This window comes from Stegostoma tigrinum, chromosome 4 (assembly GCF_030684315.1).
Source record: "Stegostoma tigrinum isolate sSteTig4 chromosome 4, sSteTig4.hap1, whole genome shotgun sequence".
NCBI classification, from domain to species: domain Eukaryota; kingdom Metazoa; phylum Chordata; class Chondrichthyes; order Orectolobiformes; family Stegostomatidae; genus Stegostoma; species Stegostoma tigrinum.
Window position 1 is genome coordinate 18,117,175 of NC_081357.1, and position 235,416 is coordinate 18,352,590.

The window sequence follows — 235,416 nt, forward strand, 5'->3', positions numbered from 1 at the left end:
CACTACAGACTCCCTGTTGTTAGTCACTAACAGTCCCCATTAAACACTATTCACCCTTCCAGCCTGATCATTAGCAACTCCTTTGTCTGTCCAACTGTCTTTCTCTCTCTTTGAGTTCCATCCTATCGTTTACTCTCTACCCCACCCACCTCCCTATTTTCTGCATGTAAACTGACGTTTTCCCAACCACCACCAGTTCTGAGGAAGGATCACCAGCCCCGAAACATTATCTCTGTTTTCTCCTTCACGATGCTGCCAGACCTGCTGAGCTTTTCCAGCAACTTTATTTTTGTTCCTGATTTACAGCATGCGCAGTTCTTTTGGTTTTTATTTTGATGCACCTTGGTCTCCTCCAGCTGTCCTCAGAACCGCTGATGACAGTCTTCAATGCCGTTTGATTCCCTTTGTGTGATATCAAGGAACTGCTGAGGATATGGGAAATTGCCTTGGTACAGTCAACATGCCATAAGTGCAGAGTTTGCCCCACATTTAGCTTCAAGTATTATTAATAACGGGGAGTAGACTGCTGGGGCAGAAATTGACTCAAATAAATTTGTCCTGCCTTTTCTGGACAGGACATACCTGAACAATGTTCCATCCAATCAGATGTAGCGTTGCAGCAGGGGCAAGTTATTTCAGTTGGTTGGGCAGCTGCTGAGTGGCACCAACATCACAGGTTCAATTCCTGCTCCAGTGGAGGTTACCATAAAAGTCCTGCTTTCTCAACCTCATCCCTCACTTGGGGTTTAGTGACCTTCAGGTCTAATCTCCCACTAGTTACCGCTCTCTGATGAGAGAAGGGGGCTATCATTACTGTACCTTTAATGTTATCGCAATATTGATTTCATTGACTATAATGTGCTTTATATGACTTTGTGAAATACGCTATATAAATGCAAGTGTTTCTTTGAGGCTTCAAATCTGTAATGTAGTGTTGTAATTGCATTAATTGTTTACAATTGTGATTCTGCAATCATTAGAGAAAGTAAATATTGAATTGTTTTACAGTGTGTGTTCAGCAACTTATCACATCATGCATTCAAAAAGTTATTCTCTCTCATAATCAGTGATTTATTGGTAGGTAAACCAGGATCGTCGTAAAAACCAAGAGGATGATGGGGGGACAAAGGTGCCTCTTGATATAAAGCAGCTCTGAGTGTTGAGTGATTACTCAACGCTTTCTGAGTTGAGAAGCTGCCTGGCTTCTGAGTGATGCGAATCCAAGCACTGAAATGCCAGACCGCAAGCATGTTGATTTTAACTCTTTCTCTGCAATTAATACAAGGTAGGGCTTTACTGAGCTATTTTGGTGTTAAGTTTAATAATGTTTAATCAATAAATGCTTGCATTTTTTGGAAAATCCACAAAGAGGAATCCTTGATTCAGAGTGCATTAGAATGCAGAAAGCCTTCCCTTCAGGAGGCTACATTAATGCACTTAAGGATTGCTGGATAAACACACAAGGAAGGGAGGAATAAGGGGATACATTCCGGGTTTCTCAAAATCCACAAACCTGCCTGCCCTGGTCGACCCATTGTCTCCGCCTGCTCCTGCCCCACCGAACTTATCTCCACCTGTCTCGACTCCATTTTCTCCCCCTTGGTCCAGGAACTTCCTACCTACATCTGTGGCACCTCCACCTCTCCACGCCCTCCACCTCCTCCAGAACTTCCAATTCCTCGGTCCCCAACACCCCATTTTCACCACGGACGTCCAGTCCCTGAACATCTGCATGCCCCATGCAGATGGCCTAAAGTCCCTCTGCTTCTTCCTGTGCCGCAGGCCAGACCAGTCCCCCTCCACTGACACCCTTATCCGCCTAGCCGAACTCGTCCTCACTCCCAACAACTTCTCTTTCAATTCCTCACACTACCTACAGACTAAGGGGGTGGCCATGTGTAACCGCATGGGCCTAAGCTATGCCTGCTTATTTGTAGATTATGTGGAACAATCCCTTTTCCGTAGCTACACTGGCCCTAAACCCCACCTCTTCCTCTGTTACATTGATGACTGTATCGATGCCGCCTCGTGCTCCTAATGATATTTCAGATTCGCCAGCATTTGCAGTTCCTCCTATCTCTGAACTAGCATGGATCTTTTGGGTTGTGTGGCTGATTTTGGCTCTAGATCCAGTGCATTTCAATGTAGCATTGCAAAGAATGAAAATCATGATTTTTTTTAAAATAATGGCAGAAAATGCTAGAGAAACGCAGTGCTGCCCGACCTGCTAAGTTTCTCCAGAACTTTCTGTTTTTATTTCAGACCTCCGAATTCCAAAGTATTTTGCTTCTATTTTACTGCTATTGTATTTAGCCTTTGCCAAAATCTCAATTTCCTGCATATTGATTTCATTCTGATACCCACCAAAAGCCTTTGGCTGAACCAGTCCCTTTATAACCTCAGCATCCTGAACTTCATTTCTCTTTATTCTTGTATGGGTATCACTGGCAAGGCCAGCGTTTGTTGCCTATCAATACTTGCCTTTAATTTGAGTGGCCTGCCAAGGATTCTGAGAGACAGTATTGACATGCGTTTGGAAAGCCAAGGGCTCATTAGGGATGGCCAACACGGTTTTATGCGTGAGAAATCGTGCCTCACTAAATTAATTGAGTTTTTTGAAGAAGTGGTGAAGAAAATTGCTGAAGGCAAAACGGAGTTCGGTGTCTATATGGACTTCAGCAAGGCGTTCAACAAGGTTCCTCGAGGTAGGCCAGTTAGCACGATGCGATCACATGGAAAGCTAACTGTTCGGATACAAAATTGGCTCGAATGTTGGAGACAGAGGATGGTGGTGGAGGGTTGCTTTTCAGAACAGATGGCTGTGACCAGCAGTGTTCCGCAATGATCGGTGCTGGATCCACTGCTTTTGTCATTTATATAAATGATCTGGATGCGAACATAGGAGGTATGGTTAGTAAGTTTGCAGATGACACCAAAGTTGGAAGTGTAGTGGACAGTGAAGAAGGTTATCTCAGAGTACAATGGTACCTTGATTAGATGGGCCGATGGGCCAAGGAGTGGCTGAGGGAGTTTGATTTAGATAAATGTGAGGTGCTGCATTTTGGAAAGGAAAATCGGGGCAGGACTTATACACTTAATGATAGGGTCCAAGGGAATGTTGCCAAGCAAGGAGACCTTGAGGTGCAGCTTCATAGTTACTTGAAGGTAGAGTCACAGGTAGACAAGGTAATGAAGGAGGCATCAATAGATATGAAGCTGGAAGAGCACAGCATTTCATTCAGCATGCGAGGAGCAGGAAAATCAACGTTTCAGGTCAAAATCTTCATCAGGACTGAGGGGAGGGGACCCCAGAAGTAAATAGAGGGAAGGGGTTGGCATAGGGGAGGATGCAGGTAGGAGGTTATTGTGATTGGCCAGTGGGAAAGTTGGAGCAGATAGGTGAGTATGGAGATGGACAGGTTAGGTCAGATCATGGAAGTGAGAAGGAGGGGGAGGACTAGACATGAGATAAGGCTGGGGTTGGAGGGATTTTGATACTGGTGAAATCGATATTGAGGCCATTGGGCTGTAAGCTCCCAAGGCGAAATACCAGGTGGTGTTCCTCCAGATTACATTTGGCCTCATTCTGAGAGTGGAGGAGGCCAAGGATGGACATGTCGCTGGGGAATAGGAGGGGGAATTAAAATGGATGGTAACCAGAAAGTCAAGTTGGTTGTTGTGTGCAGAACACAGATGCTGCTCTCTCTGCTGGATATGGAAGGATTGCTTGGGCCTTGGATGGAGGTGAGCGGGGTGGTGTTGGAGCAGGCATCGCACCTCTTGTAGTTGCAGGTAAAGGTACCAGGAGTGGTGGGGAAATTGGTATGGAATGTAGACATAAACTGGAGGAACAACACCGGATATTTCGCATTGGGGGCTTACAGTCCAATGGCCTCAATATTGACTTCACCAGCTTCAAATTCCCTCCACCCCAGCCTTATCCACTGCCCAGCCCTCCCCCTCTTGACCTGACCCAGCTTTCCTACTCACCTATCCACTCCACCCTTCCCGAGTGACCAATCACAATAACCTCCTACCTGCATCCACCTATCACCATCCTACCTCCCCTTCCCCGTCCTCCCCCCACACCACCACCACGCCCCTCCACACCCCCACCCCCAGCCACTTACTCTGGGCCCCCCTACCCCTCCCTAGTCTTGACGAAGAGTTCCATTCTTTCCTGTTTCGCAGATGTTGTCTGATCTGCTGTGCTTTTCCAGCTTCACATCTATTGACTCTGGCTTCCAGCATCTGCAGTCCTTACTGTTTCCAGGTAGCGAAGGAGGTGTTTGGTACTCTTGCCTTTATTGGCCAGTACATTGAGTACAGGAGTTGGACTCTCAAGTTGTGGCTGCGCATTGGTTAGGCCACTTTTGGAATACTGTGTTCAATTCTGGTTTCTCTGCTGTAGGTAAGGAGTTATGGAGTGGGGAAGTCAGAGGGAGCATTGATGGAGTTTCTAACAAAGCAGCTTCCCACCAGTACTGCAATGTAAACAGATATTCTGATCGCTGTATTGTATGAGAACATAACATGTTCATACTTAAAATTCATTGTACTTTTCAACACAAAATAGTGACTCGTTTATGTTGCTTCAAGAGGGTTATTGTTCTATTACAAACAAGTCTGTGCCTAATGCAGTTACAAACTTTGTTACACCGAAATGGAAAAGCCATCAATCCCAGAGAAAACTTAATCCAAGACTTAATCCAATCTTTATTTAAGAGAAGCATCACCAATTACAACATTATTCTTGTTTCTTAACCACAATCCAACCTATACCTGTATGATAATATTAGATTAAACAGTGAAATAATGTCTTTGTGTCATCATCCTGATTTCAATGAGGTTATATGAACTGTTATAGTATACTGTGAGATAACAGGGCTGAATCTTACATTTCCTCAGTTAAGTACAAGTTGGGAAGGTGCACAAATTAGATATCCTCTTCCCGCAGGACCAGTTAGCTGGGTGGCTGATTTGCAAAACAGATTAACACCAATGTCGTTGGTTCAATTCCTACTCAGCTGAATGAATCTCCTTCTCAACCTCTTCCCCCACCTTGAGGCATGGTGATTCTCAACGTAAACCACCATCACTCATCTCTGTCTCTGTCTCTGTCTCTCTCTCTGTCTCTCTCTCTCTGAATGAGAGGGCAATCCTATGGTAAACTAAAACTGGCATTTTTTAAATCACATCAAAAGCAAAATGGCTACTGTGTTAATTTCAAATGGGCCATTGTTCCACTTGGCAAATAAGTCAATTATGTTGATGTTCTTTTCTATCTCTTGTTATCCCAGAAGCTTGAACATCTCTCACATTTATTAGGAGCCATTATGTTTTCCAAGGGTCAATTATTTCTACATGTCATTGTTTAAGATAAATGCTGAGATAACTCAATGCAATAGGCTTTAAACTAGCACAATACAGCATCTGTAGTCACTACCATCTTGAAAGAATTTTTGAAACTAAATTTTCTTTTAACCAAGATATAGATTTTAAAGCAGAAATGTTCATTTAACAGTCCTTAATGTATCTGTAATTTCAAAACTACACAGTGTGATAAAGATTTATAACATATTTTTACTCGACAACTAAGTTTCTAAAGTTGGGGTAAACGGGTTTTTGGATTTCAGTTCTGTAACGGTGACAATTGCTTTCAAAATAAAAGGTCAGAAATTAATTTTTGAATAAGTTAGTCTGAACCATATTCCTAAGAAAGCAAACATTCCCAAAAAAGGACATTGACTAGACAAGCGAACTGACGAGATAATTGCTGAAATTTTTTACTAATTTGAGATTTATGACTCAGAGAGAAATAGATAGAGGAGATCCACCAGCAGGTCCAAATCAGAAAAAGAAGAAATTTGGCACGCTTGCCTTCATTGCTCAGACCTTTATGTACGGGACTCGGGGAGTAATGTTGAAGTTTCCAGGCCATTGGTGAGGCTTCTTCTGAAATACTGTGCCCAGTTCTGGCCACGCAGTTATAGGGAGGATATTCTTAACCTGGAGAGGGCTCAGTAGAGACTTACCAGGATGTTGCTGAGTGTGGAAGGTTTGAGTTATAAAGAAAGGCTGGACAGTCCCGGACTCTTTTTTCACTGGAGCTTAGGAAATTGACAGGCAACCTCATAGAAATATATAATACAATGAAGGGTATACATCGAGTTGGTGATAGTTACCTTTTTCCTGGGGTGGGGGATTTCAAAATTAAGGGGTACATTTTTAAGGTGAGAGCAGAGAGATTTAAAAAAGACAACGGAGGCAAATGTTTTACACAGAAGGTGGTTCGAGTATGGAATGAACTTCCTGAGGAAGTGGTGGATGCAGGTACAATCGCAACATTTAAAAGGCATTTGTATAAGCTCATGATTGGGAAATGTTTGGAGGGATATGGGCCAGGAGCAGGCAGGTTGGACTAGTTTAGTTTGGGATTATATTCAGCATGGACTGGCTGGACGGAAGGGTCTGTTCCTGTGCTGTATGACTCTATGACTATAATAGTTATTAATTTGAAAGTGTGCAGAAACATTTACAAGGATATTAGCTGGTAATCTCTATCGCGCTCTTTCTCCTCCCATTCCTCCCTTTCATTTCAGGTTTGTCTTTATAGCTGTACCCTTTCCTTTTTGAAATTGTTTCTCTAGGTCATTTTCCTTGGCTTTAAACTCCAGCCCCAGTTCCAGTTCATTTTCATCACTAGTTGAGTCAAAGGACCCAGTCTGGTTCTATTTTAATTTCTGGAAGGAATTAGAGGGGTTGTTAGTGCAGTTAGATGGTGGGACAAGGCTTATATAAACCCTGGCTTAGACCAAATGACCTGTTTGCACCATCAATGTTGTCTGCAAGAATTAATGGTGGTTTCAATGGAGGAGAACCTTCACAAATTGCTTTGTGACTAGTGTTTCTGCCTCAGGTAAACAGAATACTTAAGATGTTGTAACTGGCAACGTTGAAATTGACATTAATGCAACTGGAGTTTGGAAAGCGCTAAAAGTGATTGTTCACTTTAAATGTGGGGATTTTCATTTGTTGTATCTTTATAGTAGCTCCACCAAACTAACATGGAGCAATGCAGGATCCAAAAATGCCCCAATGAGTTTTTGGTGGCACGGTGGCTCAGTGGTTAGCACTGCTGCCTCACAGCACTAGGGGCCTGGGTTTGATTCCTGCCTTGGGTGGCCTTCTGTGTAGCGTTTGCATGTCTTCCCCACGTTCAGGTTTCCATTGGGTGCTCTGGTTTCCTCTCACAATTCAAAGATGTGCCATGCCCCATAGAGTCCAGGGATGTGAAGGCTGGGTAGATAAGCCGTGGGAAATGCTAATTACAGAGATATGGTGGGGTGGGGGAGGACGGGCTGGCTTTGAGTGGGCTGCTCTTTGGAATATGGTGCATGCTCAATGGGCTGAATGGCCTCTATCCACACTGTAGGGATCCTATGATAACAAGGAATGGTGTAAAGCTGTCCAAACTCCTTGTACTGGAAAATCCTTTCGTTGTACAGATCTAACACCTTTCCCACGTCCCTAAATTTATCTTTGTGACCCACTACTCCACTTGGAAGATTAGCATAAACACAGTTCATTCCTTAATTTATCTCTTAGAATTTCTTCCTGGATTCTGTCGTAAATTGACTTTTTTGCTCACTTTTGCCGACTTACATCAGTTCAATGTTTCTGACTGGGAATAAGTTTTAGCATCAGTTTGCAATGGAGCCACTGATCACAGCCGAGTATCTCCCCACAGGCCTACCAGAGAACCTGGCTGAGGGGAAATATCTGAGCATCAAGAAGAATAGCACCAACCCGCTGGCCAATGGAGAGGTAAGAATGTAACTGGAAATGGAGCAGTTTGAAGACTTTTGGGCTCAGGGCGTGAATTCACTTGCTGACCGAAGTTTTGCTATTAGTCCTGACATGAATGGCATGGCCCATCCAAAAAGACTGCCAGGAGGTTTGTGTGGGAGCTTGCCATTCAATAATTAAAATGCAGCCCCCAACACCCCGATTCTCCCAAAGCACCAGTAGATCTCACGGTCAGGCTGTTCAATTTGCACATGAGGTTCAATTCCAATGACTTTCATTTAAGACTTGCACCATTCTGGATTATGTGTGGGTCAGTGGGTTGGACCACTGCCTCCTTAGGTAGAAGGCAGTGAGTTCAAGTCCTGTGCCAGAGCTTTCCAAGTATTTCCATCTCAATTGGCATGTCACAACAATAAGAGGCAGTGCCACACTGTGCTGGTAGTGATGCAAAATCCCACGTCGATGTTTCTCCCTCAGCCAATCCCATTCGAAACATAAGCTACCAGATGATATATCTCAACACTCCCTGTGGGATCATGACGTGTGCAAACTGACTGCTGCAATACAACAGAACCTCCTTCTCAAAAATAACTTCAATAGTTCTGAAGTGTTTTGCCATGCCCTGAGGAGGTGTAAATAAAAGTGCTTTCTTTCTGAGGTGGATAAAGTAAATGCTGTTGTTTCATGCATTTGAAGGGCAGGCAGTAGGATTGAGCAGTGCATTTGACACAGCACTTTGTGATTGACCCAACTAATCATTCATGTCCCAGCACCTGCGTTTCATTCTTGTGTGTAAACTCTGGGAGTAAGGTCCCCCTCTTTCATTATCTCAACTTGACAAACAGAAAAGAGGCATCTGGAATTAGTTACAGTGATTTAGGCAGCTTGAAACTGGACCTCCACACTCAAAGTGAAGGGTTGCTGTCGCTCAAAGTGTGCCTTTGTTCTTCGGGACCTCTTTTGAGGAACGTGGACAGTTTAGTTACTGAACAGCATTCCAGTGATCACTGACTCATTATCCAATTCCCTCCTATGCTGGCCTGATTCCCACACATAGCAATAACGCACACACACACACACACACACACACACACACATTTACACACATATGTACATACGCACACATACAGACACAAACACAGATGCACACAGAAAACATGCGCACGCACACATACATATATACACACACACACCCCCATATACAGAAATGCACATACACACATGTGCATGCACACACACACACAGACACACACACACATGTACACATGCATGTACACACATATGTGCATATACACACATACAGACACAGATGGACACCCAAAACATGCACACACACTCATACATACATACACACACACATTGACAAAGTCAATCACCTGTATGAGGTTGGACAGGTTTGTTAATAGGTTATTGTGCCTGATGGTGTTCTCCAGGACAGGACTCACAAATTAATAGCTGGGAAGCCAGTTCCTGACTGATTACTTTGCCATTCTTAGTTCAAAAGATACTAAGGCTAATTCTGAGTTCCACTGAGATTGGCTGACCGGAGGCCAGAAACTGAGTCCATAACCTCTCTGTGTGCATTGAATAAGTGGCTTCTTCATTGGACAGCACTATTAGCAGTATGGAGAGGGAGTTACTCAGTGTGAGTCTTGCTCCATGATTGGGCTCAATGAATTTTGTTCTAGGAGGTAGCTGTACCCCTGCCTCTATATCTTTATTCTGTTGATGGTGTGCTAATATGTCAGGGTCTAACCTTTTCTCTTGTAGAGCTTTAAGGGCCGTTGGGTTGGTTGCAGTGAAGAAAGATTTTCCAACTCGCCTTCGGACTCAGGTATGTGTAAGAGGGAGTGACAGGAAACAAATGGAATAGAATTGAGAAGCTGAGGGGATTGTTCTCTATCTAATAGAGAGAATCATAGAATCCCGACAGTATGTAAAGAGGTCATTTGGCCCATTGAGTCCACACCAACCCTCTGAAGAGCATCCCACCCAGACTTAAATATATACAAGGACTCTTCTCACACAGCTCTATGTGGCTATGTTCCAAAGACTCACACCCTTCTGAGAGAAGAAATCCCTTCTCATTGATGCCCCTTAATTCTGAGACTATGCCCTCTGGTTCTAGACTCTCCCATGAGAGGAAACATCGTCTCAGTATTAACCCTGTCAAGCCCTTAAGAATTCAATATGTTTCAATGAGATCAGAGAGCTAGTGACCTAGAAGTTCTGGGATCAAGACCCCACTTCCCAAAGCATGTGTCATAACCTGGCTGAACAGGGTGGTTAAGAATATACAAAGGGTGTCAGCTTGGCAAATATTTTAAAGACAAAGTAGGGTCAGCTCTAGAGGTCTGGGAAATCCTGGGGTTAGTTTTTATATGTCATGATACGGGTCATGAGTGGATTAATCTTACCTGTATCAATCAAATAGAACACTCTTCCATGGACCTAGTGTACACTAGTTTTTCACCAGTCCTTACTCCTTATCAGCAGAAAACTTCTGAGTTAAAGTGTGACATGATCTGGCCAGAATTTTAACTTTACTTCTGTAACTCTCTGCAGTTCATGCTTTAAGACCTTCACAGATCAAGGTCGTTGCACGTTTGGGAGATGCGCTAACTGTGAGTAGTGTCACTTGGTTAAAATGGGCTCAATGTTAGTCTTACAATTTCTGTGCCTTGTCTTGACTAAGTACAAGATGGTAACTGACTGTCCCTTTGCAGGTAGACCCCCCACAGCATAGTGGACATTTAACAAGGTAATGCTTAAATTTTCTTTCCGAAAGCTGGTACTCATTTCAGTTTCCCTTTCTCTTTACACATGTAATTGTGAGAAGAGTGAGCAAACAATTTCAGATCTTTATGATCCTTAGTACGGTGAGCGTACTTTTGAGTAACGTTACCAGAAATAGTGACTAATACTAACCATTGTATTTTGTTTGCGGCTTCCACTTAACAGGGTGTAGCTACACATATTTGCCAAACACATAACACCCTCCATCCAGGATAAGGCCAGCAGCTTCTAGGAAAAACCACTACAAACAAACTTCGCTCTGAGCCATGCATGATCCTGATCTGGAACTTGCTGGTGCATGTAGCATAGTCACTGAACTGGTAATCCAGAGAGCAGGGTAATGCTCTGGGCCATGGGGGCAAATCCAACTATGACAAATGGTGGACTTTAAATCCAATTAACAATTTAAACAATTTAGTGTTTAAAAAAGAGAGCTAGCCTAATAATGACCACAAAATTCCCAATCTACCATTCCATCAAACCAGAAGATCAACCCTGCATCAGTAAAGAGTGCTCCATGTCAGGAGCAGCACGAGGCAGATGTAAAAATGAGGTGTGTACTTAATGACGTTACAAAACAGCACTACTTCCACGCCAAATAGCATAGACAGCAATTGACAGACAGAGCTAAGAGGCTTTACAAACCAACAGATCAGATCTAAGCTCTGCAGCCCTGTTCTGAAAGGTAATGGACAATGAAAGAACTCACTGGAGGATAATTCTCCACATTTATCCCCATCCTCAATGATGGAAGAGCCCAACATGTCAGTGCAAAAGATAAGGCTGAAGCATTTGCAGCAATCTTCAGCCAGAAGTGCCATGTGGATGATCCATTTCAATTTCCTCCAGAGATCTCAAGCATCACAGATACCAATCTTCAGCCAATTTGCTTCACTCTATATGATGTTGCAAAATGGTTGGAGATACTGGATATGCAAACTTATGGGTCCTAACAACTTCCCAGCAATAGTTCTGAAGACTTGTGCTTCAGACTTCCCACCCTAACAGCTATGTGCACCTATCTAACCACATGGGCTGCAACAGTTCAAGGAGTCAGCTCACCAGTATCTCCTCAAGGTCAGCTAGGGACAGGGGATAAATGCTGGCCCAGCCAGCAATGCCCATGTCCCACGAGTGAATACAATAAAACTAGCTATGCCACTTGCCAAGCTGGTCCAGTCCATCAAAACAATGGTAGCAACCTAACAATGTGGCATATTGCCCAGGCCTGTCCTGTACACAAAAAGCAAGACAAATCCAAACGGGCCAAATACCACCCCATTTGTCTCCTGTTGATCATAAGCCAAGAGCTGGAAGGGGTCATCAACAATGTTATCATGCAGCATTAATCAGTAATCTTCTCACTGGTGCTTAGTTTGACCATGAGAAGTAGGCCATTCAGTCCATTAAGTCTGCTCTATCTTTCGATGGGATCAAGGCTGATCTGATGATCCTCAACTCCAGTTTCATGCCTTTCCCCATTACCCTTGATTCCCTTACTGATTAAAAATCTCTCTTTCTCAGCCTCATGTATACTTAATAATCACTCTCTAGAGCCTTCAGTAGTAAAGTATTTCACAGCTTCACTATCCTTTGATGGAAGAAATTCTTTCTCATCTCTGTTTCACTGGACAGCCTGTTATTCTGAGCTGATGTCCTCTGGTCCTAGATTCTCCTACAAGGGGAAATAAGTTTTCCACATCTACCCTGTCAAGCTCCCGATGAATCTTGTATGATTCAATAAGGTCCCTTCTCATTCTTCTAAACACTAATGAGCACAGGCCCAAACTAATCAACCTCTTCTCACTGAATGATCCTTCTATACCCAGAATCACTCCAGTGAAATTTCTCTAGGGACTAAAGCTGTTCACAATATTCCAGCTGTGGTCAAACAGGTACCTTGTCTAGTTTCAGCAAGAATTCCTGATTTTTATACTCCATCCCCTTTGAAGAAAAAGGCCAACATTCCATTTACCTTCCTTACCACCTAATAAACTTTTATGCTAGCCTTTTGTAGTTTATGTGTGAGGATTTCTAAGCCCCTCAGTGCCACAAATTTTTGCAGCCTTTCTCTGTTTAAATAGTATTCAGCTCCTTTATTCTTCTGTAAAGCATATAAACATATTTTTCCCACATTCAACATTAATTAGGGGTGGTAATGACCTAGTGGTATAATTGCTGGACTGTTAATCCAAAGACCCAGATAATGTTCTGGGGATTAGATTAGATTCCCTGCAGTGTGGAAACAGGCCCTTTGGCCCAACAAGTCCACGCCGCCCCTTGAAGCATCCCACCCAGACCCATCCCCCTATAACCTACACACCCCTGAACACTATGGGCAATTTAACACAGCCAATTCAACTAGCCTGCAAATCTTTGGACTGTGGGGGGAAACCGCAGCACCCAGAGGAAACCCACACAGACTCGGGGAGAATGTGCAAACTCCACGCAGACAGTCACCCGAGGTTGGAATCAAACCCGGGTCCCTGGTGCTGTGAGGTCGCAGTGCTAACCACTGAGCCACCGTGCTGCCCCAATGGATGTGGGTTTGAATCCCACCACTGCAGATGGTGGAATTTGAATTCAATAAATATCTGGAATTAAGAATCTAATGATGACCATGAATCCTTTGGTGATTGTTGGAGAAACACAGTGTAGTGTCCTGGGCCCAACCATCTTCAGCTACTATTATCATCATTGAATTCCCCCATAATCAACATCCTGAGTGGGGGGGTACCATTGAACAGAAACTGAATTGGACTATCCATATAAATATTGTGCCCATAGATCAGCGGCTCGGAATACTGCAGTGAGTGACTCACCTCCTGACTCCCCAAAGCCTGCGCACCAACTACAAGGTACAAGTCAAGAGTGTGTTGGAATACTCCTCACTTGCCTGGATGGGCGCAGCTCCAACAACACTCAAGGAGGTTGACACCATCCAGGACGAAGTAGCCTCTTGATTGACATCCCATCAGACACTTTAAATACTCACTCCCTCCACCAGAAGTGTGTAATGGCATCACTGTTTGTCATTTACAAAGTGGACTACAACAACTGAGCAATGTTCCTTTCACAGCACCTTCCTGTGATGTCTATCAATGAGAAGGGCAAAAACAACAGATACATGGGAACGCCACCACGAGCAAGTTCCCTCCCCCCCGGCCAAGCCATAAGCCATTCTGGTTTTGGAAACTTATTGCCGTTCTTTCAATGTTGCTGGGTCAAAATCCTGGAAACGCCTTCTTAATAGCACTAGGAGTGTACTGACACTGTGTGGACTGCAAATTTTCATGAAGGCAGCTCATCACCACCTTCCCAAGGGCAATTGGGGATGGGCATTCTATGCTGGTCTAACATGAGGCATCAGCATCCTGTGAAAGGACAAAATGAAGATGTTCCAAAACATTTTATAGCCAATGAAATAGTTTTGAAGTTACTGTTGTAAATCCCACAAGCAGTTGTGTGGTAACAATTAGATCAAGTCCTATCTAGGCCGAATAACATTTGCTTCCCTTGTCTGGCAAGAACTTATTACCTTCCCTCTAAAAATATTCACTGACTCCATTTCCACCGCTATCTGAGGAAGAGTTCCTAAGTCACACAACCCTCTGAGAGGCGGCACGGTGGCTCAGTGGTTAGCACTGCAGCCTCACAGTACCAGGGACCCGGGTTCGATTCCCGCCTCAGGTGACTGTCTGTGTGGAGTTTGCACATTCTCCCCGTGTCTGCGTGGGTTTCCTCCGGGCGGTCCGGTTTCCTCCCACAGTCCAAAGATGTGCAGACTAGGTGGATTGGCCATGCTAAAAAAAAATTGCCCGTAGTGTTCAGGGGTGTGTGGGTTATAGGGGTATGGGTCTGGGTGGGATGCTTCAAGGGGCGGTGTGGACTTGTTGGGCCGAAGGGCCTGTTTCCACACTGTAGGGAATCTGATCTAATTCCTGTCTCAAAGACCAAACGCTAATCTTAGAAAAACGCCCCTTAGTTCTGGACTAACCCACAAAAGAACATGCTTTGGATCAATTGTGCTAATTGGGGTTTCACTTCTAGACAATGAAACCGTTGAGTTCGCAGGTATGCTTTCCATGGCTAACTGTAAATAATTGGCTCCAGTTTCGTCATTCACTCATGGACTTTCTGATATACAAAATAGGGTGAAATGAATAGCTGTTTCTGAGGGCTAGGTTGGGTCTAAATGGGTTGTTTGGCCTCCTTGCTTTCTTTATGGTTCCACGATGGTAATTTAAATCAACTTTGTTTACTTTCCGACTACAGCAATGACAAAGATCCAGGTTCTTGGATGCCAGTCTCCTTGCCAGGTATGTATAACTTGTATGGGCAACTTACCACAAATGGAATAAATTTTCATCATATGTTTCAACAAGAAGTGTGTGTTGGGCCAGCTCTGTTGAGATCACCATTGTCTCTGGGGCTGCTTTGTATGTCCTTTGTTCTCCTCCTGAGGTTTCGTACTCCATGCAGTGCACATTGGAGTGTCACACCTTTGGAGATGGTGTCCTTCAAATAAAACTTCAATGAAGATCTTCTCTGGTTTCTTCAGCGGCTCCAACACATATTCAAAAAATCCTCACGCTACTCAAATAAATGCAGTGAATTCTCATAATCAATGGGCCAGCATCTCTCAAACATCACCAAGAGACAAACTAACCAGACATCCACCTTTGTATCAATAGTGGGCACTGCTGGTGGTTACTGGTCTGAGGTTTAGGGTTAAAAACACGATTAAGCTGCAGATTTTTCAATCAGTCGTCAGGATAGTGGTCATCCACTGTCTCAGTGAATGATCGGCTCCTACTGACTGTATGGGCTTGGAAGCTTGTCATAGAGTCACAGATGTCTACAGCACAGAAAAACACCCTTCAGCCCAACTTGTCCATGCCAGTTAACATCAGCCACCTAACTATTCTAATCCCATTTTCCAGCATTTGGTCCCTAGCTTCATCTACCTTGGCACCTCAAGTTTATGCCTAAACATTCCTTGAATGTTATGAGGGTTTCTGCCTCTACCACCCTTACAGGCAGTGAGCTCCATATTCCCACCACCCTCTGGGTGAAAAATGTTTTCCTGTCAACCTTCAAATCCTCCTGCCCTTCACCTTAAATCTGTGCCTCCTGCTCATTTTTCCCTCCACCAAGGACAAAAAATCCACCCTGTCTACCCTCATAGGTTGATGCATCGCAATCATGCAGCCTCCTGTGCTCTACGGAAAACAGCCCCAGTCTGTCAAATCTCTCTTAGGACCTAAAACTCTCCAGTCCAGGCTGCATCCTGGTAAATCTCCTCTGTGCCTTCCCCAGTGCTATCCCATCCCTCCTATAATGTGGATTCCAGAACTGCACACAATACTCCAGCTGTGGCCTAATCAGCATTTTAGATATTTCCTGCATAACCTTCTTGCTAAACTCGATGCCAAGGATAATAAAAACAACTATTCCATATGCCTTATTAGCCATTTTATCTACCTGTCTCACTACACTTAAGAGGCTGGCGTGCATGTACATCAAGCTCCCTCTGATCCTTATTGCTTCCCGGGGTCCTACCATTCATCAGGCATTCCGTCGACTATGTAGTCCGTGGTCTTTATGTTGCCTGTGTGAAATTTCATTTAAGAAACTTAATCTTGTTCAATCTTTTTTAAAATGACACTAGGCTAGTTTTTATTTGCTGGAGCTTAGAAGAGTAAAACTGTAACTTAATAGAAACAGGTAAGATCCTGAAGGGTCTTGACACAGTAAATGTCGAAATGTCTCTTGAATTGGAGTCACTGTTTAGAAATATGGGGTTACCCGTTAAGAGAGAGATGAGGAGAAATTTTGTGTCTCAGATGGTCACGAGTCTTTGGAACTCTTTTCCAGAAAAGCAGTGGAAAAAGAGTATTTAAGGGGAAAGGTAGATGGATTATTGAAATATAAAGGGATGAAAGGTTGTCAGGATAGGCAGGAATGCAGAGTAATCAGGACAGCCAGGATATTATTGGAGGACAGGGCAACTGGCCTTGTTCCTTACAGTACCAACCAGAGGGCAGGCAAGACCAGACCTGCAATTGTGCAACAGGGGAGGATTAGTTGTTGAAAGCCTATTCACATTGAAGGCACCCCCAGACAACAGTGGTCATAATATGATCAAAGTTTACATTTAGTTTGAAGGAGGGAAGAATGGGCATGAGACGAGCATTATAAACTTAAACAATTGCAATAAAAAAATCTAAAACAGAATGAGCGAATTGAACTAGCAATTAGGATAAGGGATAGATCAACAGAGACTTTTAAGGAGCTATTTCAGAATGGACAGAATAGATACATGCCATTGAGAAAGAAAAAATCCAATAGGAGGACCCACCATTCATGGTTAACTAGAATCATAGAATCATATAGTATAAAAGAGGCCCTTTGGCCCATCAAGTCTGCAGCAAAAACAGCTACTCTAAATCTACACAAGTCCCACCTTCCAGCACTTGGCCCATAGCTTTGAATGTCAAGACATTTCAATTGCTCACCCATATACTTTTCGAAGGCACTAAGGTTTCCATCCTCAACCACTGTCTCAGGCTGTTCATCCCAGAATACTAAATAACTAAATAAATTGAAGGAAGTATCAACCTTACAATAATGCATGTAATTGTGCAAGGATGCATGGCAAGTCAGAAGATTGGACAAAATATGTAAAAAAAAAATTATGGAGAGAAAAAAGTCAGATTCTGAGAGAAAGCTAGCTAGAAATATAAAAGATATGGAAGAGTTGTCACGGATATTTAGAATAGGAACAAATACCAATGTGGATGTTGTTTCTATCAGAAGTGAGTCTGGGGAATTGACGATGAAAAATAAGATAATTAGATGGAATGTACAGGTATTTTGCATTAGGCATCATTGTAGAGGGTATTAATAACATCCCAGAAATAGCTGAACATCAGGGAATGGAAGGGAGGGGACCACTTAGAGAAATTATAATCAGCAGCAAAAAGTTACTAAACAAACTATTGGACTGCAGGCTCTTGATGCTCAGGTCCCCATGCACTTTATCCCAGGGTTTAAAGCTAATGCTAGTTAGATAGCTGTTGCAGTAATTTTAATTTCCCCAACAGTCTCTTGATTGGAGAAATGTTCGATTCCATTGGAAAATAGCAAATATTTATTTAAATAAATTATTCAAAAAGGGAGGAAGACAGAACTGGAAATTATAGGCCAGATAGTTTAACATCTGTCATATGGAAGCCTTTAGAAGGTATTATTAAAGACATTAGAGCAGAGCACTTTAAAAAAATCAAGGTAATCAGGCAGAGTCAACATGGTCTTGAGGAAGGGAAATCATGTTTAACCAATTTATTGGAATTCTTTGAGAAAGGTGTTCTACACATGTGATGATGAGCCTCTAGAAGTTTATAAAATTATGAGGGGCATGGATAGGGTGAATAGCCAAGGTCTTTTTCCCAGGGTAGGAGAGTCCAAAGCCAGAGGGCATGGGTTTAAGGTGAGAGGGGAAAGACTTAAAAGGGACCCAAGGAGCAACTTTTTTCATATAGAAGGTGGTGCCTGGGTGTAATGAGCTGCCAGATGAAGTGGTGGAGGTTGGCACAGTTACAACATTTAAAAGGCATCTGGCTAGGTATAAGAATAGGAAGGGTTGAGACAGGTATGGTGAATGGGACTAGATTAATTTTGAATATCTGGTTGGCATGGATGAGTTCTGAAGGGCTTGTTTCCATGCTGTACAGCTCTATGACTCTATGTATAACATTGAGACCTCCAGAAAGCATTTGATAAGATGCCACATCAAAGGTTATTGTGGAAAATTAATACCCATGATATTGCAATAACATATCAGGATGGATAGAAGATTATTTGGCCAACAGGAAGCAGAGAATAGCCACAACTGAGAATTGAATGATTCCTTGAATGAAAATTATATTTGAATCATGTCAGCAGACTGATATAACTTAACCAGAAGGCCCTGGTGTGTATTTATGAACTCTGGGAAATTTCAGTGTGATAAAAGGATGTACAATGTTTATATTAAAAACACAAATATTACAATATTATCACAATGGATTACAGCTAATACCCTTGTTCATGTTTTTAATACATAGATATTTTAAAATCATTTAATCCTGCCGTGATTGGATACTCCTTAGGAAACGGAAACCATGTCAACACCTCATTAGATCTGTCTGTTGTGAGAGCAAAAGCTGGGTAGGTTGATTCTTCCCATCAGAGTTCCCTCTGAGTGCTTTACTCGCGGTCTTATGTCAGAAAGCTCTATTGAAATAAGTGAACGGAATCTATTTATTCTTCCTGTCTGACTGTGAGGGCCCTATGCTGTACACCCGTGATCTCAGCCCTACACCAGCTTATAGCCACACTCACGGAATGCCACAAAGAATGAAAGTTATAGCTCAACTGCTAATTTCTCCCTATTCCCTGTGGATGAAGAAAGGCAGGTATTTAAAGGATTATAGTTAGGAGAAGAAGCTATGAGAAGGTGAATGGAAATGAGTGTACACAATCCCTTAGTCTTTTTGATGGGATTAATATGTGACTGAAAGTTGAAGCACTCTATGCCCAACTGCACAGCCATTTACCTGAGACCTGTAAGTGCTTGATGACCAAAGTAGTAAATTTCCCCATTTAATACTGAGACAAGGAAACACTGTTTTTTTCTCTAAGAGTTGTGAATCTTTGGAATTCCTTTCCTCAAAAGAAGTGAATGTCGCATCTTGAAATATTTTTAAGAGAGAGGTAGACGGATTCTTAATTACCAAGGAGATGAAAGATTATTACATCTGAAGGAATGTAGAGTAGAGTTGAGATGATCAACCATGAGCTGGTTGAATGGAGGAGCAGGCTCGACGAGCCGAGTGGCCTAATCTTGCTCCCTCTTCATATGTTCCAGAAATGACAATGAGAAGTAACAAAATTAATTTTAAAACATCAGAACAGGACAAAAACCAGCCAACACGGCGAGGAAGTCAACAACCTCACCACAGCTTGATCTACAGATTTTTTCCAATACTTTAGATCGGAACAGGTTGACAATGGTCTGGAATACAAAGCATTACCACCCGGGTCCAGTATTGTCTTAGTGCATCCAGCCCTGATGATATCAATTCTTTTTCATGATCTGATCTAACATTATTGAATGGAATAATTAAGAAATGTGTTCATTTCAGGGAATTACCAGGGCTGGCTCAAAAACTGGTGACCAGTTTGAAAAATAACATGGTAAGTACCCAGTATCTCTGGTAAGTACTTAATCATTGCTTCACAATTATTGCTAACAGTCATGGGAAATTCCTTTGCTTTTGCTTTTAATCGACTTTGGCCTCCAGTCAATCATATAGCCCTTGCCAAATTGGGGCAGAGTGATCTAATTTAAACTCATGAGGAGTCCGAGCTAGCGAGTAGCACAATTACAGATTATTAAATACCAGCTGTATGAGTGTACCCTGTATCATAGAATCACAGAATAATAACATGTTAAAGAAGACTGTTCGGCCCATTATATCCGTGCTGGCTGTAGAGAAGAGGTATATGGTAGCTGTTTTCAACCCTGTGCCTCTTACTTACCAAGAGAGAAGGCTTCTTATGTGAATCTGTGTTTTCTTCGGTGGAATTTCAGTAGTTTGGTGTTTGGTGTATCAGAAATTGACTGAAAAGAAATGAAGTGTTTATCTGTATTATTCAGCATTTCCTTCTTTGACACAATCCCTTTAAAGACATTCATTCTGGAACTTGTTTACCTTGTAGCCCATTCCTTTTGTACTTTCAATCAATCTTATTGTCATTTTCAATGCCCACCTACATTTGGCATGGATTGGTGCTAGATTTCCTCAGGGAAAGGAATAACTCTGGATGCTTTGCTGCAATGACACCTAGTTCCTATAATCAACTACAACATTTTCTGGCATGTATGTCTTCATGTTTCAAGACATTCCAAAGCAACTCATATTGAACGAACATTGGGCCTCAGCTGAAGATATTAGAAAGGGTGATCAAAAGCTTGCTTGAAGAAGTAAGTCGTAAGGAGAATTTTAATAGAGGTAAGACAAAGGCACAGAATTTGATAGATACAATTCTAGAGCTTTGGGACCTAAATAGCTGAAGCCACAGCTACCAAAGGTGGACTGAAATATAAAGCTTTTCTTCTCTCTTACATGATTATCCAACTAGCAACATTTCTGTGGGAACCAACTGGGATGTGCTTTGCAAATCTGAGCATACGTCTGGATTCTAGCTGCAGATTAGACGCCACACAAGCAAAAGCTTTGGTTATATCAGATTCAAAATAATTCACATTAATCATTGCTTTTTTTGCTTCAGCTCATTGACTTTCAGAAGGATTGGAAGCTGATCACAGTTTACCTTGGCATTGCTGATATGTGTGCCTATTGCACAAACCAGGTACTGTGCAAAATAATAAAGTAATTCTCAATAAGTAATAATTTGTGTTTGTATATGAAAGATAGGTTTCATTTTCAGAGCAATGTGTTTCAGGAGAGAGGGCAGGCCAAACTAGATTTTGTAATAATCAAGGAGCCAGACTTAGCTAATATTCCAAAGGTAAGGGAATATGTATCTGACAATGAACATGATGCACAGTTAAATAACGGTCTGGTTAGACCACATCTGGAGCACTGTGCTCTTGGAAGAGCAGACTGGATTTGCTGGAATGTTACCAAAGCTCCCAGGTTTGGATTTAGGGAGAAACTGACTTGTATTCTCTGGATAATATAACATGGGTTTGGTGGGGGGGGGGGGGGGGGGGGGGGGTGTTGGGGGTGGAGGTAGGGGTGGTGGTCTGGTGGGGAGGTTTGGTGATTTATTTCGGGTTTTGAAAGAAGTTGGCTAGCGAGATAGATAAACTTTATCTGCTCGTGGGGAGTCCAGGAAAAAGGGCACATAATGTAACATCAGAGCCTAGCCTTCTAGGAGATATCAGTTAATGATTCAAATGAGATTGAAAGACATTTCCTAGTCAAGGGTATAAGGGATAAGAAACATACAAAAACCTAGATACGATTAGTGTAAAGACCAGCCCAAGGACTGAATGTACTATTCCATATATTATCTTTGTTGAATTGAGGTTAGGTTATAGTTATTTGAGGACGAAGTTCATAAATTCATCAATAATTTATTATAGCTTTACTCTTTAAATCTTGGAAGAGGATGTGCAGGATGGCAAGTTCAAAGTCTGTTGGTGGGCTAATAAATCTCTAACCTTGTTAACTCAAATGGATTCCTGTTATTTCGGCAGATTGCTGGTGAATTTTCTTTTTATTCTCGGTACAAAACCATACATTGGGTGATGATTTAATTTATGAGTGCTAATGTACAAAACTGCACAAAGATTTTATCTTAGGCCAAACAGTAGGGCAAAAGAATACAATGTTCACCTGAAAGGGGAAAAATCAAAATTGATCTGCAGATGCAATTACAAGGAAGTGGCTCATGTATGGAAAAATTTCCAAATAAGATATTGGAAGCGTGAAGTTTGATTCATTAAAATTGACTAGCTATGAGTGCTACAATTAGTCAATAGCTCCATTAATATTGAGTTGTGAGCCATCAGGATGGCAGAATATGAACCAGGCTGAACTTGGTTCTATTCTCAGCTATCAACTCCTATTAAACCCATGCAATGGTTCTTCATTTAAGGAGGAACAGGGTATTTACCTGGCATTAAAAAAAAACAAAGTTCTGTGGAAGGCAGAAGACTGAAATAAAAATAGAGAATGCTGGAGAATTACAGTAGGTCTGACAGCATCTACGGAGCAAGAAAAGAAGTTAATGTTCTAAGTCCGAGAATATTTTTTCGAGTCCCTAACCAGAGAAATCATCTTTTTTACATTTAGTCTGTCCACCTCTAATGAATTTAATATGCTGCAATCATATTCTCCCCTGTCCTTCTATACTCGAGTGAGTACAGGCCCAATCTCCTCATAAGACAGTCCTACCATCCCCAGTATCAATCTAGTGAATCTCCACTATTCTCCCTTTACAGCAAGTACATCCTTTCTTAAGTACGGAGACCAAAACAGCACACAAAACTCCAGGGGTGGTCTCACTAACACCTTGTATAACTGTGCTGAGACATCGCTACTTCTGAACTCAAATCTTCTTGCAAGTGGAGCTACATTTACAACCTTCCAATCAGTAGGAACTGATCCAGAGCTTATAAAATTTTGTTAGATAACCACCAATGTATTCAATATTTTAGGGCAATTCCCTTTATTACACTTGGATATGGATCATCAGGCCTTTGTCATTTGTCAGACTTTATCCCCATTAATTTCCCCCATGCTATTCTACCTTCCTTAGACCCTTGTCCCCTAACATTTCTAGGAGGATTAGAATTGCTAGCTCAGCTTATCTGTTTGCCCACCGGCATTTCACACATTACTGAAGGTTTAGAGTTATGCCAGTCAACTGACCTCTTGGATATTATTGGTCATTTAATCTAGGAAGACCAGATGCATAAGGAAATTAATGGAGCTTGATGTTCTCAATAAACTAGAATTAGAGAGGACTCTTTTTTTTCTATTCATTCACGGGATAAGGGTATTGCTGGCTAGGCTATTGTCCATCCCAAATTACCAAGAGGGCAGTTAAGAGCCAACCACATTGCTGTGGGTCCAGAGTCACATGAAGGCCAGACCAGGTAAAGATGGTAATTTCCTTCCCTAAAGGGCATTAGTGAACCAGATGGGTTTTTTTCCCAACAATTGATTCATGGTCATTGTTAGATTCTTAATTTCAGATTTTTTTTAACTGAATTCAAATTCCACCATTTGAACTCTAGTCCCTGGAACATTATCTAGGTCTCTGGTTTAACAGTCCAGCAATGATACCACTAGGTCATTGCCTCCTCACAGTAATTGCATAGAACAAGCATATCAGTCTGATAACATGTTTAACATGTTTTGGTTTCCTAATCTCCTGCTCTAGGAATATTACTCACCAGAAAAGGTTGTGCTTAGAATTAAAGAAGCTCTGGATATATTGCATCGAGAGGTAAGCAAGGGAAGGCTTTCCCACTTAGAACATGGCACGGTTGATTTGGGGAGACTATCACCTCGTCAGAAGTTAATAACTTGCTTATGTTTCCCAGGTCATCAGGAATGCAGTTCCAAAGACTAAAATAACAATATGGAAAAAGAAACTGGGGTGTAAGATCTGGTTTGGAGAAGTTCAGTCTAATCATGGGAGTAGGGAAGGCTGCAAGGAGATTTAATAAACATTCAAAATTGTGAGGGACCCGGACAAAATAGATGGAGACAAAATGATACCACTTGTAAAAGAATTGAGAATGAGAGGGAACAGAGTTAAACTAATTTAGGAGAAAAGAGAAAATAAGGGAAAAGCTTTCTACAAAATGAGTGATTAGGATCTTGAAAGAACAGCCTGAAAGTGTGTTGGAGGCTGATTCAATGAAGTCTTTCAAAAGGCAATTAAGTTGTTATCTGAAAAGGGAGATTGTGCAAGGGTTAAAGGGAGAAATTAGGGGAATAGCAGGAGGTGAATTGCACTTTCAGAGAAATAGTGCAGGTACCACAGGCTGAAAAGATAGCCAAGTATGAAGCTGGATGAACACAGCAGGCCAAGCAGCATCTCAGGAGCACAAAAGCTGAAGGCCTAGACCTTCAGCAGAGAGGCTGAAAAGTATTGCTTTGCAACAATTCTGTGAGAAATGAATTTTAAATTAACACATTAACACTTCCATCATTAAATTACACAAGTTCAACCCTTCAGCTATGGTTTTGTGTTCTGATTTTTCTCTTTTTACTGATTAATCCAGTCAGTAAGTTTCTGTTTTTTCCTTAATTCATCCATGCAGTGAGGGCGTTGCTTTCTTGACCATCATTTATTGCCCTTTCTAATGTTCCAACTGTTCTACAAAAATTGATTCAGTTCAATAATGTTCAATAATCGATTCAGCTCAATAATACTGAATGCAGAGAGAGTGGAAGCTGGTCCAGGCTCAGATGAATGGGAGACCAGAGGTTCAATTTTATTCTCTCTTTGTTCTTTACTTTATCACTGAAGTTGCATTTGTTGCCTATTCCTAATTACTCTTGAATTGAGTGATTTGTTCAGCCATTTCAGACAGCAGTTTGCTGTGGATCTGGAAACATGTGGAGACCAGGCCAGATAATGAAGGCAGATTTCCTTCACTAAAGAGCATTAGTGAAGCAGCTGAGCATTTACAACAATGAATGGTCCCCATCATTAAGACTGGCTTTGAATTCCAGATTTATTGATTAGTCGATTTTAAATTTCACTAACACTTGCTCCCAGTACAGACTAAATGTCTGCTGGATCACCGTAGGGAAGATGGTGGTGTAGTAGTAACACCATTAATAATACAGTGACTGATGCTATTAGCCCGAGGGCATAGATTCAAACTCTAATAAGTTTAATTCTAATAATTATAAACAAGTCTCAGTGACAGCCTTGAAAACTGCCCTTGCTTTTTGTAAATAAAAGCTACTTGATGATAACACCCACATCATATGGAAGTATAAAGAAAGGAAAAAAATAACTACGTAATTTACCTATAATAAGAGCACAATTTAACTACTTGTTCAGTAAAGAAACTGTGTTCCTGCAGATCCCGCGAGCCTATGTGAATCTTGTGGAGATGCCAGATATTAACCTTCTGCACCGGCTTTCTGACAGGGCTACTGGGCTGAGGTAACAGTGTTCAGATTCAGTTTAATGTTCTACCCTTGTCTTCAGTGATTAGCAAATGATTCATTAGCAATGATACACATGTAATTGTTTCTGTTTAGGGGCTGGTGTGAGTGTTTGGTCAAACCCCATGAACCTATTGATATATCTGCCCAGTTCATTAACTGGGATTACCAGGTAGGGTCATTTTCTCCCCTTGTACATTTTATTTTCAGATAAAATCAATAATTTGCATTTATTGTGGAGTACACATGAGTGTGTGAATTGGGAGCAGGAGTAGGCCATTTGGACCCTTGAGTCTGCTCTGCAACTTAACAAGATCAAATCTGATAAATTCTCAACTGCTCTCAATAACCTTTCACTTCATTGCTTTAGCAAGAATCTATCTACTTCTGCCTTTTAAAAAAATCCAAGGACTCTGCTTCCCCTGCTCTCTTGAGGAAGAGATTTCCAAGGACCCATGAACATCTGTGAGAAAAGATGTCCCTCATCTCTCGTATCCCTCACGGGTAGCTCCCTGAAACACTGATCTCTCATTCTACATTCTTCTACAGGAGCAAACATCTTTTCCACATACTCCCTGTCAAGACCCCCAGGATCTTATGTGTTTTAATTAAGTTTCTCTTAATCTACTCATCTCCAGTGGATACAAGCTTATCCTCCAACTGTTCCTCATAAACCAATTTTCCCATCCCAGGTATTACCCTAGTAAACCTGCTGCTTCCAATCTACATATCCTTCCTTAAGGAAGGTGGCCAATACTGCGCATTGTACTCTGGGAATGTTCTCTCCAGGGCCCCGTATAACTAAGGGATATCCTCCCGACCATAATACAGCATGCAATTACCTTTGGAATAAACAATACCATTCCATTAGCTTTCTTAATTATTTACTATACCTATGTATTAACCTTTTGTAATTCATGCTGTTTGAATGCCCAGATTCCTCCGTATCTCAGAGCTCTGCGGTTTCTTGCTTTTGAGATAATTTTAATGTGCTTTTCTCTTTTTATCAACCGAAATGGACAATTTCACATTTTCTCCCATAATTCTCCATATGCCAGATCTTCACCCACTCACTTCACCTATTAATATACCTTTCTGGCCTCAAATTATATTCTCTTCACAACTTATTTTCCTACTTATTTTTGTATCATCAACACATTTAGTTACCATAACTTTAGATCCTTCATGCTAGTCATTTACGTAAATTGTGAAATTGTGAAGGACAGACCCATGTACGGAAATAACAGTATGTTATTTATTCCAGAAACCTGTTCTGTGTATTCTGAAATATCCCCTGAAATGTCTACTGCTGCATGTCTACTGAGTTATCCCTTAATGTTAGCTAGCTCTTTCATACCCTCATAAATGCGTAAATACAGAAAATCAATTTTACACAACACATGCTGCAGTTTAGCTTGAAAGGAATCTGTACTTGGGCACTAATTGAATGTCCTGTGCAACAATACATTACTTTCCATTTGGATCTGGCTTCTATGTAGTACCATCTACAACCTATGGTGAGCAACCCAACCAGGCTACTCAGACTGAATCGCTATCCTGTGCTAGAACAAGTCTACTACACAGGCGTGTGTAGTGGTTTGCAGGTATATACCTGTGTTTATCTGCGTATGTGTAGGTGCACGCATGTATATTTGTGTATTTGTGCGCACACAAGTAAGCACTTGTCTGTATATGAAACAAAACAACAGTGACATTCAGCATGCCCATACAGCAACAGAACAAGGAGGGCCTGACTGATCAGTGGAGGATTTGTAACCAAGCTTCTCCTGTGTTTATATTTCCAGAACACCCTCCAGGAACTGGTCTATTCTGGGATCTATGACAAACACAATAACTTCACAGTGGTTTTGCAGCCCTTTATCAAAAACATGGAGATACCTCTTACTGCAGTAAGTTTCTCCAAAAACGTATTTACAGGGGGATGCAGATTTCCTTCTGAATTCACTGGTGATATTTCGTCGTAGGTCAACTGTCTCGCACTGGGCCACCAGCCAAAGTGACAAGCTGAGAGCCTGATTTGAATATGTTAAGGCAGGGACCTGCCTCCTTATCCATCCAAACCCACCACTGTGTAAGTAGCAAGTGACTCTGACACAGTACATTTGGGTGCAGCCCCCATTCTGATATTGTTAATCACTGCCAGAAGTCTGACGCCATCTCCCGCCTCCCAACCAATTCTACAAGGTCAGTGTCTTTTGTTCTGAAAGTTTCACAATGCAGTGACTTTTCAAAACATGTACATTTACACAGAAAATGCAGGAGCTGCTCTGACATAAAACCCAATTGGCCTCATTCCAAGCAAAATAGATCTTTCCACAGGCAGGTTCCTACACCACACCATCGGCTTCAGACATTCACAGCAAGCCCTAGCTGTAGGAGAATTACCATATCCATTTTTGAGTCTATCGTAAAGGATATAACTGCAGACCACTAAGAAAGACAGAATATGATCAAGCACAGAGTCATGCAGTCATAGAGTTGTAGAACATGGAAACAGGACCAGATGTCCTAAATTAATCGAGTCCCATTTGCTAGCATTTGGCCCATGTCCCTCTAAACACTTCACAACCATAAAGCCAACCATATGTCTTTTAAATGTTGTTATTGTACCAGGTTCCCATCACTTCATCTGGCAGCTGATTTATGCATCTCCCTCTGTGTGAAAAAGTTGCCCCGTAGGCCCCATCAAAATCTTTCCCCTCTCAGCTTAACCTATGCCCTCTAGTTTTGGACTCCTCCACCCTGGGGAAAAGGCCTTGCCTATCCACCTTATCCATGCCCCTCATAATATTATAAACCTCTATAAAGTCACCCCTCAGCCTCTGACACTCCAGGGAAAATAGCCTCGGACTATTCAGCCTCAGCATATTTTAGCCTACAGCTAAAACTCTCCAACCCTGGCAACATCCTTCTCAATCTTTTCTAAACCCTTTCAAGTTTCACAACATTCTTCCTATAGCAAGGAGATCAGAATTGCACACAGTATTCCAAAAGTGGCTTAGTCAATGTCCTGTACAGCTACATAAAAACCAGAACTGCGGATGCTATAAATCAGGAACAAAAATGAATTTGCTGGAAAATCTCAGCAGGTCTGGCAGTATCTGTGAAGGAGAAAACAGAGTTAATGTTTCATGTCTGGTGACCCTTCCTCAGAAATGATGGTGGCTGGGAAAACGTCAGTTTACATGGAAAAAATAGGGAGATGGGTGGGGTAGGGAGTAAACGATAGGATAGAGCCCAAAGAGAGAGAAAGACATTTGGACAGACAAAGGAATTGCTAACGATCAGGCTGGGAGGGTGAGTAGTTGTTAATGGGGACTGTTAGTGACTAACAACAGGGGGTGTGTAATGGCAGGCTATGTGGTAACAAGGCCTGGTGTGTTGGGTGGGGGGCTGGGACATGGGAGAGTTTAGGCCCTAAAATTATTGAAGTCAATATTGAGGGGGGAGGGCTGTAGTGTCCCCAAGTGGAAAATGAGGTGTTGTTCCTCCAGCTTGCGCTGGGCTTCACTGGAACACTGTAGCAAGCCGGAGACAGAGATGTTGGCCAGGGAGCAGGGTGGTGCATTGAAGTCCCAAGTACAGTACAGCCACTGTACAGCCACAACAGACCTCCCTACCCCTGTACTCAACGCACTAACCGATAAAGGCAAGTGTACCAAATGCATTTCACACTATCCTGTCAACCTGTGACTCCACTTTCAAGAAACTGTGAACCTGCACTCCAAGTTCTCCTTGTTGAGCAAAACTCCCCAGGACCTCACCATTAAGTGTATAATTTCTACCCTGGTTTGCCTTTCCAAAATGGAGCACCTCATATTTATCTAAATTAAACTCCATCTGCCACTCCTTGGCCCATTGGCCCATCTGATCACGGTCCTGTTGTACTGAGGTAACCTTCACTGTCTGCTACACCTCCAGTTTTGGTGTCATGTGAAAACTTATTAAACATAGCTCCAATATTCATATCCAAATGTTTTACATAAATGACCAAAAGTAGTGGACCCAGCACTGACCCTTGTGGCGCGTCGCTGGTCACACGTCTCCAGTCTGAAAAACAACCCTTTACCATCACCTTCTATCTTCTACCTTCGACCCAGTTCTGTGTCCAAATGGCTAGATCTCCCTGTATTCCATGTGATATAACATAGCTAACCAGTATACCATGTGGAACCTTGTCAAACGCCTTACTGAAGCCCATATAGACCATGTAAACCACTCTGCCCTCATTAATCCTCTTTGTTACTTCTTCAAAAAACTCAATCAGGTATTGACAGCAGAGATTGAATGAATCCCTCGAAGAGTAGAAAGGCAGTGGGTGTATACTTAAGAGTGAAATCAGGGAAGCAAAAAGGGGACATAAGATAGCTTTAGCAAATAGGGTTAAGGAAAATCCAATGGGGTTCTATAAATACATTAAGGACAAAAGATTAACTGGTGAGAGAATAGGGTCCCTTAAATATCAGCAAACTCATCAATGTGTGGAACTGCAGGAGCAGGGAGAGATACTAAATGAATATTTTGCATCAGTGTTTACCATGGAGAAGGATATGGGAGATAGAAAGTGGGAAACTAAATAGCAACTTGTTGAAAATGTCCATATTACAGAGGGGGAGGTGTTGGACACCTTAAAATGCATAAAGGTAGATAAATCCCTGTAACGAATCAGGTGTACCCTAGAACTATGTGGCAACCTAGGGAAGTGATTGCTGGACACCTTGCTGAGATATTTGCGTCATTGATAGCCTAGGGTGGGGTGCCAAAAGACTGGAGGTTGGTTAACATGGCCTGACTATTAAAGAAGGTGGTAAGGAAACACCAAGGAACTACAGATCGGTGAGCCTGACACCAGAATTTACACGTATTTAGAAAGGCAAGGACTGATTAGGGATAGTCAACATGGCTTTGTGTGTGGGAAATCGTGCCTCACTGACTTGATGGAGTTTTTTGAAGAAGAAACGAAGAGGATTGATGAGGCAGAGCAGTGGATGTGATCTATATGAACTTCAGTAAGGCATTTCGCAAGACTCCTCACGGTAGACTGGTTAGCGAGGTTAGATCACATGGAATACATGAAGAACTAGCCATGTGGATACAGAATTGGCTCAAAGGTAGAAGGCAGAGGCTGGTGTTGGAGGGCTGTTTTTCAGACTGGAGACCTGTGACCAGCAATGTGCCACAAAGATCTGTGCTGGGTCCACTGCTTTGCGTCATTAATATAAATGATTTGGATGTGAACATAGAAGGTATGGTTAAAAAGTTTGTGGATGACACCAACATTGGAAATGTAATAGACAGTAAATTTAGCCTGACTACTGTGAGATCATGATCAGATGGGCCAATGGGCCAAGGAGGGGCAGATATAGTTTAATTTAGATTAATGTGAGGTGCTCCATTTTGGAAAGGCAAATCAGGGCAGGACTTAACCACTTAATGGTAAGGTCCTGGGGTGTGTTGCTGAACAAAGGGATCTGGAGTGCAGGTTCATAGTTTCTTGAAAGAGGAGTTGCATGCAGATATGATAGTGAAAAAGGCATTTGGTAGCCTCAGCATTATTTGTCAGTACATTGAGTATAGGAATTGGCAGGTCATGTTGTAGTTATACAGTACATTGGCTAGGCCACTTTTAGACTGTTACATGCAATCCTGGTCCACCTGCTATTGGACGGATATTTTGAGACTTGAAAGGGTTCAGAAAAGATTTACAAAAATGTTGCCGGGGTTGGACAGTTTGAGCCAAAGGGAGAGGCTGAATAGGCTGAGACTATTTTCCCTGGAGGATCAGAGGCTGAGTGGTGAAGTTTATAGAGGTTTATAAAATCATGAGGGGCATGGATAAGGTGAATAGCCAAGGTCTTTTCCCCAGGGTGGGGGAGTCCAAAACTTGAGGGAACATGTTTAAGGCGAGAAAAGAAAGATTTAAAAGGGAACTAAAGGGCAACTTTTTCATGCAGAGGGTGGTGCCTGTATTGTATGAGCTGCTAGAGGAAGTGGTGGAGGCTGGTACAATTACAGCATTTAAAAGGCACCTGGACGGTTATATGAACACGAAGGGTTTAGAGGGAAATGGGCCAAATGCTGGCACATTGGACTATTTGTAGCAAGTTTGTAGATGACACAAAAAAAGGTGAGAAATCAGATACAACAAGTCTGCAGATGGTTATAGACAGGTTACGTGGGTGGGCAAGGCCTTGGGAACTGGAACACAATGTGAGGTTATGGAGTTTGGCAGGAAGATTAGAGGAACTGAATATTACTTAAATGGAGAAAGGCTGTGGAACATTGGGAGTTGGAAGGCCTTGTGCCTGCATGAGAGAAAGCTAGCATATTAGTTCAGGGAAGGCAATGGAACGTTGGCGTTTATTTTAAGGGGGCTGAAGTATAAGAGGAGGAAAGTTTTGCTAAAACTACATAATGCACTAGTCAGTCCACAGCTGGAATTCTGTGAACAGTTTTGGGACCTTTATCTAAGGAAGGATAAAGAAGGCATTGGAGGTAGTCCGGAGAAGACCACAGACTGGAATTTAACTGGGCATCAGATCACTTATATATAGAATAATGGATACCTGAGTGTGATTACATTCTGGAATGTAATTGAAGGATTCCGAATGTTTATCTTTGTATGTCTGACCTCATGAACTGACTGTTTATTCTGTGGTGGACTATTTTGACCACATTTACTTCTTCCTTGCAGGATGGTCAACCCAATCTAAGCTGCTTCGCACAGAATGGCTTCCATTTCAATGCCAAAGGTCATGCCCTCTTAGACAGCAGTCTTTGGAATAACATGGTGTGTTTGACTTTTCTTTATTTTCCAATGTTCTGTATCTGCATCGTCAGCTTTCAGTAACAAGGAGCAACATCAGTTTTTCACTTCAGCCGAAGGTTGGAAGTTTGAACCTTCTCTCCACTTTTTCTAAAGATTCGGTCAGTTGCTAGAATGGTACATGGTTTGTAATCTAGAATTGCACAGCATTTCATACTGTACAGCACAGCAAACTATCTGGACAGCAACATGGGGGCGAGGAGATAATATCATAGAGGAATATCAAAGTCTGCAGGATACTGAGAGAGACAGCTAGCTTCAGAACTGGGAATAGTGAGTTAATAAGTGGGATCAGAGTGTGGGAGAAAGTCATTAAGTCTAAACAAGGGTTGTTGCGCAAGTCTGTGATTGTAGAGGGGGTGGTATTGGTGAGTTACAGGTGTAGATTGCCACATGGAAATATAATTTTATCCCGGTAACAGAGGCCTGGTTCAAATGGGTGCAGGACTTAATGTTAAATATTCATGAAAACAAGGTGTTCAGAAAGATATAAAAGGACGAAAAAGAAGAGTTGAATTATTGACTAAAGAGAACATTGCAATGGTCTAGACCAAAACTGAGGGTGGGATTAAAGTGTTGAGGTCGAAATCGAATTAGCAGGTGAGCAACATAAAAGGTGCAATTACATTGCTCAGCGTTGTCTACAAGCAACTAACAACTGGAAAGGATGAGGATGGAATAAATTAATCAGGAAATTACAGAGCAGTGCAAATATTATAAAGTAGTTATAACAAGATATTTTAATAATCAGAATATAGGCAGGGATAATAACAGTGACAAGGACAGAGAAGTGTAAGTTTTCCCAGAGTGTCTTCAGGAAAGGATTTGACAGCAATATGTATCTAATTGAGTGAAAAAGGAGGTACTGCTGCACCTGATATTTGAGAATAAAGTGCGCTAAGTAGATCAAGTGCCATTGATGGAACATTTAGGGAACAGTGATCATTTTTATCACAATTTTTAGAGTAACTATGTAAATGGATAAAGAACAATCCAGAATTCCATGAATGACAAAACTGATGGAAAGTAAGATAAAGAAGAAAAACTTTTCTTAAGAACAATTGAAAGCTAAGAGCCAGAGAATGATCCACAGAGCAGGAAATCTTGCTCTTTTTGTGGTTAACAAGATAACAGTGACACATTGAAAGTTGCTTGAATTCCCACACATTTGAGATCACTGACCTCTTTAGCACTGCTGTTTTTAGAGTTAGTCTAAGATGCTTCAGGTAAGGGAAAGAATTATTAATAATTAATTATCAATAATTCTTTTGTATGTGCCAGCTTTGTACATTTCAGTCTTAACAAGTGTTTAGAAAGAAAACAGATAGTAGTTCAGATCAGAGGTTAAAATCCTTGGGCGTTCCAAACTTATCTATGTTAAAACCGAATGATAAGGAGATTGTTGCTGATATAGCTCCACTGGATATTAAATGGAAAATTAAGTGGATCACGCACGTCAGACTCAGACAGAATTATAGGATCAGTTCAAATCTAATAAATGATGAACCCTCTAAATCATTGTTAAAATTATGTGTTGTTGATCTTTTCAACTCAACAGACTAGATAAGGAAGAATTACTAATTTGCAAAAGTACATATGATATAAATGTATATATATGTGTATATACACACACACATGCATTAAGAAAACACATTACATCAAGTCCCAAATTGCTTTCTTGGGAGCAAAGGACTTAATGAAGTGTAGTAACAGCAGCAATTTGCTTTCAAAAACAACAATTCAGTCGTAAGCAGGTTTTTTGTTTTATTTGTTGCTGTTATTTAAAACGATAAATATTGGCTATGCCCTCGCAACTCTTCCATATCATTTGATCTGTTATATTCAGTGAACAGGTAAAAAGGTGAGGGTCAAGACACCACAGTCCCACTATATCAATAGAGAGAGATGACTGCTAGTGGTTTAAGCTGATGGTTACCATACCTTAGGTGAGGGGACAGGTTAGGAAGGTAGGCCTCAGCTGGTTCAGGAATTGAACCCACGCTGTTGGCGTCATTCTGCATTGCAAGTCAGCCATCCAGCCATCCTCCAAGAGGTCCAACATGAACCATGGCAATTCTGACAGTGAAGCATTTCCTTAACTTGACAGAGGTGTACAAAATGATCAGAGGTACAGATAGAGTAGACAGCCAGAGACTTTTTCTGAGGGCTGAGGTAGCTATTAGGAGGGGGCATAGTTTTAAAGTGAGTGGAAGAAGATACTGGGGAGATGTCAGAGGTAGGTTCTTTACTCAGACAGTGGTCGGGGCGTGGAATGCATGGCCGGAGAGAGTAGTAGAGTCAACCTCATGAGGGGCATTTAAGCGGCTATTAGATAGGCTTATGGATGATAGTATAAGGTAGCGGTGGAGGTTAGATTGACCTAGGTTTAGGATAAAAGTTTGGCACAACATCGATTACAAATGTAAGTCTCTAGAGTAGGCCTCTAGAGTGAATCCCACATTTTAACTCCCAGATGAAATGCTAACAAATGAATCAAACTTTCATTAATCCTAATATTAAACAATGAAATGAAATCTTCAGCTATTTCCCATGTTAGATGTTCATTTCAAAGTGAGAGCCTCCATTAACAGGAGACATCTGGCATATCTTACTTGACAACATGTGATCTTATTGAAACATTTGATCCCGTTTTGAAGGAGGTATTGAAGGAATAAAGGAGTGATCTATTGGTATTTAAGGAATAAAAGAATGATCTATAGGTATTTAAGGAATAAAATAATGATCTATAGGTATTTAAGGAATAAAAGAATGACGAAAGTAAGATTAGGCCCAATCAAGGATAGTAGTGGTAAGTTGTGTGTGGAGTCAGATGAGATGGGGGAAGCGCTAAATGAATATTTTTCAACAGTATTCACTCTAGAAAACAACAATGTTGTCAAGGAGAATACTGAGATACAGGCTACTAGACTAGGTGGGTTTTAGGTTTACAAGGAAGAGATATTAGAAATCCTACAGAGGGTGAAGATAGATAAGTCCCCTGGGCCAGATGGGATTTATCCTTGGATCCTCTGGAAAGCCAGGGAGGAGATTGCCGCGCCTTTGGCATTGATCTTTAATTCGTCATTGTCTACAGGAATAGTGCCAGATGACTGGAGGATAGCAAATGTGGTTCCCCTGTTCAAGAAGTGGAGTAGAGACAACCTGGTAATTATAGACCAGTGAGTCTTACCTCAGTTGTTGGTAAAGCGTTGGAAAAGGTTATAAGGGATAGGATTTATAATCATCTAGAAATGAATAAATTGGTTAGGGATAGTCAGCACGGTTTTGTGAAGGGAAAGTCGTGCCTCACAAACCTTATTGAGTTCTTTGAGAAGGTGACCAAACAGGTAGATGAGAGTAAACCAGTTGATGTGGTGTATATGGATTTCAGCAAGGCGTTCGACAAGGTTCCCCACAATAGGCTATTGTACAAAATGCGGAGGAATGGAATTGTGGGAGATATAGCAGTTTGGATCGGAAATTGGCTTGCTGAAAGAAGACAGAGGGTAGTAGTTGATGGGAAATGTTCATCCTGGAGACCAGTTACTAGTGGTGTACCGCAAGGGTCAGTGTTGGGTCCATTGCTGTTTGTCATTTTTATAAATGACCTGGATGAGGGCATAGAAGGATGGGTTAGTAAATTTGCAGACGACACTCAGGTCGGTGGAGTTGTGGATAGTGACGAAGGATGCTGTAGGTTGCAGAGAGACATAGATAAGTTGCAGAGCTGGGCTGAGAGGTGGCAAATGGAGTTTAATGTGGACAAGTGTGAGGGGATGCACTTTGGTAGGAGTAACCAGAAGGCAAAGTACAGGGCTAATGGTAAGATTCTTAGTAGTGTAGATGAGCAGAGAGATCTCGGTGTCCATGTACACAGATCCTTGAAAGTTGCCACCCAGGTTGACAGGGCTGTTAAGAAGGTATACAGTGTTTTAGCTTTTCTTAATAGAGGGATCGAGTTCCGGAACCAAGAGGTTATGGTGAAGCTGTACAAAACTCTGGTGCAGCCGCACTTGGAGTATTGCGTACAGTTCTGTTCACCGCATTATAAGAAGGATGTGGAAGCTTTGGAAAGGGTGCAAAGGAGATTTACTAGGATGTTGCCTCGTATGGAGGGAAGGTCTTACGAGGAAAGGCCGAAGGACTTGAGGCTGTTTTCATTAGCGAGAAGAAGGTTGAGAGGTGACTTAATTGACACATACAAAATAATCAGAGGGTTAGATAGGGTGGGTAGGGAGAGCCTTTTTCCTAGGATGGTGACAGCGAGCACGAAGGGGCATAGCTTTAAATTGAGGGGTGAAAGATATAGGAGAGATGTCAGAGGTAGTTTCTTTAGTCAGAGAGTAGTAAGGGAATGGAATGCTTTGCCTGCAACGGTAGTGGATTCGCTAACTTTAGGAACATTTAAGTCGTCATTGGACAAGCATATGGACATACATGGAATAGTGTAGGTTAGATGGGCTTCAGATCTATATGACGGGTCGGCACAACATCGATGGCCGAAGGGCCTGTACTGTGCTGTAATGTTCTATGTTCTATGTTCTATGAGCTAGATGTTGGTTCATTTTTTGATTGCCGATTCAGAAACTTTACACCCAATCCAGCCCGTTGTGCTTAAACATTGCATTGGATATAATCCAAGAAATTCACATTACCGCAGAATATAGCTAGCCCCTGAGAACCTTGTTCAGAAGGTGCATTGATGAGACAATTTCAAAGTCCAAGGACAGAGTTATCACAAATTATTGGCCTGGTGATCATTTATATTGCTTGTATTTATTTTTGAGCTGTAGTGAAAGATGTTCATATGTAATAATATTACTTTTAGAGTTTAGATTTTAAAGTCATAACATATCAGCAGCAGTTACTTTGAATAATTTTTTTTAAAATTGTGATTAGTGGTCTTTCCAAGACAATGACCTAATCAAACAGCATAACCTTATGTACCCACCGCTCTTCTCACAACAGAAAAGACAATAATAGGTGGTGAGTTTTAGAAGATGTTCAGAAGGAAAATCAAATGTTTAGCTAAAGAGAATAACTTACAAGAATATCTTAGAGGAGGAGAAGGCTTAATGTTGAGTATGCTTCAAGAGAGCATTGCTGGGCATAGGACTGATGGTCTGAACCATCAACGATGTGGAGAAGAGGAGAGAACAGAGACAGAGGAATGTGGAATTTCCAGGAAGTTTTCAGACTATGTGAGGTTTAAAGCAGACATTGGCAGGTTTATTATGCCATTCTTGTTCTGGATTGAAGCCAGGTTTGCAATCGTGCCTCTTATCTGTGATTGACCAGGAGCCAGATCCTGTCCTGCCACAATGAGGAGGTTATGAAATAATTTTATGCCATGTTATTACAAAGTAGCAGTAAATGATTTAGAGTAAAACTGAAACAAAAGAAGTGACAATGACACCAAATCTGATGATGTTTAAAATGCTTCTTGTATACCAATTACAATCAAGTTGGATGAGCTTAAAACAAAGTTAAAGTTGAATTTCCCCCAATCCCATGGAAATGGAGTTGGAGACAGGGCTTGGCAGGAACTAGATAATTAAGAGTAGAGTTATTTCAAGAGTGATTCTTCCAAACACAATGACTTCTTTAGAACTGAGAACTGGTTCAGCAGCCTGATCTGCAAAGGTGAACAGGAAATAATACAACTAAGTTCCAGCCAAGGGTCATTTTGAACGAGCATGGTATTTTACTGATGATGGATATTGTGCAGAGACAGGCTGAATCAAACTGGCCTCCCATTTTTAACAAAAACTCCAGCAGTAGGTGATGATGCTCAGGGAGGGCACTGCTCCACCGACATCTTGGAAATAGTTTATCCTTAATTTCCCTTCCTATATGAAGTGGCCTATAGAAGGCAGTATCCCTGCTTCCTGATCTTTGAGTTGGCAAGTGTGTTCAAATCTCGTTACATTTCTGGCACAATCAACAAGGTTCCATAGCACAAGCATGAAGTCAGGGCTAAAGAGGCCAAGATGGAAGGAGTTGAAACTGGCAATGTCTGTAAGGGAGGCTGAAGCTACTGTGGGATCACTGTGGACTCTGTTGCTGGCAGAGAGAGACTCTGACCTTCAGACCAAACCTGGTAGACGCTCCCCATGTGCGTCCCTTCAAACCTCTGGAGGTGGGATATTCTATTGTTTGCTGCTTGGGAAGCAGAACAGACTCAATGGAAGAACAGAAGCACCCAATGATCCTGTGATTGAAATAGTATCAGAGATAATGGGAACTGCAGATGCTGGAGAATTCCAAGATAATAAAATGTGAGGCTGGATGAACACAGCAGGCCAAGCAGCATCTCAGGAGCACAAAAGCTGACGTTTCGGGCCTTTTGGCTAAGATCAAGTGTAGTATCTGTTCTTATCAGTTTAATATCTGATATGTCCCTTATCTGGGGACCATATATTAAATTGATTTTTGGAGCAGGGAGATGGAATAGGGGCTTGCTCCGTCCACTCCACGCATCGACCTGGTATTGCAGTACTTCCAGAATCGCTTCTCGATCCTGTGATTGAAGCCTGGTTTAAGGATGCACAGCATGCAGGGGCCTCAGTGCTCATGAGTAGGCGGTGTTCAAGATGAATGCCTGCGCAGGAAAATCCAGTGAAATTCCAGGAAGAAATAACAGTATTTAAAGAAGTCCACAGTGGAATTTTGAGGCATTGACAAGGGTCGTTGGGGAACTACAGGAACCTGTCACAGCTACAACAGAGGTTAAACAAGTACAAACAATCTGAAGGGGAGGATCTGGTTTCCATATCTCTGGATCTGGTGAAGTTGGTCAATCATGTTGGCTTCCTGAATCCCATTTTCAGATCAACCAGAGTCACGATACTGAAGAACAGCCAGCAAAAGCAGTGAAGCATGGAAGCATCCACATAGAGTAATGGCGGCTTACTGGAGACAAACCTCCATTACCTTTCTTTGAATCATATCATCCAGATCATGGGGAATGGTTGGACTCATAAACACAGGAAAGAGTCTATAATCAAGGAGGTGATTGTTATCACAGAAAAGTATGCCTCAGGCTGATGGAGCAGGCAAAGCAGATTTCTGTCCAGCAATTAGTGATCTGATCCTTGTTGTCTCATCTCCATGGTAACCCAAAGGGATGCTCTAATGAGGTGTTGGAATTGAATAATCAAAAAGACACTGCCCTCAGCAATGAAGACCACTGCTGTTAAGCATGGAGACCTTATCCAGTGTAACAGTTTTCTCTTCTCACCAGACGTTAAATTAGTGACCTCCTATGGAGAGTTAGGCCCAGTGTTGGGGAATAGTTGAGGTTCCTCCAGGAAGAAGTGGCTCAGTCATACAATCATAGAGTCCTACAGCACAGAGACAGGCCCTTTGGCCCAAACAGGTCCATGCCAAGAAAAATGCCCATCCACCGCTCATCCCATTTCCCTGCACTTGGTCCATACCCTTCTAAACATTTTCTATCCATGTATTCATCCAAATGCCTTTTAAGTGTTGTTAATGTACCTGCCTCAACCAGTTCCACTGGCACCTCATTCCACACGCGTACCACCCTCATGTTCCCATATATTCTTTCCCCCTTACCTTAAACCGATGCCCTCTCTTCCTTGATTCCCCAACCCTGGGAAAAAGACTGAGCGCATTCACCCTATCCATGCCTTCATGATCTTATCTACCTCTATAAGATCCCCCCTCACTCTCCTATGCTCTAAGGAAAAAGGTCCTAGCTTGTCCAACCTCTCCCTATAACTCAGTCGCTTGAGTCCTGGCAACATCCTGTTATAACTGTCTTCTGAGATAATAAAGTGTGAAGCCGGATGAACACAACAGGCCAAGCAGCACCTCAGGAGCACGAAAGCTGACGTTTTGGGCCTAGACCCTGACCTCTAAAGTCCCTCTGTTATATTACATTCCTTAAGGCCCTACCATTCACTATGAAACTCCTACCTTGATTTGACTTTCCAAAGTGCAACACTTCATACTTATCTATATTGCAATCTATTAGCATTTCCTGGCCCACTTCTCCAGCTGGTTAAGGTCCTGCTACAATTTCTGATAACCTTCCTCACTGACCTATTTTAGTATAATCTGCAAACTCACTAATCATGCCTTGTACATTCTCATCTAAATCATTGATATATATATAACAAACAGTAATGGGCCCAGCATCAATCCCTGATGCACACCACTAGTCACAGGACTCCACTCTGACAAACATCCTTCCCAATTACTCTCTGCTTCCAGCCATCAAGCCAATTGTGTATCCAATTTGCCAGCTCTCTCTGGATTCCATGTGATCTAACATTCCAGAGCAGCCTACCATGTAGAGCCTTATCAAAGGCCTTACTGAAATCTATATAGACAACATCTACCGCCCTGCCCTCATCAACCTTCCTGGTCACTTCATCAATGAACTCTAACAAATTTTTGAGGCTCCCATGCTCAAAGCCATGCTGACTACATCTAATCAAACCCTGTCTTTCCATATGCATGTATATGTTATCCCTCAGAATCTTCTCAAGAAACTTACTGACCACAGATTTTAAGCTCATTGGTCTAATGTTTCCAGGTTTTTCTTTGCAGCCCTTCTTGAATAAGAGCATAATATTCACTACCCTCCAGTCTTCCGGGGTCTCTCCTGCGGCTAGCAATGATGCAAATATATCAGCCAGGGTGCCCACAATTTCTTCTCTAGACTTTTGCAGTGTTCTTGGAAGTATCTGGTCAGGACCAGGAGATTTATCCACCTTCATACATTCCAATACTTCCAACACTTCCTCTACTCTTATGTGGACTGTCTCCAAGATATCGCTACTAACTTCCCCAAGTTTCCAAGTCTTTGTGTGTTTCCCCATGGTTAACACAGATGGGAAATATTCATTGTGGACCTCGTCCATCTTCTGCGGTTCTATACATAAATGTCCACTTTGGTCCTTGAAGCGTTCTATTCTCTCTCTAGTTATTCTTTTTCCTTTAACATGCTAAAAGTCTTATGTAGAACAGTAGAGGTTTGCTCTAAAGTGAGTGTGAAATTTGGTAAAGTGAAAACATTGTAATTAGTTGATATAAGACTAAGCATGTCAACCATTATTCATCAGCTATGGTTACTCAATTAAAGAGCTGATGCAGACCTGATGGGCTGAAGGCCTCTTCCTTCTTTCTAACTAAAGATAGCCACCCCGTAAAGATTCCTTACCACCACATTCCATTCCATTACTGAGAGGTGGTCTGGGTCTACTAGCTGACATCTTAGGAGCGAGTTGTTAAGTCAGTAGACCTCCTCCTTGTGAGCAAGAAAAGTGAAAAATTGAAGATCTGGATCAATTATTGGGCATTCAAGACAAAGATTCATCACAGTGTTTCGCCTTAACCTTGGACTGAAGAAGCATTACCAAGTTTTCAAAGGATGCAAAGTAATTCTGCAGATTCAATTTGGCGCATGGTTGTGACCAGTTACCCATTACTGAACAAGGCAGTGAAAAGATAGCAAAACGAACACTTTATGAATACACAAGAATGCTGTTTGGACTCTAACGCTTATGCAATTTTTACATGTTATGATACAGTTTTTGATGCTAGTGTCTTCCAGTTTCTCCTTGTCATACCTGGTGACGTACTCATCTCAGTTATACAGTCGAGGTGATGCTTGTGAGTCTAGACATTGTCCGACCCATCTTGTTGTTGTTTAATTTGAAAGTCAAACCAGAGAAGTGCCAACTTCTCCAGACAGAAGTGTGATACCTTGGGCTCCATGGAAAGCAGTGCTTCTGACGATGAGAAAATTTGAGCTGTAGAGAAGTGGCTCTGGCCTAAGGTGAGGAGTGAACTGCGTGGGATGCTTAGTCTGGCTGGTTACTGTGGGAGGTTTGTGCACAGTGGATGTTCTACTCCATGATTCGCTGATGAATTGAAATGCTAAAAGAGGGATTGGAAAATGACCTACTTCATGGAGTTGGATCTCTTCATGCAGAAGCCTATCTCATCACCTGTCCTTGGCTAGCCAGATTTCCAGTTCCCTCTCAAGCTAATACCAATTTCCTTGGTCTGGGAGTACTGACATCACAGGTTCAAGGTAGGAGGGAATGGTTAAACCTTTAGGCCAGTTGGAGTTTCAAGCCAACTGACAGGAATATGGAGAATTATTCCAGCATGACACTTGAACTGCTAGCTTTGACGTGGGCTGTTTCCCAAAAGCTCAGGGACATTTTTATTGGCGTAGATTTTGTACAACCACAACTCACTGAGCTGCTTTCAAATGTTTGCCAAGCTGCTAGTGACAGAAACTCAGTGATTGCTTGACCTGCCCAGTTTTGATTCTAGATCCGGTATAAAATATAAGGCTAATGCCCCTAGTTGGAAGAGTGACCACAGGAGGGAGCCCACCCCTGCCCAGCCGGAAGGGGCAGTGGATCATGCCCGTACCCATGCCCCATGTCAAAGACAACATTCTGAGCTGGATTCCCTCTGACAATCAGCTTTAAGATTCAGCAGAATGCCTCCGATGGGCTTATGAATCAGATCCAAGTCAGGTCCAGGCAGATGGAGCTACTTCTGGTTTCACCTTTGCCATCTATCTCAGAAGAGGATCTCAGACAGTTTCAGCTGATTGACATAGGTGTCAGTCAACTGAACCATTAATAGAAGGTCCAACATTCACTAACCCAGCACCAGGTGATGAGGGAATTCAAAAACTGACATGGACACCATTGAGGTGCTGGAAGAGGATCAGGGAGGATTGTCCTCTAGCAGCTGGTTCATGACAAGGAGAGAGAGCTGAAGTAATTCATCTTTCCCAACAGCCTCAATTGTCAAATATTGGCCGCAGTTCACGATCAAGCAGGACACCAAGCAATGGAAAAGACCCTGTACAAAATATAAGGCTAATGCCCCTAGTTGGAAGAGTGACCACAGGACGGACCCTGAGCAGAGAGCAGTGTTACTGGTCCGGAATATCCATAGGTATTGATGATTACAGTCAAAGTTTTAGAGACATGTACCTTGACCAAAACAGGGAAGCAACTTTGTTTCTGGCAAGAGATATCTAAAGGTCCTCATGGTGGATTTTACAGTCCATAGCCCCAGTAGTAATGGGACTGAGAATGTACTTATGCTTACGAATAACTTCAAGGCTCATACAGACCATACTCATCCATGGCCAAAAGGCCTCAGCTACAGCCAAGGGGTCAGTGGATGGTTGGATTGTGTGTTTTAATGTTCCAGGTCAGATTCAGGAGTTTTGCAAGGTGTACGCCTCTGCCAAGGGCAATTCTATCCCCTATCATTTGGAGGGTAAGAAGTTTTGTTTCTGTCTCCATAGATACCACCAGATCTGCTGAGTGTTCCCAGCATTCTTTGTTTGCATTTCGCATATTTTCCTTTTGCCAACTTTTCTCATTGTTACTTTTTTCTTATACACCATTATCTCTTTTGCCATACCGTCGTATCTGTCCTCCTCCCATGATTCCTTTCTGTTGTCTGCCTTCTCTCTTCTGTGTTTGCTTTGAAAGTTGTTCCAAACTGAAACTATTGCCCCTGCACAAACTCCAACTGAACTGTTGTACCAGTGTTTTCGGTTTTTTATAATCTCGCTTTATTTAATCACTGTTTTCTTAAAACAGTTTAGAGGAAAGGTCTAGGTCTTAGTTAAAAAGTAATCTGGACATGTTACTGTGTTGTGAATTTTTCCTTTATGCAAAGGCAAAATAGTTCATGATGATAGCTGCTGGAGAATTACAATCTCTGATAACGTCATGTTAACTGCCATCGTGATATGAAAATGGTCAAAGATAGTTCAAGAGAGATAAGATATTTCCCATTTTTACTGCAATTATCTTTAATACCTGGCTTATCACTAAGTTGCTGTCTCTGCCATTTCCATAATGTGCCCAATTCTGTTTTCTTTGAACCTTCCTGTTTAATCTGGCCTCCTTTCTATCACCCATCACTTCCCCTTTCCCTTTTCCATTTCCCTTATTTATTCTGAGGATTTTCTAGAATTCATTCATGGGATGAGGTCGTCATTGGCTCAGCCAGCATTTATTGCCTGTCCCAAATTGCCCAGAAAGCAGTTAAGAGTCAGTCACATTACTGTGTATCTGGAGTCAAATGTAGGCCAGACCAGGTAAGGATGGCAGTTTCCTTCCCTAAAGGACACTAGTGAACCAGATGAGGACTGTTGGGAAGGCAGACATTCATTGGCTAGTCTTCTAAGTGAAAGATGGAACATGCTTCTGCGGGGGCAAATGGCCTACTCCTTTGTTCTTTCCTCCAGACCTTAGACAAAGGGATTATACAATTAATGAGAGAGAAGTGATTTGTTTGGCACAGTGGTTCAGTGATTAGCCCTGCTGCCTCAAGACACCAGGGAACTGAGTTCGATTCCACTCTTCAGTGACTGTCTGCGTGGAGCTTGCACGTTCTCTCCGTGTCTGCGTGGGTTTTTCCTGGGTGCTCCAGTTTCCTCCTACAAGTCCAAAGATGTGTGGGTTAGGTGGGTTGGCCATACTAAGTTTCCCATAGTGGTCAGGGATGTGCAGGCTAGGTAGATTAGCCACGGGAAATGTGGGGTTACAGGGATAGGGTATTGGGGGCAATACTATATGGAGGGTCAGTGTAGACTTGGTAGGCCACGTAGCTTACTTCCACTGTAGGGATTCTATGAAGGAAGAAGGAAAGATTAAGACTGATAGCTCAGTCAAAAAGGTAGTACAATCATAATGGGCCAAATAAAGCCCTGATATATATTATTCCATGATTTTCCTGAGGGTTTGGGGCTGATAGTTTCTATCAGCTAGAAGTTATGAAGTCACCTTTAGGTGCACTAGTCCAATTAAAACTGGTTAAAGGCATGCTGGAAGGCTATCTTTCCTAAATGTGTTCAGCAACAATGACAGAGTGTGGAAAGTCACTTTCTGGTCTATCCTTCATTTTTGGGTGATATGACAGCTGCTGTGGCTCTGAAATGCCAGAGTGCAAACTGAAACTGACACGGAGTTTCACAATGGGGTGGGAGATATTGTCAAACCTCATTGTGCTGTGCCCTGGTCTACGTAGTAAACTCATTTTTTTGAACCCGGATACAGCAGTAGGAGTCTGTGATTGAGATCAGATTTGGAATCATTTGAGCAGTTAACCTCATTTTCACCTCCACAGCTTCAGATAAGGTAAGATTGTAATCTGAACCAAAGATAGGCACAATAAGGAACATGTCAAAGTCTAGAACCATCATTGAGGCAGTGAAACACCTCACGTATCTGTCCTACATACAGGTCCCTATCAATAATGAGCCCTAAAGTTGATATTGTGTATTTTGCAATATTTTTAAATTCAATGTGGCTATTGCCATGGTCAGAGTCTGCAGTGTTAATTACGCTGTCATGTAATCTTTCGAACATGCTGATCCTTGTCTGTTTTCCTTCACAGATCAAACCTAGTGTTGGTGGAATTGAAGTCCTTGAATGCACAGCCACACTTCCTCGGCTATACTGTCCATCCCAGGTATGACCAGACCGATGGTATCTGCTGCCGTCTGACTAGAGAAGTCAACATACGCAATCAAACATTCCTACCATGTTCAACACTACCGCACCTTTACTGCATTGCAATGCTTCATTAACTCACTCTCCCTGTCCATTCCTGTAGGAGAGACCTTGCCTCTTCACTTACCAAAACAGGGACTACGGAAACAGCCAGAATGTGGAGGACAGGGGTCCACGTCAGCAGGTAAACTATCTCACATGTGAGTGAATTCCATCTTCATAATATGCATCTTCATCATTTCCCCCCTTGTCTGGATTCTTTCATCTTCCTGATGGTCCATCTCCTTCACAATTTGGACCTCTCCAAGTTGCAAACTACCATTTAGCCTTTTCTGCTTTGTTTCTAACTTATCTTCTTTTGATTTTTGCCATTAAGACTGCTCCACAGCTGACGATGAATCTTTCAGAAGTGACCTTTCACCAAATAGCTCTGAATCGATTTCATTCAAATGAAGGAAACTCGGCCTGCTATCCACTTCTGGCACTTTTTGCTCATACTTTAATAACTTAAATACATTCAAGAAAATTCCTGGCAGCAACCGTAATCTTTGAATAAATTTCTTACTCTCAAACAGAGTACTGGCAGCAAACTGACTTGTACAGAAAGGGACCCCTCTGATGCTGTTCCAGTCTCAGGTACAGTAAAGATACATCCTATTCATAATTTTAAAAAGTCATGTTTTTTGGATCTTTCCCTTGAACCAAATGCCTTGCTAGGCCATTTTAAAGAGCAAATAAGCATCATCCCACACTGCTGTGCATCTGGAGTATTAGGACAACCGATCTCTAAAGGGCATCAGTGAACCAGATGTGTCTTTAAAACAATCTGTATTAATTGTTGTTAGCTTTGTATTGCAGACTTATGTATTGAATTTCTACTAATTGCCATGCTGAGATTTGAACCCATGGCCCTCAGAATACTGCCTGAAGCTGCTGCTAAGTATAGCTCCACTATGTCACCGCCTCTCCTCACTAAACCTGCTCCTGCCAATCCAGTCAGATTCAGTCTCTGGCAATTCATCAATTTACAAGTAACAGCTTTGCAAGAAATATTGGCTCCAGTGCAGTGAGCCAAGTGCAAATTCATACTGTTCTGAAGGAAGACAGTATCTACACCAATCCTCTTCATTCCACTCATGGCCTCACTTCAAGAGTTCACTTTTGTAGTTGTAGTCAGCATGCAGGCATTATTGTAATTGATCTGTAGGCCAGGAGCTGTCAGTGAGGCTCAACCCTCACTCACAGTAACATAGAAACAGATGGAGGACATTCAGCCCCATGACCCTGTTCCCCCATTTAACAAGAGCATGGTTGATCTGTTCTCCACTTACACACATTGGAACTATATCCCTTAAAAATTTTGCCTACCAAACATATATCCAGGTCAATTCTGAAAATGACGATTGGCCACCTCCAGTTGTCCATATCTAGTCTTGAAATATTGATGTTTTTCCGAGCTAAAGGCTTTTACTACCCTTTATTTGAAGGAGTGCTTCCTGCGGCACCCTTGAATAGTCTAGACTTAATTTTAAGGTTGTAACGCTTTGTTACAGGCAACTCCACCAGCTATACGCTTTCTCTGTGTTAACCCGTCGTATACTTTAATTATGTTAAACACTTCAGTCAGATCAATTAGAACTTCTTTAGTAAAGGGAAATACAAGTTAATTATTAAAAAGCCAAGTGTGTGCAACCTGTCTTTAGTGGCAGTATAATTCTAATGAAAACCGATATGAAATTCCACTTCCAAAATCCACTCCTGAGGGATACTCTCACCATTAGTTTCCAGTCCACTCAACCTGTGCTATAGAGTTAACTGAAGGCTGACATTTCGGGCCTAGACCCTTCATCAGAAAAGGCCTTTTCTGATGAAGGGTCTAGGCCCGAAACATCAGCTTTTGTGCTCCTGAGATGCTGCTTGGCCTGCTATGTTCATCCAGCCTCACACTTTGTTATCTCAGATTATCCAGCATCTGCAGTTCCCATTATCTACAGAGCTAACTGTTGCCCGTTGCCAGACCCATGCTAATTTGATCCAGTCTGGCAATTCTTTGAGAACTCTTTTCCCAAGTGATGTTAACAGCCTCTGTATGTTTTACAAAATATGAACAAATGTGAACAAAATAACTGGAACATTTTCCTCATCAAATAGTTTGATTTGTGGCGGCCAGCAACAGCACCATCAGGAGCCAGTTCAGATTGGGAACGTGAAGGAATTGATTCAGATTAGCTGTTGCACTGAGGATAAAGGTCAACAATAGTTATTAAAAAACCTCATTGTGCCAGTTTGACAAATTTAGATCCAGTCCACAGTTGAACCAAAGTCATTTTTTTTAACAATTTTCTCTGCTGCATAGAGATTCTGGGGTTTGATGGTGCTAGGAGCAGCACTGGCCCTAATGAGGTGACAGATGTTCATTAACATGTTCTTCCGGTAAACAAAGAGGCATGGTCTTTCTGGTACACATTTGTTAATCTCCAGTGGAGTGGAATAGAAGGGTAACAGATTAGGCTAGGACCTTAGATAACAAAGTGTGGGGCTGGATGAACACAGCAGGCCGAGCAGCATCTCAGGAGCACAAAAGCTGACGTTTCGGGCCTAGACCCTTCATCAGAGAGGGGGATGGGAAGAGGGTTCAGAAATAAATAGGGAGAGAGGGGGAGGCGGACAGAAGATGGATAGAGGAGAAGATAGGTGGAGAGGAGAGTATGGGTGGGGAGGTAGGAGGGGATAGGTCAGTCTGGGGAGGACGGACAGGTCAAGGGCATGGGATGAGGTTGGTAGGTAGGAAAACGAGGCTTGAGTTGGGAGGAGGGGATAGGTGAGAGGAAGAACAGGTCAGGGAGGCGGGGACGAGCTGGGCTGGTTTTGGGATGCAGTGGGGGGAGGGGACGAGCTGGGCTGGTTTTGGGATGCAGTGGGGGGAGGGGACGAGCTGGGCTGGTTTTGGGATACAGTGGGGGGAGGGGATATTATGAAGCTTGTGAAATCCACATTGATACCATTAGGCTGCAGGGTTCCCAAGCGGAATATGAGTTGCTGTTCCTGCAACCTTCGGGTGGCATCATTATGGCACTGCAGGAGGCCCAGGATGGACATGTCGTCTAAGGAATGGGAGGGGGAGTTAAAATGGTTCACGACTGGGAGGTGCAGTTGGACCTTGGCATAATTCAGAGCTTCTGCCAAGTTTTGCTCTATTGGTCTCAGAAGAAAGTACTGATAACAAGGCAGGGAAGAAATGGGTTAATGTGTTAAAACACTGGATGGATGGCATTGGCTTTTGTGCATAATTATCCCTCTTGTTTGCTACAAAAATGATGGCTTTAATGTCTCTGATGTTCTGTCATTTTTCTACAAGTCCACAAGCTTAGACCAGCCGACATAAAGGTGATTGCTGCCCTCGGAGACTCCATCACGGTGAGTCTGCTTGACATTGCTTTGAATTTTGTTTTACGTTCCAGAGGAAAGGAAACATCTTCCCACCTCCCCTCCCTTTGCAGGGCTGTCATGGAATGCTTCACAGTGACCTGCTTTTGGTGGCCACAAATGCAATGAAGCATCCCTCACTCCTGCCAGCCTGAGACAAGCAGCCATCCATCAAAGGTTTAGAGGATTTCCTGATGCTTATAGAAACAGTCATATTGCACGAAACGGAACCTTTGGTCCAATTAGTCCATGCTGATCAAGTTTCTCAAACTAAGCCAGTCCCATTTGCCTGCTTTTAACCCATATGCCTCTAAACCTTTCATACTCATGTATCCATCCAAATGCCTTTTAAATGTTGTAATTATACCTGCATCCACCTCTTCCTCTGGCAGTTCATTCTACACACAAGTCACAGTCAGTGTAAAAACGTTGCCCCTCATGTCCTTTCTCAACCTTTCTCCTCTCACCTTAAAAAATTGCCCCCTAGTTTTGAACTGCCCCACCTTAGGGAAAAACTTGTGGTGCCAGAGTTGCATACAAGGCTATGGGCAAGTATCGGAATTGAATTAGCTTTATTGTCACATCTACTCAAATGAGTGCAGCGAAAAATTTATAAGTCGCAACTTACAACACCACCTTAGGTATGAATGTATCCGGGTACGGCTTTTTCAGTTACAGGATTGGTCACAGTGTAACAATGTCACCAACGTATGGTGCCATTTTAGGTACAGAGTACTCCGCGCAATCCTTAGTTGCAGAATAGAGAAATGAAGAAAAAAAAAGTTACATTACAGCTATATACAGTATAACCATAGGTCAGAAAAACATGAAGCAAAGTTAAAAAGACCAACGTCAGAGTCTCTCTCTCCAAGGGCTAGCTGCAGCAGGTCAGCACAGGGCACCTCCACATGGACTGACCGCTGTCTGCTGCCATGCTCCGTGCTGGGTCCCTGCTGCCATGCTACACGCCAGGCCACTGGTCAGTGGCATCCCTGCTTTGGGTTGCCAACCACCGACCCCACTTTGGAAGCCGGGAATCGGTGGCTGGGGCAGAGTGTCTGAGGCCTAGGGAAAGAAGAGAAAGGAGGAAAAGAAAGGGAAAGAAAAATGAGATTGGAACAGTTAACTGGATATTTTTGACTGGCATGGACGTGATGGGCCAAAGGGTCTTTCTCTATGCTCTAGGTCTTGATGACTGTATGAGTCTAATGATATATGGAGGGGCTGCAGTGAGCTTCTCTCATGATTTCTGTCATAGCCTGTTGAATTTGGAGTTGGACAATGGCTAGTGTGAAGTCCCCTTGCTGCCATTTCTGTTTTGCTTTCCTGGTGAAATGCCTGAAAAGAAAGATTCATTCTGGGCCAAAGTTGAGTTTGTTCTTTCACTGGGAATGGAACATCCCAAAAGTTGTCACAGGGCGTCCACCATTGTCTTGCTAAATAAGGCCCTGACACAAACACACTAACATGGTGAATTGTACACAACATCTATTTTCACAAATGTGTATTTTATCTGTGCTATAGTCTGGAAATGGAGCAGGATCAAAGCCCAGTGATCTTCTTGATGTTCTCACCCAGTACAGAGGACTTTCCTGGAGGTTAGTAATTTTTGCTCCCTGCTTTCTCTTGAGTCCAAGAATGAAAGTTTTGTCACTTTATGCTTGGCTGGGTGCGTAATTCTTATCTTTAAATGTGGTTTCCTGTGTAGCCTTGAACAGCAATGATAAATGTTCACTTCTCAGACTCAGTACTTCAGGTAAATCCCAATCTTCATTTTCTGATCTGCAGCACATTTCAATAGTTATTAAATTGCACACAGCATCAAGGGGTGTGCAGGCTATGTGGATTAACAATAGAAAATGCAGGGTTACAGGGATAGGGTAAGGGGCTAGGTAGGATGCTGTTCAGAGGATCAGTGTAGACTTGATGGGTCAAATGGCTACTTCTACACTGTAGAAAATCTATGATCCATTTCTGACTTAAAAATAATCAAGGACTATCTGAGAATCATAAATTAGCGAGTTTTGAGAAGATTTGTAGCTCAGGTTGAGGTTCTGGATGTGAGTTTGCTCGCTGAGCTGGAAGGTTAGTTTTCAGACGTTTCGTCACCATTCTAGGTAACATCATCAGTGAGCCTCCGACGAAGCACTGGTGTTATGTCCCGCTTTCTATTTATCTGGTTAGGTTTCCTTGGGTTGGTGATGTCATTTCCTGTTCTTTTTCTCAGGGGATGGTAGATTGGCTCCAAGTCAATGTGTTTGTTGATGGAGTTCCGGTTGGAATGCCATGCTTCTAGGAATTCTCGTGCATGTCTCTGTTTGGCTTGTCCTAGGATGGATGTGTTGTTCCAATCAAAGTGGTGTCCTTCCTTATCTGTATGTAAGGATACGAGTGATAGTGGGTCATGTTTTGTGGCTAGTTGATGTTCATGTATCCTGGTGGCTAGCTTCCTGCCAGTTTGTCCAATGAACTGTGACAAACACTACATTGGACAAACTGGCAGGAAGCTAGCCACCAGGATACATGAACATCAACTAGCCACAAAACGACATGACCCACTATCACTCGTATCCTTACATACAGATAAGGAAGGACACCACTTTGAATGGAACAACACATCCATCCTAGGACAAGCCAAACAGAGACACGCACGAGAATTCTTAGAAGCATGGCATTTCAACCGGAACTCCATCAACAAACACATTGACTTGGAGCCAATCTACCATCCCCTGAGAAAAAGAACAAGAAATGACATCACCAACACAGGAAATGACATCACCAACCCAAGGAAACCTAACCAGATAAACAGAAAGCGGGACATAACACCAGCGCTTCGTCGGAGGCTCACTGATGATGTTACCTAGAATGGTGACGAAACGTCTGAAAACTAACCTTCCAGCTCAGCGAGCAAACTCACATCCAGAATCATAAACTAAAATGGGGGTGGTATGGTGGCTCAGTGGTTAGCACTGCTGCCAGGAACCCAGGTTCAATTCCAGCCTCAGGAAGCTGTCTGTAGGAGTTTGCACATTTTCCCCGTGTCTACATGGGTTTCCTCCAGGTGCTTCAATTTCCTCCCACTGCCCAAAGATGTGCCAGTTAGGTGATTGGCTATGCTAAATTGCCCATAGTGTTCAGGGATGTGTAGATTAGATAGGTTGTAGGGGGATGGGTTGGGGTGGGGTGCTCAGAGGACTTGTTGGGCTGAAGGGCCTGTTTCCACACTGTAGGGATTCTATGAATAATTTTATAACTAGATGAGAGGTCACTAGTTGATGTCATTTTTAGATTTTCTGAAAGCTTTTGCTAAAGTCACACAAATGGTTGTTGAATTAGAGGACATGGGATTGAGGGGAATGTACACCTCCTGTTAAACAGAGAGAATACTGAGTACAGGAATCAATAAGTCATTCTCAGGTTGGCAGCTTGTGGTTGATGAGGTACCACAAGGATCAGAGCTTGGGCCCCAGTCATTCACAAAACATATCAATAATTTGGATGTGAGGATTAAATATAATATTTCCAACTTTGTGGGTGACACAAAACCAGGTGTAAATGTGAGCTGTGAGAAGGATGCAAAGACACTTTAAACGCATTTGGGGAGACTCAATGGGTGGGCACAAAATTGCTGATGGAATACCACATGGATAAATGTGATGTAAGCACTTTGGTAGGCAAAATAGAAATGTGGAGTATTTTATAAATAGTGAGAGCTGGTAACTATTGTTAAGCATCAAAGGGGCTTGTTCATGGCTCGCTGAATGTTAAAAAGTAGGCACAGCAAGCAAGTTAAGAGAGAAATGCCACTTTGGCTTTAATCGAGGATTTGAGTATCTGAGCAAAGATGCATTGCTAACACTGTATAGAGCTTTGGTGAGACCACACTTAGTGTACTGTAGGCAGTTTTGGTTGCCTTGACTGAAGGTTATCACAGAAATGAGGAGGAATTTCTTCTTCCAAAATGTAGTAAATTTGTGGAATTCTTTACAATAGTGGGCTATTGAGTTTGGGTTGTTATGTATATTCAAGGTTGAAATTGATTTTTAATCAGGGAGGCAATCAAGGGTTATGGCGAAAAGGCAGGAAAGTGGAGTTGAGGAATATCAGACCTGCCATGCTTTCATGGAATGGTGGCGCAGCTTTGCTGGGCTGATTGGCCAAATCCTGCTCCTACATCTTATGGTCTTGTGGAAAGATCTATTTGCCAGACGGAATGCAACAAAGGTATACCAAATCAATTCCTCGTTTGGAGGATTTGTCCTGTGAAGGAAGGTTAAAGAATCCAGAGCTACGTTTTCTGGACGTTGAGAAGAACGAGCATAGAACATAGAACGTAGAAAAGTACAGCACAGTACAGGCCCTTCGGCCCATGATGTTGTGCCGTGGAATAATCCAAATCCAAAAATAAAATAACCTAACCTACATTCCCCTCAATTCACTGCTGTCCATGTGCATGTCCAGCAGTTGCTTAAATGTCACTAATGACTCTGCTTCCACGACTACCACTAGCAAAGTATTCCATGCGCTCACAACTCTCTAGGTGAAGAACCTCCCTCTGGCATCTCCTCTATACCTTCCTCCTAACACCTTAAAACTATGACCCCTCGTGGCAGTCAATCCTGCCCTGGGGAAAAGTCTCTGGCTATCGACCCTATCCATGCCTCTCATTACCTTGTACACCTCGATCAGGTCACCTCTCTTCCTCCTTCTCTCCAGAGAGAAAAGTCCGAGCTCAGCCAACCTCTCCTCGTAAGACAAGCCCTCCAGTCTAGGCAGCATCCTGGTAAACCTCCTTTGCACCCTCTCCAAAGCCTCCACATCTTTCCTGTAATAGGGCAACCAGAACTGGACACAATATTCCAAGTGTGGTCTCACCAGGGTTTTGTAGAGCTGCAGCATAACATCGCGGCTCTTAAACTCGACCCCCCTGTTAATGAAAGCCAAAACACCATATGCTTTCTTAACAACCTTATCCACCTGGGTGGCAACTTTGAGGGAGCTATGCACTTGAACACCAAGATCCCGCTGTTCCTCCACACTGCCAAGAATCCTGCCTTTAATCCTATATTTAGCATTTAAGTTCAACCTTCCAAAATGCATCACTTCGCATTTATCCAGGTTGAACTCCATCTGCCATTTCTCAGCCCAGCTCTGCATTCTGTCAATGTCTCGCTGAAGCCTGCAATAGCCCTCGATACTATCAATGGCACCTCCAACCTTTGTGTCAGCAGCAAACATACTAACCCACCCCTCAACCTCCTCATCCAAGTTATTTATAAAAACTACAAAGAGCAGAGCCCCAAGAACAGAGCCCTGTGGGACACCACTCAGCACTGACCTCCAGGCAGAATACTTACCATCTACAACCACTCTCTGCCTCCTGTCAGCCAACCAATTCTGAATCCAGACAGCCAAATCATCATGTATCCCATTCCTCCTGACTTTATGAGTGAGCCTGTCGTGGGGAACCTTATCAAATGCCTTGCTGAAGTCCATGTACACCACATCCACTGCTCGACCCTCGTCAACCTGTCTCGTGACTTCATCAAAGAACTCAATAAGATTTGTAAGGCATGACCTGCCCCTCACAAAGCCATGCTGACTCCCTTTAATCACGCTGTGCTTTTCCAAATGGTCATAATTCCTATCCCTCAGAATTCTTTCCAAAACCTTGCTGACCACAGACATAAGACTGACTGGTCTGTATTTTCCAGGGATTTCCCTATTCCCTTTCTTGAAAAGAGGAACAACATTTGCCTCCCTCCAGTCTTCCGGTACGACTCCCGTGGAGAGTGAGGAAGCAAAGATCTTCGCCAGCGGCTTAGCAACCTCCTTTCTCGCTTCCCGGAGCAACCTAGGATAAATCTGGTCTGGCCCTGGGGACCTATCAATCTTAATATTTGCCAAAATTTCCAGCACATCAACTTCCTCAATCTTGATCTGTTCAAGCCTGTTTTCCTGCTCCTCAAAGTTCTCATTCACAACAAGGTCCCTTTCCTTAGTGAAAACTGAAGCAAAAAACTCATTTAGGGCTTCCCCTATCTGCTCAGACTCCACGCACACGTTCCCTACGCTATCCCTGATCGGTCCTACCTTCTCCCTGATCATTCTCTTATACCTCACGTATGAGTAAAATGCCTTCGGGTTCTCCCTAATCCTTCCTGCCAAGCCTTTTTCGTGCCCCCTCCTGGCCCTCCTCAGTCCACTTTTGAGCTCCTTCCGAGCAAACCTGTAATCTTCTAAAGCTGTGCTAGACCCTTGCTTCCTCCACCTTACGTGCGCTGCCTTTTTCTTTTTGACAAGAAGCACCTCTGTACCCGTCATCCAAGGCTCCTTAATCTTACCCCTTCTTACCTGCCTCAGAGGAACAAATTTATACATCACTCGCAACAACTGCTCCTTAAACAGCCTCCAAATGTCTGTTGTGCCCTTTCTGTGGAACAATTGCTCCCAATCTGTACTTCCCAACTCCTGTCTGATAGCATCATGGTTTCCTTCTAAATCCAGTTAAATATCTTCCCCTGGTAACTGCTCCTTTCCCTTTCCATGGCTATGGTAAATGTGAGGCTGTTGTGGTCACTGTTGCCAAAGTGTTCTCCCACCACGAGATCTGATGCCTGTCCTGGCTCATTCCCGAGCACCAAATCCAAAATGGCCTCCCCCCTCGTCGGCCTGTCCACATACTGAGTAAGGAAACCCTCCTGAACACACCTGACAAAAACGGCTCCATCCAAACCATCTGCACTAAGGATGTTCCGATCTATATTGGGAAAGTTGAAGTCACCCATAACAACAACCCTGCTACGTTTGCACTTTTCAACAATCTGCTGGCCAATGAGTTCTTCGATCTCCCTACTGCTATTTGGGGGTCTGTAGAAATCCCCAGAGAGGTGACTGCTGCTTCGCTGTTCCTAACTTCCACTCATACTGACTCAGTCGACAAACCTTCCTCAGCCCATATCACCTCAGTAGACGAGTCCTCATCAAATGTTCTTTCAGCTGCCATTATACTGTCCTTGACCAACAAAGCCACACATCCCCCTCTTTTACCATCTTCCCTGACCTTAATGAAAGATCTAAACCCTGGAACCTGCAACATCCATTCCTGACCCTGCTCTAACCATGTCTCCGAAATGGCCACAACATCGAAGTCCCAGGTACCTATCCAAGCTGCACGCTCACCTACCTTATTCTGGATACTCCTGGCATTAAAGTAGACACACTTCAATCCAGCTTACTGTCTGCCAGCACACTCCTGTGACAGTGAGGTCCTGACCATGTCCTCCCTACGCTCATCCTCCTGTGTACTAGGACTACACCTCAGTTTCCCATCCACCTTCTGAGCTAGTTTAAATCCACCTGAATAGCACTGGCAAATTTCCCACCCAGGACATTAGTGCCCTCTGGTTCAAGTGGAGACCGTCCTGTTCGTAGAGGTCCCACCTTCCCCAGAGTGAGCCCCAATTGTCCATGTACCTGAAGCCCTCCCTCCTGCACCATCCCTGCAGCCACGTGTTCAGCTGAAATCTCTCCCTGTTCTTTGCCTCGCTATCATGTGGCATGGGTAACAAACCAGAGATAACCACTCTGTTTGTTCTAGCTCTCAACTTCCACCTTAGCTCCCTGAAATCCTGCCTGACATCCCTATCCCTCTTTCTACCTATGTCGTTGGTGCCTATGTGGACCATGACTTGGGGCTGGTCCCACTCTCCCCTCAGGACCCCAAAGACACGATCCGAGACATCACAGACCCTGGCACCTGGGAGGCAACACACCAATCGTGAGTCTCTTTCATTCCCGGCAAACCTTCTATCAGTCCCTCTAACTATTGAGTCCCCAATGACTATCACTCTCTTCCTATACCCCCTTCCCTTCTGTGCAAAAGAGACAGACTCAGTGCCAGAGATCTGCACCCTACTGCATGCCCCTGGTAAGTCGTCCGCCCCAACAGTATCCAAAACGGTATACTTGTTTTTCAGGGGAATGACCACAGGGGATCCCTGCACTGACTGCTTTTTCCCCCTTCTAACAGTTACCCAGCTTTCTTCACGCTTAGGAGTAACTACTTTCCTGTAACTCTTGTCTATCACTGACTCTGCCTCCCGAATGATCTGAAGTTCATCCAGCTTCTGCTCCAGTTCCCTAAAGCGGTCTTTGAGGAGCAAGAGTTGGGTGCACTTCCTGCAGACGTATTTGGATGGGATACTAATGGCGTCCCTCACCTCATACATCATGCAGGAGGAACATTCCTCTATCCGCACTGCCATCCCTGCTAATCCCCTAAACAGAAGGTAAAAAAAAGAGCAGTTTAATCACACAAAATACTTCCACCAATCAACAGGTGGATACAGGAAAGATGTTTCCCATGGAGAGGGGCTGGGGGAACAGGGATATCTAGAACCAGGGGACAGTCTCAGAATTAGAAGCGGATCGTTTAGCCCTGTTCAATGAAGTGGATGGTGAATCAGCCCAGAGAATCGTGGGTGGATTTCTTACAGTTTGTTCAAGACTGAAATTGATTGGTTGATAAATCAAGGAATTAAGGATAGTGCAGAAAAATAGTGTTTAAGGTCAGCCACGACTTAATTTAATGGCAGAGTGGGCTTATAGAGCTGAGCGGCCTACAGTTTCTCCTATTTCTTATGTTCTTTAGGCCTGTTCAACAGTTTTGGAGGCAATTAGCCATTAATGGGTGGGGGGGTGCGGGGTTGGGGGGAGTGGAGCGTGGGCACAGAGATTCCAGAGAGCTTTAGGAAGTGACAAAGGTAGGATAGATGGAGGAATACAAACAAAGGTGATGAGAAGTTTAAAAACAAGACTGAGCAGTTTGCCCATTGCTAATGCACACCTGATAAATGGCAGAACAATCCCTCAGCATGCAACAATTTTTTTAAACTTCCATTTCACGACTAGTTTGTGAATTTCACAATAAATGGAAATGAACTGAAATGAGCATCTACCTTTTGTGTTTCACAGCATTGGAGGAGATGAAAATATAACTACTGTCACCACATTGACAAGTAAGTAGCTCATATTCTATCAAGATTATTCATCCATATTGGTTTCTTGCAAGATATCATTCTTGCCTTATTTTCTTTCAATGCGTGCTATCATTGGCAGCCCAGGCTGGTGGGGGCAAGGGGGTACCACAGCAGGGGTCGTCAGGGTAGGCTGAAGGTGAAGAAGATAACAAAGTGTGAAGCTGGATGAACACAGCAGGCCAAGCAGCATCTCAGGAGCACAAAAGCTGATGTTTCGGGCCTAGACCCTTCATCAGAGAGGGGAATGGGGAGAGGGTTCTGGAATAAATAGGGACAGAGGGGGAGGTGGGCCGAAGATGGAGAGAAAAGAAGATAGGTGGAGAGGAGAGTATAGATGGGGACATGGGGAGGGGATAGGTCAGTCCAGGGAAGACAGACAGGTCAAGGAGGCGGGATGAGATAGTAGGTAGGAAATGGAATGCAACTAGAGATGGGAGGAAGGGATGGTTGAGAGGAAGAACAGGTTACGGAAGCGGAGACAGGCTGGGCTGGTTTTGGGATGCAGTGGGGGGAAGGGAAGAACTGGGCTGGTTTTGGGATGCAGTGGGGGAAGGGGAGATTTTGAAGTTTGTGAAGTCCACATTGATACCATTGGGCTGCAGGGTTCCCAAGTGGAATATGAGTTGCTGTTCTTGCAACCTTCGGGTGGCATCATTGTGGCACTGCAGGAGGCCCATGATGGACATGTCGTCTGAGGAATGGGAGGGGGAGTTAAAATGGTTCACGACTGCGAGGTGCAGTTGTTTATTGCGAACCGAGCGGAGGTGTTCTGCAAAGCAGTCCCCAAGCCTCCGCTTGGTTTCCCCAGTGTAGAGGAAGCCACACCGGGTACAGTGGATACAGTATACCACATTGTCAGATGTGCCACAATGATGCCACCCGAAGGTTGCAAGAACAGCAACTCATATTCCGCTTGGGAACCCTGCAGCCCAATGGTATCAATGTGGACTTCACAAGCTTCAAAATCTCCCCTCCCCCCACTGCATCCCAAAACCAGCCCAGCCTGTCTCCGCTTCCCTAACCTGTTCTTCCTCTCACCCATCCCTTCCTCCCACCTCAAGCTGCACCTCCATTTCCTACCTACTACCTCATCCCGCCTCCTTGACCTGTCCACCTCCCCTGGACTGACCTATCCTCTCCCTACCTCCCCACCTATACTCTCCTCTCCACCTATCTTCCTTTCTCTCCATCTTCAGCCCACCTCCCCCTCTCTCCCTATTTATTTCAGAACCCTCTCCCCATCCCCCTCTCTGATGAAGGGTCTAGGCCCGAAACATCAGCTTTTGTGCTCCTGAGATGCTGCTTGGCCTGCTGTGTTCATCCAGCTCCACACTTTGTTATCTTGGATTCTCCAGCATCTGCAGTTCCCATTATCACTGAAGGTGAAGAAGACTTGTTTTCATGTTACCACATACTTATCATTGTCAGTAACTAGAAGCAGTGGCAGCTTGCACGATACATTTTTTGCTTCCAGCCCTTAAGATCATTTTAGAAAGGCTTGTCTTTAATTCTTAGCCAATATGCCCCCATTTTTAGGCAAGGGTTTGGCACAAGATAAATTGTTCCTCTGGAGAGCTGGCACAGACAAGCTGGACTGAGTGGTCTCCTCCTCCTTTCCTGCAACCATTCTGTGATTCTCTGACTCATTACATTCTCAATTTTAGGGAATACAACCCCTGTTTGTATTACTTATTATTGCAATTTAACTTCTGGAGTCTAAGCATTATTCTGGAACATCCACCATGCACTCCCACCAACGACAATATAAAGTTTAAAGTACAAAGGTGTAGTGACCTGAACTCAATGCAGTGTTCCAGTGCTTTGTAGAGCTGTAGCTACCATCTACTCTTCAGTGTGTACCGGTCCTCCACTCATAAAAGTCCACGTTAGATGATGAGAGCAGTGAACTGTTTGGTAAACCTGAACTGGAATGTGTACCCACCACAATTATCTTATGACTGTAGCATTTACTGGCCACAGTGCAACAACTCACCAAAGAGGTTGCTTTATCAGCACAACATTCCCCTGTGAATAAGTGGTTTACTTTATGAGGATATAAGGTTGTGAAAGGGTTAATGGTGAGGCTTGCCTTCAACACTTCATATGGATCAGGTTGGGAGAACAACTTCAGACCTTTCAGGAGATAGAACTATCATCAAGGTCCCATCATAGCCTTATTAATAAAGTTTATCATTGCAACATACACCTAGTCACTAACATGAAACTAGGACTCAGTCTCCCCATAAAGACTCATCCACGCTCAGCCTATCTGTACATTCAGCTATATATCAGACACCCGACCTCCTCATAGAATCCTTACAATGTGGAAGCAAGCAATTCAGTCCATCGAGTCTGCACCAACCCTCTGAAGGGCAACCCATCCAGACCCACCCCATCCCTGTAATTTTGCATTCTCCATGGCTAAACTTTCTACCTGGACTGTGGGAGGAAACCTGAGCCGCCAGAGGAAACCCAAACATATGCGGGGAGAATGTGCAAAGACCACATAGACAGTCGCCCAAGGCTGGAATTGAACCCAGGCCCCTGGTGCTATGAGGCAACAGTGCTGACTGCTGAGCCACCATGCTGCCCCACCTTTCTGCCATCCTTCCCTCTACCAATATCCACTCACCTGGTATCCTAGCTCCTTACCGCCTGGAACTCTACCCCCTTATACCTTCTCATTCACCTGCTACCGTTACTCTCCCTCTCCCTCCTCATCCATTTGGCACCCTACCCTGTTCTCACCTGGCACCCTTCCATCTACTTACTTCCACCCAGTCTGCACCCTACCCATTCTAGCTTCCTTGTACGCTTCCTCCTCACCAATGTTGCTCCCTTCCCCCTACCAACACCATCCTGAACTTACATACTCACCCATTCACAGCAGCTGCGAAAGTTGCTGCTGGGCATTTGAATTCCAAAACACAACACTTTCAAAGTAAGAGAAGAAGATATGATTTCAAAAATCACCATCCCTGCTGCTGGCTGCAAGGATTCTCGGACATCTTGCTGCTTTTTCATAACAGAAGGCTCCTGTCCAGGGAATTCCAGAGCAACTAAATGTACTGATGTACATTTTTGTCTGAAAGAGAGTTTCTCATTAGAATTTCTCAGCTGATGTCTCCAATTTATGCCTCTAGCTGATATGTTACCAAGGCAAGTTGGTAATAGCCTTTCGCATTTACCTGAATTTTGAGTGCATGCTTTCATCTCATAGGATGTTATACCTTTTCAGATATTCTCCGTGAGTTCAACCCTTCATTGGTCGGATACTCCACTGGTATTGGCCGTGAAGACACTCCCCAGGCTTTCTTGAATCAGGCTGTCTCAGGAGCTGAGTCTATGTAGGTCTAAGTTCTTTGGGTATTTACATGGGTGCCTGGCCTTGTCAATCATGGGCTATTACATCCTAGCTTTTCACATCCACTCCATCCTAGCATAATGGTGCTGAATAACATTTGTATGATAAGATAACTCTGAGAATTGCAGCGATTGTCAGCAAATCGTCTAATCTCTTGTGCTTATCCTAAAGGTTGGTTGTCACCTTTAGACAATTGGGTGAGTAAAGCATAATACAGGGTATGGGAAATGATACCCATTAATTCCACGCTCTAGTTCATGGTGATAATAGCATGCTATTGTTTGCTAACCTACTCCCTTTGTCACAGTGAACTCAGTAAACTTGCTCATGAGGACAACCAAATATAAGATGAATGATGACATATTCATACATCTGGGGAGAAGGCCAGTCATTGGCTGTCATGGATGATATAGAATAAACCTATAAAATCATGGCATTCCTTGCCACTTAGAAATAAAGAATCAGAAGAAAATCGATAATATTCATTGAAAACACATCAAATGTATAAATCCTACACTGTTCTATGATATTTTTAAATATGAGATCTGAACCCTCTGAAGAAATCCTACTTAGAATGCAGCTTGTTGACTGTACTTTCTTTTATTCCCCAATATTTTGCAGGGAACTGATGAGCCAAGTCAGGAGCCTGGTGAAGCTGCTGAGAAATAATTCGGTAAATCTCTGACCTTATGAATGAAAACTCCAGGGCTTTAAGTGAGCACAAAGCTGCCCCAGCTGCCTGGCACCAAGCTGGCAGTCTCACTGTGGGAGATTATAGGTGGGAGGGCTGATGGGAAAAATGATCTTCTCAAGCCAAAGTTGAGGTGCAGAAGGTGGGAAGAATATTCTGTCCTGTTTCTCACCTCAGTGATATTTAGGCTGAGGCAAGGAAGGTGACAGACATTCTGAGCTTTCTCCTGACTTCCGATCCCTTGTTGATCTGCTCCTCAGCAACCCATCACCATTCAAATCAGCGTGTCTGTAATTTTGTTTCATTTGTGATTGACTTCATGCGGGTTTGCCCCTACATGCTTTTATAACACTCTTTACCGAGTCTTTTCCAATATTCTTCTCTCAGCTCCTGCCCAATAGAACTTATTGAATTTGGTTTATCAGCAAACATTGGAGAAGGAACGGACGCAGATGTTCAAATCCTTCTTTTTAGATTTGCTTAACAACAGATATTAAATGTGCATATTGAAAAGTCCAAAATCATTCTGAATGTGCTGTAACCATTTAAAGATGAGGCCGATGTAATTTTGAAATATCAGGGAGTTGACGGTAATGAGGAACTGGCACGAACGAGGAGTCAAGGCCCTGGGGCTGATCATCCATGCTATTATCGAATACCAAGGCTGGCTTGATGGGCTGAATGAGCTCACTGTCCTATTTCTTATGCTCTTGTGTTTGATAGTACAGCTGACAGACTTGAGTGGACAGTATTCCACTCCAGCAATACTACTCTTCATCTCAATCAATACAAAAGGAAGTGATTAAAAGGAAAATAAATGGCACAATATTTTGTTTTATTGAAATTGCAACATAAAAATGTACGTACACTTAGAGTTATTTAAATACATATGCAACATAAATAGTAATATGCAAGGTCTAAGTAATACGGGGTATCAGGGACTTGTAACGCCACCCATCACCACCTGCCACTCCTACGGTTACCATCAAGCCAGGGGGTCAGCCCTGGTTCAGTGGAGAGTGCAAGACAGCAGGTCAGGAGCAGCACCAGGCATACCTAAATGTAAGGCATCAATCTAGTGAAGCTACAAACGAGGGCTATTTACCTGCCCAACAGAATAAGCAAATGGTGATCGATGGAACCAAGTGATTCCAGCATCAAAGCATCAGACCTAAGATGTGCAGTACTGCTACACCCAGCCGTGAATGGTAGAGGGCAATTAAACAACTCGCTGGAGGAGGAGTCTCCTCAAGCCGCCCCATCCTCAATGATGGAAGAACCCAGCACATCAGTGCAAAAGATAAGGCTAAAGATTTATAACAGTCTTTGGCCAGGAGTGCCTAGCGGACAATTATTTTCAGAGTCCTTTTGAGAACCCTAACTTCATAGCTACCTGTCCTCAACAAACACAATTTACTTCATGTGAGAGATAATGGGAACTGCAGATGCTGGAGAATCCAAGACAACAAAATGTGAGGCTGGATGAACACAGCAGGCCAAGCAGCATCTCAGGAGCACAAAAGCTGACGTTTCGGGCCTAGACCCTTCATCAGACCCTCTCTGATGAAGGGTCTAGGCCCGAAACGTCAGCTTTTGTGCTCCTGAGATGCTGCTTGGCCTGCTGTGTTCATCCAGCCTCACATTTTGTTGTCTTACTTCATGTGATATCAAGAATGGGTTGAAGGTACTGAAACCCAAAGTCTATGAGTTTTGACAACATTCTATCAATAGAAGAACTGTGATCCAAAAAAAGCCTTGGCCCACCCCCATCTGTTCTAATACAGTTACAGCAACAGCATCTACCCAGTAGTGTTTTTAATGAGGCAGTGACCTTGTGGCATTGTTATTGGATTAGGCAGGTGTTGGTTAGCTCAGTTGGCTAGACAGCTGATTTGCACTGCAGTGTAACACTAAACAGTGACAATTCGATTCTTGTATTAGCTGAAGTTACCATAAGGATTCTCCTTTCTAAGCTTGCCCCTGCCCTGGGGCATGGTGACCCTTGGGTTAAACCAGCATCAGTCATCTCCCTAATGAGAGAATAGTCCAATAGTTTGTTAAGACTATGGGGACTTTATGTTTACTGGAGTAGGAATCCGCTGCCCTGGGCTATAACCGTGAGGACATGGCTTTAAATCCTACTATAGCAAAATTTAAATGTAATAATACCTGGAATTAAAAGGATAATCTAACAATTGTTGTAAAAAGCGGTAACATTCATTCTTGGATAGATATCTGCAGTCCTTACCCAAGATGACACAGTCATGGCTCCAGAAATGTGGTTCACTTATAATTGCCCTCTGAAATGGCCTGGTGAGACAATCAGTTTAAAGGTAATGAAGGATGGGCAGCAAACTTGCCTGGCCAGTGATGACCACATCCCACATAAGAACAAGAGAAAACAGGCAGTTGTCAAGGTAATAAAATGTGAGGCTGGATGAACACAGCAGGCCCAGCAGCATCTCAGGAGCACAAAAGTTCTGACGAAGTGTGGCATTAGGAGCCCGAGCAAAGTTTAAGTCAATGGGACTCATGGGGAGAAATCTCTGCTGGTTGGAGTCATATCTGGCACATCAGAAGATAGTTGTGGTTGATGGAGGTCAGTTATCTCAGTTCCAGGACATCTCTGCAGGAGTTCCTCAGGGTGGTGAGTTGGAGCCAACAATCTTCAGCTGCTTCATTGATCACCTTTCTCCACTGTAAGGTCAAAAGTGGAGATGTTCACTAATGATCACACAATATTCAGCACTATTCATGACTCCTCAGATACTGAAGCTATCCATGTCCAAATGCAGCAAGACTTAGTCAATATCAAGACTTGTGCTGAAAAGTGGCAAGTGACATTTAGACAATACAAATGCCAGACAACGACCATCTCCAATAAGAAAAGATTAAACCATCATCCCTTGACATGCAATGGTGTTGCCATTACTGAATCCACCTCTGGGTTTTACCATAGTGCAGAAATGGAACTGGCCAAGTCACATAAACAAAGTGGCTATAAAGGTGGGTCAGAGGCTAGGAATCTTGCAGCAAGTAACTCACCTTCTGAGTCCCAAGCCTGGCTGCCATCTACAAAACACACGCTAGGAGTGTGTTGGAATGCTCCCCACTTACCTGGATGAGTGCAACTCCAACAACACTCAAGAAGGTTGACACCATCCTTCCCAGCCGGATTGATTGGCATCCTACCCATCATCTATGACATTCATTCCTGCGCTTTGGTCACACAGCGGCTGCAGCATGTACTTCAACAGTTGCACTGCAGCAACTTACCAATGCTCCCAACGTAGCACCTTCCCAAGACCAAGGAAGACAAAGGCAGCAATTACAGAGGAGGCAATAGCCTAGTGGCATTATCATTGGACTGTTCATCCAGAGACCCAGATAACATTCTGGGGATCCAGATTTGAATCCTGCCACAACAGATGGTGGAATTTGAATTCACTATGTATCTGGAATTAAGGATCTAATGATGACCATTGTTGATTGTTGGAAAAATCCACCTGGTTCACTAATGTCCATTAGGGAATGAAACTGCCATCCTTATCTGGTCTGACCTACATGTGACTCCAGACCCACAGCAACGTGGTTGACTCTTAACTGTCGGCTGGGCAATTAGGGATGGGCAATAAATGCTGCCTGGCTGTGACACACTCATCCCATGAATGAATTAGGAACAAAAAACATATGTGTGTGTATATAAACTTAAGTACTGGCAGTAAGCCATTCAGCTCCATGAGCCTAACTCACCTTTTCCTGGAACATGGTCACTCTGATTATTCCTGATAACTTTTTACCCTTTCCTTAAACAAGATAGAGATAGAGGAAGCTGATGTTGGATAGAGATAGAGGAAGCTGATGTGCTGAAAATTTTGTCAAACATTAAGATTGACAAGTCGCCAGGCCCGGATCAGATTTGTCCTCGGCTGCTTTGGGAAGCGAGAAATGCAATTGCTTCGCCACTTGCGAAGATCTTTGCATCCTCGCTCTCCACTGGAGTCGTACCTGAGGACTGGAGAGAGGCAAATGTAATTCCTCTCTTCAAGAAAGGAAATAGGGAAATCCCCGGCAATTATAGACCGGTAAGTCTCACGTCTGTCGTCTGCAAGGTGTTAGAAAGGATTCTGAGGGATAAGATTTATGACGATCTGGAAGAGCATGGCTTGATCAAATACAGTCAACACGGCTTTGTGAGGGGTAGGTCATGCCTTACAAACCTTATCGAGTTTTTTGAGGATGTGACTAGAAAGGTTGATGAGGGTCGAGCTGTGGATGTGGTGTATATGGACTTCAGTAAGGCATTTGATAAGGTTCCCCATGGAAGGCTCATTCAGAAGGTCAGGAGGAATGGGATACAGGGGAACTTAGCTGCTTGGATACAGAATTGGCTGGCCAACAGAAGACAGCGAGTGGTAGTAGAAGGAAAATATTCTGCCTGGAAGTCAGTGGTGAGTGGGGTTCCACAGGGCTCTGTCCTTGGGCCTCTACTGTTTGTAATTTTTATTAATGACTTGGACGAGGGAATTGAAGGATGGGTCAGCAAGTTTGCAGACGACACAAAGGTCGGAGGTGTCGTTGACAGTGTAGAGGGCTGTTGTAGGCTGCAGCGGGACATTGACAGGATGCAGAGATGGGCTGAGAGGTGGCAGATGGAGTTCAACCTGGATAAATGCGAGGTGATGCATTTTGGAAGGTCGAATTTGAAAGCTGAGTACAGGATTAAGGATAGGATTCTTGGCAGCGTGGAGGAACAGAGGGATCTTGGTGTGCAGATACATAGATCCCTTAAAATGGCCACCCAAGTGGACAGGGTTGTTAAGAAAGCATATGGTGTTTTGGCTTTCATTAACAGGGGGATTGAGTTTAAGAGTCGTGAGATCTTGTTGCAGCTCTATAAAACTTTGGTTAGACCGCACTTGGAATACTGCGTCCAGTTCTGGGCGCCCTATTATAGGAAAGATGTGGATGCTTTGGAGAGGGTTCAGAGGAGGTTTACCAGGATGCTGCCTGGACTGGAGGGCTTATCTTATGAAGAGAGGTTGATTGAGCTCGGTCTCTTTTCATTGGAGAAAAGGAGGAGGAGAGGGGACCTAATTGAGGTATACAAGATAATGAGAGGCATAGATAGAGTTGATAGCCAGAGACTATTTCCCAGGGCAGAAATGGCTAGCACGAGGGGTCATAGTTTTAAGCTGGTTGGTGGAAAGTATAGAGGGCATGTCAGAGGCAGGTTCTTTACGCAGAGAGTTGTGAGAGCATGGAATGCGTTGCCAGCAGCAGTTGTGGAAGCAAGGTCATTGGGGTCATTTAAGAGACTGCTGGACATGCATATGGTCACAGAAATTTGAGGGTGCATACATGAGGATCAATGGTCGGCACAACATTGTGGGCTGAAGGGCCTGTTCTGTGCTGTACTGTTCTATGTTCTATCTATGTTCTAAGATGGCCAATACTGCGCATAGTACCCTAGGTATGGTCTCACCAATGCATGGGAACACTACCAACTGCAAGCTCCACTTCAAGTCATGCACCATCCTGACTTGGAAATATATTGCTATTCTTTCAGCTCACTGGGTCAAATTCTGGCATCAGCCTCCTCAAAAGTATACCTCCCTCCTTATACCCATAGGACCGCAGCAGTTCAAGAAATCAACTTGCCAGCCGCTTTGCAAGGTAATAAAGGAATGAATAATAAATGTTGACTTAGCCATGATGCCCCGATTTTGTGAAGGAATTGAAAATCATTACAGTGGATCTGGATTCATGTAGGCCTGGATGGCAGATTTGCTTCCCTAAAAAAAAAATTAGTGAAGCATTTTTTTAGAGGGTGGGTGCACAACTCCCAGTTTTATGGAATTGAATTTAAACCCACGAGCTGCCACAGTCTGCTTTGAATCTATGCCCCCAGAGTGTTAGCCAAGGCTTCTGGATGACTAGTCCATCAGTAGGCCTCGGAATTCCCATGACAACGTAGCCAGTGATTGAATCAACAACAAAGCCAGAGGAGAGATGGGCAATGCATAAGAAACAAGGTTGGATGGAGATAGGGGAAGGACAAGCAGGGTGAGGGGCAGATGGAAGGCGGGGGTGGGAACCACACTGTGGCTGTGGAATGGATTGTGGGTCACCAGCTCATGAGGGATTGACAGTGAATTGCTTATGTCTTTGTGACTCTGTTTCAACAGGGAATCAACTTTCAAGAAGATTGGAAGATTATTACCTTGTTCATCGGAGGGAATGATCTCTGCGAATTTTGCAAGGACCCTGTAGGTGATGTTGATATATACATGCATTGAACTTTACTGGAGTCTAGAATCTCTACTTTTCCTCACCTAACTCCAGTCCCACAATCAGCCCAGTTCGTCCCCTCCCCCCACTGCATCCCAAAACCAGCCCAGCCTGTCTCTGCCTCCCAAACTTGTTCTTCCTCTCACCCATCCCTTCCTCCCACCCCAAGCCGCACCTCCATTTCCTACCTACTAACCTCATCCCACCTCCTTGACCTGTCCATCTTCCCTGGAATGACCTATCCCCTCCCTACCTCCTCACCTATACTCTCCTCTCTACCTATCTTGTTTTCTCTCCATCTTCGGTCCACCTCCCCCTCTCTCCCTATTTATTCCAGAACCCTCACCCCATCCCCCTCTCTGATGAAGGGTCTAGGCCCGAAACGTCAGCTTTTGTGCTCCTGAGATGCTGCTGGGCCTGCTGTGTTCATCCAGCCCCACACTTTGTTATCTTGGATTCTCCAGCATCTGCAGTTCCCATTATCTCTCAGTACTTGACTTAACACCAGTCACCCTATTTTGAAGTAATTTATTGTGTGATGGATTTTCAGCATAAAGGGCATGATATAAATTTTGAGATTAAATCATCATTTTTTCTCCTTTTACAATCTGTAGAGCAAATATTCTCCAGAAAACTTTATAAACAACATCCGGAATGCATTGGATATGCTTCATAATGAGGTAAGTGTATTTCGGCGAATTTGCACTGCCCTCAAAACTTGCTAATTGGCTGGATCCTTGGCATGAACAGAGATTGAAAAAAAAATAATCTTGGTGCAACAGAATTGAAAAATAGGTAAGTTGTACCAGACCTGTATCGAACCTTGGTTTGACCACATTGAAAATACAAAGTGTAGTTCTGGTCATACAAAAGATATACAGATAGTGAGGAGGGAGCAGAAAAGGTTTACAAGAATTATACCAGAAATGTGAGAGTATACATTTTAGGAAAGGATGAATAATTTCAGACTTTTTTGTCATGAGAAAATATGCTGAAGGGTGGACAATGGTGGACAATGGGGAAGCTATGGATGTGGTGTATCTGGATTTCCAGAAGGCATTTGACAAGTTGCCACACCAAAGGCTGCTACATGAGATAAAGTCACACGGGACTACAGATAATGTAATGGCATGGATAGAGGATTGGTTGACAAGTAGAAAGCAAAGAGTAGGGGTAAATGGGTGTTTTTCTGATTGGTGGTCAGTGGCTAGTGGTGTGCCTCAGGGATCAGTTTTGGGACTGCAATTGTTTACAATTTACATAGATGGTTTGGAGTTGGGGACTAAGTGTGGTATGTCAAAATTTACAGATGACACGAAGGTGAGTGGTAGAGCAAAGTGCAGAGGACACTGAAAGTCTGCAGAGGGATATAGATAGTCTAAGTGAGCGGGCAAAGGTCTGGCAGATGGAGTACAATGTTGATAAGTGTGAAGCCATCCATTTTGGTAGGAATAACAGTAAAATGGACAATGTTTTAAATGGTAAAATATTGCAGCACGCTGCTGTGCGGAGGGACTCGGTTGTCCTTGTGAATGAATCTCTAAAAGTGGGATTGTAGGTGCAGCAGGTAATTAAAAAGGCAAATGGAATTTTGTCTGCCATTGCTAGAGGGATGGAGTTTAAAAACAGGGAGGCTATGCTGCAGCTGTATAGGGTCCTGGTGAGGCCACACCTGGAGTACTGTGTGCAGTTTTGGTCTCCTTACTTGAGAAGAGATATACTAGCACTGGAGGGGGTGCAGAGGAGATTCACTCGGTTGATTCCAGAGTTGAGAGGGTTGGATTATGAGGAGAGACTAAGTAGACTGGGATTATACTCATTGGAATTCAGAAGAATGAGGGGAGATCTTATAGAAATGTATAAAATTATGAAGAGAATAGATAAGGTGGAGGCAGGGAGGTTGTTTCCACTAGCAGGTGAATCTAGGACAAGAGGGCATCACCTCAAAATAAAGGGAAGGAGACGTAGGACTGAGGTCAGGAGGAACTTCTTCACCCAAAGAGTTGTGAATCTGTGAAATTCCCTGCCCAGTGTAGCGGTTGAAGCTACCTCGCTGAATGTTTTTAAGGCCACGCTAGATAAATTTTTGAACAGTAAAGGAATTAAGAGTTATGGTGGGTAAATGGAGCTGAGTCTCAAAAAGATCAGCTATGACCTTATTAAATGATGGGGTAGACTGGAGGGCCAGATGTCCTACTCCTGCTCCTAGTTCTTGTGTTCTTCCATTCTAATAGAGGTCTTTAAAATTACTTAAGATTTTGATGAGAACAGTTGCAAAGAGAATGTTTCTATATTTTGGGAGGAGTCATAACTGGAGTCCTTCAATATTGAGGAGGCATGATGAAATTCAGTTTTGGACATACACACAAAAAAATTTGTTTATCCAAAATGTGGTGAAAATATGAGGCAGCCCAGCAGAGGGAGTGATTGAAACAAGTCGCATTGGTGCACTTAAGGGGAAGCCATGCAACTGCATGAGGGAGAAGGGGATAGATCATGAAACTGATCAATGTAGAGGATTAAAGATGGAAGGAAGCTCAAGTGGAGTATGAAAACTGAAAGGAACAGAATGATCTACCACTGAACTGTATATTGTAAATTTATGTCAGTGCTCCATTCTTTTATTTCCCTTAATCCCCCTGCTCCAAGGAGATCAAACTCAGTCTACATAATCACTCCATGTAACTGAAGTCCCTCATCCATGGTACCATTCCAGCAAGCCTCTTCGTTCTCCCTAAGGTCTTGACATCCTTTCTAAAATGTGGCAGCCACCAAATCTAAACCAAAGAAGACAATTTCAGTTTTGGATTTGAAAATTGACGTCTACAGTCTTCATCATACAAAAGGGCTTGCATTTATGTACCATCTATCGCAACCTTGGATTTGTTCAAACGTATTTCACAGGCAAGGAAGTATTTCTGAAGTATAGGAACTGATGTTAATAAGAATTGTGGCAACCAAGTTTCATACAAAAAGTTTAAACAAACAACAAAAGAAGGAAAACCGGATGAGGTGCTGTAGTGAAATTGACCGAGAGATAAACATTGGCTAGGGTATCGGGAATAACACCCTCCTCTCTCTGGATATTGCTGAGGCACTTTTTAGTGCCTTGGCTTAATATCTGAATCTAAAAGATAGCACAACTGAAAGTGCAGTATTCTCTGTGTACTGCATTGAGAACTTAGCCTAAACCTCGCTTTCAAATCTATGCATCATAACTTGCACTTATGTGCTTCTAAAATCAGAGTGAGATTGTGGGCAATAGCCGAGTGCCCAAATCAGGAACTGTCCTGATAATGCAATATCCTCAAATCCACCTCTTTCAGCAGCAGCAACAAAATAAAGCTTCTGGAAAAGCTCAGCAGGTCTGGCAGCATCTGTGGAGGAGAAAACAGAGTTAACGTTTCGGGCCCGGTGACCTTTCCTGTCCTGAGGAAGTGTCACCGGACCCGAAACGTTAACTCTTTTTGTCTCCTCCACAGATGCTGCCAGACCTGCTGAGCTTTTCCAGCAACTTTGTTTTTGTTCCTGATTGAGGGCATCTGCAGTTCTTTCGGTTCTCTCAGCAGCGGTATGCTTTGTATTACTTACAGTTAGCTTGCTAGATAGTTACAGATTGATGCTACTTTTTCATTTTGTTTTCAGGTCCCGAGAGCTTTCGTGAATCTGGTGACGGTTCTCAACATTTTACCATTGCGTGAGCTTTTCACTGACTCAAGTGTGAAATGCCCACGGTTCCTCTTAACGTTTGTATTCTGTTTAACCAAATTTTCCATAAGATATCATAGTTAATAACCACCAAGTGCACTTTGATTACAAATCATTAACAGCAGGAAGTATGAGTTCTGAAATCCTTGACCTGTTCAGCTCTGACCTATCTGTTTGATTATTTTTATATCTTTAATGGCATACAGTATATCACAGTAATAAAGTTTTCACTGAAGACTCCAGTTATACGTTTCTGGTAAACCTAGAACCTAGAATACAGCAAAGCAGTTACCCAGCCTGTGTTTTGTTTTACCGATGTGAAGGAGCAGCATCATTTTGAATGCAGTAGACTAAACTGAGAGAAGTGCAGGTGGACTGTTGCTTCACCAGACAACGAGGAGGGAGGTGGTGAAAGGGCAAGCATTATACCTTCTGGAATTTCATGGGAAGTTACCAAGAGGGTTGGGGTTGTGCACACCACTCCCCAAAGAGATTTTGTGCCTTTATCATTTCTTATTTCTTCCCAAACTGTTTCCACATCTTAGATTTCTGAATTTAAATCGCCCCTCTCTGTTGTGCTAATGCCATCACTATGTGACAGAGGCACCCCTACACCTTTCCTTGTTTTCCTATTATTCCTAAATGTCCTTCAAGAGTCAGATCCCAGTCTAACATCTGGGAGCCATGCCTTTGTAATGGTTACCAGATCACACCAATCTATTTCTATTTGCAGTCTCAGTTCTTCAGCTTTGTTTTGAATGTTATGTGCATTCAGATACAGAAACTTTAGTTTCATCCTTTAGCCACTTCTGTAAATTTTAGTTTTATTTGTTGATTGACTCTTAGATTCATGCAATCTGTCCTTTCTTGTCATGGTCTGTTTGCCACTTATCTTTCCCTTTGACTTCGATTCAATTCTTTGATTTACCAAGCACTCCCAAATGTCACTCTTGCCCCCAATATTTTAAGTATAATCCATTCCAATTCCCTAACTGTACAGTCAGAAAGGATGTCTGACCCAGCGTGGTTCAGCTAGAGACTGCTCTATCAGCACAAATCCAAAACTAGAGCCAGTGACCATGAACCAGAGCTCACTTCTTTCACACCAACTCTTGAGCAAAGGATTCATCTCTTGAATCTATTTGTCTTATGCCAGTTTACAAGTAGCTCAAGTAATGATGGCCTTTGTGGTTTTACTTTTTAATTTGGTGCCTATATCCTCGTAGTGACAATGCAGGACCTCCTTTATCCTGCCCGTGTTGTTGAAACCTATGTATCATCTCTCCCCATTGAAAGTTCCTCTCCAGCCCAAATGTCCCAGGCCATTGCATCAATAGACAACATACTTCACAAGCTTCAAAATCTCCCCTCCCTCTACTGCATCCCAAAACCAGCCCAGCTTGTCCCCACCTCTCTAACCTGTCCTTCCTCCCACCTATCCCCTCCTCCCACTTCAAGTCCCACCCCCATCTCCTACCTACTAACCTCATCCCACCCCCTTAACCTGTCCGTCTTCCCTGGACTGACCTATCTCCTCTCTACCTCCCCACCTACACTCGCCTTTACTGGCTCCATTCCCATCTCTTTGATCAGTCTGCCTCCTCTCCACCTATCTTCTCCTCTATCTGGTATCTGCCTCCCCCTCTCTCCCCCATTTCTGAATAAGTGTCTAGGCCTGAAATGTCAGCCTTCCTGCTCCTCTGATGCTGCTTGGCCTGCTGTGTTCATCCAGCTCTACACCTTGTTATCTCATAACCCTCTTGACTCTTTGCTGTGGAGAATGGTGTCAAACCCCCGACTATGTTGTCGCCTACTATTATTACACTTCTTCTTACTCCATCCTCTTGAGTGGCTTCCCTTATCACTGTGCCATGGTCAGTTTGCTCATTCCATCCCACAGCCATCTCTCCGACCAGTACAAACTAAAAGAACCCCTTTTTGACAATTGCACTGAGATCCCTGTTCTCCTGCACTTCAGGTCTCCCTCACCTGCCTCACTAGCAGTTGCATTCTCTTGTCCCTGAACACTGACCAAATAAGATGACTCAGCCCTAAGAGGTGCAAATACCTCCTGGAACAAAGAATTCATGTAACGTCCCGCTTTCTGAAGTGTCACAATGTCTACAGTTCAGCTTATAGAGACTGAGACAAAGCTGCTCCAACTTCAAACGCTTGCCTCTGACATGTTGCTCTGGACCAAACTATCATCTAGAACCTCCCACATGCTGCAGATGCATCACAGAACCTGGCCTGCCATCCTTAGGTTTTCATGAAGTATGTTTCAGATTGTAAACATCGTGCTGTGATTCCTGTGCTATTTATTTTAAACCCTCTCAGTACTTGGCAGTAGAGGTCAGTTCTCTTTAGTTATGACTCACACAAGATTACTGTCCAACAATACAATACAATACAATACAATATCCTTTTATTGTCACATGTAATCCATTGTAGGAGTGCAGTGAAAAGCTTTTATAATGTTTATCTTCTTATGGTGACATCTTAGGTACGAGCACCTAGGTACGGTTCTTGGATACAGCAGAGGAATAAAAGTAGTTGCTTAATTACAGAGTTGAAAACAAGTTAAAAGTAGGAAAATATTAAGGGGTTAACATTATAGTGTCCTAAGTTAAGTGCTAGGGTAAGGATTTTCCCCATCACACTTCGTCCAGTTCCAGGACTGTTTCCCACGTGCTGCTCCAGAGCTGTTTCCCATGTACTGCTCTGGGACTGTTGCCCATGTACTGCTTGAGGCTCACAGCCCATGTACTGTTCTAGGGCTTACTGGTCATGGTATTCTAGGGCTCACAGGGTGTGCCTGCAGATGTTGGAGCACAAGGCCATGCTGCCCCTCCTGGGCCCACCACGGGACTGGGTCTATGCTCTCTCCCAGCGTTTTTGGGACTCAGGCCATGCTCTCTCAGATCTACCGCAGGACCTGGCCTGTACTTGCTGTAGTCTGCCACTGGACTCAGCCCACTTGCTCTGCATCTCCAGTCTTCAAGGGGTGGGGGGGGATGGTGAACAGCAAAGAAAATCACAAAGAGGAGAAAAAAAACCAGGAAAAAAGTAAAGGAACTGGTGAGCAGAGAAGCTCCGATCAGAGCATCCTACTCTGCTTCTATCTAGTGAGTTGAGATAGCTTTGTGGCAATTCTATGTTAGATGGTACTAATCAATAATTAGCCAGTTAACCTGACATTTGTCATTAGGAATAATGGTATCAGAGATAATGGGAACTGCAGATGCTAGAGAATCCAAGATAATAAAATGTGAGGCTGGACGAACACAGCAGGCCAAGTCTAGGCCCGAAACGTCAGCTTTTGTGCTCCTGAGATGCTGCTTGGCCTGCTGTGTTCATCCAGCCTCACATTTTATTATTTGTCATTAGGAAAATGTGTTAAAGAAGAAATAGCAGGACATTTAGAAACTCTACGTGCAAGTAAATAGGGTCAACATGGTTTTAGACCATAAGACCATAAGACATAGGAGTGGAAGTAAGGCCATTCAGCCCATCGAGTCCATTCCTCCATTGAATCATGGCTGATGGGCATTGCAATTCCAACTTTTCTAAAAAGGAAACCATGTTTCACAAATTTTCTGAAATTCTTTGTGGACATACAAGGAAGGATGATAAAGGGGATCCAGTAGATGTGGTATATTTGGATTATCAGAAGATATTTAATAAGGTAACACATAAAAGGGTGTTGCACAAGATAGGAGCCCTTGGATCAGGATAATGTTTTGGCATGGACTGAGGTTTCATTAACACAAAGAAGATGGAGAGTCAATGTTAAAGGGTCTTTTCAGGTTGGAAAGATATAATGAGTGGAGTACCACAAGATTCAGTCATAGAGCCTTCCTGGGATGGCATGGTGGCTCGATGGTTAGCACTGCTGCAGCACCAGGGACCCGGGTTTGATTCTACCCTTGGGTGACTGTTTGATGCTTGCACATTCTCCCTGTGCCTGCATGGGTTTTCTCCAGTTTCCTCCCACAGTCCAAAGATGTGCAAGCCAGGTGGATTGGTCAAGCTAAATTGCCTGTAGTATTCAGGGATGTGTAGATTAAGTGGGTTATAGGGGTGAGTCAGAGTGGGATGCTCTGAGGGTCAGTGTGGCCTTGATGAGCCGAAGGGCCTGTTTCCACACTATAGGGATTCTACGATTATTATTTACAATCTGTATCAATGATTTAGAGGAGAGGCGCAGTGTATAATGTAACAAACTTTGCTGATGATATAGAAATACTTGGGAGGGTATATTTTAATGAAGACAGGAGGAATGTTCAAGGGGATATTGTTAGTTTGAGTGAGTTGGCAAAAACACGGCACACGGAATTAAGGTAGGAAAGTGTGAAGTCAGACACCTAATAAGAAGAATCAAAAAGAAGCCTGTTATTTAAAAGGAGATAGTGTAGTGCAGTGGGATCTGAGTAATCTTGTGCATGAAACATAGAAACCAAGCATGCAGGTGCAGCAAGTAATTGAGAGGCAATTTTCACTTTTGTTACTAGGGCATTAGAGTTTAAAAACAGGGAAATCTCGTTTCAACTTGTTAGCCATGATCTTAAATCATGGTGTAGCAGACTTGAAGTGCTATTTTCTATGGTAATTTACTTATCTGATTAGTGCCTTAAATTTATTTCCCAACAGGTTGCTCTGTAATTGTGTCATTACACCACAAGACAATTCAATACAGTTGGAAAAACTCCAAATCCTGAATCGTGAATACCAGGTATGTGACAAAACTGGACTTAAATTTATGCAATAGCTTTCAGACCCTCAGGACGCCACAAAGCACTTTATGGTCAAGGAAGTGTCACATTTATCAACCAGTTAGTGCACAAGAAATAGTAATGTAATGTGACCAAATAAGCCATTTTGGGAAGAGAGAGAGAGAGATAATGGGAACTGCGGATGCTGGAGAATCCAAGACAACAGCCATTTTGGGAAGATTGTTTGAGGGATAAATATTGGCCATTTAAAAAGCCCCTCTGCTCTTTTTTAAATTTTTTATTTTTATTCATTCATGGAAAGTGGGCATCACTGCCTGGCCCTGCATTTAATGCCCTTCCCTAGTTACCCTTGAGAACATGTTGCTGAGCAGGCTTCTTAAACCGCAGCAGTGCTATAGGTAGACCAACAATGCTGTTAAGGAGCATATTCCAGGATTTTGACCTAGCGACACTGAAGGAACAGTGATAGATTTCCAAGTCAGATTGGCAAGTGGCTTGGAAAGGAACTTTCAGGTGTTCCCAAGAATCTGCTGTCCTTGTTCTTCTAGTTGGAAGTGAACATGCGTTTGAATGGTCCTGTCTAAGGAGCCATGGTGAATTTCTGCAATACATCTTCTAGATGACACACACTGTTACTATTGTGTATCAGTATGGAGGGAGAGTGTATAGTGCCAAACAAGTGGACTGCTTTGTCCTAGATAGTGTCAACTTCTTGAGTATTGTTGGAGCTCTACCCATCCAGGCAAATAGAGCATTGTCTATCACATTCCTGACTTATGCCTTGCAGGTGGTGGACAGACTTTGGGAAGTCAGGAGGTAAATTACTTGCTTAAGGATTCCTAACCTTTTACCTGCTCTTGTAGCCACTGTATTTATATAGCTAGTCCAATTCAGTTTCCAGTCAATAGTGATCCTCAGGATGTTACTAGTTGGAGGTTCATTGATGGTAATACCATTGAATTTCAAGGAATAACTTAGATTCTCTATTGTTGGAGATAGTCATTGTTTGGCGTTTGTGTGCCCCTGAATGTTGTTTGCCAGTGGAAGCCCGGATATTGTCCCGATCTTGTTGCATTTAAACATGAACAGCTTCACTGACTCTGACGAGACACAATGGAGCTGGACATTGTGCAATCATCAGTGAACGTTCCCACCTCTGACTTTATGATAGAGGGAAGGTCATTGATGAAGTAGCTGAAGATTGCAGATCTAAGACACTGCTCTGCTCTGAGGTACTCCTGCAGAGATATGGTGGAGCTGAGATGACTGACCTCCAACAACCATATCCATCTTTTGAGCAGGAAAGCTGACGTTTCAGGTCGAGACCCAAAATGTCAGCTTTCCTACTCCTCTGATGCCAGCTGTGTTCATCCAGCTCTGTACAGTGTTATCTCAGATTCTCCAGCATTGGCAGTTCCTACTATCTCCACATCCATCTTTTGTTGTGCTAGTTATGCTTCTAACAAGTGGGGTATTCTGCCTGATTTCTATAGTATCGTGGGATCTTTAGCATTCATATGAGAGAACCAAAAGGGCCCTCAGTTACACCTCATCCAAAACATACCACTCCTGATACTCATCACCTTGGGTTAGAGTTTGCATTTACATAATGAGACAAAGTATACAAATTTAGCAGTTGGAAGTCCTGTGCCCACACTGTACAGATTTTAATCCAACTATTACTTTCATGGGACCATCTGCCCTGGTTTTAGGTCTCTTGAAAATATAAGTGAGGGCGTTAATGCCTGCAGAGGTCACCAATGAGCATTTATCAGATATACTCAGTATCTCTCACAGCCAAACATTCTCCTCGTGTCTGCGTGGGTTTCCTTCGGGTGCTCCGGTTTCCCCCCACAGTCCAAAGATGTGCAGGCTAGGTGGATCGGCCATGCTAAATTGCCCATAGTGTTCAGGGGTGTGTGGGTTATAGGGGATGAGTCTGGGTGGGATGCTTCAAGGGGTGGTGTGGAGTTGTTGGGCCGAAGGGCCTGTTTCCACACTGTAGGGGATCTAATCTAATCTAATCAAACTTGCATTGATTCAAATGAACCATTCTCTTCTTCCAGGAAAGAACGCATAAATTGGTTGAGTCTGGAAGGTATGATACCAGGGAAGACTTTACTGTGGTCATCCAACCATTTCTACAGAATATTGAAATACCACGAGACAAGGTAATTGAAGGAAAATATGGAGGTAACAGGTTATTTCTGCTGAGTGGGTGGTTAAGTTAAGGCAGTGTTTCATAACGTTTCTACCTCTTCTTTAGTTCTATGAACATCATAAACAGTTGTGATTAAGCGGGTTGAGGAAGTAGCCTGTTGATTTAAATGGTCTGGACAATTGCTAGCCTAGTGTGAAATCCAACTCTTAGAAGGCACTTTTAACTCTTTTTTTATAGTTGACCAGCAGAGTATTGGGAGGCCTGGTCCATGTTAATAACTGAACCTGAGTGAAATACAACCAGCTAGCTACCCATTCCAAGCAGACATCCAGAGGCAGCTGGTTGCATTTAGGCTAATGTAGTATTGTCCACCTGGCAGCTGAGAGGGGTAATTATGGACAAGGGGTTTATGAGCATTTCTGGAATGTGGAAAAATGGGGGGTGGGGAAGTGGAATGTTCAAGACAGCAATAGCCCAAACTATTCTTGTGGGTTCCGTAGGAACTCTTTTGCTCCCTTTCGTAAGACCAACAATGATTATTCGGATGTAAAGTGAAGGGGAGCAAAGGATTTTGCAGCCACTGGAAATCTTCAGCAAACATCTCAACCCTTTAGTAGCCGTGGTCAAGCCCAAAGGTTTGGTGGGAATGGAGTTGGGAGTAAATAACCAATGGGCAAAAAAGATGAAAGAAATATTCAGGCATTAAGTTTGCAACTCAGAACCCTGCCCACTGTTGGATGACTGCTACAGTAGAGATGATGTTATATGAAATGGTTAAGATCCTAACTTGTTGCTCCATTGCATGTTTGAGCTTTTGGGTACCAGATAACATTGCCCTACCGTCAAATACAGTCAATACAGTCAAATATACCATTGAGAGGTTGACGAAGTTATGGCTGGTGCCACCAAAAGTTGGCATGTGTGGCCTATTTTGATCAAAATGCTACATCTCTTTAGTACACTTCTGACATATCGCAATGTGTTTCTAGAGAACCACTCCTCGTTGCCTCTAAATGAAACATTCATTCCCAGTAACTGAGTCACTGGGTCTATTTCCCCAATTTCTGTTAGGAATGGGAGCTTTAATCACCCGGTCAGATGAGGTCTCTGCCCTTCTTGCTCCACAAATATAGTGCATACAAATGATGAATGACGTGCAACTTTTCACTAATATCACCCGTATTCCTCTTTCCCTAGAATGGCTTGCCTGACAAAACCTATTTTTCGCCAGATTGCTTTCACTTCAGTTTGAAGGGTCATTCACAGGCAGCTCGGGGTCTATGGAACAACTTGGTAAAGTATTTGATCTTTAGTGTTTTCAGTTTATTTTTCATAGAGGATGTGCTTGTTCAGTTGCTGAGTGATTCCCTTTCTGACTTGAAACCACGACACAACTGCAGTTTCTAGACAACCAGAGAATGGTCATAATATAGGGGAATGCTAATTGCCAAATTCTAGGTGTTGAAAAACAATGCAAGGTTCACCTTCTTGGGGAGATGGAGACAAAGATAAAAGATTCTTTTATAGTGTCAATCTGATTCCAAATCGGAAACTTGTGCAGTCCATTGGCCTAAACAATATGGGCTAAGAATTAGTGTCTGATTTCAGATGCAGGTTTTATTCAAAATCTGAACTTCCCCGTTTAGACAGGAGCGCACAAACATGGCATAGTCTCTTCATTTATCTGAAATGGTGACATTGACGGGCTGTATCGGGGCTAAGCACCATTCGCTGATGTCCAGTGGCACAGCAAGCTTGCCCTACTTAAAGGCTGCCTGCATCTCTTAACAGGGCGCTGCACTCAGTGGAAGAGAAGTCTTGTCAGCTGCCTCTGCTCGTGTAATTTCTTTGTTCAAGCAAGTGCTTCACCAAACTCATAGAACGGATGAGCAATAAGGCAGGACATTTTATCTGAGTACAAATACTAATATTTATAAATGACTGGAGGTCTCACATTTAATGTAAGGATTCAACACAACAATGCCAGCTAGTAACGTAACATTTTGCATCTTTAGCTTCAGCATTGACCTAGAAACATACTTCTTACATACAAAGGCTAGAACAACACACAGTACTCCAACAGTGATTTTACTCAGATGAAACCAATTTTACATTCTGAACCGTTGGTAAAAAAACCCAGTATTGTATCAATTTTTATACTTTTTCCACATCAAGTGCCATTTCTTCTGTCTTATGAACTGAACCACCAAAACTTTTTCTTTCCCTGTTTCCACACAGCTTGCCCCAGTTAAACAAGAACTTTTTTTACCAAAACAAACTACCTCACACTCACTAACTTTAGCCTCACCTGTGCTTTTTTGTCCATTCAACCAAAGGATCAAATCTTGAAATTTCCTTTTGCAGTCTTGATTAGTTGTTTTGCCACCTATTATAATTTGGACACCACTTTCTTTAGATCATTTGTATTGACAATGGACTGAAATGGCCCCAGTACAAAATCCTGAAGACCATTGCCATCAACTACTCCGATAAACTGCCTTTAACAGCTGCTGTATGTTTCTCCTTCTTTATTTTTAATCTCCCTAATTCTTCTTCAATAGCTTTCTATAAGATACCTTGTTAAAGTCAGCACCAAACTATGGTTTGTTTTTGAATCTTCACACTCCCTTGGATAACAATATGAAGCATAATATAAAGGGGTGGCAATGGCTAGCTGTCGTATCACTAGACTGTATTTCCAGAAACTCAGCCAATGATTTTGGGACCCAGAATCAAATCCTGCCATGGCAGATTGTGGAATTTGAATTCAGTAAAGAATTTGGAATTAAAGATCTAACAATGACCATCAAACCATTGTTGATTGTCAGAAAAACCCCTATGGCTCACTAAAGTCCTTTAGGGAGGGGAATCTGCCATCTTTACCTGGCCTGGCCTACAACTGACTCCAGATTCACAACAATGTGGTTGACTCTTAACTGCCATCTGGGAATTTGGGATGGGCAATAAATGTTGGCCTAGCCAGGGATGCCCACATCCCAGCAGTGAATTTTAAAAAAAGAACATACAATGCTGCATTGGTATTTGAAGAATTGTGAATGATGCTGAACATTATGCAATCATCAGTGAACATCTCCATTTCTGACCTTATAGTTGAGGACAAGTCATTGATAAGGCAGTTCAAGCTGGTTTGACCTAGGACACTACCCTGAGGAACACCTACACAGATGTCCTGAAGCAACTGCAACTTCTGACTCAAAGTTGGGACTGTGACAAAATCAATTTGTCTTTCCCATAGCTAACAGAAGTGTTCTTTGGTGCAAAGCCACACCATGAATGAATACCACGGAGGACAAAAAATCTTAGTTGAGTTAATAGGTTGGAAGAAATGTTTTAAAAGGTTAGAGAATGTTAGTGATGTGGTGATGTTAGATGGGGAATTTAAGTGTTTTGGGCCGAGGCAGCTGAAGGCATGGTTGCCAACAGCAAAGTGATTAAAAAAAATTGCTTAAGTTGCTAAAATTATTAGAAAGGTTTACAGTGTATGAATATGTACAACTACCCATCTTGAAAATTAACCCCGCACCACAATCCCAAGTCTGGAAAAAACGTTATAAAAACTCTGAAGAGTGTTATATGAAAATTATTTCGGCAAGAAACAGTTAAATTCGTAAAAAATAATTATTTCCATATTGTTCAAATTTTGGTCTCTAGCTTCATTACATCTAATAACTGGGTCCCTCATAAAAGTGTTATAGTCTTGGCATTTCCAATTGTGTAGCTTATGTTCTTTCTAAATGTAACATTTCAGCTGCAGTGTTCATGGATATGGAAATTATTCCTTTTAAAAATTTTAAGATATGCATATATGTCAAATCAATCATATTATATATTAATATTTCAAAAAACACACCTATTTAGCACCTGCACTCTTGGAAGAAAGAAAACTTCACTGCTCATTTGCAAAATTATACACTTATGTATATTGTATTTGTAAAACTATGAAAATATAATTGATACAACATGATAAGTAAGATTAGCAGGATTAAAACATTACAGCAATAGCATAAATCGACACCAATGGGTTTTCTTAAGTCCATCCTGGTGCTGTGGCATTACTTCAGTCAATGACCTTTCATCAGAATTGTAGGGGAAAAAAAAATGAGCAAAAGGTGGAGAAGACAGGAAAAAAACAGAAGATCTATGACAGAGTTCAACAGGGTCATAATTTGTTGGCAACATGAGGGATCAATCTGAGATAATAAAAAGACATATAATAGTCGGATTTGGTTCCAAAGTGAAACAGAATGGGGAAAATAACTTCTGTTTTTTGGTGATGTTTTTGACTTCATTCAGTTGGAGCCCCTTGGCAAAAAGAATGTCAATCAAACGTTTGATGCTCACATTGACATCAGCTGTCCTTCAAAGGTACGTTTTGTATGGTTTAATTTGTATTAGATTGTTTACCTTTCAATGGCAAACTGGTGTTTATTTCTTTGCCTTCGCTGGGTTGTCATTTTTTTGCTTTAATTTATGATTGTAAATAGAAGCTATTGTAAAATTGAACAGCAGTGTTGAGCTGTGGCAACCTCCATGATGCTTCAGGATGCCATGCTGCTGGACAGTAAATTCCGAGGGGATTTTGACGTGATGCTGAGTTTAGTTCTCTGAAGTGGTAACGCTGTCAATTGTATTATGCCATATATTTCTCACCAGGTGCAAATTTCTTCCCAGCCACAATCTAATAAAAAATAAACTGAATGCAAACAATTTCTGCCCTTCAAAACCATTCCAACCAAATTGATTTCCACGAAACAACATTTGCACATTTATTTACTCAAAAAAATTCTATTTAATTGATTCTAGCAAAATTTTTTAAAAATGCTGCCAGGATTACTCCTTGCTTCCTGCAAATATATTCCTTTAAATTTATAATATAATAAATATGCCAACATTTCAACAAATCAGAAAAGAAAAAGGCTATTTTCTCTTCTAGTCACTCTAGAAATCTTTTCTCATTACAGTTCAGCTTAGACCCTTAAATACTATCAGCTCAATATAGAACATAGAACATAGAACAATACAGCACAGAACAGGCCCATTGGCCCTCGATGTTGCGCCGGCCTGTGAACTAATCTAAGCCTGTCCCCCTACACTATCCCATTATCATCCATATGCTTATCTAAGGACTGTTTAAATGCCCGTAATGTGGCTGAGTTCACTACATTGGCAGGCAGGGTGTTCCACGCCCTTACCACTCTCTGAGTAAAGAACCTGCCTCTGACATCTGTCTTAAATCTATCACCCCTCAATTTGTAGCTATGTCCCCTCGTACAAGCTGACGTCATCATCCTCGGAAAAAGACTCTCACTGTCCACCCTATCTAATCCTCTGATCATCTTGAATGTCTCTATTAAATCCCCTCTTAGCCTTCTTCTCTCCAATGAGAACAGACCCAAGTCCCTCAGCCTTTCTTCATAAGGCCTTCGCTCCAGATGAGGCAACATCCTGGTAAATCTCCTCTGCACCTTTTCCAATGCTTCCACATCCTTCCTGTAATGGGGCGACCAGAACTGTACGCAATATTCCAAATGAGGCCGCACTAGCTTTTTGTACAGTTGCAGCATGACATCACGGCTCCGGAACTCAATCCCTCTACCAATAAAACCTAACACACCGTAAGCCTTTTTAACAGCACTATCAACCCGGGTGGCAACTTCAGGGATCTATGTACATGGACACCAAGATCCCTCTGCACATCCACACTACCAAGAATCTTTCCATTGGCCCAGTATTCTGCCTTCCTATTATTCTTCCCAAAGTGAATCACCTCACATTTATCTGCATTGAACTCCATTTGCCACCTTTCAGCCCAATTCTGCTGTTATCTAAGTCTCCCTGCAACCTGCAACATTCTTCCACACTGTCCACCACTCCACTGACTTTAGTATCATCTGCAAACTTACTAACCCATCCACATATGCCTGCGTCCAAGTCATTTATAAAAATGACAAACAGCAGTGGTCCCAAAACAGATCCTTAAGGCACACCGCTAGAAACTGGACTCCAGTCTGAATATTTTCCATCAACCACCACTCATTGCCTTTTTACAGAAAGCCAGTTTCTAATCCAAACTGCTAAATCTCCCTCAATCCCATGCCTCCGTATTTTCTCCAATAGCCTACCATGTGGAACCTTATCAAAAGCTTTACTGAAGTCCATGTATACCATGTCAACTGCCCTACTTTCATTCACATGCTTGGTCACCTTCTCAAAAACTCAATGAGGTTTGTGAGACATGGGCTGCCCTTGACGAATCCATGCTTACTATCTCCAAACAAATTGTTGCTTGCTAGATGATTATAAATCCTATCTTTTATAATCCTTTCCAAAACTTTTCCGGCAACAGACGTAAAGCTCACAGGTTTATAATTACCTGGGTCATCCCTACTGCCCTTCTTGAACAAGGGCACAACATTTGCAATCCTCCAGTCCTCTGGTACTAAACCTGTAGACAATGAGGACTCAAAGATCAAGGCCAAAGGCTCCGCTATCACCTTCCTAGCTTCCCAGAGAATCCTTGGAAAACTCCCATCTGGCCCAGGGGATTTATCTACCTTCACACTTTCTAGAATTGATAACACCTCCTCCTTATTAACCTCAGACCTTTCAATTCTAGTAACCCGTAACTCAGTCATCTCCTCAACAATGTTCTCCTTTTCCTGAGTGAAAACAGATTAGAAACAATCATTTAGCACCTCTCCAATCTCCACAGAGTCCACACACAACTTCCCACTTCTGTCTTTGACTGGCCCTATTCCTACCCTAGTCATCTTCTTATTCCTCACATACCTATAGAAAGTTTTAGGGTTCTCCTTTATTCTACCTGATAATGTCTGCTCGTGTCCCCTCCTTGCTCTTTTTAACTCTCTCTTTAAATCATTCCTAGCTAATGTGCAATTCGCCATCGCCTCATCTGAACCATCTTGTCTCAGCGTCACATAAGCCTCCCTCTTCCACTTAACAAGAGATACAATTTCTTTAGTAAACCACGGTTCCCTTACCTTATCACTTCCTCCCTGCCTGACAGGGACATACCTGTCAAGGACACGCAATATCTGTTCCTTAAACCAGCTCCACATTTCGATTGCCCCCATCCCCTGCATTTTGCTACCCCATTCTATGCCTCCTAAGTCTTGCCTAATCGCATTATAATTGCCCTTCCCCCATCTATAACTCTTGCCCTGTGGCATGTTCCTATCCTTTTCCATCACTAAACTAAACATAACCGAATTATGGTCACTCTCTCCAAAATGCTCACCTACCACTAAATCAAACACCTGGCCTGGTTCATTACCAAGTACTAGATCCAGTGTGACCTCCTCTCTTGTCGGCCCTTCGACATACTGAGTCAGGAAACCATCCTGCACACTTTGGACATAAACTGATCCATTCAACGTACTAGAGTTATAGGAATTCTAGTCAATGCTAGGGAAGTTAAAGTCTCCCATAATGACCATCCTGTTCCTTTCACTCCTGCCCAGAATCGTTTTGCTGATCCTCTCCTCCACATCCCTGGAACTTTGCGGGGGCCTATAAAAAACTCCCAGCAGTGTTACCTCTCCTCTCCTGTTTCTGACCTCAGCCCATACCACCTCAGTAGACGAGTCCTCGTCAAAAGTTTTTCAGCCACCGTTATACTGTCCATGACTACCAAAGCCACACCTCCCCCCACTTTTACCACCTTCCCTGATCTTAATGAAAGATCTAAACCCTGGAACCTGCAACATCCATTCCTGACCCTGGTCTATCCATGTCTCCGAAATGGCCACAACATCGAAGTCCCAGGTACCTATCCAAGCTGCAAGCTCATCTACCTTATTCCGGATACTCCTGGCAGTGAAGTAGACACACTTCAAACCAGCTTGCTGTCTGCCAGCATACTCCTATGACATCCTGCCCATGTCCTCCCTATTCTCTTCCTCCTGTTTACTGGAACTACACCTCTGTTTCCCGTCCCCCTGCTGAGCTAGTTTAAATCGACCCGAATAGCACTAGTGAATTTCCCACCCAGGATATTAGTGCCCCTCTGGTTCAAGTGGAGACCGTCCTGTTTGTAGAGGTCCCACCTTCCCCAGAATGAGCCCCAATTGTCCATGTACCTGAAGGCCTCCCTCCTGCACCATCCCTGCAGCCATGTGTTCAGCTGAAATCTCTCCCTGTTCTTTGCCTCACTATCACGTGGCATTGGTAACAAACGAGAGATAACCATTCTGTTTGTTCTAGCTCTCAGCTTCCACCCCAGCTCCCTGAAATCCTGCCTGACATCCCTATCCCTCTTTCTACCTACGTCATTGGTGCCTATGTGGATCACGACTTGGGGCTGGTCACCCTCTACCGTCAGGACCCCAAAGACACGATCCGAGACATCACGGACCCTGGCACCTGGGAGGCCACACACCAACTGTGAGTCTCGTTCATTCCCGAAAAACCTTCTATCTTCAATATTTCCAAATATTTCAAAGCCCAGCTGGCTGAATGAGACCAAACACACTGAGTTAGGTTATATCAGGTTATCTGGTGGCTTGGTATCTAACTCAAGTAGAAAGGAGCACAACTGCATTGTCAGGCTAATGCTCTACATTCAACCAATTTACAGTTTAAATTGATTGTTTGATTGTACCAAGATACAGTGAACAGTGTTGTTTTGCATCCTATGCAGGCAGATCATACAAAGTACACCAGGGTAACAGGACTGAGTGCAGAATACAGTGTTACAAGCGCAGAGAAGGAGCGGAGAGAGAGAGATCAGAATTAAGATTTGAGAGGTTCAATCAAAAGTCTGATAACAGTAGGGAAGAAGCTGTTCTTGAATCTGTCTGACTGTGTATAAAAATGTTTATGTTTTCTACCTGACAGAAAATGGTAGAAGAGACTATAAGCAGGGTGGGAGGTGTCTTTGATTATGTTAGTTGCTTTCCTGGGGCATTGGGAAGTCTAGATGGAGTCAATGGATGGGAGGCTGGTTTTTATGCTGTATTGAGCTGTGTTCATGACCCTCTGTAGTTTCTTGCGGTCTTGGGAAGATCAGTTTCCATACCACACCGTGATGCATCCAGATAGGATGCTTTCAATGGTGCACCTATAAACATTGGTAAGAGTCCTTGTGGACACGCTGAATTTCCTTAGCCTCTTGTGGAAGTAGAGACATTGTTGTTCTTTCTTGGCTGTTACATGGACGTGGGTGGACCAGGACAGATTGTTGGTGCTTACCTCTCCCAGTAATCTGACGTTCTTGGTCGTCTCTACCTCAGCACCATTGATGCAAACAGGGGTGTGCCCTCCAGTTGTCTTGGTGATTGTTTTATAATGATGTAAGTGAGAATAAAGGATTTTGTCCCAACAAAGAACATTACGCACAAAAAAGAGGTAAAAGAAAAACAAAAATGTGACTATACAGACAACAAGATGTGCGAATCACAAACTAAATATGAAAGGACAAATTTTATAAAAATATAAAATAGAAGCAGCACCGAAGTAAATAATGCAAAGACATATTGGTGGTCATATTCTGTTCAAGCTTCTAGGATTCTATTTAATTTATTTTTCAGTAACAACTTCCTGATGATTTCATTGACTGGGAAATCTGAAAACACTACGGGACATTGAATGAGGCACTTACTCGATGAGTGTGTGATCTGTAATGTTATGTGGGTGTAGTATTTAGATATTGCAAGTGGAACAGTCGCCATAGAAAAGATCCCTAGATACTCCACAGAAACATAAGGAAAGTTCACAGAGTTGATCTTGGATATGGAGGGATTTTCTAATGATTCAAAGGTTGGGTGGGTTGGGCCTGTACTCACAGAGGTTAGAAGAAAGAGAGGAGACTTTATGAAAACATGTAACAGCCTCAAGGGCCTGGACAGGGTACATGAGGAGAAGTTGTGTAGATTCGACTAATAATATTGCAGATTAACATTTTGAAAGACACTTCTTTATAACAGAATAGCAGATGGGAAAATGGAGGATGTCTAAAAATGAATTAGGGATGATACAAATGATCATTGATAAGATGTAGAAAGGATACCCAGTGCTGAATGGAGGAAGATAGAGAGGACACTCAATGTGGTCAAAATGTCTAACTATGAATGGAGTATAGGGCATGAATATATTCTCACACGGAGCCTTCCGATCCAATTTTGTTGGGCTGGTGAGCAAAGAGATCTCTCTTGTGAAGGGATGGAAGATCACTCATTTCAACCAATGCATGTAGATGGTGACTGAGTGAAAATGTCACTTCAGTGGCCAACAAGAATCTCAGGCTTATGTTCTGGGGACATGGGTTTGATTACACCATGGAAGATGGTGACATTTGAATTAATAAAATGAAATTCTGGAATAAAAAAGGCATGACCAATGGTAACCACTGCTGATTATCATAAAAACTCATCGGTTGTCCTTTAGGGCAGGAAATTTGTCATCTTTACCTGGTCTGTGCTACATGTGATTGCAGACTCACAGCAATGGGGTAATTATAAATGAATGCTGGTTTAGCTAGTAATGCCTACATTGCAGGAATGAAGATATTTTTAAAATTCTTAGATAGGAAATAATAACCATTTGGCATTTAACTTGACAAATCAATATTTTTTGTTTTTATCACATGCTAATTCCAGGAGCAGCCTTATTTGAGGACATACAGGAACAGCAATTTTACTTATCCACATAACCCTGGGCAGCTGACAACAGTAACCCCTGAAACCGTTAAAACCACACCTGCTCCATCGGACGAGGTTTGTGATAAATGCAGTCTAAAATCATTTCAAGAAAATGGTTCTTTCAGGATTAAACCTAATCATCTTCCACCTTTTTCTATGCAGAATGGGTGGTGGGACAATGAAATGAAAACTGCTAAGGGAATAGTGGGAAGGTGTAAAATGAGGTTTGCTTCACTATTGACCATCGTACACCAATGTTCAATATGGACCTATACATTGTAATGATTTTCTTAATGCTAACTTTTTGGTATCAGCCATCTTGGCGTTCTTCAAAACTTGGAGCTGTTCAATGATAGAATTTCAGATTTTTGTGAGGGGGTTGCTCAGAAAACCCACTCCTTGCTCTTTGCCATGGCATAGTTTCAACCACCTACTAAGAGAGTTAGAGGATAGGATGGAATAGATTATCCTCAGTGTTCAACCTCTGATAGCCAGTTGGTACAGGAACAGACTAGAAGCCAGTCTTTGCTCAATTTTTTATAAAACAAAGAGCTGTGGGAGCTGGAGATCTGAACCAAAAACAGAAATTGTTGGAGAAATTCAGGAGGTCTGGCAGCATGTGTGGAGAGGAAGTAGAGTTAATGTTTCAAGTCCAGATGGGGATAGTGGAGACATTCGAACTCATAATTCCTGGCTTTATTCTTTTAATGGCCAATCTTCTACTGAAAATATTTGTTGGTTCAGTTGGTACAAATCATCAATAGATGAGAGTGAAGGTAGAGATCAAACTCTTCTTGAAGCTTCCAATAATACTACACAGATTAGGATACAATGTCATGTCAATAGAGAACCCAGAGTATCAGTGAGATAACAGTTCAGATTAGATCCAACTTTCCTTAACCAAATTCCACTGGAAAGACTTGCACCATGAAAATGTGGACCCTAGAGCTTCCTCAGAGATGCTGTAACTTTCCCAGAAGTACAGCACATGCTCAGTTTCCTCGAACATGGCAATTCCTCAATTATTTCTATTAATCTTAGGTTATGACTACTACAAAACTAGTAACATACCCCCGAAGTGGCCTCCTCTACATTAGAGAGACCAAGCGGAGGCTTGGAGACCGCGTTGTGGAGCAGCTATGCTTGGTTTGTGACAACTGACAACACCTCCCAGTTGTGAACCACTTCAACTCCTCCTCCCACTCCATGAGCATGTCCATGCTGGGCCTCCTCCAGCATCACAACGATGCCACCTGGAAACTGGAGCAACAGCACCTCATATTCCGCCTTGGAACCCTACAACCCAATGGTCTCAATATGGGCTTTATGAGCTTCAAAATCTCCCCAACCGTGACCTCATCCCAAGACCAGCTCCCTGTCTCGGCCCCGCATGCTTGACCTGCCCATTTTCTCTCCACCAATCTCTGCTCACTATCTACCTTCTACCACCGCCTCCCTCCTCTCTATTTATTTCAGAGCCCCCTACCCCTCGGCCTTTCTGAAGAAGAGTCCAGACCCAAAACATCGGCTTTTCTGCTCCTCTGATGCTGCCTGACCTGCTGCATCCATTCAGCTCCACACCTTGTAATGTCTTACTCCAGCATTGGCAGTTCGTACTATCTCTAACGTAGCTCCACTGTTGCATAGACCACAGAACTTGTGCTTCTCCCAGTTCAGCCAATGGGCAAATTCTGTGACACAGCAAAACCCGAACCTTGTTTAATGATAACTTATCTTTTTGACGTAGTTGGTGACAACAAGGATAACCAAATCAAAACTATAAACAGGAGAAATTAGTGTAAGAAAAAAAAGTAGCAGGAAATTAAGAACATACTTCTACAAGCTTATGAATAAAGAAATAATAGTTAAAGTGGTCATTGGCCCCTCAGTGTGTGGGGTTAGGAAATTCATAATGAGAAACAAAGAAATAGCAGGAGTTTTGAATAGACAATTTTATAACTGCCTTTACAGTTAAAGGATGCAAGAAAAATCTAAGAATAGTAGAAAATCAAGATGCTAAAGGTGTAGTGAAACATAAAACAATCACAATCACTGGAGAAAAAGTATATGGAAAACTAATAGCGTTAAAGACTGACAAGTTCCCTGGATGGCAAGCATCCAAAGATCTTAATTGGTTACAGAGTTATTGGATGTGTTGGTAGTAATAATAATCCAAAATTCCCTAGGTTCTGGGAACATTCCAGTGGTTTTGGAAAACTCAGATGTAATGACTATATACAAAAAAGGAAGGAGACAGAATTAGGGAACTATAGGCTTGTTAGTCCAACAACAGTCATTGGAAAAGTGCCAGGGTGCTCTATTAAGAAGGGTAGCAGCTGAATATTTAGCAGGTCATAATACAATCAGGCAGAATTAACAGGGTTTATAGAAAGTTAAAAGGTATTTATGATATTTTGATGTAACAAGCAGAGTGGTTAAAGGTGAACCAGCCAGTGTGGTGTATTTAGACTGTCAAAATGAATTTGACAAATACACAAAATTGGTTACTGAGTAAAGATAAGAACTAATTGGCCTGAAACATCCCAACATCGCAATCACTGTCGGTTCACTGCTCCTGTGACTACCATTAACAACATTAACAAAGCTCCACATTTCTGGCTGGTTTTCCCATTGTAGCACTTTCAGATACGCAAAGTGTACTCAAAATTGGAGTCTTCCTTTGTAGTGTTAGATCGCTGGGGAATTCTACTACACCACTTTTTTATGGTACTAGTTGCTGTGGGAAATCATTCACTAGCTTACTGAGAAGATTGGAACATTTAAACAGCTTCTCTCTGTGTTAGTGACTGAGTGTGGGTGAACAAATAAATGCATGTGAATAGGTGGGTGAACGTGTAGGCAGGTTACTGAGTTGGATGAGCGAGATAAGGGTGTAAGATGGATTCACTAAGTGAGTAAGGGGATAGGGTTGGCAGCTGATAGAGTGACAGGGTGTTAATAGGCAGTGTAGCAGGTAAGTAGGGTGGTAGGTTAGTGAGGTTGGGGTTTTGTGGGCATAGGCTGTCAGGTTGGGTCAGACGGTAGTGTGTTCATGGTGAAAGAGGGTCAGGGAGGAACGCAGAACATCTCTGGGAGTCAGACAGACTGAAATATCTTGGCTATGTTGTTGTGAAAGACATTCTATGTTATATTAACAAGGGTGGAGAACCTGCTGAGTTTCGTCAGTAGTTTCTGTTTTCATTTCAGCCTTCTGAGGACTGGTTGAGCATTTTTGAGTGGATTGGACAGAAACTTGCCACTGTTAATTTCAGAATAATTTCAGCAGAAATTGCTTTGAGGAAACTCCAGTCCACCTGTAGCAAATTGAGGGAGCTATGGGAAGATACTCTGTACTTAATCAAAAAGATAAATGGGTTGAATTTGAAGCCTGTGATTACTTACAGGTCTTTGGAAGCCAGTTATTTTGTAAGGACAGGGCTCCATCAGACGTCATGCCAAATTCAGGTAACTATAAATCATTTAAAGTATTTATGTTGCTTTGTTCTGATTTCCATTATTACTTCCCTAAAACATACACCATTACTAAGTTTGGAGGGTTGATCTTCTACCAACTCATTGCCTGAAGACTAGAATCACTGACCATTCAATGCACCACGTAGTATTCTGTGAGTGAGCCATAGAGTCAGAGTCATTAATGACACAGAAAGAGGCTATTTGGCCCATTTAGTCCATGCGAGTTCTTCACGAACTGATACAGTCAACCCAGTTTCCTATTCAATCTACATAACATTGTACATTTAATTCCTTTCAATGTCTGCCCAAATTGTTTTCAAGGTCATTGGTCGTTTCCACTTTGAATACCCTGATAAACAGCGGGTTCCAGATCATTAACCAAACCAGTCATAATCTTGTACACTTCTGTCAAACTTCCCCTCAGAGTCTTTTGCTCCAAGGAGATCAGCCCCACTTTTTCCAATCAAACATTGTAATTAAAATCCTTCCTTCTTAGAACAACCTCCCCATTCTCTCTTGCACTCAATCAAAGACCCTCACGTCCTTTTTGAAGTGTAATAAATTGTACTCCTGGTTATCTAGTAGACATAGATGTGAACAGCACAGAAGTAGGCCATTCAGCACATCATGTCCACATCACTCAACAAAATTTTACTACAGTACACTACATAGCCCTAGAGGGTATGGCACACAAACAAACATCTAAATACTGCTTAAATGTTATGAAATTTTCTAACGAAACCACTCTTTCAGCCAGAGAGGTCCAAACTCCAAATTCCCTTCTGGGTGAAAAAAAAATCTCCTGAGCTTCCTTCTTCGCCTTCTACCTCTTACTTTTCCCCCAGTTATTGATTCCTTTACTAATGGAAAGGGTGCCTTCCTATGCACTCTGTCTATGCCCTTTATAATTTTATACATTTTTGTCAGGTCCCATCTCAGTCCTCATTGTGATAAGGAAAACAACACCAGTTCATCCAATCTTCCTGTTAGTTCAGACACACCAGCCCAGGCAACATACGATAAACATGACGAGCCCCTTAATAAATCCATGCTGACTATCCTTATTAACCCCTATCTGTCCAAGAGTAGCTAAATTCTGCCCCTCAGAAATCTTTTTAACAACATCTCGACCACCAAGGTTAAGCTGAATGATGTGTTATTTCCTGGTCTATCCCTTCCTGCCTTTTGTAACAATGAGTCAATATCAGCAGTCCTTCAGTTCCCTGGCACTTCACCTTTGGCCAGGGAGGATTTGAAAGTTACTGACAGGCCCTTTGAAGTCTCTTTCCTTGTCTCCTCAACAGCATGGGATGTATTTCAACCAGGTCTGTAGACTTATCACTCTTCAGGCTGCTAAACTCACCAGTATCTTCTCTGTATTTATGTCAATTCCTTTTAAAACTTCACAGACTCTACTTTGATATCTATGGCTGCATCATCCTTTTCCATTGTGAAGACTGATGTAAAATATTCATAAAGAGCTCTGTTCACTTCTTCAGGGTTCGCATACAGGTTACCTCAATGGTTAATACTCTTTCCATAGTTATTCTCTCGCATGTTATATATTTCAAAAGATTCTTTTGGTTTTCCCCGCCATTGCTTTCTCATGCACTCTCCTAATTTCCTATTTTTTATTCTTTTCTAAGGACTCTGTCATATTGAACCCTCAATATCTTTTAATCTTTAAAATTGGGTTCTCTAGTCTTTTTTTAAAATTTAATTCATGGGAGGTGGGTATCACTGGCTGGGCAAGCATTTATTACCCATCACTGAGAAAGTTGAGAGCCCACCCTTTGTCTTTGTGCAAACATCTTTGCCCTGTACTTTTGTTATTGCCTCAAAGAATATGCCCCACAGCTCTGACACATTTTATCTACAAGCAGGTGGTCACAGATTACTTGGGTCAAATCGTGCCTTAGGTTAGTTAATTAGCCTTTTAGCCGGTATAAAAGATTTATTCCTGGTCCATCCTCATCCTTTTCCATAATTATCCTAAATCTAACTGAATTATGATCACTATCTCTAAAATGCTTCTCCACTGATAACCTTTCCAACTGCCCAGGACTCATTTTCAAATATTAAGTCCAGAAGTAACTATCTTTTTGTTGGGCTTTCTACATATTGGCTAAAATATGCAATTTAACAATATTGTCTCCACGTCCCTACTTTTCACACTAAGCACTAAACTTAATATGTGGTAGATAAAATCTCCTATTATTATCACCATCTTATGTTTACACTTCCCTGGAATTTGATTACGAGTTTGATGCTCCATCGCTCCCTGTTTGCCACATGGCATCAGACTGGGATTCAGTATAGATCTGATCAGGAGAATGTGACATGTTATCTGCTTCACCAGTGCTGACAGTGAATGAGCTTTTTAAATCTGGTACAGACCCACAAGCAGTTACGTATATTGAATTGGACAAAAGAGATGCAATGAACATTTCCTACTGGAGTTCAGCCCATCTCTATTCTCAGGCATCAGTGAAATATATGACTATTCTTGACTTGACTCTTTTACAGTTCACTCTCTACGACCGGCTGATGTGAAGGTGATCGGAGCAGTGGGTGATTCTCTGACGGTTTGTGCACTATTTATCTCTGCTATTTACTTTAAAAAGGGACAAATTACAGATCTGTGCGTCAATAATTAATGATCTTACTATAGCATTTGTAATAGCAGATGGTCAATGATATTGGTAACATATGAATTGTACCTACCGTATTATGTACACCTTCTGATAAATTCCTCGCCATCTGATATTTGCATTTTATAATCAGGATTTTTCAAAATCCAGAGAAACAGCCAGCAACTTATTATGGGCAATATTGATATTGAACATAAACCTAAATATAAAATGCTACAGCTGTGATTTCCTGAATTAACAGCAGTGATGTAGTTTGATGTGCCCAATGGGAAAGTGGAAAGCCTTTGGAGTTGATTGACCACAATACACCCCCTCACCAAATTTCAGTTCATTCACGGGACATGGGCCTTTCAGGGCAGGCCAGAGCTCATTGTCCATCTGTCGTTTCCCAAGAAAAGGTAGCTGTCAGTTTTACCCCCACCCAATCTGTACTCCTACCCTATTTACACACCCATCTGATTTACATTCTTTTCTGATTTGCACTCCTGCCTGATTTATAGCCCAGTTCAATATATATCCCTGCCCAATTGATTCCTGTTTGACTTACACTCTTGCCCAATTAATATACACACACTATTCACACTCCACATAAATTATTCTTACACTTTATTTATACTCACACTATTTTAAACTCCACAGACATTACTCTCACCTTGATTTACATTCCTGTCTGATTTACACTTATTTACACCAAATTTATACTGATATCTGATCTCTGCTTCCTCCCAACTTATGCTCCCACCTGATTTCATTAAACCTGATATCAACTGATGCTCACTCAAGACCCATTCACTTGTCTGATAGCAAATTACTACAATCTCCCAACAAATTATGCCTTGAAAAAAAATGAGTTTTAGCTTATCTGAAGAAGAGAACTTGTAATAGTGTTAATTGTCTTGTAGGCCGGCAATGGAATAGGCTCCAAACCCAATGATGTTCTGGATGTCTTAACCCAGTACCGAGGCTTATCCTTCAGGTAAAACACACTATATACAAAGTAAAGCTCCTACAGCATTACTGGTAATAAGCATTATCATGACAAATCCAGAAACATGGGATTATTATGCTCTACAGCAAGTTCCCAACATTCACATGTGCTGCTTTGATTCCATTTAAACTCACTGGGCAGAAGTTTCCTCTGCCTGCTGTGGTCTGGGCAATGACAAAAACACGTGACAATGGAAACCTCAATGACAGGAGCAATTGAGATGAGAACTCTGAGACGTGCAGTCAGCATCAGTGAGAAGAGAGGGCAAGATGAGGACCCTGCGACAGGCAATTGGTATCACTGAAGGGAGTGGGCAAGATGGGAATGTTGAGACAAAGTCAGGGTTATTTAGACAAGTAGTTAAGATGAGGACTCCATTGTAGGCAATCAGGACTAGATTCTTTCAAGCCAATTGGCAAAGGTTCTTGCTGTACTACGAAGAAAGGAATTAATTGTTTGGTTGACCTCTGGTCAATGCTTAAGTTCTTTCAAATTTTAACATAGCATACAAATTGATAGGAAAATAAAGACATAAAAGACATTGTAAGTAAGTGAATAATATAATTTATACTTATTACAGTCGGCAAATGCTATGGCATAAGGGAGCTCCTCAATACCATTGTGATCAAGAGCAAGCACCTGTGAAGTGACTGTTTGAAATTCCACCAGCTTTCAGCTCATAGTTATAACCTGGAGACAGAACTGCAGACCCTGCAATGCATCTGGGAGGGAGGATAGTTGCCTGGATTCTTGGTATCAGGACACATCCACAGTGCTTAGGGTCCTCTGATTTGTCAGGGCAAGAGCGTGATACTATGAATGAAGTAGGTTTGGAATCCAGAGGGACAGAAATGTCAGTCTTTTCAGTTACTCCGATAGATTTAAAATCCCCTCAGTCTGTTTGGGTGGGAGTGGGTGCACAGTGAGCACACTGACAATGAAGCCATTCAATTGGAGCATCAACAGGACTGGCAGCAATATTAGGGAACAGTACTGTGATGGTGATTGACACCTTTCTGTGCTTTTCAGAAGGAGAATGCAGATAGCAGTGTATCTGCATGGTTCTGGAGTCCAGGGCATCTGGTTAGGACTGGCAAAGAGATAGTGGGAACTGCAGATGCTGGAGAATCCAAGATAATAAAATGTGAGGCTGGATGAACACAGCAGGCCAAGCAGCATCTCAGGAGCACAAAAGCTGACGTTTCGGGCCTAGACCCTTCATCAGAGAGGCAAAGAACTTGTTGTGGGGGGAGGGGAGTGGCAAAGATCAAGTTGTCATTTGCGAAGGCACCAATGATATAAATAAAATGGGGAAAGACATTCTGCAGAGAAAATATGAGGAGCTAGGTATTAAATTAGAAGGCAGGGTCTTAAATGTTATAACCTCTGGATTATTAACTGAGCTACATGCAAATCGGCACAGAGAAAATTAGAGAGATCAAAATATGGCTGGAAGACTGGTGTGAGAGACGTAATTTCCCAAAACGTCAGCTTTTGCGCTCCGAAGATGCTGCTTCGCCTGCTGTATTCATCCAGCCCCACACTTTGTTATCATGCATTCAAGATAGTTTCTTAGAGCAACACATTTGAGAAACAACCAGAGAACGGGTTTTATAAGACTTGGTGTTGTGTAATTTGGCAGGATTGGTTAGTGATCTTAGGTTTTTCAGAAAAATTAAATCATGGGATGTGGACATCCAGCATTTATAGCCAATCCCTGGTTGCCCTTGAGAAGTTGGTGGTGAGCCGCTGTCATTTGCTGTAGGGAGATCCACAATGCTATTAGGGAGGGATCCCCAGGATTTTGATCCAGCAAAACTTTCTTTCCTCAGAGAGTAGTAAGGGAATGGAACGCTTTGCCTGCAACGGTAGTAGATTCGCCAACTTTAGGTACATTTAAGTCGTCATTGGACAAGCACATGGACGTACATGGAATAGTATAGGTTAGACGGGCTTGAGATCGGTATGACAGGTCGGCACAACATCGAGGGCCGAAGGGCCTGTACTGTGCTGTAATGTTCTATGTTCTATAAAAACTGAAGGAACACTGATAAAATTCTCTACCCAGAGACTGTAGATGCTCAGTTGTTCAGAATATTCAGACCAACATGGGACTCAGGAACAGGAGTATACCATTTGGCCCTGGGAGCAAATGCTCTGCCAGTTGAAAAGATCATGACTGATCTCGTTGTTATCTCAACTCCCCCCATCTTCCCCTGGCCATACCCTATTCACCTTTCCTCCTTAAATACTCTCCTTTGTCTTTGACCTGGCCTTTGTCATACAGGAGACAATACGGCACATGAGCAAAGTATCATGCTTTGTTTTACAATGTTCCTTGTTTGTTTGTTTATTTATTTGGCTCATTACCCCCATCATGCTAAGAGATGTAAATTGCTGCTATTTAAGGCTAATCCCAGAAATGAGTACATGCTACAAGCCACCACTGCAATACAGAGGAGGTCAGTTAGCTCAGTTGGCTGGCCAGCTGGTTTGCAGGCAACATGCCAGCAACAAGGGTTCAGCTCCTGCTCCAGTTAAGGTTGCCAAGAGGTTGCCACCTCTTTATCGAACCTTGCCTGAAGCATGGTGGCCCTCATGTTCAACCATTACCAATCATCTCTCTGTAGTGAGAGTATGGCCCTCTGGGGCTTGGTGACCTTACTCTACCTTTGCACTGCAATGTTGAAAGAGCGCTGCATTGACAGAGGTATCAACCTTCTAATGACCAGGAATTATATCCATATGTTGTATACTTATGGAAATATGCATCATGGAATTATATACACCTGTGGATTTGGATTATTTTTTATGCTTGAGAAGAGAAAACAGATTGGCTTTAACTGCAAGCTTGAGAAAGTATTTATCTGAGAAAACAGTTCTGCATAATACTTTTTTTATGCTTTTATTAACAGCATTGGAGGAGATGAGTCATTAAGGAGTTCCACAACTCTGCCAAGTAAGAACATTGAAATAATATAAAATTTAATACTGCTCACTCTTTAGGTATTTTGAAATAGTCCTGCATGATAACTTTTAGAAGTAAAAGTTTACTTCACAGGTCGACAATTTAACAGAGATGGTTGACAGTTCTTTTTCCCATAAAATCTGGTCCGCATATGGATGTGTTGCTGGGTATTCACCTTAAAATCATTTATTAAACAATTCAATATTCCATTGTAAAAATTGAAGGTGTTCCTTGAGGGGGTTGAACAAAATAATCCTCGGGGTTGATTTAAATTGCACTCATTTGGTTAGGAGTCTGGAGGCAGAAATGGCAGCAGTGGTATTCATCTTATATACTTTCGCCAATCATGTATCATCATGTTGAATTAATCCTTTGATAACTTTCCATTACAAATATGCTCCTATAAACATTTCTGCATCATGCTTTTCAGAATTTGCTTCCCCTGAAATCTGTATCACGACCTACATTGCTCGTGCTCTCAGCTCTGAGGCAGAACCTAAGTACAAAAGTCACTCAATGACAGTACTGAGGGAGTGCTGAAGTGTTGGAGGGTTTTCAGATGGGATATTAAACTGAGATCCTGTAAAAGATCACCACAGCATACCCTGACGAGGATCAAAGGAGGTTTCCCCACTATCCTGGCCAAATGTTAATCCTTAATCATGCAATGAAATTAGATTATCCAATCATTATCACATTGCTATTTGTTGGACTCTGCTGTGCACAATTTGTTGGCACACTTCCTTCATTACAGCAGCAACTACCCTGCAAATAAAACGTCAATGGCTGCAAAGTAATTTGGAATCATTAGCAATCATGAAAGCACTTAAAATAATGAGAGGTTTCCTTTCTAGAGACATTAATAATTTGCCTTTAGCTAAACTCTCAATGTTGATCTCGTCATCAAATATGCATTTAATTGTAGATATGACAGGTAGAGAAAAGGTAACTTTATTTGAATGCTGGGTTAATCCTATATTGTTTGAATTCTACCACATTTTAAGAAAGAAAATAATAGTCATAAGTGGATTCTGCTTGGAGTTTTCGGTCCTTAATCTCTCATTGAGTCATGCAGCTCAGAAGTAGGCTCTTCAGTCGATTTCATTCATGCTGACAATGATCCCAAACTAAACTAGTCCCCATTTGCCTGTGTTTGGCCCATATACCTCTAAACATTTCCTAATCATGAACATATCCAAATCTATTTTTCATGTTGTATTGAATCCATCACTTCCTCCGGTAGTTCATTCCACACACTTACCTCTCTCTTGTGAAAATGTTGTCCCCTTTTAAAACTTTCTCCTCTCACCTTGAAAATATGGCCCTTAGTTTTGAACTCCCCTGCCCCAGGGAAAAGACCTTTACTATTCACCTTATCTATGCCCCTCATTATTTCATAAACCTCTATAAGGTCACCCCTCACTGTCCTATGCTCCAGTGAAAACAGTCCCAGCATACCCAGCCTATCCTTATAACTTAAACCTTCCATCCCCGGCAACATCCTGGTAATTTTTTTTTTAACCTTTTCCCATTTAATACTACCCTTCCTACAGTAGGGTGACGAGAATTAAACACAGTACTCTAGAAGTGGCCTCACCAATGTCCTGTACAACTTCAACATGCATCCCAACTCCCCTTTCATTTCTGTTATTGTTCTGGTCTGAGACACGGAGATCCATCTGTGGACATTTAATTTTGCTGAGCCTTCTTATAAAGATACCAAACACGTAACAGATTAAGTAAATATGATTGTGCAGCCTTTACAGAGATATGGCTGCAGGAATTCACAGATTAAGACGTGAATGTTGAAGGGTACAGGATATTTAGGATGGGCAGGAAGCTGGAAACGCTAGGGTGGCTCTGTTGGCACAGCAATGAGGGATAATCGAATTTCAGGAAACCAGAATTTGGAAACGATTTGAAATGACAAAGAGAAATGTAAAAGAAAAACAATAAAGGCAAGAAGAACTTGTTGAGGTGGTGTGGAAATTGTGGTCATCGAAAAACAAGGACATCCCAGGAGTGGAATGCTTCATCTTGGGAGCAGATGCAGTGGAGGTGGAGGCATTGGGGAATAGGGGATCACATCCTTGCTGGAAGGTGGGTCGGAGGAGGTATATTCTAGGTAGCTGTGGGAGTCAGTGGGCTTGAAATAGATATCAGTTTCAAGGTGGTTACCAGAGATGGAGAAAGAGAGATCCAGGAAGGAGGGAGAGGTATCAGAGCTGGTCCAAGTGAACTTTAGGTTGGGGTAGAAGGTGTTAGTAAAGTTGATGAAATGTTTGAGCTCCTCGCGGGAGCACGAGGTGGCGCTGATACAGTCATTGATGTAACGGAGGAAGAGGTGGGGTTTAAGACCAGTGTAGGTTACAAAGTGGTACTGTTCCACGTACCCTACAAAGAAGCAGGCATAGCTTCGGCCCATGCAGGTACCCATGCCACCCCTTGCGTCTGTAGGAAGTGGGAGGAGTTGAAGGAGACGTTGTTTAGGGTAAGGATGTGTTTGGTTAGGTGAATAAGGGTGTCGGTGGAGGGGGACTGGTCGGCCCTGCGGGACAGGATGAAGCGGAGAGTTTTTAGGCCATCTATGTGGGGAATGCAAGCGTACAGGGATTGGACTCCAACTACTGGCCAGTTAACCCAACATCTGTCATAGGGAACTATTAGTTTTAAAGATGCTATTACAGGGTATTTAGATGTGTTTAAGGTAATCTGACAGAGTCAATATGGTTTTATGAAAGGAAAGTCATGTTTAACTAATCTATTGTAGTTCTTTGATTGTTTGATTTAATGACACGTGTCACACAGCGAAAAGCTTCATTTCTGAGCTATATAGGTAGATCATAGTCCTGACAAGCTCTGGGCACCAGGTGTTTTTTTCCTGGATCAGTTATAGTTAGTTGAAGTCTCTATTCCAGGAGACAGTGGTATAACATGCAGACTTATGAGCATGGAACAAGAATAAGACACTTGGCCCTTTAAGCCTGTGCCAACATTCAATAAAAACGTGGCTGGACTGATTTTTACCCTCGACTCTACATTCCTGCATATCCCTGATAATTTTTCATCCCATTGATCATGAAGAATCTATTTACCTCTGTCTTGAAAATATTTAAACATTTTGCATCCACTGCCTTTTGAGGATTCCAAAGACTCATAGCCCTCTGGGAAGAAAAGAAAGCTTCCTTATCTCCATCTTAAATGGATACCCTCTTTATTTAAACTGTGATCTTGACTTATACATTCTCCCCAAGAGAAAACATCCTTTCAACATCCACCCTGTCAAGTCTGGCCACTGTCTAATGTGTTTCAATTACGTTAGGCATTTGATAAGGTTCCCCATGGCAGGCTGATGGAGAAAGAGAAGTCACATGGGGTCCAGGGTGTGCTAGTTAGATGGATAAAAAAACTGGCTAGGCAACAGGAGACAGAGGGTAGTAGTAGAAGGGAGTTTCTCAAATTGGAGACTTGTAACCAGTGGTGTTCCACAGGGATCTGCGGTGGGACCACTGTTGTTTGTGATATACGTAAATGATTTGGAGGAAGGTGTAGGTGGTCTGATCAGCAAGTTTGCTGATGACACCAAGATTGGTTGAGTAGCTGATAGTGAAGGGGACTGTCAGAGATTACAGCAGAATATAGATAGACTGGAGAGTTGGGCAGATAAATGGCAGATGGAGTTCAATCCGTGCAAATGCGAGGTGATGCACTTTGGAAGATCAAATTCAAGGGTGAACTATACAGTGAATGGAAAAGTCCTGAGGAAAATTGACGAACAGAGAGATCTGGGTGTTCAGGTCCATTGTTCCCTGAAGGTGGCAACGCAGGTCAATAGAGTGATCAAGAAGGCATATGGCATGCTTTCCTTCATTGGGCGGGGTATTGAGTACAAGAGTTGGCAGGTCATGTTGCAGTTGTATAGGACTTTGGTTCGGCCACATTGGGAGTACTGTGTACAGTTCTGGTCGCCACATTACCAAAAGGATGTGGATGCTTTGGAGAGGGTGCAGAAGAGGTTCACCAGGATGTTGCCTGGTATGGAGGGTGCTAGCTATGAAGAGAGGTTGAGTAGGTTAGGATTATTTTCATTAGAAAGACAGAGATTGAGGGGGGAGCTGATTGAGGTCTACAAAATCATGAGGGGTATAGACAGGGTGGATAGCAAAAAGCTTTTTCCCAGAGTGGGGGACTCAATTACTAGGGGTCATGAGTTCAAAGTGAGAGGAGAAAAGTTTAAGGGAGATATGCGAGGAAAGTTCTTTACACAGAGGGTGGTGGGTGCCTGGAACGCGTTGCCAGCGGAGGTGGTAGTCGCAGACACGTTAGTGTCTTTTAAGATATATTTGGACAGGTACATGGATGGGCAGGGAGCAAATGGACACAGATCGTTAGAAAATAGATGACAGGTTAGACAGAGGATCTCGATCGGCGCAGGCTTGGAGGGCCAAAAGGCTGTTCCTGTGCTGTAGGTTTCTTTGTTTGTTCTTTGTTCTTTGTTACATTTTACTCATCTAATCTCCATAGGATACAGGCCCAGTTTGCCTAGCTTTTCCTAAAAGGCAATCGCTCATTCTGGATATTATTCATGGGAGAATCATAGAAACCCTACAGTGTAAAAGCAGGCCATTCAGCCCATCAACTCCCTGAAGAGCATCCCACCCAGACCCACCTCCCTATCCTATCCCTGTAACCCCGCATTTCCCATGGCTAATCCACCTAGCCTGCACACCCCTGGACACTATGGACAATTTCACATGGCCAGTTCACCCAAGCTGCACATTTTTGGACTGTGGGAGGAAACCGGAGCATCCGGAGGAAACCCACAGTCATGGGGTGAATGTGCAAACTCCACACAGAGAGTCACAGGCTGGAATCGAACGCAAGCCCCTGGTGCTGGGAGGCAGTAGTACTGCTATTCTGTCACCTTACAGTGTAGTAAACCTTTCCTAACCTTCTCATTTAAGAACTCTTCATTTGTGGCAATGAATTCTTCCAGTGAGTTTTCAACTCACACACTTTGCTGAGAAGTTATTTAGAGAAAGAGAGAGAGAGAGAGGGAGGGAGAAAGAGAAAGAAACATAACATAGAGAACAACCTTTCGCTGACTGAATCTGAACAGGGTCGTGTGAACTCTCTTTGAAAGTGATGCAGGCTCAGTTTCTCCATCTAAGTTGCTTGTTCTTTGAAAATACAACATGGTTGCGGCTGTAGGTGAAGACCTTTCCAAAAATTCTGCGTATCTTCATAACAGATATATAATTTATACAATAAACTAGCAAATGTGTAACAACATCCAAATAAAAGAAACATTCATGCAAGCCGTAGATCTGAAACAAGAGCAGAAAATATTGGGATCAGGTAGTCAACTAGGGTTAGATGGGATGCTCTTCGGAGAGTTGGTGAAGACTCAATAGGCCGAAAGGCCTCTTTTCTCACTATAGGAATTCTATGATTCTATGTGTACAGGAGAAGGTAGACTGAGGTTTGAAGAAGAATCATATTGGACTTGATAAGTTAACCTTGTTTCTATCTTCACAAATGTTATCAGACCTGCTGAGTTTCTCTGGTACTGTCTGCTTCTATTTTAATGTTTATTTCATGACCTCTCTGATGGTAACATATATCAGAAACCATCTACCGAAGCATATTGACAACAAAATGTGAGGCTGGATGAACACAGCAGGCCAAGCAGCATCTCAGGAGCACAAAAGCTGACGTTTCGGGCCTAGACCCTTCATCAGAGAGCACCTCTCTGATGAAGGGTCTAGGCCCGAAACGTCAGCTTTTGTGCTCCTGAGATGCTGCTTGGCCTGCTGTGTTCATCCAGCCTCACATTTTGTTGTCTTGGATTCTCCAGCATCTGCAGTTCCCATTATCTCTCTCTACTCTACCGAAGCATATTACTGATTTTCAACTTTCCTTTGAATTTGTTAACTGCTTGTGTAGCAGTAAATATTGTTTTCTGTTTAATAGCTCCTAGTATTCTTTCTTTTAGATATTCTTCGTGAATTTAACCCTTCATTGACTGGATTTTCAACTGGAAAGGGAAATCTTGAAAACCCCAAAGCATTCCTGAATCAAGCTTTTCCCGGAGCGTTAGCTGCGTATGTATTTATGTTTGGTTCCATAACTGTCCCATCGATGAGGCATCGTTTTGTGTTCCTCAATGTAACCTGTGCACTGCAGCAAAACATTCATTAGGAACCAGCCCATTTATTGTCCGCTAATTATTCCCACTTCCGCCAATTTGATTCTCCCAACATCATATGAAACGGTTGAGGCACTCGATGCAGCAAAGGCTATGGGCACTGACAACATCCTGGCTGCAGTCTACTAATAACTTGGGTTTTGTCCTCTAGCCAGTCTGATCCAGTACAGCTAGTTCACTGGCATCCACTTAACTATGCAGGATTTTGCCCAGAAAGATGTCATTGACAGTGTTATCAAGTGACATTTACGAAGCAATTATCTGCTCAACAATTTGCTTTTAGGTTTTGTCAGAGCAACTTAACTCCTGACCTCATTTCCAGCTTGGTCCAAAGAATTTCAGAGATGTGGGGTTAGTTCCTGCCATTGATCTCCAAGTAGTATTTGAATAAGTGTGACATCAAGGAGTCTATTATCATAGAAGTCATATCACAGAGGTCTACTGGTTGGAATCATACCTAGATGGTCATGGTGGTTGTGAGTTTGATCATCTCATTTCCATGACATCTCCACAGGATTTCTCGAAGGTAGATATTTTCCAATCAGCCAATCAGAGATGTAATTAAATACTTGTAGGCCAGGCTTGAATCTGGGGCCCTTGGATCTGAGGTAGGGACACTACCACCCTAATTAAGGTAAGGTGGCCATAGTCCCAGAGGAGCATAGAACTGCTCCATCATTCGAAAAAGGCAACTGGTGGTGGGTTTAACCTGAGGGTCACCACGCAGCAGGTGAGGCGTGAGTGTGAGAAGGAAAGAAGTTACCTTCATGGTAACCTCAGCTGGTGCAGGAGTTGAACCAGTGCTGTTGGCATCAGTTCCTCATATATTGTCCTTAGTGGAAACAGTTTCAACTGTTCTAATTCTGGAAAATTGTCATGTGGGACTCAATACCTTAATTCTGTTTCTTTCTTCACATAGGCTGGTAAACTTACTGAGATTCTCCAGCAATTTCTGTTTTTATTTTGGTCATAAAGGATGTTCATCAACAGCTTCTCAAGGTCAATTCTTCAGGCATTATGAATATTAGCCTAGCCAGCAGTACACACTTCCAATGAATCAATGATAATAAGCATATCCTACCATGAGCAAGAAGTAACTAGTTGGGTACCATAGGGTTCAGTCCTTGGACCACAGCTATTTACAATCAACATTAATAATTTGGTAACGGGATAGAATGCTCTATAGCCAGATTTGCGGGCAACACAAAAATAATCAGGACAGTAAATTGTGATGAGGAAATAAGAACCTTATAAATGGATATAGATAGGTTACGAGAGTGGGCGAAAATGTGGCAGATGGAGTTTAATGTGGATACGTGTGAGGTCATGCATTTTTGTTGGAAAAATGGGAAGGCAACCAATTATCTAAACAGGGAGAGACTTCAGGATGCTCCCAAAGACTCCAGTGCGGAGGCATCTGGATGTCCTCATTCATGAGTCTCAGAAAATTTGCATGCAGCTATAGCCAATAATAAAGAAAGTGAATGGAATGTTGGCTTTTATAGCTAAAGGAATAGAATATAAAGGTAAGGAAGTATTGTTGCAGTTATATAAGGCATTGATGAGACCACACCTGGAATATTGTGCACAGTTTTGATCCCCTTATTTGAGGAATTTGTCATGTAAGGAGAGGTTGAACAGTTTAGGCCTATACTGTCTGGAATTCAGAAGAATGAGGGGAAATCAAATTGAGGTATTCAAGATGAAAAAAGTATAGATAAAATAGACATGGAGCGTATGCTTCCATTTGTGGGGCATTCTAGGACAAGTGGTCATAGTCTTAGGATAAGGGGTAGCAAATGTAAAACAGAGTTGAGGAGAAATTACTTCTCCCAAAGGGTGGTGAATCTGTAGAATTTACTACCCCAAAGTGTGGTGGATGCTGGGACAGTGAGTAACTTTAAGGAGGAATTGGACAGATTTTTAATTGGCAACAAAAACAAAGTTGCTGGAAAAGCTCAGCAGGTCTGGCAGCATCTGTGGAGGAGAAAACAGAGTTAACGTTTTGGGTCCGGTGACTCTTCCTCAGAACTGATGTTAACTGGGAAAACGTCAGCTTATATGCAGAAAATAGGGAGGTGGGTGGGATAGGGAGTAAATGACAGGATAGAGCCCAAAGAGAAAGACAGTTGGACAGACAAAGGAGTTGCTAACGATCAGGCTGGGGGTGGGGGGTGAATAGTTGTTAACAGGGGCTGTCAGTGACTAACAGTTAGTAGATCCCTAATAATAGCTCTCTGACACCCAAGAAACTTGGATTTAAATGCTATTTAAAAAGACTAAGAAGGAAAATCTAAATGCAAAATGTTATGGATCAACTGCATATTTTTCTCCCAATGAGCAGGGATCTTCCAGGTCAAGTGAGAAGATTAGTGGACATCATGAAAAATCATCCGGTAAGTTATGTTAAATCTTTTCTTTTTGAATCCTTATTCCAAATTGGAGAGCCTCACTGGTGAGCAGTGCTTTCTGTTCATGTTCCCTCTGCCCCTTGATTCCAAATCAACCCTCAATATATGGTATTTAACAACTGAATATCCAGCACTTCTCTGAGGGTAGAGAATGCTAAAGATTCACAGATTTTGAGAGAAGACCTTCCTCTTTACATCAGTTCTGAATGATCATGACCTTATACTGGGGCTGTAGCACTGTGTTTTAGATTTCCCACTCAGCCAAGCCTATCCATGCCCCTCATGATTTTATAAACCTCTATAAAGTCTCATTGAGCAGCTTTCTGTGAAGAGGTGTGGTTTGATGAATTCAGCCCTATAGCATTACCGACATGGTCTCAGCCAATGATAATATGCTTCTAATTGGCTCATGAGATGTGGCCAACAACAAAGATGTGATTTATTGCTCATCCCTAACTACCTGTGCCCCACAACAGATCATCTCATGAATGTCAGTGCTGGATGGACCCTTTGATTTAATGCCCATTCACTTTTCTAATGGTCAGGTCCAACTAAGTATCAGAGAGTAGATAAGAGTTAATTAATAAGAGTTAATGTGAGTCTGCAATCATATGCCCTGACTCACCCAAAGAAAGACTGACGCTCCAAAGATCATGTTTTCAAATAAACCTGTTGGACAATGCCCTGGTGTCGTGTGATTTCTGACTTCCTCCAAACAGAATAAGTGAATCAATCAGAACATTCATACTTGCAACTAATTCCAGTTGTATTGTTTAATTGAATTTGAGTTCACCAGGTGGGTTTTAAACTCACATCTCTGGACCATTAGCCTAAACCTCTAGATTATTAACCCAGTAACATTACCTCTACACTACCATCACTTTCCTATTTGAAGCATGAAATCAGTGAATTTAGTCAATGGCTTCACCCAATGGTCAATTTCTGCAATTGAAGTGGCTAAGGTAGCTACAGCATTTCTTGTTTTCTGTTCTAGAAAATCGATTTTCAGAATGACTGGAAGATTATCAACATGTTTATTGGTGGAAATGACATCTGCAATTACTGCACTGATTCGGTAAGCAAATTACTTGAGATCCAGAATGGCATTGTTCTCTTCGAATAGTTGGGGTTTCCTTTAAACTGGACTGGTCAGACAGAAAATCCATGGCTAGAGACAAAAATAAACTGCAGATGCTGGAACCCAAGGGAGACAAACAGGAGGCTGGAAGAACACATCAGGCCAGGCAGCATCTGGAGAAAAGGAGACGTTTCCGGTATTACCCTTGTTCCCAGCCTCCTGTTTGTCTACCTAGAAAACACGTCATGGGATTGGGTTAATCAGCAGTTTTGCATGTCAGCAATTGACCTATTTCACAGAGAATAAAATCTGAAACTAGCCCTTCTCTAGATCTCAACAGTTTTCCTGATTGGCGGGTAAGGTGAAAATGATCTCCACAGCATCGTACAGAACACAAAGAGGCCGTTCTGCACTTGTGCCTATGAATGAGCTAACAAAGTATCCACCTCAAAATCAGAAATTGCTGGAGAAACTCAGCAGGTCTTGCAGCATCTGTGAAGAGAAAGCAGAGTTAACGTTTCAATTCTGGTGACCCTTCTTCAGAACACTGAAGGGTATCAGTGGATCAAATGAGTTTTTAAAACAATTAATAGTGATTATATGGTCACAAATAGACTTGCTTCTTTTAATTTATTGATTTCAAACTTCTCTATTTGTCATGGTGAGAATCAAACCTATGTCCCCAGAGCATCAGCCTTTGCCCCTGGAATACCAATCCATTGACATGATCAATATCTCACTGCTGCCTGATTCAATTTCCAGACACCATCTGCCACTGGCTCAGGATGGGCTCCTGACATTTTTCCATCATTCGCCACTATATAGTTGTAGCAAGAGTTAATAAATAATAACATAAATCTATCACCAAGTCTGTATGGATGGGGACACAGTGATGTTGTGATTTTGCAGCCGTTTTGGGTGCAAGTAGAAATTTATCAACCAGTAATGATTTGTGGTTCCTGGGTCCTATGTACTTGCAGGTCACTGAGTTTGCTTTGACTGTTTTCTTTGTTCTTCTTAGGCTTATTACTCTGCTGTAAACTTTGCAAGGAGAATTGAAGAAGCTTTGGACATCCTTCACAAAGAGGTAGGTCCCAGTTAACACCTCAATTCCTTGGATTCTACCTGTCCATTCCAGACTCTTAAATTAATCTTTGGTATTAATGTCTTTTGAGGCAAAGTGGGTAAAATAATCCTCAAACAAAAACTTTACTGAAATGGACAAGTGCCTGAGTGTGATGATGGGAGGAAAATAATCAACATAGCAGTCATTCTGATTGAATTTTCAAATGTTTGGGAAATACAAGATTGAGTCCCCTAGGTGGGGTAGTAGGTCCTGAATCTGCTTTATTTTCATCAATGTAAAGCTCAGTCTTAAATCCCAGTTGGGGAACAGGTGGGAAAGTCTTCAATCCACACCCAAGACCATCGTTAGTGACAAGTTTGAGGCCATTCTCAGGGCTATACTGGGAAATATGACCAGCTCTCCCTCTTTACAAACTACACCTGTTAAAAGCAGAACACTTAACAAGAAGACCTGAACACCTTTTCTTTATTTCTTTATTTGTCTGCCTTTACGTTCAATGTATTGGTTTATTTTTCTGTGTTTTAAGATGGTGCTGGAGAGTGGTGACATGACACAACACTATTCACTGTATTTTGTAACTAAATAATGTGACAATCAATAAATCAAATCCAACTCCGTTCTGGCTTGGCTCTTTAGACATCAGTGTGCAAAGAACAACTGAGCCCAGAGTGGGTACAAATTGTTTCAGAAATAGTAGGAACTGCAGATGCTGGAGAATCTGAGATAACAAGGTGTAGAGCTGGATGAACACAGCAGGCCAAGCAGCATCATAGGGAGCAGGAAAGCTAACATTTCGGGCCTAGACCAGGGTGAGAGAGAGCTGGTGCTGTATCTTGAACCCAGAAGGGAAGAAAAAGCTTTTTCTGTTTGATCTGTTAAAAGGCTCTGACTTGGTCTTTTGGAGCGACATGATCTTAGTATTTCACAGCGTACTTAGAGTCATAGAGTCACAGCACGGAAACAGATCCTTCAATTCAACACTGACCAGGATTTCCCAAACTAAACTAGCCCCATTTGCCTGTGTTTGGCCCATAACCCTCTAAATCTTTTCTGTTCATACACCTGTTCAAATGTCTTTTAAATATTGTTTCTGTACCTCCAACAACCACTCCCTCTGGCAGCTTATTCCACATATAAACCACCCTCTGTGTGAACAAGTTACCTTCAGGTCCCTTTTGAATCTTTCTCCTCTCATCTTCACATTGCCTGTTTTGTGAGTTTGATGTCTCTATCAAGCTTAAAAGTGGTGTTTCTTCACGTGTAACGTATTTCACAAAACATTTCAGCGCAAGAGAATCCAACCATCAACAAATGATTAATCATATCATCAGCTCTGACTTTGAAGAAGCATTGGGAACATTTTTAAATGAAACATACCTAGTGAATAACATTGAACTCATTGTGCTTGACCCATCATTAAATCTGGTGATTGTTCATATTTTGCACCCCAACCTCATTACCTCATCTCTATTTTCCTCAACACCTTCAGCTGCAGTATGGATTCTGTAAACACCAAGATGTGTAGCAGGCAGCGCGCTCAAGGTCACAATTCTGTGTGAAGGAATTAAATGGCTTATCTTGAATGGCAAGAGCATATCTTGTTGTTGTTGTCTTCCCTACAACAGAGGAGCAAGTTGTATCGAGCCTGAAATTATGTTTAAACCATATCCATTTTCAGTTAACTTGGGTTGATCTTATCTGACATTAGCAATACTCACTGGGAACTAGCGTTCCATTGTTTTGTTCCCTAATTTTTGCTCAGTGCCTAGCAATAGAAATAAGGGGTGAAATTTAGCACTAGTCCATAATGAGGGATTGAAGGTGTGGAAGCATTAAATTTGGCAGATGGGGGTATCCTCCACCCTTTTAACATCTGACTTGATTGGATCCCAGTGTGGGGAGGCTCAGGAGCAGACCCCATTATTGTACTTCTATGGGTCAGCTTATCTGGCCCAAAAGAATTTAGATGAGGCCAAGCACATGATTCAGGATTGAGTCAGCTGCAGGATTTGAAATTCTGCCCAAAAAACACAGTAAGGAGCCTCATTCAGCATTATTTACTAAGTGACCAGTTACCTACCTATGTAAACAAACCCAGCAGACACTGAGGCAAAATATCTAGCGTTTATCCCTTGCAAAGGTGACTGCCCTGTGGGAGAATGAAGACTTGCCGCTGTATTAGAGATAATGGGAACTGCAGGTGCTGGAGAATCCAAGATAACAAAGTGTGGAGCTGGATGAACACAGCAGGCCAAGCAGCATCTCAGGAGCACAAAACCTGACATTTCGGGCCTAGGCCAGGGTGAGACCCTTCATCAGAAAAGGGGGATGGGGAGAGGGTTCTGAAATAAACAGGGAGAGAGGGGGAGGCGGATCGAAGATGGATAGAGGAGAAGATAGGTGGAGAGGAGACAGACAAGTTAAAGGGGCGGGGATGGAGCCTGTAGAGGTGACCATAGGTGGGGAGGTAGGGAGGGGATAGGTCAGTCTGGGGAGGACGGACAGGTCAAGGGGGCGGGATGAGGTTAGTAGGTAGGAAATGGAGGTGCGGCCTGAGGTGTGAGGAGGGGATAGGTGAGAGGAAGAACAGGTGAGGGAGGCGGGGATGAGCTGGGCTGGTTTTGGGATGCAGTGGGGGGAGGGGAGATTTTGAAGCTTGTGAAGTCCACATTGATACCATTGGGCTGCAGGATTCCCAAGCAGAATATGAGTTGCTGTTCCTGCAACCTTCGGGTGGCATCATTGTGGCACTGCAGGATGCCCATGATGGACATGTCGACTAAGGAATGGGAGGGGGAATTGAAATGGTTTGCAACTGGGAGGTGCAGTTGTTTATTGCGAATCGAGCTTAGGTGTTCTGCAAAGCGGTCCCCAAGCCTCCACTCGGTTTCCCCAATGTAGAGGAAGCCACAACGGGTACAGTGGATGCAGTATGCCACATTGGCAGATGTGCAGGGGGCCAGTGTAGCACTTCCTGCAGTTGCAGGGGAAAGTGCCGGGTGTGGTGGGGTTGGAGGGGAGTGTGGAGCAGACAAGGGAGTCCAGGAGAGAGTGGTCTCTCCGGAAAGCAGACAAGGGTGGGGATGGAAAAATGTCTTTGGTGGTGGGGTTGGATTGTAGATGGCGAAGTGTCGGAGGATGATGCGTTGTATCCGGAGGTTGGTGGGGTGGTATGTGAGGACTAGGAGGATTCTCTTTTGGTGGTTTTGCGGGGGCGGGGTGTGAGGGATGTGTTGCGGGAAATGCAGGAGACACGGTCAAGGACGCATTTCAAATCTTTGCAAAAAAAATGAGTTGCCTTAAAGTTTTAAACTTAAGTAAGGGTAACTATGAGGAAAGGAAGACAGAGTTAATCAATTAAGTTAGGGGATAGTCCGAGAGGCATGCATTGCTGGGCATTTAAGGAGGTATTTCAGAACACACTGCAAAAAATACATTCTGGCATGTAAGAAAACTCTTGGGAGGGATATATACCATTCAACACTAACCAAGGAAGTTAAAAATAGTGTCAAATCTGTGGTTGCTGTATTTGCTACAACACACAGATAGGTAGAAAACTAAATTATAAAGGGATAACAAGGTCAGCTTTCCTGTTCCTCTGATGCTACTTGGCCTGCTGTGTTCATCCAGCTCTACACCTTGTTATCTCAGATATTCTCCAGCATCTGCAGCTCCTGCTATCTCTAAATAATAAAGGGGACATGAGGAGTTTGCAGAGGGATTTATGTAAGTTAAATGAGTGGGCAAAAATTTGGCAGATGGAGTCTGATGTGAGTAAATGTGAACTTCCACTTTTACAAGGGTAATAGTAAAGCAGCGTGTTAATTAAATGATGTGGTGCTGGACTGAGGTGGACAAAGTCAGAAGTCACATGATACCAGGTTATAGCTCATCTGACGAAGGAGCAGCGCTCTGAAAGCTTATGATTTCAAATAAACCTGTTGGACTATAGCCTGGTGTTGCATGACTTCTGACCTTGTTATCTAAATAGAGCCAGACTGCAGAGCTCTGACAAACAGAGGAATCTGGTGTCCTGGTACATGAATCACAAAAGATTAAACAGACTCAACAAATGATTAGGAAGGAAAAAGGAATCTATTGCAAGAAGAACGGAATATAAAAGTAGAGATGTTTTACTGCATTTGTTCAGGGCATTGTTAGGAGCACATCTAGAATGTTGTGGACAGCATTGGTCTCCTTAGTTAAGTAATGATACATATGTGTTAGAAGCAATTCAGAGGAAGTTCACTCGACTAATACCTGGGATGGAGGGTTCATCTTATAACATAGAACTTAGAACAGTATAGGTCATTCGGCCCACCATGTCTGTGTTGACCGTGATGCCTGCAAAGAGTCCATATCACTCTATTCTCTGCCCGTTCATGCCTAAATGCCTCCTAAATGTTGCTGTCATATCTTCTCTGCCACCTCCCTAACTACACACTCCAGGCACCTACTACCCGCTGCGTATAAAAAATAGCCTTGTACGTCCCTTTCAAACTTTTCCCCTCTCACTTTAAATCCATACCTCCCAGCATTTCCAAACTCGGGAAAGAGACTCCGAATATCTACCCTATCCAGGCCTTTCATGATTTTATATACTTCTATCAGGTCACCCCTCAGCCTCCGACACTCAAACAAGAACAATCCAAGTTTTTTTTCAATTTCTCAGTATAGTTAATTCACTCTAATCCAGACAACATCCTGTTAAACTTCTTTTGCGCTTTCCCCAATGCTTTCATATCCTTCCTACGGTGCGGTGAACAGAACTGAGCATAACATTCTAAATGTGGCTTGATCGAATTCTTGTACGGTTGCAACATGACATGCCAAATTTTATGCTAAATGCCCAAACGATGAAGGCAAGCAGCCTTCTTTATCATATTATGCACTTGTGTTGCCACTTTCACAGAGCTATGGACTTTGGCTCCAGGATCCCTCAGTACATCAATGCACCTAAGGGTCTGACCATTTAAGTTCTGCTTTCCTCTTCCATTTGACCTCCCAAAATGCATCACTCTTTACTTGTCTAGGTTAAACTCCGTCTGCCATTTCTCCGCCCAACTTTCCAGTTGATCTATATACCGCTGGATCCTTCGAGATTCTGCCTGTCTATTCACAACATCCCTAACTTTCATGTTATTTGTAAACTTACTAAACAGACCACAGACATTTTCATCTAGATCATTTATACATATCACAAACAACAGATGTCCGAGGGCTGATCCTTGCAGAATGCACTGGTTCGAAGAAGTTGGAAAGTACCCCTCCATAGCTGCCTTCTGTCTTCCATGGCTGAGTCAATTTTGTCTCCAACTTGCCAGCTCATCATGGGTTCTATATGATTTAATCTTCTGGATCGCCTACCATGGTGACCTTGTCAAAAGCTTTGGTAAGGTCTATGTAGACAACGTCCACTGCCTTACCCTCATCAATCACCTTCATCACTTTCTCAAAAAACTCAATCAAATTCATGAGTCAAGACCTCCCCAACATAAAGCCATGCTGAATATCCCTTATAAGTGTATTCTTCTCCAAATGTGAGTAGATCCTGTCCCTAAAAATCTTCTCCAATAATTTCCCTACCACTGATGTAAGGCTCACCAGCCTAAAATTTCCTGAACTATATCTGGTGCGCTTCTTGAACAAAGGTGCAAATATTGGCTATCCTCCAGTCTTCTGAGACCTTGTCCATGGAGAAAGTTAAAGTGGGGGAGGCTGAGCAGAGGTTATTAAAATTTCCAGAACAAGTCGTCAGACAGAGAGTAACGAAAGGGATGGCAGATAAGGGGTCAACTTTGAGAAAGGGGCAGTCAATGCAGGATATTTTAAGGGTGTTGTACTTAAATCCACATTGTGTATGAACAAGGTAGATGTGCTTGTACTGCAGGTGAAATTGGTGGATAAAATGTTGTGGGTCCAAGGACATCAGGGCTGGAAACTAAATATCTAAGGATATACGTCCTATCAAAAATTCAAGCAGATGGACCAGAGTGTGGTGGTGGGCAGCATGGTTGACTTGTTAGTAAGAAATGAAATTGAATTGAAAGCAAGAAATGATATGGAGTCAGAAGGCATACAATCTGTGTGAGTCGAGTTGGGGACTACAATGGAAAAAGGAAAAGAAACAAGCAGTATTCAGGATGCAGGGAAGATAATAAGCTAGGAGATAGAAAAGACATGTAAGAAAGGCACTACTACAATGATCATGGGGGACTTCAACATACAGGTGGACTGGGAAAGTCAGGTTGGTAACAGATCCCCAAGAAAAGAAGTTTGTGGAATGTCTATGAGATGGTGTTTTGGAACAGCTGGGGTAAAGCCCACCAAGGAACAGGCAATTCTGGATTTAGTGGTGTGTAATGAGGCAGACTTGATCAGGGGGCTTAAGGTGAAGGAACTGTTAGGGGGCAGTGACCATTATACATAGAACATTACAGCACAGTACAGGCCCTTCGGCCCTCAATGTTGTGCCGACCTGTTATACCGATCTCAAGCCCATCTAACCTACACTATTCCATGTACGTCCATATGCTTGTCCAATGACGACTTAAATGTACCTAAAGTTGGCGAATCTACTACCATTGCAGGCAAAGCATTCCATTCCCTTCCTACTCTCTGAGTAAAGAAACTACCTCTGACATCTGTCCTATATCTTTCACCCCTCAATTTAAAGCTATGCCCCCTTGTGCTCGCTGTCACCATCCTAGGAAAAAGGCTCTCCCTATCCACCCTATCTAACCCTCTGATGATTTTATATGTCTCAATTAAGTCACCTCTCAACCTTCTTCTCTCTAATGAAAACAGCCTCAAGTCCCTCAACCTTTCCTCATAAGACCTTCCCTCCATACCAGGCAACATCCTAGTAAATCTCCTCTGCACCCTTTCCAAAGCTTCCACATCCTTCTTATAATGTGGTGACCAGAACTGTACACAATACTCCAAGTGCGGCTGCACCAGAGTTTTGTACAGCTTCACCATAACCTCTTGGTTCCGGAACTCGATCCCTCTATTAATAAAAGCTAAAACACTGTATGCCTTCTTAACAGCCCTGTCAACCTGGGTGGCAACTTGCAAGGATCTGTGTACATGGACAACGAGATCTCTCTGCTCATCTACACCACTAAGAATCTTACCATTAGACCCATACTTTGCCTTCCGGTTACTCGTACCAAAGTGCATCACCTCACACTTGTCCACATTAAACTCCATTTGCCACCTCTCAGCCCAGCTCTGCAATTTATCTATGTCTCTCTGCAACCTACAGCATCCTTCGTCACTATCCACAACTCCACCGACCTTAGTGTCGTCTGCAAATTTACTAACCCATCCTTCTACGCCCTCATCCAGGGCATTTATAAAAATGACAAACAGCAGTGGACCCAACACCGACCCTTGCGGTACACCACTAGTAACTGGTCTCCAGGATGAACATTTCCCATCAACTACCACCCTCTGTCTTCTTTCAGCAAGCCAATTTCCGATCCAAACTGCTATATCTCCCACAATCCCATTCCTCCGCATTTTGTACAAGATATGATAGAATTCACTCTGAAGTTTGAGATTGAGGAGCTGGAATCAGATGTAATAGTATTACAACTGACTAAAGGTAACTGCAAAGACATGAGGAAAGAGATGGCCAGAGTTAAATCGAAGAGGAACCTAACGGGGAAGATAGTGGAACAGCAATGGCAGGGGTTTCTTGGGCAAATTAAGGAGGCACAGCAGAAATTCATCCCCAGAAAGAAGACGCATACTAAGGGGATGATAAGAAAACCATGGTGACAAGGGAAGTCAGGAACAGCGTAAGACAAATGCCCACAATGTGGTGAAGGTTAGTGGGAAGTGAGGGGGTTGGGAAGCCTTTAAAAAACGAGCAGAGAATAACTGAAGAAGCAATAAGGAGAGAAGAAGATGAAATATGAGAGTAAGCTAGCTAGTAATTTAAAACATTATTTCATGTGTTTTTTTATATATATAAAAGGTAAGCGAAAGGCAAGAGTGGACATTGAACTGCTTGAACATCAGGCTGGCAAAGTGGTGATGGGTAACAAATAAATAACAAAGAATCTGAATAGGTACTTTGCATCAGTCTTCCCAGTGTAAAACACCAGCAGGATACCAGAACTTCAAGAGAGCCGGGGGAAAGGTAAGGAGAATGTGCTGGGGAGGCTGAGAGGTCTAAAGGTGGAAAACATCATCTGACATGGATGGACTACACCCAGGCTTCTAAGGAAATAGCTAAGAAGATTGTAGAGACATTGGTGGTGGTCTTTCAGGAATCACTGGAGTTGGGGAGCATCCTAGAGAACTGGAAAATGGCTGATGTAATGCTGCTATTTAAGAAGTGAAGGACATAAGAGAGGAAATTGTAGGTTGGTTGACGTAGTCATTGGCAAGATTTCAGGGTCAAATATTAAGGATAGGATTGTGGAGTGCTAGGAAGTGCATTGTAAAATTGGCTAAGTTAGCACAGCTATGTCAAGGGGAGGTCATGCCTGACTTCATTGAGGAGGTGAAAAACAAGTTACGTTAGGGAGAGCCAGTGAACTTGATCTTTTTGGGGTTTCCAAAGGGCTCTTGACAAGGTACTACCTGGAAGGCAGCTAAATAAGATCCCATTTGTCAGGGACAAGGACTTAGGAGTTCTTGTTCAAGATTCTCTTAATAAGGTTCATGTGCAGGTTCAGTTGGCGGTTAGGAAGGCAAGAGGGCTAGAATGCAATCGCAGAGATATATTGCCAAGGCTACATAATGCTCCAATCAAACATCACATGGAATATTGTGAGCAGTTGTGGACCCTGTACCTAAGAAAGAATGTGCTGGCATTGAAATAGATCCAGAGGAAGTTTATGAGAATGATCCCAGGGATGAAGAGTTTGTAATATGAGGAGTGGTTGAGGACTCTGGATCTATACTCAATGAAGTTTTGAAGGATGAGAGGGGATTTCATTGAAACTTACAGAATGCTGAGAGGCCTGGATTGGGTGTACGTGGAGAAGTAGGAGAGACGAGGACCCGCAAGTACAGCTTCAGAAAGAACGAATGACCCTTTGGAACTGAGTTGAGGACAAATGTCTTCAGCTGGGAGGTGGTGAATCTGTGGAACACATTGCCACAGAGGGCTGTGAAAGCCAAGTCATTTAGTATCTTTAAAGTGGGCTCACGCTGACATAATGCAGTGGGAGATCATCCTTCCCCAGCAAAGAAATGCATGTTTTATTATTAATACCCCATCTGTACAAAAACTGTCATTGAGTACTTTACACATCTGCAGAATGAATACTATGCATTTTGCTGAACAAAGGCACATTTTGTTTATCAATCAGAATGCATAGACAATCAGCACCCTCGTCCCATGCAGAATAGGTGTTGTTCCCCATTTAATTTGGTATTCTTGCAAATTGTCCTGATGAGATGAAAACCTTCCACAAGATGTGTCTTTTTTTTGGGAGGAATGCCCAGGTTCCACGCGACCAAACAATTATTTGACACTCTGCATATAAGACTATTTTTTCAGAGATAATGGGAACTGCAGATGCTGGAGAATTCCAAGTTAATAAAATGTGAGGCTGGATGAACACAGCAGGCCAAGCAGCATTTCAGGAGCACAAAAGCTGACGTTTCGGGCCTAGACCCTTCATCAGAGAGGGGGATGGGGAGAGGGAGCTGGAATAAATAGGGAGAGAGGGGGAGGCGGACCGAAGATGGAGAGTAAAGAAGATAGGTGGAGAGGAGAGTATAGGTGGGGAGGTAGGGAGGGGATAGGTCAGTCCAGGGAAGGCGGACAGGTCAAGGGGGTGGGATGAGGTTAGTAGGTAGCTGGGGGTGCGGCTTGGTGTGGGAGGAAGGGATGGGTGAGAGGAAGAACCGGTTAGGGAGGCAGAGACAGGTTGGACTGGTTTTGGGATGCAGTGGGTGGGGGGGAAGAGCTGGGCTGGTTGTGTGGTGCAGTGGGGGGAGGGGACGAACCCGCCCCCTCCCCCCACTGCACCACACAACCAGCCCAGCTCTTCCCCCCCACCCACTGCATCCCAAAATCAGTCCAACCTGTCTCTGCCTCCCTAACCGGTTCTTCCTCTCACCCATCCCTTCCTCCCACACCAAGCCGCACCCCCAGCTACCTACTAACCTCATCCCACCCCCTTGACCTGTCCGCCTTCCCTGGACTGACCTATCCCCTCCCTACCTCCCCACCTATACTCTCCTCTCCACCTATCTTCTTTACTCTCCATCTTCGGTCCGCCTCCCCCTCTCTCCCTATTTATTCCAGCTCCCTCTCCCCATCCCCCTCTCTGATGAAGGGTCTAGGCCCGAAACGTCAGCTTTTGTGCTCCTGAGATGCTGCTTGGCCTGCTGTGTTCATCCAGCCTCACAGACTATTTTTTCAACTCAGTTTAGACTTCTGTTGCTCTGTCACCTTTAACTCTGACCTTTTACCTTATTTCAGGTTCCAAGAACTTTCGTCAACCTAATTGAGGTATTAGAACTCATTCCTCTGAGACGCCTCTACCAAGATACTCAGCTGAGTTGTCCCAGAACACTTGTAAGGTATAGTAATTCCACCTTTCTAACAACATTAGAACATAGAACATTCTGGCTTTAGTTTCAGCCCATTTTTTGATGACAGTGTGCGTATATAAATATTATCCATAAAGTTCTTGGTTGAGCAGGGCCACAAAATAACCTCAAATTCTGGGACAACTCTGGATGAATTATGCCTTTACTGGCTTAACCCTTTCTTGTACATTTTTGAAATGCAGATGCTGCTGGCAAGTCCAGCATTTACAGCTCAAATTAACCCAAGATGTTGGAGATGGGCTTCCCCCTTGAGCCGCTGTAGTTGGATTGGCTCAGTCCTTTGAGTATAGGGGTTGGGATGTCATGTTGAGGTATACAGGACGTTGGTGTGGCCTCTTCTGGAATATCGTGTTCAGTTTTGGTTGTCTGGCTGCGGGAATGATATCATTAAATTGGAGAGCATTCAGAAAGAAATTTACCAGCATTTGAATGCAACTATTGAATCTGCTTTCAATCACTGCAATACAGACAGTAACAACTCACTGTGTAAAAAGGTGTTATTTATCTCACTTCACAATGCTTTGGCAATCACCTGAAATCTGTGTCATCTGGTTACTAATACTTCTGCATCGGAAACAATTTTTCCTTATTTGGTGTCATGTTGTGTCATTTAGTCAGAAGTACGCAGTGTTATGAAGGGGTTTCAATTATAATCTTTCTGAATATTCATGTCTGAAAAATTCTGGGAATGTGTTCCTTTGAAGTACAGAGGAGATACCAGGACCTGGTCACTTAAAAGATACTTTGGACGTTTGTGTTAAAAGCGCCCACTGGAAGTCACATGACTTAAGATAACTTTTTGAACTTGTTTATTGGAAATCACATGTCTGAGTTTATGGCTGTCAAGAGAGTGGCCATTTCAGATTGTTTGGAGTTTAGCTGAGATGCAGAGAAATATAGATACATGAAACATTTTTGGAGAGTCCATTGTGAGTGCCGAAAAATTGATACAGCTGGTCTCCTGACAGGACTAGCCTGTTTGAGAGATCCTCTGGACACCTCTTCAATAAACTGTGCCTTTAAAGATCGCAGAGAAAACCACATGTAACCAATAACAATTGTCTGTGTCTGATGACACCTGCCTAAATGTACAAGGATGCTAGACTGAATTGAAAGCCATCTAGAACATCTCATTTACTTTTCTCTTCAAGAACTCCTGGATAGGCACTTGGAGGATAGTAAAATGTAGGGTATGCAGGATAGATTGATCTTAGGAGGAAAATAGGTTGGCACAACATCGTGGGCCGAGAGTGTGTACTGTGCTGTACTTTTCTATGTTCTATGTTCTTCAACTAACAATGATATGGTCAGATGTTTTTAAAACATTAATCTCATTTAAGAAAGTTTCTTTAATTTTTCATTGGCATGTGTGTTGGTTGTTTAGAAGGGTTGTTTTATGACAAATCAATAGTTTTGTGTTTATTAATAAAGCCTAGTTGGTAGATTTGAATTCTGAAATTGATAGATTGGTATGTCTAATTGGCCCTGTGCTGGCCTAGTGATATTGTTGCTGTTTTAAAGCTAAATATATTTTGTGGCAAATGGGGCAGTGGAACGAGAAAAAGTGCACTCCTCCCACGTCTGCCATAATAACAGTAAGGATGCTCTGCCATGATCCCTGGGCATTTCTGTTATCTAGATTGATTGCATCAAAGGCACCTTCTAGAATATAAGGTACATGCTTCCCGGTGTGCACACTGACACATGACCCAATGAAATGCATTACATGAAAATGCAAAAACTGTGAGAAATTGATTTTATACTGTTTCCAACAGAATGCTGTGTTACTGTGTGGTGAAACCCAACGAAAACTCTCCAGAGCTACAGATGATGAGCGAAGCCAACAAAGCCTATCAGGTATTTCACATCACTGGTTGTGACCCATTGGTCTCATTTGGTTACATTGCTGCTCCTGTTATATTGTTGTTCTTCTGTTATAACAATGGCATTGCTATGGTAGAGGTGGTGTGATGGTTTTGCTTTTGCACTGGTGTAGTGATGATGTTACTGTTTTACATGTGGCGATCGTGCTGGTGTAGTGATGACGCTGTTTTACAGGTGTAATGATGGGTTCAGACATAGTGATGGTGTTACTGTTTTACCAATGCAGTGATGGTGTTTGTTTTAAATTTATTCATGGGATAAGGGCATCACTGGCTAGGCAGCATTTATTGCCCCTCCCTTATTGCCCAGAGGGCAATTAAGAGTCAATCACATTGCTGTGGGTCTGGAGCCACATGTAGGCCCGATCAGGTAAAGATGGCAGTTTCATTCCCTCATGGGCATGAGTGAACCAGATGGGTTTTGCCCCGATAATCAACAATGGTCATCATTAGACCAAATTCCACCAACTGCCGTGGCAGGATTCGAACCCAGGTCCCCAGAACAATATGTGGGTCTCTGGATGAATAATCCAGTCATAATACTGCTAGGCCATCACCTCCCCAACTGTTGTTGTGGTGTGAGGCTGTGCTTGCTATTGTACTGGGACAGTAATGGTGCTGCTGTTATACTGGTGTAGTGGTGGTGGCACTGTTATACTGGTGTAAGACCATAAGACCATAAGACATATGAGTGGAAGTGAGGCCATTCGGCCCATCAAGTCCACTCCGCCATTTAAATCATGGCTGATGGGCATTTCAACTCCAATTCCCTGCACTCTCCCCGTAGCCCTTGATTCCTTCTGAGATCAAGAATTTGTTGATCTCTGCCATCCAACGTCCCGGCCTCCACTGCACTCCGTGGCAATGAATTCCACAAGCCCACCACTCTCTGGCTGAAGAACTGTCGTCTCATTTCCGTGTTAAATTTACCCCCTCTAATTTTAAGGCTGTGCCTACGGGTCCCAGTCTTCCCGCCTAATGGAAACAACTTCCCAGCGTCCACCCCTTCTATGCCATACATTATCTTGTAAGTTTCTATCAGATCTCCCCTCAACCTTCTAAACTCTAATAAGTACAATCCCAGGATCCTTAGCCATTCATCATACATTAAACCTACCATTCCAGGGATCATCCGTGTGAATCTCCGCTGGACACGCTCCAGGGCTAGTATGTCCTTCCTGAGGTGTGGGGCCCAAAACGGGACACTGTATTCTAAATGGGGCCTAACGAGAGCTTTATAAAGTCTCAGAAGCACATCGCTGCTTTTATATTCCAACCCTCTTGAGATAAACGACAACATTACATTCGCTTTCTTAATCACGGACTCTACCTGCAAGTTAACCTTTAGAGAGTCCTGGACCAACACTCCCAGATCCCTTTGTACTTCTGCTGTGCGAATTTTCTCACCATTTAGAAAATAGTCCATGCCTGTATTCTTTTTTCCAAAGTGCAAACCTCACACTTACTCACATTGAATTTCATCAGCCATTTCCTGGACCACTCTCCTAAATTGTCTAAATCTTTCTGCAGCTTCCCCACCTCCTCAGTATTACCTGCCTGTCCACCTATCTTCGTATCATCGGCAATTTCGCCAGAATGCCCCCAGTCCCTTCATCCAGATCATTAATGTATAAGATGAACAGCTGCGGCCCCAACACTGAACCCTGCGGGACACCACTCGTCACTGGTTGCCATTCAGAAAAAGAGCCTTTTATCCCAACTCTCTGCCTTCTGTCAGACAGTCAATCCTCAATCCAAGCTGGTAGCTCACCTTGAACACCATGGGGCCTCACCTTGCTCAGCAGCCTCCCGTGAGGCACCGCATCAAAGGCCTTTTGGAAGCCTAGATAGATAACATCTACTGGGTTTCCGTGGTCTAACATACTTGTTACCTCTTCAAAGAATTATAACAGATTTGTCAGGCACGACCTCCCCTTACTAAATCCATGCTGACTTGCTCTAATCTGACCCTGCACTTCCAGGAATTTAGAAATCTCATCCTTGACAATGGATTCTAGAATTTTACCAACTACTGAGGTTAGGTTAATTGGCCTATAATTTTCCACCTTTTGCCTTGATCCTTTCTTAAACGATTTTCCAATCATCTGGGACTTTCCCTGACTCCAGTGACTTTTGAAAGATCACGAACAAAGCCTCCGCTATTTCCCCAGCCACCTCCCTCAGAACTCTAGGATGTCGCCCATCGGGGCCAGGAGATTTAGCAATTTTTAGATCTGTTAGCTTTTCTAGCACTTTCTCTTTTGTAATGCCGACCATGCTCAACTCTGCCCCTTTGCTCTCCCTAATTGTTGGCATACTACTCATGTCTTGCACTGTGAAGACTGACGCAAAGTACTTATTAAGTTCTTCAGCTATTTCCTTATCTCTCATCACTAGCCTTCCAGCATCAATTTGGAGTGGCCCAATATCTACTTTGGCCTCTCGTTTGTTTCTTATGTACTGAAAGAAGCTTTTACGATCATTTCTAAGATTGCTAGCTAGCCTACCTTCATATTTGATCTTCTCCTTCCTTATTGCTCTCTTTGTTATCCTCTGTCTGCTTTTATAGCCTTCCCAATCTTCTGATTTCCCAGTGCTCTTGGCCACTTTATAGGCTGTCTCTTTTTCTTTGATATATTTCCTGAATTCCTTTGTCAGCCATGGCTGTCTAATCCCACCCCGGATAATCTTTCTTTTCTTTGGGATGAACCTCTGTACTGTGTCCTCAATTACACCCAGAAACTTCTGCCATTGTTGGTCTATGGTCTTCCCCGCGAGGTTCTGCTTCCAGTCGATTTTCGCCAATTCCTCTCTCATGCCCCTGTAATTACCTTTATTTCACGGTAACTCCATTACATCCGATTTGGCCTTCTCTCTTTCAAACTGCAGACTGAACTCTACCATATTATGATCGCTGCCTCCTAAGTGTTCCCTTACTTTAAGCTCTTTTATGAAGTCTGGCTCATTACATAGCACTAAGGGTGTAGTGGTGGTGGTACTATTATACTTGTGTAGTGGTGTTGTACTGTTATTGGGGTGGTATTGCTGTTGCTGTGGTGCAGTATTGGTATTGCTGTTGTAGTGGTGCAGTATTGGTATTGCTGTTGTAGTGACGCAGTATTGGTATTGCTGTTGTTGTGGTGCAGTATTGGTATTGCTGTTGTAGTGGTGCAGTATTGGTATTGCTGTTGTAGTGGTGCAGTATTGGTATTGCTGTTGTAGTGGTGCAGTATTGGTATTGCTGTTGTTGTGGTGCAGTATTGGTATTGCTGTTGTAGTGGTGCAGTATTGGTATTGCTGTTGTAGTGACGCAGTATTGGTGTTGCTGTTGTAGTGACGCAGTATTGGTATTGCTGTTGTAGTGGTGCAGTATTGGTATTGCTGTTGTAGTGGTGCAGTATTGGTATTGCTGTTGTAGTGGTGCAGTATTGGTATTGCTGTTGTTGTGGTGCAGTATTGGTATTGCTGTTGTAGTGGTGCAGTATTGGTATTGCTGTTGTTGTGGTGCAGTATTGGTATTGCTGTTGTAGTGGTGCAGTATTGGTATTGCTGTTGTTGTGGTGCAGTATTGGTATTGCTGTTGTAGTGACGCAGTATTGGTATTGCTGTTGTAGTGACGCAGTATTGGTATTGCTGTTGTTGTGGTGCAGTATTGGTATTGCTGTTGTAGTGGTGCAGTATTGGTATTGCTGTTGTAGTGGTGCAGTATTGGTATTGCTGTTGTTGTGGTGCAGTATTGGTATTGCTGTTGCAGTGGTGCAGTATTGGTATTGCTGTTGTTGTGGTGCAGTATTGGTATTGCTGTTGTAGTGTCGCAGTATTGGTATTGCTGTTGTTGTGGTGCAGTATTGGTATTGCTGTTGTAGTGGTGCAGTATTGGTATTGCTGTTGTAGTGGTGCAGTATTGGTATTGCTGTTGTTGTGGTGCAGTATTGGTATTGCTGTTGTTGTGGTGCAGTATTGGTATTGCTGTTGTAGTGACGCAGTATTGGTATTGCTGTTGTAGTGACGCAGTATTGGTATTGCTGTTGTAGTGACGCAGTATTGGTATTGCTGTTGTAGTGGTGCAGTATTGGTATTGCTGTTGTTGTGGTGCAGTATTGGTATTGCTGTTGTAGTGGTGCAGTATTGGTATTGCTGTTGTAGTGACGCAGTATTGGTATTGCTGTTGTTGTGATGCAGTATTGGTATTGCTGTTGTTCTGGTGCAGTATTGGTATTGCTGTTGTTGTGGTGCAGTATTGGTATTGCTGTTGTTGTGACGCAGTATTGGTATTGCTGTTGTAGTGACGCAGTATTGGTATTGCTGTTGTAGTGACGCAGTATTGGTATTGCTGTTGTAGTGGTGCAGTATTGGTATTGCTGTTGTAGTGGTGCAGTATTGGTATTGCTGTTGTAGTGGTGCAGTATTGGTATTGCTGTTGTTGTGGTGCAGTATTGGTATTGCTGTTGTAGTGGTGCAGTATTGGTATTGCTGTTGTTGTGGTGCAGTATTGGTATTGCTGTTGTTGTGGTGCAGTATTGGTATTGCTGTTGTTGTGGTGCAGTATTGGTATTGCTGTTGTAGTGTCGCAGTATTGGTATTGCTGTTGTAGTGGTGCAGTATTGGTATTGCTGTTGTTGTGATGCAGTATTGGTATTGCTGTTGTTCTGGTGCAGTATTGGTATTGCTGTTGTTGTGGTGCAGTATTGGTATTGCTGTTGTAGTGGTGCAGTATTGGTATTGCTGTTGTAGTGGTGCAGTATTGGTATTGCTGTTGTAGTGGTGCAGTATTGGTATTGCTGTTGTAGTGATGCAGTATTGGTATTGCTGTTGTTGTGACGCAGTATTGGTATTGCTGTTGCAGTGACGCAGTATTGGTATTGCTGTTGTAGTGGTGCAGTATTGGTATTGCTGTTGCAGTGGTGCAGTATTGGTATTGCTGTTGTAGTGGTGCAGTATTGGTATTGCTGTTGTTCTGGTGCAGTATTGGTATTGCTGTTGTTGTGGTGCAGTATTGGTATTGCTGTTGTAGTGGTGCAGTATTGGCATTGCTGTTGTTGTGGTGCAGTATTGGTATTGCTGTTGTAGTGACGCAGTATTGGTATTGCTGTTGTTGTGGTGCAGTATTGGTATTGCTGTTGTAGTGGTGCAGTATTGGTATTTCTGTTGTAGTGGTGCAGTATTGGTATTGCTGTTGTAGTGGTGCAGTATTGGTATTGCTGTTGTAGTGGTGCTGTATTGGTATTTCTGTTGTAGTGGTGCAGTATTGGTATTGCTGTTGTTGTGGTGCAGTATTGGTATTGCTGTTGTTGTGGTGCAGTATTGGTATTGCTGTTGTTGTGGTGCAGTATTAGTATTGCTGTTGTAGTGGTGCAGTATTGGTATTGCTGTTGTAGTGGTGCAGTATTGGTATTTCTGTTGTAGTGGTGCAGTATTGGTATTGCTGTTGTAGTGGTGCTGTATTGGTATTGCTGTTGTAGTGACGCAGTATTGGTATTGATGTTGCTGTGGTGCTGTATTGGTATTGCTGTTGTAGTGGTGCTGTATTGGTATTGCTGTAGCAGTGGTGCTGTATTGGTATTGCTGTTGTAGTGACGCAGTATTGGTATTGCTGTTGTTGTGGTGCAGTATTGGTATTGCTGTTGTTGTGGTGCAGTATTGGTATTGCTGTTGTAGTGGTGCAGTATTGGTATTGCTGTTGTAGTGACGCAGTATTGGTATTGCTGTTGTTGTGGTGCAGTATTGGTATTGCTGTTGTAGTGGTGCAGTATTGGTATTGCTGTTGTAGTGACGCAGTATTGGTATTGCTGTTGTAGTGGTGCAGTATTGGTATTGCTGTTGTAGTGGTGCAGTATTGGTATTGCTGTTGTAGTGATGCAGTATTGGTATTGCTGTTGTAGTGGTGCAGTATTGGTATTGCTGTTGTAGTGGTGCAGTATTGGTATTGCTGTTGTTGTGGTGCAGTATTGGTATTGCTGTTGTAGTGGTGCAGTATTGGTATTGCTGTTGTAGTGACGCAGTATTGGTATTGCTGTTGTAGTGGTGCAGTATTGGTATTGCTGTTGTAGTGGTGCAGTATTGGTATTGCTGTTGTAGTGGTGCAGTATTGGTATTGCTGTTGTAGTGGTGCAGTATTGGTATTGCTGTTGTAGTGGTGCAGTATTGGTATTGCTGTTGTAGTGACGCAGTATTGGTATTGCTGTTGTAGTGACGCAGTATTGGTATTGCTGTTGTTGTGGTGCAGTATTGGTATTGCTGTTGTTTTGGTGCAGTATTGGTATTGCTGATGTAGTGGTGCTGTATTGGTATTGCTGTTGTTGTGGTGCAGTATTGGTATTGCTGTTGTTGTGGTGCAGTATTGGTATTGCTGTTGTAGTGGTGCAGTATTGGTATTGCTGTTGTTGTGGTGCAGTATTGGTATTGCTGTTGTTGTGGTGCAGTATTGGTATTGCTGTTGTAGTGGTGCAGTATTGGTATTGCTGTGGTTGTGGTGCAGTATTGGTATTGCTGTTGTTGTGGTGCAGTATTGGTATTGCTGTTGTAGTGGTGCAGTATTGGTATTGCTGTTGTTGTGGTGCAGTATTGGTATTGCTGTTGTTGTGATGCAGTATTGGTATTGCTGTTGTTGTGGTGCAGTATTGGTATTGCTGTTGTTGTGGTGCAGTATTGGTATTGCTGTTGTTGTGGTGCAGTATTGGTATTGCTGTTGTTGTGGTGCAGTATTGGTATTGCTGTTGTAGTGGTGCAGTATTGGTATTGCTGTTTTAGTGACGCAGTATTGGTATTGCTGTTGTAGAGACGCAGTATTGGTATTGCTGTTGCTGTGGTGCTGTATTGGTATTGCTGTTGCTGTGGTGCAGTATTGGTATTCCTGTTGTAGTGACGCAGTATTGGTATTGCTGTTGTAGTGGTGCAGTATTGGTATTGCTGTTGTAGTGGTGCAGTATTGGTATTGCTGTTGTAGTGGTGCAGTATTGGTATTGCTGTTGTAGTGGTGCAGTATTGGTATTGCTGTTGTAGTGGTGCAGTATTGGTATTGCTGTTGTTGTGGTGCAGTATTGGTATTGCTGTTGTTGTGGTGCAGTATTGGTATTGCTGTTGTTGTGGTGCAGTATTGGTATTGCTGTTGTAGTGGTGCAGTATTGGTATTGCTGTTGTAGTGGTGCAGTATTGGTATTGCTGTTGTAGTGGTGCAGTATTGGTATTGCTGTTGCAGTGGTGCAGTATTGGTATTGCTGTTGTAGTGGTGCAGTATTGGTATTGCTGTTGTAGTGGTGCAGTATTGGTATTGCTGTTGTAGTGGTGCAGTATTGGTATTGCTGTTGTAGTGACGCAGTATTGGTATTCCTGTTGTAGTGACGCAGTATTGGTATTGCTGTTGTTGTGGTGCAGTATTGGTATTGCTGTTGTAGTGGTGCAGTATTGGTATTGCTGTTGTTGTGGTGCAGTATTGGTATTGCTGTTGTTGTGGTGCAGTATTGGTATTGCTGTTGTAGTGGTGCAGTATTGGTATTGCTGTTGTAGTGACGCAGTATTGGTATTGCTGTTGTAGTGACGCAGTATTGGTATTGCTGTTGTTGTGGTGCAGTATTGGTATTGCTGTTGTAGTGGTGCGGTATTGGTATTGCTGTTGTAGTGACGCAGTATTGGTATTGCTGTTGTAGTGGTGCAGTATTGGTATTGCTGTTGCAGTGGTGCAGTATTGTTATTGCTGTTGTAGTGGTGCAGTATTGGTATTGCTGTTGTTGTGGTGCAGTATTGGTATTGCTGTTGTAGTGACGCAGTATTGGTATTGCTGTTGTAGTGGTGCGGTATTGGTATTGCTGTTGTAGTGGTGCAGTATTGGTATTGCTGTTGTCGTGGTGCAGTATTGGTATTGCTGTTGTAGTGACGCAGTATTGGTATTGCTGTTGTTGTGGTGCAGTATTGGTATTGCTGTTGTAGTGGTGCAGTATTGGTATTGCTGTTGTAGTGGTGCAGTATTGGTATTGCTGTTGTAGTGGTGCAGTATTGGTATTGCTGTTGCAGTGGTGCAGTATTGGTATTGCTGTTGTAGTGGTGCAGTATTGGTATTGCTGTTGTTGTGGTGCAGTATTGGTATTGCTGTTGTCGTGGTGCAGTATTGGTATTGCTGTTGTAGTGACGCAGTATTGGTATTGCTGTTGTAGTGGTGCGGTATTGGTATTGCTGTTGTAGTGGTGCAGTATTGGTATTGCTGTTGTCGTGGTGCAGTATTGGTATTGCTGTTGTAGTGACGCAGTATTGGTATTGCTGTTGTTGTGGTGCAGTATTGGCATTGCTGTTGTCGTGGTGCAGTATTGGTATTGCTGTTGTAGTGACGCAGTATTGGTATTGCTGTTGTTGTGGTGCAGTATTGGTATTGCTGTTGTAGTGACGCAGTATTGGTATTGCTGTTGTTGTGGTGCAGTATTGGTATTGCTGTTGTAGTGGTGCAGTATTGGTATTGCTGTTGCAGTGGTGCAGTATTGGTATTGCTGTTGTAGTGGTGCAGTATTGGTATTGCTGTTGTCGTGGTGCAGTATTGGTATTGCTGTTGTAGTGGTGCAGTATTGGTATTGCTGTTGTGGTGGTGCAGTATTGGTATTGCTGTTGTTCTGGTGCAGTATTGGTATTGCTGTTGTAGTGGTGCAGTATTGGTATTGCTGTTGTTGTGGTGCAGTATTGGTATTGCTGTTGTAGTGACGCAGTATTGGTATTGCTGTTGTAGTGGTGCAGTATTGGCATTGCTGTTGTAGTGGTGCAGTATTGGTATTGCTGTTGTAGTGGTGCAGTATTGGTATTGCTGTTGTTGTGGTGCAGTATTGGTATTGCTGTTGCAGTGGTGCTGTATTGGTATTGCTGTTGTAGTGGTGCAGTATTGGTATTGCTGTTGTTGTGGTGCAGTATTGGTATTGCTGTTGTAGTGGTGCAGTATTGGTATTGCTGTTGTTGTGGTGCAGTATTGGTATTGCTGTTGTAGTGATGCAGTATTGGTATTGCTGTTGTTGTGGTGCAGTATTGGTATTGCTGTTGTAGTGGTGCAGTATTGGTATTGCTGTTGTTGTGGTGCAGTATTGGTATTGCTGTTGTAGTGGTGCAGTATTGGTATTGCTGTTGTTCTGGTGCAGTATTGGTATTGCTGTTGTTGTGGTGCAGTATTGGTATTGCTGTTGTTCTGGTGCAGTATTGGTATTGCTGTTGTAGTGACGCAGTATTGGTATTGCTGTTGTAGTGACGCAGTATTGGTATTGCTGTTGTTGTGGTGCAGTATTGGTATTGCTGTTGTTGTGGTGCAGTATTGGTATTCCTGTTGTAGTGGTGCAGTATTGGTATTGCTGTAGCTGTGGTGCGGTATTGGTATTGCTGTTGTAGTGACGCAGTATTGGTATTGCTGTTGTAGTGACGCAGTATTGGTATTGCTGTTGTTGTGGTGCAGTATTGGTATTGCTGTTGTTGTGGTGCAGTATTGGTATTGCTGTTGTAGTGACGCAGTATTGGTATTGCTGTTGTAGTGACGCAGTATTGGTATTGCTGTTGTAGTGGCGCAGTATTGGTATTGCTGTTGTTGTGGTGCAGTATTGGTATTGCTGTTGTAGTGGTGCAGTATTGGTATTGCTGTTTTAGTGGCGCAGTATTGGCATTGCTGTTGTCGTGGTGCAGTATTGGTATTGCTGTTGTAGTGACGCAGTATTGGTATTGCTGTTGTTGTGGTGCAGTATTGGTATTGCTGTTGTTGTGGTGCAGTATTGGTATTGCTGTTGTAGTGACGCAGTATTGGTATTGCTGTTGTAGTGACGCAGTATTGGTATTGCTGTTGTAGTGGCGCAGTATTGGTATTGCTGTTGTTGTGGTGCAGTATTGGTATTGCTGTTGTAGTGACGCAGTATTGGTATTGCTGTTGTAGTGGTGCAGTATTGGTATTGCTGTTGTAGTGATGCAGTATTGGTATTGCTGTTGTTGTGGTGCAGTATTGGTATTGCTGTTGTGGTGGTGCAGTATTGGTATTGCTGATGTTGCGGTGCAGTATTGGTATTGCTGTTGTAGTGGTGCAGTATTGGTATTGCTGTTGTTGTGGTGCAGTATTGGTATTGCTGTTGTTGTGGTGCAGTATTGGTATTGCTGTTGTTGTGGTGCGGTATTGGTATTGCTGTTGTTGTGATGCAGTATTGGTATTGCTGTTGCAGTGGTGCGGTATTGGTATTGCTGTTGTAGTGGTGCAGTATTGGTATTGCTGTTGTTGTGGTGCAGTATTGGTATTGCTGTTGTTGTGGTGCAGTATTGGTATTGCTGTTGTTGTGATGCAGTATTGGTATTGCTGTTGTAGTGGTGCAGTATTGGTATTGCTGTTGTAGTGACGCAGTATTGGTATTGCTGTTGTAGTGGTGCAGTATTGGTATTGCTGTTGTAGTGATGCAGTATTGGTATTGCTGTTGTTGTGGTGCAGTATTGGTATTGCTGTTGTAGTGGTGCAGTATTGGTATTGCTGTTGTAGTGATGCAGTATTGGTATTGCTGTTGTTGTGGTGCAGTATTGGTATTGCTGTTGTGGTGGTGCAGTATTGGTATTGCTGATGTTGCGGTGCAGTATTGGTATTGCTGTTGTAGTGGTGCAGTATTGGTATTGCTGTTGTTGTGGTGCAGTATTGGTATTGCTGTTGTTGTGGTGCAGTATTGGTATTGCTGTTGTTGTGGTGCAGTATTGGTATTGCTGTTGTAGTGGTGCAGTATTGGTATTGCTGTTGTAGTGGTGCAGTATTGGTATTGCTGTTGTAGTGGTGCAGTATTGGTATTGCTGTTGTTGTGGTGCAGTATTGGTATTGCTGTTGTTGTGGTGCAGTATTGGTATTGCTGTTGTAGTGGTGCAGTATTGGTATTGCTGTTGTAGTGACGCAGTATTGGTATTGCTGTTGTAGTGACGCAGTATTGGTATTGCTGTTGTTGTGGTGCAGTATTGCTATTGCTGTTGTAGTGACGCAGTATTGGTATTGCTGTTGTAGTGGTGCAGTATTGGTATTGCTGTTGTAGTGATGCAGTATTGGTATTGCTGTTGTTGTGGTGCAGTATTGGTATTGCTGTTGTGGTGGTGCAGTATTGGTATTGCTGATGTTGCGGTGCAGTATTGGTATTGCTGTTGTAGTGGTGCAGTATTGGTATTGCTGTTGTTGTGGTGCAGTATTGGTATTGCTGTTGTTGTGGTGCAGTATTGGTATTGCTGTTGTTGTGGTGCAGTATTGGTATTGCTGTTGTAGTGGTGCAGTATTGGTATTGCTGTTGTAGTGACGCAGTATTGGTATTGCTGTTGTAGTGACGCAGTATTGGTATTGCTGTTGTTGTGGTGCAGTATTGGTATTGCTGTTGTAGTGACGCAGTATTGGTATTGCTGTTGTAGTGGTGCAGTATTGGTATTGGTGTTGTCCTGGTGCAGTATTGGTATTGCTGTTGTAGTGATGCAGTATTGGTATTGCTGTTGTTGTGGTGCACTATTGGTATTGCTGTTGTGGTGGTGCAGTATTGGTATTGCTGATGTTGCGGTGCAGTATTGGTATTGCTGTTGTAGTGGTGCAGTATTGGTATTGCTGTTGTAGTGGTGCAGTATTGGTATTGCTGTTGTAGTGGTGCGGTATTGGTATTGCTGTTGTAGTGGTGCAGTATTGGTATTCCTGTTGCTGTGGTGCAGTATTGGTATTGCTGTTGTTGTGGTGCAGTATTGGTATTGCTGTTGTAGTGGTGCAGTATTGGTATTGCTGTTGTAGTGGTGCAGTATTGGTATTCCTGTTGCTGTGGTGCAGTATTGGTATTGCTGTTGTTGTGGTGCAGTATTGGTATTGCTGTTGCTGTGGTGCAGTATTGGTATTGCTGTTGTAGTGGTGCAGTATTGGTATTGCTGTTGTAGTGGTGCAGTATTGGTATTGCTGTTGTAGTGGTGCTGTATTGGTATTGCTGTTGTAGTGACGCAGTATTGGTATTGCTGTTGTAGTGGTGCAGTATTGGTATTGCTGTTGTTGTGGTGCAGTATTGGTATTGCTGTTGCAGTGGTGCTGTATTGGTATTGCTGTTGTTGTGGTGCAGTATTGGTATTGCTGTTGCTGTGGTGCAGTATTGGTATTGCTGTTGTAGTGGTGCAGTATTGGTATTGCTGTTGTAGTGGTGCAGTATTGGTATTGCTGTTGTTGTGGTGCAGTATTGGTATTGCTGTTGCAGTGACGCAGTATTGGTATTGCTGTTGTAGTGACGCAGTATTGGTATTCCTGTTGTAGTGGTGCAGTATTGGTATTGCTGTTGTAGTGGTGCAGTATTGGTATTGCTGTTGTAGTGGTGCAGTATTGGTATTGCTGTTGTAGTGACGCAGTATTGGTATTCCTGTTGTAGTGGTGCAGTATTGGTATTGCTGTTGTAGTGGTGCAGTATTGGTATTGCTGTTGTAGTGGTGCAGTATTGGTATTGCTGTTGTCGTGGTGCAGTATTGGTATTGCTGTTGTAGTGGTGCAGTATTGGTATTGCTGTTGTAGTGGTGCAGTATTGGTATTGCTGTTGCTGTGGTGCAGTATTGGTATTGCTGTTGTAGTGGTGCAGTATTGGTATTGCTGTTGTAGTGGTGCAGTATTGGTATTGCTGTTGTAGTGACGCAGTATTGGTATTGCTGTTGTAGTGGTGCAGTATTGGTATTGCTGTTGTAGTGGTGCAGTATTGGTATTGCTGTTGTTCTGGTGCAGTATTGGTATTGCTGTTGTTGTGGTGCAGTATTGGTATTGCTGTTGTAGTGGTGCAGTATTGGTATTGCTGTTGTAGTGGTGCAGTATTGGTATTGCTGTTGTTGTGGTGCAGTATTGGTATTGCTGTTGTAGTGGTGCAGTATTGGTATTGCTGTTGTAGTGGTGCAGTATTGGTATTGCTGTTGTAGTGACGCAGTATTGGTATTGCTGTTGTAGTGGTGCAGTATTGGTATTGCTGTTGTTGTGGTGCAGTATTGGTATTGCTGTTGTAGTGGTGCAGTATTGGTATTGCTGTTGTAGTGGTGCAGTATTGGTATTGCTGTTGTAGTGGTGCAGTATTGGTATTGCTGTAGCTGTGGTGCAGTATTGGTATTGCTGTTGTCGTGGTGCAGTATTGGTATTGCTGTTGTAGTGGTGCAGTATTGGTATTGCTGTTGTAGTGGTGCAGTATTGGTATTGCTGTTGTAGTGACGCAGTATTGGTATTGCTGTTGCAGTGGTGCAGTATTGGTATTGCCGTTGTAGTGGTGCAGTATTGGTATTGCTGTTGTTGTGGTGCAGTATTGGTATTTCTGTTGTAGTGGTGCAGTATTGGTATTGCTGTTGTAGTGACGCAGTATTGGTATTGCTGTTGCAGTGGTGCAGTATTGGTATTGCCGTTGTAGTGGTGCAGTATTGGTATTGCTGTTGTTGTGGTGCAGTATTGGTATTTCTGTTGTAGTGGTGCAGTATTGGTATTGCTGATGTTGCGGTGCAGTATTGGTATTGCTGTTGTAGTGACGCAGTATTGGTATTGCTGTTGTAGTGGTGCAGTATTGGTATTGCTGTTGTTGTGGTGCAGTATTGGTATTGCTGTTGTTGTGGTGCAGTATTGGTATTGCTGTTGTTCTGGTGCAGTATTGGTATTGCTGTTGTAGTGGTGCAGTATTGGTATTGCTGTTGTTGCGGTGCAGTATTGGTATTGCTGATGTTGCGGTGCAGTATTGGTATTGCTGTTGTAGTGGTGCAGTATTGGTATTGCTGTTGTAGTGGTGCAGTATTGGTATTGCTGTTGTAGTGGTGCAGTATTGGTATTCCTGTTGTAGTGGTGCAGTATTGGTATTGCTGTTGTAGTGGTGCAGTATTGGTATTGCTGTTGTAGTGGTGCAGTATTGGTATTGCTGTTGTAGTGACGCAGTATTGGTATTGCTGTTGTAGTGGTGCAGTATTGGTATTGCTGTTGTAGTGACGCAGTATTGGTATTGCTGTTGTAGTGACGCAGTATTGGTATTGCTGTTGTAGTGGTGCAGTATTGGTATTGCTGTTGTAGTGGTGCAGTATTGGTATTGCTGTTGTTGTGATGCAGTATTGGTATTGCTGTTGTTGTGGTGCAGTATTGGTATTGCTGTTGTTGTGATGCAGTATTGGTATTGCTGTTGTTGTGGTGCAGTATTGCTATTGCTGTTGTAGTGGTGCAGTATTGGTATTGCTGTTGTTGTGGTGCAGTATTGGTATTGCTGTTGTTGTGGTGCAGTATTGGTATTGCTGTTGTAGTGGTGCAGTATTGGTATTGCTGTTGTTGTGGTGCAGTATTGGTATTGCTGTTGTCGTGGTGCAGTATTGGTATTGCTGTTGTGGTGGTTCAGTATTGGTATTGCTGTTGTAGTGACGCAGTATTGGTATTGCTGTTGTAGTGACGCAGTATTGGTATTGCTGTTGTAGTGTCGCAGTATTGGTATTGCTGTTGTAGTGACGCAGTATTGGTATTGCTGTTGTTGTGGTGCAGTATTGGTATTGCTGTTGTAGTGGTGCAGTATTGGTATTGCTGTTGTTGTGGTGCAGTATTGGTATTGCTGTTGTTGTGGTGCAGTATTGGTATTGCTGTTGTAGTGACGCAGTATTGGTATTGCTGTTGTTGTGGTGCAGTATTGGTATTGCTGTTGTAGTGGTGCAGTATTGGTATTGCTGTTGTCGTGGTGCAGTATTGGTATTGCTGTTGTGGTGGTTCAGTATTGGTATTGCTGTTGTAGTGACGCAGTATTGGTATTGCTGTTGTAGTGACGCAGTATTGGTATTGCTGTTGTAGTGTCGCAGTATTGGTATTGTTGTTGTAGTGACGCAGTATTGGTATTGCTGTTGTTGTGGTGCAGTATTGGTATTGCTGTTGTAGTGACGCAGTATTGGTATTGCTGTTGTAGTGGTGCAGTATTGGTATTGCTGTTGTTGTGGTGCAGTATTGGTATTGCTGTTGTAGTGGTGCAGTATTGGTATTGCTGTTGTAGTGGTGCAGTATTGGTATTGCTGTTGTAGTGGTGCAGTATTGGTATTGCTGTTGTAGTGACGCAGTATTGGTATTGCTGTTGTTGTGGTGCAGTATTGGTATTGCTGTTGTAGTGACGCAGTATTGGTATTGCTGTTTTAGTGGTGCAGTATTGGTATTGCTGTTGTAGTGACGCAGTATTGGTATTGCTGTTGTAGTGGTGCAGTATTGGTATTGCTGTTGTAGTGGTGCAGTATTGGTATTGCTGTTGTAGTGGTGCAGTATTGGTATTGCTGTTGTTGTGGTGCAGTATTGGTATTGCTGTTGTAGTGGTGCAGTATTGGTATTGCTGTTGTTGTGGTGCAGTATTGGTATTGCTGTTGTAGTGGTGCAGTATTGGTATTGCTGTTGTTGTGGTGCAGTATTGGTATTGCTGTTGTAGTGGTGCAGTATTGGTATTGCTGTTGTTGTGCTGCAGTATTGGTATTGCTGTTGTTGTGGTGCAGTATTGGTATTGCTGTTGTAGTGGTGCAGTATTGGTATTGCTGTTGTTGTGGTGCAGTATTGGTATTGCTGTTGTAGTGGTGCAGTATTGGTATTGCTGTTGTAGTGGTGCAGTATTGGTATTGCTGTTGCCGTGGTGCAGTATTGGTATTGCTGTTGCAGTGGTGCAGTATTGGTATTGCTGTTGTAGTGACGCAGTATTGGTATTGCTGTTGTAGTGGTGCAGTATTGGTATTGCTGTTGTAGTGGTGCAGTATTGGTATTGCTGTTGTTGTGGTGAAGTATTGGTATTGCTGTTGTAGTGGTGCAGTATTGGTATTGCTGTTGTTGTGCTGCAGTATTGGTATTGCTGTTGTTGTGGTGCAGTATTGGTATTGCTGTTGTAGTGGTGCAGTATTGGTATTGCTGTTGTTGTGGTGCAGTATTGGTATTGCTGTTGTTGTGGTGCAGTATTGGTATTGCTGTTGTAGTGGTGCAGTATTGGTATTGCTGTTGTAGTGGTGCAGTATTGGTATTGCTGTTGCCGTGGTGCAGTATTGGTATTGCTGTTGCAGTGGCGCAGTATTGGTATTGCTGTTGCAGTGGCGCAGTATTGGTATTGCTGTTGCAGTGGTGCAGTATTGGTATTGCTGTTGTTGTGGTGCAGTATTGGTATTGCTGTTGTAGTGGTGCAGTATTGGTATTGCTGTTGTTGTGGTGCAGTATTGGTATTGCTGTTGTTGTGGTGCAGTATTGGTATTGCTGTTGTTGTGGTGCAGTGTTGGTATTGCTGTTGCAGTGGTGCAGTATTGGTATTGCTGTTGTAGTGGCGCAGTATTGGTATTGCTGTTGTAGTGGTGCAGTATTGGTATTGCTGTTGCAGTGGTGCAGTATTGGTATTGCTGTTGTTGTGGTGCAGTATTGGTATTGCTGTTGTAGTGGTGCAGTCTTGGTATTGCTGTTGTAGTGGTGCAGTATTGGTATTGCTGTTGTAGTGGTGCAGTATTGGTATTGCTGTTGTTGTGGTGCAGTATTGGTATTGCTGTTGTAGTGACGCAGTATTGGTATTGCTGTTGTTGTGGTGCAGTATTGGTATTGCTGTTGTAGTGATGCAGTATTGGTATTGCTGTTGTAGTGGTGCAGTATTGGTATTGCTGTTGTAGTGATGCAGTATTGGTATTGCTGTTGTAGTGACGCAGTATTGGTATTGCTGTTGTTGTGACGCAGTATTGGTATTGCTGTTGTTGTGGTGCAGTATTGGTATTGCTGTTGCAGTGGTGCAGTATTGGTATTGCTGTTGTTGTGGTGCAGTATTGGTATTGCTGTTGTTGTGGTGCAGTATTGGTATTGCTGTTGTTGTGGTGCAGTATTGGTATTGCTGTTGTTGTGGTGCAGTATTGGTATTGCTGTTGTTGTGGTGCAGTATTGGTATTGCTGTTGTAGTGGTGCAGTATTGGTATTGCTGTTGTAGTGGTGCAGTATTGGTATTGCTGTTGTTGTGGTGCAGTTTTGGTATTGCTGTTGCAGTGGTGCAGTATTGGTATTGCTGTTGTTGTGGTGCAGTATTGTTATTGCTGTTGTTGTGGTGCAGTATTGGTATTGCTGTTGTAGTGGTGCAGTATTGGTATTGCTGTTGTAGTGACGCAGTATTGGTATTGCTGTTGTAGTGACGCAGTATTGGTATTGCTGTTGCTGTGGTGCAGTATTGGTATTGCTGTTGTAGTGACACAGTATTGGTATTGCTGTTGCTGTGGTGCAGTATTGGTATTGCTGTTGTTGTGGTGCAGTATTGGTATTGCTGTTGTAGTGGTGCAGTATTGGTATTGCTGTTGCAGTGGTGCAGTATTGGTATTGCTGTTGTAGTGGTGCAGTATTGGTATTGCTGTTGTTGTGGTGCAGTATTGGTATTGCTGTTGTAGTGACGCAGTATTGGTATTGCTGTTGTAGTGGTGCAGTATTGGTATTGCTGTTGTAGTGGTGCAGTATTGGTATTGCTGTTGTAGTGGTGCAGTATTGGTATTGCTGTTGGTGTGGTGCAGTATTGGTATTGCTGTTGTAGTGGTGCAGTATTGCTATTGCTGTTGTTGTGGTGCAGTATTGGTATTGCTGTTGTAGTGACGCAGTATTGGTATTGCTGTTGTTGTGGTGCAGTATTGGTATTGCTGTTGTTGTGGTGCAGTATTGGTATTGCTGTTGTAGTGGTGCAGTATTGGTATTGCTGTTGTTGTGGTGCAGTATTGGTATTGCTGTTGTCGTGGTGCAGTATTGGTATTGCTGTTGTAGTGACGCAGTATTGGTATTGCTGTTGTAGTGGTGCAGTATTGGTATTGCTGTTGTAGTGGTGCAGTATTGGTATTGCTGTTGTTGTGGTGCAGTATTGGTATTGCTGTTGTCGTGGTGCAGTATTGGTATTGCTGTTGTTGTGGTGCAGTATTGGTATTGCTGTTGTTGTGGTGCAGTATTGGTATTGCTGTTGTTGTGGTGCAGTATTGGTATTGCTGTTGTAGTGATGCAGTATTGGTATTGCTGTTGTAGTGGTGCGGTATTGGTATTGCTGTTGTAGTGGTGCAGTATTGGTATTGCTGTTGTAGTGACACAGTATTGGTATTGCTGTTGTTGTGGTGCAGTATTGGTATTGCTGTTGTAGTGACGCAGTATTGGTATTGCTGTTGTAGTGGTGCAGTATTGGTATTGCTGTTGTTGTGACGCAGTATTGGTATTGCTGTTGTTGTGGTGCAGTATTGGTATTGCTGTTGTTGTGACGCAGTATTGGTATTGCTGTTGTTGTGGTGCAGTATTGGTATTGCTGTTGTAGTGATGCAGTATTGGTATTGCTGTTGTAGTGACGCAGTATTGGTATTGCTGTTGTAGTGATGCAGTATTGGTATTGCTGTTGTAGTGGTGCAGTATTGGTATTGCTGTTGTTGTGGTGCAGTATTGGTATTGCTGTTGTAGTGGTGCAGTATTGGTATTGCTGTTGTAGTGGTGCAGTATTGGTATTGCTGTTGTAGTGGTGCAGTATTGGTATTGCTGTTGTAGTGGTGCGGTATTGGTATTGCTGTTGTAGTGGTGCAGTATTGGTATTGCTGTTGTAGTGACGCAGTATTGGTATTGCTGTTGTAGTGGTGCAGTATTGGTATTGCTGTTGTAGTGGTGCAGTATTGGTATTGCTGTTGTTGTGGTGCAGTATTGGTATTGCTGTTGTTGTGGTGCAGTATTGGTATTGCTGTTGTAGTGGTGCAGTATTGGTATTGCTGTTGTAGTGGTGCAGTATTGGTATTGCTGTTGTAGTGACACAGTATTGGTATTGCTGTTGCTGTGGTGCAGTATTGGTATTGCTGTTGTTGTGGTGCAGTATTGGTATTGCTGTTGTTGTGGTGCAGTATTGGTATTGCTGTTGTAGTGGTGCAGTATTGGTATTGCTGTTGTAGTGGTGCAGTATTGGTATTGCTGTTGTTGTGGTGCAGTATTGGTATTGCTGTTGTAGTGATGCAGTATTGGTATTGCTGTTGTTGTGGTGCAGTATTGGTATTGCTGTTGTAGTGGTGCAGTATTGGTATTGCTGTTGTAGTGACGCAGTATTGGTATTGCTGTTGTAGTGGTGCAGTATTGGTATTGCTGTTGTAGTGCTGCAGTATTGGTATTGCTGTTGTTGTGGTGCAGTATTGGTATTGCTGTTGTCGTGGTGCAGTATTGGTATTGCTGTTGTAGTGGTGCAGTATTGGTATTGCTGTTGCAGTGGTGCAGTATTGGTATTGCTGTTGTTGTGGTGCAGTATTGGTATTGCTGTTGTAGTGGTGCAGTATTGGTATTGCTGTTGTAGTGCTGCAGTATTGGTATTGCTGTTGTTGTGGTGCAGTATTGGTATTGCTGTTGTAGTGACGCAGTATTGGTATTGCTGTTGTAGTGGTGCAGTATTGGTATTGCTGTTGTAGTGACGCAGTATTGGTATTGCTGTTGTAGTGGTGCAGTATTGGTATTGCTGTTGTAGTGGTGCAGTATTGGTATTGCTGTTGTAGTGGTGCAGTATTCGTATTGCTGTTGTAGTGGTGCGGTATTGGTATTGCTGTTGTAGTGGTGCAGTATTGGTATTGCTGTTGTAGTGGTGCAGTATTGGTATTGCTGTTGTTGTGGTGCAGTATTGGTATTGCTGTTGTAGTGGTGCAGTATTGGTATTGCTGTTGTAGTGGTGCAGTATTGGTATTGCTGTTGTTGTGATGCAGTATTGGTATTGCTGTTGTTGTGGTGCAGTATTGGTATTGCTGTTGTAGTGACGCAGTATTGGTATTGCTGTTGTAGTGGTGCAGTATTGGTATTGCTGTTGTAGTGGTGCAGTATTGGTATTGCTGTTGTAGTGGTGCAGTATTCGTATTGCTGTTGTAGTGGTGCGGTATTGGTATTGCTGTTGTAGTGATGCAGTATTGGTATTGCTGTTGTAGTGGTGCAGTATTGGTATTGCTGTTGCTGTGGTGCAGTATTGGTATTGCTGTTGTAGTGGTGCAGTATTGGTATTGCTGTTGTAGTGGTGCAGTATTGGTATTGCTGTTGTTGTGGTGCAGTATTGGTATTGCTGTTGTAGTGGTGCAGTATTGGTATTGCTGTTGTAGTGGTGCAGTATTGGTATTGCTGTTGTAGTGACACAGTATTGGTATTGCTGTTGCTGTGGTGCAGTATTGGTATTGCTGTTGTTGTGGTGCAGTATTGGTATTGCTGTTGTTGTGGTGCAGTATTGGTATTGCTGTTGTAGTGGTGCAGTATTGGTATTGCTGTTGTTGTGGTGCAGTATTGGTATTGCTGTTGTAGTGACGCAGTATTGGTATTGCTGTTGTAGTGGTGCAGTATTGGTATTGCTGTTGTAGTGCTGCAGTATTGGTATTGCTGTTGTTGTGGTGCAGTATTGGTATTGCTGTTGTCGTGGTGCAGTATTGGTATTGCTGTTGTAGTGGTGCAGTATTGGTATTGCTGTTGCAGTGGTGCAGTATTGGTATTGCTGTTGTTGTGGTGCAGTATTGGTATTGCTGTTGTAGTGACGCAGTATTGGTATTGCTGTTGTAGTGGTGCAGTATTGGTATTGCTGTTGTAGTGCTGCAGTATTGGTATTGCTGTTGTTGTGGTGCAGTATTGGTATTGCTGTTGTCGTGGTGCAGTATTGGTATTGCTGTTGTAGTGGTGCAGTATTGGTATTGCTGTTGCAGTGGTGCAGTATTGGTATTGCTGTTGTAGTGATGCAGTATTGGTATTGCTGTTGTTGTGGTGCAGTATTGGTATTGCGGTTGTTGTGGTGCAGTATTGGTATTGCTGTTGTAGTGATGCAGTATTGGTATTGCTGTTGTAGTGGTGCGGTATTGGTATTGCTGTTGTAGTGGTGCAGTATTGGTATTGCTGTTGTAGTGGTGCAGTATTGGTATTGCTGTTGTAGTGACGCAGTATTGGTATTGCTGTTGTAGTGGTGCAGTATTGGTATTGCTGTTGTAGTGGTGCGGTATTGGTATTGCTGTTGTAGTGGTGCAGTATTGGTATTGCTGTTGTTGTGGTGCAGTATTGGTATTGCTGTTGTTGTGGTGCAGTATTGGTATTGCTGTTGTAGTGACGCAGTATTGGTATTGCTGTTGTAGTGGTGCAGTATTGGTATTGCTGTTGTAGTGACGCAGTATTGGTATTGCTGTTGTTGTGGTGCAGTATTGGTATTGCTGTTGTTGTGACGCAGTATTGGTATTGCTGTTGTAGTGGTGCGGTATTGGTATTGCTGTTGTAGTGGTGCAGTATTGGTATTGCTGTTGTAGTGACGCAGTATTGGTATTGCTGTTGTTGTGGTGCAGTATTGGTATTGCTGTTGTTGTGACGCAGTATTGGTATTGCTGTTGCAGTGGTGCAGTATTGGTATTGCTGTTGTAGTGGTGCAGTATTGGTACTGCTGTTGTAGTGGTGCAGTATTGGTATTGCTGTTGTAGTGGTGCAGTATTGGTATTGCTGTTGTTGTGGTGCAGTATTGGTATTGCTGTTGTTGTGACGCAGTATTGGTATTGCTGTTGTTGTGACGCAGTATTGGTATTGCTGTTGTAGTGGTGCGGTATTGGTATTGCTGTTGTAGTGGTGCAGTATTGGTACTGCTGTTGTAGTGGTGCAGTATTGGTATTGCTGTTGTTGTGGTGCAGTATTGGTATTGCTGTTGTAGTGGTGCGGTATTGGTATTGCTGTTGCAGTGGTGCAGTATTGGTACTGCTGTTGTTGTGGTGCAGTATTGGTATTGCTGTTGTAGTGGTGCAGTATTGGTACTGCTGTTGTTGTGACGCAGTATTGGTATTGCTGTTGTAGTGGTGCGGTATTGGTATTGCTGTTGCAGTGGTGCAGTATTGGTACTGCTGTTGTTGTGGTGCAGTATTGGTATTGCTGTTGTAGTGGTGCGGTATTGGTATTGCTGTTGTAGTGGTGCGGTATTGGTATTGCTGTTGTAGTGGTGCAGTATTGGTATTGCTGTTGTAGTGACACAGTATTGGTATTGCTGTTGTAGTGATGCAGTATTGGTATTGCTGTTGTTGTGGTGCAGTATTGGTATTGCTGTTGTTGTGGTGCAGTATTGGTATTGCTGTTGCTGTGGTGCAGTATTGGTATTGCTGTTGTAGTGGTGCAGTATTGGTATTGCTGTTGCTGTGGTGCAGTATTGGTATTGCTGTTGTAGTGGTGCAGTATTGGTATTGCTGTTGTAGTGACACAGTATTGGTATTGCTGTTGTAGTGTCGCAGTATTGGTATTGCTGTTTTCGTGGTGCAGTATTGGTATTGCTGTTGTAGTGACACAGTATTGGTATTGCTGTTGCTGTGGAGCAGTATTGGTATTGCTGTTGTAGTGGTGCAGTATTGGTATTGCTGTTGTAGTGACACAGTATTGGTATTGCTGTTGTAGTGTCGCAGTATTGGTATTGCTGTTGTCGTGGTGCAGTATTGGTATTGCTGTTGTAGTGGTGCAGTATTGGTATTGCTGTTGTAGTGGTGCAGTATTGGTATTGCTGTTGTTGTGGTGCAGTATTGGTATTGCTGTTGTTGTGGTGCAGAATTGGTATTGCTGTTGTTGTGGTGCAGTATTGGTATTGCTGTTGTAGTGGTGCAGTATTGGTATTGCTGTTGTTGTGGTGCAGTATTGGTATTGCTGTTGTAGTGGTGCAGTATTGGTATTGCTGTTGCAGTGGTGCAGTATTGGTATTGCTGTTGTAGTGGTGCAGTATTGGTATTGCTGTTGTCGTGGTGCAGTATTGGTATTGCTGTTGTTGTGGTGCAGTATTGGTATTGCTGTTGTAGTGGTGCAGTATTGGTATTGCTGTTGTTGTGGTGCAGTATTGGTATTGCTGTTGTAGTGGTGCAGTATTGGTATTGCTGTTGTTGTGGTGCAGTATTGGTATTGCTGTTGTCGTGTTGCAGTATTGGTATTGCTGTTGTAGTGGTGCAGTATTGGTATTGCTGTTGTAGTGACGCAGTATTGGTATTGCTGTTGTAGTGGCGCAGTATTGGTATTGCTGTTGTTGTGGTGCAGTATTGGTATTGCTGTTGTAGTGGTGCAGTATTGGTATTGCTGTTGCAGTGGTGCAGTATTGGTATTGCTGTTGTAGTGGTGCAGTATTGGTATTGCTGTTGTAGTGGCGCAGTATTGGTATTGCTGTTGTTGTGGTGCAGTATTGGTATTGCTGTTGTTCTGGTGCTGTATTGGTATTGCTGTTGTTGTGGTGCAGTATTGGTATTGCTGTTGTAGTGACGCAGTATTGGTATTGCTGTTGCAGTGGTGCAGTATTGGTATTGCTGTTGCAGTGGTGCAGTATTGGTATTGCTGTTGTAGTGACGCAGTATTGGTATTGCTGTTGCAGTGGTGCAGTATTGGTATTGCTGTTGCAGTGGTGCAGTATTGGTATTGCTGTTGTAGTGGTGCAGTATTGGTATTGCTGTTGTCGTGGTGCAGTATTGGTATTGCTGTTGTAGTGGTGCTGTATTGGTATTGCTGTTGTTGTGGTGCAGTATTGGTATTGCTGTTGTTGTGGTGCAGTATTGGTATTGCTGTTGTTGTGGTGCAGTATTGGTATTGCTGTTGTAGTGGTGCAGTATTGGTATTGCTGTTGTTCTGGTGCAGTATTGGTATTGCTGTTGTTGTGGTGCAGTATTGGTATTGCTGTTGTTGTGGTGCAGTATTGGTATTGCTGTTGTAGTGGTGCAGTATTGGTATTGCTGTTGTAGTGACGCAGTATTGGTGTTGCTGTTGTAGTGGTGCAGTATTGGTTTTGCTGTTGTAGTGGTGCAGTATTGGTATTGCTGTTGTAGTGGTGCAGTATTGGTATTGCTGTTGTAGTGGTGCAGTATTGGTATTGCTGTTGTTGTGGTGCGGTATTGGTATTGCTGTTGTAGTGGTGCAGTATTGGTATTGCTGTTGTTGTGGTGCAGTATTGGTATTGCTGTTGTAGTGGTGCAGTATTGGTATTGCTGTTGTAGTGACGCAGTATTGGTGTTGCTGTTGTCGTGGTGCAGTATTGGTATTGCTGTTGTAGTGGTGCAGTATTGGTATTGCTGTTGTTGTGGTGCAGTATTGGTATTGCTGTTGTAGTGGTGCAGTATTGGTATTGCTGTTGTAGTGACGCAGTATTGGTGTTGCTGTTGTCGTGGTGCAGTATTGGTATTGCTGTTGTAGTGGTGCAGTATTGGTATTGCTGTTGTAGTGGCGCAGTATTGGTATTGCTGTTGTTGTGGTGCTGTATTGGTATTGCTGTTGTTGTGTTGCAGTATTGGTATTGCTGTTGTTGTGGTGCTGTATTGGTATTGCTGTTGTTGTGGTGCAGTATTGGTATTGCTGTTGTAGTGGTGCAGTATTGGTATTGCTGTTGTAGTGGTGCAGTATTGGTATTGCTGTTGTTGTGGTGCAGTATTGGTATTGCTGTTGTAGTGGTGCAGTATTGGTATTGCTGTTGTAGTGACGCAGTATTGGTATTGCTGTTGTAGTGGTGCAGTATTGGTATTGCTGTTGTAGTGGTGCAGTATTGGTATTGCTGTTGTTGTGGTGCAGTATTGGTATTGCTGTTGTAGTGGTGCAGTATTGGTATTGCTGTTGTAGTGGCGCAGTATTGGTATTGCTGTTGTTGTGGTGCTGTATTGGTATTGCTGTTGTTGTGTTGCAGTATTGGTATTGCTGTTGTTGTGGTGCTGTATTGGTATTGCTGTTGTTGTGGTGCAGTATTGGTATTGCTGTTGTAGTGGTGCAGTATTGGTATTGCTGTTGTAGTGGTGCAGTATTGGTATTGCTGTTGTAGTGGTGCAGTATTGGTATTGCTATTGTAGTGTCGCAGTATTGGTATTGCTGTTGCAGTGGTGCAGTATTGGTATTGCTGTTGTAGTGGTGCAGTATTGGTATTGCTGTTGTTGTGGTGCGGTATTGGTATTGCTGTTGTTGTGGTGCAGTATTGGTATTGCTGTTGTTGTGGTGCAGTATTGGTATTGCTGTTGTAGTGGTGCAGTATTGGTATTGCTGTTGTCGTGGTGCAGTATTGGTATTGCTGTTGTAGTGGTGCAGTATTGGTCTTGCTGTTGCAGTGGTGCAGTATTGGTATTGCTGTTGTGGTGGTGCAGTATTGGTATTGCTGTTGTTCTGGTGCAGTATTGGTATTGCTGTTGTTGTGGTGCAGTATTGGTATTGCTGTTGTTGTGGTGCAGTATTGGTATTGCTGTTGTAGTGGTGCAGTATTGGTATTGCTGTTGTTGTGGTGCAGTATTGGTATTGCTGTTGTAGTGACGCAGTATTGGTATTGCTGTTGTTGTGGTGCAGTATTGGTATTGCTGTTGTAGTGGTGCAGTATTGGTATTGCTGTTGTTGTGGTGCAGTATTGGTATTGCTGTTGTTGTGGTGCAGTATTGGTATTGCTGTTGTAGTGGTGCAGTATTGGTATTGCTGTTGTAGTGACGCAGTATTGGTATTGCTGTTGTTGTGGTGCAGTATTGGTATTGCTGTTGTAGTGGTGCAGTATTGGTATTGCTGTTGTTGTGGTGCAGTATTGGTACTGCTGTTGTAGTGGTGCAGTATTGGTATTGCTGTTGTAGTGACGCAGTATTGGTATTGCTGTTGTAGTGACGCAGTATTGGTATTGCTGTTGTAGTGGTGCAGTATTGGTATTGCTGTTGTTGTGGTGCGGTATTGGTATTGCTGTTGTTGTGGTGCGGTATTGGTATTGCTGTTGTTGTGGTCCAGTATTGGTATTGCTGTTGTAGTGACGCAGTATTGGTATTGCTGTTGTAGTGACGCAGTATTGGTATTGCTGTTGTAGTGGTGCAGTATTGGTATTGCTGTTGTTGTGGTGCAGTATTGGTATTGCTGTTGTTGTGGTGCAGTATTGGTATTGCTGTTGTTGTGGTGCAGTATTGGTATTGCTGTTGTTGTGGTGCAGTATTGGTATTGCTGTTGTTGTGGTGCAGTATTGGTATTGCTGTTGCAGTGACGCAGTATTGGTATTGCTGTTGTAGTGGTGCAGTATTGGTATTGCTGTTGTTGTGGTGCAGTATTGGTATTGCTGTTGTTGTGGTGCGGTATTGGTATTGCTGTTGTAGTGGTGCAGTATTGGTATTGCTGTTGTAGTGGTGCAGTATTGGTATTGCTGTTGTCGTGGTGCAGTATTGGTATTGCTGTTGTAGTGGTGCAGTATTGGTATTGCTGTTGTCGTGGTGCAGTATTGGTATTGCTGTTGTTGTGGTGCAGTATTGGTATTGCTGTTGTTGTGGTGCAGTATTGGTATTGCTGTTGTTGTGGTGCAGTATTGGTATTGCTGATGTTGCGGTGCAGTATTGCTATTGCTGTTGTAGTGATGCAGTATTGGTATTGCTGTTGTAGTGGTGCAGTATTGGTATTGCTTTTGCAGTGGTGCGGTATTGGTATTGCTGTTGTTGTGGTGCAGTATTGGTATTGCTGATGTTGCGGTGCTGTATTGCTATTGCTGTTGTAGTGATGCAGTATTGGTATTGCTGTTGTTGTGGTGCAGTATTGGTATTGCTGTTGTTGTGGTGCAGTATTGGTATTGCTGATGTTGCGGTGCAGTATTGGTATTGCTGTTGTAGTGACGCAGTATTGGTATTGCTGTTGTTGTGGTGCAGTATTGGTATTGCTGTTGTTGTGGTGCAGTATTGGTATTGCTGTTGTAGTGGTGCAGTATTGGTATTGCTGTTGTTGTGGTGCGGTATTGGTATTGCTGTTGTAGTGGTGCAGTATTGGTATTGCTGTTGTCGTGGTGCAGTATTGGTATTGCTGTTGTAGTGGTGCAGTATTGGTATTGCTGTTGTGGTGGTGCAGTATTGGTATTGCTGTTGTTCTGGTGCAGTATTGGTATTGCTGTTGTAGTGGTGCAGTATTGGTATTGCTGTTGTTGTGGTGAAGTATTGGTATTGCTGTTGTAGTGACGCAGTATTGGTATTGCTGTTGTAGTGGTGCAGTATTGGTATTGCTGTTGTTGTGGTGCAGTATTGGTATTGCTGTTGTAGTGACGCAGTATTGGTATTGCTGTTGTTGTGGTGCAGTATTGGTATTGCTGTTCTAGTGGTGCAGTATTGGTATTGCTGTTGCAGTGGTGCAGTATTGGTATTGCTGTTGTTGTGATTCAGTATTGGTATTGCTGTTGTAGTGGTGCAGTATTGGTATTGCTGTTGTAGTGACGCAGTATTGGTATTGCTGTTGTTGTGGTGCAGTATTGGTATTGCCGTTGTTGTGGTGCAGTATTGGTATTGCTGTTGTTGTGGTGCAGTATTGGTATTGCTGTTGTAGTGGTGCAGTATTGGTATTGCTGTTGTAGTGGTGCAGTATTGGTATTGCTGTTGTAGTGGTGCAGTATTGGTATTGCTGTTGTTGTGGTGCAGTATTGATATTGCTGTTGTAGTGGTGCAGTATTGGTATTGCTGTTGTTGTGGTGCAGTATTGGTATTGCTGTTGTTGTGGTGCAGTATTGGTATTGCTGTTGTAGTGGCGCAGTATTGTTATTGCTGTTGTAGTGGTGCAGTATTGGTATTGCTGTTGTAGTGGTGCAGTATTGGTATTGCTGTTGTTGTGGTGCAGTATTGGTATTGCTGTTGTTGTGGTGCAGTATTGGTATTGCTGTTGTTGTGGTGCAGTATTGGTATTGCTGTTGTTGTGGTGCAGTATTGGTATTGCTGTTGTAGTGGTGCAGTATTGGTATTGCTGTTGTAGTGGTGCAGTATTGGTATTGCTGTTGCAGTGGTGCAGTATTGGTATTGCTGTTGTAGTGACGCAGTATTGGTATTGCTGTTGTTCTGGTGCAGTATTGGTATTGCTGTTGTAGTGGTGCAGTATTGGTATTGCTGTTGTTGTGGTGCAGTATTGGTATTGCTGTTGTTGTGGTGCAGTATTGGTACTGCTGTTGTAGTGGTGCAGTATTGGTATTGCTGTTGTAGTGACGCAGTATTGGTATTGCTGTTGTAGTGACGCAGTATTGGTATTGCTGTTGTAGTGGTGCAGTATTGGTATTGCTGTTGTTGTGGTGCGGTATTGGTATTGCTGTTGTTGTGACGCAGTATTGGTATTGCTGTTGTAGTGACGCAGTATTGGTATTGCTGTTGTAGTGGTGCAGTATTGGTATTGCTGTTGTTGTGATGCAGTATTGGTATTGCTGTTGTTGTGGTGCAGTATTGGTATTGCTGTTGCTGTGGTGCAGTATTGGTATTGCTGTTGTTGTGGTGCAGTATTGGTACTGCTGTTGTAGTGGTGCAGTATTGGTATTGCTGTTGTAGTGACGCAGTATTGGTATTGCTGTTGTAGTGACGCAGTATTGGTATTGCTGTTGTAGTGGTGCAGTATTGGTATTGCTGTTGTTGTGATGCAGTATTGGTATTGCTGTTGTTGTGGTGCAGTATTGGTATTGCTGTTGTGGTGGTGCAGTATTGGTATTGCTGTTGTTGTGGTGCAGTATTGGTATTGCTGTTGTAGTGGTGCAGTATTGGTATTGCTGTTGTTGTGGTGCAGTATTGGTATTGCTGTTGTTGTGGTGCGGTATTGGTATTGCTGTTGTTGTGGTGCAGTATTGGTATTGCTGTTGTAGTGACGCAGTATTGGTATTGCTGTTGTAGTGACGCAGTATTGGTATTGCTGTTGTAGTGGTGCAGTATTGGTATTGCTGTTGTTGTGGTGCAGTATTGGTATTGCTGTTGCAGTGACGCAGTATTGGTATTGCTGTTGTAGTGGTGCAGTATTGGTATTGCTGTTGTTGTGGTGCAGTATTGGTATTGCTGTTGTAGTGGTGCAGTATTGGTATTGCTGTTGTTGTGGTGCAGTATTGGTATTGCTGTTGTCGTGGTGCGGTATTGGTATTGCTGTTGTAGTGGTGCAGTATTGGTATTGCTGTTGTAGTGGTGCAGTATTGGTATTGCTGTTGTCGTGGTGCAGTATTGGTATTGCTGTTGTAGTGGTGCAGTATTGGTATTGCTGTTGTCGTGGTGCAGTATTGGTATTGCTGTTGTTGTGGTGCAGTATTGGTATTGCTGATGTTGCGGTGCAGTATTGCTATTGCTGTTGTAGTGATGCAGTATTGGTATTGCTGTTGTAGTGGTGCAGTATTGGTATTGCTTTTGCAGTGGTGCAGTATTGGTATTGCTGATGTTGCGGTGCAGTATTGCTATTGCTGTTGTAGTGATGCAGTATTGGTATTGCTGTTGTTGTGGTGCAGTATTGGTATTGCTGTTGTTGTGGTGCAGTATTGGTATTGCTGATGTTGCGGTGCAGTATTGGTATTGCTGTTGTAGTGACGCAGTATTGGTATTGCTGTTGTTGTGGTGCAGTATTGGTATTGCTGTTGTTGTGGTGCAGTATTGGTATTGCTGTTGTAGTGGTGCAGTATTGGTATTGCTGATGTTGCGGTGCAGTATTGGTATTGCTGTTGTAGTGACGCAGTATTGGTATTGCTGTTGTAGTGACGCAGTATTGGTATTGCTGTTGTTGTGGTGCAGTATTGGTATTGCTGTTGTTGTGGTGCAGTATTGGTATTGCTGTTGTAGTGGTGCAGTATTGGTATTGCTGTTGTAGTGGTGCAGTATTGGTATTGCTGTTGTAGTGACGCAGTATTGGTATTGCTGTTGTTGTGGTGCAGTATTGGTATTGCTGTTGTAGTGGTGCAGTATTGGTATTGCTGTTGTAGTGGTGCAGTATTGGTATTGCTGTTGTTGTGGTGCAGTATTGGTATTGCTGTTGTAGTGGTGCAGTATTGGTATTGCTGTTGTAGTGACGCAGTATTGGTATTGCTGTTGTCGTGGTGCAGTATTGGTATTGCTGTTGTCGTGGTGCAGTATTGGAATTGCTGTTGTAGTGGTGCAGTATTGGTATTGCTGTTGTAGTGGCGCAGTATTGGTATTGCTGTTGTAGTGGTGCAGTATTGGTATTGCTGTTGTTGAGGTGCAGTATTGGTATTGCTGTTGCAGTGGTGCAGTATTGGTATTGCTGTTGTTGTGGTGCAGTATTGGTATTGCTGTTGTAGTGGTGCAGTATTGGTATTGCTGTTGTTGTGGTGCAGTATTGGTATTGCTGTTGTTGTGGTGCGGTATTGGTATTGCTGTTGTTGTGGTGCAGTATTGGTATTGCTGTTGTAGTGACGCAGTATTGGTATTGCTGTTGTAGTGACGCAGTATTGGTATTGCTGTTGTAGTGGTGCAGTATTGGTATTGCTGTTGTAGTGGTGCAGTATTGGTATTGCTGTTGTTGTGGTGCAGTATTGGTATTGCTGTTGCAGTGACGCAGTATTGGTATTGCTGTTGTAGTGGTGCAGTATTGGTATTGCTGTTGTTGTGGTGCAGTATTGGTATTGCTGTTGTAGTGGTGCAGTATTGGTATTGCTGTTGTTGTGGTGCAGCATTGGTATTGCTGTTGTAGTGACGCAGTATTGGTATTGCTGTTGTAGTGGTGCAGTATTGGTATTGCTGTTGTGGTGGTGCGGTATTGGTATTGCTGTTGTTGTGGTGCAGTATTGGTATTGCTGTTGTAGTGGTGCAGTATTGGTATTGCGGTTGTTGTGGTGCAGTATTGGTATTGCTGTTGCAGTGGTGCAGTATTGGTATTGCTGTTGTTGTGGTGCAGTATTGGTATTGCTGTTGTTGTGGTGCGGTATTGGTATTGCTGTTGTTGTGGTGCAGTATTGGTATTGCTGTTGTAGTGGTGCAGTATTGGTATTGCTGTTGTAGTGACGCAGTATTGGTATTGCTGTTGCAGTGGTGCAGTATTGGTATTGCTGTTGTTGTGGTGCAGTATTGGTATTGCTGTTGTTGTGGTGCAGTATTGGTATTGCTGTTGCAGTGGTGCAGTATTGGTATTGCTGTTGTTGTGGTGCAGTATTGGTATTGCTGTTGTAGTGGTGCAGTATTGGTATTGCTGTTGTAGTGGTGCAGTATTGGTATTGCTGTTGTTGTGGTGCAGTATTGGTATTGCTGTTGTAGTGGTGCAGTATTGGTATTGCTGTTGTAGTGGTGCAGTATTGGTATTGCTGTTGTAGTGACGCAGTATTGGTATTGCTGTTGTTGTGGTGCAGTATTGGCATTGCTGTTGTAGTGGTGCAGTATTGGTATTGCTGTTGTAGTGGTGCAGTATTGGTATTGCTGTTGTTGTGGTGCAGTATTGGTATTGCTGTTGTAGTGACGCAGTATTGGTATTGCTGTTGTTGTGGTGCAGTATTGGTATTGCTGTTGTTGTGGTGCAGTATTGGTATTGCTGTTGTTGTGGTGCAGTATTGGTATTGCTGTTGTAGTGGTGCAGTATTGGTATTGCTGTTGTAGTGGTGCAGTATTGGTATTGCTGTTGTAGTGGTGCAGTATTGGTATTGCTGTTGTAGTGACGCAGTATTGGTATTGCTGTTGTAGTGGTGCAGTATTGGTATTGCTGTTGTAGTGACGCAGTATTGGTATTGCTGTTGTTGTGGTGCAGTATTGGTATTGCTGTTGTTCTGGTGCAGTATTGGTATTGCTGTTGTAGTGACGCAGTTTTGGTATTGCTGTTGTTGTGGTGCAGTATTGGTATTGCTGTTGTAGTGGTGCAGTATTGGTATTGCTGTTGTAGTGGTGCAGTATTGGTTTTGCTGTTGTAGTGGTGCAGTATTGGTATTGCTGTTGATGTGGTGCAGTATTGGTATTGCTGTTGTAGTGGTGCAGTATTGGTATTGCTGTTGTTGTGGTGCAGTATTGGTATTGCTGTTGTAGTGGTGCAGTATTGGTATTGCTGTTGTAGTGACGCAGTATTGGTATTGCTGTTGTAGTGGTGCAGTATTGGTATTGCTGTTGTTGTGGTGCAGTATTGGCATTGCTGTTGTAGTGGTGCAGTATTGGTATTGCTGTTGTAGTGACGCAGTATTGGTATTGCTGTTGTAGTGGTGCAGTATTGGCATTGCTGTTGTAGTGGTGCAGTATTGGTATTGCTGTTGTAGTGACGCAGTATTGGTATTGCTGTTGTAGTGGTGCAGTATTGGTATTGCTGTTGTAGTGGTGCAGTATTGGTATTGCTGTTGTAGTGATGCAGTATTGGTATTGCTGTTGTAGTGGTGCAGTATTGGTATTGCTGTTGTCGTGGTGCAGTATTGGCATTGCTGTTGTTGTGGTGCAGTATTGGTATTGCTGTTGCAGTGACGCAGTATTGGTATTGCTGTTGTAGTGACGCAGTATTGGTATTGCTGTTGTAGTGGTGCAGTATTGGTATTGCTGTTGTAGTGACGCAGTATTGGTATTGCTGTTGTAGTGGTGCAGTATTGGTATTGCTGTTGTTGTGGTGCAGTATTGGTATTGCTGTTGTCGTGGTGCAGTATTGGTATTGCTGTTGTAGTGACGCAGTATTGGTATTGCTGTTGTAGTGATGCAGTATTGGTATTGCTGTTGTTGTGACGCAGTATTGGTATTGCTGTTGTAGTGACGCAGTATTGGTATTGCTGTTGTAGTGGTGCAGTATTGGTATTGCTGTTGTAGTGACGCAGTATTGGTATTGCTGTTGTAGTGATGCAGTATTGGTATTGCTGTTGTTGTGGTGCAGTATTGGTATTGCTGTTGTTGTGGTGCTGTATTGGTATTGCGGTTGTTGTGGTGCAGTATTGGTATTGCTGTTGCAGTGGTGCAGTATTGGTATTGCTGTTGTAGTGACGCAGTATTGGTATTGCTGTTGTAGTGGTGCAGTATTGGTATTGCTGTTGTAGTGACGCAGTATTGGTATTGCTGTTGTAGTGACGCAGTATTGGTCTTGCTGTTGTAGTGACGCAGTATTGGTATTGCTGTTGTAGTGGTGCAGTATTGGTATTGCTGTTGTTGTGGTGCAGTATTGGTATTGCTGTTGTAGTGGTGCAGTATTGGTATTGCTGTTGTAGTGGTGCAGTATTGGTATTGCTGTTGTAGTGACGCAGTATTGGTATTGCTGTTGTTGTGGTGCAGTATTGGTATTGCTGTTGTAGTGGTGCAGTATTGGTATTGCTGTTGTAGTGACGCAGTATTGGTATTGCTGTTGTAGTGGTGCAGTATTGGTATTGCTGTTGTAGTGACGCAGTATTGGTATTGCTGTTGTAGTTACGCAGTATTGGTATTGCTGTTGTTGTGGTGCAGTATTGGTATTGCTGTTGTAGTGACGCAGTATTGGTATTGCTGTTGTTGTGGTGCAGTATTGGTATTGCTGTTGTAGTGGTGCAGTGTTGGTATTGCTGTTGTAGTGGTGCAGTATTGGTATTGCTGTTGTAGTGACGCAGTATTGGTATTGCTGTTGTAGTGGTGCAGTATTGGTATTGCTGTTGTTGTGGTGCAGTATTGGTATTGCTGTTGTCGTGGTGCAGTATTGGTATTGCTGTTGTAGTGACGCAGTATTGGTATTGCTGTTGTAGTGGTGCAGTATTGGTATTGCTGTTGTTGTGACGCAGTATTGGTATTGCTGTTGTAGTGACGCAGTATTGGTATTGCTGTTGTAGTGGTGCAGTATTGGTATTGCTGTTGTAGTGACGCAGTATTGGTATTGCTGTTGTAGTGATGCAGTATTGGTATTGCTGTTGTTGTGGTGCTGTATTGGTATTGCGGTTGTTGTGGTGCAGTATTGGTATTGCTGTTGCAGTGGTGCAGTATTGGTATTGCTGTTGTTGTGGTGCAGTATTGGTATTGCTGTTGTAGTGGTGCAGTATTGGTATTGCTGTTGTTGTGGTGCAGTATTGGTATTGCTGTTGTAGTGGTGCAGTATTGGTATTGCTGTTGTAGTGGTGCAGTATTGGTATTGCTGTTGTAGTGGTGCAGTATTGGTATTGCTGTTGTTGTGGTGCAGTATTGGTATTGCTGTTGTTGTGGTGCAGTATTGGTATTGCTGTTGTTGTGGTGCAGTATTGGTATTGCTGATGTTGTGGTGCAGTATTGGTATTGCTGTTGTTGTGGTGCAGTATTGGTATTGCTGTTGTAGTGCCGCAGTATTGGTATTGCTGTTGTAGTGGTGCAGTATTGGTATTGCTGTTGTTGTGGTGCAGTATTGGTATTGCTGTTGTTGTGGTGCAGTATTGGTATTGCTGTTGCAGTGGTGCAGTATTGGTATTGCTGTTGTTGTGGTGCAGTATTGGTATTGCTGTTGTTGTGGTGCAGTATTGGTATTGCTGTTGTAGTGGTGCAGTATTGGTATTGCTGTTGTAGTGGTGCAGTATTGGTATTGCTGTTGTTGTGGTGCAGTATTGGTATTGCTGTTGTAGTGGTGCAGTATTGGTATTGCTGTTGTTGTGGTGCAGTATTGGTATTGCTGTTGTTGTGGTGCAGTATTGGTATTGCTGTTGTAGTGGTGCAGTATTGGTATTGCTGTTGTAGTGACGCAGTATTGGTATTGCTGTTGTTGTGGTGCAGTATTGGTATTGCTGTTGTAGTGACGCAGTATTGGTATTGCTGTTGTAGTGGTGCAGTATTGGTATTGCTGTTGTTGTGGTGCAGTATTGGTATTGCTGTTGTAGTGACGCAGTATTGGTATTGCTGTTGTAGTGGTGCGGTATTGGTATTGCTGTTGTAGTGGTGCAGTATTGGTATTGCTGTTGCAGTGGTGCAGTATTGGTATTGCTGTTGTCGTGGTGCAGTATTGGTATTGCTGTTGTAGTGGTGCAGTATTGGTATTGCTGTTGTTGTGGTGCAGTATTGGTATTGCTGTTGTTGTGGTGCAGTATTGGTATTGCTGTTGTTGTGGTGCAGTATTGGTATTGCTGTTGTAGTGGTGCAGTATTGGTATTGCTGTTGTAGTGGTGCAGTATTGGTATTGCTGTTGTTGTGGTGCAGTATTGGTATTGCTGTTGCAGTGGTGCAGTATTGGTATTGCTGTTGTCGTGGTGCAGTATTGGTATTGCTGTTGTTGTGGTGCAGTATTGGTATTGCTGTTGTTGTGGTGCAGTATTGGTATTGCTGTTGTTGTGGTGCAGTATTGGTATTGCTGTTGCAGTGGTGCAGTATTGGTATTGCTGTTGTCGTGGTGCAGTATTGGTATTGCTGTTGTAGTGGTGCAGTATTGGTATTGCTGTTGTTGTGGTGCAGTATTGGTATTGCTGTTGTAGTGGTGCAGTATTGGTATTGCTGTTGTTGTGGTGCAGTATTGGTATTGCTGTTGTAGTGGTGCAGTATTGGTATTGCTGTTGTAGTGGTGCAGTATTGGTATTGCTGTTGCAGTGGTGCAGTATTGGTATTGCTGTTGTAGTGGTGCAGTATTGGTATTGCTGTTGCAGTGGTGCAGTATTGGTATTGCTGTTGTTGTGGTGCAGTATTGGTATTGCTGTTGTTGTGGTGCAGTATTGGTATTGCTGTTGTAGTGGTGCAGTATTGGTATTGCTGTTGTTGTGGTGCAGTATTGGTATTGCTGTTGTTGTGGTGCAGTATTGGTATTGCTGTTGCAGTGGTGCAGTATTGGTATTGCTGTTGTTGTGGTGCAGTATTGGTATTGCTGTTGTAGTGGTGCAGTATTGGTATTGCTGTTGTTGTGGTGCAGTATTGGTATTGCTGTTGCTGTGGTGCAGTATTGGTATTGCTGTTGCAGTGGTGCAGTATTGGTATTGCTGTTGTCGTGGTGCAGTATTGGTATTGCTGTTGTAGTGGTGCAGTATTGGTATTGCTGTTGTTGTGGTGCAGTATTGGTATTGCTGTTGTAGTGGTGCAGTATTGGTATTGCTGTTGTTGTGGTGCAGTATTGGTATTGCTGTTGTAGTGGTGCAGTATTGGTATTGCTGTTGTAGTGGTGCAGTATTGGTATTGCTGTTGCAGTGGTGCAGTATTGGTATTGCTGTTGTTGTGGTGCAGTATTGGTATTGCTGTTGTTGTGGTGCAGTATTGGTATTGCTGTTGTAGTGGTGCAGTTTTGGTATTGCTGTTGTTGTGGTGCAGTATTGGTATTGCTGTTGCAGTGGTGCAGTATTGGTATTGCTGTTGTTGTGGTGCAGTATTGGTATTGCTGTTGTAGTGACGCAGTATTGGTATTGCTGTTGTTGTGGTGCAGTATTGGTATTGCTGTTGTAGTGGTGCAGTATTGGTATTGCTGTTGTAGTGGTGCAGTATTGGTATTGCTGTTGTAGTGATGCAGTATTGGTATTGCTGTTGTAGTGGTGCAGTATTGGTATTGCTGTTGTAGTGGTGCAGTATTGGTATTGCTGTTGTTGTGGTGCAGTATTGGTATTGCTGTTGTAGTGATGCAGTATTGGTATTGCTGTTGTGGTGGTGCAGTATTGGTATTGCTGTTGTTGTGGTGCAGTATTGGTATTGCTGTTGTAGTGACGGAGTATTGGTATTGCTGTTGTCGTGGTGCAGTATTGGTATTGCTGTTGTAGTGGTGCAGTATTGGTATTGCTGTTGTTGTGGTGCAGTATTGGTATTGCTGTTGTTGTGGTGCAGTATTGGTATTGCTGTTGTTGTGGTGCAGTATTGGTATTGCTGTTGTTCTGGTGCAGTATTGGTATTGCTGTTGTTGTGGTGCAGTATTGGTATTGCTGTTGTAGTGACGCAGTATTGGTATTGCTGTTGTTGTGGTGCAGTATTGGTATTGCTGTTGTAGTGACGCAGTATTGGTATTGCTGTTGTTCTGGTGCAGTATTGGTATTGCTGTTGTAGTGATGCAGTATTGGTATTGCTTTTGTAGTGGTGCAGTATTGGTATTGCTGTTGTTGTGGTGCAGTATTGGTATTGCTGTTGTCGTGGTGCAGTATTGGTATTGCTGTTGTTGTGGTGCAGTATTGGTATTGCTGTTGTTGTGGTGCAGTATTGGTATTGCTGTTGTAGTGGTGTAGTATTGGTATTGCTGTTGTAGTGGTGCAGTATTGGTATTGCTGTTGCAGTGGTGCAGTATTGGTATTGCTGTTGTAGTGGTGCAGTATTGGTATTGCTGTTGTTGTGGTGCAGTATTGGTATTGCTGTTGTTGTGGTGCAGTATTGGTATTGCTGTTGTAGTGGTGCAGTATTGGTATTGCTGTTGCAGTGGTGCAGTATTGGTATTGCTGTTGTAGTGGTGCAGTATTGGTATTGCTGTTGCAGTGGTGCAGCATTGGTATTGCTGTTGTAGTGACGCAGTATTGGTATTGCTGTTGTAGTGGTGCAGTATTGGTATTGCTGTTGCAGTGGTGCAGTATTGGTATTGCTGTTGCAGTGGTGCAGTATTGGTATTGCTGTTGTAGTGGTGCAGTATTGGTATTGCTGTTGTAGTGACGCAGTATTGGTATTGCTGTTGTAGTGGTGCAGTATTGGTATTGCTGTTGTAGTGGTGCAGTATTGGTATTGCTGTTGTAGTGGTGCAGTATTGGTATTGCTGTTGCAGTGGTGCAGTATTGGTATTGCTGTTGTAGTGGTGCAGTATTGGTATTGCTGTTGCAGTGGTGCAGTATTGGTATTGCTGTTGTAGTGACGCAGTATTGGTATTGCTGTTGTTGTGGTGCAGTATTGGTATTGCTGTTGTAGTGATGCAGTATTGGTATTGCTGTTGTTGTGGTGCAGTATTGGTATTGCTGTTGTAGTGATGCAGTATTGGTATTGCTGTTGCAGTGGTGCAGTATTGGTATTGCTGTTGTAGTGACGCAGTATTGGTATTGCTGTTGTTGTGGTGCAGTATTGGTATTGCTGTTGTAGTGGTGCAGTATTGGTATTGCTGTTGTTGTGGTGCAGTATTGGTATTGCTGTTGTAGTGATGCAGTATTGGTATTGCTGTTGTTGTGGTGCAGTATTGGTATTGCTGTTGCAGTGGTGCAGTATTGGTATTGCTGTTGTAGTGTCGCAGTATTGGTATTGCTGTTGTAGTGGTGCAGTATTGGTATTGCTGTTGTTGTGGTGCAGTATTGGTATTGCTGTTGTAGTGGTGCAGTATTGGTATTGCTGTTGCAGTGGTGCAGTATTGGTATTGCTGTTGTTGTGGTGCAGTATTGGTATTGCTGTTGTAGTGACGCAGTATTGGTATTGCTGTTGTTGTGGTGCAGTATTGGTATTGCTGTTGTAGTGGTGCAGTATTGGTATTGCTGTTGTAGTGACGCAGTATTGGTATTGCTGTTGTTGTGGTGCAGTATTGGTATTGCTGTTGTTGTGGTGCAGTATTGGTATTGCTGTTGTAGTGACGCAGTATTGGTATTGCTGTTGTTGTGGTGCAGTATTGGTATTGCTGTTGTTGTGGTGCAGTATTGGTATTGCTGTTGTAGTGACGCAGTATTGGTATTGCTGTTGTTGTGGTGCAGTATTGGTATTGCTGTTGTCGTGGTGCAGTATTGGTATTGCTGTTGTAGTGACGCAGTATTGGTATTGCTGTTGTAGTGGTGCAGTATTGGTATTGCGGTTGTTGTGGTGCAGTATTGGTATTCCTGTTGTTGTGGTGCAGTATTGGTATTGCTGTTGTAGTGGTGCAGTATTGGTATTCCTGTTGTTGTGGTGCAGTATTGGTATTGCTGTTGTAGTGGTGCAGTATTGGTATTCCTGTTGTTGTGGTGCAGTATTGGTATTGCTGTTGTAGTGGTGCAGTATTGGTATTGCTGTTGCAGTGGTGCAGTATTGGTATTGCTGTTGTAGTGACGCAGTATTGGTATTGCTGTTGTTGTGGTGCAGTATTGGTATTGCTGTTGTTGTGGTGCAGTATTGGTATTGCTGTTGTAGTGACGCAGTATTGGTATTGCTGTTGTTGTGGTGCAGTATTGGTATTGCTGTTGTCGTGGTGCAGTATTGGTATTGCTGTTGTAGTGGTGCAGTATTGGTATTGCTGTTGTAGTGGTGCAGTATTGGTATTGCGGTTGTTGTGGTGCAGTATTGGTATTGCTGTTGTAGTGGTGCAGTATTGGTATTGCTGTTGTCGTGGTGCAGTATTGGTATTGCTGTTGCAGTGGTGCAGTATTGGTATTGCTGTTGTTGTGGTGCAGTATTGGTATTGCTGTTGTAGTGATGCAGTATTGGTATTGCTGTTGTTGTGGTGCAGTATTGGTATTGCTGTTGTAGTGGTGCAGTATTGGTATTGCTGTTGTAGTGGTGCAGTATTGGTATTGCTGTTGTAGTGGTGCAGTATTGGTATTGCTGTTGTTGTGGTGCAGTATTGGTATTGCTGTTGTAGTGGTGCAGTATTGGTATTGCTGTTGTTGTGGTGCAGTATTGGTATTGCTGTTGTTGTGGTGCAGTATTGGTATTGCTGTTGTTGTGGTGCAGTATTGGTATTGCTGTTGTAGTGGTGCAGTATTGGTATTGCTGTTGCAGTGGTGCAGTATTGGTATTGCTGTTGTCGTGGTGCAGTATTGGTATTGCTGTTGTTGTGATGCAGTATTGGTATTGCTGTTGCAGTGACGCAGTATTGGTATTGCTGTTGTAGTGGTGCAGTATTGGTATTGCTGTTGTTGTGGTGCAGTATTGGTATTGCTGTTGTAGTGGTGCAGTATTGGTATTGCTGTTGTTGTGGTGCAGTATTGGTATTGCTGTTGTTGTGGTGCAGTATTGGTATTGCTGTTGTTGTGGTGCAGTATTGGTATTGCTGTTGTAGTGACGCAGTATTGGTATTGCTGTTGCAGTGGTGCAGTATTGGTATTGCTGTTGTAGTGGTGCAGTATTGGTATTGCTGTTGTTGTGGTGCAGTATTGGTATTGCTGTTGTAGTGGTGCAGTATTGGTATTGCTGTTGTTGTGGTGCAGTATTGGTATTGCTGTTGTAGTGGTGCAGTATTGGTATTGCTGTTGTTGTGGTGCAGTATTGGTATTGCTGTTGTAGTGGTGCAGTATTGGTATTGCTGTTGCAGTGGTGCAGTATTGGTATTGCTGTTGTTGTGATGCAGTATTGGTATTGCTGTTGTTGTGGTGCAGTATTGGTATTGCTGTTGTTGTGGTGCAGTATTGGTATTGCTGTTGCAGTGGTGCAGTATTGGTATTGCTGTTGTAGTGACGCAGTATTGGTATTGCTGTTGTTGTGGTGCAGTATTGGTATTGCTGTTGTTGTGACGCAGTATTGGTATTGCTGTTGTCGTGGTGCAGTATTGGTATTGCTGTTGTTGTGGTGCAGTATTGGTATTGCTGTTGCAGTGGTGCAGTATTGGTATTGCTGTTGTAGTGACGCAGTATTGGTATTGCTGTTGTCGTGGTGCAGTATTGGTATTGCTGTTGTTGTGGTGCAGTATTGGTATTGCTGTTGTAGTGACGCAGTATTGGTATTGCTGTTGTCGTGGTGCAGTATTGGTATTGCTGTTGTTGTGATGCAGTATTGGTATTGCTGTTGTTGTGGTGCAGTATTGGTATTGCTGTTGTAGTGGTGCAGTATTGGTATTGCTGTTGTTGTGATGCAGTATTGGTATTGCTGTTGTAGTGACGCAGTATTGGTATTGCTGTTGTAGTGATGCAGTATTGGTATTGCTGTTGTAGTGGTGCAGTATTGGTATTGCTGTTGTAGTGGTGCAGTATTGGTATTGCTGTTGTAGTGGTGCGGTATTGGTATTGCTGTTGTAGTGGTGCAGTATTGGTATTGCTGTTGTAGTGGTGCAGTATTGGTATTGCTGTTGTAGTGGTGCAGTATTGGTATTGCTGTTGTAGTGACGCAGTATTGGTATTGCTGTTGTAGTGGTGCAGTATTGGTATTGCTGTTGTAGTGGTGCAGTATTGGTATTGCTGTTGTAGTGGTGCAGTATTGGTATTGCTGTTGTAGTGGTGCAGTATTGGTATTGCTGTTGTAGTGGTGCAGTATTGGTATTGCTGTTGTAGTGATGCAGTATTGGTATTGCTGTTGTAGTGGTGCAGTATTGGTATTGCTGTTGTAGTGGTGCAGTATTGGTATTGCTGTTGTTGTGGTGCAGTATTGGTATTGCTGTTGTAGTGACGCAGTATTGGTATTGCTGTTGTAGTGATGCAGTATTGGTATTGCTGTTGTAGTGATGCAGTATTGGTATTGCTGTTGTAGTGATGCAGTATTGGTATTGCTGTTGTAGTGGTGCAGTATTGGTATTGCTGTTGTAGTGGTGCAGTATTGGTATTGCTGTTGTTGTGGTGCAGTATTGGTATTGCTGTTGTAGTGGTGCAGTATTGGTATTGCTGTTGTAGTGGTGCAGTATTGGTATTGCTGTTGTAGTGGTGCAGTATTGGTATTGCTGTTGTAGTGATGCAGTATTGGTATTGCTGTTGTAGTGGTGCAGTATTGGTATTGCTGTTGTTGTGATGCAGTATTGGTATTGCTGTTGTAGTGGTGCAGTATTGGTATTGCTGTTGTAGTGGTGCAGTATTGGTATTGCTGTTGTCGTGGTGCAGTATTGGTATTGCTGTTGTAGTGACGCAGTATTGGTATTGCTGTTGTAGTGACGCAGTATTGGTATTGCTGTTGTTGTGGTGCAGTATTGGTATTGCTGTTGTTGTGGTGCAGTATTGGTATTGCTGTTGTAGTGGTGCAGTATTGGTATTGCTGTTGTAGTGGTGCAGTATTGGTATTGCTGTTGTAGTGGTGCAGTATTGGTATTGCTGTTGTAGTGGTGCAGTATTGGTATTGCTGTTGTAGTGACGCAGTATTGGTATTGCTGTTGTAGTGGTGCAGTATTGGTATTGCTGTTGTAGTGGTGCAGTATTGGTATTGCTGTTGTAGTGGTGCAGTATTGGTATTGCTGTTGTAGTGACGCAGTATTGGTATTGCTGTTGTAGTGACGCAGTATTGGTATTGCTGTTGTTGTGGTGCAGTATTGGTATTGCTGTTGTTGTGGTGCAGTATTGGTATTGCTGTTGTAGTGGTGCAGTATTGGTATTGCTGTTGTAGTGGTGCAGTATTGGTATTGCTGTTGTTGTGGTGCAGTATTGGTATTGCTGTTGTAGTGGTGCAGTATTGGTATTGCTGTTGTAGTGGTGCAGTATTGGTATTGCTGTTGTAGTGACGCAGTATTGGTATTGCTGTTGTAGTGACGCAGTATTGGTATTGCTGTTGTTGTGGTGCAGTATTGGTATTGCTGTTGTTGTGGTGCAGTATTGGTATTGCTGTTGTAGTGGTGCTGTATTGGTATTGCTGTTGTAGTGGTGCAGTATTGGTATTGCTGTTGTAGTGGTGCAGTATTGGTATTGCTGTTGTAGTGGTGCAATATTGGTATTGCTGTTGTAGTGACGCAGTATTGGTATTGCTGTTGTTGTGGTGCAGTATTGGTATTGCTGTTGTTGTGGTGCAGTATTGGTATTGCTGTTGTAGTGGTGCAGTATTGGTATTGCTGTTGTAGTGGTGCAGTATTGGTATTGCTGTTGTTGTGGTGCAGTATTGGTATTGCTGTTGTTGTGGTGCAGTATTGGTATTGCGGTTGTTGTGGTGCAGTATTGGTATTGCTGTTGTAGTGGTGCAGTATTGGTATTGCTGTTGTAGTGGTGCAGTATTGGTATTGCTGTTGTAGTGGTGCAGTATTGGTATTGCTGTTGTAGTGGTGCAGTATTGGTATTGCTGTTGTTGTGGTGCAGTATTGGTATTGCTGTTGTTGTGGTGCAGTATTGGTATTGCTGTTGCAGTGGTGCAGTATTGGTATTGCTGTTGTAGTGGTGCAGTATTGGTATTGCTGTTGTTGTGGTGCAGTATTGGTATTGCTGTTGTTGTGGTGCAGTATTGGTATTGCTGTTGTTGTGGTGCAGTATTGGTATTGCTGTTGCAGTGGTGCAGTATTGGTATTGCTGTTGTAGTGGTGCAGTATTGGTATTGCTGTTGTTGTGGTGCAGTATTGGTATTGCTGTTGTAGTGGTGCGGTATTGGTATTGCTGTTGTTCTGGTGCAGTATTGGTATTGCGGTTGTTGTGGTGCAGTATTGGTATTGCGGTTGTTGTGGTGCAGTATTGGTATTGCTGTTGTTGTGGTGCAGTATTGGTATTGCTGTTGTCGTGGTGCAGTATTGGTATTGCTGTTGTAGTGACGCAGTATTGGTATTGCTGTTGTAGTGACGCAGTATTGGTATTGCTGTTGTCGTGGTGCAGTATTGGTATTGCTGTTGTAGTGGTGCAGTATTGGTATTGCTGTTGTTGTGGTGCAGTATTGGTATTGCGGTTGTTGTGGTGCTGTATTGGTATTGCTGTTGTTGTGGTGCAGTATTGGTATTGCTGTTGTAGTGGTGCAGTATTGGTATTGCTGTTGCTGTGGTGCAGTATTGGTATTGCTGTTGTAGTGACGCAGTATTGGTATTGCTGTTGTAGTGGTGCAGTATTGGTATTGCTGTTGTTGTGGTGCAGTATTGGTATTGCTGTTGTAGTGGTGCAGTATTGGTATTGCTGTTGTAGTGGTGCAGTATTGGTATTGCTGTTGTTGTGGTGCAGTATTGGTATTGCTGTTGATGTGGTGCAGTATTGGTATTGCTGTTGTAGTGGTGCAGTATTGGTATTGCTGTTGTAGTGGTGCAGTATTGGTATTGCTGTTGTAGTGACGCAGTATTGGTATTGCTGTTGTTGTGGTGCAGTATTGGTATTGCTGTTGTTGTGGTGCAGTATTGGTATTGCTGTTGTTGTGGTGCAGTATTGGTATTGCTGTTGTAGTGCTGCAGTATTGGTATTGCTGTTGTTGTGGTGCAGTATTGGTATTGCTGTTGTAGTGGTGCAGTATTGGTATTGCTGTTGTAGTGATGCAGTATTGGTATTGCGGTTGTTGTGGTGCAGTATTGGTATTGCGGTTGTTGTGGTGCAGTATTGGTATTGCTGTTGTCGTGGTGCAGTATTGGTATTGCTGTTGTCGTGGTGCAGTATTGGTATTGCTGTTGTAGTGGTGCAGTATTGGTATTGCTGTTGTAGTGGTGCAGTATTGGTATTGCTGTTGTCGTGGTGCAGTATTGGTATTGCTGTTGTAGTGACGCAGTATTGGTATTGCTGTTGTAGTGGTGCAGTATTGGTATTGCTGTTGTAGTGGTGCAGTATTGGTATTGCTGTTGTAGTGGTGCAGTATTGGTATTGCTGTTGTAGTGGTGCAGTATTGGTATTGCTGTTGTTGTGGTGCAGTATTGGTATTGCGGTTGTTGTGGTGCAGTATTGGTATTGCTGTTGTAGTGGTGCCGTATTGGTATTGCTGTTGTAGTGACGCAGTATTGGTATTGCTGTTGTTGTGGTGCAGTATTGGTATTGCTGTTGTCGTGGTGCAGTATTGGTATTGCTGTTGTTGTGGTGCAGTCTTGGTATTGCTGTTGTTGTGGTGCAGTATTGGTATTGCTGTTGTAGTGGTGCAGTATTGGTATTGCTGTTGCAGTGGTGCAGTATTGGTATTGCTGTTGTCGTGGTGCAGTATTGGTATTGCTGTTGTTGTGGTGCAGTATTGGTATTGCTGTTGTTGTGATGCAGTATTGGTATTGCTGTTGTCGTGGTGCAGTATTGGTATTGCTGTTGTCGTGGTGCAGTATTGGTATTGCTGTTGTTGTGATGCAGTATTGGTATTGCTGTTGTTGTGGTGCAGTATTGGTATTGCTGTTGTAGTGGTGCAGTATTGGTATTGCTGTTGTAGTGGTGCAGTATTGGTATTGCTGTTGTTGTGGTGCAGTATTGGTATTGCTGTTGTAGTGGTGCAGTATTGGTATTGCTGTTGTTGTGGTGCAGTATTGGTATTGCTGTTGCAGTGACGCAGTATTGGTATTGCTGTTGTAGTGGTGCAGTATTGGTATTGCTGTTGTAGTGGTGCAGTATTGGTATTGCTGTTGCAGTGACGCAGTATTGGTATTGCTGTTGTTGTGGTGCAGTATTGGTATTGCTGTTGTTGTGGTGCAGTATTGGTATTGCTGTTGTCGTGGTGCAGTATTGGTATTGCTGTTGTTGTGGTGCAGTATTGGTATTGCTGTTGTAGTGGTGCAGTATTGGTATTGCTGTTGCAGTGGTGCAGTATTGGTATTGCTGTTGTTGTGGTGCAGTATTGGTATTGCTGTTGTTGTGGTGCAGTATTGGTATTGCTGTTGTAGTGGTGCAGTATTGGTATTGCTGTTGTAGTGACGCAGTATTGGTATTGCTGTTGTAGTGACACAGTATTGGTATTGCTGTTGTTGTGGTGCAGTATTGGTATTGCTGTTGCAGTGACGCAGTATTGGTATTGCTGTTGTAGTGGTGCAGTATTGGTATTGCTGTTGTTGTGGTGCAGTATTGGTATTGCGGTTGTTGTGGTGCAGTATTGGTATTGCTGTTGTAGTGGTGCAGTATTGGTATTGCTGTTGTTGTGGTGCAGTATTGGTATTGCTGTTGTAGTGGTGCAGTATTGGTATTGCTGTTGTAGTGGTGCAGTATTGGTATTGCTGTTGTTGTGGTGCAGTATTGGTATTGCTGTTGTAGTGGTGCAGTATTGGTATTGCTGTTGTTGTGGTGCAGTATTGGTATTGCTGTTGTAGTGGTGCAGTATTGGTATTGCTGTTGTAGTGGTGCAGTATTGGTATTGCTGTTGTTGTGATGCAGTATTGGTATTGCTGTTGTTGCGGTGCAGTATTGGTATTGCTGTTGTAGTGGTGCAGTATTGGTATTGCTGTTGTAGTGGTGCAGTATTGGTATTGCTGTTGCAGTGACGCAGTATTGGTATTGCTGTTGTAGTGGTGCAGTATTGGTATTGCTGTTGTTGTGGTGCAGTATTGGTATTGCTGTTGTTGTGGTGCAGTATTGGTATTGCGGTTGTTGTGGTGCAGTATTGGTATTGCTGTTGCAGTGACGCAGTATTGGTATTGCTGTTGTAGTGGTGCAGTATTGGTATTGCTGTTGTTGTGGTGCAGTATTGGTATTGCTGTTGTAGTGGTGCAGTATTGGTATTGCTGTTGTAGTGGTGCAGTATTGGTATTGCTGTTGTTGTGGTGCAGTATTGGTATTGCTGTTGTAGTGGTGCAGTATTGGTATTGCTGTTGTTGTGGTGCAGTATTGGTATTGCTGTTGTAGTGATGCAGTATTGGTATTGCTGATGTTGTGGTGCAGTATTGGTATTGCTGTTGTAGTGGTGCAGTATTGGTATTGCTGTTGCAGTGGTGCAGTATTGGTATTGCTGTTGTAGTGACGCAGTATTGGTATTGCTGTTGTTGTGGTGCAGTATTGGTATTGCTGTTGTTGTGGTGCTGTATTGGTATTGCTGTTGCAGTGGTGCAGTATTGGTATTGCTGTTGTAGTGGTGCAGTATTGGTATTGCTGTTGTAGTGGTGCAGTATTGGTATTGCTGTTGTTGTGATGCAGTATTGGTATTGCTGTTGTTGTGGTGCAGTATTGGTATTGCTGTTGTAGTGGTGCAGTATTGGTATTGCTGTTGTAGTGGTGCAGTATTGGTATTGCTGTTGTTGTGGTGCAGTATTGGTATTGCTGTTGTTGTGGTGCAGTATTGGTATTGCTGTTGTAGTGGTGCAGTATTGGTATTGCTGTTGTAGTGACGCAGTATTGGTATTGCTGTTGTCGTGGTGCAGTATTGGTATTGCTGTTGTTGTGGTGCAGTATTGGTATTGCTGTTGTTGTGGTGCAGTATTGGTATTGCTGTTGTAGTGGTGCAGTATTGGTATTGCTGTTGTCGTGGTGCAGTATTGGTATTGCTGTTGTTGTGGTGCAGTATTGGTATTGCTGTTGCAGTGGTGCAGTATTGGTATTGCTGTTGTTGTGGTGCAGTATTGGTATTGCTGTTGTTGTGGTGCAGTATTGGTATTGCTGTTGTTCTGGTGCAGTATTGGTATTGCTGTTGTAGTGGTGCAGTATTGGTATTGCTGTTGTTCTGGTGCAGTATTGGTATTGCTGTTGTAGTGGTGCAGTATTGGTATTGCTGTTGTAGTGGTGCAGTATTGGTATTGCTGTTGATGTGATGCAGTATTGGTATTGCTGTTGTAGTGGTGCAGTATTGGTATTGCTGTTGTTGTGGTGCAGTATTGGTATTGCTGTTGTAGTGGTGCAGTATTGGTATTGCTGTTGTCGTGGTGCAGTATTGGTATTGCTGTTGTAGTGGTGCAGTATTGGTATTGCTGTTGTTGTGGTGCAGTATTGGTATTGCTGTTGATGTGATGCAGTATTGGTATTGCTGTTGTAGTGGTGCAGTATTGGTATTGCTGTTGTAGTGGTGCAGTATTGGTATTGCTGTTGTTGTGGTGCAGTATTGGTATTGCTGTTGTAGTGGTGCAGTATTGGTATTGCTGTTGTAGTGGTGCAGTATTGGTATTGCTGTTGTTGTGGTGCAGTATTGGTATTGCTGTTGATGTGATGCAGTATTGGTATTGCTGTTGTAGTGGTGCAGTATTGGTATTGCTGTTGTTCTGGTGCAGTATTGGTATTGCTGTTGTAGTGGTGCAGTATTGGTATTGCTGTTGTAGTGGTGCAGTATTGGTATTGCTGTTGTAGTGACGCAGTATTGGTATTGCTGTTGTTGTGGTGCAGTATTGGTATTTCTGTTGTAGTGGTGCAGTATTGGTATTGCTGTTGTTGTGGTGCAGTATTGGTATTGCTGTTGTAGTGGTGCAGTATTGGTATTGCTGTGGTAGTGGTGCAGTATTGGTATTGCTGTTGTTGTGGTGCAGTATTGGTATTGCTGTTGTAGTGGTGCAGTATTGGTATTGCTGTTGTAGTGGTGCAGTATTGGTATTGCTGTTGTAGTGTCGCAGTATTGGTATTGCTGTTGTTGTGGTGCAGTATTGGTATTGCTGTTGTAGTGGTGCAGTATTGGTATTGCTGTTGTAGTGGTGCAGTATTGGTATTGCTGTGGTAGTGGTGCGGTATTGGTATTGCTGTTGTAGTGGTGCGGTATTGGTATTGCTGTTGTTCTGGTGCAGTATTGGTATTGCTGTTGCAGTGGTGCAGTATTGGTATTGCTGTTGTAGTGGTGCAGTATTGGTATTGCTGTTGTAGTGTCGCAGTATTGGTATTGCTGTTGCAGTGGTGCAGTATTGGTATTGCTGTTGTAGTGACGCAGTATTGGTATTGCTGTTGCAGTGGTGCAGTATTGGTATTGCTGTTGTAGTGGTGCAGTATTGGTATTGCTGTTGTAGTGGCGCAGTATTGGTATTGCTGTTGTAGTGTTGCAGTATTGGTATTGCTGTTGTAGTGGTGCAGTATTGGTATTGCTGTTGTAGTGGTGCAGTATTGGTATTGCTGTTGTAGTGTCGCAGTATTGGTATTGCTGTTGCAGTGGTGCAGTATTGGTATTGCTGTTGTAGTGACGCAGTATTGGTATTGCAGTTGTTGTGGTGCAGTATTGGTATTGCTGTTGTAGTGGTGCAGTATTGGTATTGCTGTTGTAGTGGTGCAGTATTGGTATTGCTGTTGTTGTGGTGCAGTATTGGTATTGCTGTTGTAGTGACGCAGTATTGGTATTGCTGTTGTAGTGGTGCAGTATTGGTATTGCTGTTGTAGTGACGCAGTATTGGTATTGCTGTTGTCGTGGTGCAGTATTCGTATTGCTGTTGTCGTGGTGCAGTATTGGTATTGCTGTTGTCGTGGTGCAGTATTGGTATTGCTGTTGCTGTGGTGCAGTATTGGTATTGCTGTTGCTGTGGTGCAGTATTGGTATTGCTGTTGCAGTGGTGCAGTATTGGTATTGCTGTTGTAGTGGTGCAGTATTGGTATTGCTGATGTTGCGGTGCAGTATTGGTATTGCTGTTGTTGTGGTGCAGTATTGGTATTGCTGTTGCAGTGGTGCAGTATTGGTATTGCTGTTGTTGTGGTGCAGTATTGGTATTGCTGTTGTAGTGGTGCAGTATTGGTATTGCTGTTGCAGTGACGCAGTATTGGTATTGCGGTTGTTGTGGTGCAGTATTGGTATTGCTGTTGTAGTGACGCAGTATTGGTATTGCTGTTGTTGTGGTGCAGTATTGGTATTGCTGTTGTAGTGGTGCAGTATTGGTATTGCTGTTGTTGTGGTGCAGTATTGGTATTGCTGTTGTTGTGGTGCAGTATTGGTATTGCTGTTGTCGTGGTGCAGTATTGGTATTGCTGTTGTAGTGGTGCAGTATTGGTATTGCTGTTGCAGTGGTGCAGTATTGGTATTGCTGTTGTAGTGGTGCAGTATTGGTATTGCTGTTGCTGTGGTGCAGTATTGGTATTGCTGTTGTAGTGGTGCAGTATTGGTATTGCTGTTGTTGTGGTGCAGTATTGGTATTGCTGTTGTAGTGGTGCAGTATTGGTATTGCTGTTGTTGTGGTGCAGTATTGGTATTGCTGTTGTAGTGGTGCAGTATTGGTATTGCTGTTGTAGTGACGCAGTATTGGTATTGCTGTTGTTGTGGTGCAGTATTGGTATTGCTGTTGTTGTGGTGCAGTATTGGTATTGCTGTTGTAGTGACGCAGTATTGGTATTGCTGTTGTTGTGGTGCTGTATTGGTATTGCTGTTGTAGTGGTGCAGTATTGGTATTGCTGTTGTAGTGGTGCAGTATTGGTATTGCTGTTGTTGTGGTGCTGTATTGGTATTGCTGTTGTAGTGGTGCAGTATTGGTATTGCTGTTGTAGTGGTGCAGTATTGGTATTGCTGTTGTTGTGGTGCAGTATTGGTATTGCTGTTGTAGTGACGCAGTATTGGTATTGCTGTTGTAGTGACGCAGTATTGGTCTTGCGGGTGTTGTGGTGCCGTATTGGTATTGCTGTTGTTGTGGTGCAGTATTGGTATTGCTGTTGTAGTGGTGCAGTATTGGTATTGCTGTTGTTGTGGCGCAGTATTGGTATTGCTGTTGTAGTGGTGCAGTATTGGTATTGCTGTTGTAGTGGTGCAGTATTGGTATTGCTGTTGTAGTGGTGCAGTATTGGTATTGCTGTTGTTGTGGTGCAGTATTGGTATTGCTGTTGTAGTGGTGCAGTATTGGTATTGCTGTTGTTGTGGTGCAGTATTGGTATTGCTGTTGTAGTGGTGCAGTATTGGTATTGCTGTTGTAGTGGTGCAGTATTGGTATTGCTGTTGTTGTGGTGCAGTATTGGTATTGCTGTTGTTGTGGTGCAGTATTGGTATTGCTGTTGTAGTGGTGCAGTATTGGTATTGCTGTTGTAGTGGTGCAGTATTGGTATTGCTGTTGTAGTGACGCAGTATTGGTATTGCTGTTGTTGTGGTGCAGTATTGGTATTGCTGTTGTTGTGGTGCAGTATTGGTATTGCTGTTGTAGTGGTGCAGTATTGGTATTGCTGTTGTAGTGGTGCAGTATTGGTATTGCTGTTGTAGTGGTGCAGTATTGGTATTGCTGTTGTAGTGACGCAGTATTGGTCTTGCGGTTGGTGTGGTGCAGTATTGGTATTGCTGTTGTTGTGACGCAGTATTGGTCTTGCGGTTGGTGTGGTGCAGTATTGGTATTGCTGTTGTTGTGACGCAGTATTGGTATTGCTGTTGTTGTGGTGCAGTATTGGTATTGCTGTTGTTGTGGTGCAGTATTGGTATTGCTGTTGTAGTGGTGCAGTATTGGTATTGCTGTTGTAGTGGTGCAGTATTGGTATTGCTGTTGTCGTGGTGCAGTATTGGTATTGCTGTTGTTGTGGTGCAGTATTAGTATTGCTGTTGTAGTGACGCAGTATTGGTATTGCTGTTGTTGTGGTGCAGTATTGGTATTGCTGTTGTTGTGGTGCAGTATTGGTATTGCTGTTGTAGTGGTGCAGTATTGGTATTGCTGTTGTTGTGGTGCAGTATTGGTATTGCTGTTACAGTGGTGCAGTATTGGTATTGCTGTTGTTGTGGTGCAGTATTGGTATTGCTGTTGTTGTGGTGCAGTATTGGTATTGCTGATGTAGTGACGCAGTATTGGTATTGCTGTTGCTGTGGTGCAGTATTGGTATTGCTGTTGTTGTGGTGCAGTATTGGTATTGCTGTTGTTGTGGTGCAGTATTGGTATTGCTGTTGTCGTGGTGCAGTATTGGTATTGCTGTTGTAGTGGTGCAGTATTGGTATTGCTGTTGTTGTGGTGCAGTATTGGTATTGCTGTTGTAGTGGTGCAGTATTGGTATTGCTGTTGTAGTGGTGCAGTATTGGTATTGCTGTTGTAGTGGTGCAGTATTGGTATTGCTGTTGTTGTGGTGCAGTATTGGTATTGCTGTTGTTGTGGTGCAGTATTGGTATTGCTGTTGTTGTGGTGCAGTATTGGTATTGCTGTTGCAGTGGTGCAGTATTGGTATTGCTGTTGTAGTGGTGCAGTATTGGTATTGCTGTTGTTCTGGTGCAGTATTGGTATTGCTGTTGTTGTGGTGCAGTATTGGTATTGCTGTTGTAGTGGTGCAGTATTGGTATTGCTGTTGTTGTGGTGCAGTATTGGTATTGCTGTTGTAGTGGTGCAGTATTGGTATTGCTGTTGTTCTGGTGCAGTATTGGTATTGCTGTTGTAGTGGTGCAGTATTGGTATTGCTGTTGTAGTGGTGCGGTATTGGTATTGCTGTTGTTGTGGTGCAGTATTGGTATTGCTGTTGTAGTGGTGCAGTATTGGTATTGCTGTTGTTGTGGTGCAGTATTGGTATTGCTGTTGTAGTGACGCAGTATTGGTATTGCTGTTGTTGTGGTGCAGTATTGGTATTGCTGTTGTAGTGACGCAGTATTGGTATTGCTGTTGTTGTGGTGCAGTATTGGTATTGCGGTTGTTGTGGTGCAGTATTGGTATTGCGGTTGTTGTGGTGCAGTATTGGTATTGCTGTTGTTGTGGTGCAGTATTGGTATTGCTGTTGTCGTGGTGCAGTATTGGTATTGCTGTTGTAGTGGTGCAGTATTGGTATTGCTGTTGTTGTGGTGCAGTATTGGTATTGCTGTTGTAGTGGTGCAGTATTGGTATTGCTGTTGTAGTGGTGCAGTATTGGTATTGCTGTTGTCGTGGTGCAGTATTGGTATTGCTGTTGTAGTGGTGCAGTATTGGTATTGCTGTTGTAGTGGTGCAGTATTGGTATTGCTGTTGTTGTGGTGCAGTATTGGTATTGCTGTTGTAGTGACGCAGTATTGGTATTGCTGTTGTAGTGACGCAGTATTGGTATTGCTGTTGTTGTGGTGCAGTATTGGTATTGCTGTTGTAGTGGTGCAGTATTGGTATTGCTGTTGTTGTGGTGCAGTATTGGTATTGCTGTTGTCGTGGTGCAGTATTGGTATTGCTGTTGTAGTGACGCAGTATTGGTATTGCTGTTGTTGTGGTGCAGTATTGGTATTGCTGTTGTAGTGGTGCAGTATTGGTATTGCTGTTGTTGTGGTGCAGTATTGGTATTGCTGTTGTTGTGGTGCAGTATTGGTATTGCTGTTGTAGTGGTGCAGTATTGGTATTGCTGTTGTAGTGGTGCAGTATTGGTATTGCTGTTGTAGTGACGCAGTATTGGTATTGCTGTTGTAGTGACGCAGTATTGGTATTGCTGTTGTTGTGGTGCAGTATTGGTATTGCTGTTGTAGTGGTGCAGTATTGGTATTGCTGTTGTTGTGGTGCAGTATTGGTATTGCTGTTGTTGTGGTGCAGTATTGGTATTGCTGTTGTAGTGGTGCAGTATTGGTATTGCTGTTGTAGTGATGCAGTATTGGTATTGCTGTTGTCGTGGTGCAGTATTGGTATTGCTGTTGTTGTGGTGCAGTATTGGTATTGCTGTTGTAGTGGTGCAGTATTGGTATTGCTGTTGTTGTGGTGCAGTATTGGTATTGCTGTTGTAGTGGTGCAGTATTGGTATTGCTGTTGTAGTGGTGCAGTATTGGTATTGCTGTTGTTGTGGTGCAGTATTGGTATTGCTGTTGTAGTGGTGCAGTATTGGTATTGCTGTTGTAGTGGTGCAGTATTGGTATTGCTGTTGTTGTGGCGCAGTATTGGTATTGCTGTTGTAGTGGTGCAGTATTGGTATTGCTGTTGTAGTGGTGCAGTATTGGTATTGCTGTTGTTCTGGTGCAGTATTGGTATTGCTGTTGTTGTGGTGCAGTATTGGTATTGCTGTTGTAGTGGTGCAGTATTGGTATTGCTGTTGTTGTGGTGCAGTATTGGTATTGCTGTTGTAGTGGTGCAGTATTGGTATTGCTGTTGTAGTGGTGCAGTATTGGTATTGCTGTTGTAGTGGTGCAGTATTGGTATTGCTGTTGTAGTGGTGCAGTCTTGGTATTGCTGTTGTAGTGGTGCAGTCTTGGTATTGCTGTTGTAGTGGTGCAGTATTGGTATTGCTGTTGTAGTGACGCAGTATTGTTATTGCTGTTGTCGTGGTGCAGTATTGGTATTGCTGTTGTCGTGGTGCAGTATTGGTATTGCTGTTGTTGTGGTGCAGTATTGGTATTGCTGTTGTAGTGACGCAGTATTGGTATTGCTGTTGTTGTGGTGCAGTATTGGTATTGCTGTTGTTGTGGTGCAGTATTGGTATTGCTGTTGTAGTGGTGCAGTATTGGTATTGCTGTTGTAGTGACGCAGTATTGGTATTGCTGTTGTTGTGGTGCAGTATTGGTTGCTGTTGTAGTGGTGCAGTATTGGTATTGCTGTTGTAGTGACGCAGTATTGGTATTGCTGTTGTAGTGGTGCAGTATTGGTATTGCAGTTGTTGTGGTGCAGTATTGGTATTGCGGTTGTTGTGGTGCAGTATTGGTATTGCTGTTGTAGTGGTGCAGTATTGGTATTGCTGTTGTAGTGACGCAGTATTGTTATTGCTGTTGTCGTGGTGCAGTATTGGTATTGCTGTTGTCGTGGTGCAGTATTGGTATTGCTGTTGTCGTGGTGCAGTATTGGTATTGCTGTTGCTGTGGTGCAGTATTGGTATTGCTGTTGCAGTGGTGCAGTATTGGTATTGCTGTTGTAGTGGTGCAGTATTGGTATTGCTGTTGTTGTGGTGCAGTATTGGTATTGCTGTTGTAGTGGTGCAGTATTGGTATTGCTGTTGCAGTGACGCAGTATTGGTATTGCTGTTGTAGTGGTGCAGTATTGGTATTGCTGTTGTTGTGGTGCAGTATTGGTATTGCTGTTGTTGTGGTGCAGTATTGGTATTGCTGTTGTTGTGGTGCAGTATTGGTATTGCGGTTGTTGTGGTGCAGTATTGGTATTGCTGTTGTAGTGGTGCAGTATTGGTATTGCTGTTGTAGTGACGCAGTATTGGTATTGCTGTTGTCGTGGTGCAGTATTGGTATTGCTGTTGTCGTGGTGCAGTATTGGTATTGCTGTTGTTGTGGTGCAGTATTGGTATTGCTGTTGTCGTGGTGCAGTATTGGTATTGCTGTTGCTGTGGTGCAGTATTGGTATTGCTGTTGCAGTGGTGCTGTATTGGTATTGCTGTTGTAGTGGTGCAGTATTGGTATTGCTGTTGTTGTGGTGCAGTATTGGTATTGCTGTTGTAGTGGCGCAGTATTGTTATTGCTGTTGTAGTGGTGCAGTATTGGTATTGCTGTTGTAGTGACGCAGTATTGGTATTGCTGTTGTAGTGGTGCGGTATTGGTATTGCTGTTGTTGTGGTGCAGTATTGGTATTGCTGTTGCTGTGGTGCAGTATTGGTATTGCTGTTGTAGTGACGCAGTATTGGTATTGCTGTTGTAGTGGTGCGGTATTGGTATTGCTGTTGTAGTGGTGCAGTATTGGTATTGCTGTTGTTGTGGTGCAGTATTGGTATTGCTGTTGTTGTGGTGCAATATTGGTATTGCTGTTGTAGTGGTGCAGTATTGGTATTGCTGTTGTTGTGGTGCAGTATTGGTATTGCTGTTGTTGTGGTGCAGTATTGGTATTGCTGTTGTAGTGGTGCAGTATTGGTATTGCTGTTGTAGTGACGCAGTATTGGTATTGCTGTTGTAGTGACGCAGTATTGGTATTGCTGTTGTAGTGACGCAGTATTGGTATTGCTGTTGTAGTGGTGCAGTATTGGTATTGCTGTTGTAGTGGTGCAGTATTGGTATTGCTGTTGTAGTGGTGCAGTATTGGTATTGCTGTTGTAGTGGTGCAGTATTGGTATTGCTGTTGTAGTGGTGCAGTATTGGTATTGCTGTTGTAGTGACGCAGTATTGGTATTGCTGTTGTAGTGACGCAGTATTGGTATTGCTGTTGTAGTGGTGCAGTATTGGTATTGCTGTTGTAGTGACGCAGTATTGGTATTGCTGTTGTAGTGGTGCAGTATTGGTATTGCTGTTGTTGTGGTGCAGTATTGGTATTGCTGTTGTTGTGGTGCAGTATTGGTATTGCTGTTGTAGTGACGCAGTATTGGTATTGCTGTTGTTGTGGTGCAGTATTGGTATTGCTGTTGTTGTGGTGCAGTATTGGTATTGCTGTTGTTGTGGTGCAGTATTGGTATTGCTGTTGTTGTGGTGCAGTATTGGTATTGCTGTTGTAGTGGTGCAGTATTGGTATTGCTGTTGTTGTGGTGCAGTATTGGTATTGCTGTTGTTGTGGTGCAGTATTGGTATTGCTGTTGTAGTGACGCAGTATTGGTATTGCTGTTGTTGTGGTGCAGTATTGGTATTGCTGTTGTTGTGGTGCAGTATTGGTTTTGCTGTTGTAGTGGTGCAGTATTGGTATTGCTGTTGTAGTGGTGCAGTATTGGTATTGCTGTTGTTGTGGTGCAGTATTGGTATTGCTGTTGTTGTGGTGCAGTATTGGTATTGCTGTTGTTGTGGTGCAGTATTGGTATTGCTGTTGTAGTGGTGCGGTATTGGTATTGCTGTTGTTGTGACGCAGTATTGGTATTGCTGTTGTTGTGGTGCAGTATTGGTATTGCTGTTGCAGTGGTGCAGTATTGGTATTGCTGTTGTAGTGGTGCGGTATTGGTATTGCTGTTGTTGTGACGCAGTATTGGTATTGCTGTTGTTGTGGTGCAGTATTGGTATTGCTGTTGTAGTGGTGCAGTATTGGTATTGCTGTTGTAGTGACGCAGTATTGGTATTGCTGTTGTAGTGGTGCAGTATTGGTATTGCTGTTGTAGTGGTGCAGTATTGGTATTGCTGTTGTAGTGGTGCAGTATTGGTATTGCTGTTGTAGTGGTGCAGTATTGGTATTGCTGTTGTAGTGACGCAGTATTGGTATTGCTGTTGTTGTGGTGCTGTATTGGTATTGCTGTTGTTGTGGTGCAGTATTGGTATTGCTGTTGTAGTGACGCAGTATTGGTATTGCTGTTGTTGTGGTGCTTTATTGGTATTGCTGTTGTCGTGGTGCAGTATTGGTATTGCTGTTGTAGTGGTGCAGTATTGGTATTGCTGTTGTCGTGGTGCAGTATTGGTATTGCTGTTGTCGTGATGCAGTATTGGTATTGCTGTTGTAGTGGTGCAGTATTGGTATTGCTGTTGTTGTGGTGCAGTATTGGTATTGCTGTTGCTGTGGTGCAGTATTGGTATTGCTGTTGTTGTGGTGCAGTATTGGTATTGCTGTTGTCGTGGTGCAGTATTGGTATTGCTGTTGTTGTGGTGCAGTATTGGTATTGCTGTTGTAGTGTCGCAGTATTGGTATTGCTGTTGTTGTGGTGCAGTATTGGTATTGCTGTTGTAGTGGTGCGGTATTGGTATTGCTGTTGCAGTGTTGCAGTATTGGTATTGCTGTTGCAGTGGTGCAGTATTGGTATTGCTGTTGTTGTGGTGCAGTATTGGTATTGCTGTTGCAGTGGTGCTGTATTGGCATTGCTGTTGTTGTGGTGCAGTATTGGTATTGCTGTTGTTGTGGTGCAGTATTGGTATTGCTGTTGCAGTGGTGCTGTATTGGCATTGCTGTTGTTGTGGTGCAGTATTGGTATTGCTGTTGCAGTGGTGCAGTATTGGTATTGCTGTTGTAGTGGTGCAGTATTGGTATTGCTGTTGTTGTGGTGCAGTATTGGTATTGCTGTTGTAGTGGTGCATTATTGGTATTGCTGTTGTTGTGGTGCAGTATTGGTATTGCTGTTGTAGTGGTGCAGTATTGGTATTGCTGTTGTTGTGGTGCAGTATTGGTATTGCTGTTGTTGTGGTGCAGTATTGGTATTGCTGTTGTTGTGGTGCAGTATTGGTATTGCTGTTGTAGTGGTGCAGTATTGGTATTGCTGTTGTTGTGGTGCAGTATTGGTATTGCTGTTGTTGTGGTGCAGTATTGGTCTTGCGGTTGTTGTGATGCAGTATTGGTATTGCTGTTGTTGTGGTGCAGTATTGGTATTGCTGTTGTTGTGGTGCAGTATTGGTATTGCTGTTGTTGTGGTGCAGTATTGGTATTGCTGTTGTAGTGGTGCATTATTGGTATTGCTGTTGCAGTGGTGCAGTATTGGTATTGCTGTTGTTCTGGTGCAGTATTGGTATTGCTGTTGTAGTGGTGCAGTATTGGTATTGCTGTTGTTCTGGTGCAGTATTGGTATTGCTGTTGTAGTGGTGCAGTATTGGTATTGCTGTTGTAGTGACGCAGTTTTGGTATTGCTGTTGTTGTGGTGCAGTATTGGTATTGCTGTTGTAGTGGTGCGGTATTGGTATTGCTGTTGCAGTGGTGCAGTATTGGTATTGCTGTTGCAGTGGTGCAGTATTGGTATTGCTGTTGTTGTGGTGCAGTATTGGTATTGCTGTTGCAGTGGTGCTGTATTGGCATTGCTGTTGTTGTGGTGCAGTATTGGTATTGCTGTTGTTGTGGTGCAGTATTGGTATTGCTGTTGTAGTGGTGCAGTATTGGTATTGCTGTTGCAGTGGTGCTGTATTGGCATTGCTGTTGTAGTGGTGCAGTATTGGTATTCCTGTTGTTGTGGTGCAGTATTGGCATTGCTGTTGTAGTGGTGCAGTATTGGTATTCCTGTTGCGGCTCAGGGATACAGTTGTCACACTGATGCAGTGATGGTGCTGCTGTTGTACTAATTTAATATTGGCGTTGCTGTTGTACTGGCGTCGTGCTTGATTTGCCTTGACCTGTGTAGTACTGGTATTGTTGTCATACAGGTGCAACAATGATGTTGTTGCCATGGTGTAGTGATGGTGTTGTAATAAAATAAAGATGTTGCTGTTGTTTAGGTGTAATGATGGCATTGCTATCCGAATACTGTAGTGACGGTGTTGCAGTCATTCAGTTGCAGCGATAGTGTTGTTTTCACCCTGGTACGGTGACAATGTTGCTGTCATCCTGGTGTAGTGATGGTGTTGCTGTTGTCCTGCTGTAGTGACGGTGTTGCTGTTGTCCTCATGTAGTGATGGTGTTGCTGTTGTCCTGCTGTAGTAATGGTGTTGCTGTTGTCCTGGTGTAGTGACGGTGTTACTGTTGTCCTAGTGTGATGACGGTGTTGCTGTTTTCCTGGTGTAGTGACAGTGTTGCTGCTGTCCTGGTGTAGTGACAGTGTTGCTGCTGTCCTGGTGTATTGACGGTGTTGCTGTTGTCCTGGTGTAGTGATGGTGTTGCTGTTGTCCTGGTGTAGTGATGGTGTTGCTGTTGTCCTCATGTCGTGATGGTGTTGCTGTTGTCCTGGTGTAGTGATGGTGTTGCTGTTGTCCTCATCTAGTGATGGTGCTGCTGTTGTCCTGGTGTAGTGACGGTGTTGCTGTTGTCCTCATTAGTGACGGTGTTGCTGTTCTCCTGGTGTAGTGACGGTGTTGCTGTTGTCCTGGTGTATTGACAGTGTTGCTGTTGTCCTGGTGTAGTGACGGTGTTGCTGTTGTCCTCATTAGTGACGGTGTTGCTGTTGTCCTGGTGTATTGACGGTGCTGCTGTTGTCCTGGTGTAGTAACGGTGTTGCTGTTGTCCTGGTGTATTGACGGTGTTGCTGTTGTCCTCATGTAGTGACAGTGTTGCTGTTGTCCTGGTGTATTGACGGTGTTGCTGTTGTTCTGGTGTAGTAACGGTGTTGCTGTTGTCCTCATTAGTGACGGTGTTGCTGTTGTCCTGGTGTATTGACGGTGTTGCTGTTGTCCTGGTGTAGTAACGGTGTTGCTGTTGTCCTGGTGTATTGACGGTGTTGCTGTTGTCCTCATGTAGTGACGGTGTTGCTGTTGTCCTGGTGTAGTGACGGTGTTGCTGTTGTCCTCCTGTAGTGACGGTGTTGCTGCTGTCCTGGTGTAGTGACGGTGTTGCTGTTGTCCTGCTGTAGTGACGGTGTTGCTGTTGTCCTGGTGTAGTGATGGTGTTGCTGCTGATTTTAAGTTTCAGCTGATGGTTTTGCAGATGTCCTCCTCCAATGACTCTGACCTTTAAGACTCATTATTTGACTGACATCCTCACCCTGTGAAACAAGTCATCTCGTAGTGAATTAACATTTTTCTCAGCTTCAGATATTACTTAAAAGATGCTAAAATAGGTTTAAGGGTTACGGTTAAGATATTGTTACGGCCAAGAATTCACTTTTAAAATTACTTCAAGATAAGCACGTATGAATATGAATATATTGGCTTAAGTGCTTCAGATCGGTATGACAGGTCGGCACAACATCGAGTTAGCCGAAGGGCTGTACTGTGCTGTAATTTTCTACGTTCTATATTCAAACAGAGGAACCACGCTCTGAATGCCTTTTAGTCCACACTTCCACAGTGAATAGTAAATGGAGCAGAGCATCATCATAGGATTTAAAAACTGAAAGAACTGTGGGTGCTGTAAATCAGGCACAAAAACAGAAGTTGCTGGGAAAGCTCAGCAGGTCTGGCAGCATCTGCAAAGAAAAAAATCAGAGTTAACATTTTTGGTCTGGTGACCCTTTCTCAGAATGGGTCACTGGATCCAAAATGTTACCTCTGATATTTTTCTTCACAGATACTGCCAGGCCTGCTGAGCTTTTCCAGCAACAACTGTGTTTGATCATCATAGGATTTGTTTATTCGATAAGCAACTGGTACTTATTCCTGTATTTCTCTTACCCCTCCCACCTCAGCAAAGCATCCAAGAGCTTATTGAATCGGGAAAGTATAGTACTGGAGAGAACTTCACAGTTGTGTTACAGCCTTTCCTTCGGCATATGGAAGTCCCAATTTTAGATGTAAGTGCTAACATTTATATGTCTCTTTCTGAGGAAACACTATAACTCCTCTACTGTCACTGCCTGGCCTGCTCCATCACATACTCCTGATGTCCTTTCTCTTTGGGTTTCAGAATAAACAGCCTGATGTGTCATACTTTGCCCCTGACTGTTTCCATTTAAGCAGGAAGTTCCACGTGCAGATGTCAAGATCTCTTTGGAATAACATGGTAAGTAATTCACTTACTTGTTCGAGCACCTGCACGGGCACTGCCTCAATGTATTAAAAAATCTCATTCTCAACATTTCTAAATCCCTCCAAAGCCTTCAGCCCTGTACCTTCCCAAGATTTGTACACTCCTCCAATTTTGTCATGGATTGTCCCTGATTGTAACTGCTCTATCACTAGTCATTGTATTTTCAGCTGCCTAGGCCCTAAGCTTTTGTAATTCCTTTCTCAAACATCCAGACTGCTCTGATTCTCTTTTCCTCTTCAAGGCATTACCTAAAATCTTACCTCCTTGACTAAGTTTTTGGCCATAAATACTAACAACCCCTTTTGAAGTTTAGCGTCAGGCTTTGTTTGATGACACTGCTTCAAAGGGTTTTGGGATGTTGTACTGGTTTAAAGATTTTAAATAAATGCAGGTTGCCATTATTTGATGCTGTGCAATTAAAATCTCTCTCACTTTGGAGCCCCTTCATTGGCATTGGCCAGTGAGCCTGATACCTTGGGCTAGGATTCATTCCTGACATAGTGCTTAAAAATCCAGAGAGCCAGTTGGGAGTTCAGGCACAGTAGATCCACAGGGGGGTGAATTACTGTAACAACAGCGATAAACAAATTCACATCCTACCAGAAGTTAGGGAAGCACGGGAGACGGTCATAAACAGTGAAAAGACAAAAAAGTTAGGTATATTTTGGCCTTCAAAAAGCATTTGACAAAATGCCATTTTTGTTGGGCATATTGCAAAGTTCATGTTTTTAAGGAGGTGGTCAAGTGTTTGGATGAGGGGAGGGCATTTGATGTATATATCTGGATTTCAGCAAGGCCTTTGACAGGGTCCCACATTGGAAACTGATGAAGAAGGTAAAAGCTTAGGGTAACTTGGCAATTTGGATTCAAAATTGGTTTAATGATAGGAGCAGAAGGAGATGGTTGAAGGCTGTTTGTGAAGCCCACAGCATGCAGTGGTGTACCAAAGGTATCAGTGCTGGTTCCCTCATTGTGTGTGATATTGTAGGTGAGAATGTGGGAGTGGTGATAACGAAGTTTGCAGATGTCACAAAGATTGGCCAATAGTTGGCAGTAGGAAGGAAGGTGTTAAGTTATAGGAGGATATTAACAGATTGGTCACATAGGCAGATCAGTGGATGTTAGAATTTAACCCTGAAAAGTGTGAAGTTATGCACTTTAGAAGAAAGAAAAAGACAAAGGAGTACCTAATGAAGTTTAAACACTAGGAAGTTCAGAGGAACAGAGTTATCTTGGAGTGCTTGTCCACAGAGCCCTGAAGGTGGCAGGACAGGTGAATATGGTGGTTTTAAAAGAAAGTCACAGATCTCTCTTAAATCTAATGAATTCAAATACCTGATGAGACCCACTTGTTATGAATCCACCTGATTTCCGCTGCACAAGTCAGATCCCATACTGACATATGGCTTCCTAGATCATTTTTCACCCACACCCCCGACCAAATTATTTTGACCAGATCAGGTAAAGATGGCAGTTTCCTTCCCGATAAGACATTAGTGAACCAGATGGGCTTTCCCCCCAACAATCAGCAATGGTCATCATTAGATTCTTAATTCCAGATATTTATTAAATTCAAATTCCACCATCTGCTGTGGTGGGATTCAAACCCCGGTCCCCAGAACATTATCTGGGTCTCTGGATTAACAGTCCAGCGATAAAACCACTAGGCCATCACCTCCTCTGCATGATAACAAAGTGTGGAGCTGGATGAACACAGCAGGCCAAGCAGCATCTCAGGAGCACAAAAGCTGACGTTTCAGGCCTAGACCCTTCATTAGAGAGGGGGATGGGGAGAGGGTTCTGGAATAAATAGGGAGAGAGGGGGAGGCGGACCGAAGATGGAGAGAAAAGAAGATAGGTGGAGAGGAGAGTATAGGTGGGGAGGTAGGGAGGGGATAGGTCAGTCCAGAGAAGATGGCTAGGTCAAGGAGGTGGGATGAGGTTAGTAGGTAGGAAATGGAGGTGCGGCTTGAGATGGGAGGAAGAGATGGGTGAGAGGAAGAGCAGGTTAGGGAGGCAGAGACAGGCTGGGCTGGTTTTGGGATGCAGTGGGGGGAGGGGATGAGCTGGGCTGGTTGTGTGATGTAGTAGGGGGAATATTCCGCTTGGGAACCCTGCGGCCCAATGGTATCAATGTGGACTTCACCAGCTTCAAAATCGCCCCTTCCCCCACCACATCCCACAACCAGCCCAGTTCGTCCCCTCCCCCCACTGCATCACACAACCAGCCCAGCCTGTCTCTGCCTCCCTAACCTGTTCTTCCTCTCACCCATCCCTTCCTATGTGGACTATATTTGAAACAAAGCTCCTTCTGATCAGAGGATTAGATAGGGTGACAGTGAGAGTCTTTTTCCGAGGATGATGACGCCTGCTCGTACAAGGGGGCATAGCTACAAATTGAGGGGAGATAGATTTAAGACAGATGTCAGAGGCAGGTTCTTTACTCAGAGAGTGGTAAGAGCGTGGAACGCCCTGCCTTCCAATGTAGTTAACTCAGCCACATTAGGGGCATTTAAACAGCCCTTGGATAAGCATATGGATGACGAGGGGATAGGGTAGGGGGACGGGCTTAGATTAGTTCACAGGTCAGCGCAACATCGAGGGCTGAAGGGCCTGTTCTGCACTAGATTGTTCTATGTTCAGTGTTCTATGTTCTGATCTTTGAGTACTGTATATAACATATACCAGCCATAAACGTTCCAGTATCCTGTTAGCAACTCAATCAAAATCACTAACAGCCTGTCACTGTTACACAATTACTTAATGATATGACAACATTCCCATCTGACTAGATTCCAAGCCATCTGTTTTCCATTAGAGATAAGTGGTCTTGAGATTGTCATTAGCATGGTAATAGGAGTTATTAGCACCAGTGACACAAGAGGACAAATATTACGATACATTTACAAATACATCTCTTAGGATTGGAAGTAAATGCCCACAACAAAGTGACTGCCCAGCGGTTCACATGTATAAGGGGCTCGGCGTTTTGCCGCTCATTTCACAACAATATTGAGGATGGGAGAGGACTGGCTGCAGTGTGTTAGTAGGCATAAATTACAAAAAATAAATAATCATGGGTAGAGAATAGGAATGTCCTTATGTAGCTTCAAAAAGAAACTTAGATTTACTTGTAATTCCAGATGAAATGAACATGAATGCTCTATCTGAAACCCGGTGACTTCCAAGGTGTGGGTTGGCACAGCCTCAAATAAAAAGAACAAAGAACAAAGAAAATTACAGCACAGGAACAGGCTCTTCGGCCCTCCAAGCTTGCGCCAATCCAGAGCCTCTATCTAAACCTGTCGCCTATTAAGAAAGCTCCACCTAGCCTCATGTTAGAAGAGAAGGTTGATTTAATCCTATATCAATACCTTCAACAAACAGCACTTCTTTAGTCTGTACCCAAGTACTCTAGGCTCCTGAGTGGAGTTCAACTCACAATCTTTTGCATCAGAGGAAAGCACACACCCAACTGAGTATGGCTCTCAGCAGTGGATTTAAACTCCATTTGCTTCATATTCCCATTGGCTGTTATTTGAACCCCCAGAGGGCATCATTCATATACAAATACAGCAAACTTCATTTCCTGATAAACTCGTGGCAAAAATTGTATACCTCAAATATCACAATCTACTGCGTATTTATGCTGTAAATCTTGTATAACAGTGATGTGTATACCCTCTGCTTTACATTTCAATTACTTGTTGTGTGATTTTGAATTGATTGTAGGAGGTGTGTTGATGTTTTTAGATAGATTTTTTTGGGGGATGTTGATATCTCAAAGCCGCCCTAGGTCAGGGTTCACTGTGGCTATGCATGCCTCTTAGTTTTCTGGAATATTTGATCAACCAGCACACTCCTGAACCCATGGGGACTGGTTAAGTGGAAGTTTCCAGTACATCATTCAGAAACCCAACACAATTCGAAACCAAGACCATTTAGGCCAGCTTCAGGGAACTGGCTTCTTACTGTATGTGAATCTGAATCCCAGTCAGTGCTTTGAACATTATCCAGGCTGTTTTCCATTGAAAACAAATGGAGAGCAGCAATTTCTGACATACCTTCTTTTTGATAATTATGAAATTGAATGGCAGACTATAGCCTAGCGGCAATGTCACTGCACGGGTAATCCAGAAGCCTGGGCTCATATTCTGGAGGTATGAGTTCAAATCCCACCATGCTGGTTTGGAATAAAGATCTTACCTCAATAATAATGGTTGTTAAACTGTTGTTGTAAACATAAATCATAAATGCCCTTCAGAGAGGAGGTTGACCTATACGTGACTCCAGATCCATAATAATGTGGTTAATGCTGAATTGGAGGAAAGCATTATGAGTGCACCTGCACCATAGGGACTGCTTTGGTTCACCATCAACTTCTCAAGGGATAGGCAGCTGGGAATGGCTTTGACAAAAATGACTTCTTAAAAAAAGATGAAACAAAAGCAGAAATTGCTGGAAATGCTCAGCAGGTCTGACAGCATCAGTAAACCAGAGTTAACATTTTGTGTCCAACAACCATCCCTCAGAACTGTTCCTAGGAAGGGTCATCAGACCCAAAATGTTAACTCTGATTTCTCATCACAGATGCTGTCAGACCTGCTGAGCATTTCCAGCAATTTCTGCTTTTGGTTCCGATTTACAGCATCAGCAGTTCTTTTGGTTTCGATTAAGAATAGATGAGGCGATCATGAGACCTCCAATTATTTGAGGTTCAGGCCCACTTGCATGTCACTCGGAGAGAGAAATTGGTACAAGTCCCCGGCATTGCCAATTGAATACATAGGTATTTACCCACTTTCCATTCCAGCTTCTTCCAATCGAGTGCAACTTCTTCCCATAAGAGGCCAACCACACAACTGGCAACAGCTAAAACCACCTCTGAATTCACTGGGCTGCCATCTTGCTGTGAGCATGGGTGTATGTGCCAACACACAGAGAAGGATAGAGGACAAATCATGATGAACTGTGTTTTTTTTCTCTTTCTCTCTCCAGTTGCAGCCTGTGGGCAAAAAATCTGATTTTCAAAATCTTACAGCAAATACCTTGCTGAGCTGTCCAACCCAGGTAAGAATTGCACATTCGTTCATGGCACAGAGTTGCTTGCTCCTGGAGCTGGCGTTGACTAGAGGCCGGATCCCAGCCCACAGAATTGACCTGCGCAGCCAGAAATACATTTTACAGTTAGGATCCCATACGAAGGGTTGTCAAATTCCCCACTTCCCCAGGGCCACATGAATTCTGAACATAAATTCTGCCTTTGGGTCAAGCCAACTCAAAGCTCAGCCTGAAGCTCTGCATCATAATCCAGGGAAGACTAAAACCAAAATTTTTTAAAAATTGCAGACAGTGGGAATCTGGAATGATAGCAAATTGCTGGAGAAACTCCGCAGGTCAGTGGAGAGAAAGCAGAGTTAGTGTTACACTTCCAGGGATCCGTCTTCCGGGAGTAGAAGAGTAAAACGATCTTTGGATGGTTGAGATTGTCCATTTTGCACTATGATCAAATGTTCAGAGAGTTTATTAGGTGAATGAATTTTGTGAAATTGATTCAAAAAATAAAAGTCTTGTAGCAGGTACCAAAGTTTTCCAAATGGCTGCTAAGCGCAGTGAAATCATCTCCAGCAAGGGACTGGCTGCATTTCTTAAAATGAAATGTATACTATTGCTGAATTTATATTAAATAATGCATATATTTTTGCAATAAAAGTATTCATGAGCAATTGGTATTGCATGTTATTACTACAGGATCAACCTTTTCTTAGAACATTCAAAAACAGCAACTATACTTACCAAGGTTCAGACCCGCCTATCAAACCTCCTGAGGTATGCCACCTTAAACAATTGTGTGTTCTGCAGTAACCTGCCATTAGAAGGATGAACTATTGTGGAGTGGGACAGACAAAACTGAAAACATTTAAAAGTACCATTCTAATCTGTAATAACAACTAATCACTGTCTCAAATATAAGCATTTCACATTTTATTTCAAAGGTAGTATTTAATCCAACAGTTTGATTTGCCACTAATTTGAACTGTGAAACCACTTCTAAAAGTCTTACATGCGACACTTCATCAGAAATCCTCTGAAAACAATCAATGGATATCACATCTTCTGCAATTAATCCCCTCAAAGTATTCTGATTTGAAGAGTACTGTCCTGTAAAGGTATTATGTATAATAGAAACACCTAAATCACTGAATTTTCCTATGTTGACCCACTAAGGTGCAGAAGGATTTTTCTTTCAGAATTGGGGCAGCGATCTCTCCTGTTCAGAAAACTTAACGTCTGAAACTATTCCAACTTCAGGTCAGTAAAAGTAATCTAATTTATCTTATTCCACATTGCCCAATTTTGAGGCCTTGCTTTTGGCTCTGACCTTCACATTTGCAGAACTTGTGATCAAATTTCAGTTAATTTGCCAAATAAAGATATTTCGGTGCAATCATGTAAGAACAAAGAAACTGAAGGACTGTGATAGCTTTTACAATAGAATAATGGGTACCAGGTTATGATTGCAGGCTGGAACCTAATTGAGACATTCAGGAGGTTTCTTTATAGAACAAGACATACCTGGGAGAGATTATGGACTGGAATCTAATTGAGAGATTCTGATGGGTTATGTTCAGAATAGTGAATGCCTGGGAGTGATTACAGATTGGAACCTAATTGAAGGGGGTTCAGATGGTTTATGTATAGAATAATGGAGTAATTACAGATTAGTAGATGTGTTTCAGCAGCATATGCAATGAGACAGGAGAGATGATATTTATTGAAAGTGGGATCTCGGTGACAGAGGTGAATTTTGAATGTCCCTTTTGTACTGAGTTGATTGTGATTCAGTCTGAGACAATAGCTGTGGACTGAACAGATCATAGGGGATGGGGTTTGTGGAATGGATTGATGACATTGACATCAATCTGGAATTTTGATGAAGGTTTCAAATTGGTTCCTTGAAGCAATGCTGGTAACAATAAAGTCTCTTCTAAGAAAACCATGATTATCTTCATTTGTAATGGACATAGTTGTGTACTTATTTCATGAACTTTGATAATCATGAAAACTGTATTTGCTGAACAGTCCAAATTAAGTAGAGATTCCTTCCCACTTTGCTTTCAAGTAGTCTTTGTTAGCATGTATTTAACTATAGTATTTCTTACATGTACTTCCACAGCCTGCTGTTTCAACATATGTAAATGTAAAGTCGCTACAGACAATAAAGCTCAGAGATAATGGGAACTGCAGATGCTGGAGAATCCAAGATAACAAAGTGTGGAGCTGGATGAACACAGCAGGCCAAGCAGCATCTTAGGAGCATAAAAGCTGACGTTTCGGGCCTGGACCCTTCATCAGAAAAGGGGGATGTGGAGAGGGTTCTGAAATAAATAGGGAGAGATGGGGAGGCGGATTGACAGTAGAGCTGCTCTGTCTCATTAGAGATTTAACCTGAGGGTCACCATGCCTGAAGTGAAGTGGAGACGCTGAGAATGACAGTCCTACAGCTGGTGTGGGAATTGAACCCATGCTGTTAGTATCACTCCACATTGCAAATCAACCATCCAAGCTAACCAATTCCTTACAATCCCTTAGAAAATGATTCATTTTGGAAGGACAAACTTGAAAGCAGAATAGAGGGTTAACGGAAAGATTCTTGGCAGTGTGGAGGAGCAGAGGGATCTTGGAGTTCATGTCCACGGTTCCCTGAAAGCTGCGACCCAAGTGGATAGAGTTGTTAAGAAGGCGTATGGTGTGTTAGCTTTCAATAATAGAGGGATTGAGTTCAAGAGCCATGAAGCTATGCTCCAGCTACACAAAAGCCTGGTTCAGCCACATGTGGAGTATTGTGTCCAGTTCTGGTCGCCTCATTACAGGAAAGATGTGGAAGCATAGGAAAAGGTGCAGAGGAGATTTACCAGGATGTTGCCTGAATGGAGGGAAGGTCTTATGAGGAAAGGTTGAGAGAACGAGGGCTTTTCTCTTTAGAACGACGAAGGATGAGAGGTGACTTGATAGAGGTGTACAAAATGATCAGAGGTTTAGATAGAGTAGACAGCATAAGACTTTTTCCTAGCGTGGAGGTAGCTTTTACAAGAGGGCATAGTTTTAAAGTGAGTGGAGGTAGATACAGGGGAGACATCAGAAGTAGGTTCTTTACTCAGAGAGTGGTGTGGATCTGGAATGCATTGCCAGAGAGGGTAGTGGAGTCTTCCTCGTTAGGGGCATTTAAATAGCTATTAGATAAGCATATGGGTGATAGTATAAGGTAGGGTTGGAGGTTAGATGGGGTTCAGGGTAAAAGTTCAGCTCAACATTGTGGGCTGAAGGGCCTGTACTGTGCCGTACTGTTCTATGTTCTGTGTTCTATGTTCTAACCTAAACATACATATAACTAATAGCAAGTGTTTTAAACTGGAAACTTCTGCATTATTTTTCCACCTTCTGTTCATTTGTAATGTTTCTGTTTTTTTATGTCCTATAGTCCACAGGCTTCGACCTGCTGACATTAATGTTGTTGCAGCAATGGGAGACTCTGTAACTGTAAGTATCAATTTTGCAAATGATGCATAGGGTAACAAGACCATAAAAAGTACTTATAACCTTCACAGTCATAGCAGCATCTGTGATAGGGTCAGAGATGATGGGAGCTGCAGATGCTGGAGAATCCGAGATGACAAAGTGTGGAGCTGGATAAACACTGCTCCTAAGATGCTGCTTGGCCTGCTGTGTTTATCCAGCTCCGCACTTTGTTATCTGTGATGGGGTCTACAGGTTTCTCTACTGGACTATATAACCTGCTGTGTTTTCATTCCATGAAATATCTGCTCTACTCACAGAAACCTTACAACTGACTGTGTTATGAGGTTCTCTGCAGGGTTTGTAACATGCTTTGAGTCATTTTTCTTGCATTTAAAGTCACAGTAGAAATGATCCGATTCAGAGGTTCCAATACTTCAAGTTGATAACAAAAATAGCTTTTCCTTATTTAGTACCTTTAGGGTAAAGAAACTTCACAAGAGGTTTGGAAGAACAAGTTGAGCCAGGGAATGAAACGCTAGGAAGCAGGGTTATACACTTGGTCAGAAAGGTGTGATTTTAAGGAAGACTGTTGTGGATGAGAGGGACATGAGCAGACATTTGGTTTGGTGTATTTGGAAATTCGACACTTGTTAAAGAGCACATTGTAATTGCTAAACCAGTTCACCCTGAGCTATAGACAGGGACGGGTGAAAGCAGTGATAAAGAAACAGAGTTTATGGCAAGCAGATTGACAAACAAGAGAGTAGGAACTGCCGATGCTGGAGAATCTGAGATAACAATGTGTAGAGCTGGATGAACACAACAGGTCAAGCAGCTTCAGAGGAGTATGAAGGCTGACGTTTTGGTTCAGTACCCTTCTTTAGAAATGGGTCTGAAGAAGGGTCCAGACTGGAAACATCAGCCTTCCTGCTCCTCTGATGCTGCCTGGCCTGCTGTGTTCATCCAGTTCTTTGTTATCTAAGAATGACAGAGGAAGTGGACTGGCCAAGAGTTGTTGCAGTAGAACTAGACAATGTGGAGAAAATGGGACATTCCCACCTCACGTTGTTCACCACTAAACTTGGGGATTCTTATCAAAGTACGTAGATGTGGTTTAAAGCAAAATGTTGGGAATTTACAACTGGCCTGGCAGTATCTGTGGAGACAGAAACAGAATTAACATTTCAGCTCAATGAGCTTTCTCCTGAACTGAAGAAAGAGCGAAATAAAAGATTGAACCAGTGGAAATGGAAAAGGGCAGGATGAATAAAAGGGAAGCTCTGTAATAGGCTGGAGGTCAAGGCAGATTAACTGTTTACAAGATTGCGGTGGCAGGGTCGGCAGCATTTGGCGCCTGAGTTCGGGTGCTCATGCGGTGAATTCCGCCAAATCCATGCAGCTTCATCAATGTCTTTCCAGCTCCGTAACATTTTCTTTTGTACTGGTTGCCCTGCGGCCTCCTACAGGAGGCAGGAGCCCACTGTATCTCCATCTGGTGTGGTGGCGTCGGAAGACGAGCTAAGACCCTGTTGGTGTTCTCAGAGCCAGGGCCCCGTCAGCCGAGGAGGAGGTGTGGGACCCACGCAAAGTGACCGAATCCGCCTCGAAGGTAGCGGTCGCAGAAGCGATGGCTCCAGCAGCGCCAGCGAAGGAGCACATTGCCAGGGCGCAGAGCTGGGGGGCAGCAATGTCTGATAATGGCAACTGGAGGAGCAGAGAAGGTGAAGGCTACGGAGATGGAAAGATGAACTTTTGAAGCTTTTTGAATTTTAGTAATATCAGTTTATTCTTTAGTTTATTCTGTAATCCAAAATGGCACCGGAATGTGTCAACATTATCCATTTTTCACCCTACGTCGGTACAAGTATTAACATATTAAATAAATCGCATTAACTCTGTTTCTCCTCACAGATGCTGCCTGGACTGCTGAGTATTTCCAGCCATTTGTCTCAACATCCCAGATTTCCAGAACCTGTCTTATTTTGCGCATTTAACATAACAAAACAAGCCACTGGAGATGCAAAGGAAATGCAAGTAAAGTAAATGCTGTGCAGCTCACAATGGGTTGATCTCTCAGACAGACACACCACTGCTTGGCTGTGATAGAGATCTGCACAGATTCTGAATGAGAAACTGAAACTGGATTGCCAAAGTAGATTAGCACAAATTGTTTTCACCCCGGAACCCAGGTACAAATTCAATCTGAACCAGGAGAACAATTGTTTCCTTTCATTTCCTTTAAGCCCTCCTACTTAAACTAGTTTGAACAATGTCACCCTGACCCGATCCCCTGTTGTGCATAGGATGGCAGCTGTCCATTGTTTGGCTTGTTTACTGGTAAAAGGTAACTTTTCACCATGATGGAATGGCTTATTGTACTAGAGAAAGTTAGAAAATCTATCCTAATGTTATGTTCAATTCAGGTATAATCCTTCTCAGACATACTTTCAACTCCCAGTGTCAGTGCTGTGAAGTGACTACTGTACCAGAATCTACTGCAGATTGAACAGTACAACACTTCTGAGATAACAAGGTGTAGAGCAGGATGAACACAGCAGGCCAAGCAGCATCAGAGGAGCAGAAAGGCTGATGTTTCGGGCCTAAACCCTTCTTCAGAAATGTGGGAGTAGGCCTGAAATGTCAGCCTTCCTGCTCCTCTGATGCAGCTTGGCCTGCTGTGCTCATCCAGCTCTACACCTTGTTATCTCAGATCCTCCAGCATCTGCAGTTCCTACTAATTCTGAGTATGACACTTCCGTTTGAAATTTGAGAACAATGCCTGATCTCATGGCTATCAGGGAATCTTATTTATTTTTGACATTTAGGTTGGGTTCGGAGCCAAGGCAAAGACAATTCTTGGACTGTGGACTCAATATCAAGGTGTATCATGGAGGTAAGAATCTGTGACAGCAAAGCACATTCAGCACAGACACGAAATAGAATCTTGTGCTGTTCCTATGACCAGAGTGTTTGGCCGGCAAGGTAACTTAATGATACTGGAAGCTACCCCACAGCGGGATGAAACTACAGAACTGAGTTCTCAGTAGTCAGGAAGTGGGTTGTACTTACCAGCGACAAGTACTAAGAAGTTGTTTTGCATGTTATGCACGCTCATTAAAAGGCAGTCATGTCATAATTAAATGTACTTTTCCACTTAATTATCCGTGAGTAAGAAATACGTGCCATCAGATTCTGGACTGTAGTATAAATGGTGTGCAGCAAGTGAGGGAGTGAGCTTCCCGGAGTTGATGTGACCAGCAGCTGTTTTGTTCTCCTTGGGTGATAGTGCCAGTGAAGGGTGGCGACAGTCAGCAGGCAGCCAGGCTGGCATTGTGCTTGGGAGGAAGGATAGCTCCAACCTAAGGAGCATAGATGTCCAAGGCAGTGAGGGAGGCATGGAAGGATGCAGTCCCAGGCTGCGGGAGAAGAAAAGAGAGCAGGGACCTGCTGTCATGACAAAAGATCAGAACTCTGAAGACCTTGAGGGTGTGTTGAACTATTAATTCCAACATGTAGTTTTTAAACAATGGATATGGACGTAAATGCAGTGACTGTCTGGCAGCGTCCTGTGTGAATGCAAAGAATGCGAGAGCACCGAACAGAGGGGCTAGGGATGTCAATGGGTCATTAGGGAGAGGGTATTAGTTGATGGGGGCATGTATGGAATAATACAAGCAGTTTTGAAATGTCTTCTAGAAAATGCAGTTGCTGCGGGACCAGGAGAAGGGTGTTTTGGGTGGGTGCGGAGTTCAATTGGCCGACTCAAGAGACACACTGATAATCGTGAATTTAATTGAGGAGAGCTATGTCGGGTATTATCCCATCCTTGTGGTTAGACTCTGTTCACAGCAGCATTACTGCTTCTCCCAGGGCCTCATTCAACGGAGATCTCAGCAAGGTGAGGAGACAGAAGAGAGCATATGTTGAAGGTTAGCATTTGCTAAGTGGGAGAGGTAGGGAAGGAACGAGGGCGGGGGTAACTACCTTCCAGTCTCTCATTGGGACTATCAGATTGTAACTGGTGTTGCTGGACAAGGTAGATCTCAAAATGAAATTAAGCTTGATGGATCATACATCCTTTTTTTTGTTTGTTAGATAATGCGTAGTTCATCACAAAGACTTAGATTTTCTTTAAAAACAGAACAGAAGTTTATTAAACAAACTTTCTTTTTAAATCAAGTTGTCTAAATATTGAAGACAGTGAGAAAGATACTGCAGATTATAGAAATCTGAAATAAGAGCAAGAAATTTTTGAAGAGTTTTGGTCAAAGACTTGAAATGGTTAACTCTGTGTCTCTCCACAGATGCTGCCTGACCTGCTAAGATTTTACAGCTCTTTTTCTTTGGCCATAGCTGAACCTACCAAAACCCTATAAAATAAAGGTCCAAACATTTCATTTGTCCAGCTATCTTCTCAATTGAGGGAAAATACTGTTTATATGGATAGGCCGGGACTTTTTCCATTGGAGCAGAGGATGTTGAGGGGTGACCTTACAGGGGTTTATAAAATCATGAAGGGAATAGATAAGGTGAATGATAGGTGTCCTTTCCTAAATTGGGGGTTTCAAGACTAGGGGGCATATTTTTAGGATGAGAGGAGAAAGTTTTGAAAAAGACACGAGGGGCATTTTGTTTACACAAAGGGTGGTTCGTCTGTGGAATGAACTTTCAGACAGAGATCATGGGAACTGCAGATGCTGGAGAATCCAAGATAATAAAGTGTGAAGCTGGATGAACACAGCAGGCCAAGCAGCATCTCAGGAGCACAAAAGCTGACGTTTCGGGCCTAGACCTCTCTGATGAAGGGTCTAAGCCCGAAACGTCAGCTTTTGTGCTCCTGAGATGCTGCTTGGCCTGCTGTGTTCATCCAGCTTCACACTTTATTATTTCAGACGGAGAGCTGGATTTGGGTACGGTTTACAATGTTTTAAAGACATTTGGATAAGTACACGAATAAGAAATGTTTGGAGAGATATGGGCCAAGCACAGGCAGGTGGGACTAGTTTTGGGAATACGGTCAGCATGGAGCTAAGGGTTGATCTGTGCTGCATGACTCTGTGACTCCATCTCAGTAAACCTAGGCATGAAGTGTAGATTTTTTGATAAATCAAATCCCTCACTTGAATCTGAATCATCCTCCAAGTTATTACCCTTCCTTCCTTCTTTACTCTAATCCTTCCTTTGTGTGACTCACGGCAGCCCATTAATCATCACCCTGCACCACAGCCAGCTTTTGGAATGGGTCTCCCACGCCATCCCTGGGAAACATCCCTGCTTAACCGGGCAGCAGCCTCTGGTGAGAAGTTGCCAGACAGTGGCGCCAGTCGCTTGGACAGAGCACGTGGTCATGGGTGTCATTCCCAAAAAAAAGAACTCAGCAGATGGCGAGAACAATGCTGCCTTGGATCTTGGCAGCCTATAGGCAATAGTGGGATGGGATGGGATGGGATGGGATGGGATAGGGGCATTGTCTCCATTACCACCCCCACCACTTGCCTTGCCCTACCCTCAGCTGCACAGACCATACTGACTGGCTGTGGACAGCCTTCCTGTTCGTGTGACTCTCTGTCCCACCGCCAACAACCTCACCATGACCAGACAATTCTGGCCAATGACTGCAGTGGCTTCACAAATAAAAATGACATTTTTCAACTTCAAACAAAAACTATTTAATTAGATTCAAATCGGAATGATGCATTGGCTGATAATACCAGTTTTAATTTCTTTCTCTTCTTTTTTTTGTAGCATTGGTGGGGATAAATCTCTCAAGATTGTGACTACTCTTCCTAGTAAGTCCTTTATATCGCATCAGTTAAGTTCCTTTTACACTTTTATAGTCCAGTGAATACAAGTCTAGTCTATCAAACCTTTCTTAATAAAGTAACCCACTGATTTCTAATATTAATGTAGTAAATTTTATCTGAACTGCTTCCAATGTATGTGCATCATTCCTTAAATAAAGAAGCTAACATTGTATTCAGTACTCCAGATGTGATCTCACTAATGCATTGTAAAATTGAAGCATAAGCTCCCTTACTCTTGTCTTCAATTCCCCTCACGATGCACAATAATATCCTGTCAGTTTTCCTGATGACTTGTTCCTGATGCCTTACATTTCTTGCTGTTAGGCATAAAACATACTGCTCCAATACTATTCACTAAGGCTCACGGAGATCTGTTTTAGATGCAGGATTCCTGTTCCAAAACTGAATCTCTGACCCAGGGCTACTTACATTAGTATTGGGCCTAGCTTTTCACTACTGATTGGCCTAGAGTTTACATTCTGTTTCCAAGATCTACTCCGATGCATCTTCAGCTGACACGTAGCCACACTTACCCATGGCCCCCAGATGTTTCCAAGGCTATTCCCTGTTTCCATCATTCTGTGATATCCTCATATTGAAGTTTCTGCAGTTCCAGTGAATTCCATTCTTGGAACCCAGTTTCTGCTTCATGCAGGCTCAGCATAGCTCACGTAGTTTGACTATTTTATCCATAGCTCTTACATCTATTCAAATTGTCCACGTCCAAATGGATGCTTTGGTGGTCTTCTTCCAGGTTTCTATAGACTCTGGATCAGTCCCTGCAGATTGGAGGGTGGCTTATGTCACTCCACTATTTAAAAAGGAAGGTAGAGTGAAAACATGGAATTATAGATCAGAAAGCCTAACATCAGTAGTGGGGAAAATTCTTAAATCCAATATCAAGGACTTTATAGCGGAGCATTTAGAAAGCAGTGCAAGGATCAGACAGAGTCAGCATGGATTTATGAAATCATGCTTGACAAATCTGTTGAAATTCAATGAAGATGTAACTAGTAGAGTTGACAAGGGGGAGCCAGTTGATGTAGTATGTTTGGACTTTCAGAAAGCATTTGATGAAGTCCCACATAAGAGATTAATGCACAACATTAAAGCGCATGGGATGGGAGAAGTGTATTGAAATGGATAGGAAACTGATCGGCAGAGCAGAACAAAGGGTAGGAATTAATGGGTTCTTTTCAAATTGGCAGGCAGTAACTAGTGGGACATCACAAGGATTGCTGCTGAGACTCCTGCTATATATAATATATATTCATGATTTGGATGAGGGAACAAAATGCAACATCTCAAAATTTGCAGGAGTTACCAAGTTGGGTGGGAGGCTGAACTGTGACAAGATCCTTCAGCATGGTCTCAACAGGTTGGGTGAGTGAGCAAACCAATGGCAGAAGCAGCATAATTTGGATAAATGTGAGGTTATTCACTTTGAAGCAAAAACAAGAAGTAGGATTACTACCTGAATAACTGTAAATTGGGACAGGGGATTGTGCAGCTGGGCTTGGCTGTCTTTGTGCACCAGTTGCTGAACGTAGGCATGTAGGTGCATCAGGTGGTAAAGAAGGCAAATGGGCCGTTAGCCTTCATTGTGAGAGGTTTTGAGTACAGGAGCAGGGATGTGTTGTTGCAGTTCTACAGGGCCTTGGTGAGACCACATCCGGAATACTGTGTGCAGTTTTGCTCTCCTTTTCTGAGGAAGGATGCTCTTACTCTCAAGAGAGTGCAGCGAAGGTTTACCAGGCTGATTCCTGGGATGGTGGGACTGACGTGTGAGGAGAGATTAACTAGGTTGGGATTGTTTTCGGTGGAGTTCAGACGAATGAGGGGAGATCTCACTGAGACTTATCAAATTCTAACATGACAAGATGGCGGAGATGCAGGGAGGATGTTCCCAATGGTGGATGTGTCCAGAGCCAGAGGTCACAGTATGAGGATTCAGGGTAGACTATTTAGGACTGAGATGGGGAGACATTTCTTTACCCAAAGAGTGATGAGCTTGTGGAATTCATTACCACAGCAAGTAGTTGATGCTAAAACATTGAATGCATTCAAATAACAACTATACATAGCACTTGGGGTGAATGGGATCAAAGGTTATGGGGGAGAAAGCAGGATTAGGCTATTGAGTTGGATGATCAGCCATGTTCATGAAGAATGGTGGAGCAGGCTCGAAGGGCTGAATAACTTTCTCCTGCTCCTATCTTCTGTGTTTCTATGTAAGTCCACATAAGGGAATACTAACAGCAGAATTACAACAAAGTGGTTAACGCAAGTTCTGGAGTTAAGGCACTGACCTGCTGATACTAGATTTCTCATTTGTTGTCCCAATTTTCTCCTGTTTATTTCTTTCCTTTTTCAGATATATTGAAAAAATTTAATCCAAGGATCTACGGTTTTGCTACTGGGATTGCAAAATGGAATAGTAAATTCAATGTTGCTGTCCCGGGTGCAATGTCCCAGTGAGTACTCACTCGATGGGTGGTTTCCAATTTGGCCCACTCTGGGAATTAAGCGGACAATCCTCTCACAGCACATGCTCAAAGCCACAGTTACTAAAGCCTGATTGGTTTGTTCATCATTGAGGATGTGCAGCATTCCTTCAGGGGCTGACAGGCAGAATGCTGAATGCCCAGTTCCAGTAGATCCAACTAGCAAATGAAGACTTCTCTGGCACCATTAACTAATCAAGCAAGAGCCCAGGCCAGTTAAAGAGACTTTTTGGGCTGGATTGTACTTGGAGAGTGCAGTCCCTTCGCCACGGTAAACGTCAAGAGGGAGATCACCGTTTGTCCAGCCCACTTAGCTTTAATCCTTTGCTAATCACCCTTTACTCCCTTTGAGGCAAATCTTCTACCCATCTCCAGAAGAATGCGCTACTTTATTGAGTTGATGGCCAATCAGAGGCCAGCATCTCTGCAGCACCAGCAGCGCCCCTGCAAATGATGGTCACTTGTCGGTATTGCAATTAGGCCAGGGAGGAAGCATTCAGCAATAGAATCACAGGATCCCTACAGTGCAGAATCAAGACATTCAGCCCATTGAACCTCCACTGATCCTTCAAAGAGCATTCCACCCAAACCGCCCTTTCCCCATAAACCCACATTTCCCATGGTTAATCCACCTAGCTTGCACATCCCTGGACACTACAGGACAATTTCCCATAGCCAAACCACACCTTTGGACTGTGGGAGGAAACTGCAGCACCTGGCAGAAACCCAAGCAGACATGGGGAGAATGTGCATGGGGAGATAGTTGCCCCTGGCCCCTGGCGCTATGAGGCAACAGTGCTAACCACAGAGCCACCATGCCCCCCCAACAGACCCAGACATCCAGCTAAGTCTGGGATCTCATGGCACACAAGCCCCAGGAGGGAGTCATGCTAGGCAGGGCCTGGGCATTGCGGTTGGGGAGTTTGAGTGTGAAAGTGGGGAGAAAGGGAACTCAGACAGGAGGCACCCCAACTTGACCCTCTCCTTCACTGACCAGCAGGCCTCAGCAGCAGGCCTGCCCAGTTCATATTGGGTGCAGGCCTCTTTAACCATCTGTTTAAACCTGAGCACTGGGGGAATGAGGCCACAGGCCCACCTGGCATGTGCCCCACCCTTTATGAAGTCTGTGCACTCACCTTAAATAATTATCCCTTCAAAGCAGCTACCGAAAGGTAAATCTGTATGATTTTGGACATTTGGATCATAGAAAAGGGCATGTACTGCTGTGAGAAAGGAAGTGTTACTGGCCCTGTCCTGACTATCCCACACTACCAGGGCTTGTCGGAATTAAAATACAGACTCCACATTTCTGAAGGAGTCTCCTGCCAGAAATGCATAAGTTTTACTTAACGTAAAAAAAGAAAAAGTGTGGGTTGCCACTCTCTGAAAAATCCAACCCTTAGTTTCTTTAACAATCCTCCTAAAAGAGGAAAGTGAGGTGAAGAGGTTTAGGGAGAGAGTTCCAGAGCTCAGGCATCAGCTGATGATGATGGAGAGATTAAAACCAGGGATGTGTAAGAGGCTGGAATTAAATGAGTGTAAATATTTATGGAAGTTGACGGGCTGGAAGACATCCTGAGATAGGGGGTCACACAAGGATTTGTCAGTAAGGATGAGAATTTTAGAAATAAAATCTGAATTTAAAATTCAAATGTCCTGCCTCAGTAATGCCACCTGTAGCAGCTATCAACCTGACTAGCTCCAAGGATAACTAAGAATACGGATTGAATGGCAATGCATTTGAAAATGGAGATTTTATAACTTATTTTATTCCTTTCTGCAGCGATGTGCCAAAGCAGGCTCGTACCCTGGTACAGCTCATGAAGAATAGTTCAGTAAGTGTCTTTTGTGAGAATGTATGCGTTTTTTGCTGTTAGGTGCCGCCACCTTTAGGGCTGTAGACTGATCCCGATACCAAACAGAGCTCCAGGAAACCCTGGAACATTGGGATGGCAAACACAGAGGATCAAGCTTAAACAAGCGGACTTTTCCCTCATCCTAAACCATCACCTAAGATGGGCCAGTCCAGGTTTGATTGCCTGTTCTGGTCCTTCATATTCAGAAACTGTTGATATGTTGCACTTTTAGAAAAATACATGGACCTCATACAGAAGGATCAGTCCATCATGTCTGTGTCTGAGGAAGTGATCCAATTAGTCCAAAACTTGTGCCCTTTCCCAGAATTCTGCAATTGTTTCCTCATCAATTATTTGCCCAGTTCTATTTACAACATTTAAACATTCCTTGACAGACAGTGATGACTGAGTTGAGTGACTCCAGCACTGGTGTCCATGAATGGCTTATTGACACATTGGTGATGCACATGCAAGAGGGTTAGTGTGGCCTTGATGGGCCAAATGGCCTGCTTCCGCGCTGTTGGGATGCTATGATTCCATAAGGAAGGCTGGCCTTGTAGGCTGAGGTTTTCATTCTCTGTGAGACCCTATAAGCTTTTCAAATGACCAGCGGGTCCTGATTCCAATCAGTGGACAAGGTGGCATTGTAGTAATGTCCTGTAATCCCGGTTGATGTAGGGTAACGGCTGCTGATGGCATTTGTGTGCAATTACTGAATCTGGAATGTGAAGCTAACTCCAGTACAAGTGATCACAGCAACTTTCATTCATTGTAAATTCCCTTCTGGTTCACTATCGTCCTTTAGGGAAGGAAATCTGCCCTCCTTATCTGGTCTGGCCGGTATGTAATTCCAAACCTAGGACAAAGACTGACTCTTAACTGTCCCCTAAACTTGCCTTCATGAATTCAGGGGCAATTAGGGACAAGCAGTAATGCCCACATCCCATGAAAACCATTTCTGTCAATTTCTACTGACTCACTACCAACACCCTGCCCTCCATCCTGGGCATGGGCATCTTCTACCTCTTTCTAATTTTTGTGGGTTTCAGTTATTTTTTTCAAGTGGTTCACAGCTCACTGGAAGAGTCAATTGGTGCCAATGCTGACAGTAAGGGTGCTGATAATGGGGGATTCAGAGAGACTGGAGGGTTTGAATTATAAGGAGAGGCTGGATAGGCTGGGATTCTTTTCCATGAAGTATAGGAGGCTGAAGGGTGACCTGGTAGAGGTTTATAAAGTGACAAGAAGCATGGATGAGGTGAATAGCAAAATTCTTTTCCCGAGTGTAGGGGAGTCCAGAGCTGGCAGGAATCAGTTTAAAGGATAAGGGAAAGATTTAAAAAGCACCTGATGGGTAACTTCTTCACACAGAGTGAACAAGCTGCCAGGGAAAGGGATAGATGCAGATACAATTACAACACTTAAAAGACATTTGGACGGGTACAGGCATAGGTAAGGTTTAAATGGAATATGGGACAAACGCAGGCAAATGGGGCTAAGAAATCTAGTCAGCATGGCCAAGTTGAGCCAAAGGGCCTGTTTCTGTGCATTACGCATTATGGCATTATAACACCATTGCTTGTCAAGGGACGGTGGTTTGATTGTCTTTTGTTCAAGATGGTCATTGCCTGGCATTTGTGTGATAGAAATGTTACTTGTCACTTATCAGCCAAAGCCTGGACATTATCCAGTCTTGCTGCATTTTCTGCTTCAGTAGCTGAGGAGTCATGTGTGCACTTTGTGGCAAATCAATAAGCCCTATAATAAAAGTGGCATAACATGGTGTGAAGCTGGATGAACACAGCAGGCCGAGCAAGAAAGCTTGATGTTTCAGGTCAAGACCCTTCCTCAGAAATGGAGGAGGGGGAGGGGATTCTGAAATAAATAGGGAGACGGGGAGGCGGATAGAAGATGGATAAAGGAGAAGATAGGGTGAGAGGAGACAGACAGGTCAAAGAGGCGTGGATGGAGTCAGTGAAGGTGAATGTAGTTGGGAGTTAGGGGGGGATAGGTCAGTCCAGGGAGGATGGACAGGTCGGGGGAGCGGGATAAGGTTAGTGGGTAGGGGATGGGGGTGGGGCTTGAGGCAGAAGGAATGGTTAGGGAGGCAGGGACTAGCTGGGCTGGTTTTGGCATGTGGTCGAGGGAGGGGAGATTTTGAAGCTTATCTGTCTCCTCTTACCCTATCTTCTCCTTTATCCATGTTCTGTCTGCCTCCCCCTGTATCCCTATTTATTTCAGAATCCCCTTACCCTCCTCCATTTCTGAGGAAGGGTCCCGGCCCAAAACATCAAGCTTTCCTGCTCCTCTGATGCTGCTTGGTCTGCTGTGTTCATCCAGCTTTACACCTGTTCTCTCAGACTCTCCAGCATCGGCAGTTCCTACTATCTCTGTGATAAAAGTGGCAAGTATTTGAAATGTTCATGAAAAAAGTCCCTCAAAAAAATACCCTTTGAATAAACAGATGGTCTTACAACTTCTAAAAAGTGTCAATCAGACTCAGGCAATCATAACAGAAGCTTTGCATTACTTCGCACCTTTTGATCTTGTCCAAAACAATATGCAAGCACTGGAACAATTCATCAAAGAAAGAGTAAAGTATTACAACCTCATGGAGGGAGTATGATGGGGCATCATGAGGTCAGAAGGAATATGAGGAGGCATTGGGAGGGCATGAAGGAGTTATGGCAGGGTCAGGAGAGGCCATCAGGGATGTGGTGAGAAATGAAAGAGCTTTGTGATGTGAGAAAGTAGGAACTGCAGATGCTGGAGAGTCTGAGATAACAAGGTGTAGATCTGGATGAACACAGCAGGCCAAGCAGCGTCAGAGGAGCAGGAAGGCTGACATTTCGGGTCTAGACCCTTCTTCAGAAATGAGGGAGGGGAAGGGGGTTCTGAAATAAATAGGGAGACGGGGAGGTGGATAGAAGATGGATAGACGAGAAGATAGGTGGAGACGAGACAGACGAGTCAAAGAGGTGGGGACGGAGCCAGTAAAAGTGAGTGTAGGCCGGGAGGTAGGGAGGGGTAAGGTCAGTCCAGGGAGGATGGACAGGTTAAAGGGGCAGGAAGAGGTTCGTAGGTAGGAGATGGGATTGGGGCTTGAGGTGGGAGGAGGGGGATAGGTGAGAGGAAGAACAGGTTGGGGAGGTGGGGACAAGCTGGGCTGGTTTTGTGATGCGGTAGGGGGAGGGGAGATTTTGAAGCTGGTGAAATCCACATTGATACCATTGGGCTGCAGGGTTCCCAAGCAGAATATGAGTTGCTGTTCCTGCAACTTTCGGGTGGCATCGTTGTGGCACTGCAGGAGGCCCAGGATGGACATGTCATCTAAAGAATGGGAGGGGGAGTGGAAACAGTTTACGACTGGGAGGTGCAGTTGTTTATTGCGAGCCGAGCAGAGGCGTTCTGCAAAGCGGTCCCCAAGCCTCCGCTTGGTTTCCCCAATGTAGAGGAAGCCACAACGGGAACAGCGGATGCGGTAGTCCACATTGGCAGATGTGCAGGTGAACATCTGTTTGATGTGGAAAGTCATCTTGGGGCCTGGGATAGGGGTGAGGGAGGAGGTGTGGGGGCAAGTGTAGCACTTCCTGCGGTTGCAGGGGAAAGTGCCGGGTGTGGTGGGGTTGGAGGGGAGTGTGGAGCGGACAAGGGAGTCGCGGAGAAAGTGGTCCCTCCGGAAGGCAGACAAGGGTGGGGATGGAAAAATGTCTTTAGTAGTCGTGTTGGATTGTAGATGGCGGAAGTTTTGGAGGATGATGCGTTGTATCAAGAGATTGGTGGGGTGGTATGTGAGGACTAGGGGGATTTTTTTTGGCAGTTATTGCAGAGACGGGGTGTGAGGGATGTGTTGCGGGAAATGTGGGAGACACATTTGACGGCCTTTTCAATCACTGTGTGGGGGATGTTGTGGTCATTGAAAAACGAGGACAATGCCTCACCCTTGGATAAGATGAGGTGGAGGCGAAGGAATTGGGAATAGGAGATGGCATTTTTGCAGGAAGGTGGGTGGGAGGAGGTGTATTCTACGTAGCTGTGGGAGTCGGTGGGCTTGAAATGGATATCGGATTCTAGCTGGTTGCCGGAGATGGAGGCAGAGAGGTCGGTGATAGAGAGAGAGGTATTAAAGATGGTCCAGGTGAACTTAAGGTTGGGGTGGCAGGTGTTGGTGAAGTGGATGAACTGTTCGAGCTCCTCATGACAGCACAAGGTGGAGCCGATATAGTCATCAATGTAACTGAGGAAGATGTGGGGTTTAGGGCCAGTGTAGGTATGAAAGAGGGATTGTTCCACGTAACCAACAAAGAGGCAGGCATAGTTTGGGCCCATGTGGGCATTCACACCCGTCAAAATCTCCCCTCCCCCTACCACATCCCAAAACCAGCCCAGTTCGTCCCCACCACCCTAACCTGTCCTTCCTTCCACCTATCCCCTCCTCCCACCTCAAGCCCCACCTCCATCTCCTACCTACTAACCTCACCCTGCCTCCTTGACCTGTCTGTCCTTCCTGCACTGACCTATCCCCTCTCTAACTCCCCACCTGCACTCACCTTTACTGTCTCCATCCCCGCTTCTTTGACCTGTCTGTCTCCTTTCCACCTATCTCCTCCTCTATCCATCTTCTATCTGCCTCCGCATCTCTCCCTATTTATTTCAGAACCCCCTTCCCCTCCCCCATTTCTGAAGAAGGGTCTCGGCACCTACAAAGAGCCACCACTTTGAAGGGAAATTGGAAGGTAATTAATGAAGAAAATTGGTTTCTTCATTGAAAGACAGAAAATGTGGACACCTGGAACACCACTGAGAATAAAAGTTAAAATTTCAATAAAACTCTTTTTTTCTTTTAGAAAATCAATTTCAAGCAGGACTGGAAAGTAATCACCCTTTTCATTGGAGCCAATGATCTCTGCGAGTACTGTATGAATAAGGTAGAGCTCTTCATTCTCCTTTATGTTTATATCCAGTTTAATGGCATGCTCTCTTTAATATTTTAAATAAGGTGTAGAATTCTCCTCATGGAGACAGTCATAAAACTGGCTTCACGTAGTGAGCTCTCCTCTGAGCCACTGGGCCAGACAAATAGAGCCTGGAACACAGACTGTGATGACAGGTTTAGCATTTTTTAATTTTGATGTGGTTTATTATTGTCACATGTACCTCAGTACAGTGAAAGATTTCATTTTGCGTACAGTGCGGCAGATCATACCATACAAAATGCATAAGGGTAATGGAACAACAGCGAGGAATACAATGTTATGGCTGTGGGGAAGGTGCACTAAGACCAAGGTCAACATTAAGTTTGGAATCTGAGAGGCCCACTCAGAAGATTAATGACAGAGGGGAAGGAGCTGTTCTTGAACCTGTTGGCATGATAGTTAAGCTTTTGTATCTTCTGCCCAATTGAAGAGGTTGGAAGAGAGATTAACTGGGGTGGGAGGGCTCTTTGATTATGTTGGATACCTTCCCCTGGCAGTGAGAAGTATAGATGGACTCAGTGGATGGAAGGTTGGCTTACAAGAAGGACTGGGCTGTGTAATAAGATAGTCATGTTCTGACAGTGCTGGTGTTCCCAGTGGATTCAGACCCCGGGGTTCAGTTCTGAAGACTGGGTGGATACACAGTTGTGATACATGAGACTGAAGGGCATAGGAGCCTCCCTCCTCCTCCTCTCCCATTGTGATAAGTATGTTGTATTCTCTTAATCTTGGTAAAGAACTAGGACAAAGAGCTCACATGATCCAAACCGTGAGGGAGATGTGGAGAAACCATCTCAGCTTCTGTGCCCTGTCAATTGGTTCGAGAATTGCTTGTGAGCAACTGAAGTGAAGACCTCCCCAAGACAAAACACAGTGAACTAACTTTGCTGACATCCCAGGCTTCTTTGGTGCAAATAGTGACCCATGGTCTGGTATGTAGGTCAACCTATTTGTAATCATCAAAGTCTGACAGACAGCAATGAGACAAAATGACCAGGTCATTGGCCAGGATACAAGGCCTTGCGATGTCCCAGAGTGGCAACCTAATTGATGTTCTTTCCTTTCCAATCGGGAATATTATCTTCTGTTGGCCTGTTTCATGTTACAAGCTGGAACATTTTCAAGCGAAGATGATCCTTTGACACATCAAATCGCAGAAATGTTATGGTGCAGAAAAATGCCAGTTGCTCCACTGTGTCTGCACCAGCTCTCCACGTGAGCATCCTGCGCCTTCACCTGCCTTTTGAGGTGGTGTAATACTGATTATGACAACACAGCTCACCTCTACCCTCTGTAGGGCAACTAGAGAGAGCCAATTAGCACAGGTCCAGCCAGCAACACACATATCCCACAAGTGAGTAAAGGTAATGTTCAAGATGGCAACGTGTAACGAGTGATATGCCAAAAGGATCAGGGTTAGGGCCACAATTATTCACAATATCTATTAATGATTTGGATGAGAAAAGTGAAGGTACTTTAGCCAAGTTTGTGGATGACACAAAAATATTTGGAAAAGTAAAGTGGTGAGAATGACAGAAAGTTTCTGCAGTGTAATATGGCCTAGTTGAGAAAGTGAGCAAAACTTGTTAGATTGAATATAATGTGGAAAAAGGTGGGGTTTTGCACTTTGCCAAGAGGAATGGAAGAGCTGAACATTATTAAAATGAAGAAAGGTTGTAGAACCGTGAGTATCTTTGTGCATAAATTACAAAAATTGACATACATATTCAGTGGGCAATAGGGAAGGCAAATGGAATATTAACGTTAAAGATAGCGAGAACTGCAGTGCTGAAGTCAGAGTTGATATGGTGTGGAGCTGGAGGATCACAGCAGGTCAGGCAGCATCAAAGCAGCAGGAAAGTCAATGTTATGGGTCGGGAAGTTCTGATGAAGTCTTTCCTGCTCCTCTGATGCTGCTTGACCTGCTATAATCCTTCAGCTCCATACTGTATGGAACATTGAGCTTTATTTCAAAGGGTATGGAGTATAAAAATAGGGGAGTCTTGACAAAGTTATGCAAGGCACTAGTCAGACCACAGCAAGGGTGATATCTTGTCGGTTCTGATTTGTAGCAGAATCAAAAGCGAAATCCAGCAAGTCCCATTTCAATGTTGAGAGCATCTTGCTGCATCTTGTATGTTTTTGCCAAACAGCAAGGCAAGTTTCTCACCACATAGCAGCAAGTTGCCAATTGATAGTATTAATGCTAGTTAATCAGCTTATTACCCCAGTGAAAACTGACCTCATTATTATTCAGTATCCGATCTTACCAAACATGTTGAACTAACAAGACATTTAGGAATTCCCAACATGGAAATCAGAGTGGCTACTTGGTGACTTCAGCCCACTGCTTGTTCCAAAGGACCTTCACATTAAATACCAGGCACTTGCGATCTTGGGGCACCAGTCACATAAACTCACACTCATGGACATTGGCATCTGGCATGTACCAGCTGCTAAGATTACTTGTGAATAAAAGACAGGTGGTGAGCTGTACAACATTTGGTTCCCTCACCTTTATGTGGAGAGCGTCTGATTCTGACCACACTGAGTGGCTGACTAACTGTGATAAAGTACCTGGACTGGTACTAGAGACTGTCCTTGACTTCCTGTACTGAGATCCCGCTGACTTGATGGACACTTGCTGATAAACATAACAAATTTCCTAACTTTCTGACTGTGCTAAATGGCAAGGCAAGTCAGCAGTGGTATGAGCCTGGTATCTCTGGCTGAGGAACAAAGTCCAAAAATGCAAGGCAAGGCAGAGATGCTGTGAGCATTCAGGGAAGATAAGAGTGACAGCACAAAAGCATGAGCTGCATGTGTCTCCCTGAGTACGCAGTCTCCTTACCACAGTTTTACAATGACAGTGATTCATGCACACCAAGGTGTAGCATTGAAGTAACAAAGCTTCCTACAATGTTTCAGAGAGTAGTCAATCTATAGAATTCTTTACTACAGGAAGCTGTCAAGGCTGGGTCATCAATTAAATTCAAGGCTGAGGTAGACAGATTTTTAATCACTAAGGGAATTGAGGGTTATGAGGAGGAAGCAGGAAAATGAAATTGACGATTATCAGGTCAGCCAATGAATGGTGGCTCAGCCTTAATGGGCTGAATGGCCTACTTCTATGCCTTATGTTCTAGATAAAGTCATATCAAGAAACCATATATACGATTGATTTAAGTATAAGTAAAATAGATTGAAATTATTTCAACCAACACCATTAAAAATAAATTAACTGACCACATATCACAGTTTCGTCGATGGGTTCATACTGGATACCAATTAACTGCTACAGTTGCCTGCACAACAATAGAGGCCACACTTCAATAATTAAATGGCTGAGAAATACCTTGGCATATTCTAAGAATGTGAGCAACGTTTTTTAAATGCAAGTGGAAATGTGATGTGTGCCAGAAATTTGTATCCATACAGCTCTCTGCCTAGAGCTGTCTGCTAACCATGTATAAGACTTCAGGCCAGGACTGCGAGTGGCAGGATTTTATTTGAAATATTTCTGTTTGAAGACAGAAAGGGAAATTTTCATTATCAGTGACTTTCAGTGTGGAGCTTCACACACCGATATTGCACGTAGAGGATTCAGTGTGACAACTCGTTGAAAGAAAACAATTTAAACAAACTTGATCAAGACACTATATTGAACTTCTGAAGAATAAAATGCAACAGAGGGCACATATTTCCATAAAACCTTGATTACCAAGTCCAGGCTCATTCTTATCCCTATAACAGAAATATAGTAATTCTTTTCATTTATCTTTTTGCAGGAAGCGTATTCTGCAGATAATTATGTGAAACATATTGAGGAGGCACTGGATATACTGCACCAACAGGTAAAGGTGCTATGAAAGCTGATCTATCGCCTTTGCTTTCGTCTGAAGTGAGTCACAGAGGCTAGAGAATGAGCCTGTCTCTGACATTTCACCCTCTGAAGTACCTATTGGCAGAAGGCAAATTACAGCCACAATAACATGCCAGTGCCAGTGCACTATGCTGCTGGTACCCTTTACTTGAAGCTCAAAAACAATGTTGTTTACAATGTATGATTCAAGGACTTAATACTGTTTGACAATCTTGTTCAAGTGATTGTGTGGCTCCTTACTTGATCTGTTAAACTCTATTCTTGTGTGGTAAAGTGTCCACTCCCAATCCTGCCTCCAGTCCTCCCAACCTGCTGACTGTTTCTACTCATACTATCTAAAGAATGTGAGATGTTTTTAACCAGGCTGCTTCAGACAACAGTCCATACGACAAGAAGGGGCTGAGCAGGCGGTCTGGCTATTGCATGCAACTCTCAATCCATGTTGGTGTCCAATATGTTTAATGGGCTGTCTCTGCCTGATTCTCAGCAGATACAGCTATCCAGGCATATTGCTGACTGTACAGAGATAATGCTGACTGAAGTTGTCTCTGCAAATTTTCTGTTCAGGCACCAACAGTCATTACAAATGGCAGGGTAAAACACTTCTGATAACATCTCCAAACATTACTGGTTGTAGACTACCTAAAGTAAAATGTAGCAAAACCAGTCTAAAGGCACATTTTTTTTTCAGTCACTATTAATATACATGAGACTTTACATTCCTAATACACTTGACGTCAGATCTCCTTGAACAAAAGCAGACACAGCTTTACTTTGTCACTAAATTTCATTTGACATTGCTTTTCCTTGCCAATTAAATCTAGTTAAATTCTGTTCCTGGAGGGCTTGGGCTACTGTTTACTCCCTGTGAATACATTTTCATCGTACAATTTCTTCTTGCACCGCATGTTTTTTTCTCCCAAAAATATGTTCTAATTTATAAAGTTTGTTAAAGTACATCACACTGCAACAAGTTAGTACGCATAGTGCAATGCAAATCAATTTGGTTACAAATAGCATTCACAACAACAATGAAAACAACAACCTTTAAATAACAACATATCTGTGACCATATATATATAGTGACCGTAAAACTTATATTTAGAATAGTTACGGAAAAAGTTACAGTTGGGTCAGCAATAAAAGCTCTAAACCAGGGGAAGCCTAGTTTTACTAAGATATGAGTTGACCCAGTGGACTGGGAACAGCTACTTGCAATAAACCTGTGTCAGAGCAGTAGGAGGCAGTCAAAGAGGGAAGAGCAGGAGTACAGGGCTAAAGGTTAGGATAGGACCTAGACTGGAGAATCCTGGATGTCAAGGGGCATAGAAATTAGGATGTAAAAGAAAGAGAAGCTTATGGCAAAAAAAAAAGGACTTAATATATCAGAGTCCCTCGAGGAGTATGAAAAGGGAATTAGGAAAGCATTGCAGGTAGAATGGGAAAACCCAAAGGGTTTTTAAAAATTACATAAAGAGCAAGCGTATACTGTGGGCTCAGTCGAGGCCATACAGATAATCTGTGTGGAGCTGAGAGACATGAACATAAAGTTTTTGAGAAGATTTGTAGATCGAGTTGTGGATGAGGTTGTAGACTTGCTTGCTGAGCCAGTGTGTTTGATTGCAGATGTTTCATCACCCTGCTAGGTAACATCATCAGTGCGCCTCCGGTAAAGCGTCGGTGTTCTGTCCTGCTTGCTATTAATGTGCCTCAGTTTGCTGGCTGGTCAGCATCACTTCTGGTTCTGAATTTCAGTGCTTTGTATTCTGGGTCCAATTCAATGCCTTTGTTTATGGAGTTCCAGTTGGAATGCCAGGCCTCTAGGAACTCCCTGGCAAGTCCCTGTTTGGCTTGTGCTATTATGGATGTATTGTCCCAGTCTTTCGTTGTCTGTGTGTAATGAGACCAGTGAGAATTGGTCGTGCCTCTTGGTGGCTAATCGGTGTTTTTGTATCCTTATTATCAGTATTCTTCCAGTTTGGCTGATGTAATGTTTCTCACAGTCCTTGCATGGTATTTTGTATATTACGTTAGTTTTATTGGTTGTGGGTATGGGACTCTTTACGTTCATCAGAACCGGAAATGATGCCATCCACCCGAGCAAACCAGGGCATATAAATAACAAGTGGGACAGGACACCAACACTTCACCTGAGACGTGTGGACGATGTTACTTAGCAGGGTGATGAAACATCTGCAACCAAACATGCCAGCTTGGCAAGCAAGTCTGCAACCTCAGACATGAATGTAGTCCTCGATGAATACTTTTGTGTCAGTCTCCAACACTGGAAAAGACTGATGCTGGTATAGAAAACAGGATGGAGAACTGTGAAATATTATGAGAAAATAATGCAGAGAAGAGGTACTGGTGAGTTTAGGAGCCTTAAGAGGGGATAATTTGTCAGCCCAGATGAGAGATATCCCAGGCTTTTGGGGGAGGCAAGGGAGGAGATTTTAAGGACCCTGATGATAATTTTCAAATCCTGTCTAGCCACAAGACAAGGTGACTGCTAACATTGACTCATTAATACATAAGGGAGGAAGAAATAGACCAAGAAATAACAGGTCAGTTAGCCTAACTTCAGTGGTGGGGATGTTGTTAGAAAGGGACAGAATATATTTGCACTTGGAAAGACACTGATTCATCAGGATAGTAATCACGGATTTGTTGCTGGAAGATTGCATTTCATAAATTTGACCAAATGTTCTTTAAGAGGTAACCAGGAGTTTTGATCAGGGCAATGAATTTGATGTAGACTTGAGCAAGACTTTCGATAATGTCCGTCAAGGCAGACTGGTCGGGAAAGTAAAAGCCCATGGGATCCAAGGCAAGTTGGTACAATGGATCCAATTTTGGCAGCCTGGCAAAAAGCAGGGAATGATAGAGGTTACAAGGTGTGGAACTGGAGGAACACAGCAGGCCAGGCAGCATCAGAAGAGGAGGAAAGCTGATGTTTCGGGTCAGGACCCTTCTCGGAAATGGGGGAGGGAAAGGGGATTCTGAAATAAAGTGGTGGGGGTGCGAGGTGATAGCAGGTGAATAGTGGAGTGGATCGGTGGGAGGGAAGGCAGACAGGTCAAGGAGGCGGGGATGAAGCTAATAAAGGTGAGTGTAGGTAGGAAGTGGGGGTGGGGATTGGTCAATGAGGTGGGAGGAGCGGGTAGGTAGGAGAGAAGACTGATCGTGACAAGCGACAACACTTCCCAGTCACTAACCACTTCAACTTCCCCTCCCACTCCCTGGACAACATGTCCATCCTGGGCCTTCTCCAGTGTATCAACAATGTCACCCAGAAACTGGAGGAACAGCACCTCATATTCTGCATTGGGAGCCTACAACCCAATGGTCCCAATTGGACTTCAAAATCTCCCCACACCTGACCTCATCGAAGGACCAGCACCCAACTCCCATCCCCACCTCCTTGACCTGTCCTTCTTCTCTCCCACCTATCGGCTTCACTATCCACTGGTTATCAGCGTTCCCCACAATCTCTATTTATTTCAGAGCACCCTTCCCCTTCCCCATTTCTGTAAAAGGGTCCCGAATCGAAACATCAGCTTTCCTGCTCCTCTGATACTGCCTCGCCTGCTGTGCTCCTGCAGCTCTACACCTTGTTATCTCAGACTCCAGCATCGGCAGTTCCTATTATTCTGAGTGGGTAATGACAGAGGGATGTTCCTGTTACTGGAAGTCTCTTTCCAGTGGGGTTCTGCAAGACTCAGTGTTGGGGCCTTTGCTGTTTGTGGTGTAAATTAATGATTCAGACTCTCCAGTCTCAGTAACACCATTGCAATTTTGTTTGCACTCTTTCCAGTTTAATAACATGCTTCCTATTGCAGGGTGAACAGAATTGTTTGCAGTACTTCAAATGAGGCCTTACCAATGTCTTGTACAGCTGTAAAATGATATCCCAACTCCTGTACCCAGTGTCCTGACTGATGAGGTGTATTCCTGAAGCATAGGAGGCTGAAGGGTGACCTTAAAGAGGTTTATAAAATCATGCGGGGCAAAGATAAGGTGAATGGCAAAGGTCTTTTCCCTAGAGTGGGGGAACTTAAAACTAGAGGGCGTAGGTTTAAAAGGTGAGAGGGGAAAGATTTAAAAGGAACCTGAGGGGTAATGTTTTCACACAGATGGAGGTGCATGTATGGAACAAGCTGCCAGAGGACGAGGTGGAGGTTGGTACAACCACAACGTGAAACGTGGGGAGCTTTGATAGAGAAGTGTGCCTCCAACATGAAAATTGGTGGGCTGGTAAATAGTGAGGAGTAAACTGTAGGAGAACATAAACAGACTGGTCAGCTGGGCAGAGCTGTGGCAAATGGAAATTAACCCAGAAAAGTATGAGGTAATCCACTTGGGGAGAGCTATAAAGGCAAACGTTACACTATGAATGATAGGACCGTGGGAAGAACTGAAAATCCTAGGAGTATTAGTGTCCATTTCTACAGATCTCTGAAGGTGGCAGGCTAGGTAGATAAGGTGGCTAAAATAAGATTGTTATTGGATACCTGCCTATATTAGCCAAGGCGTTGAATACAATAGCAGGGAGATTATGTTGGAACAGTATAAAATGCTGCTTGGGCCACAATTATTCTGTTTCAAGTACTGTGTGCAGTTCTGGTCACAACATTATAGGAATGATGTAATTGCTGGAGAGTGTTTAGAGGAGATTTACCAAGTTGCTGCCTGGGCTGGAGGGTTGGAGCTCTGAAGAAAAATTGTGGCTATTTTCTTTGAAGCAGTGAAGGCCGTGAGGGGACGTGATAGAACTGTCTAAATTATGAAGGGTAGATAGGAAAGCACTTTTTTTATTAGTGAATGGTCACTCAGTGGTGGGCACACATTTAAAGGGACAGGCAGAAGGCTATCACAGGTGCTGTTAAGTGGAAACCAGAGGGCGGTGGGTGTCTAGAACTCACTGCCTGAAAGGATAGTGGAATCAGAAACTCTTTTAATATTTAAGCAGTGTTAAAATAGTCACTTGCATTGCTAGAACCTTCGGGGCTGTGGGCAGATCGCTCCTCCAATGGTGGAAGCCAGTACAAATGCAATAATTAAGGCTCACAGTTCTGAAATACAAGTGATGATGATGGTCATAACCTTGGGTTGTGTGACAGTCAGGGTATAAGGCAAATGTCTGGAAGAAGATGTGTATTATGGATCTAATATGTTTTATTTGCCCTCTGAGCTTTTTCTGCCTTTAAATATTCATTAAAACAGGTGCCAAGAGCTTTTATAAATATGGTGCAAATTCTGGAAATGAGTGGTCTTCGAAGACTAAAGAAGAATACAATTGGCTGTGCATTGTTACAGAAGTAAGTTGGAACATTTTGTTTCCACCTGAATTGAGTACATTTGAAGCACTGGTGTAAGAATAAAGCATTGAGCAGCTCTGTTAATAATTCACCACAGCTCACACAAAAAACATCAAGAATGTAGGAAATCACTGAGCACCATATCAGGAACAAACACAGAAGTTGCTGGAAATGCTCAGTAGGTCTGGCAGCGTCTATGAAGAAAAATCAGAGTTAATATTTTGGGTCTGGTGACCCTTCCTTAGAACTTTGCACTAATACTGGATTTGAAGATATTTGCAGTGAAATGCATCGATGGGCATATGTACTTCAAGACTACAGACCATTTGGTTTTCTAACTTTGCACAAAATCTGCATTAAAGTAAGTGTGAGTGAAAGTGATAAAGAATCCTAGGTAAGATTGAGATAAAGCAGGGGAGTTTAACATGAATTCAGAATGGGAGAGAAGCAAAGATTGAGAGAAACTATCTCACTGTATCCTGTAGAGCTGAACAAGATTCCATACTTGATAGTAATCCTTTGATGAACCGTATTCCTTCTTGAACATTATCAGCTTGTTCTCACACTGCTCAATTAGTTTACTGCATTCTGAACACACTTAAAGGTGATGTGTTATCTACTTCATCATCAAGAGCACTTCATTTTGACTGATGCCATTCCTTGAGTGAGTTGGAGAGTTGAGATCAATAGAAATGTTAGCATAATGCCCTGAGCTTTAAGAACAGATTATACAACTTTGATACATTACAGTAAATGAGGTTTGAAAACTTCTCTCATTCCCTTACCAGCAATATTGGAGCTTTTCGACAAGGCCTTTGACAAGATTCACGTGGTAGACTGGTTAGTAAAATTAGTTCACATAGAATCCAGGAGAAGCTAGCCAATTGGATATAAAATTGGTTTGAAGGTAGGAGACAGAGGGTGATGATAGAAAGTTCTTGGTCAGACTGGATGCTTGTGACCAGCAGTGTTCCGCAAGGATCGGTGCTATTGTTCACCATTTATATAAATGATTTGGATAAGAACATAGGAAGCATGGTTGATAAGTTTGCAGATGAGACCAAAATTGGTGGTATAGCAGACAGGGCAGAAGATTATCTAAGTGTACACCATGATATTGATCAACTGGGCCAGAGGGCCAAGGACTGGCAGGTGGAGTTTAATTCAGATAAATACAGGGTATTGCATTTCATTGCAGGGCTTAGACAGTTAATGGGAGGGCCCTAAGGAGTGTTGTTGAACAAAGAGACCTAAGGGTACGGGTATATAGTTTCTTGAAAGTTGCATCACTGGTAGACAGGGTGGTGAAGAAGGTATTGGCATCTTGCCCTCATTAATCAGGACACTGGGTACAGGAGTTGGGATATCATTTTACAGCTGTACAAGACATTAGTAAGGCCTCATTTGGAGTACTGCAAACAATTCTGGTCACCCTGCAATAGGAATGATGTTATTAAACTGGAAAGAGTGCAAACAAAATTGCAATGATGTTACTGAGACTGGAAAGTTTGAATAATGAGAGGCTGGATAGGTTGGGACATGTTCCCTGAAGCATAGGAGGCTGAGGGGTGACCTTACAGAGGTTTATAAAATCATGTGAGGCAAAGATAAGGTAAATAGCAAAGCTCTTTTCACTACGGTGGGGGAATTTAAAACTAGAGGGCATAGGTTTAAAAGGTGAGAGGGGAAAGATTTAAAAGGAACCTGAGGGGTAACGTTTTCACACAGAGGGTGGTGCATGTATGGAACAAGCTGCCAGAGAAAGTGGTGGAGGTTGGTACAACTACAACATTTAAATAACATTTGGACAGGTACTTAATAGGAAAGATTTGGAGGGACGTGTGCCAAACACAAGCCGATAGAAATATTTAAATTTAGGAAACCATGTTGGCATGGACGAGTTGGGCTGAAGAGTCTGCTTTCATGTTGTATGACTCCATGACTCTCTAGTCTTTTCCAAAAAATATTTATATTTGTTTTTGTGTTGTTGTTTTACACAGAGACCTTTGTCCTTGCTTTTTAAATCCAAGAGAAAATTCTCCTGAGTTACATGAGATGATGAGAGTTAACAGAGACTATCAGGTATGCACTAGCCTGCGGTATGGTTTAAATTAGTAGCATAAGCTGCTTATTTAATGTTTTCTTTATCAATCTTTGTAGACTTGCAATGTGGATGTTGATATATTTACTGCTACATTATCCATTGATCTTTGATTTGAACATTTTTTTGAAATGTAAAGTGTTTAATTAGAATTTTGTGCATTTCTTCACCAGTTCCAGAATCTCCAAAGGACACTTAATGCATTGACAGTAAAATACTCACATTGTCTGTTCCCAAGTATCAACTACTATAACTAGAAAGGCACCACTCTCAATTTCTGACGTGGGAACTGTGATTGCATCAGGACATCACGGGGCAGATGGGGAAAAATAGCTTATTTCTGTGTTAAAAATTAAAAAGGGAAGTTAACATTCAGCTGATTCAACTACAGTTATTGCATCTCTGGGAAATAATGAGGTGATGTCTGGATTGAAGTTGGAAATATCCTCAGTCTAATATTCCTTCAATTATTTTTACTCAAGTGATAATAGAAGTGCCACATCAATTATTCCTTTGCTAAATAATGTGAACTACCATTTATTTTCTTTATTCAGACCAAATTGACTGCATTGATTTATAGCGGAAAATATGACACGAATGAGGAGTTCACCGTTGTGTTGCAGCCCTATTTTACAAACACAATTGTTCCATTAAACAGTGTAAGTTTAATGTTTTTTGAGTTTTACTTTAGTACTTTGGCCTGGGGGTGTGAATTTTGACAAAAGTCGTAGATCACTGTGTCAGTCTGATGAAGGGTCCAGGCCCGAAACGTCAGCTTTTGTGCTCCTGAGATGCTGCTTGGCCTGCTGTGTTCATCCAGCCTCACATTTTATTATCTTGGAATTCTCCAGCATCTGCAGTTCCCATTATCTCTCGTGTCAGTCTGGGTGCAGGTTTTACATTATGCTCAAGTTCCTGTGTAAAGCTTACCTACATTGCAACAGGGTCTACTCTTCAAAAGCATTTCATCAGCTGTAATGGATTTTGGGGCATCTTAAATTCATTACAGGCTCCACTGAAGCAAATCCTTTCCTTTTCTTTCATGGCCAACTTCATTGCTTCATTCCAACTCTTTGTGACGCAGATGATCAGTGTGTGTGTCTGATAACCAGAAGGTTGGCAGTTTGAGATTGCTCAGGGCAAAGGATATGGTGACATAACCCCATCAGTTTTTATGGGCTTACATGGCAGTGTACATACGTCTGAGCCAAGAGGCCTGGTTTCAAGTCCCTCCTGCACCAGAAGTGTGCAATAACTTTTCATAACAGGTTAATTAGAAAATATCAGAACAATCCCTGGAAGTCATCGTTCATGGAATTAATTATTTAGTATTATATGCTTCTACTCACTTTGCAAAAGAGCTGCTGGTACAATAAGGGACGTGACCGACAGCAGCTTGTTTTTTTCAACCATTTCGTCTACAATGACCTGGAGACAGCAAATTGGTAGATGTACATTTCTCAGCAGTTTTTAAATGAATTGATCCAGGACTGCCTGACAATGTTCAGGAGATCAGTAGATGGGACCCCTAAAATCTACAACCCTTTCATACCTTTTATAATTTCTTCGACAATGACCAAAAAGACCAAAATTTACACCAGGACATAGATATGCCTGATTCCATCCTTAGAGATTATTCCTGTTCAACTTTAGGCAAAAGAGAGAACAGGGCAGAGGTTGTGGCTCCAAATGTTCTCTCCTTCATAAAGGAGAACGATCTCTGTATTTCTGATGAAGTAACAAAAAGGGGTGAGTGGTGCGTCGATGTGGGTATGAATCTTTTTTAAGCTACTGTTTAATTCCATTTTTAAAATAATTAAGGACTCTGCTAACCAACATAAACTAAAACCAAAGATGGGTTGGAACATTCTTTAATGTCTGACATTCCATCAAGAGCAAGGTGATATATTATGCTCTGGACTACAGTCATGCTATCTGAAACCTAATCCGTAAGTCTCTTGTTGTTAGCAACTGTTTCTGCTGCTGGTAAACTAATGTTAGTATTCTTGACAGTTGCTTGTGAAGTTGGAAAAACACTAAAAATTATCAGCTATTTATACGTTGTTATAGAACATGGCCAGTAGAGCACAGGAACAGGCCCTTCAGCCCACAATGATGCTTCTGCTGACCATGATGCCATTCTAAAGTAATCCCATTCACCTAAACTTGATCCGTATCCCACTACTCCCTGCCTGTTCATCTCTCCATCCAAATGCCTCTTAGCCTGAATAGCCAAACTCTTTTTTACTAGGGTGGGGGAGTCCAAAACTAGGGGGCATAGGTTTCAAGTGAGAGGGGAATGACTTAAAAACAAAATGAGGGGTAACTTCTTCACTCAGAGGGTGGTGCATATGATGGAACAAGCTGCCTGAGGAAGTGGCGGAGGTGGGTATAATTACAACATTTAGAAGGCACCTGGATGGGTATGTGAATAGAAAGGGTTGAGAAGGATATGGGGCAAGTGTTGGCAAATGGGACTAGATCAGACTGGGATGTCTGATCAGTGCAGGCAAGTTGGACCAAAGTTGTTTCTGTGCTGTATGACTCTATGATTCTATCATTCTTAAACATTGCTAGTGCATTCCAGACACATACCACCATCTGAGTAAAAATGTAAACTTTACCTCCTCACACCTTAAGCTTATGCCTGTTCGTATATGATATTTTCTGGGAAAAAGACTCTCACTATGCAGCTTATCTATGCCGCTCATCATTTTATATATTTCTATCAGTTTGCCTTCAGTCTCCAATGTTCTAACAAAATCAATCTAACTTTGTTCAACCCCTCTTGATAGCTAATATACATCCTGTGAATCTCTTCTGCACCCTTTCCAAAGCCACCACATCCAGAACTGTGACCACATACTCTAAATACGGCCTGAGCAAAATCGTATACAGTTGCAACATGGACTTGCCCACTTTTAAACTCAATGCCTCTACAGATGAAAGCAAACATGCCACATGCCTCCTTTACCACTTTTTCCACGGTGTTGCTACTTTCAGGGAGCTGTGGACTTGGACCCCAAGATCCGTCTGTATGTCAATGCTCCTAAGGATCTGTCCATTTATAGTTTACTGCATTACTGCTCCATTTGACCTCCTAAAATGCATTACCTCACTCTCATCTGGATTAAACTCCATCTGCCATTTCTCCGCCCAACTTTCCAGCAGATCTATATCCTGCTGCATCCTTTAATCCCGATCCTCACCATCCACAACTCCACCAGTCTGCATGGCATCTGCACATTTACTAATCAGACTACCTACATTTTCATCCAAATCATTTTTATGTATTACAAACAGCAGAGATGCATGACATGATCCTTGGTCACACTGGTCACAGATCTCCAGTTAGAAAAACATCCCACCACAACTATCTTCTGTCGTCTATGGCCGAGTCAATTTTGTATCCAACTTGCCAACTCACTGTGGATTCCAGGCGATTTGGTCTCCAGGACCAGCCTACCACGAGGGACCTTGCCAAAAGCTTTAGTAATGTCTATTTAGACAACATCCACCGCCTTACCTTCATCAATCATCACTGTCATTTCCTTGAAAAACTTAATCAAGTTTGTGCAACAAAATCACCCTGCATAAAGCCATGCTGACTATCCTTAATAAGTTCATTCTTCTCTAAAGACAAGTAAATTCCACCTAATAATCTTCTCTAAGAGTTTCCCTACTGGGGTGGGGGTGGCCTAGTGATATTATTGCTTGACTGTTCATCCAGAGACCCAGGTTCCAATCCCGCCATGGCATATTGTGGAATTTGAATCCAATAAGTATCTGGAATTAACAGCCTAATGATGACCTTGAATCCATTGCCAGTTGTCATAAAAACCAACCAGGTTCACTAATGCGCTTTAGGGAAGGCAACTGCCATCCTTACCTGGTCTGGCCTACATGCAACTCCAGACTCACAGCAATGTGGTTGACTCTCAATTGCACTCTGGGCAATTAGGGATGTGCAATAAATGCTGCCTAGCCAGAGATGCCCTCATCCCATGAATGAATTTTAAAAAATGGCCATCCAGCCTATAATTTCCTGCATTATCTCTGTTGCCCTTCTTGAACTTCACCTGTGGCTAAAGGTGATACAAAGATTTCTGTTCAGGACCATCATGCCCTGGGAGCTTATCTGCATTAATGTTTTTCAAGACAGCCAATACCACCTTCTTCTTAATATTGACATGTCCCAGCGTATTCACAAACCTCTCTCTAAATTTACCATCATTCATTACTTTCTCCTTGATGAATACCAATGAAAAGTACTCATTAAGGACGTCACCCACTTTTTGTGGCTCCACATATAAATTCCCTCCTTTGTCCTTGAGTGGACGCACACTTTCCTGAGTACCCTCTTGCTCCTAATATACATATAAAATACCACGAGATTATCCTTAATCCTATTTGCCCAGGAAGGTTCATGGTCCCTCCTAGACCTCCTAATTTCTTTTCAATTTTCTTTCCTTTTCCTTTATACCCCTCAAAGGCCTTGTTTGATTTCAGTTTCTGAAATCTTATATATACTTCTTTTATCTTTTTGACTAACCTGTTGATACCTCTTGTCATCCAATCTTCCTGAACCTTAGAATCTTCATCTTTCATCCTCACAGGAATATACTGATCCTGAACTCTCATCAACTGGCCTTTAGAATATTCCCACATATTAAACGCAGAATTACCTTCGAATAGCCATCCCGATCCAATTTTACCAGTTTCTACCTAAATACTGTTGTAATTAGTCTTCCGCCAGTTTTGCACTTTCACCTGAGAATCAGTGTTATCCATTCCCATCAATATCTTAAAACTTGCGGAATTATGATCACTGATCCCAAAACACTGGCTTATTGAAACTGCGATCACCTGGCCAAGCTCATGTCCCAGTACGTGGTCTATTCAGGATAGTTGGACTATCTATATATTGTTCCAAGAAGCCCTCCCAATTGCATCAAACAAATTATATTCCCATCTAAGCATTTTGCACTAACGGAGTCTCAGTGAAAACTAGCGAAATTAAAATTGCCGACTACAACAATGCTGTTGTTCTTACATCTTTCCATGATCTGCTTACATATCTGTTACTTTATTTCCCACTGGCTATTGGCAGGCTTATAGTAAAACCCCATCACAGTGATTGCATCTTTCTTATTTCTATGTTCTACCCACATAGCTTTGCTGGATGAGATGTTTCCTAGACGTTTCTCTTAGTACAACTGTAACATTTTCCTAAATCAGTAACTTCCTCATCCCATTGACATCCCTCTCTATAACACAGAAGCATCTAAACCCAAAACATTATGCTGACAGTCCCACCCTTCTCTCAACCAAATTTCTGAATGGCTACCACTTTTTAGTTCTATATACTAATCCAGGCTCTCAGCTCATCTGCCTTACCTGCTACTCATTGCATTAAAATAAATACCTTTCAGACCGCTCATACTGCAGTGTTCATTAACTTGGTTCTGCCTGTTTTTCTATAAAACTTACTTACTCAGCCTCCTTATTCTCTTTAAACACTCCACGTGTTGACCTACCACTCTGGCGCCCACCTCCTTGCCAATGAGATACATCATATATTCTTAGTTCAGCAGAAAAGTACTTTGTTTTGAACAATGTCCTCTGTTTTTCCAGACTGGCCAGCCAGACATGAGCTTCTTTTCGGTCGATTGTTTCCATTTAAGTGAACGAGGACAAGCCGAGATGGCCATTGGCTTGTGGAACAATATGGTACTGCTTTCTTCTTAACTGTTAACAATCTCATTAAAGCCAGTTAACAAAGTGTAGAGCTGGATGAACACAGCAGGCCAAGCAGCATCTTAGGAGCAGAAAAGCTGATGTTTCGGGCCTAGACCCTTCTTCACCAATTCTGAGGGAGGGTCTCGGCCTGAAACATTAGCTTTTCTGCTCCTAAGATGCTGCTTGGGCTGCTGTGTTCATCCAGCTCTACACTTTGTTATCTCAGATTCTCCAGCATCTGCAGTTCCTATTATCTCATTAAAGCTGTTCAGTGGCGGTGACTTGAGCTTTGTTCCAGTATCTGATTCAGTCTATCAAAAACGGCCACAATTTTCACTGCTTCTTGGTCACCTACTGCTGACTGAGATGTCATCAATGAAAGTGAAAGCCCAGCATTTTTTCCAGAAGTGCATGTAAAAATAGAGATTCAATTTCTCTCCCTTTCAGGCAGCAAAAATGGTTGTCAGAGCAACCTAAAGCTCATTACTGTACACTTCAAGGGGGATAGAGTAGAAAAGCAGACAAGTTCTGTCAAACTAAATAATGTTAGGCACTTGAGAACTGGAAAAAGCCACTCAGTTCCAGGGCAGTTGGGGATTGACACCAAAGAATCAGTTAGCTCAGTCAGCTGGGCATCTGGTCTGCGATGCAGAATGATGCCAACACTGAGGGTTCACTTCCTGCACCGGCTGAGGTTATCATGAAGGCTCTTCCTTCTCAATGCCTCTCCTTGAGGTGACCCTCAGGTGAAACCACCATCAGTTGTGAGAGGCTAGAACTATGGCAACAAATGCTGGCCTTGCTAATGATGCCCACATCCCATGAAAGTACAAATGAACTGGCATAGCTTCCATATTATTAAAGCACTGGGAAGGACGCAAGCAATTTGCTGGAATGCTACCAGAACTCAGGGGCCATACATATCAGGAAAGATTGAGCAGACTGACCTTCTTTTGACTAGATAAGGGAAGACTGAGGGGTGACCTGATAGGAGTCTTCAATTTCATGAATGTGCCTGGTAATGCATGTTTCTACTTGTAGGAGAGACCAGAATTAGGAGCCATTATTTAATATTAGCACTAAAAAAAAGTAGGAAATTTAAAAGAAACCTCTTAATCTAACTACTGGTTAGAATATGGGATCCCTGTCGCATGGAGTGGCTGAGTTGAGTAGAGACACATTTTAAATGTAAACACATCAGGTAGGAAGGAATAGCATACATTGTTAGGGTTACGTAAAAGAAGTTGAAAAAGGCTCGTGTGAAGCATAAACAGTTGCACAGACCAGTTGGCCTGAATGGCCTTTTCCTTTGCTGTAAAATTTTGTAATAGTTTTTAATTCAGTGATTTTGACACTTCAGTTTGGACATGGCATGACCAATGGTAAAATATATTTTGAGTGAGGAGATTTTTCCCATCATTTATAAAGAGGAAGAAAATAAACTTTGAGGCTAATCTAGTAATTAATGATATAACAACTTCCTAATATATAAAAAACAGAAAATGAGAAGCCAAAGTGAACAATGGCTCCTTAGAGAATGAGGCTAGAAAAACAGCAGAGGAGTTGAATAAATACTTTGCATCAGTCTTCACAGTAGAGGATATTAATAACATTCCAAAAATATTAAATAATCAAGGAGCAAAATGGGGAGATGAACTAAATGCAATAACTCTCACTAGAGAAAATGTACCGGGGAAACTAATTGGGCTAAAGGCTGATAGTCCCCTGAACTTGATGGGATATATCCAAGGGTATTAAAAGAAGTAGCTGCAGAGATGGTGGATGCACTGGTAGCAATTTCCCAAGGATCTTTACATTATGGAAAAGTCCCAGAGGATCAAAAAACTATTAATGTAACACACTTATCCAAAAAAGGAAGGAGATAGTCAATATCTGTCATTGGGAAAACATTACAGGCCACTATACTGAATATAATAACAGAGCATTTAAAAGACATAATAAGCTTGAGCAGAGTTGACATGAAGCAGAAATCACACCTGACAAATTTACTAGAATTCTTTGCGGGGGTAACAAGTAGAATAGATAGAGGATAAACAGTGGATATAATACATTTGCATTTTCAGAGGGGGCCACACTTTAGGCTACTTATTGAGATAAGAGACCCTGGTGTTAGACGTATTATTTTAGTATAGATTGAGCATTGGCTAACTAATAAAAGATGGAGAGTTGGGATAAGGGGGACATTTTCAGGATGTTAATTTGCAACTCATGGAGTACCACGGGGATCAATGCTGGAGTCACAATTATTTATACTATATATCAGTGACTTGGATGAGGAAAGTGATTGTATTAACCCCAAGTTTGCAGATGACACAAAATGGTGGGAAGGTAAGTGATGACGATCACGCAGAGACTACAGAGGGATACAGGGGGGTTAAGGGAGTGGACAAAACCTTTACAGATGGAAAATACTGTGGAGAAATGTGTGGTTTTGCACTTTGGCAGGAAGAATAGAGGAGCTGAATATTTAATTGGAGAAAGAATGCAGAGAACTACCACACAGAAGAGTTTGGGAGTCCTTGTGCATAACTCACAAAAAGCCAGCATCCAGTTTCATAACATAATTGAGAAGGAAAATGGAATGTTAGTTTTCATTTCAAAGGAAATTGAGTATAAAAATATATAAAGCATATCTGCTAGTACTGTACAAGGCATTAGTCAAACCATAGCTGGAATATTGTGAGCAGTTTTGGGCTGTTTATCTAAGGAAAGATATTCTGACGTGGGAGGCAGAGAAGGTTAGACTGATATCATGTACAGAGGGACTGTCTTATGAGGAGATGTTGAGTAGGTTGGGCCTGTGCTCATTAGAATTGAGTAGAATGGGAGGTGATCTCATTCAAACACATAAGATTCTTAGAGGATTGATAGCGCAGATACAGAAAGTTTTTTTTTCCCTTGTGGGATAGTCTAGGAGAAGAGGGCATCACCTGAGAATAAGGTTAAAGACAAAAAAAAATCCAAGGTAGACCAACAGGAGGATGGAAAAACCCAGCAAGCCAGGCAGCTGGTTTGCCTATGTCAGAAAAGGGGATTGCACGCTTAAGTCAGAGATGAGGAGGAATTTGTTCTCTGAGAGTAATGAATCTGTGGAATTCTTTACTGCAGATGGCTGTTGATGCTGGGTTACTAATTATAGTCATGGTTGAGATAAACATACTTATAATCACTAAGGCAATCAAGGGTTATGGGAAAAGGCAGGAAAATGACGTTGAGGATTTTTATATCAGTCATCATCTCTTTTAATGGCAGAACAGGCTCGATGGCCTATTTCTACTTCTACGATCTTATACCATTGAGAAAGGTTATTTAGAGCAAAATTATATTTTTCACGAAAATAATTATGAGCTTTATTTTCATATTCCACTACTGGAGGCCTCAGGCTATTAATTTTCTTAGATTTTACAAGAGTCAGCAAATGGACTATGCTGGCTGTTTTCAGGGTGGGGGGGAGCACTTGTTACCTGGTAATAAACATGAACCTATGCTGATGCTTTTTTTTTCACAATGGACTTGTCAATGACCTGAAACCAGCATTCTGTGGCTACAAAAGCAGGTCAGAGGGAGGGTTTCTGCAGTGAATAAACTCATGACCTGTTTCCGCAAAGCCTGCCCACCATCTAGATGACACTTGAAAGTAGTGTGATAAAATACTCTTCATTTACCTGAACGAATGCTGCTCCAACAACACTCGAGAAGCTTAGCACCAGTGTGTACCATCAACAAAAAGCAGAAATTCACCAATCGTGCTGCAACAGCTCCCCTTCTAAACACCAATCTCGACCAGTGCGGCACGGTGGCTCAGTGGTTAGCACTGCAGCCTCACAGTGCCAGGGACCCAGGTTCGATTCTAGCCTCAGGCGACTGTCTGTGTGGAGTTTGCACATTCTCCCTGTGTCTGTGTGGGTTTCCTCTGGGTGCTCCGGTTTCCTCCCACAGTCCAAAGATTTGCAGGCTGTGCTAAATTGCTCGTAGGGGTGTGTGGGTTATGGGGGGGGGGGATGGGTCTGGGTGGGATGCTTCAAGGAGCGATGTGGACTTGTTGGGCCGAAGGGCCTGTTTCCACACTGTAGGTAATCTAATCTAATCACTTTGGGCAAGCTCAGTGGTTAGTACTGCTGCCTCTCAGCACGAGAGACCATTTCAATTCTAGCCTTGGGCGACTGTCTGTGTGGAGTTTGCACATTCTCCTGAGTTTCCTCTAAGTGGTCTGGTTTTGTCCCACCGTCCAAAGACAGGCAGGCTAGATGGATTAGTCATGGCAAATGCAGGGTTACAGGAATAGGGTAGGGTTTGGGTCTGGTTGGGATGCTCTGGAGAGGTTGTTGTGGATTTGATGGGCCGACTGGCCTGCTTTGACACTGTAGGGTTCTATGATGAGGACAAGGGCAATGGTTGTCACCAGCACTGGCATAATCCCCTTCAAGCCATGCACCATCCTGTACATGGAACTATATCACAAATCCTTCAATTTAACAAAGTCAAAATCCTGTAACTTCCTCCTGACAACACTATAGTTCTCCCTACACCCCGAGGGATGCACTATTTCAAATAGACAGCTCAATTTCGCCAGCACAATTAAGGATGGCCAATAAATGTTGGCCTGTAGCCAGTGATGCTAACATCCCATTAATGTATTTTCTTTAAAAAAAACTACACACCAATCTTTCTCCTCATTCTCAGTCAGACACACACATTTTTATTTATTGAATTTTTATTCAATTTCCTGCAGCTGGAACGAACTGGATACAAGCAAGATTACAACAATTTTACCCATGACCGAACCAAATTGAAGTGTCCTAACTCTGTAAGTAATGAAGTTTTATATAATGGCTTAAACTGTTGGAAACCACTTCTTCCTTGTGTCATAACAGTTCACAACTGCCAGTAGTTCACAGAATAGACTGCTTTTACCCATGTTTTAGGAATGGCTTAGAAGCCAAGGGTATGGATAGGGGTATAAAATGGTGAGGAGGTGTTGTAAAATTGTGGGAGAAAGGTAGGAGTGGAATGCCAATTGCTCCCTTGATATCAAGACCATTTAAGAACTGTCGGCAAGGTGGACACTAGTCCTCCAACCCAAAAGCCAATGGAGCCAGTTAAGTGGACAGGTAGTGGCCTCTTCCACCTGTCATTGGAGTTTTACCTCTGCCGAATGGGAAGAATGCAGAAGGAAACCTGGCAGCTCACTTTGGCATGGGGAAAGCACGCTAGATCTATGGCAGTCTATGATCTACAGCAGAACCCCTGGCAGTAATGGCCACCCCTCATCAAAGCATTTTTGCCCGTGACTCTCATGACTTCTGACCCCATTTAGCATGATGGGAGGGCTACATCCTTCAGTGGCATCCACCTCTTCCAGGTGTAGTCCCATCATTTGCCACCACTTCCAGTGGCGCTGCTGAGCTATTGGTTCTCCAAAGGGTGACAGATCTTCAGGGAGGGCTCTCATGCATCTCCACTGATTTGTTTGCTGAATGACTGGAAAACACAGCTGGTATCCGAAAGGTCGAGGCCTTGTTGTCCCTGGCTTCCAACTCTATCCAGTTAACCCAAATCACTTTAATATGAGTGGTGTGGCCATAATACTGAATAGTTATGATGAAAAAAACAAGTAATTTTCGCTCAGATAGTCTGTTGTTAATTTTGAACCTTCATCTGAGCAATTCTAAATCTCTTACATTTTAATCTTATTTTTGTGGCCCTTCATTCTGGATCTCTGATCTATTGGAAAACAGCCAGCTTTTAGCTACCTGCCGTACACTTTCATAACTTTAATTGTGTTTATTGCATTGCTGCATACTCTGTGTCATTCTAATGAAAATATCCATAAAACATTGTTTTTATTCTAAAGCAGCATTGAAAATTTTAGCATGAGTATGTTTTCCTGAAAGATTGGCATATCCTTTGGAAACATCATGATTCATAATTGTAATAGTCATTGTAAAACATTTCAACTGTTCACAAAGCACGGAATGGTTGATATAGAAATTCTGATTCCAATACAAATAGTTCTTATGCAGTTACAGTCATACGGGCATGGAATGATACAGCATGGAAACAGGCTCTTCAACCCAACTTGCTCATCCCGACCAGGTTTCCAAAGCTGAACTAGCCCTATTTGCCTGCATTTGGCACATATCCCTCTAAACCCTTCCTATTCATGTACTTTCCAAATGTCTTTTAAAATTGTCATTATACCCATCTCTACCACGTCCTCTAGCAACTCATTCCATATACACATCACCTTCTGTGTTAAAACAGTGGCCCCTCAGGTGTCTTTTAAATCTTTCTCTTCTCACCTTCAACCTATGCCCTCTGACTTGGATTCACCTAGCCTGGGGACTAAACCTCATCTATTCAACCTATCTATATCCCTCATGATTTTATAAACTTCTAACAAGTTACCCCTCAGCATCCTAAGCTCCAAGGAAAAAAGTCCCAGCCAATCCAATCTCTCCTAATATCTCAAGCCCATCAGTCTCGGTAACATATTTGTAGATCTTTTTTGCACTCCTTCCAATTTAATAAAATCCTTGCTACAGCAGGACAGTATTTCAAATGTCGCCTAACCAATGTACAGCTGCAATATGACATCCCAATTCTTGTACCCAATGCTCTGACCAAAGAAGGCAAGCTTGCCAAATGCCTTCTTCACCATACTGTTTACCAGTGATGTCACTTTCAAGGAACTATGTACCTGCACCCCTAGATCTCTCTGTTCAACAACACTCCCCAGGGCCCTACCATTAATTGTGTAAGTCCTGCCCTGGTTTGTCTTACCAAAATGTAACATAGAACATAGAACATAGAACAGTACAGCACAGAACAGGCCCTTCAGCCCACAATGTTGTGCCGACCATTGATCCTCATCTATGCACCCTCAAATTTCTGTGACCATATACATGTCCAGCAGCCTCTTAAATGACCCCAATGACCTTGCTTCCACAACTGCTGCTGGCAACGCATTCCATGCTCTCACAACTCTCTGCATAAAGAACCTGCCTCTGACATCCCCTCTATACTTTCCACCAACCAGCTTAAAACTATGACCCCTCGTGCTAGCCATTTCTGCCCTGGGAAATAGTCTCTGGCTATCAACTCTATCTATGCCTCTCATTATCTTGTATACCTCAATTAGGTCCCCTCTCCTCCTCCTTTTCTCCAATGAAAAGAGACCGAGCTCAGTCAACCTCTCTTCATAAGATAAGCCCTCCAGTCCAGGCAGCATCCTGGTAAACCTCTTCTGAACCCTCTCCAAAGCATCCACATCTTTCCTATAATAGGGCGCCCAGAACTGGACGCAGTATTCCAAGTGCGGTCTAACCAAAGTTTTATAGAGATGCAACAAGATCTCACGACTCTTAAACTCAATCCCCCTGTTAATGAAAGCCAAAACACCATATGCTTTCTTAACAACCCTGTCCACTTGGGTGGCCATTTTAAGGGATCTATGTATCTGCACACCAAGATCCCTCTGTTCCTCCACGCTGCCAAGAATCCTATCCTTAATCCTGTACTCAGCTTTCAAATTCGACCTTCCAAAATGCATCACCTCGCATTTATCCAGGTTGAACTCCATCTGCCACCTCTCAGCCCATCTCTGCATCCTGTCAATGTCCCGCTGCAGCCTACAACAGCCCTCTACACTGTCAACGACACCTCCGACCTTTGTGTCGTCTGCAAACTTGCTGACCCATCCTTCAATCCCCTCGTCCAAGTCATTAATAAAAATTACAAACAGTAGAGGCCCAAGGACAGAACCCTGTGGAACTCCACTCACCACTGACTTCCAGGCAGAATATTTTCCTTCTACTACCACTCGCTGTCTTCTGTTGGCCAGCCAATTCTGTATCCAAGCAGCTAAGTTCCCCTGTATCCCATTCCTCCTGACCTTCTGAATGAGCCTACCATGGGGAACCTTATCAAATGCCTTACTGAAGTCCATATACACCACATCCACAGCTCGACCCTCATCAACTTTTCTAGTCACATCCTCAAAAAACTCAATAAGGTTTGTAAGGCATGACCTACCCCTCACAAAGCCGTGTTGACTGTATTTGATCAAGCCATGCTCTTCCAGATGGTCATAAATCTTATCCCTCAGAATCCTTTCTAACACCTTGCAGACGACAGACGTGAGACTTACCGGTCTATAATTGCCGGGGATTTCCCTATTTCCTTTCTTGAAGAGAGGAATTACATTTGCCTCTCTCCAGTCCTCAGGTACGACTCCAGTGGAGAGCGAGGATGCAAAGATCTTCGCAAGTGGCGAAGCAATTGCATTTCTCGCTTCCCAAAGCAGCCGAGGACAAATCTGATCCGGGCCTGGCGACTTGTCAATCTTAATGTTTGACAAAATTTTCAGCACATCAGCTTCGTCTATCTCTATCCATTCCAGCATGCACACCTGCTCTTCAAAGGTTTCATTCACTACAAAGTTCATTTCTTTCGTAAAGACAGAAGCAAAAAACTCATTTAGGGCTTCCCCTACCTCCTCAGGCTCCACACACAAGTTCCCTATGCCATCCCTGAACACCTCACATTTAAATTCCATCTGCCATTCTTTGGTCCATTGACCCATTTGGTCAAGATCCCATTGTACATCTCAATAACCTTTTTTACTGTCCACTATGCCATCAATTTCAGTGTCATCCACAGAATTACTGATCATGCCTCCTATATTCCCATCCAAGCCTTTTGTATAAATGACAAACAACAGTGGACCCAGCACCAGTCCTTGCAACACAGGCCTCCAGTCTGAACAACAACCCTCTACCACCAACCTCTGTCTCCTACTGTCAAATAATTTTGTGTCCAGTTGGCTAGCTCTCCCTGGATCCCATGTGATCTAACCTTACTAACTAGTCTACCATGTGGACGTTTTTAAAGGCCTTGCTAAAATCCATGTACACAATGGCTACTGCTCTGTCTTCATCTATTTTTTTCGTCACCTAAAGTCATTGTATTATTTATATATTATGTATGTGAAGTGCATTACAATTTTTCTATACTGACAAATCAAGATATTAAGTACACGTGTTTATTTGCATATTTGTTTTAATTTCATGCCTAGAATGCGCGCTCTATTTATAACAGAAGCTTTTAATCTGCAGTCACTTTAATCGGGAAATGGATTGTACAGCATTACAAGCATACACAGCTGTAACTTAAATATAGATGTAATTATCATTTAATCAAGTTATTAAAGTTTATTTTTATTTACACTTTTTCTAGGATGCACCTTATCTGTTCACACATAGAAACAGTGCAGTCACACCAGAAAACCCATCGATAAAACCTACATCAATAGCAGCGACTACTACAGCTAAAGGAGTCCTCACAGCAGAGCAAAGAGTTTGGCTTGTTGTTCTAACAGCAGTGGTTGCAGTGATATTAGGGCAGCACTGGCCCTGATCATTTTAAATGTGAAATCCTAGCATTTGGAGTGTGTTAAAAACCGGAAATAAGTACAAATGGCATAATATTACCGAGTTTTTTTTTTAATGCTCAATTGGCCTTTTATGGGGAAAATATAAAAGCAGAATGACAATTCATGATTACAGAAGGCTGTTTCATTTACCTATTCACAATAAAGGATATTCTGTTTCCTTGTGATATTTCTAAAACCCCTGCATCCAATTTGTAGAAAATCACTCGCTATAGTTTGATTTTATACCATTTATTATGCATTCCACCATTCTATCTAGTCATTTAGAAACCCAGGAGCATTGTGCTGATAGCTTAAGTGATCTGGCAACTAAATTTCAACCAATTCGATTCACTACCTTTGATGACAAGAAATGTCTGAAGCCACTAGCTACTTGTTGGAAATTAGGGTCCTCTTTAAAACTGAAATTCTTTCAGTGTTTTGTATTTAATATTTACTGTGCAGCCTGAATTTTACAGCAATAACTAGCCTTCTGCAAATATAAACAGATCTCTCATTTGCAGTAGAGCACAAGACAAACGGGAAACTGCAAACGAAAGTGCACCGAAAAGTCACACACACAGACCAGGTATTGAACTTGAATAGTAACCATCCCTGCACACACAAACGAAGCTGCGTGCAAACACTATTTAAAATGGCAACAACACACTGTAGCAACATGTAACTATGTCAAGAGGAAGAAGAATACCTCTTCCAAGTGTTCAAGGATAATGGATATCTAAAGAATTGGGTCAGGAGATGCCTACAGGAACAGCACAAAAAGATTCTACATGGCCCGACACACTCATCATATTACCCTACATCAGGATCACGTCAGAACTCACCACAAGACTTCTATGAACACTGGGCATCAGAGTGGCACACACGCCCACATCAACCCTACAAAAAGTGCTCACCCAAACCAAAGACGCCATGGACAGGGTCAATGTCATCTACAAATCCCCTGCAGAGACTGCAAGAATCACTACATCAGACAAACAGGAAGGAAACTAACAACAAGAGTACATGAACACCGACTGGCTACAAAAAGACACGACCAATACTCACTCACCTCAATCCACATGGACAAGGAGAACCGTGACTTTGACTGGGACAACACCAAGATCCTGGGACAGGTTAGGCAGAGACAAACCCGAGAATTCCTGGAAGCACGGCACTCCACGAAGCAGGCTATTAATAAACACATTGAACTCGACCCTATATTCATTCCACAATGGAGGAAACTTGGAAGTGAGTCAGTCCATCGCAACGGACCCCAGAATTTAAAAACCAGGCGGGAATACACACTGCCGCTTCATCAGAGCCTGCACTGAGGACGTTACTAAGCACGGTAATGAAACGTCTGCAGAACAACAAACCAGCTCGACGAGCCAACCAACGTTAACTGAAGTACTATATCTAAACTTGCTTTTCCATAAACAATGAGAATATGGCAAAAAAATCAACAACTGCCCATGTTATGTTACTGTGATCACAAGCACCTCAAAATCAAAATAACACAAAGACTATAGGCCTTGACGACAATACAGCAATGGTGCTGAAGACCTGTGCTCCAGAACTGCTACTCCCCTAGCTAAGCTATTCCAGTACAGTTATAATACTGGTATCTATCCAACAGTGTGGAATATTGCCCAGGTATATTCTATACACTAAAAACTGGATAAATCTAACGCAAACAAATACTACCCCATCAATCTCCTCTCAATCATGACTAAAGTGATGGAAGAGGCAATGATCTGTGCCTTTAAAGAGCTATTGCAGAGATTGCTGACTGCTGTATAGTTTGGGTTCTGCGTGGGACACTTGGCTTCAGATCTCATTGTCACCTTTGTCAAAACATGGGCAAAGGAACTATCCTCCAGAGGTGAGAGTCCTCAACATCGAGGCAGCAGTTGACTCAATATGAGATTGCCATTGACTGCAGTCTTGCTCTTGCTGTTCAATCAGTGAAATCTCTCCACTGGTTGAAGTCATACCTGGTTGTGATGTTGAAGGTCAGTCAGCTCAGCTCCAGGACATCTCTACAGGAGTTCCACTGGGTAGAGTCCTAGGCCCCAAGCATTTTCAGTTTCTTCATCAATGACCTTCCATCAATCATAAGGTCAGAAGTGTCTGGATAGGTGTATGAATAGGAAGGGATATGGGACAAATGTTGGCAAATGGGACTAGATTTATTTAGGATGGATGAGTTGGACTGAAGTGTCTGTTTCTGTGGCTATGACTCTAAGTGGGGTGTTTGCTCAATACTGCTCAATGTTCAGCACCATTCATGATTCCTCAGTTACTGAAGGAGCCTGCCCACATGCAGCAATATCTTGATAATATTTAGGCTCTTGT

At 43.0% G+C, this 235,416-nt stretch overlaps 1 protein-coding gene and 1 non-coding gene across 4 annotated transcripts; both read left to right on the top strand.

Moving 5' to 3' along the window:
- The first annotated feature begins 1,170 nt into the window (after window positions 1-1,170).
- Window positions 1,171-234,881, top strand: plb1 (phospholipase B1). Of its 3 annotated transcripts, XM_059645186.1 has the most exons (58): window positions 1,171-1,285; window positions 7,751-7,827; window positions 9,580-9,643; window positions 10,375-10,433; window positions 10,536-10,570; window positions 14,881-14,924; window positions 18,714-18,816; window positions 19,794-19,845; window positions 20,944-21,024; window positions 23,569-23,634; window positions 25,232-25,314; window positions 25,413-25,488; window positions 27,122-27,226; window positions 32,032-32,127; window positions 45,580-45,654; window positions 45,799-45,879; window positions 46,271-46,331; window positions 49,054-49,112; window positions 50,646-50,719; window positions 58,098-58,141; window positions 61,401-61,509; window positions 62,148-62,199; window positions 68,406-68,486; window positions 69,123-69,188; window positions 72,154-72,254; window positions 76,867-76,948; window positions 79,016-79,120; window positions 80,308-80,403; window positions 83,425-83,496; window positions 89,748-89,864; window positions 93,194-93,254; window positions 95,790-95,848; window positions 96,817-96,890; window positions 99,818-99,861; window positions 105,866-105,974; window positions 108,423-108,474; window positions 109,484-109,564; window positions 110,589-110,654; window positions 121,105-121,205; window positions 123,011-123,092; window positions 182,566-182,670; window positions 182,784-182,879; window positions 187,905-187,976; window positions 188,658-188,735; window positions 189,158-189,218; window positions 191,389-191,447; window positions 194,252-194,319; window positions 197,172-197,215; window positions 199,605-199,704; window positions 201,518-201,569; window positions 206,438-206,518; window positions 210,355-210,420; window positions 215,673-215,767; window positions 217,768-217,849; window positions 218,423-218,527; window positions 223,503-223,598; window positions 228,361-228,435; window positions 232,866-234,881. In XM_059645186.1, exons 1-58 carry the CDS (start codon window positions 1,213-1,215, stop codon window positions 233,043-233,045), a joined length of 4,533 nt encoding a protein of 1,510 aa, XP_059501169.1. In that variant the 5' UTR covers window positions 1,171-1,212; the 3' UTR covers window positions 233,046-234,881. The 3 variants fall into 3 exon arrangements, 2 of the variants coding, with proteins under 2 accessions (XP_059501169.1, XP_059501170.1); XM_059645187.1 differs by lacking the exons at window positions 215,673-215,767; window positions 223,503-223,598; window positions 228,361-228,435; window positions 232,866-234,881; XR_009445665.1 differs by lacking the exons at window positions 199,605-199,704; window positions 215,673-215,767; window positions 217,768-217,849; ... (2 more) ...; window positions 228,361-228,435; window positions 232,866-234,881 and having other exon boundaries at window positions 210,355-210,390.
- On the top strand, window positions 38,495-38,684 carry LOC125452982 (U2 spliceosomal RNA). Its single transcript, XR_007247650.1, has one exon. It is a non-coding gene; the product is annotated as a U2 spliceosomal RNA (small nuclear RNA).
- Window positions 234,882-235,416: the final 535 nt, after the last annotated feature.

Excerpts from the sequence above, each read along its gene's own strand:
- plb1 (XM_059645186.1), top strand. The coding sequence starts at position 1,213 with ATGCGAATCCAAGCACTGAAATGCCAGACCGCAAGCATGTTGATTTTA. Across the intron at positions 27,227-32,031 it reads TGGAGATACCTCTTACTGCA|GATGGTCAACCCAATCTAAG; the intron begins GTAAGTTTCTCC and ends TCTTCCTTGCAG. Across the intron at positions 191,448-194,251 it reads CAATGGGAGACTCTGTAACT|GTTGGGTTCGGAGCCAAGGC; the intron begins GTAAGTATCAAT and ends TTTGACATTTAG.